This window comes from Lynx rufus, unplaced genomic scaffold, assembly GCF_022079265.1.
Source record: "Lynx rufus isolate CCGP_SWC_20201006 ecotype Redwood Valley unplaced genomic scaffold, mLynRuf1.p SCAF_7, whole genome shotgun sequence".
Classification (NCBI taxonomy): Eukaryota; Metazoa; Chordata; class Mammalia; order Carnivora; family Felidae; genus Lynx; species Lynx rufus.
In genome coordinates, this window is record NW_025814889.1 from 76,550,659 (window position 1) to 76,835,227 (window position 284,569).

Sequence of the window (284,569 nt, forward strand, 5' to 3'; positions counted from 1 at the left end):
AGCTGTGCAGATGGAGAGGAATGATCAGATTCTTTTAAAAAAAAAAAACTTTTTTTTTCTTGCCACATTTTGTCTATAGATACAAGTATAGTTATCTCTAGCTTTATTTATTTATTTATTTATTTATTTATTTATTTATTTATTTATTACTTAAGCTCCGTGCCCAACATGAGACTTGAACTCACAACCCTGAAATCAAGAGTCGCATGCCCTACTGACTGAGCCAGCCAGGTACCCCAGAAATAGTCAGATTCTTGATGGATTTGAAAGTAGAGCTAATAGAATTGTTTGGCAGTTTGTGGAGAGTGAATAAAAGAATTCACCCAAATTCACCAAAAATTCCAAAGTATTTGACCTGAGCAACTGGGATGGTGGAGTCCTCATTAACTGAAATGGAGAAAGGAGTAGGTTTGTTGAGGGAGAGCCAGAAAGGGAAGGTTAGGAACAAGGCATTGGCCATGATGAGTTTGATTTGCTGACTGGACATCCAAGTAGAGGTAGCCACTTGGCAATTGGATATAAATGAGTCTGGAGATCCAGGTTGGCAGCATCATTTTGGAAGTCATCAGCATATAGATGCTATTTAAAGATGGTAAATTATCTTTTGCAAATTAGTCTGCATTAAGTTTATTTTTTTTAAGATTTTATTTTTAAGTAATTCCTACACTCAACTTGGGGCTTGACTTCGCAACCCTGAGATCAAGAGTTTCATGTTCTACCAACTGAGCCAGCCAGGTGCCCCTACATTAAGTTTCTGTCAGTAACAACCAAAAAGTGGAGGAATCCCTGTCTTTTCAGACCACTGAAATTCTCCTGTGAAGCCCAACCTCTTCCAAACGGTTGGATAAATCAATCAATCAACTCATATCTCATCCTCTCTTTTCCTCCCCCTCCACCCCAAACACATAATTCCCCAACTGCTGTAGCAGACTCTTCTAGAACAGAAGAGTTATGACTGAAGACTTCTAGTAGATAAAAAAACTAAGAATTCAAAAGGGGAAATAATTCATCAATCATTTTTAACAGTGATCCAAGCAATATCCAGCAGAAAGAAGAGACTTGATAAGATGGTAAACAGCAGTGTATTTACCCTGGTGTGGTCTTTTGGTCCCCAGTCTTGTAGTTTTAGTTTTGCTTGACCACCAGATTTACATACTCTAGGGACTTCTGGAGTCTGCTATATTACTGCTTTCATTGTTAACTCTCTGCTCACCCCCTTCAAAGCTTTCTAACTTTATATAAGATGAAGCCAAAACTTAATCTGGTATTCAGATCTATAGGTCTATATCATCTCTAAAACCCAATGTCCCTTCAATCTACTTTTCCTATCTTACCTGGCTCTAATATTTTATGAACCCTTTGTTTCAGCTGGAAAGGTCCATCTCTAGACATTAGTTGTACATTTGTATATCTTCAGCTTTGCTCTTTGTGCTAAGCATAATAATGGCTCCCCTACATGCCCATGTCCTGATCTCTAGAACATGTGAATATGTTATTTTACATGGCAAAAGGGACTTTGCAGATGTGATCAAGTTACAGGTCTTGGGAAAATTATTGTGGGTTATCAGAGTAGCTCAATGCAATCACAAGGGTTCTTCTAAGAGGGAGGCAGAAGGGTCAGAATAACAGGAGGAGACATGACAACAGAAGCAGAAGTCGGAGTGATGCAGGGCCACAAGCCAAGGAGTGCAGCAGCCTTTAGAAACTGGAAAGGGCAAGGAAATAGATTTCTCCCTAAAGCCTCTGGAAGGAACACAGCCCTATTAACACTTTAATTTTAGCCCTATAAAACCTGTTTTCAGACTTCTAACCTCTAGAACTGTAAGATGATAAATCTGTGTTGTTTCAAGCCACTAAATTTGCAGTAAATTGTTACAGTAGTAACAGAGAATTAACTGTGTCCCTGATTTAGATTTCTGCTTTCTTCTATGCAGCCTATTCAAATCCCACCCAGAGTCAGCACAATCTTTTGTTTTTAACCAAATGCAACAAATACCTATTGGATGCCTATCATGTGCAAAGCATCTGGCTAGATACCAGTACATAGAGAAAGAATGCAAGACACAAAGATGAATAAGAGCTCACAGGCAGGAGAGGCAAGGTAGAGAGAAGGAATATGGACTGAGTTTGAAGGCATCAGATGGAGTCGTTGGTGTTACATTGGTGGATACCAGGTTTTAAGTCCCATCCTGGAGTTCTCCCAGATTTAAATGATCATAACTCTTATTATCTCTACTTTTCACTTAGAACTTAATTCAACAACATTTACTGAGAGTCTGCTACATGCAAGACACCGTGCTAGGGGCCATGCAGGATACTCGGATTCGTAACTCGTGGTTCCTCTACTGCTTTCTATTGTTTAATTTGTGTCTGTGTCTTGTCTGGACCGTGGGATTTTTTGTTTACTTAAAACATATGTATCCAGTACCTCCTTTGTTTCATAAGTGTGAAGGAAGATTCAATGATGACTAGGTCTCTTTCTTTCAGGTGCTCACAATCTAGTAGGAAAGAGTCTCAAAATATTTACAAAACAGTGTGATCCATGTTGAAACAGATGGGTGTACAAAATGTTCCCAAGAGAACTGAGGATGGAGCTGTAAAGGGGGGGCTTCAGGGAGAAGGTGACACTTGAGCCAGGGCTGAAAGATGAATAGATGTGCCAGATGGAAAGGTAAGACAGTGGGATGAAAAGGTGATCAGGAGGGAAAGAGGAGGTTCAGGAAGGAGGAAAAGTACAGGCCAAAAGGGGCACGGATGTCTAAGCAATGATAAGAATTTCAGTGAGGCTGAAGCATAGGACGTGTGTGTAGCAGGAGGACAGGAGACAACACTAGTCATGCACGTGAAATCAAGTTCAAGAGGAGCCTTGTGCTCAGCTCAGAAGTTTGTCCTATGCTGTAGATGGTTCTGTATCCTAGACAGTTTTTAAGTATGATCTTTGAAAAGATTCCTTTATCAGTATTTGAGAATATAGAAAGGTCTGCAGAGCTGATGTGGAAAACAGAAGGGCCTGGACCAAATCAGGGCAGGGGTAATGAAGAGAAATAAAGTTGCAGGGAAAGATTACATTAGCCTGCTTGTGTTGCCATAACGAAATACTACAGATTGGGTGCCATAAACAACAGAAATTTATTTTCTCACAGTCTTGAAAGCTAGAAGTCCAAGATCAAAGTACCATCAGGGTTGGTTTCTGGTGAGACTTCCCTTCCTGACTTGCCGATGGCCACCTTCTCACTATGTGCTCGTATGGTCTCCCCTCTCTTCACACACGGAGAAAGAGGGTTGTAGTTTTTCTTCCTTTTGTTAGTAGGACACCAGTCCTATTGGATTAGGCTCCACCCTAATGACCTCCTTTAACCTTGACTGCCTCCTTAAAGGCCCTATCACCAAATACAGTCACGTTGGGGGTTAGGCTTCAACATATGAATTTGGAGAGGACAAAATTCATTCTATAACAGAGATATACTTGAGACAGAATCAAGAAGACTTAGTTATACCTATTAGATAATAGTGTCTAATATTTTTACAGTGCTTTATAATTTACAATACTTTTTTCACATCCATTATCTGATTTTATCTTTACAACACTGTAGGAGGGGGATATTATCATTATCCTCATTACACAGATGAATAAACAGACTAAATGAAGTTAAGTAATATGTTCAAAGCTATGTGCTAGTAAGTGGTGACCCTGGCACTGAACCTGGCCTTGGCTTTGAAATCCCATGCCATTCTGATTCTCTTATGAGAGGTAAGGGAGTAAAGAAGATTGGAAAGTTGAGGCCAGCTTGAGGATGCCTTACCCTTAATCTCTAGGGAAGCCCAGAATCTCTCTTAGGTCAACTGCTTCTACCCCCTTAGTCAAAATGTTTTCAAACTCATGCCTCCACCTGTGCCCTTTCCACTGAAGAAGTTCCCACATTACCCCTAGCCTCCTTCTCTAAAGTCTTGAGAAATACACATTTCCTTTCTTCCCTTTCCTGGGAAGGGGTGGGGTGTGAACACAGATATTTAAAAGTATTTCTTAATAATTTACCCTTTTACAGACAGAATGCTCTTTCCCTCCCTCTTTGCTTGCTAATTCCTACTCATCCATTAAAGCTTACAGGTCACCTCTTTTATGACTTCCACGTTTAATTGAGAACATGTCTGTGAGCACATAGTGTCTCAACATATCTCCATCATCATATCATGAAATCATCAAATTGTGTAAGCTCCTTCAGGGCAAGTAGATATTCCTAGTACCTAGCAATACCACCAACTTCATGTCTGTTACATGCTCACTGAACAAATGAATGACTTCATATATTGTCACAATCTTCCCACACAATGGCAGTCCCTTTATTCTTTATCACTCCTCCCAGATACAATCTGTCTGCTTGTATCACTCAGGGTTCAACGAAGAGAACAAAAATCCCTCCAAGTATTGTAAGGATACTAGGAGATAGGTGCTTACAAAATCAACTGGAAAGTCTAGAGGAGCCCACTGGAGGCTGAAACTCTGCCAAGAAAGTTGCTATCTCTGCCCCAGTCAGGAGAGTGGTGTATCTGGAGGTCTCCACTGATGACTAGGTTTAAGAACACCTACAAGTGTGATCCAGGGATCTGGAAGCTATGATCGGGACATTGCTGCTGCTACACTCTGATGCAACCACCTCTCAATATTTACAAAACTAGAGACGTCACTGAATCACTGCTATACAAATATATCACATCTCCATGACCAGGAGAAATAGTCAAAGCAGTAGTACAATGGCCTTTGTCTCACTTCTGCCTTCTAAACCTCATCCAAATACATCTGACTGGCTAGGAGGCAGTCTGACAAACATAATCCTTAGCTTTTCAGCTTCTGCATATCAGAAGGAGATAGGAATATATGCTGAATGCTAACTAATCATACCCACCACTCTGCTAGCCTGAAATCCACCCAAAGTCTTATCATCTGCAACTGGGCCTTTTCCTCCTTCCCACTCACTGTTCCCAATGCCTGCCCCAGTGGCTGGTTTAGTCTTTGGTCTTGGTGCTGTTAGTATGCTCCTTCAGGCTATTGTTTGCCCTTTTCTGTGACCTGGGTGAGGAAAAATTTATTAGCTATGATTCCAAAAACACGATCTGTAAAAGAATGAATTGACATATTTAGCTTCATCAAAGTTAAGAACTAATGCTCTTTGAAAGGCATTGTTTGTTTATTTGTTTGCTTGTTTTTAAGATTTTGTTATTTTTAAGTAATCTCTACACCGAACATTGAGGCTCAAACTCACAACCCCAAGACCAAGAGCTGCATACTCCACTGACTGAGCCAGACAGGTGCCCCAAAAGGCATTGTTAGGAGAAGTAAAAACAAGCCACAAACCAGGAGAAAATATTGCAAATCACATATCTGACAAAGGACTTGTATCCAGAAAATAGAAATAACTCTAAAAAATCAATAATTAGAAAACAACAGCCCATTTTTTAAAAAAAATGGGCAAAAAATTTGAACAGATCACTCACTAAACAAGATATATGGATGATAGGGCGCTTGGGTGGCTCAGTCAGTTAAGCGTCCGACTTCGGCTGAGGTCATGATCTCACAGTCCATGAGTTCAAGCCCTGTGTCAGGCTCTGTGCTGACAGCTGGGAGCCTGAAGCCTGCTTCAGATTCTGTGTCTCCCCCTCTCTCTGCCCCTCCCCTGCTCATGCTCTGTCTCTCTCTCTCTGTCAAAAATAAATAAACATTAAAAAAAAAAAGAAACTGGACCTCTCATATATTGCTGTTGGGAGTGTAAAATGGCACAACCACTTTGGAAAACAGTTTAGCAGTTTCTTAAAAAGTTAAACATACACCTACCATGTGATGCAGTCATTCTAATTCTAGATCTTTACTCCAAAGAAAAAGAAACACATGAGCACACAAAGACTGGCACACAAATGTTCTTAGCACTTTGGAATAGCAAAAGACTGCAAGAGATCTCAATGCCCATCACCAGGTAAGTGGATAAATAAATTATGGTAATCCATACAATGGGATAATAAAACGAACAGAAAAAACTATGATACTATAATGATGGGTAAATCTCAAATAATTATGCTGATTAAAAGAGACCAAACAATATGGCCATACAGTATGAATACACTTATATAAAAGTCTAGAAATTTCAAACTAATTACAATGATAGAAAGCAGATCAGTGGTTGCCTAGGGATAAGGGAGGGTAAAGGCAGGAAAGATTATGAAGGAGCATGAGGAAGTTTAGGGGGAGGATAATAGATAGGTCCATTATCCTGATTATGATGATGATTTCATGTCCAAACTCATGAAATTGTAGACTTTAAATACATGTAGTTTATTATACGTCAGTTATACCTAAACAAAGCTATTAAAAATTTAAAGTAGAGACAGTTGGACTGGAAAGAAACCCCTATACTCCCTGTGTATATTCACTTATGTGATTGATTGTTTGATGTCTGTCTTTCCCACTAGAGTGACAACTCCATAGAGACTGGGGCGATACCGATTTGCACAAGCACATCTCTAATGTTTAACATAGAATCTGGTGCCTACTAAGGACTTGACACATAGTTGTTGAAGAAAGAAGAGAGAGAGAAGGGTTGAGAATAACTCCAAGTTTTAACCTGAGTAAAAGAGAGGATGCGTTACTGCTGATAGCTATGGAGGAATCAAGAAGAAAGGCGGAAATGGAGCAGTGAAGGAGAAGGTGAAGGACAGCCAAGTAGTGCTGGAGCGTAGCCAAAGTAAGTAGTAGTTTCAAGGAGAAAGATTAGAAGAAGGCCATTTGATTTTTAGATTTAGCAGTTATAAGGCATTGGTGCCCTGAAGAAAGTGATTTCAGACAGAAGCCAGATTGTTTTCCCCGCCCCAGTCCTCTACATACACAAAACACAAACTTCTTCATTCAGTGAAAGTATCCACGTGTTTCACTCCATCTTCACAAGTTGCCACTCCCATCCAAGCCCTTTGTTCTGTTCTGATAGCCTGACTCCCTTCTTGGATGTCATTCTTGTCCCCTTACAATCCATTTGCCACTAATCAGCTAGAATGAGTGTTTTAAAACACTAATAGTGTCATGTGCCTAGTCCTTCCATGGGATCTCCTCACCGTTTAGCTCCCTCTTTACACTAAGGGTTAATGCCCTCATGTGCCCAAGCTGTGAAACCCTCAAATTTTGTCACATTGTCAGCTGCAATCAGGAAAGGATTGAGTAAGAGTATTAGTTATATATTTCTGCCTAACAAATTACCCAAAACTCTGAGGCTTGAAACAAACAAACAAAAACTTTATTATCTTACAGTTTCTAAGAGTCAGGAATCTGGGACAGGCTTAGCTGGGTTCTTCTGGTTTAGGGTCTCTCAAGAGGTTGCAGTAAATCTACTGCCTGGGGCTCCAGTCACCAGAAATCTTGACTGCTTTTAAGAAGCCTCACTTAGATGGCTATTGGCAGGATGCCTCAATTCCTTGCTAGTTGTTGGCAAAAGGCCTTAGTTCCTCACCACCTGGGCCTTTCCACAGAGCTGCTTGAGTGTCCTCCTGACATGACAGCTGGTCATGAGTGATCTGAGAGAGAGCAGAGAGGATGCCACAGTGCTTTTTATGATAAAGTCTCCCTGGTCTTCATCATTTCCACTTTACTGTATTTATTAGGAGCAAGTCATTAAGTCCAGCCCACACTGAAGGGGAGGAGAATTAGACTCCACCTCTTGAAGGAAGAAGTCTCAAAGAATGTGTTGACCTATTTGAAAACCATCACCATAAGGCAAGGAAAAAAGTTATATCAATGCCTTAAGGATGAAGAAAAGATTTGGATCATCAGTTGTGAACAGCCATACAGGAGTCAATGTAGTAAATAAGCAACTGTTATACAAGTGTGATACATTTTCTACCTATGCTACAGGACAGAAGCAGGACCAGGTAAAGTAGATGAAGAGGCTGGCCAAGTGTTTGGGACTTGGAAATGGTAAGAGAATAGAAGAATGTGGACATTAGAATGCTGGGAAATACTGAAGTAATTGATCTGAAACTCAGACTGAAGGTCCACAGTGATATGGAAAGAGCTAATTACTTCCAAGAATGAAGCATCTATGATAGTTCTTTGAGGAAACTAAGTTAATCTGGGTTTCAGTTTTCTTATCTGTAAAATGAGACTGATAAGGTCTGCATTACCATCTTACTGAGTTATTAGGCAAAGTGAAATTTAATTTGAAAATAATAAGGGTTCTAATACTCTTGTTATTGTTATCAATGCTTTCCAAAGTTAGAAGGGGCTGAATTGATATTAAAAAATACTGCAAGCTGTATTTTTTAGTTTTTTTTTTTCTCTTGCCAGTTGACGGTAATAATAACCCATAATACTGAGATTGGAAAAAGAAAACTCAATTTTCTTTATTCCTGTCCTTCAGGTGTCAATGGATATGCAAATAAGATCTGGGAAGTTGAAAGGCTCCTCTTGAATCTTAAATGGGGTATTAAATACACACACTTCTAAGTGATGGTATGGATTTTAATGTGTTTCATTCCTGTGACCTGCATGTTCTCATAACCACTGGGCCGAACAAGGTCAGTGCATTTGAGACCAGAATGAGGTACTGAGGTTGTAAAAGTAGACAAGGAAAGGTGTGAGATACAGAAAAAATGACTTCAGGAAAGCCATGTTTATCTCTGTTTGTTAGGAAAACAGTGACCCTCCTAAGGTTGAATTTAGACCAAGGGCCCCAGGTCATTCCCAGCTTGCTCTCTCCTTTGTTCTCTTCTCCCTTGCCCTCGGCTGAGGAATTCAGCCTGCTTTCTATCTCCTCTTTAACTCTGCCACATCCTACTTCCCAATTTCTGGAATGCATAATCTATTGCTATCTACTCACCTTCTTCCCCACCATTTTACACGTCCCTAGCGCTTAAAGTCAGGAACAACTGTCCTTTTCTTTCAAAGATTTTATTAAATTAACACACACACACACACACACACACACACACACACACACACACTTTTACAAAATTACATTAACAATATATGTCAATCTTACAATGAGAGGCAGTACAGCTTAATGAATAGGATTATGGGCTTGTACCTCTTAATCCCTTTCACCTATTTCCTACTTCCCCCTCCATGTTTTCTTCATGTTCTTTATTGTCAAGTATGCTTTCCTGGCTAATTTCATATCTCCTACCAGGAGAAAATGTAGTAACACTATTAACACAATACCATGGCTCCTTGGAAACTTTTTATATTGAAACAATAAAGATGTAGTTCTTCTATACTATTTATTTTACTCCTGGTTATATCATTACTCATGACACCTTATCATTCATCATGTTGCCCATGACTCTCAAAGATTATTACTGTACTCTCTTGATAATGACCAGAAATGGAAGTCTTACCCACAGTATGCAGGAAATTTTGAACAATAGTTTTTTGTATGGTCATGTTAAATTTTCGTCCAGAATTTTATACCGTAAACATGGAACAATACCTCTTCCAACCATGTCTTCTCTTGTATTCTGTAAACTATAATCACAGCATTCCCAGACTGTGATCTCTTTCAATGTTGACCTCATTGCTGTCTTCCACATACCACCAACAGGGAATATATGTTAGGGATCCATGGGTGCACCAAGAGGAATGATGCCATTTGTGCATATTTCATATGGCATGACTTAAGACTGACACGGGGAGGGCATTTTATCACGACATCATTCAGAAGCAAAAGAAGACATCAGTTGGGAAGGGCCTGTTGGTACTTTGAAGTGACAGTCTCAAAAGCACCTCGAAATGATATTGGAGGAGAAGGGTGGGGCTACTTTCAGATGACTGCCTGATTTATGTCCTAGGGTCCTTGGAGGGAATGGAGTTCCTTCCCTGGGTGCCAGTGTTGGGGGGGTAGGCAGTGGGACTGGTGGTATATGGTGATGTACAGGAGAAAAGTAGCCTGCTGCCACTCTACCATCCTCTGGTGGGCCATAGGTAGTTCCACAGTCAGACACTGAGAGGCGAGGATCAACACAGGGACCCACACACATGACTCAAGTCCAAGAGCTGGTGAAGTTCTGTTTGTAGTCCAGAGGCCTGAACTTATCTTCTATGTGACCACAAATAGGCTTGTCAGTGCCAACCTGGAGACTCAATCTCACTTGATTCTCCAAAAGGAATACTGTACTGGCCAGTAAGAGTAGTTGGCTCATCAAGATGCTCTCTTAAAATTGAGACCTGGTCTCAGGGCCTTGGGATAACCCTATAGACATGAGTTCCAGAGTTCCTCAGGCAACCTGGGATTGGGGAATTCCATGAAGGAGAGAAACTGGGACAAGAGCTCATTCAGGGCCTGGTTTGGGCTCAGCTTTGATAGCACTGCTGGCCCTGGCTGGTTCCAGGCACATAAGGGATACCTAGAAAATTTTCAGGAAGGCCCTCCAAAGTATGAGGCACACAACCCAAAGCAGGAGCCTTGGAATAGGCTGTCATTAAAGGAAGTGATTGCTATGTGACTTAGGGGGTAAGTTGTAAAGACAGTTTCCATCTAGCTCTCCTTGTCACTGTGATTTCTCACTCTGAAAGAGAAAAAGAAGAAAAGAAGCCAGCTCTCATACTGTGAGGACATTCAAGCAGCCTTAAGGAGGACCCCACATGCAGAGGAACTCAGGCCTCCAAGCTAACAGCTAGCACCTAATTGTCAGCTTTATGAGTGAGCCACCTTGGAATTCCTCCAGCGCCAGTCAAGTCTTTGGATGACTGCAACTCCTGCTGACATTTGACTGCAACCTTATGAGAGACTCTGAGCCAGAAAGGGAATGAATAACCTATGTTCGTCAATACCATGCAGACCAAATCCTTAGCAACTTATTCTTCTAGGCAGAGAGTTCAGCATTAGCCTGACAAAAGTTTTCTTGTGCCTTAACTATGGCATGAAATATAGAGCTGCTGCACTAGTACAAAGGTAAAAACCTCTGTAGCAACCTGTGTGGGTTGATGACCAGGAACCAGATAGGCTCCATTCCCAAGCACTTTACCCAAGAAATGCAGCAGAAATTAGGGTCGGGTAGGGAGAGAAACCCCAAGGAAGTCTAATAGTACATTTTCACCCACTCTGATGGAATGAGGTTCAGGATAAATATTGGGTTGTACTATAGAAAGTAAAATTGTATTTATTGCATACCTGAGTTGGGTACTGAGAATCATACCCTACACATTTGTATTCTTTACAAAAAAGATAACTGTTTTATCCTTCTAGAAAGTTATTTCCTAAATCCTGAATTCTGATCTCATCTCTACTGATCCAATGCTTAATCTAAATTTCTTGCCTTATTTTGCCAGAACCTTTTCTGTCCAGGGACCTGTTTCCTCATCTACAAAATGAGAGGCAGGGGGTGCTTAGGTGGCTCAGTTGGTTCAGTATCATTGACTCTTGATTTTGATGCAGGTCATGACCTCAGGGTTGGTGAGTTTGTGCCCCAAAGAGGGGAGGGTGCTCTGCACTGACAGCAAGGAACCTGCTTGGGATTCTCTCTCCATCTCTCTCTGCTCCTCCACAGGCATGCTCCCCCAACCTCCTCTAAATAAATAAATAAATAAATAAATAAATAAGCCTTAAAAAATACACTAAAAAAAATAAAATGAGAGGCAGGGGTGAATCTATATTCTGTGCAGCCTAAAACATGCAATTCTGGGGCTGTATTTAAGAAACAGAATACAAAGTTATATAATAAGTCAATATTTATTTAGAATAAGAAAAAAAATCATTGCCTATTTTAAAATGCTGACAAAACAACATCACACAATCCAGGAAAAAAAAAAGAACATTTTAAACTACCTGGCAACCACTATAAGCTCTTTTTCTACATTTTTGGCTGCATACTTTTGCCTCTTCATATTGACATATGTCATATGACATTTTGACATATGACATTTTGTACTATTTTTATAGAGATATTAGATAAACTAGTAAAAAACGAGTTTAAAAAGTTGATAGTGTTGAAACTTTTTTTTTTTTTTTTAAACCAGCTTCACAACCCTTTACTATAAGTTCTTGCACAAGTGGTGCTTCTGGCCCGGGACACGCCCTTGGGGAGCTCCAGCCCTTTGATCTCTCTTGGTTTAGCTTCTCCCAGTTGCCTGGGCAGCTTTGCCAGATCGCCGCCCTAGTTCCCTCTCCCATCCACCCTACTCCACAGGCCGAAGTGATTGTGAAGTTGTCGCCCACTTCCCCCAAGCAGGCAAGGTGATCCTGGAAGCCCTTCAGTCCCGCCCGCGGCCCCAGGACCACCACCTGGGCTAGAGGGTGTCGGTGCTTCCGATGCAGGACGGGGGCTGCTATATTTTCCTCGCATTCCTGGACAATTCGCTGAGCCTACAAGAGTGCTCTAAAGCCTAAGCTCGGCAAGGTTAAAGGTAGACTGGCTCCTGTGAGACCGCTTTTTTACGTGTTATCTGAATTTTTTTCCCGTTTTAACATGCCATGAGAAGCTTAAAACCAGAATCCCGGGACTTTGCCGCGCTATACCACCTAGCGTTGTGGGGGCTCCGTGACTAGTCAGGTACCTTGGGTGCGGCCTGCCCCTCTTCACTTCCTCCACTAGGGGCGGCTTTAGACCGCGGTCTTTCCCAACTATGGGGAAGAGGCGGAGACCTTTTCCTACGACATCGGTTGGCGGCCAGAGTCTTGATTGACAAGGGCACTAGCGAATGGCTCTGAAGTAAGCAGCCGTTGTTTACGCACGTACAGCCAATGGGAAGGTAGAGGTGCGGCCAGCGGCCAATGAGGACTGGCTTTAAGCGGAACGCAGGGGCGGAGCTTCCTTCGACTGGCAAAAGCTGAGTGAAGAGTCTGGAGCGGACCCTGGGAGTGTCAGAAGCACATCCGGTGTTAGAAGAGCTGTGTGGGCTTCTAAGAGGCCGGTAAGAACAAACGTCTAAAACTGGGACTGCGCAAGCCGGGAGTGAGAAATGGAAAGGGGATTAGCAGTTATCGACTGAGCAAGAGTGGGAATAGTCTCGGTTTTCGGACAGACTGCACCTTTGGGGAATGGGGCCCTGCTCCGCGACGGAACTCTGGAAAGCTGGGCGGGGAGGGGAGAAGCTCGGGAACTAGTACTGCGCATGCGCAACCGTACCGGAGCGGGGGAGGGGCGGGGGCGAGTCCGGCAGGTTTTGGGGGCCCTCGAGGCTCCGGTTCTGCCCGCGAGTGCTAGCGAAGGGTCCTTGTTAGTCCCTTTTCCTTCCTTCCTCCCTCCCACTCTCCGGTTTTTCTCTTTTCTCCCCCCGCCAAGAGTAGGCGCAGGGGCCCTTTTGGCCCAGCCTCCACTACTTGAATTCAGGTCACGTCCCCCGCCCCTTTCTTCCGAGGCTAATGAAAGCGAAACTTCATGGGTTTGTGGTCACCCTTGCTCCACCCGACTGATCGCTGCTCTGCTGCTGGCCCTCTGGCCGACCCCCCCCTCTGGGTGAGCGGCGAAGGCCAGAACTCGAGGAAGGGCCTGGTCAGGCAGCCTGCCCTGTCACGCCAGTCAGGTGATGTCACACTCCTCTGTGACACGCGAGGCTCCTTAGTTACTTGGAAGCCGAAGGCAGAGGCAGGAGGTGGGAAAACCCTTCCTGGCTTTCCAGCCCCACAGAACAGCCCCATTCTGGTCTGATTGATTACCTTTGGACAGGTGAGGTGGCCTTGGCTTTGCTTGGTCCTGAGCCTTGTGGGCGTCTTTCTCAAAGTCCCGTTCAGGAAAGGCGTCGTTGGACGGTTGTTTTTTTTCTTGGACCTATTTGCTGGATCTGTGGTAGTAAGTAGGCTTTGGTAATTTTGTATATTTAAGTGTGAAATTGTTACCTAGTGCCAGCCCAGAAATGCATTGCCTACCCCATCCGCCTTTCTTTGACCAAACAATAACAAAAACCGCTCTGAACTTGACTTTTTTTTTTTTTTTTAATTTTTTTTTTCAACGTTTATTTATTTTTGGGACAGAGAGAGACAGAGCATGAACGGGGGAGGGGCAGAGAGAGAGGAAGACACAGAATCGGAAACAGGCTCCAGGCTCTGAGCCATCAGCCCAGAGCCTGACGCGGGGCTTGAACTCACGGACCGCGAGATCGTGACCTGGCTGGACCGCGAGATCGTGACCTGGCTGAAGTCGGACGCTCAACCGACTGCGCCACCCAGGCGCCCCTGAACTTGACTGTTTTAGCAATAGTTAACTTGTGAATGTGTAACCCTGTGGAAGAGCTGACTGTGCCTGAAACAAAGATTTTAAGGTTAAAAGTTAATTGCGAATAGGCTTTTCTAGTTATTTATTGATACTCAGTTTTAGTTTATCTTTGGGGTAAGAATTCAGTTGAAGGAAGATTATTCAAGTTGCATAACTAAATTCTTATGGTTTCTACAAATACACCTATTTCTGTAATTATTAGGTTTACTCTCTTTGGCAGTTTATCTTTGTCTAATGTTTTTTTTGTTCTGACTTCAAGAATATGCTGGTGCTTAGATTCTCTGCCATTTTCCTCCCAGTAGAGACAGAATGGTTGAATCCTTGAGAAACACCCTGTAATTTGAATTCCGTTTCCTTCTTCCATTATTTAACTGTGGAAACATGGCTTAGTGAACCCCCTTTCTTCTTGTCTCTCCCTTCCCTGCTATTGATGTGACTGAAGTCTTACTGTCCTAAGAATAGGAAAGGTAAAATCAATCCAAATATTTAGTCAGCATTTGTTTTTTTCCCCCTCGTTATTCATATAGCTCATGTTTATTGCAAAGTGCTGAAAAATCTAGAACAGTGTGACAGGAATCAGCGTGTGTTAATATTTTTAAGATTTCTCTTTGCCAATGGCTGGAACTGCCTTAACGAAAACCTGTTTTTCTGCTGTAGATAGAGTGTGATAGTAGAGAGAGCACCAGACATTAGAGGTCAGAAGGCCCCTAATCTGGTTTGGGTTCTATTACTTAACTTTGCGGTGTTGGTCAATACTAATGTCCGTTTGTCCCTTTCGTACTTTACAATGATTTCACGCAGATTTTCTTTTCTTCTTTTTTTTTTTTTGGCGGTATAGTTGACACCGCCTTACACCACTTTTCGGGTGTACCTCCTAGTGATTCAACAAGTCTATACGTAATGCTGTGCTCGTTATGCTGTGCTCCCTGCAAGTGTAGCTACCATCTCACCATACAAACACTATTACAGTCTCACCGACTTTGTTCCCCTGTGCTGTACTTTTTATTTACGTCACACGGATTTTCTTACCAGCATTCAGTAAGCTTGGTAGAGCAGGTAGAGCAGGGATAATCATCCTTATCTTACAGATAAGGAAGCCTAGATGATCTTAGGTAAAATGATTTCCCCAAAATTATGAGGTAGAAAATGGCAGGATTTCTGACTCCAAAGCGAGTGCTCGTGTCATTATTATACTGCCTTTTTGAACTTTCTTTTTAAAGGGAGACTAATCATTTTTGGTGTGAACATCAAAGGAGATAACGTATATAAAAGCACTTTAAAAGTTGTGACATTTTATATAAATATAGTTAGTGATATTATAAAAGATACGACTACTGGCCTGAAGTTTCACTTTATTTCATAAACTACCCGTGGGTATTAGTCTCCTCTGGGAAAATACTGAATATTCTCTTGATGTTCTAGCTGCTAAATTTTCCTTTGCTATTTTGACTTGGCCATAGAATCTGTTAGAAGTGTCTTCCACTTCACCCTGTTTTGTTCCCCCAGAGGTGTTTTTTGTTTTTTTTTTTATGGAGATGTAATTGTTTTCTTTAAAAAATTTTTTTTTGATGTTTATTTACTTTTGAGAGAGAGAGAGAGAGAGAGACCAAGTGTAAGCCGGGGAGGGGCAGAGAGGGAGACACAGATTCCAAAGCAGGCTCCAGGCTCCGAGCTGTCAGCAGATTCCGACATGGGGCTCGAACACACGAGTTGTGAGATCATGACCTGAGCTGAAGTCGGAAGCTTAACCGACTGAGCCGCACAGGCGCTCCAGTTCCCCGCCCCCCCGAGTTTCTAACCAAATTTCACAGAGTAGCTTTTTTAACAAACCCGTTTTTGTTTTCCAAAGACTGTAGACATTGGCTTTTAGGGCCATCACGTTACCCCTCATGGTAGGTTCCCTTTTGAGCCAGTTCGGGAATGTCAGCTCTTGATTAGATACAGCACTCTTGATTAGATAATGGGGTCTACATTTGCTCTGGGGACTCCTGGTTGTGCTTAATCACACAAGCTTTGTTAGAATCAGATGCAAGAGAGCTGAATTAGATGCAAGCTCTGGTCTCAGGGTGCTTACAGCCAAATATGTGAGAGAGGTTCCGGCACAATTAACTAGAGTCCAAAACACTTAAAAAGAGCTTCAAGGATACGAATTGAATGGGTGTGCTGTTTTTCCTAATCTATGCCTGCTCTCATTTGGGCTAAATATGTTGTTATTGGAGAAGGCTTATTTACTGGTTTACACTGGGAGATGACGTCGTATTTAGGACATTGGTGCCTCCTTATGATTCAGTCTGTCAGACGTGGTTATGGAGAAAGGGATTCAGTAATGTCAAAGTTCGATGCAAAAAATAATTTATTGAAGGCAGGAGGCATTCCATGTCTAGTTAACTGGCTTGGTTCTGAGGCAGCACCCTAGTGAGACAGGATTCAGTGTTAGCTAGCTAATCTAGCTAGTCAGGAATCTTGGTCCAAGTTAAGGGAAGGTCTGGGACATCTAGGGTTCAAATCTAGGACCATCAGAGCCCAGCCATGTCGAAACAGTTCTTCGGATTTTCTGAAACCAAACAGACCTACCTCTTAGGGATGCCAAGGAAAGCATCAAGATAATGACCATTTACTTCATCAAGTTCTCAACCACTTCGGATTATCACTTAGTGGTTATTAGGCTGTCTCAAAACACCTTGTGGCCCTGTGGGGCAGGAGGTACCGTGTAAATATGCCCGAGGAGGCATGCCATTTAAACAAAAGTAATGTTATCCAATAATAAAATTTATCAAATTCCTTTAAATTCCAGTTTATAATTTTCTTAGATTTCTCCCCATCTTCCCCATTTAATTTTACTCTTTTGAGTAAAATCATTAAGTCTTCAGGATATAGTTAGCTGTGAGTAAATGGTTGAATAATATTTTTAAAAGGCATGTGTAAATTAGATTTACAATTAATGTTTTATTTATTTATTTATTTATTTTTTTAATTTACATCCAAGTTAGTTAGCATATAGTGCAATAATTATTTCAGGAGTAGAATCCAGTGATTCATCCCTACTTATAACACCCAGTGCTCATCCCAACAGCTGTCTTCCTTAATGCCCCTTGCCCATTTAGCCCATTCCCCCATACACACAATCCCTCCATCTACCCTCAGATTGTTCTCTATATTTTTAAAGAGTTTCTCGTGTTTTGCCCCCCTACAGTTAATGTTTTCTAAAACTAGGGGAAATTAATGCACTGAGGACATGAGAGTAATGAGTATTTACACTAATAAAACAATGGTTAACTTATGGAGCCAGTCTTATTCATGAAGCACTATTCTAAGCACTTTATTTGTATTATCTCATATAATCCTCAACCCTGTGAAGTGGAGAATATTATATATTACTATACACAAATTAGGAAACTAAAGCACAGTGAGGTTCAAGTGCCAGAAACTTGCCTCATGTCACACAGCTAAGGAAATATCAACTAGGGTTCAAATGTGTATAGCCATGCTCTTAACCACTATTCTAGGTACGTAGTTATGCAGAGACTGAAAGCTATTCAATAGGAAGAACTGAAAAAAGGCAATTCTGCCCCCTCCCTGCCCTGCCTTTTTTTTTATTATTATTATTTTAAAAAAAATTTTTTAATGTTTATTTTTGAGAGAGAGAGACAGAGTGTGAACAGGGGAGGGGCAGAGAGAGAGGGAGACAGAATCTGAAGCAGGCTCCAGGCCCTGAGCTGTCAGCACAGAGCCAATGCAGGGCTCAAACTCATAGACTTCTCGAGATTATGACCTGAGCCAAAGTTGGACGCTTAACCCACTGAGCCACCCAGGCTCTGCCCCCCCTACCTTTTTAATCACATGGGATTTTTCTTCTCTCTTAAGTATCAGTTGGTCCCTTCTAGATGTGTAGGAAGAGGACTCAAAATGGTGGAATTACAACAAATGAAGAACCATACAATTCACAAACTAAATGGTTTTTTAAATGTTTATTTTTGAGAGAGAGAGAGAGCACAAGCAGGGAGGGGCAGAGAGAAAGACACACAGAATATGAGGCAGGCTCTAGGCTCTGAGCTGTCAGCTCAGATCCCAACGTGGGGCTGGAACTCAGAAACCATTAGATCATGGCCTGAGTCGAAGGCAGAAGCTCAGCAGACTGAGCCATCTAGGCGCTCCACAAACTAATTTTTTTTTTTTTTTATGAGACAATGTGAGAGACAGAGTGCAAGCAGTGGAGGGGCAGATGGAGGGAGACAGAATCTGAAGCAGGCTCCAGGCTCTGAGCTGTCAGCCCAGAGCCCAACTCAGGGCTCGAACTCACAAACCATGAGATCATGACCTGAGCTGAAGTCTGATGCTTAACCGACTGAGCCACTCAGGCGCCCCTCCACAAACTAAATTTTTTTTTTTTTTTTTTTTTTTTGGGACAGAGAGAGACAGAGCATGAACGGGGGAGGGGCAGAGAGAGAGGGAGACACAGAATCAGAAACAGGCTCCAGGCTCTGAGCCATCAGCCCAGAGCCTGACGCGGGGCTCGAACTCACGGACCGCGAGATCGTGACCTGGCTGAAGTCGGACGCTTAACCGACTGCGCCACCCAGGCGCCCCCAAACTAAATTTTTAATTAAATGTATGAACAATGTTTCTGTGACTTGCTGGTTTAATGTTGTTAAATTGTATACATCAAGACAGCCTTCTGCCCAGCAGTCAGCAGGCTCTTCTCTTTAAAAGGCAAGGATTTTTTTTTTTTTTTAATTCATGATTGTTCCTGTTTGCATAGCTTTTGGCCAGTTGGCCATGTTTCATGTGGTCTGTACTTAATAGATATTGAAATAAGATTGTAGAGAATTTTGTTTTGTTTTTAAGGCTTGGCACTTGATGATAATTTTTCATTTTAGGACAAGGGTAAGGAAGATACCTAGAACAAAACAAGAGATTTAGTGGGACATAAGACATGGATGTTAGTTGATGAAGAGTGTCTGTCTTCTGCCTGCCCCTCCCTCCTTCCAGACCTCAGGAATACTAACTCAAAACAATGTATTAATTTTTTCTTTCTTGCTAAAGCTGTGCAGTAAGTTTTGTTGTTTTTGGGTGCCTCTGGCAGAGGAGGCTGGCCAGAGGAACCACAGAATGGTGACGCTTCTAACAAAGCTTTAGCAGTATATGCACGACAGATGTTGGCAAATTCTGAGAAATTAGATATTCCTGCTCTCCTAAGGTTGACAGAATTAAATGAAGCTCTGAACCAAGTTAAAGGTGTTTGATTATAATTAACATCTGAACATTTACTTCCCAAATGCAATACAGACAAATTTCTCATGAGTCTATGAGGCACTGTATACATTATAAATAAATAAATAATAAATAAATAATCCCACCTCTTTGTTTAAATTTGAGTGTAGAACTGGGGAACGGGAGAGCGCATACAATTTTTAAATTTTTGTATGAGTTGGCATCCAGAGTAAGACCAGTGCTGGTATGGGTTTCGTAATGGGCTGATATGTATTAGGGGAACTATTGTATTGAATAATTTTTGAGCAACTTGTAATACACTTTTTTCCTTTATTGTAAAATATACACGCAAAGTGTATGATGCATTTTAACATCCTTTTTTTAAAAACAAAGATTTTCATTTAATTGTGGGGCCCCTTTGAAATGTTAGCTGAGTTACTTGGTTAATGGTTTTGAATACCTGAAGCCCTGTTAGGTGCTGTTTCCTGGGACTGAAAATACTTTTGGTATGGGAGCTGCTATTTTTGAGTTATGAGTGCAGTTGAATCTTGTTCAGCTGAGTTTGCATATTGACCATTGCAATGTAGATATGCTTTCTCTGCAACTTTTGAGCACAGTAGTTGAGGCTAAGATAGAGACTTGGTTAGTGTAATCCATCTTGCAAAACTTCTAAGAACCGTTTTTAACTTGTTACTTATCTGTACATTAGTTCTTGTCTATTTGAAACAGACCTAGAGCAAACTGTCATATTTCCTTGATTCTAAGACCTAACTTCCCCCCTCTCATGTTTTAACAGTTCTGAAATAAATTATGTCATGTATACATCATGTCATTTATTAAATGTATACCTTACTGTGTTTTTCCCTGTAACCCTATTATTACAATTGCTATGTGCCTTTGCATCTAGAAAAGTTGGTAATTACATATTTCACTTAATTTTAGAATCAGTGGTGATGCTGGGAAACTGGTTTTGTTTAATTGATTTTTTAATGATTTTAAACCACGAGGCACTACTAAATCATGGAGAAATTCCTATTTGATACTCCCTGTCCTCATAACCTTTTGATAGTTTGGTTTTTCCATCAGCGTTGTAAGAGGCAGTCAGTACCCCCTGGGAAATATCAAAGAGCAAACTGGGAAAGAGGAGTTTCTGTCATTATCCCCTCCCACTGTTTTCACTCGGTGGGGTCTGATTACAGGGTGTTGCCCCTTTCTAACAGTCCTCTGAGTATTTGAGGATTTACACTGCAGGGCCCATTCACCACCTTTTTTTAACTCTTGAAATTGGAAGCAAGAGGTACTTGAGTGTTGTTGTGAATCCTGAGAAACTTGGCTCTGAAGGTTGTTTCAGAACTGTTGCAAGTTCTGTCTAGGGATGTCATTAGGGATGTTAATGGAAGCCTTAAACAAAGACACTTTCCAGGTGCTGGATTCTGCCAGCCTGTAAGTATGCTCTCTGGAGGATGTGTTCATCATGATTCTGGAAGGCTGTGGTTGGCCATGCAACAGCCTGCAATAGTTGCACCATCTAGATCAAGAGGGCCCAGAGCCCTGTGACTTCGATTTGCGAGCAGCAGCTTTAGTGGGCTCTGCAGCTTCTTACTGTATCCATCCTTAAGAACAGAACTAACAAAAAAATTGAGGTGAGTAGGCATGTTGGTGAGAAAGGAAAGAGCAAATCAAGAGAAAGCCAGCTAGCCATTGTAATTGTTTCATGTGTGCGAGAGCGAGCCTCAGTAAACAAATGGTAGTGATCCGTGAGAACTAGAAGAATGGAATCTTTCCACTGGCGCAGGATTTCTCAGAAGTCAGTTTGGGATTGTAACTTTTCTTGCTCAGATTAATTTTGCTGAGTATTGGGCTAGGTGCTGATTAGAATATGTGGGAGTAGTTGGCCTATCTTGCCTATCTTTCGAATTACTTACCTTTTGTGTTTTAGTACCCCCCCCCCCCCACACACACCCCGTTTGGTCAATTTGAAATGAATAGACATTATGGGTCTATTAAGAATCTGGATGATTGTGGATGATGGATATTTAGGGAAGATGAAAATTCTTGATTAGATTTTTAGCTCTGTAGATTGAATGTATTTATTTAGAATTGCATGTGAGATAGAGGAGGGAGCAAAATTTAAGAGCCTAACTTTATGGTGTTGATGGAATGTAACCTGGGTACGGTTCAATTAAAAATGTCCTTTCTGTGACATATTGGGACAATTGACAAAATCTGATTAAGGTCTCTAGATCAGATAGTAGAATTGTGTCAGTGTTAATTTCCTGGTTTTGGTCAGTTTTCAGGATGTACACGCTGAAGTGTTTAGGGGTAAATGGACATTGTGTTATATATAGAGGGCAGGGCATACAGCAAATATGGCGAAATATTAACATTTAGGAAATTTGGGTGTAGGGTATATAGGAATTCTTTGTACTATTCCAACTCTTCTATAGGAAACATTCTGAAATTGTGTTTTAAAAAATCCTTTCTGCACTTTTCTCTTTTTAAAATTGTAAATCCAGTGGGGTGCCTGGGTGGCTCAGTCGGTTAAGTGGCCGACTTGGGCTCAGGTCATGATCTCGTGGTCCATGAGTTCAAGCCCTGCGTCGGGCTCTGTGCTGACAGCTCAGAGCCTGGAGCCTGTTTCAGATTCTGTGTCTCCCTCTCTCTGACCCTCCCCTGTTCATGCTCTGTCTCTCCCTGTCTCAAAAATAAATAAAACGTTAAAAAAAATTAAAAAAAAATAAAATTGTAAATCCCTTTCAGTTCAGTTCTAACATGCACTAGATGGAAAGTTTCTACATGTATATATTTAAAGTTCAAGACTTATTGCCTGGCCTAGCTCCCTTCCTCCCTCCCTCCCTTACTCCCTTCATCTTTGAGGTTCTGTGCACCTTTGCTGAGAGAATTCTCTAGCATCTTGAAACAGTGACATAAGATTGCTTTATGTTCCAGTGACTGGGTCCCTTTAACTAGATTGCTACTGGTAATTTCTCAAAGAAAGAAACTATTAAAGGGACAAATTACCTTCTGTAAGAATAGAAAGCAAATGCTAGTAACAAAATAGTTTGGGGAGGAGATGGCTTTATTTCCTCTGTCCCCTTTAAAATGGTTGAGTAGGATTGCAAACGTATCATGGAAGCAAATACATAAAAATGAAAATGGCTGTGTTAAGACAGTGGGGTTTTAGATACTTTCATTTTCTGAAACTTGTACTATTTTTCCATGAGAAAGTTGTTTATGTTACTTTGTACATCTTGTATCTTTAAAATAACCTTTCTTCTTATCCTTGATTCTACAGAGTGGAGGCTGTGTCCCACAGACTCTGGCATCATGAACATATTTGATCGGAAGATCAACTTTGATGCGCTCTTAAAATTTTCCCACATGTAAGTGTTTTGATCTTGACTGTAGTTTATTATTGCATTTCCTTTCATATCTTGTTTCTTTTCCTACTTTATTAACTTTTGTATGTATAAACTAACATGTTAGCTTTGCTAGAATCCAGACACTGATAAAAGCACCCCAATTCTTTTTTTTGTTTGTTTCCACAAATAAAGTTTTTTTTTAATTTTTTTTCTTTTTTTATTGATTTTTTTTAATATATGAAATTTATTGTCAAATTAGTTTCCATACAACACCCAGTGCTCATCCCAAAAGATGCCCTCTTCAGTGCCCATCACCTACCCCCCCCTCCCACCCCCCCCCACCCCCCCAATCAACCCTCAGTTTTTAAGAGTGTCTTATGCTTTGGCTCTTTCTCCCACTCTAACCTCTTTTTTTTTTTTTTCTTCCCCTCCCCCATGGGTTTCTGTTAAGTTTCTCGGGATCCGCATAAGAGTGAAAACATATGGTATCTGTCTTTCTCTGTATGGCTTGTTTCACTTAGCATAACACTCTCCAGTTCCATCCACGTTGCTACAAAGGGCCATATTTCATTCTTTCTCATTGCCACGTAGTATTCCATTGTGTATATAAACCACAATTTCTTTATCCATTCATCAGTAAAAGAACCCCAATTCTAAGGGCTGTTGTGTGGTCATTGAAAAACCATTTAGTTATTCTAGTTTGGATACTGATTGTTCATAATTTGGGGCCTTTGGCTCCTCCCCAGCATTTAAGATTCTCAGTTAACCAATTTTCAAATCATTCTTTCTTTATTATAACTTATACATATGCCCTGGGAAGAAGAGAGAGAAATGATTATTAGCTTAGGAATGAGATTGGTCCTAGAATGATGGCTGTTTAACATTCTTTCCTAGAACCCCCTCGACACAGCAGCACCTGAAGAAGGTCTATGCCAGTTTTGCCCTCTGTATGTTTGTGGCGGCTGCAGGGGCCTATGTCCATGTGGTCACTCATTTCCTTCAGGTAAGAGCAGTGTCTCTCCCAGTTGCTGTGGCACAAATTGCATTAGGTTGAAACCAGCTCAGCAGGATGGTGCAAGCCTGTATCCCTCCTTAATCCTTTTCTGTAGTTTGTTATCTGAATCAGCCAGAGCTAGCTGGTAAATAAGGACATGCAGAGCCATTTAAATTTTTTGGCAGCTGTGCCCTCTCTAGAAACTGAGAACAGGATGTCATAACCTGGACACTGAATGATGGGCAGCTGACGTGTAAGACCCTGACACTATAAGTAGTGACATGACGTGACTGCTGGGGTTTGCATGGTAGCCTTTTTATCTTTTCCTTCGTTCTTCCTCTTTTTTGCCTGTAACTGGAGTTCTTAGATGCAACACACTGATTGTATGCTTATCAGGAGAGGCAGGGTTGAGACCTTCGAGGATTTGACCTATTTTATTCTCTGATGCTCTTATGTCTGCATGGTTGAGTAAAAACCTGCAACAGCTCACTTTCCTGTGTTGAAAGAGACCTGGGGTTTGGCCAGTTGGAATAAAAGGGACAGTTGAGGAATAACCAAAAAGTTTGAAGTTCTCACTAACCAAGACTTGTCCTTTCCAAGTGTCCTTTTTAGTGTAAGTACAGGGGGTGTGTCTGTGTTGGCATTTGCCACTACTGAGAACTGTCCCTATGCTCAGGCATCTCCTGGCAGAGGTTGTGTGAAAAATTACTCTAGATACTCAAAGGATAAGACTTTGGTCCCTGGAGTTTAGACTAAAACATACTCCACCTTCTAGGCAAGAGTAGCCATTTTGGCTTCTGTTTGTGTGTTGGGTTTTTTGGTTTGTTTTTTTAAGTAATGTAGTAAAATGCAGTTATCCTCATTATTCATGTATTCCGTATTTATGAATTTACCTACTTGGTAAAATGTGTTTGTAAGCCTAAAATTAGTACTCACAGTGCTTTTACAGACATTTGCAGTCATAAGCAGAACCGCAAAAAATTTGAGTTGCGTATCTCACGTGTTCCAGCTGAGGTTGAATGAGGCAACACACTGCCCTGTTTCAAGCTCTTGTACTATAAACAAGGATCCTTTTTGTTGGTCTGTGTAGTGCCACGTTTTTTGCATTTTTGTAATTTTGATGGTGATGTCAGTGTTTAAAGTGGACCCCAAGCATAGTGCTAGAGTGCTGTCTAGTGTTCCTAAGCGCAAAAGATGTTCCTAACTGCAAAAAAAAGTTCACTAAGACTGTGATGTGTCTTATGGAGAAAATATGTGTGTTAAATAAGCTTGTTCAGGCACGAGTTATAGTGCTGTTGGCCATGAATTCAAGGTTAATGAATCAACAGTATATATCAAATAAAGTGTCCTTAAACATAAACACATGTAAAACATGTATTGTTCAGTTGAAGAAAACATAACCAGAGGTACGTGAGAATCTAACCCTTTATTTTTCTCAGGAGCATTTGTTCAGTATTCATTAATTCATTGTTCACAGTAACTTTATAGAGCATAACTATGAGAAAAACGAGGATCAGATATACCTTTAAAGGAAGAAAGGAACTTTAGTCTGCACATACCTCCTTAATTATTTTCCTCTTTTTCTAGTGCCTGGCTTTTCCCACTTGGATTTTTTAAAGAATTTTTTATCTTCTTACAAAATTAATGCATGTTCATTGTAGAGAATTTGGAAAACAGACTAGTGGTGAAAAAGAAATAAAAACTCCTTAATCCTATCACCCAGAAATAACTGTTGACATTTTACTTCTTAACCTCGGTCTCACTCCATTCAGACTGCTCTAACAGAATACCATAGACTGAGTAGCTTAAACAGCAAACATTTTTCACAGTTTGGGAGGCTGGAAGTCCGAGATTATGGCACCAGCAGATATGTTATGTGGTGAGGACCTGCTTCCTGTGTAAATAACCGTCTTCTTGCTGTGTCTCCACACAGCGGAAGAGGCAAGGAGCTCTCTGGGATCTCTGTTATAAGGGCACTAATGAAGTCTCCACCCTCATGACCTAATCACCTTCCAAAGACCCCCACCTCTCAAAATACCAGCACATTGGGGGTTAAAAGTTAAACATGAATTTTGGGGAGACATAAAAATCCAGTTTGTAGCACCCTCTCAGTCTTTTTTCTCTGTATAGGTATATATGTTTGTGTGTATGTGTTTTAAAGTTTATTCATATTGAGAGAGAGAAAGAGAAAGAACAAGCTGGGGAGGAGCAGAGAGAGGGGGAGACAGAGAATCCAAAGTGGGCTCTGTGCTGAGAGCAGACAGTTTCATGTGGGGCTTGAACTCAGGAACTGAGAGATCATGACATGAGCCAAAGTCAGATGCTTAACCAGCTGAGCCACCCAGGCACCCCTGTGTGTGTGTGTGTGTGTTGTTGTTGTTTTAATTTTTTAATGTTTATTTCTGAGACAGAGTATGAGCGGGGGAGGGGTAGGAAGAGAGGGAGACACAGACTCAGAAGCAGGCTCTGAAGCTGACGGCACAGAGCCTGATGTGGGGCTCGAACCCACAAGCTGTGAGATCATGACCTGAACTGAAGTCAGATGCTCAACTGACTGAGCCACCCAGGTGCCCCTGTGTGTGTGTTTTAAAGTGATCAAAAAGAGGTCATTTCTACTTGTCCTACAGATTTGAATGTGCTTCAAGCACTTGTCACATGATCTTTTTCTTGGGCAAGAATCACAGTTTGCCTTAGGTAGTTGTGGCTGATAGACTACCCAGGTCAGAAGAGCCTCTAACACCCACCATAACACACCTAATCCTGTCTTGTAAGCCTTCTGGTTTCTCCTTACCCCTCTCTGCCTTTTCCACTTCCTCCAGGTTAGAAGCCAGTATTAGGAAGTTCAGATGAATATTTGATCCCAATAAGGTCTCCTCCAGAATACATTTGATATTTTCAAGTATTTAATTATTGACTCTGGATCTGACAGGCTGGCCTGCTCTCTGCCTTGGGCTCTCTGGGGTTGATGATTTGGCTGATGGCAACACCTCATAGCCGTGAAACTGAGCAAAAAAGACTGGGACTTCTTGCTGGATTTGCTTTCCTTACAGGTATGGTAAGGACTGGGCTAATTTGGGGTGGGAGTGGGTACTGTATCTAGTATCTCTTTAGACTAAGGCCCAAGATTTGTGTGTATTCTCGTTGACCTCAACTGGCACTCTGTACTACTCAGTCTTGTATTTAAGTGTATTTTGTCTTGTATTGCTTTCTTAATTCAAAGAGGTACATCTTGCTTTCCCATCCAGAGGATAAGCTCTTTGTGACTACTGACTGTGACTTACACACACTTTTGTATCCCAAAATAAGCATTTATGTGTGTGAATGAATGAGATTCAAGAGCTTAGGTAGCATAACTAAGCCTGACAGTGGACTCAACACTGGCAACTCGTCCCTCCTGTGACCATCAATTCTGAACTTTGCTGACAGTTCATTAAAGCCGTACATTGAGAGCCATCCTACAGAGCACATTGCTAATTCTCAAGAAAACAGTTAAAAGCACAGCTCTTCTGCAATTATTATTAAAGGAAACAGGACTCAAGCTACATAGTAAAAATATTTGCGAAGCAGCATTTGACTCAGTATAACTCATTTTGAGCGTGTCTGTATAGTGTTGAAGTAGAAGGGAAGGGATTTAGAGATTAGGATTTTTTTAAATAGGGAAAGCTAGTTTGTGAAGGCATTAAGGGGTGGAATTATCAGAAGGAGAGAGAGTAGCAAGAGTACAGGAAACGTTGGGGCTGGAACAGGTTGCCACTGCACCCTCCTCTTGGCCAGTGTCCACCCGCAGAACCGGTCTGGCCTTTTCTATAAAAGGAGTCAGCCCTGAAAGACTACAGGTTGCTGGCCACAAGGCACTGGTTTGCTCTTGATCCTTCTCTTCTGATTCCTGATCTGGCCTACATTCTAGTCTCACATCACTCCTCTTCAGAGTATTGCAGGCTTACAGTTTAACTCAAAAAAAAAAAAAAAAAATTTTTTTTTTAACTTATTTTTTGTTTAATGTTTATTCATTTATTTTGAGGCGGGGGGGGGGGGGGACTGAGAATCAGCCCAGAGCCTGATGGGGGGCTCGAACCCACAAACTGAGATCATGACCTGAGCCGAAATCAAGAGTCAGTTGCTCAGCTGACTCAGCCACCCAGGTGCCCCTAGCTCAAAAATGTTTGATATGCTTGCTTCATTTTTCCTAATCGTATTCATCCTGGGTCATCCAAGATTTTCAGCTAAGAGGACAGGTTTGTAGCTGTGTCTATAAATAACTCAGTCAAGTATATGTTCTCTGGAAAACAAGGAAGATGGAGAAGAGAGAGATTTAATTACTTTAGTACACATGTTTGTTTTTTAAGAGCAGGGCATGTCTGCACTTTTGATGGTCAACTTTTGTACAAGGGTCCTCTTCAGGAGTTGATGGTAATACTGTGTTCTGGGGCTTTTTGTTTTCTAGGAGTTGGCCTGGGCCCTGCTCTGGAGTTGTGCATTGCCATCAATCCCAGGTAACTATTTTAGTAGCATCTTATGTCTTTTTATCATTGCAGATACGCTTTCTAAATAGGTTTGCAGACCTGTAGCCCTCAGTCTAATGGTCTTTTCCTCTAACAGCATTCTTCCCACCGCCTTCATGGGCACAGCAATGATCTTCACCTGCTTCACCCTGAGTGCACTCTATGCCAGGCGCCGCAGCTATCTCTTTCTGGGAGGTAAGTGCAGACTGAAAAACAGAGAGAGGGTCTCCGCTTTAGCCGGAATTCTCACTGGGACTCTTTGCCTACCCTCCAACTTCTTGTGACTGTTGGGTTGAAATTGAAAGTCTTAATTTGGGGGGAAACGTAAGGAATAGCTTTAATGAGGTTGCCTTACTTTGCTTTGGCTTTTCCCAGGACGGCATTTTGTCCTCTCTTGTAGGTGTCTTGATGTCAGCCATGAGCCTGATGCTCTTGTCTTCCCTGGGGAATCTTTTCTTTGGATCCATTTGGCTTTTCCAGGTGAGACTTTACATATAACTTCCAGCAGCCATTTGCCTTGCGCATCTTTTTCTTGCTTCACCCTAAAGCAAGGTGGACTTAGAATCTTCCAGAAAGCTCACTTTCATTGGGCAGTGAAGAATTGTGCCTAGGGAAGCCATGTGGTTTCCACCATAGACTTCTGTTCCCATGAATGTTAATGTCATTCATTAGGCTTAGCATTTGTTGTACTTTCAAATTGCCAAGAGCCAAGAGCCAGAAAGAGGTACAGCTGGTTTTTTCCTCTGTGGCATCTACCACATAGTCACCCATCTCATTCTTCTTGTGTTAGGCAAACCTGTATGTGGGGCTGGTGGTCATGTGTGGCTTCGTCCTTTTTGATACTCAACTCATTATTGAAAAAGCTGAAAATGGAGATAAGGATTATATCTGGTGAGTGAAAACTGGTCTTTAACGCCTCCCTTTCTGTCCCTGTGAGTAGGGTTAAAAGTGGACTAGGTGGCCCTATCCGAACTTAAGTGGCCAGCCTCCGGGAGTGTATATGGGAGGATACCCATGCTTTTGGAACTGTATACCAAATAGCATAGTCTCCCTTAATTCCTGAAAGACCTCAGATCTTTCAAAAATTGAATTAATAATACACATTTAATTATCCTTACTTTTAAGGCATAGGACAGGGAAAGGGATCTTTCTTCACCTTTTGCTCTATATTTTTGTATTTTTTTTAACGTTTGTTTATTTTTGAGAGAGCGAGAGCAAGCAGGGGAGGGGCAGAGAGAGAGGAGACACAAAATCTGAAACAGGCTCCAGGCTCAGAACTGTCAACACAGAGTCCCAATGCAGGGCTTGAACCCACGAACTGGGAGATATGACCTGAGCCAAAGTCGGACGCTTAACCGACTGAGCCACCCAGGCACCCCTATTTTTGTATTTTTTAAACCTTTAACCATGAGAAGAAGAAACACATTCTTAATATATACATTTTTTTTAACGTAGTAATCCTCTCAGAGTTTCTTAACTAGTTAACGGTAGTTCAGGGTTCAGATATAGGCCCCTGCAGAGTCTAAAGCTGAGTTTTTCTTTTCCCTGTGCTGCATGGCTTTGTTGAGTTGTAAAGGATCTCAGACACCAGAGTTTTACTTAGTTGGTGGTTCGGTGAAGCTTACTTGTGGGGTAGACACGGGGTTTTTATGTCCTGCACCTCTGTGGACTGTGGATAAAGGAAGGTAGGAAATGCCAACTTATAATCTGGTTCTTCTGTTTCAGGCACTGCGTTGACCTCTTCTTAGATTTCATTACTCTCTTCAGAAAACTTATGATGATCCTGGCTATGAATGAGAAGGTTAGTCAGCCTACCACCTAGAGATGAGAGAATGGCTCCTGAACTCAACATCTATGTATACTTCAAATTTGAAAACTTAACGAAGTGTGTAGGTCCAGGTTAACTGTAAGGCCACCAGAAGTCTTTAGCCAAAGGAGAAAAAGGAACAAGTAAAACAACTCCCTTAAAAAAGGGGAGGGTGGGGGTGGAGGATCCCTAGTGTGGGACTCTTGACCTCAGGGTTGTAAATTTGAGCCTCACATTGGGTGTAGTGATTACTTAAAAGTAACAAAACTTAAACAAAAAACCAGATCTCTGAGATTAGTATCAAATGAGAAAAGGGCTTCAGTGGCACCAAGAAACAGTCTACTATATAAAGAATTTAAAGGCTGTGAAGATGGTTATGACTCAGGAAAGATATTCTAGGGAATTTGTTTAATCTTGGCAATCAGCTTTTATAAATGTGTGTCAGAAGTAGACCAGTTTTATCCGCTTGTTAGTCTTGCTTCCAGAGAAGCATTCTGTATATGGTTAGTGAGTGCCATAGTCTCCTCCGGCAGTAGGGGAACAAATGAAATCATGAGGTGTTTTTTTTTTTTTACAGATCTTACTAGGAAACAGGAGACAGTGTGATGCTGGTGGAAACAGATGAGTAGGTGGGATTGGTGGCTCTGTCTTATTTGTGTGGCGACTAGACTGAGCTCCAAGCAGGTTTTAGGCAAAGCAACTCAACTTTCATTTGTTTAATACACTGGGCTTCCACCGAGGATTGAATGACGTGTTCACTGGACTAGATCATTTCTGGGCGTTGGTTTGTGCCCAGGATTTGTGCTTCTCTGGCTTAATGGAAAGTTGGTCTTGGCCTCTTGTTGGAGTTATTTTGGGGTGGACTGCCAGTCTGCAGCTTTCACTGGATGAGATCCGAGCTGTGGTAGTTATGAGTAAGCCAGGAGTGGTCAGGTGGCCCAGCTGGGTGCTCTTGGAGTGGAAGCGGGGACAGCTGCTTAACTTTTACTCCTGTCAGGTCTGTCAGCAACTTGAGGGACCACCAGTGGAAGATGGTTAAGATCCAGTTCCTCCCTCACGGAGGAAGCATTTCTCCTCTCTTTTTATGGTCTTGTTCCCTTCCAGTCTCTAACCGAAGGTAGCCAGGTATTGGCTCCCTCAAGAGTTTTAGCTTGAATGCCAGATGCCGAAAATTAATTGGGCGATTTTTCTCCATTTCTAGGACAAGAAGAAAGAGAAGAAGTGAAATGACCTTCCAGCCTTGTCCAGTTTGACCTCCTGTCCCTCCACCCCTCATTTCCTCTTCGCACACATTACAGGTGGTGTGTTCTGTGATAATGAAAAGCATCAGAAAAGCTTTTGTACTTTGTGGTTTTCTCTACTTTGAATTTTTTGATCAAAAAACTGATTAGCAGAATATAGTTTGGAGTTTGGCTTCGTATTCCTGGGGTTCTTCCCCACTCCCTTTTCTGCCCAGCCCCGTCCTAGCCTCTTCCTCTGCTCAGGCAGCCGGTCACCATGACGAGGAGTGGGACCCACAGGAGAGCAAACTCCAGGAGTCCACTTTCCAGCCGAACTTCGCCAGGTGCACCTGAACTGGTAGAGCCGCCTCAGCCCTTTGCTCAGCATCGTTTGGTTTGTGCACAGTTCCTGTGGGACTAGGCAGTGTGTTTCCCATTGGAAAGGAGTTTGGTGGTCCTGTTTTTTTTACCCAGGCTCACTGTATCTGAGCTTCTGTCAACACCTACAAAGAAAATGAAGAGCCTCTCCTGGTGGATGCTTTGCTTCCTCTGAGCTGCCCAAGCGGTTGCTGGTCTGACAAACACATCTCTCTGCCTTGCTATCCTAAAAGGAGTGTGGATTTATGTGTTCCTATTCCCCATCCCTTGTCTGACCGTTGGGGAATCTGCCTGTTTCTATCCGTGAGGAGGGAGGATTTCAATACAAAGGAAAGACTGATTCTTGTCAGACATTTATGAAAAGGCTGGTTATGTATGGCAAGATAGAGCATAGAATTCCCTAACTTCCCATCTTTATTTTGGTCATCACCTTAGTTGTTGAGTGGCTTCCACCACAGTGACTTTGATTGAAGATCCCAGGAGAGGAAGGATAGGGAAGGGGCATGGTTGAGCCTGGGGGTAATTGTAAACTAATTCTGCCAGGCAGACCTAGATAAGGACCTGTTTGGGGCAGTGGGGGAGAAAATCGCTAACTGAATGGTTCTTTGTTCAGATCAGCAGAACTGGGTGGTGATGACTTAGGCAGCATTCATGACAGTCCAGTGCATTTCTGTCTTCCGCCTGGACGCCAATAATGTCAGGCCAGAGATTCGGGGCAGTAGATAAACATTCATTTTACAGATGCACTTTAGTTTTTGGGCTGTTCACCTGTTCCCAGAAATCTGTAGCCTTCCGGGTGGGGACTAGGTGATCAAACCTGTAACACCTCTAATTCCCTTCAGCTTTGTGGTTGTGAGTGAGGGAGGGCGATACCAATGGGGATCACCAGCTCTTTCCCAGGGAGCTGCCACAGTCAGCGGGCACAGAAGGGCAGGCAGCCTCGAGAGTGGTTGTGACTCTGGCTACTCACAGGGCCTCAGTGTAAGGGGGACTGAGCCATCAGGAGTCCACTGCCAGGATGATACCACTTTTGGCTCTCCCTGTTCACAACCAGCACACAGTTTGACCCGGTGGCTGCTGGTTCGCAGGGCACCGCATCCCCGGGCCACCCTGTGAAAAGATTTGTTCCCGGGGTGTTGGTATTCCTAGAGTGCCATGCTGCCCAGAATGGCTTGCTTCTGCAGAGGATGCTGCCCTCTGATTTAGCTGCCGCCTCCAGCCTCTGGCTTGAGAACTTACTAAAGGGACTTCCTTCCCATTAACCTCCCGCCCGCCCCCCTCCCCCCCTCCCCCCCCCCCCCCAGCCCCAGTAGCACTCTCCATAAATTTGTTGATTCTCTGCTAGGCCTGAGAATCTGAGTTACATCTCTTGAAGCCAAACTCCACCTCTTATGCTTTTTTGCTTGGGATAAAGGAGTTTTTCTTTAGAAACAGTGCCAAGAATGACAAGATATAAAAAACTACTTTTAAAGAAAATGTCTAACAGGTTTTTAATACAGTAATCACTGTAATTATCACTTTCTTTTCTAGTTCCTTGGTTTTCAGCTCAGGCTGCATTCTCTAACTCATACTGTGAAGACAAAGGTGTTTTTGATTCAGAAATATATGAAATCAACATAGTCTTAATTTGTAAAAAAAATAAAGAAAATTCCTTAACCTTTCCTGGTGTAACCGTGTGTTACGTTCAAGGCCACAGCTGAACATGGGCTTGGGTACTGTCTGACTTGCTGAGTGGGGCCTGGGAGTGGAACAGATTTCAAGTTTCTGCTCTAGACTTAGCAGACTGGTAAATAGAAAGAAACAGGGACCCCCGTTAGGCCTCCCATTCTGTAGCTCCAGCTTGCTACAAATGTTGGGAATTTCCTGTCCAATATATAGCCCGGGCCCTTTTCCAGTCCTCCCCCTCCCCAGCCTTTAGGTGCTTTGTGGTAGCAGCTACATGGCTCTAGTGAATGCCAACCTTTGGAATTTGGTGATGCATAAATGGGAAAGGCATCATGATCTCATTCTGCACGTCTTTGGTCACCTGCTATGGCCAGGCTCTATTGTAGGTGCTAGGAAAATTTTCATCAGTGAAAAATATAAAAATCCTTGTCCTCAGAGTTTATGAGATTATAAACCTGTTTGCATTACAATCAGGTTATGCCATTTTGGCATGCTTGCTCTCTGGTTACTGTGTACTTTGTAGACACAGAAGCTTCCTCTTAGGATCTGTTAACCCTGACTGGTTCAAGTTATGCGCAGTTGACCTCTTGGATTCCCCATACCCCCATCCCAGCCAAGGTTAGCCACTTTCCCTGACTTGGAAAGTATGCCTTAAGTTCTCAACCGTTTCTGTCTTGCAGACTCTGAAAAACTCCAGTGTCAAATACTTTTTAAAGCATTACTATTTGGGGGGTGTTGCCTTTATCTACAAGGCACAGCGTAGTGCTTAATGATAAATCAAGCACTGCAAAATGCTTTGCGTGTTTTGTTCACTACTCCCAATAGCCTAAGAAGGTGGTATATTTACCACGTATGATCAATAACTTCCAAGGTCATGACAGCAGGCTGTCTCCAGAGCCCCTGGCTCTTCATTGGTGCTCTGTATAGGCAACACTACACCGTGTTAGTGCCTCCTGGCTGATGTTATCCTTCCCATCCTGACCTTCATCCTGGCTAGGGCTCCAGCTGTTTGGGGTGGAGAAGGGGATCCCCATCCCCAATCGTCACCAGAGTAGGAGCGTGAGCTCCCTTTTAGTCTTCTCCCCCCCCCCCCCCCCCCGCGCCCCAGCAAGCCCGCCAAATACAGATCAGACAGGAGAGATGAATGCATAGCTCAGTCCATGCCTAGTGGAACTGCAGGCCTGACCTACAGTGAAGAAGGCACTGGTGGAGGGCAGAAGTGGAAGCATGTGTGCCCTGGCAAGAGAACATCTGCCCTGCCTGCAGGTGATTGGATGAGGGCACCCGGTAGGCAGCAGGCCAGGTACTGGTCCCCCTTGACCAGAGGTAAAGATGGATAGAGCAGTAACTGCTTTTTAGTCCTTCATGGCCGAGCAGCGCAGGAGAGTTACACGGAGACGTTAGTTACGTGCTTACACGGGTGTAAGCACAGTGACCATGAGACAATAGTGGGAGACCTCCCTGCCTGGCTGTTCAGGTAGGTGTTTTGGAGATGACACCTGAGCTAAAGCCGAAGCTCCAAGATTGATTTAATATGAGACAGTTGGTGAGGTTAAGACAGGCAAAGGAGGACTGGATGTTTCCAAGTGGAAGGGTTAGTATGAGAACAGGCCCAGGAGTGTGACTCAGCCTGGGGAGGTGCTGGACCAGCAACGTGTTAGGTTCTGCTGTGTTTTGGTTAATTTTTGTTTGAGAGAGGAGAGAGAGCGCGAGCACGAGCAGGGTAAGGGGCAGGCGGGGGGCGGGGCAGATGATCCCAAATTGGCTGTGCTGACAGCTGAGAGCCCAATAGCAGGCTTGAACTATGAACCAGGAGATCATGACCTAGGCCAAAGTCTGACGCTTAAGTGACTGAACCACCCAGGCACCCCTCTGCTGGGTTTTGAAGTTTAAAGAGACTGCTAGGAAGTGGGAGGGAGGGGCAAACAGGGAAACAGTGACTGAGGACCTGATGTGCTTAGAACTGGCTTGGTCCTGAGGGCAACAGGAAGGACTTTGAGCAAGGGAGTGGTCAGATTTGCATTTTTACAGCTCTGGTGATTTGAGGACGGGGTTGGGTGCAGCTGAAAGGCAAAGACACTCTTAACACCCAGATTGTGGTCTTTCTCATTTCCCACTAAAAAGAACCAGAGCTCCTGGGGCAAGTGGTGCTGAGACGTCTGTGTAGATGTGCAAGATGCACCTGGAACATAATGCTATGGCAGGAAATAAAGAAGCTATAAAAGATGGCTGGTATAATTGACAAGGATGCAGGGGCTAACCTGAAGAGGTTCCTCCTGGCTAACGATAGGATCATCTGAGCATCAGTGCAAGTGCAATGTATTGAATTACAAGTGCAATGGATTGAAATCAAATTTTTTAAATCTCTAAGTTCATGATGATATTTTTAAAATAGTGGGAAAAAATTTTAAAAAATAAAATATTGGTCACCTTTGAAGGATGTTAGAAATAAGTGACTTCTGAATACTTGTTAATAAAGGGAAAGAAGCATTTATCTTTTCTGTATTAACTGTACTTCAGGGTAATCAAAAAGTGAAAATTTCTCTCTATAGAGATATTCCAGCTAATAGATAATGGAATTATAGAGTTAATTTATCACTATTTTGTAAACCTCTAATGAAATAATTAAGCTAGGCAATAATAATCGACAGCTTCAACATCATATGAAGAGAGACAACCAGGGGCACCTGGGTGGCTCTGTTGGTTAAGCGTCCAACTTCGGAAGCTCGTGATCTCACGGTTCATGGGTTCGAACCCCACGTCAGGTTCTGTGCTGACAGCTTGGAGTCTGGAGCCTGCTTTGGATTCTGTGTCTCCCTCTCTCTCTGCCTCTCCCACATGTGTGCTCTCTCTCTCAAAAATAAACATTAAAAAAAAAAAAACAACCTGACATTATATGCCTCCTGCTGGAAGTCAACAGCACTACCGCTGAAGCTTTCTTGCAAAAGCAAAAAAAAAAAAAAAATCCAAATCATATTGTTCTGGATCTAAGTACAAGTTTACAGGAAAAACATGAATCAGAGGACTATGTTAAATGACATCATGTTAAATGACATCATGGGGATGCAAGCAGGAAAAATCCAGTAAATGTAAAACTCTAAGGACAAACAACATGGCTTCTTTAAAAAAAAAAAAGGCGGAGCACCTGGGTGGCTTAGTTGGTTAAGCGGCAGACTCTTGATTTTGGCTTAGGTCACTCATGGTCTGTGAGTTCCAGCCCCTCTGACTCTGCGCTGACAGCATGGGTCCTGCTTGGGATTCTCTCTCCCTTTCTCTCTGCCCCTCCCCCACTTGTGCTCTCTCTCAAAATAAACTTAAAAAGGCAAAGAAACAAGAACAGAATGAAAAAACAAGAGGAAAAGGAACCCAGAGACTTATGAGCCATATCGACAAAATGCAAGGATGGATCCTGATTTAAATAAGCCAGTTGTAAATGAGACAGGCAAGTGGGCCAGTTTGAACTTGTGGTTACCGTTCTCCAGGATGGTCCCCTAAGATCCTGGCCTCCCGGTATTCACACCCTCTCACAACGAAGCAGGTTGGCCCATGTGACCAACGGAATAGTGGAGACGTGTGTGTGTGTGTGTGTGTGTGTGTGTGTGACTTACAAAGCTGGGTCAGGAAAGGTTTTGTAGCTTCCTCCTTGGATCCTTGCTCTGGGGGAAACCGGACAAGGTTCTGAGGCCATTCAAGCTGCCCGTAGAGAGCCCTTGTGGTGAGGACCTGTGCCCCTGCCAAAAGCCAGCACTGACCTGCCAGCCTGTGTAGATGAGCCACATGGAAAGCAGATTCTCCAGTACCTGTCAGACTTCCAGGTGACTGCCATCTCATGAGACGCTGACCCAGAACCACTTCGTTCATCTGCTCCCGGATTTCCAACAAACAAACTGAGCAACAATAAATGTTTATTATTGTTTTAAACCTCTAAGTTACACAGCAACAGATAACTAATATAAATACTGATTAGATAATGATACAAAGAAATATTATGAATGCGTAATGTGAAGAATGTTATTTGAAAGTTGTTTTAGAGATGCATACTGAAATATTTATAGATGCATTAACATGCCGCCTGAGATTTGCTTCCAAATAATGCAGTTAAGCGGTAGCAGAGAGTGGATGTATAGATAAAGCAAATGGTCATGAGTTTATATTGGTTGTGGCAATGAACATATTCACTGTACTATTCTCTAGATTTTCATATTGCTGAAATTTTCTATAATAAAAGTTTATTTTATTTTATTTTATTTTATTTTATTTTATTTGAGAGAGAGAGGGTGCGAGTGAGGGGCAGAGAAGGAGAGAGAGAAAAGCGGGGAGCACCTGAAATGGGGTTTGTGTTCATGAACCATGAGATCATAACCAGAGCTGAAGTCCAATGCTTAACCGACTGAGCTGCCCAGGTGCCCCATAAAAAGCTATGTTTTTTAAAAAGTACTTACGGGGCACCTGGCTGGCTCAGTGTGGGGAGCATGTGACTCTTGATCTTGGAGTTGTGAGTTTGAGCCCTACGTTGGATGGAAGTAAAATATTCAGAAGGTAAAAATATACAGGTCTCAGTGATTGAACAGACATGGGGAGGTGAGAAAGAAGAATCAAGAGCGACTCTGGGAGCTGGATGGACATAGCCACTTGCCAGCTGTGCAAGCTTGGGTGAGTTACTCAGCCTTTCTGTGCCTCGTTTCCCATGTGTGAAAATGAAGGTAAAAACAGTACTACCTATAAGGGTAATTGTATTAAGTTAGTTAAAACATGTAAAGCACTCAGAACAGTGCTTAGCACATAGTAAACCCTCTAAGTGTTAGCTCTTCCACTGGGGAGGCCCAGGACTCCTGCGGGATGGCAGTTTTGGCTTTCCGCGTGAGATTGTGGCGGTGGGGCACTTCCATGAAGATGGCAGGAGACATTTGCATCTCAATCTGAAGTTCAGGAGAGAAGGTAGAGATAGAGATGTGAATGACTTGGCACATTGTAAAATAAAAGTGAACCAGCTCTTTGAACAGACACTTCACCAAAGATACACAAATAGCAAATAAGCACATGAAAAGATGTTAAATATAACTACATATTAAGCAAATGCAAACTAAAGCAAAAAGGAAACACCTCTGTACCCATGCCAGAAAGACAAAAATTTAAAAAAAAAACATATACAGTGATAATACCAAGTACTGAGAAGAATGTGGGGCAGCGGGAGCCATCATACATTGCCAGAGGTCAAGTTAAAATGGTATGTTTATGGGACGCCCGGAGTGGCTCAGTCGGTTGGGCATCCAACTTCAGCTCAGGTCATGATCTCACAGCTCATGAGTTCGAGCCCCGCGTCAGGCTCTGTGCTGACAGCTCAGAGCCTGGAGCCTGCTTCAGATTCTGTGTTTCCCTCTCTCTCTCTACCCCTCTGCCGCCCATGCTCTGTCTCTCTCTGTCTCAAAAATAAATAAACATTAAAAAAATTAAAAAAAGAAAATAAAATGGTATGTTTACTTCTGGAACTTCTGGAAAACAGCTTGGCAGTTTCTCATAAAATTAAACACATACTAACCATACAACCCAGCAATTGCACTACCGGGTGTTTATCCTAGAAAAATAAAAATTTGCATTCACACAAAAACCTGTATGTGAATGTTCAAAGAAGCTTTATTTGTAATAAGCCAAACCTGGGAACAATCCTAATGTCCTTCAACAGGCAAATGGATAAACTGTGGTATATCCATACAATGGAATACTCCTCTGCAATAAAAAGGAATAGCCATAGATATATACAACAACCTGGAGGGATCTCAAAAGCAATATTTCATGAAGAATGAGCAAGCCCAATGGAACCCCAGGAACCTCATATATAAGGAGCATATGGAAACCTTTTCAATCTGTCCACGGTTCCCCAACACAACAAGTGCTGCCTAGGTTCAGGCCCTACTGAATCTTGCCTGGGTTACTGCCCCAGCCTCCTCACTGGCCCCAGCCCCCAGCCCCCAGCCTGGGGTCTCTCCAGTCCACTCCACACACTATTTCTAGACAGATCTCTCTGAGGGTAAACCCCGGACTTTTCAATGGTACATCTTTGCTCTCAAGATAAAGTCCAAACTTCTCAATGTATACTCAAATCTCCTGCTTACTTATGTCCTCTCAACTTTCAGATGCCATCTTATGCCCCAGTGGCCCTCTGCCCAGACTCTTCCGTGCCTCCCCACTCTCCTGCAGGCAACAGTCTCTGTAGGCTCCAGCCATAATACATTCATCTTTATGCTGGAATGTTCCATTTGATCGCTCGCTGCTAGGCTTTGGCATTTAAATTTTTCTGCCTAGAACTCTCACCGCCACCTTCCGTGGCTCAGTTAATCCCACCCTGCAGGTGTTGGTCCTGTTACCGCCTCATCTAGAAAGACTGGGTTAGAGCCCCTTCTGGAGCCTCCATAGCACCTGGGTGCGCTCTGTTGCAGCACTGCCCACGTTGTCCTGTGATCACCCAGTGACCGTTTGGCATCACCCACTAGAATTGTGAGTCCCCAGGGCTGGGACATGTCACATTCCCCTCTGGGTCCCTGGTATCTAGCTCAGTGCTTCACACCCACTAGGGGCCCAACAAGCGTTTGTTGTATAAAAGCAGTGTGGGTGGATGAGGAAATGAAGGCATGAGAGGGGAGGTCCAAGTCCACATACTCATACTCTCTGTACTTTGCGCAACTCGTGAGGGCGTGGGAAGATGGCAGCTGATTTGGTGTGTCGGTCGCAAATAAAGCCTCCCTGCATTTCCTCTTCTCACCACTGGGTGGCAATTCAGGCCTGCGAAGCTCTCAGAGGGGCGCCGCTGCCATTGCACCACCTGGTGGCAATATATTTTCCAACCGTTCTGCGGGAAGTGATTTTTTGGAGTACAAAGAATCGCCAAGAAAATACGCGGCAAACTTAATTTTGTAATTTTAAAATAACTCCTTGGAGTGCTCCTGCCTTAGAGAAGACCTCCGGTACTACCCTGTTGCCTTCCACACGAGGCAGTGACAACCCCGATTTCCTGATGGCTTCTGCCACCTGAGGCCCCAGTGGCCCTCTGCCCAGGCTCTTCCCTGCCTACCCACTCTGCTGCAGGAAGCAGTCTCCGTATTTATCAGAGTCCTGTCTCCAGGTGTCCTCTCCCTCCATGTCCGTGTCACTTTGGGACACTTCAGTGTCCCGTGGATGACCCTCCACCTCCCCAAATCTCCCAGTTCTGCAGGGACTTTCACCTCTACCTCACCTCAGCCAGCTGCACCGGATTATAAAAGTCTACCCTTCCGCTCTCAGACCACAACCACACATGGGTCCCGCTCTCACTTCCTCTGCCTCTCCCCTGCACTGTGGTTGCACCCAAACCCCAGCCCTGCCCCTTCACCCTTCCGCGGTTTTTCTGCTCCTTTCAGCTCCTCCCTCTGTCGCCCTGCTCAGGCTGAACTGCCTCGTTGGAATCACCGCTCTTCCACAGACAGGCTTTGAACTTGGACGGCTTACTTGAGCTCTCTGAGCCTCACACTCTCATTCATATTAAAGTGGGGATAACAGTAATGCCTGCCTGAAAGACTGGCGAGGGTAACTGAATTGATACGGATAGCACTTAGAACAGTCCCTGGCACGCTGTGAATGATGATATATCATATACGCTGATATTATTGCTTAAGCTGGAGCCTGTGTGGATGACCTCACCAGCCACCTTAACGCCCTCATCAGCAAAACCCACCCTTGCGCAAATCCCACAATCTTCCTTCACTAGGCTTAGAACCAGGCCTCTGCACCCCAGCAAGAAACGAAATAGAAGCCACAAAAATTCCACGATCCTGTAGGTTGGTGCCACTAGACATTCCTGCCCTTCAGCCTCCACTGGGCTCTAGCCTCGCTTGAAAATCCTTGACCTGTCCTTAGCCCGACCCCTCTTCTCTATCTGCAGTGACCATTCCACATTCTTTACCACATTCCCCGAGTACATGCTGTGAAGTTCAAAAGGTACAAACGGCGCACATTGGATTGTGGTAAGCTGATAAACGTGGCCACGATATTTTGTAACTGTTCCCCCTGGCGTGTGATGATCCCTCATCTCCCACGCTCTGATTCTCCTAACCCTGCACATTCCCTGCTCTGTTCCCATCTCCTGAAACCCTTCCCCTGGTCCCTCTAGAGCTCACTGCTCCCCATCAGCAAGCTCCCTCTGGACATAGCCCCTGTGAAGGGTCCCTCTGCCCTGCCACCTCTCCCTGAGGACACTGCTCTCTCTCCTTCAGCTCATGTGTCACCAGGCCAAAAGGTGGGCAGGTGTCTTCCTTGCTCTTCAGTGCTGCTTTCAGACCCTAAAGTCCCTCAGCTTTGAATCTCCTCTCGACAGACTATACCACCTGCTATGCCTCCCTTTTCTACTCATCTACACTCCCTGGGTTATTTCCTCTCATTTCTTGAAGGCTTTGGCTCCTGCCTCGCGGTCATCCCCTCTGATCCTAATTCTGTCCTAATGCTTAGAGATTTCAGTGTCCACATAGAGAGTTCCATGATCTCTTCTCATCCAATGACCTGGCCCGACCCTATCTGAATTACCCACTCCGTGGTCATTTTCTGGTCTTCGTCATTACCGGTGACTGCTACCCCTCTGTATTAGTGTCCCTAGGGCTGCTGTAACAAAGTACCACCGACCGGGTGGCTTGAAAAGCAGAAGCGTATTGCCTCACAGTTCTGGAGGCTGGAAGTCTGAGATCAAGGTGCCCTCAGGCTTGGTTTCTTCTTCTTCTTCTTCTTCTTCTTCTTCTTCTTTTTTAAAGCTTAAACTTTTTTTCTTATGTTTATTTATTTTTGACAGATACAGGGACAGAGCATGAGCGGGGGAGGGGCAGAGAGAGAAGGAGACACAGAATCTGAAACAGGCTCCAGGCTCTGAGCTGTCAGCACAGAGCCTGACGCGGGGCTCGAACTCACGGACCGCGAGATCATGACCTGAGCCAAAGTCGGACACTCAACCGACTGAGCCACCCAGGCGCCCCTTGGTTTCTCCTTGAGGACTGTGAGGGAGCATCTGTTCCCTTCAGACCCCTCTCCTAACTTCTGGTGGTTTGCTGCCCGTCGCTGGCCTTCCTTGGCCTGTGGGTGCACCATCATGACCTCTGCCTGCATCTTCACATGGCCTCTCCCCGTGTGCTACCTGTCCTTGTGTCTGACTTTCCACTTTTTATAAGGACACCAGTCATATTGGATTAGGGGTCACCCAAATGACTTCAATTTAACTTGATTATCTCTGTAAAGTCTCTATCTCCAAGTAAGGTCACATTCTGAGGTACCAGGGGTTAGGATGTCAACATTTTTTGAGGGGGTCACAATTCAACCCATAACAACTCCTATCGTCTCAATCTCATGCTTTCCACCCTCTGATCATCACCTCATTTCTTCCCAACTCATTCCTCTAGTGCCCTATCTTCAAAATTCCCGTGGTCTCGGCAAGACCAGCAATCTACTGATCGCATCTCCACCATGCCTCTCTCCTTTATCATTCCCTCTTCCCTCTTTCACCCATGTAAAGCCCACAACCAACTAGTAGAATCACTCCCTTGCATACACCTTCAGTCCCCTGGCCTCTCTCTTTCCTATTTTGTACTCATTTGGTGAATTGGCCTCCCTGGCTGATCCTGCCTATTCTGCACTTGATCTTAGCCAAAAGGACGAGAAACGATAATCCTGCCTATTCTGTACCTAACATGGCAGGAGAAAGACCCTTACACGTTTGTGTTAATAAGTCTCACTTTACATTCCTAGTCACCTCAAGTGGACCCTTCATGCTGCTTGATACCCCTACTGTGTTTCCTAGAGTATTCACTCTTGACCTTCCACGTGGCTACTCATACTATGTCTTCTCTTCTCAAATCTCCAGCACTTCTTTTCCCATCCTTCCTCTTAACTGATGACCTTGATTATTTTCTTGAGAAAATAAGAGCCATTAGAAGACTCCTTTTTTTTTTTTACATTTTTAAATGTTTATTTAATTTTGAGAGAGAGAAAAAGAGACAGCATGAGTGGAGGAGGGGCAGAGAGAGAGAGGGAGACACAGAATCAGGAGCAGTCTCCAGGCTCTGAGCTGTCAACACAGAGCCCGAGGCAGGGCTCAAACTCACGAACAGCGAGATTGTAACCTGAGCTGAAGTTGAACTCTTAGCTAACGGAGCCACCCAAGCACCCCAGAAGAGTACTTCTATAAAATAGACCCTCATACATCCAACTGCTTCTGTGTCTTCCTCCCTCCTGTACCTGTGGATGCTGCTTAGGGCCACTCACGCTCTAGAGCCCAATTCCCTTTTCTCTCTTGTGCGATCATCAAATTTTCTCTATTTTATCTTTCCCATAAGTATAAGAAAATGCTTTAATTTCTTCTATCTTTAAGAATTCCTCTCTTAGAGGTGCCTGGCTGGCTCAGTCAGGAGAGCATGGGACATGAGTTCAAGCCCCACGTTGGATGTAGCAATTACTTAAAATAAATAACCCCACTAAAAAGAAAGAAAGAGGGGGCCCCTGGGTGGCTCAGTCGGTTAAGCATCCGACTTCGACCCAGGTCATGATCTCATGGTTCGTGGGTTCAAGCCCCACATCAGGCTCTGTGCTGACAGCTCAGAGCCTGGAGCCTGTTTCAGATTCTGTGTCTCCCTCTCTCTGCCCCTCCCCCACTCGCACTCTGTCCCCCCCGTCTCAAAAATAAACATAAAAAAAAAAAGAAAGAAAGAAAGACAAGAAAAGAAAAAAAAGAAATCCTTTCTTAGGGCCTAGGAGCTGCAACTCCCCAGTAGCAATGAGCATACCCAGCCTCCAGGTCTTGGTTTGGTTTGTTTGTTTGTTTGTTTGAAGTTTATTTATTTTGGGGGGAAAGAGGGAGAGGGAGAGAGAGAATCCCAAGCAGACTCTATGCTGACAGTGCAGAGCCCAATGTGGGGCTCGAACTCGCAAACCATGAGGTCATGCCCTGAGCTGAAATAAGAATCGGACACTTAACCGACTGAGCTACCCAGGTGCCCCTCCAGATCTTGGTTTCTAAATATCATTCCCCACCAAAAGAAACCAGGGTCCTTTGGAAAAATGGCTGGTTCCAAGGCTGGGTTGGGGAAAGTCCAAGATGAATCTCGAGCACATTGTGCCAGAAAGTACATCCTCAAAGAATGACGGGCCTTTGTCAAAGAAAAGAAAGCCAGCCTGAAGGGGCTCCTACTGGCCAAATCATGGACATTTTGAGCAGCAGAGTAAATGATGACAGTAATGGCTTACAAACCATTGAATAAAATAGGAAGTCATGAGTCCATACAGATATAAACAAATGAATAAAGAGACAGTTTGACGAAAATGAACCATTTACACAGTTTCAAAGTACCTCCCCGCTAGATTCTTATTAAGTATATAGGGAAAAATTGTAAATGTACAGTGAAGAAGTCGGGCAAATACCAACTTAAGTAATGACCGTGAACATCCTTAGTAATGAGGTAAATGAAAATAATGGCCTGTAAAGTTTAAAAAAAAAAAGTCAGGTCCCAAGGTTAAGGACAGACTGAAGTTTGTTCCAGATTGAAGGACACTAAAGAAATATGACTGGGGCACCTGGGTGACTCAGTTAAGCATCAGACTCTTGATTTCAGCTCAGGTCATGATCTCACAGTTTGTGAGATAGAGGCCTGTGTCCAGCTCTATGCTGACAGTGCAGAGCCTGCTTGGGATTCTCTCTTCTCTCTCTGCTTGTTCCCCACTCATTCTCTCTCTCTCTCTTTCAAAATAAACATTAAAAAAAAAAAGAATATGATTAAAAGCCATATGTGACAGTTGAACTGGGTATAAAAGACATTGGGACAACTGGTGAAACTCGGATGTGGTCTGGGGATTAGATTATCATATCTTAATTCCTGATTTTGATGATGGTATGAGGGTATATAAGAGAATGCCCTTGTTTGTAGGAAATCTATAGTCAAGTATTGGGTGATGAAGCATCAGATTGGTAACTTTCAAATAGTTTGGGAGAAGAGAGTTTTTTGTACTGTACTGGAAACATTTGTGTAAGTTTGAAATAGTTTCAAAAATAAGACTTAAAAAATTGCACTCTTGACTCCACTCTCCTCTCCCGTTCTCTTCACTACTTCTTTTTTTTTTTTTTTTCAACGTTTATTTATTTTTGGGACAGAGAGAGACAGAGCATGAACGGGGGAGGGGCAGAGAGAGAGGGAGACACAGAATCGGAAACAGGCTCCAGGCTCCAGGCTCTGAGCCATCAGCCCAGAGCCTGACGCGGGGCTCGAACTCCCGGACCGTGAGATCGTGACCTGGCTGAAGTCGGACGCTTAACCGACTGCGCCACCCAGGCGCCCCTCTTCACTACTTCTTACAAGAGTTGTCTATACTCCAATCCTTCCTTTCCCGTTTTTTCTTGAACTGCTCCAAGCAGCTTTCATTTCCACTAATGCTCTTGCTAAGGTCACCAGTGACTTCCATATTGCTAAATTGAAAAAAACAATTTTCTTTTTTTTTTTAAGTTTATTTATTTTGAGACAGTGTGCAGGATGGGGAGAGAGAGAGAGAGAGAGAGAGAGAGAGAGAATGCCAGGCAGGCTCTGCACCATCAGTGTGGAGCCCAATGCGGGGCTCCAACTCACAAACCATGAGATCATGACCTGAGTCAGAACCAAGAGTTGGACGCTTAACTGACTGAGCCACCAGGCACCCCGAAAAAACAATTTTCAATCCTCATCTTGGTGTGTCAGCAGAATTTGACACTGATTAATCTTTCTTGAAACATTTTCTTTTCTTTTTTTCTTTTTTTTTTAATTTTCTTTAATGTTTATTTCTGAGAGAAAGAGACAGAGCATGAGGGGGAAGGAGCAGAGAGAAAGGGAGACAGAATCTGAAGCAGGATCTAGGCTCTGAGCTATCAGCACAGAGCCCGACGTGGGTTCGAACTCATGAACCGTGAAATCATGACCTGAGCTGAAGTTGGACGCTTAACTAACTGAGCCACCCAGGTGCCCCTTGAAACATTTGCTTCACTGGTATTCCAGAACCCCACATTTTCTTGGTACTACTGTCTTTACTGCCTCTTGTGTGATCTCTCCTCATTCCCATTGACCTCTAAAGAAATGAAATATCCCAGGATTTAGGACTCAGACCTTTCCTCTTCTTACTCCCTTGTTGATCTCATCCAGTCCCCTGACTTTAAATAACATCCATATGTTTATGACTTACTAATTTATATCTCTAGCCCAAGCTTCTTTTCTAAACTCTGGACTTGTATAACCAATTGCTTACTCCACATTTTCCATTGGATGTTGTCCAATAGACATCTCAAATTTAACATGGCCAACACTTAACTCCTGATCTTCCCTCCCTGAAGTCTGCTCTATTTACCCTCCCCCTTATCAGTTAGTGACAATTTCTTCCTACCAATTGCTCCAAAAACCTTGGAGTTACCCTTGGCTCTTCTCCTTTCTTCACATCAATTACATTAGCAGGTTTCATTATCTACAGTGCCGCCACCCTGGAACAGGTCACCACCATCTATCATTGGAGTTACCCAAGAGGTCCCTTACTGGTCTGCTTCCATACGTGCCCTCTATAGTTTATTCTTTATCACCCTCTAATGGCTCCCCATTTCACCCTGAGTAGAAGTCAAAGTCCCTAACATTGGGCTACAAGACTGTCTACATGATCGCTTACTCTGACCAGATTGGCTAAGAATAAAAAGTGTGCTAATACTGAATCATGTAGAAGATAGTCCCACTTATACATTGTTAGAGAAATGCAATTTGTTAATATCTATGAAAAATTTAAATTAAGCCTATGCTATGACCTAGCAATTCCGTTTGTGAGAATTTATCTTATGAAAACACACAAATGGCCAAAGACACAGATGCAATATTCACTGCAGCACTGCTTGTCATGGGAACACAAATTAACAAGGCACTTCCATACAATGGAAGGCCATGTATGGTAACGGAGATTCATGGGCTTTGGAAAGATCTCCAAGGAATATTACTAAATGCTAAAAGAAGCAGAGCAGTCACGATACAATAATCTCATTGTCTAATAAAAGGTCAACACAAACACACTCTATATATGAAGGTGTGTGCACACATCTAAAATATGATTTGCAGAGTGCCTGGGTGGTTCAGTTGGTTAAGCGTCCAACTTCAGCTCAGGTCATGATTTCATGGTTTGTGAGTTCAAGCCCCCACAAGTGGCTCTGCGTACTGACAGTATGGAGCCTGCTTGGGATTCTCTCTCTCTCCCTCTCTCTGCCCCTCCCCAGCTTGTACTCGTGCTCTCTCTCTCTCTCTTTCTCTCTCGAAATAAATAAATAAACATTTTTTAAAAACACACAAAAATTATTTTAAAAGATTACCAATCAACCTGGGTTCTGTCTGGGGAGTGAGGTTGGGATTGGAGTATGAAAGAGACGTTTCTTCCTTGTATATAACATTCTATTCAACTTCAATTCCTTTAAAAAGAAAAAAAGAAAAAAGTGTGAACATGCACTTTTATAATTTGTATGTCTTTAATAATTATAAAAAAGATTTAAACTTTTTTTTTAATGTTTATTTATTTTTGAGAGAGAGACAGCGTGAGCAGGGGAGGGGCAGAGAGAGAGGGAGACACAGAATCTGAAGCAGGCTCCAGGCTCTGAGCTGTTAGCACAGAACCGAATGCAGGGCTTGAACTCATAAACCGTGAGATCATGACCTGAGCCAAAGTCAAACACTCTCTATAGTTTATTCTTTATCACTCTCTGAGTGATAAATCCAGGTGCCCCTATAAAAAAGATTTTTAAAAGTTCTTCCCCACCCCAAGGTCATAGAAATGCTCACCTATATTTACTTCAAATTCACTTGTCTTAAAAAAAAAAATTCTATATTTGATTTAACTCACACAGGATTACAGAATGGGTGTGTATATCTAGAGTTTGCTGCGGAGCGTGACTGTTTCTTTTTTAAAACTTTTTTTTTGATGAAGAAAACAAAACACACCATTTGTAGAAAAGCTAGCAATAGAAACTCTTGGCAACCCAGAGAAAACCTGTTAACATTTTAGGACATTTCCTGTAAAAGGCAGGGTGCCCAGAGAGGTGGAACCTGAAACCTTATCAGTCTTTTGCTGATGCTCTGGTGCCATTTGGGGGGATAAGGGGGGGCCTGGCAGTTTTGGCTTCCTCTGTTTGGGAAATTCAGCAGAGAGGGTCACACACAATGGTAAGACAAACATTCACCCATTGTTCACGGAGAAAATAGTGAGGTCACCTTAATCCTGCAAGCAGATGTTGCAAACCGAGATATGAAGTGTTCCCCCATAGTGAAGATCGAGTCGTCTTTTAGCCAAACCCTTTTCTTGAAGTACAAGGAGAAACTGATTCCCCAGGACTGTCTTTAACTCACTTGCCTGTCCCCTTCCACAGAATTACTTGAGATAGACTATTTTGGTCTCTATGGAGGGCACACATGGTTATGTGGGCTATGAGATGGCTCATAGGGGCCTAGCACTCCTTAGCAGCACCCTGGAGCGGCGGGGGGGGGGCGCTTAGAAATGAGAGCTGCTCACCTTGGAACAGTCAGTAGGGCTGGGCTGGTTCCAAAGAACCAGGTGTGGCTGATGTTGCTTGGCCCACGCTGCCCCAGGGGCCACGGTGACACCTTGCATTTGCAAACACTGCGGAACAGAGCCTGGCTGCCCACTGACCAGACCCTGGTGACAGAAACATGGATGGACCCTTTGGTATCAGCTTGCGAGAGGTGGAGCCCAGAGTCAAACCCACCGCGCCAAACTCTTTCCCGGAAAGGAAATAGGATAAATATCCCGCAGGCAAACAATTCTGTTCTAACAAGGAAATGAGGTCATACATCAGGTTCAAACAGAGAAAGGGGCTTGAAAACCCCAGAAATAAAAAGTTAGAAGGATGTAGGACTTTTATAAGCCCTCCCGGCAAGAGGCAGATTAGCAGCATGGCAATATCATACTTAAGCCCATAGAAGTAGAAGGGACAGTGGGATAGGACTTGTAAGTAGAAGGTGGAAGTAAGAAAACCCAAGATCTCTGATTGACCCTTCTAGAAATCTTGTTAATTTCTTTGACAACATCAACCAAGGGAAACAAGAGGGAGAGAGGCCAGACTGAGGGAGGCGTAGGAAGACTAGAGAGCTAAGGGCGGAGATGGTCTGACCCAACCTCCTAATCTTCCATAGGGAAGGAAAACCAAAGCCCAGAGAAAGGATGGAACTTTCCCACAAAACCAGACTCCATGGCTAACACTCTTGACTTCTAGTCTAGTGCTCTCAAGCCCTGTCCATTAGGACTGATCCATCGGCCAAAAAGGGAGGAGGGGATTAAAGTCCTGCCAGAAGAAAGGAAAGCTTCATAGTCAGAAGCGAACCACTCCCATCAGGCTCCATCACTTCTCAGCCTTGGAAAAACCATTGAACATCTCAGAGCCTTGGCATCTTCATCTCTGACATGAGGCTTGGTGGGGGGAGGTGGTTAGGGACCAGGAGGCTGGTGGCATGGTAGGTGTTTATTTTAATGGAGGGAGTTCTACCACTCTCTGGAGCATTCAGGGGCTGGAGACACTGGTGGAAGGAGCTAGTATAAAGGGAGGCCCTGACATCCTCCCCACCCTAAACTTCCTTGGGTCGGCCAGAGCACAGGAAGGAACCAGTGGTTTAACCAACTTGTGAATGGGCCCAGCTCTACTCCCTGCCAGACACCCCTGTGACCTTGGCTCTGCAAGCCTGTGGTGCAGACCATGTGTTCACCACAGGGCCCCCACCCCCAAGATGAACTGTTCAGAATCCCAGTCACAAGGCCCGGGGTGCTGACGGTGCGTGCTGCCAGGTGGTCTTCAGACTGTATTTCGTGGGGAGAGGGGAAGTGTAGGCTAGGTCAGGTGGGCACTCTAGACAAGTCACCCCAGGTCTTACAAGCTAGGCAAGAAGGAGGCCTTCCTGGGCCCAACTTGGCTGGCCAATGTGATGGTCTGGCTGCCACCTGCCTCACCCTCAGGTAACGCCCAGCTCCACGTCCAACAGGAAATCTAAAGGCTAGGGGGCCACAGCCACCCCATGGCCTTTTCATGCCATGTGGAGAGTACAAAATAACTCCCTGAAGCCTAGGCCCTTCCACACAGCCTCATTCCCGGCCTTCCCTTCCCATATGGAGAATTTCAGAGTGAGGGGAACCTGAGGTGGAAATCTGAGGTAGAAATAGGGGCAAGAAGATTGGCGGGGGGGTGGGGGGTGGTGGGGGCGGGGGGTAAAGCCCAACGTCTGAGGAGAGATAAGGTGGCAACAGTTGGAGAACCAGCTGTGCTTCACTTCCTGGCAACAGAAGGCTATAGACACTTAACCCCGTCGACACCTCGGCCCCCGAAGCTCAGTTTGTACGTCCTATCCCACCCAGTATGTACAGGAGTTTGAGTGCATGCCCACAGCCTCCCTCGCCACAAGCTGCCCAGCCTTCTGCCCGACCCAAGGAATCCCCCTGACCCCAGGGACCACTCTAGGCCTGTGGGGGGTGGGGGGGGGCTGCCTCACAGGAGCACCTGAGGGAAAGTCTACGTCCTGGGGTCCCTCATCCTGCTGCCCATGCAGCCTCCACCCACCTGTCCATCCCCGAGTCCTCCCACAGAAAAAGCAGAGTCCAGGGCAGGGAGGGGCCTCCACATTTTATTAGGAATAGGGCAGAAGCAGAGGCTGGAAGCAGAGCAGCCGAGTTCTTAACGACAGATAAATTAACCGCAGTGCGGGGATGGGGGATGGGGACCGGGCCAGGCGCTTTAATATAAAAAAACAACAAAAAGACAGACAGACGGACCCCAGAGACATGGGGCGGGGGAGGGCAGCACCATCCAGACAGCAGGGAGGACCAGGGCAGACAGAGAGAGAAGGCAACTTGACCCTTTGCCCCCAAACTCCACCAGCACGGGGACTCTGGGCTGGCCCCGCGGGGCTCCAGGGCAGGGAGCAGCCAGGTTGGGCAGAGAGGGCACAGCTGGCGGGCAGGAAGCCCAGCACCACAAGATGGCTCAGCCTGAAGGGGGAGCTGGGGGCTGGGACACAGCCACCTTGAAGCCCCGGTCCCTCAGGGAAGAGCCTTACTCCAGGTGAGAGAAGGGACCAAGGGTGGGGTCTCTCCCTGAGCTGAGAGCGGTCATCCCCTCCACAGCAGCAGTGGGCAGTGGGGTGTGTCAGGGACCCCCTTCATCTTCTTTTCCATCTGCCTCCTTGGTCCCTGCAGGGAGGGGCCCCACTGGCCCCGAGGGATGGGGCGCCAGGAGAGCTGGTCCAGTCGGTGGTCTCCAACTCCAGAGAGGGACCGTAGTGCGGTGCAGCCCCTCAGCCCTGACTCCCACAGGAGGAGAGCGAGTCGTAGAGGGAGTCACTGAGAGACTCTGAGGTCTCCAGACCTGGGGGGCCCCCACTGGCCACTCTCCCTTCCTCGCCCATGTCCGATGTGCTGGGCGTGCGGCTACCTCCAAACGTCGGGCCCTGGGGTGCAGGGGCTGGACGGCTGGGCTCCAGGTTCTGCTTCCGGTCCATGGGCAGGGCCTGGGAAAGGAAGGAAGCTCAGGAGGAAGTCCCTCTGCCTCCTGGTCCAGTCCAAGGGGTGCTGGGCTCTGCCCACTGATGGGGTGCTGCAGGTGGGGCTCACCGTGGTGGGGCACACTTCAGAGGATGCGGGCTACAGGCACCACTGAGCGTGGTCTGCCAAGGTTCTGGGGAGGGAAATGAACCCTTTCTCCAAGAAGGGTGTGAGAAGGGGCAGGTGGGTGGGCTGCCCAGAGGGGCATCCAACGCGGCTGACCCTTCATCTGCTTCCAAGACAGGGCTGTACCTCGTTGCAGGGACTGGTCTCCCCACATCATCCCTCCTGCCCTCCAGGCCCGTCCCCCTTTTCCTTTTGGCCATGCTTACCATGGGGGTCCTGGGCAGCCCCTCCAATTGTCGGGATGGGCACAGGAAAGGGTCAGTGGAGCTGCCGGCTGCCCTCGCATTGGGGAAGGTCCAGTTCTTAGCCAGCTGGACAGGAGGGGGAGGGCCTGGGTCCTCACACGGATCTGCATGGGAACAAAGGGAAGGTGGATGGTGGCGCGTAAAGCTCCAGGGATGGCCCACCCTTCTACCCAGACACTCACCGTCAGGACAGGCCTGATGGCCCCGGTGGCCCGGAGCAGCAGTGAGCAGAGCGGGGAAGGCTGGCATGCTAGGGTGCCGCCCGCTCACCAGCAGTTCCTCTATGCCCGGCACCTCACGCTCCAGCGTGTGGGCGCGGCGGGGGACTTTGGTAAGGGGCGGGGGCCGAGCTGGGGGGACTCCGGGTGGGGGATCCAGCCGTGGTGGCTTTGTCTTGGGAAGATTCTTGCTGGGGGTCCCATTGCTGCCATGGTCTGGGGGTGGAAAGGTCCCAATGCCACTGTCCAGGGTTCGAGTCAAGGAGCCACAGGCTGGGGAGGGGAGGGTAAGTCAAGGACGTGAGGCTGTGGGCTCAGCCCCTCTGCCTTCTTCTGGCGTCCTGCCCCAGCCCAGGCTCCCCACCTGGTCAGGGCCCCTCCTGGCCCGACAGGCCGTCATCCCTGCCAGCCCTCCCCCCACCTCCCCTGTGCTTGGAGAAACACGTGTGGATGGCAGGCCGGGTACCCCAAGGGCAGGGAGGGGTTTAGTTCTGCGCAGCCCCGGTGCCTATCTGGTGCTTGGCACCACGACGGCACTCCGGGCCTGGCACCTGCTACAGTGACAGGACAGGAGTAAAGTGGGCAGGGGGCGAGGAAGAGGTCCCATCCTTGGCCCCTGACCCTGCTGACCTGTGAAGTGTGAGGTGGGCACTGGCTCAGCCAGGCTGTCCTCGGAGGGCATCTCTTCCCGCCTTCCCGGCTCGCTGCTTGGCTGTGTGCGGTACAGGAGACCTCAGAACCCAGTCCTCCCACCCTCACCCACAGCCCTCCCCAAGTTCTGCCGTTGGGACCCCTGAACTGTGGGTCCTAGTGTCTGCAGTCCACCAGCATGCAGCGACCATGAGTACATCCAGCAGCTTCCAGGCCCCAGGGACGGGGAACCCTCCAGGCCCAATACCTAGCCCCTCTCCCAAGAACCTACCTTTCCAGGAGGTTTTCCGCAGCCCTGAAGAGGCCCCACCAGGCCATTTCGGGGCCCACAGGCTGGCCAGGGGTTCTTGGGGTCAGAGGACACTGGCTGGAAATCGCCATACTCTGGTTTGGGCTCCCGCCAGTTCTTGGGGGGCAGCTCCTTGCCATCCACCCTACAGGCAGCAGTGCAGACGGAGATAAAGGGAAGCTTGGGTCTACCCAGACATGCTGACCTCACTCCCTCCAATGATGCCGGGCCTAGTGAAATACCCACTGACCCCTGCCCCTGGGATTGGGGACATATCCCTGGTGGTTGCCTCCATCAACTCCTCCTGATGCTGGGCACAGGCGGAGACCCTGGGGAAAACCTCAGAGAAACAGCAGGGGCAGGGGACATGAGACGACTTCCCCAAAGTTACACAAGGCCAAGCCTAGAGACCTCTGGACACTGTTTGCTAATAGATGGCAGACTGGTCACTTCCTGGTCCACACAGGACACATCTTGCCAGCCCCAGCTGAACTTCAGCACACTTGCTGTCCAAACTGCACCCCACCTGGCACCCAACCCCTATGGACATTCTGCCTCATCTGGCCCAGACGGAGCAATCCCAAGATGGGGTGGCCCCTTCTCTGAACCACAGCTCCTGCTGCTGAGTCTGTGGCAGGTGCCGATGGGCAAGATGGGAAGGGGACCCTCCTTGTTCTATAGGATAGAAAATCCCAGACTAAGACCTTTATCAGCCCACGGTTAGGAACTAGGAGCCCCTTTAACTACCACACGCAGGCAGCATTGGAGACAAATCTAGGGAAATGTGGACTGTGAACCCCTCTTAAACGGGTCCAGCGTGTCCCACATCAGACAGCCAGAGAGAAGGGGAGTGGGGGCACAAACCCCAGGCTTCTGATTCAAGACCCCATCTTTCCTCTGGGCCAGACCATGAACTCCCAGACACTTCGGCGGCATTTTACTTGACCTCCTACCCTTTTTGCTCTCAGGAAAAGCAGTCGCAACCCCAGGTGTGCCCATGGAAAAGCGCCCCCAGCCACTGAGCACCTGCTGACTGGTCCCAGGCCCTCACCTGTTGAGCAGCTGCTGCATGAAGGTGTCTGCGCCCTGGTACATGCCAGCCAGCTGGCCCTGCACCTGCCCCAGCCCCGTACTTGGTCCTGGCGCTGGCCCTCCGGCCCGGGGCCGGGCCCTGCTGCTCAGGTAGGCCTTCTCCTCCTCCAGTGCCCGGCGTAGGTCTTCCGCCTTAGCCATCAACTTGGAGATGTTGAGACTCTCCGCCTCCAGCTTCCGGGCTTCCATCTTGACTTCCTTCCGGAGTGGGGAGCCCCCACTGGCCCCCTCCTTGCTCTTGGCGGTCTCTGTGCGGCGGTTCAGCGCTGGCAGCTTGCTCTTCTTAAGGCCAAACCAGCTGGCGATGCTGCTGGTGTTGCGGTGCTTGGCCTCAGCGCCTGGCGCCCGCTCCTGGCCCTGGAGCCGCAGCACATTCTCCTCGATGCCCTTCATTACCTTCTCCTCGATGGCGGAGTGTGGGGCCCGCCCCTCAGGGCCTTGGCTTGGGTCAGCAGGGCTGGGCGCGGGGGAAGTAGGCTGGGCGGTAGTGCTGCCACACTCTGCCCAAGGTGGGCCCTTGCTCTTGTCAGGCTTGGGGGGCTCCTTGGTAGTTGGTGGGGCCAGAGGTCGGGGTACCACCTTGGTGGGTGACTTGGAAGGCAGCTTTGTAGGGCTGCCATGGGGGCTCTTATTGGGCTTGCCAAGGCTGGGGGCTGAGGTTGGCACTTTGGCAGGGGCACGGGGTACCTGGGGGCACAGGGCCCCTGCCAGCCGGCTCTTGGCCAACTCCACTTTGGTGAGGCAGCTCCTTGGTGAGACAGGCTCCAGGTCCACCCGGGCCCCCATGGAGTGGGAGGAGTAGACTCGGGCCCCGGGGTCTCCCAGGAGCCCAGGTTCTTGCTGCTTCAGGCTGTTTGTGCCTAAGGCCAGTGCCCCCCGCAAGGCCCCCTTGGCGTCTGGCCCCTCGGGAGGCCTGGGGGCGGGGGGTGCCATGTCTCCAGCGCTCTCCCCTGACCTCCCTGCTCCCCGGGACTTCTCAGTGCCAGGCCTGGCTGGCACCCCGTTTTTCTCTGGCCCCTCAGGGCCAGTCTTCAGTTTCCCTAGGGCTGCCAGTCTGTCCCGCAGAGGTGTGTAGCCAGGATCCCCAGGTCGCCGCCCTGCCCCCTGGCTGGGCTTCTTGGATGAGCTGCCTGGGGTCCTGCGGCCAGGATGGGGAGACTCTGAGCCTGCTTTGTCCAAACTCTTCTCCTGGGCACTCCCATAGGAGCAGGATTCTGGGAGGCAAGGGCTGGGAGGAGCTCCAGGACTTCTGAGGACCTCAGGGGCCCGTGGCACCTCTAGAGTTAATTGTGGGTAGGTGGGTACCTGCAGTGGGGAAGGAGGTGGCTCTGGGGAAGGTCCCCTAAAGGTGCTCCGGGAAAGGTCTAGGATGTTCTCATAGCAGGGAGATACCACAGGTCCCGGGGACAGCGTGGTGGACAAGGCTGGCTGGGGAGGTCTCAACTGTGCAGAGTCCAGGGCCACGGAGCAGGGTGAAGGACTGGTAGGCAGGGCCTGTGCCCCCTCCGGGGACAGCTCTCCTCCACCCAGACCCCTGCGGGCCAGCAATGGGGAGGGGCTGCCATCTGAGCCGCTGTTTCGACAGGGAATTCGGGAGTTCCGGGGAAGCTGGGGGCTGAGCTGGGGGCCTCCTGGGCTGGGCACCTTCTCTGAGGCTGGAGGCAACTTTAGAAACTTGAGACCTCTGGCTGGAGAGGGCAGAAGGGGTCCCTGGGCTTCCCCAGGAGAAGGGGGGCCAATTTGGAGCTTGCTTTTCACCTGAGATGAGGAGTAGGGGTGGCCAGGCCGAGAGCCCAGGGGGGCATCACCTGCACCCATGAACATGCTGAGGAAGGGGAGGGGCCCCTGGCCCTCTGAGGTAGCACCAAAGCCCGGCCTGTGGGCCTCTGGGGTACCCCCACCCCAAGCTGACTTGGGGAGGCCTTTGGACTTGGACAGCTGTGGGGGCCCCTGGTCTGGGGAAGATGGCTGCCCAGGACCTGGTTGGTCCCCACTGAGTGGGCCTGCAGCCCCGGCCAAGAAGGCCTGTAGGTAAGACTCTGTGTCCTCAAGGAGCTGGCCCAAGTTCAGCTGTTTGCGGGCTAAGGCTCCAAGCAGGGTGTCAGGGCTGGGTGCCTCGTTGGGGTCACCTGCCTCATCAGAGGAGGAAGAGGAACTGCTGCCTGGGGCACAGGGAGGCCCAGAGCCAGTGCCTTGGGCCTGGGAGGAGACTCTACTAGGGCCCCAGGGCCGCCCAGCACCCTCTTCCTCCCCTGGGCCCCCCAAGAGGCGCTCCCAGTGTAGCAGGCCTCCCAGGCTACCAGGACCTAGTAGCAAGTAGGGGGCCCAGGATGAGGGTTCAGGCTGGGGTGGGCCACACAGCTCGCCGTTGATGGGCTCTGGGGAGCCAGGACCCTCGCTTGGAGGCCGCCAGGGAGTGGCAGGTGAGCAAAGAAGCAAGGGGTCCGTCTCTTCCAGGGCTCTCAGCACCTCCAGGATCTGGGCTTTCTTTCGAAGGAAAGGGGACAGGGCATCCAGCGCTGGGGGCGGGGCGGCTGGGGGTCCTGGGCCTCCTGGCCGCAGCTGCTGCTCCCAACACACCTTCGGGGAGAAACGGCATGATGAGGAGGCCATGTGCAGGCCCAGGACCTGAGCTGGGAGTAACTGACTATGTCAGGGACAGAGCCGGCCTGGTTTTGTCTGAGTCGCAAAAGGAATTACTAGCTTCTCGGATGGGACAGCTCGGCTTCCTCCAGAGTCACTGAGCCCCGGTTACCCCAACTCTTCTTCCTGGTGTCCTTGGGGTTGGGTGGGTACCCCACCTCCCTTCCTGGTGATCCCAGCACCCCCCTCCTCCACCACTTCCCACCGCTGTTGGGGTCAGCAGGGCTGACACCCCTACAACCCTGATTATCTAGGTTTGCCCCAGGGGAGGGAGGCCTGTTTTGCAGGCTCCAGAAAGAACACAGAAACTATAGAAGGGGATGTGTTGGGGCCGAGTCCTCAGTCAGTAACTGCAGGCAAGCCCAGGCCTTCTCAGGTCAGACAGCTGACCTGATCCCTGTGGAGAAGGCAACTGGGATAACTCTACTGCAAGCCCTTCCCTGTTTCTGCCCGGCTCCTTCTTGGACCCTGTCCACCTGGTGTCATGGTTAACTAGATAAGGCTCTGGAGCCAGACTGTGTAGGTTCAGGTCCCAGGTCTGCTGCTTCACTAGTCATATGAACTTCAGCAAGTTTCTTAACTTCTAAGCTTCACTGCATCACCTATGAAAGGGGATGGTCCCTATGATTAACCTTATAAAATAAATGAGACCAGGGATGCAAAAGAATAAGTCCATAATAGTTCTAGACTTGAATAAATATGTATACAATTATAAATGTATGCCAAGGGGCACCTAGGTGACTCAGCTGGTTCAGCATCTGACTTCAGCTCAGGTTATGACCTTGTGGTTCACAAGTTCGAGCCCTGCGTCAGGTTCTGTGCTGACAGCTCAGAGCCCGGAACCTGCTTCAGATTCTGTGTCTCCCTCGCTCTCTGCCCCTCCCCCACTCACGTTCTGTTTCTATCTCAAAAATGAATAAACATTAAAAAAATTATAAACGTATGCCAAAAATTATTAAAAAAAAAAAAGATAAATGACATCCAGGTGTTCAGCACAGTGCCTGGCATAGGGTAAAAGCTCAGGAAATGTTAACTACAAGTCTTACTAACACCTAACTAACTTTGCTTGCAAGGCTAGCAACTGGCAGTGGGATTTTGTTCTTAGTATAAGGCTGACTGCCGAGGGCTCATATCTGTGCCCCAGGAAGCAGCCCTTCCCCTGGAACTCCTTAGGAAACAGCAATGGAGTACCCACTGAAGAGTCTGCAGCCAGCGAAGCCCTCGACCACTGTGCCCGGATCTCCTACCTCTCTCTGTCCAGTACAGTGCCCCAGAGGCAGCGAGGTGGTCGGTCCCTCGACAGAGCTCAAGGAGGGAGAGGCTGGTGGCTCTGATGGAGGCTGGAGTGGGGTAAGTGGGATCTGCAGGGAGAGGCAGAGTTAGCATAGGGCCTTGTCTGTCCCAGGTCCTTACCCCCTCACGAAGTTAGGACTTCCCATCCAGGGTAGGAGAACATTCTTCCAAGTCTGCTCCTTCAGGGATGTCTCTTGACCTACAGTGTGGCTTTCACCACTGTCCCTATCACTTGGTCAGAGGAGCCTTGGGAGACGATGCACAGATAGAATGAAGAAGTGTGAGGCCCGGTGGCAGGGAGACGGGACTACTCGGGCTGTGGAGAAACCACAGGCAGTGCCAATGGCAATGGCAGGCCCATGGCGGCCCCAGGACCACTCTGCTTTTCTGCAGGACCTCCTCCCTGATTACAGAGAGGGCCAGCCTCGAAGCCCCTTTCCTGTTCTGACTGCCTGTGACCCTAGCATCACAGGGATGGCTAAGACTAATGGAAAAGCATTTGTCACTGGGTCCTAGAAAAGAGATGGCAGGAGTTAGCATCTCTGTCCCCACCGACTGGTCTCTGAGGAGGACAAAGGTACTACTTAATCACAGGTTACTTCTCTCTCAGTCCCTGAAAATGTCATTTCCATCCCCTAGGCATCTCCACTAGACATGAGGCAGCTTAAAACTCCCGCTTCTGTGGCGTCTCTGCTTCCCCTCTGGCCGGCCGGCTCCGGCCCAGATCCTTACTGCTGTGGCCTGGATGCTGCTTAGCATTTGTCTCCCTGACCCGGTTTGGTACCTTTACAAATCTCTGACACACGAGGTAGCCTACAGTATTTTCTTCTTTTTCATCCAAAGCATCTTTGTGCTCAAAGCCTCCGATTCCTGCCCACTGCCTAAGAAGACGAGTCTGGACTCCTCTGCCGGCATCCTGGGCCCGGCCTGCAGGACCTTCCCCGATGCCACCTCTGGTTCTCACTCGCTGCTCCTTCGTACAGCCTTTGTTCCGGCCCAGCTGAACAGCTGCTGCTGCCTAGGCTTCCCTGTGCTTCCTTCCACAGGGTATCCCTTCTCTCAACCCCAACTGTGCTTTTTTTTAAATCTCCTGTCCAGCAAGGCCCGGGTCCCATGTTACCTCCTTGAGGTCCCTTCTCTGCTGGCCTCTCTCCCCTCTGGGCTCCTGGACAGTACTGTCACACTCTGCTCTGTACTAAGGCTGTCTGTAAGCAGTCCCAGCCTTCAGGGTTTATGTGCTCTGCACAGGCCACACCCCTGTCCAGTTCCATTCATGTGTTGGCAAAGGAGCTGCTCACAGCAAGAGCTTAATTAACATCTGCTCAGTGGAGCTTTCATGCTAGCAAAGCACAACTTGAGAGTGACACTGATAATGAAAAAGAGCTGCTGATTATTGACTACCACTATGGGCCAAACGCTATATATTACCTTATTTCATCCTTACGACGACGCGCAGTGTGGGTATCTCGAACCTCATTTATAAGACAAAAACTGGGGTTCGGAAAGTTAAGTAATTTGCCCAGGGTCACATAACTAAGAATTAGCTAAGTCAGGGACCCAATCCAAGTGTTTCTGAGGCCAAGGTTCATGCTCTTTCCATTATGTCATGTTACCGCTGGGGGAGATAGATCTATTGCCCCAAACCCCAAGAGGTCCCAGATTTCATTTAAGGAATCAAGTGACTTAAGGATGACCTACACCTCTGTTATCACTGGTCACCGAGAAAGGTGTGGACAGGGTGAGCTTGGCCAGTGTGGTTTGGGTTCTAGGATCCCAGAGTGGACTCTAGAGCAGGGACAGAGGCTCCTAAAAGACCATGGTGATGAAAAGCCTCTGCCAGGGACCAGGCTTCTCAAGGAGCCGTGGGGCATCGTGCTCAGGGTGTTGGGGGGCAAGGGCTGCCTGGTGTGCATCAGACAGATACACACAGAAGGTGCTTCTCTCCTTGTCAAGGTTGGGGGTAGGCTAGAGGTGTGCTGGCTGACCTCACACCTGATGCTCACCTCGGGTCCCTGGAGCTGCTCCTGATCTTCCCAGTCCCACGTCCCACCCCGGCCTTGGGGCTACTGACAGACCGACCCCGAGGGACATCTTAACTGAGTTCAGGATTCACCCCTAGTAGCCTTCTGCTTTTCCCGGGTAAGCCAGGTGCCAGGGCTAGAATCAGGGACTAACAGTTGAGGACATGCCTGTGTGTCAGCGGGCGAGCACTCACAACTAGGCATGCGCACAGAATGACCTGGCTGAAGTGCCTTTCCTGACCTCTCTGTGACACTAAGCACGGGGCGCCTTACACCCAGCCCCACCCCTGCCCCTGGCCAAGAAGCAGCAAAGCAGTGGCCAAAGGGGCCCCCTGGGAGCTTGAAATCATTGCATTTTCAGCCTCCACCCATCTCCCCACATAGGGCAGGAACAAGCAAGAACCTTGTCTGTCAATAAGAAAGGATGCCATCCAATTGGGCGAGGAGCACCCGGGAGGCTGGGGAAAGCCAAGCATGAAGGGACTCAGGGAGTCTCCCCATGTCCCCATCTAAGGCTCAGATCTATCAGGCCAGATGGGCCTTTCCCAGACGGCCACAGCCCCCAGAATGGAGGGGAATGGCTGTGGCCTGCTTCTTCAGGTGCTGGGAGAAAAGAAGGTGATGATGGTAGGGCTGGGAGAGGCAGGAGCTGAGGTAGGAGGAGGGAAGGAGAATTGCTTGTGCCCACCTGGGGGAGGGAGCCTGTCGTCAGCTGGAGCTTCTGCTGGAACAGGGCGCTGAGCATCTGGTTCTGCCGTTCCAGGTCAAACACCCTCTTCTTCAGCTTGATGCACTCCTCCCGCAGGTCCTGCCACCGCCCAAGGAGGCCAGGGGAGGGTGGCGGGGAGAGGGCGAGTGGTATGAGCTCAGTCTCCTTCATCAGAGTGGCAGCACTCCTGCTGGGCATGCCCTACCCCCACGGCCCCCTTCTATGGAGATCTGAGCCTGCCTGCCTATGTGTATAGCTGTCACATTGTCTGGGGATGGTAAACTCCCTAAAGTTTACCACCCTTGGTGGGAGGTAAATCCTATTCCCTTTGGCATCCTTCCCATCCCTGGAGCCAACCCCCTGCCTCTTAGAAACCACACATCAAAGAAAGGCCCATATAAGGCAGAGGAAGACCTGGGGGTCAGAGTGGCTCATAAGTCAAGAAGTTCCCACAGTACTTGAGTAAATATTTAGGTGACACCTTGTGCTCACAATATTAACACTGCTGTCAGGGCCATCACAATCTGGAGAAAACAGCTCGGGCCAGGATAAGGGAAAGAGTCAAGCCCAAATCAAAGTTACCATAGCTCAGAGACCTGGCCTTACCTAGCCCTCCTCTGCCTCCAGGTAGAACAGTATGGACCTGTCTGAGGTGGGGAGAGGGGGCTTTGTTGGAGGGTCAATAGGCCATTTCCACCAAGCTCCCTCCTCTAGCCCCTATCTGAGTAGGCTCAGGGGTCCCCAGGAAGGACTTCCCCTGCTGGACCCAGGGTCTCTCCCCAGGGCGTCTGGGCTTAGGGGTAAGAATGTCTCCCATGGCTGCTTACCTTTTGGTTTAGCAGCGCCTGTACCACGTGGTTGGCAACCTGGGGACAGAAAGCCCAATGCAGAGCCATCAGCCCATGAACCTCTGCCTGGAGCATTGACAACCCGTGCTCCCCCCGCCTCCCAATATCCCCCAGCATCAGTCCCAATGGAGACAGGACAGACCTCATCTAGACAGCGCTCATAGGTCTCCCGCTGGTTTTCATTGGCCTGGGCAAGCGCCGAGTTCTCTGCCTATGGGAGGAAGAGGGCAAAAAAGGGCTATGGGATCATTTGTCTGCCAGGGAAAATTCCTTTTGGAGGAAAGAGAGACATGGAGACTACTAGCTACACCCTTGCCCCAGTTCTTGGCTCTGACTGGATTCTACCATGGGGAGGCCTACAGAGACAGACCATAGGCATCAGAAAGGCAGAGCTAAGATGGCTGGGTTTCTGTAAACCCCAACCTCAGTCAGTGAGGTTGGAGGGGCCAGGGAGATACAGTGGCCAGGAGGACTTAAGCTGGGAGGTGTCAAAAGTAATACTTGGGGCGCCTGGGTGGCTCAGTTGGTTGAGCGTCTGACTCTTGATTTTGGCTCAGGTCATGATCTCATGGTTCACGGAGTTTGAGCCCCACGTTGGGTTTTGCACTTATAGCATGGAGCCTGCTTGGAATTCTCCCTCTCCCTCTCTCTCTGCCTCTCTCCTGCTTGCGTGCTCTTTCTCTCTCTGAAAATAAATGAACTTAAAAAAAAAAAAAAAGGCAATCCTTATTTCCCTGGGGAGAGGGCAGAGGAGGCTGGAGAGAGGAGGGCAGGTTCTTAAGAATATGGCAAAGAGGGGTGCCTGGGGTGGCTCAGTCAGTTGAGCGTCTGACTTCAGTTTGTGAGCTGGAGTCCTGCCTCAGGCTCGCTGCTGTCAGCGAGAAGCCCATTTCCCATCTTCTGTTCCCCTCTCTCTCTGTCCCTCCTCTGTTCACGCTCTCTCTCTCAAAAATAAATAAACATTAAAAAAAAAAAAAAAGAAAAAAGAATTGGCAAAAAGCCTAGTTTAGGGATCCGTGTCCTTGTCGTTCAACTCCTGAGCCCTAGGTCATCTAAATCCTTCTTCCTGTGGGCTCTGTGACCATGCCTTTCCGAGATCAGCACGGGCATAAAAGTGGGGAAGAAAGGGGTAAAGACGAGAGACGTGTGGGGGTTGGGATAGGCCCACCCCTGTGCATGCCTCCTGTTCCAAGCTGGCCCCAGGTTGGAGAGTTCAGAGCAAAGAAAGGGCTTCTCAGAGGAGCTCTGCTCCAGCCTGGCGAGGCAGGCTGAGAGGAAGGGCCACCACATCCACAAAGCCCACCCAAGCTCCCCAGGGTCCTGGCCAGCACCGCCGCCCCCATGCCGCCCGGTGCCCCACCTCCAGCTCCCGCAGCCGGTGCAGGAGCTCCTGGCAGGTGCCCGTCTCTGTGCCGCCGTCACCACCCTCTCCCGGCCTTGGCTTTCCAGGACTCGTGGCTGGCTGCTCCATGGCCTCCGACATCGGGCCCTGGGAACAAGTGAAGGAAGCCCTGGCGGCTCCTCCAGGGCACAGGGAGGAGGTGAGTGGAGGAGGAGGACAAAGACAAAACTTGTCAGTATTCTTGGAGTTTAGTGCAACTGATGTGCCACGGATACTGTAACAACTCAGGGTCTGATGGACGCACAGACACACTCTTCCCATTTTAAGAACAGGGACCACTGTTTTATAACCCCTGCAACTGCACTCAGCTCAGCCTACCACAGGTCACACAGATGTTGGCCAACTGCCAAGAGACCGGGATTCTCGGCTGAGATGGGCCTCGAACTGTATCTTCCTGGGCACGGTGGTGGGAGGTGGCCTGCAAGCCTCACAAGCTCCCTGCTCCCCGCGAGGCCCCACTGCGCATGCCCTTCCCTCTGCAGGGTCTCCTGACCCCTCCCTGCTTTCCACTTGGCCAGCTCCTTTCTACTCATACTTCAGGGCCCCCACTCCAAGGCCGGGCCGGGCACCCTTCCTACACAGTTCTGTAACTGCCTCCCCGAGACTGTCAACCCCGTGAGGGCAGGGGCTCTACATTCACTTTACTGCCCAGGCCCCCACTTGTTGGTGTGAAAGCTGGCATGTAAGAGACAGAATGATGACTACACAGATGAGTTTGTCACTGCCTGAACACAATACAGCCAGGGTTCTGTCCCGTGTCGTGTTATGTGCCTCACCCACTCCCAGCTACTGCCATGGTTACTGGCTTTAGCTGATGAGTCTTCATCTGCCCTTTGAGTTTCAATTTCTCTGCTAGAGGAAAGTACTCATTTCTTTCTTTTGCACCCATATTGTAGAAATTTCCAGTAGATGGGAAACCCTTCCTAAAAGTGTGGGGGCCCCCAGTCCACCACTGACTACTGGCCTCTTTGACCCCCCTGCAGAGCTGAGTTTAGCACTTTCAGCCCAAGGAAGAGAGGAAGGAGTCCTCTAACAGCTCACCAACCCCACATCTGATTGGTTGCCCCCCCATCCTCGGCTGTAGGGCACTGGGGATGCCTCTCCCGCCCCCCATCTTCCTCCTCCAGTCCCCCCAGCAGCATGCACAGGTTCAAAGCCCCTCACCTGTCTCTGCCTCCTCACCCAGGCTGGCACACACTCTAGAAGCCAAAGTAGTCACCTCGGCTGTTGAGAAAGAGGGAGACGATGTTAGCCATGCAAGCCACAAGCATTTATTTGGCTCCTGCTGTGTACCAGGCACTGGGCCATAGGGGTGAACAAGCCAGAGAGAGCTCTGCCTTTATGAAGCTTCCATTCCACTAGGAGAGGCACATAATATACAGATAAACCAATGAACGCACATCGGGTCCCAACAAGGCACTGACAGGTGACACCGAAGCAGAGACCTCAGTGGAGTCCAGAGGAAACCCTGGAATGGGAAGAGCATTCCAGACACAGAAAAGAGTCAGCGCGAAGGTCCCCGGCTTTCAGCCAGAAATCACTCAGATGAGAAATAGGAGTGAACAGCAACACATGACGCTTTGGGGCCCTTCCACAACACACATCGTCTTCTTTAATCCCCACAGCCACAAAAGGAATTGAATGTTACTGTCAACACCTGTATTCAAGCTAAGGAAACCAAAGGGCAGGAGTTACGCTCACATACACCGCGTGTACCCTGTGTGCTGAGCAGTGTGTTGGCACTTTCTCATGCACTCCTACATCTGATTCTCCTAACAACTTTACGGGGAGCGGGGGTACCGGCCTGGGTTGAGGAAGCAGTTACTGGAGGCAAAGGATGCTTCCCAAGACATACACGCCGGTTCACAACGCACACTGGACAGGCCTCCTTTTCCTCCTTCCCATGAGGCCTCTCTGTACACACACAAGTTGTACCGTAAGCTCCTTGTATTCTGTAAGCTCCATACAGTCCCAGGGCTCCTGGAGTTTTGCACGTGGACGGATCCGGGTTAAAATCCTGACTCTACAAACTCTGTTTCCTCACCTATAAAATGGGCGTAAGAATACTTAGCCCACGTGGTTGTTGGAGGATGAAATGAGATCATGTATAAAGAGTATCTTGCATGAACTCGGTAAATGGAGGATTTTCATGATCACATCCTGACAGAGACACGATGCAAAGTCCTGCCTCATAGCCTGCTGCTACTGTCTGTTCACCTGTAAGGGACTCTGAGTCCCAGGCTCCTCCCTGTGGGGTCGGGGCAGTAGGGGCATCCACAGATCTGAGAGTGCAGCCCCAGCCTGGCTGCACTCAGGGCCCTCTTCCTCCCCAACCCCTCCCCACCCTAGAGGGAGAAAGGGGCAACTGCAAAAGGAGAGAACCATTTCTTTGCAAGTAAGAGACAGTGTGTGCCCGTGTTTATGTGACACTGGGAAAGGGGGCTTCTGGAAACTGCAGGAAAAGGAAAAACTTGTAACACTTATTTTTAAACATTCCACAACAATCTAAAGTCCTTTGTTATTTTAACATCATAAAAAATGTATCAAGTAGAACTTCATTCGCCTCATGACATTATCGTGTTTGATATTTTTAGAAATGGACAGGCTTGGAAAAAAATGAAAAAAATTCAGGAAATATCCTCCCCTTCCCACATACATAAATAGGGGTTAAAACCAAAAAAGGCCTCAGGTTACCTCCGCCATTCGAGTTCCACCCTTCCCCCAGCACGGCTCCGATCCTTTGAGTCAGAGGCTCCCACTGTCTCCACGGTTTCCTTGCCTTCCCTCAATCCCCTCACCATTTCTTCCCTGCAGACGCTCCCCGGGAATAGTGGGGTTGGGGTTGCAGAAGGAGTGCTGGGGGATGGGAGAGACAAAGTTGGGAGGGCGAAGGAAAGGAGTGGGGTGAACAGGTCAGTGTCCAGGGGCCAGAAAGGGAGAGAGTTAAAGCTGAGAAGAGCTGGAGTCTTTGTGCTCCCAACACAACAGCAAAAACCAAACTCAGGGTGAAAACGGTTTAGGAGAATCTCTCTTCCTAAAACAACAAAAGTAAAAACACATCCGTGAGGCCCAGATCGTGGGGACTGGCAGTGGATTATGTATGTGGTTTTATGTGTGTTGAGGAGGGTGGGGACCCAAACACACCACAGAGCTGACCGCTGCCACTCTCTCAAGCTGAGCCTCTGTGGATCCCAGGGCAGGGAGGCCTGAGTCCCACTGTGACCTCGAGGAGACCCTCCAAGTGATGAGCCACCCAAAAGCAACAGCTCTGTCACGCGCGTCTGTCTCTGGATCCCCAGCTGGGCTTAGGAGAGGCTCCGGAAATGAAGGCAGACCGTGACTCAACCTCGCTTTGGGGAGAAGTTTTCTGCCCTCAGTCGAGGTGGTCTGGCCAACTCAGGCCCAGAGGCCTTCTCTTCATCTGCAGGGCCACAAGCAGAGGGCAGGAAGCTGTCAGCTCGGATCGCTATCGAGTCACAGGGAAGAGGTCGACACTTAAACTTGGCGCCAGGAGCAGAGCGTGCTGTGAGCAGGACCCCAGTTTAAGTTCAAGATTCCTATGGTGAAAAGAAAACTTCCTGCAGCCTCACTCTCCTCTAGGGAATCGAGAGAGTACCATCTCCAGCTCCCAATCTGAGCCTAATTAGGAATCTGGCCCTTCAGAGTCTGGGTTTTCAGCCTCAATCTCATGGGAAGAAAACCAACCCAGACTGGCTCCCCAGTAGCTCCCACTGCTGGGTGTCAGTGGGGGCCCCTCTCCCAGGGGCTGCACCCCCACCCCCTCCCCATCCTCCCTCAGGCCCCACAACTCCTACTCACAGCTTCTGTGCTCAGCTCTACCCCCCGGCCTGGAAAACCCCCAATCTGGGTGCTTCAGGGTGGCCCTGGTTTCAAACATTCCTCTGGTGGTCCCACGACACGCCTGGATGTTGGATGTTGGGTCTGGAACACATGAGGCCGGCCATGCTGGGTAGAGATGGAGCTGCAGGAGGTGGGAGCTCCAACTCGAACTGGAGGCTTCTCCCGCCAGAACTGCCAACGGGTGGCCCCGCCCCCCACAAAGGCCTGATTCAGAGGGAGGTGACCTCAGTGCCGCTGAGGGGAGGGAGGAAGGGGAAGGGAGGAAGACCAGAGCTGGGGCAGTAAGCAGCAGCCAGGGACAGGGAGGGGGAGCAGCTGCTCAAGGGGGTCTGGGTAACCTGGGGACACAGCTGGTTCAGCCCAATCACTGAGCAAATCTGGGTGACACGATCTCTTTGGCCTAGTCACAGGGCCCAGAAGAGAGCTGACTGTCCCGGCCTTTCAATCAGACAGATCAAAGGAGTAAGGATTGCAGTGCCCACCCTCTCCCCAGCCGGGGCACAGACCCCTCCCTGCCCTCCAAGGCCAGGCCTGGGAGGAAGAGACTAGAGAGGTGGCAGCAAGCCTGACTTCCATGCTCCCTCACCCTGGCCCTCAGCCAAGGGCTTTGGGCCCCAGTGAGCCCCTCACTCACCAGCTGTTCCCCCCAGAGTCCTTTAGGGAGAGAAGCCAGGGACCAGGGGGTGGGGGAGAGGGGGCAGCTGTGGGAAGGCAGAGATGGAGAAGCTCACTTTAATAACAGAATCATCCGTAACAACAACCGTTTCCCCCCTGCTCCCCCCCATCCCCCAGCTGCTTTCTGGAATCCCCGTCACACCCAAGAGTCCACTTGTAAACAGCAACTTCTGCACCCACAGCAAACACTCCTTTCCAGACAGTATCAGCCCTGGGTCGTGGAGGGATAGAGGGACTGAGGCCCCAGGGCATTCCTGGCCTGAAAGCAGCCACCTTAATCCCTGCCTAAAGCATCTTTCAGCCCTAAGAATTCCAACTGGTCTCCTCCCCCCTCATGGAAAGAGGACAGACAAGAATTTCCTTCCCTCCTCCCGACAACTGGCCCCAAGACACAATAGTCCTACTGAGAGGCTTGTGTCCATGGGGAAGGGGCCCCCAGCATCTCCTTCCAACTTCCTCTTCACAAGAGGACTTTGGATGCAACAGCTTCCATCCCATGGTGTGGGTTCTTTCTTCCTTCCTTTCTTTCTTTCTTAAGTTCATTTATTTATTTTGAGAGAGAGAGAAAGCACGAGCAGAGGAGGGGCAGAGAGAGGAGACAGCAAGAATCCCAAGCAGGCTCCGCCCTGCCAGCGCAGATTCTGACACAGGGCTCAAACTCATGACCCTAAAGATCATGACCTGAGCTGAAGTCAGACGCTTAACCAACCGAGCCACCCAGGCGCCCGTGGGTTCTTTCTAACCTCAGTCCTCTGCCCTCCAGGCAGGCCGGAGGAAGGGCAGTTGAGCCCCAAAGTCTTAGACTTCAACACCCCTTACCTCTCTTCTCCTAGTTCCTTCATGCTCCCTGCCCACAGCATAACCCAACAACAACAAAAAGCAGCTGCTGGGGGTAGGCAGAGGAAAGGGGCTCAGACACAGACACAAAGTGTTTATTTATAGGGCCACATGGCCAGGGGCTCTGTGGCCCAGAAGCCTAGTCCCCACTCCCGAAAGCCCAGCTGGACCCATCTTAGCCAAAAGGCAGAAGATTTAGAGTCTAGTCCCAGCACTGCAATTTACTTGCTGTGTGACTTTAGGCAAATCACTTTAGCCTCTCACAAGTTCCTTTACGCCAAGTGGAAGCTGTTCTAGAACCATGTTCTCAAAATGCGGTCCAGGGGCCCTGACGTTCTTCCAAGGAATCCACGGAATCAAAACTATTTTCATAATACTACTAAGACACTATTCTACATCACTCTCATGTAGATATTATACTAATGTACATTAATGTAGATACTACACTAACTCTCATTCTCTGAGTATACAGTGGCATTTTCCAGAGACTATGTGTTATGTGATATCACAACAGACTGAATACGGAAGCAGATATGAGAATCCAGCTGCCTTTTATTGTCAGACGTGACAGATATGCCAGAATGAAGAACAATGCCATTCTTTTCACTATTTTTTTGCTTTGGAAAATATACAGTTACTTAAAATATGTCAACATGTAATGGGTTTATTATTATTATTTTAACTTAATTAGATGTTGAAAACTCTCAGTTCTAATTTATGTGACAGTAAATATCAATAGGTATAACCTATATAAACCAAGGCTCTTTGGGGGTCCTCACATTTTTAGAGGTTGGAGGGGTCCTCAGGTCAAAACAGCCTGAGAGTCACTTTTCTTTTTTGTTTTTAATTTTTTTTTTAATGTTTATTTTTGAGAGAGACAGAGCACGAGCAGGGGAGGGGGAGAGAGAGAGGGAGACACAGAATCCGAAGCAAGTTTCAGGCTCTGAGCTGTCAGCACAGAGCCCGACGCGGGGCTCAAACTCACAAACCGTGAGATCATGACTTGAGCCGAAGACGGATGCTTAACCGACTGAGCCACCCAGGTGCCCCAAGAATCACTTTTCTGGAAGTGTTTTCCGATAGAACTTTCTGTGATGATGAAATGTTTACTCTGTACTGTCCAATATGGTAGCCACTGGCTGTATGTAGCTATTGGGCACCCGACATGTAGCTAGTTCAATTGAGTAACTGCATTTTACATTTGAATTACCACATGCAGCTACTTTACGGGATGGTTGAGTTCTAGAAGATCGCCAGGATTCCCTGACTTGAGCCTTCTGGGCCAATGCTTTCTTTCCACACAGAGTCTAGAGGATGGGGTAGGCCAGGACTTGACCCTCACTCCTGTCCCCAGGCTTTTGCTTACGTTATTTCTCATTCTCTCCTCACCAAAGGAAAGCCGTCCCAGCCAGATCACCGCCAGTCCTGCCTGGCACTCCTACCCCAGTTCCCTGTTAGATCTGCAGTATATAGGGCTTCACGCCTACTCCACTCCCTCAGTCGCCTGCCCTATCACCTGCCCTGGTTTCCCCAGAGAGTCAAAATCAGCAGAGGGAAAACCCCTCAGATCTCTTCCCACCTCCTCATCTCCTCCCGTTGACAGCAGAGGGGATGTCATCTTCCCAGGGAAGGTCAGGCCTTCCTGCCCCGGGCCCATCCCCATTTAGGTCTTGAGTATTTACCTCCTGAAGAGACCTTTCCTGCCCGCCTTTAAAACTTCTCAGGCTGTCTTTCATTTGAAAAACAATCTTTCCCCTGACATTTCTACAGACGCTGCCCTCTTCTGCCTTCCACAACCAAACTTCTCAAAACAAAAACAAAAACAAAAACAAAACTCTCCTCACGTCTTACTCCTTCCTCAGCCTGATCCAATGTCAGCAGTAACTGCCACACTGCTAAATCCATACAATATTTTCCCATCCCCGTTGCCTTCTCAGGCACAAGTGCCTCTAGTGGCCACTTCCTCATAGACTTTTTTTTTTTTAAGGTTAAAAAAAATGTTTATTTTGAGAGAGAGACAGAGAGAGAGAGTATGTGCAAGTGGGGGAGGGGCAGAGGGAGAGAGAGAATCCCAAGCAGGCTCCATGCTGTCAGCACAGAGACTAACCCAGGGCTTGATCTCATGAACTGGGAGATCATGACCTGAGCCGATATCAGGAGTTGGATGCTTAACTGACCAAGCCACCCAGGCACCCTTTTTTCAAACAAAAAAATTTTTTAATGTTTATTTCTGAGACAGAGCACGAGTGGGGGAGGGGCAGAGAGCGAGGGAGACACAGAATCCGAAGCAGGCTCCAGGCTCTGAGCTGTCAGCACAGAGCCCGACGCAGGGCTCGAACTCACAGACCGCGAGATCGTGACCTGAGCCGAAGTCAGAAGCTCAACCGACTGAGCCACCCAGGCGCCCCACCAGGTGCCCCTTTTTAAGTTGTGAGACATAGTTCACATCCCCTATGACTCACCTATTTAAAGTGTGCAATTAATGGGTCGTAGTGTAATCACAGATATATGCAACTGTGACAACTTCAGAATGTTTTCATTACCCTTTAATTAGCATCCCCTCACCCTCAACCCTAGGCAACCAGTAATCTATTTTCTGTCTCTATAGATCACCCTATTCTGGACATTTCATATGAATGGAATCGTAGTAGAGGTCGTCTTTGTGAACGGCTTCTTTCACTTAGCACGTTTTCAAGGTTCATCCATGTCGAAGCACATATCGGTACTACACTCCTTTTTCATGGCCAAATAATATTCCATTGTATGGCTACGCTATCAGTTGTTCATCCATTCATCTGCTGATGGACGTTTGGGCTGTTTCCACTTTTTGGCTGTCCCGAATAATGCTGCTATGAGCATCTATGTGCAAGTTTTCATGTGGATTTATGTTTTCATTTCCCTTGGGTATATACCTAGGAGTGGACCTGCTAGATCCTATGGTAACTTTAGGTTTACCTTTTGGAGGAACTACCAAGCTGTTTTCCAAACTGAATGCACCATTTTACAGTCCGGCCAACAGTGTACAAGCGTTTCTCCGTTGCTCCATGTCCTCACCGCTTGTTATTGTCTGATTTCCTGGTTTTAGTCACCCTAGCAAATGTGATACGATATCTCATTCTGGTTTTGATTTTTAGTTCCCCAGTTAGTGATGTTGAGCATCTTTTCATGTGCTTATTGGCCATCTGTGTATCTTCCCTGGAAGAATGTCCATTCAGATCCTTGTTCGTTCTTAATTAGATTATATGGGGTTTTTAAATTTATTATTATTATCATTTTAAATGTTTATTTATTTTGAGAGACAGAAAGAGAGCTGGGGAGGGGCAGAGAGAGAGAGAACCCCAAGCAGGCTCTGCACTGTCAGTGCAGAGCCTGATGCAGGGCTCGAATTTATGTACCCGTGAGATGGTGACCTGAGCCAAAATCAAGAGTTGGACACTTAACCGACTGAGCCACCCAGGTGCCCCAATTATGTTTTTTTTTTTAATTGAGTTGTATTCAAAATATATATAAAAAATCCTCACAAGTCTCTTATATATTATTTGCAAGTATTTTCTCCCATTCTATAGCTTGTCTTTGATGGTGACCACTTTCTCCTGGATGACTTTTCCCTTTTTTACGATGCTCCTCCCTGCCCTTGCCCCAGCCATCTTGCACTTCTACTTCTGTGTGTATTTTAAAACTTAGCATGGTTTTGTAGGGTTGTGTACACACACACACACTTAAAAAAAAAATAGACATAGCACCATGTTCTTTTCACTGTTCTATACCTTTCTTTAGAAAAACAATTAAAAAAACAAACAAACACCCAAACCACAGACTTTATTTGGCTTTTACCAGTTTTTCCACTGATGTTTTCTAATCCAACATCTAATCTAGGATCCCACACTGTATTTAATCACCAAATCTCCTTATTCTCCTATGATTCATGATAGTTCCTCAGTCTTTGTCTTTCATGACCTTGGCATTTTGGAAGGGAAGGGAATGGATCAGGTCAGTATTTTAGAGAACGTTCCCTTACTGGGGTTTGTTTGATGTTTTCTCCAGTTAGACTGAGGTTCTCAATTTTTAGAAGGAATACCATAGAGGGTGCCCTTCTCAGTGCATTGTATCAGGGGTATAATGTTGCGACGCCTTATGACTGGTGAGGTTAACCTTTACCACCTGGTTAGATGGTATCTGCTAGTGGGTTTATCCACTGTAAAGTTACTATTTTTCCTTTTGTAATTAGTAACCAGTTTGGGGGGCAATACTTATTGACCATGCAAACACCCTGTTTCTTCTTAAATTCTCACCCACTAATTTTAGGATTCATCAGTGGATCTTGCTCGCAGCAATTACTGTAGCATTCTAATAATAATTTTTGATTGCCTTCATTCCTTACACATTTATTAATGAGAAGTTTTCTATAAGGAAAAGCCGTCCCTTCACTGCCACTGATTTACCTAATTACATATTTATATTAGCACAAACTCATGGATATTTTATTCTTTGGATTATAATCCAATAGTATCATCATTGACTTCATTGCTTAAATTCCAGCCTTGATCATGGAGAACTCTTTCAGGCTGGCTCCTGTATCCTTTCAACATGCCCCCATATAAAGAAAATGTATTTACTTAAAAAAAAAAATTTTTTTTTAACATTTATTCATTTTTGAGAGAAAGAAAGAGAGAGCGTGAGTGAGGGAAGGGCAGAAAGAGAGGGAGACAGACAGAATCCGAAGCAGGCTCCAGGCTCTGAGCTGTCAGCATAGAGCCCGATGTGGAGCTCGAACACATGAACCGTGGGATCATGGCCTGAGCTGAAGTCGGACACTCAACTGACTGAGCCATCCAGGCGCCCCGAAAATGTATTCACTTTTTAACATCTGCTTACTTTCTGGCACCATAAAATGTTCCAGACTTATCTTATATTTTCCCTACCACAATCACTTTTCCAAGAAGCTCCACCAGAGCAATCATCTTTCTAAAACTGTAAGTCTAATTGTGTCCCTCCTGCCTCAAATCTTCCCATGACCTCTGAGTGCCTCGGGGACAGACCAAAGCCCTCAGCACAGTCCTGGAAGCCCTGCCCTGGCCCCAGAGCAATTCTCCTGAAAAGCTGTCCTGAACTGATGCTGCCCACATTGATCTGTCTTCTTGACGTGCCTCCTGCAGGACCAACTGTACTGTGTCCTGTTCTCTAGTCCTCCCCTATGAGGAAGACAGGACTTCCCGGGCTGTCAGAAGGGGAGCTCCCCGAGGAGGAGCCCTGCCTACATAATTGTACCCCCACTTGCTGCCAGTGCACTGCTTCTGTCCACGAGGCCCTGAACCTGGTGATCTCCTTTCATTCCAGACAGAATAAGACCAGAAAGAAGAGATGGTGGGCTCATCAGGGTCTCTTCAAGACCCCCAACTGCACCCCCCCCAAATGGCTCTGAGGGCCCATATGACAAACCATGCTGAGAGGTGAGGAAGGGATGGTTTCTTTCAGATTTGTCCCTATCCTAGCCCTCAACCCACTCCCAGGCCTCAGTGGTTCCCTCTGGCAAATGGGACTAATCTATTTATTTTGAGGATATTTCCAAACAGATCACTCAGTGGGAGTCACAACGCTGGGTACTGGGGGGCCACTCAGAGGCGGATCAGTTCTTCTCACCTCTTGGGGCTTGCAGTCTGTTGGGGGACATAAGACATGTAGGTGATAGCTGTACTGTGAAGGAAGTCCCATGAGAGAGTTTTTTTTTTGAGAACTTTAAAAACCAGGAGAGAAATATTGAGCTGCAGTTGAAACAGTTTTTTCAGAACTCAAGGCATCAAGTGAAGTGGGACTTTATAGACCCATAGGGTTTAGGGACACGGGAACGGCAAGGGGGTCATTCTAGGCAAAAGGCAGGCATAAACAGAAGGCAGAAATCTGTGGGTGTGTACGGAAACAGAATGACTCAGTGCAGCTGGACTGAAGGGCATTTGAAGGTGAGTGTTTCCTGGTCCCCTGGCCCATGCCAGTTACTAACTCCTCTCCTATCTCCTGACCCAACAGCAGAGTCAGCATATTTTCAACACCCTGGGTGTAACCAGAGACACGTGCTGGGTCCCACAGGAAGAGCTGAGGCAGAGAGGCTCCTGGAGGCAGCAGTAGAGGCGACTGCTGAGTTGACTACTGGTACATCAGCGATCCGCTCTCAGGTCCAAGAGGAAAAGGGCCTGGGAGGCTGCATAGCCTGATGGCTCTCAGGCTGCACCTGCAGGCCCTACCCTCCCAGCCCCCAGGGAGCCTCTTTCTTGGCCTCTTTCTTCAAAGGGAACAGGCTTTGGCCAGCCAAAGCCTTCCACGTCCAGGCGGCTTCAGTGTTGACTTCGTGGTTGCCATTTGGCCAGAGCGCGGAGGTGACCTCCTAAGCTACCAGCTCTGGCAAGAAGAAAGCAGCCTTCCCTGGGAACAAAAGTAGCTCTGGCACACTCACAAACCCTCACTCTCTGCTCTTATTTGTGCCCACAAATGGGAGTGAGACTTCCTGGATTCCGGTTCTGGTTCAGCCACACCAAATGACCCTGGGTGAAGCCTAGAACCCTTCTGGGACTCAGTTTTTCCTATCTGTAAAATGGGATGAATTCTCTGACTTCTCTCCTCCTGCAGGACATAGAAGGATGAGATCATGTCTGGAAAGGGATTGCAGCTGAGAAGACAGGTCCCCTCATGTGGGGTAAGGGGGTTGAAGGTGAAGAGCTTGGCAGAGCTTTTAGGAGAAGCCCTTGGCTTTGATTCTGCCTTCCTCCCACAGGGCCCACAGGCTTCTCAGGAAAGCAGGGGGTGGGGGGCAGGGAGTGGGGAGAGGAAGGGACAGCAAAGCCAAGAGCTTTAGCCTTCTTCCAGTCCCAGGGACAGGAAGTGAGGTGCCGTCTAGAGAGGAAGTGAGAAGCAAACACCCCCCAACTTCCCCTCAGCCTGCAGTGGAAAGGAAGGTTCCAGCTTCAGCAGCCTGCAGGCCCAGAGCTGGGGATAGAAGGCGGTGGGGTGGGGGTGGGGAGGAGGCCTTATCCATACCATCTGACAGAGAAAGGGGTTTCTTGTTTTGGACATAATAAAAGTCAAGGTGCCCAGGACATCCCGCAGACTGGGAAAGAGGTCAAGCTGAAAAACCCAGCCTTCCAGGTCACGTGGCACCACATCGCAGTCCTGGGCCCAGACCCTTGCTCCCAGCTTCATACTGTGCCATACCATGTGCCCCGCCCCCCTCGGCAACACATGCACACTCCCACACACACCAAGGTGGACCAGGTCCTCTGACTACTGGTTCTTCCAATATATGCCCTTTCCTTAGCACAACACTAGCACATAGTAACTGCTGGACAGAGCTTGAGAATTCCTCAGAGGCTGGTTTTGGCCTAAACCTTGGCATCTGAATGAAGTTTAGTATACGAAGCTGAACAAACCCTGCTTATGGCCTGGGGCCAACTGGGGGGCCCTGGGTGGGTGGTAAAGATTGGAAACCAGAGACCTGACAGAGATGGAAGGAAAAAATCCATGCACACCCAGATATTGCCAACAGGTACCAGATGAAGACGATATATGCTATCTGCTATCATTTGGGTAAGGGAAGAAACCTAAGAATACGCATTACATTCGTTTTGTGTATTCTTTTTTTTTTTTTAAGTTTAATTTTTACTTATTTTGAGAGAGAGAGAGAGAGAGACAATGAGCAAGGGAGAGAATGAGCAGGGGAGGGAGAGAACAAGAGAGAGGGAGAGAGAGAGAATTCCAAAAAAGCTCTATGCTGAGCATGACATGGGGCTCAATCCCACAACCATGAGATCACGACCTGAGCTGAAAGTAAGAGTCAGTGGCTTAACCAAATGAGCCACCCAGGTGTCCCTGCGTAAAGACATTCTTGAGGGCTATGTAAAAAATAAGTGATTATCTGTAGAGGAAAAGAGGGTGGAGGTGGGAGCACAATTTCTCAACGTATACCTTTTTGTACCATTTTGATTTTTGGACTATGTTAAAAAAATGTTTAATGAAAAACTGCAATACGAAACTTAAAAAAAAAAGAAGGTATAACCACTTTCCCAAGTGATTTCTTTTTTTTTTTTTAATTTTTTTAATGTTTATTTATTTTTGAGAGCGAGAGAGAGTGTGAGCAGGGGAGGGGCAGAGAAAGAGGGGGATACAGAATCGGAAACAGGCTCCAGGCTCTGAGCTGTCAGCACAGAGCCCGACACGGGGCTGGAACTCATGAACCGTGAGATCACGATCTGAGCCGAAGTTGGATGCTTAACCAACTGAGCTACCTACGTGCCCCTCCCAGGTGATTTCTAAAGCTCATCCCAGCTGGGGATATTAGATTGGGGAATATGGGGATATTCCCATATTAGAAGTAGGGACCAGGTCCCTGGGACAAGGGAGTGGTGAGGAGATCTGGCTAGATGAGGCCAAAGGACACCAGTCTTCACTCCCTTTCTTCCCGTAATGCTCTCACTGAGCTAGGAGACAGGCCCTTTCACACCCAGGCTGTGGTGCAGCATGGTAGCACCAAACTATTCAGAAGGTGGTCAGGGCCGCTTCCTCCTGGGTTCATTCTAGATCGCACAGGGCAGAGGCAAAGGTGGGAGGTTGGGCAAGGGGAGAGTTTGGGGCAGATGGGAGTACATTGGGGTAAATGACACCCGGGAGTACCTACGGCTGCTGCGGACAGGTTCTGGGGGTGTCTCAACAGGTCTTAATATCTATCTAAAAGGACCATAAAAGAATGACCTGCAGCCCCCACATCAAGCCAGCTAGGGGTAAAATGAATCAGGCCACAGAAGTGTGACTGCTGAGAATCCTAGGGCCACACCCCAGGAGTTCTGGGGCCCCTCACAGTCTCATCTAGGAACAAGCTCATCATTCTACCCAGGGAGGGACAATTTCAAGCCCTTCATGACAGTGAGAACTGTAGACGAGTGCCCCAAGCAGCACCCAACACCACTCAAGCCTTGCAGGCATCAGCATGAGAAGTAGAATGGGGTCCTCTCTCTTTTTAAAATATCTATCTATAGGGACCCCTGGGTGGCTCAGGAGGTTAAGCATCCATCCGATTCTTGATTTTAGCTCAGGTTATGATCTCACAATTCAGGAGTTCAAGCCCCACATCAGGCTCCATGCTGATAGTGTGGAGCCTGCTTGAGATGCTCTCTCTGCTGCTCTTTCTTGCTCAAACATAAATAAACTTAAAAAAATTTTTTTAAATAAAAGAAAAAATAGGGGCGCCTGGGTGGCTTGGTCGGTTAAGCGTCTGACTTCGGCTCAGGTCATGATCTCACGGTCCGTGAGTTCGAGCCCCGCGTCGGGCTCTGTGCTGACTGCTCGGAGCCTGGAGCCTGTTTCAGATTCTGTGTCTCCCTCTCTATCTGCCCCTCCCCTGTTCATGCTCTGTCTCTCTCTGTCTCAAAGATAAATAAACCTTAAAAAAAATAATAAAAAATAAATAAAAAATACCTACCTATATGCATATAGATATTTTTTAAATTTTTTTTACATTTTATTTATTTTTGATAGAGAGAGACAGAGCACAAGTGGGGGAGGGGCAGAGAGAGACAGAGACACAGACTCCGAAGTAGGCTCCAGGCTGTCAGCACAGAGCCCGACGTGGGGCTCGAACTCACAAACCACGAGATCATGACCTGAGCCGAAGTCGGACGCTTAACTGACTGAGCCACCCAGGCGCCCGTAGATAGATATTTTTTAAAAGCTTGGTGAATACTGGAGAAATCCCAGAGCCCAAGGACAGCTATAAGGCCCAGGTATTGTGCCTGGCTGTGCTCTTCTCAGCGGCTGCTGGATTTGTAGAAATCAGTAATAATAGCAACGATAATTCACCTTAATAACAGCCTGGCCTCCTCAGGCTTCTTTCATCTGTGTTAACTCCCAGAGCTGGGAAAATGGTAATTATTGAGCAAGTGCCACACCCCAGCTATGATGTGTTATTAATCCATCAGCACAGGCTGGGAAACTGAGGCCCAGGGAGGCTTTCCCCTCACACAGAACTAAGAATACAGGAGCTGAGGGCCACTGGGTAGTGAGGAACTGAAGGTGCTGGTTCCGTTCCTGCTACGTTTTGGGCCAGGGCCTCTGATCTTGAATGTGTGTGGACACTCACTCTGCCAAAGTACTGCAAAGCAGATCAACAGCTGCTTTGAGCACCTCTGGATCTCCGCAACGCACACAGGCACTGCAGGGTAAGTGAGCGCTCAGCCCTCTCAACAGCCCCCCACCGCGGGCACCATCTGCAAAGTGGGAACAAGGGGCATCTTGCAGCTGGGAGGGTGGATCAGATCAGAAATACGTCTAGAAGTGGGGAGACTACTTCTCAGGGAGTCAAGCCCATCTCTGCAACCCTCTTCCAACTTTGGCACTGATTTCAAAATAACGAGACCCTTCTTATAGCAAGGTGGCATGGTCTGTCACTGTTGTAGAAACCTGCAGAGGAGGTCCAGCTGGCCTGTGCCCTCCAGAAGGGCAGGGGAAGGTAGGCAAAGAGTCACAGACGACTAAAGATCTTTTCCCATCATGGCCACGGAGGGAAGCAGCAGAGGCTCAAATGAGGATGGGAGGGTCAACACAGAGGCACTGCCTGTGCGGAGCCATCCACAGCCTATGTGCCTGGTACTGTGAGAGATGCTGGGAACAGACACAATCTCAGCTCTGGGGAAACCGCAAGGGCCAAGCCAGGAGCAACCAATGACCTTGTCCTCCAACCTTCCAGGGCAGGGCCTGGGGAAAAACATTAAGGGTGGTGCTCTAGGGGATTGGAAGTTATTTTTCTTCAGCATGTTAGAGCTGACCAGAGCCCCTGAGATAACACTCTGACCCTCCAAAAGTCCAGCTCTCCACAATCTCAGGTTCAAGAAATGCCCTCTCTGCTTTAAGTTTGGCCAGGCCCCTCAGGCATGAGAAATTAAGGCAGGCTGGAACCATGTAAGACACTAGACCAGAGTCAGGAGCCCTGCCTCTGACACTCATCATTGCATGAATCACTTCCCCCTCTGGACTTCACAGTTTCCCCATTTTTAACACGAGGGCGTTGGACTAGATGTCTCTAGGATTCCTTCCAGCCTATGACTATGTTGTTTTGATGTGGTGGCAGATCCCAGGTTGATTTACATAAATTTGCATGTTCAATCAGAAATCCCAAACTCCAAGTATAGAAAATCCAATCAGTCCATTAGTGCAGCCAGACTAGGGCTGGAGGAGCCTGCCAGGTTCGGGTGAGGATTGTCAAAGCAGACTGTGGTAGTGGTGGTGAATTGGGGGAGGAGCCGGGGGAAGCAGGGCGAGAAGTGGCATTTGTTCTAAGGGATGCAGTTCTGGTGAGCCAGAGCTGACGGGGCCAGGGTCCCCTCTTCAGCTATCAGGCAAGGGTCCTTTCTCCTCCTGCTTCTAACGGGGCCTCTGGCTGGCCAGCCTCGGAGCCACACCCCAAGAGGAAACAGCAGCCTCTGCCTAGCAACAGCCGCATCCTTCACTCTGACAGGGACTCCACCATTAACCACTTTCTGGGAAACTGACCTCCCTGGGAGCTTCCATTCTCCAATCCAGGGACTCCTCGCAGTGAGGAAGGTTTCCTTGGGGTCTAACCTAAATACCTCCTGTTGTAGCTTCAATCCATGGGCAGCAGGGCCCAGGGAAGAGGGCTCCCCAGGCCCAGGAGAGCTAGCAATGCAGGAGAATGCGTCCTATGTCTAACCAATCCCACAGCCTCTCTAACTACCACCTCCTCTAACATCCCCCTTGGCACCTGGGAGATCAAGGATGAAAACAAACAAGGAAAACGTGAAGGCTTTGGCTCTTGGGCTAGAGAGCAAGTCCCAACCTGGAGAACCTGACTCCTGAGAAACTGTACCCCCAGGAGGGAAGGAGGCTGGGAAAGGTGGGGCTGGGGCAGTTTCTCCCTGCTGCTTGGCTGCCATGGAAGGGCTTGGGAGGCTGGCTGGACTGGGTAAAGGCAGCAGGGAGGACTCCTTAAGCCCACTGCCTGGGGACTGGGTAGGGAAGAGGGGTGGGGGAGGGCACAGGTGAGGTGAGTAGGGCCAGGGAGTGAGATGGGCAACAGCAGCAGGGCTCTCGTCCTCTTCCCATAAGAGGGTGGATGAGTGTGCTGTGCTCCCTGGCTCAGATCCTAAAACAAGTCCCAACAGCTGAGATGCAAACTGTCTCCTGGGAATCTGCTTACCCTACTGGCCCTTGGCTGCTGCCCCTTCTCTCAACTCCTCCCCAAAGGCCCAACTCAAAGACTGGCCTGCCAGGATGTCTCAGCAGAGGCCTTGATGGGTGGGCCAAACCCCAGCCAGCAAGAGTTCATACCCCAATCCACCAAGAGTAAGCAAGACAATGGCAGAAGAAGCGATTCTTCTTAGGCAGAATAAGGGAGTCTGCTCCTCTCCACCCAAGGTTCCAGTCCTAAGCAACTATGACTTAGAACTGTATCACCCAACATCTACCCCTTCCAACTTCAAAGGCACCCTGCCAGAGGACCTTTCTACCTTTCAGATTCACTTCTCAGTGGAACCACACAATGTCAAAAAGCGAAAGGGAATGTTAGAGCTCTCTAGTGCAATTGCTGAATTTTACAGATAGGAGAAAAAGAGCCCCAGAGAGGCAAGCTCTCTTGGCCAAAGTCACACAGCAAGCTGGGAAGAGAAGACACCAGTGCTTCTGACTCCCAGTCCACAGAGATAGCAGCCTGGTCCTCATATACATTGGTTTCTGCCTACTGTGGAACAGCCTTCTCTGCAGCCCAGGCCATCTGCCTCTCTAGGTTCCCACTCTGTTCCAAAGACCTAAACTGGAGAAAGATGCTGGAGTGCCTGAGCCACTTCATGCCGAGACCACAGACTTAGAAAACAAAGTTGAATTATGTGGGAATAGCTCCCCAGACAGGAATACACGTTTCTCTGAAGTAGGAAACCCACTAACCCTAGGCTGTTCACAGAAAGTCAGGGAACCAATACGAGAAGTGAATTTTTTGTCTCCCTTCTTGAAAGACCAGGGGTCTTGGAGTCAGCTGGCATAATGTCTTCCAAGAGAGGGTCTGCATCAAGACAACTAGGCTGGGTTCATTTTTTCCAAAAGTACTGTCCATAGAATGGTTAGACACGGACTCCCTCTCTCCTGTCCCCCAGGACCACCCCTGTCCCAGGCATCTTCCTCCAGCCACTACCTCTGGCAGACAGTTGTGCTTAGGCAAGAGGACCCGTGGAGAGGGCGAGGGTGGTTGGGAGGGAATAAGAAGGGTTTGCCTTCACAGCCAGGAACCCATCCAGTGTAAGACCCCCCTGGTTCCTCAGAAAGGCGAGCATTTGCGAAGTAGCAGCTGGCAGGCTGGATGGATAGAGCTGAGAACCTGGAAAACCAGGCCTGCGGGAGGTGAGGGACCTTCGTGCCCTTGGGGCAGTGCCAGGACTGGAGACATGGGGCCTTGGGCCCAGAATAAGGAGAAGGGGGCTGGGGTTCGGTGAGCCGCTTTTCTAGTCGGCCTAGGCCAGGGGAGTGTCGGGCACAGATAAATTCTCTGCATTCTTCTGGCACCGCAGCCAGGACCCAGAGAGCCTTTTCTGCAGGCGCTGCCCTGGCCCCACACCCTGCCCAGCCCTTCTCCCTCCCTCAGTCTCTCTTTAGTGTTCAGCCTCCCGGCCCCCGCCTCCTTCCTTCCCGCAGCCCCTCAAAGCCACGGAAGGATTGTTCCTAGAGACCCTGATCTCTCCGCCTCTCCCCATCTTCCCCACGCCCTACCGCCCCAGGCCACGGGGACTGCAAGGAGGGCGAAGAGGAGCCCGGGGCTCGTCTCCGCGCCTGCGCTTTGGGGAGAGCCTCCCTCCCCCCTGCGCAACAACCCCGCACCGCTAAGCGGCACCCGGACAGTGGGATGCGGGTGGGGTGGGGTGCGCAGCTGGGGCAAGGTCAGTGCTTTCAAAGAGGGAGGGAGACCGGCCCCCGGAACATCCCCCTGTCCCGAAAGTTTCCCTTCCGGGGCCATGGAGTGTGCGCGAGGATGGCGCGGGGGGCGGTAGGGGGTGGGGTAGGGGTGGACAGAGTCGCAGCCGGACCCCCACCCCACCCCGGGACAGTGCGGCGGGAGGGAGGGGCAGGCAGCTAGGTCCGGGCAGGAAGGCGCGCCGCCCCCTCCGACCCAAGGCTGCCACGAGAGCCTTACCCTTCAAACCGCCCACCCCCAGCCCAGAGCTTACAGACCCTCCACTCGCCGCCTTTTAAATCTCAAGTAGGCCTGGAACTCACCGAAATGAGGTGCTGAACTGGGCCAGGGCAGGCCGGATCCGCCGGGTCCATGGCCGCGGCTCGGGGGCGGGGGGCAGAAGAAGGGGGGTGCTGGGGCCGCCTCTTGATGTCAAGGCTTTAAAGGGGCCAGTGAGCCCCGCCCCTCGCCGAGACCCCGCCTCCCTCCTTCCGCACAGCCAATCCACGTTCGCCCTGGATGCGCGCCCCTCCCAGCCCCCTCCAGATGTTCCCAGGACGAGAGCTAAGTCCGCCCGTCCGGAGAGCGCCGCTTCCGCCCCGGTGGGAAGGACCTCCCCTCCCCCTATAGAGAAACACTCTCCTCTGGACCGGTGGGGTCCAGTTTGGTAAACCTTCCCGGTGCAGGGGGTAGAAGAAGCCGCGCTGGGCTGGGCGGGGGTGGAATGGGGGGCATCTATAGCACAGAAAACTAAGTAGGTACGCGCGGGGCCACGGGCATGCGCATCCGCTTCTGTGGGGCTGGGCGTGCACGTGTATGTGTGGTTGTGAGCCTTGGTGTTTGTAATTTGCCTTCCTGCTTACGTGTGGGGTGTAAATCTATGGGAAGACGCTCGAGTGCCTCCTTGGCCTTAAATGCTCCCTCTTCACTTTTCCTCCTCCGGATCGGTATCGGGTCCTCCCAGTAATATGGAAAACTGGGCGTTGGGAACGGGCTCCACTCTTTAGCGCTGATTTCCTCACTGGAAGAGGTTAAGGCTGAGCAGAAAAAGGATATAACCTTGTTCTCAGCCACTTGCTATCTCGGTGGAGACAAGTAGAACTACCCTCAGGCTTAAAAGAAGAAAGCAGACACCCACCTAGGCCCCTGCAGGGCCTCAGAGCTCCCTTCAGTATCATTCTCATTGGTGCTGGATTAAACATCTATTTGCCCTCGTCTGGATACCGTATAATCTTCACAAACTGCATCATAGTGACTGGCCTGTTAATGCAAGTTCTGAATGGGGTTCTGCAGAGAAATACAAAGGGCTCCCTAGCCCATTTTATTAAAATTGCTTCTGTTGTGGGTATACACGGAAAGTAGTAATGCATTATATTAGCCCAATAAAGGGACATAAAAGCTGAGGGATCTTGGGGTGCTCACATTGTCTAGGATTAATTAAGAGTTCCTCTCTGAAGGAGAGAGGACTTGGGAATGGGATTTGAAGGGCAGAGAGAACTTGAGCAAATTCAGACAGGGTAAGGACACGAAGCGACCTAGGTAGGAAAGAGCAGATTAGTTGCATGGGACAGTGAGATCACTTGGTAGGGTGGGAAGTAGAAGTTAGCGGAGGAGGTTTTTGTACTGAGATCAGAATGAGGATATGGATTTGACAGGACAAGTGATAAAGAAGTCATTTTGGGTTCTTGAGCATAGAAATGAGTGTCTGAGGTCAATTATTGGAGCCTAAAAGATGTCATAATGGTTCTTCCCACCAACTCTCTCACCTTTGGTTTAAAACAAACTTTATTGATTGATTTATCCTTAACATACAATAAAATGCACAGATGTTAGGTGTTTTGTTTGGTGAATTTCAACAATAACATACACCGATGGAACACCCCGAACAAGAAACTGAACCATCACCCCAGAAAATTCCCTCATGCCCCTTTATATTTACAGTGAACTACCCTGCACCTACCACCACCCACCCCCTGCAACCTCCTGAATTCTATCACCATAGTTTTGTCTGTTCTTGGATTTCACATAAGTGCAATCAAATAGTATGCACTTTCTTGTGTCTATATTCTTTTTTTTTTTTTTTTTTTACGTTTATTTATTTTTGACAGAGAGAAAGAGCATGAGTGGGGAAGGGGCAGAGAGAGGGAGACACAGAATCTGAAGCAGGCTCCAGACTCTGAGCTGTCAGCACAGAGCCCAATCCGGGGCTCAAACTCACCGATTGCGAGATCATGATCTGAGCCAAAGTTGGACGCTCTCAACCGACTGAGCCACCCAGGCGCCCCTGTGTCTATATTCTTTAGCTTAGTAATGTTTTTGACTAAAGTGAGTCTGTTCTTTTTATTGGAGAGCAATATTCCATTGTACAAATATATCACAATTTGTTTATCCATTCTCCAGTTGATGTATATTTGGGTGTTTCCAGTTTGGGGGCTATTATGAGTAAGGCTACTATAAACTTGTGCAAAGCTTTTTATGAATATGTTTTCATTTCTAAGAAAGCTCACTTTATTTTTTTGAAGTATTATTAAAATACAATCATTAATTTCAGGTGTACAACATAGTGATTCAACATTTATATACATTGCAAAATGATCACCATAAGTCTAGTTACCATTTGTCCCTAAAGTTCATACAATTTTATTGAGTTTATTTATTTTGAGAGGGAAAGAGAGAGAGCACAGCAGAGAAGGAACAAAGAGAGAGGGAGAGAAAGAGAATCCAAAGCAGGCCCCGAGCTGTCAGCGTGGAGACCCTTATGGGACTCGAACTCACAAACCAGGTGAAATCACGACCCGAGCCGAAATCAAGAGTTGGATGCTTGATTGACTGAGCCACCCAGGCGTCCCAGTTCATACAATATTTTTGACTGTATTTCCCATGTCATACAATACATTCTCATGACTTATTTGCTCTATAACTGGCAACTTAAGCCTCTTGATCCCCTTCACTCATATTGCCCACCACCCCTACCCTCTTTTTTTTCTGGCAACTATCAGTCTGTTGTCTGCATCTATGTCTGGTTTTGTTTGTTTTGTTTTTCAGATTCTACATGTATGTGAAATCATGGGGGTATTTGTCTTTTTCTGACTTATTTCCCTTAGCATAATACCCTCAAGGTCCATGTATATTGTCCCACGTGGCAAGATTTCATTCATTTTATGGCTAATATTCCATTGTATGTATATGGGTATATGTATTGTATATATATGTACGTACACACACACACACACACACACACACCCCACATCTTGTTTATCCACTCATTTATCGGTGGACACTTAGGTCGCTCCATATCTTGGCTATTGTAAATAGTGCTGCAGTGGACACAGTGGTGCATAGATCTCTTCAAGTTAGTGTTTTTGTTTTCTTGGATAAAAACTCCAGAGTGGAATTGCTGGATCATGTTAGTTCTATTTTTAATTTCTTTGCGTAAACCTTCATACTGTTTTCCACAGTAGCTGCACCAATTTACATTCTCACCAACGGTGTACAGGTGTTTGCTTTTTTCCACATCCTCATCAACACTTGTTATTTCTTGGTTTTTTGATAATAACCATTCTGACAGGTGTGGGGTAATATCTCATTGTGGTTTCCATGTGCATTTCCCTGATGATGAGTGATGTGGAGCATCTTTTCATGTGCTTGTTGGTCATCTGTAGGTCTTTGGAAAAATGTCCACTCAGACTGTCTGCCCACTTTATCTTAATTTTTTTTGCCCTGTTCCCCCTCTTCTGCCTATTTTAAATCAGATTTTTTTTGTTTTTGTTTGCTGTTGAACTGTATGAATTCTTTATATATTTTAGACACTAGCCCCTTATCACACATAGGATTTGCAAACATTTTCTTCCATTAAGTTGCCTTTTCATTTTCTTCATAGTTTGCTTCACTGTGCAAAAGGTTTTTAGTTTGATGTAGTCCCGTTTGTTTATTTTTGCTTTTGTTGCCCTTGCCTGTGGAGTCAGGTCCAAAGAAATATTGCTAAGACTAATGTCAAGGGACTTACTATGCTTTCTTTGAGGATTTTTATGGTTTCAGGTCTTACATTTAAGTCTTTAATCCATTTTGAGTTGATTTTTGTGTATAGTGTTAAGATAGTGGTTCAGTTTTAATCTTTTGCATGTATTGCACAATTTTCCCAACACCATTCTTTGAAGAGATGACCTTTTCCCTGTTGTATATTCTTGCCTCCTTTGTCGTAGACTAATTGATCATATATGTGTGGATTTATTTCTCAGTTCTCAATTCTGTTCCATTGATCTTTGTGTCTGTTTTGTGCTAGTACCATTCGGTTTTGATTACTATAGCTTTGTAGTATAGTTTGAAGTCTGGGAACAGGGTCCACCTTTGTTCTTCTTTTTCAAGGCTGCTTTGGCTATTTGGGGTCTTTTGTAGTTCCATACAAATTTTAGCATTATTCTATTTCTGTGAAAAATGTCATTGGTATTTTTATAGTTATTGCATTGAATCTGTAGATTGCTTTGGGTAGTCTGGACATTTTAACAATATTAATTCTTCCAATCCATGAGTGTGGTGTATCTTTCCTTTTATTTGTGTCTTCTTCAATTTCTTTCATCAGTCTCTTATAGTTTTCAGAGTACAGGTCTTTTACTTCCTCAAATTTATTTCTAGGTATTTTATTCTTTTTGATGTAATATGAATGGGATTGTTTTCTCAATTTCTCTTTCTCATAGTTTGTTATTAGGGTTATAGAAACACAACAGATTTCTGTATATTAATTGTGCATCCTGCAACTTCACTGAATTCATTTATTACTCATTTATTCTAATAGCTTTTTTAGTGGAGTCTTTAGGTAGCTCATCTTGTTGATATTTTTGGAATCTTTTGGCATTGATTCTTATTCATTCAATCATCCAATATTTCTTGAAAAGGAATCAGTGGGCTAGTCCTGGGCTTACAATAAAAATTAGACATGATCCTTTCCTCACAGGGCTTAAAAATCCAGGAAAACTACACGTATCTATTACATTCCACAACCACAGGGTGGAAAAACCTTAATAGTATGCCAAGCATTTCTAACCATTTGGGGATGTTTCCAAATAACTAAATTTTTGAAAATAAACAAACCATCTGAATTTTTTCCTTTTCATTCAGATGCTCACCCTCAAAAAAAAAAATGAACATCTACACTTGTCACAGCACGTATCTTCTCTCCTTACTTAAAAGCTCTTGCACACTTGAAAGTTTAGGCATTCAGATTTTGGCATATTCTCTATGCTTCATAAACCTTCATCTTCACTGACAGGAGGTTAAATAAGTATAATTATTATTACCCCATGATCGCTTTCTGTCTTTGATAGTGCTTAAGACACTTTGATTTCTCAGTGGTATTATTCAATTAAATTATTACAAAATATACAGAAGTCCCATGGTTTGTTTTCCCACCCTTGTTATATACCACTCATCACACTGTTCTTTGAGTTGTCTGTGTCATAAAACAAGCTAGTCTCTTGGCCTCTTTTTGCTACAAGCTGCTAGTAATAAACCAGTATGGTGGCATGGTCTAACTGTGCATACAGCGCTAATGACTGACCAGTAGATCACTGCTCACATCAGTACTGTGAATGGTTTTAAGCAGGGGATTGGCATAATCAGAATTGCATTTTAGAAAGAATTCTGTGGTTGCAATGTGGGGAACAGATTAGAGAGAGCAAGAGTGAAGTCAAGGAGAACAGAGAGTAAGTATTTGTTGTAATTGAGGGGAAAGGTGAGAAAAGATGTGCTCTGGACTAGGAAAGTGATAGGGGTGATGGAGAGGAGATCACTTCAAGAAATAAAGTGTAGCAGAGTCAGCAGGTCTTGAGATTGGAAGGGGAGGAAAGCAGAGAACTAAGCCAAGACTTCCGGACTGAGTAACTTGCAGACCGGACTGAGTAACTTGCAGATGGCAGGACCACTCACTGAAATAGAAAACACTGGAGGAAGAGCAGTTTTGGGACATTATATGCTCACTTCCAAACATGTTAACCTTGAAATGCCTGGGGGATGTCCGAGTGGAAATGTCTATCCAAGAGGTAAGACCTTCCCAGCTGTTATGCCTCATGAAGAGGTTACAGGTGTGCTGCGTATTGATTTTCTCAACCCTCAAGGTAGCATGAACTCCCTCTGAAAGACAGCAGTCTTGGTAAGGTATGTTGCTATGAAAACACCATCATTCTCTATGTGTGCCATGATCTGGAAAAGGCCGGAAAGTATTAATGTGTAATGCTATTGGGTAAGTAATTCTGAAGCTCAGGAGAGAGATCTAGATTAGAGATAAGGGATTTATAGGCATGAGAACATCAGAACATAGGTGGTAACTGAAGCCATGAAGTGAAGATCATGTGAGGAGAAGAGGGACTGGAACAGAACCCTAAGGAATGGCAACATTAGAGAGGGGTCTCCAGAGAAGGAGGAAGACAGCTGGCTGAATGCTGTTACCAGATCCCCAAGGGTTTCCAAAAAAAAAAAAAAAAAAAAAGTTCCTGATAATTCTAATGTCAGGTTGGATCAGGACTGACACATATCTGCTGACTTTAGTCACATCATTGGGGACTTTGGCAAACCCAAATTTTGAAGGATTGAGAAAGATGTACTAAGTAAGGAATGGAGACAAGAAGTATTTAAAACTTTTTCAAGACTCTTAACTATACTGTGAGGGAAAAGTTAGACAGGTAGGCGGGGCAACAGGGGATGAGAATTATTTTAGAAAGCTATTTTTAGAAAGCTACTGCTTAATTTTATTTTAAAACGTATTTAAAATTCATTATTTTTAAAAAGCATTATGTGCATATGGTTAACAAATCAACACAGAAGCAATTATGTGCTCATTTCCCACCCCCAACAATGAGCCATTTTAACTTTCTGATTCTTCATTATGACTAAATATGCTTATATGGCTATTCTTTGATTTTTCACTTTTACATGTTTTATTACTTTCTGTGTATATATTCTTTTTTAAAGGTACAAGAGTGGAATCTTACCATTCATATTGTTCTGCACTTTACTTCTTGCGCTTAAAATATCTGAGACCTTTCTATTTTAACATAGATAGAGCCACCTTGTTCTTTTTAAGAACTGCACAGTAATCTATTTATGGCTCTACCATATTGTTTTCTACCGATGAGCATTTAAGATGTTTCCAGCTTTTAATTTTTATCAGACAACTGTAATGGCTAATACTGTACATATATCTTTGCGTATTTTTTAAAAGTTTATTTATTTTTGAGAGTGACAGAGAGAGCGAGGAAAGGCAGAGAGAGAGAGAGAGAGAGAAAATCCCAAGGAGGCTCCACGTGGGGCTCGATGCAGGGCTCGATGCAGGGCTTGAAGCCATGAACCATGAGATCATGACCTGAGATGAAATCAAGAGTCAGCCACCTAACTGACTGAGCAATCCAGGCACCTCTATCCTTGCATATTTATGTGAGCATATCCACAGGACAGATTCCTAGCAGTGGAATTTGTGGGTATGTGTAGTTTATGTTTTGATAAATATTGACAAATTGCCTTCCATATGGTCATGTTGATTTACCACTCCCACTAACAGGGTGGAAGAATACCTGTCTTCCCAGATTCTCACCATCACTGTTTAAAGTTTATTTATTTATTTTGAGGGGGGAGGGGCGGAGAGAGAGGGAGAGAATCCCAAGTAGGCTCCACAGTGTCAGTGCAGAGCCCAATGTGGGACTCGATCTCACAAACTGGGAGATCATGACCTAAGCCGAAATCAAGAGTTGGATGCCCAACTGACTGAGCCACCCAGGGCCCCCCCCCCCCGCCACTTCTTAGTTTATTTATTCACCATCATTGTTTAAAAATTTTGTGAATATTGTTGTGACAAAATATTCTTTCATTGTTTTTATTTGCATGAATTAATAAGATTAAACAAGTTTTCAGGTGTTTATCTGCCACTATCATTTTCTGTGAATGTCTTTTCTGATAGATGTATAAGAGTTGTTTGGATTATAATGAAATTCACCTTTTATCTGTCACTTGTATTGCATAATGTTTTCCTCATTGGTAGTTTCTCTTGTGACCTTTTGGATTTTTTTCTTTGCCTTAGGTAGTCAAATTGGTCTTTTCCTTGATGTCTGTTAGGCGTTTTATATTTAGAAAGTACTTTTTAAAAATCTTTTTTCTCAGGGCACCTGGGTGGCTCAGTCAGTTGAGCAACCGACTTCAGACCAGGTCATGATCTCATGGTTTGTGAGTTCGAGCCCCGCATCGGGCTCTGTGCTGACAGCTCAGAGCCTGGAGCCTGTTTCCCATTCTGTGTCTCCCTCTCTCTCTGCCCCTCCCCCACTCATGCTCTGTCTCTCTCTGTCTCAGAAATAAATAAACATTTAAAAAATCTTTAAAAAAATCTTTTCTCTAGTACATTTATGGGTTTTCTTTTTACTTTAAATATTTCATCCAGAATCTACTTAAATGGCAAAGACCACTGTTATTTCTCAGTACTGCTCAGAATGACATCTCCATTATAGACCATTTAGTCCTATCTGTTCTCAACGTACACAGCACCTGTTCCTTTGTACCTTTGCTGAAAGGTTCCTTTCTCCTGGCTCACAGGTCATGCTCCTTTCTCTCTTGTCCAACACTGCAAAAGCTATATTCCTTTCAAGAACAGTTCAAATCCCATATCCTCTAGAAAGTCTTCCATGCCCACTGTAGCCTGCAAAGACTTTCCCTTTGCTGAAGCTCAAATGATCACATGCTTCCTTGTTTGAGCCTTTTCTTTTCTCAACTTTAACATAGTCGCTAAGCAAATCAAATCTAATTTTTGTTTAATCTACTTTTTCCTACTACCCAAAGCAGCTAAAAGCACGCTGAGTATATGGAATTTGATAAAACACTTCTTGATTTGCCACAAAAGTATATGCATTAGCCACATGTATGTAGCTAATGAGCATCTGAAATATGGCTGATCCAAAATGAGATGAGCTGTAAGTTAAAATACACATTGGAGGGGTGGCTCAGTTGGTTGAGTATCCGACTTCGGTTCAGGTCATGATCTCACGGTTTGTGGGTTTGAGCCCCACATTGGGCTCTGTGCTGACAGCCCAGAGCCTGGAGCCCACTTTAGATTCTTCCTCTCTCTGCCTCTCCCCTGCTTGTGCTGTCTCTCTCTCAAACATAAACAATAAAAAAATGTTTAAATACTCATTGGATTTTGAAGATGGTATAAAAAATAATGTAACATGTCTCATTAATAATAATATTGACTGCATGTTGAAATGATAATTTTTGGAAATATTGATTATATATCTATGTCTATATCTATATCATCTATATCTATATCTGTATCTATATCTATTTGTTTTTGTTTTTAAGTTAAAGTATACCCAGGACCATTCTCTATTCTTGTCCCTCAAAGAGGCTCATCATGCTTGGTGTTGGCTCCTAAATGAGGCTGGTTTGAGGATAAATAAGATCTTTTCTAGGAGCCAAAGGCTCTCATAGGCCAGTATGCAATCATTATCTTCATAGTATCAGGGCCTAATCTTTATGAACACTACACATCTTCTTTGAAATTAACTGCTACAGACTTGAAATACAACACTTCCTTTCAACAGGTAGGGTTAAGTGCTCAGCCAAATGTTAGTAGGGAAAAGGTCAGGTTCAGATGCTGAAGCATCTCCCAAAGGTTTTAATGACTGAAGATTCCTCAATGAACCGAACCAAGTAGATGGAGCCCCTGACTATCCCTTTGGTCACTGGGGCCATTTTCTGCTGTCAAGGAGTTATTTGGCACAGGTGCCACTTGGCTCATAGCCTAGTCTCATTGTAGTCAGCATCCCTGTGTTAGTTTCCTGTTCCTGTTGTAACAAATCATCACAAATTTATTGCTTTTAAACAACACATATTTGGAGCACTTGGGTGGCTCACTTGGTTGAACATCTGACTTCGGCTCTGGTCATGATCTTTTGGTCCGTGAGTTCCAGCCCCGCATCGGGCTCTGTGCTAACAGCTCAGAGCCTGGAACCTGCTTCAGATTCTGTGTCTCCTCTCTCTCTGCCCCTCCCCTGCTCATGCTCGGTCTCTCTCTCTCCTTCTCAAAAGTAAATAAACATTAAAAAAAATAAAACCAAAATAAAATGACACAAATGTATTCTCTTATAGTGCTGGAGGCCAGAGTCTAAAATCAAGGGAGATTGGCAGAGCTGCATTCCTTCTGGAGGCTTCAGGGGAGAATCATTGTCTTGCCTTTTAGTTATTTATTTATTATCATTATTGTTTAAATGTTTTATTTTTGAGAGAAAATGTGCATGCAGGCAGGGGAGGGGCAGATAGAGTCGGGTGGGCTCTGCACTGACTGCAGAGAGCCCGACTCAGGACTCCAACTCATGAACTGCGAGATCATGACCTGAGCGAAAGCTGGATGCTTAACCGACTGGGGCACCCAGGCGCTCAATTATTATTATTTTTTAAATGTTTTTATTTATTTTTGAGAGAGAGAGAGAGAGCACGCATGTGTGAGCAAGTGGGAGGGGGCAGAAAGAGAGGGAGACAGTATCTGAAGCAGGCTCTGTGCTGACAGCAGAGAGCCCAATGGGGGGGCTCGAACTCAGGAACCATGAGATCATGACCTGAGTTGAAATCAGATGCTTAACCGACTGAGCCATCCAGGTGCCCTCCTTCCCTTTTCTAACTGCATTTCTTGGCTCACAACCCTTCCTTACATCACTCCAACCTCTTGCTTCTATCCTTCTATTTCTTGCTGCGGTCAAATCTCCCTTTGCCTCCCTCTTATAAGGACACTTGTGATTACATTTACTGATATTCCATATTAATCTTTCAATTTCAAAATCTTTCATCCTTAACCAAGATTTTTAATCTATACATCTACACATTTGTACACATCTACAAAATCCCCTTTGCTATCTAAGGTAGCAAGTTCCAGGGATTAGGATGTGAACATCTTGGGGGAACCATTATTTAGCCTGCCACAGCCTTACATTCATTTCTCTGCATTACTTTGGTGGAGGGAGAGAGCACCAGTGAAGTCACAAGATTTCAAAGTATTCCGGAGATTTACAGAGAAGTAGGTAAATTCATATCTGTAACCACTGTGATCCACCAAGACTATCCTAAACTGGCCTCGTTTCCATTAGCAATGATCACTCCCTCCCAGCATTGCTTCCTTTAAAATGCTCTGGGGGCGCCTGGGTGGCGCAGTCGGTTGGGCGTCCGACTTCGGCCAGGTCGCGATCTCGCGGTCCGTGAGTTCGGGCCCCGCGTCGGGCTCTGGGCTGATGGCTCAGAGCCTGGAGCATGTTTCCGATTCTGTGTCTCCCTCTCTCTCTGCCCCTCCCCCGTTCATGCTAAAAAATTTAAAATGCTCTGTAGTGCTGAAGCTGAACTCATTACTTCCTTGTCCTAAAAAACAAATTATCAGAGATAGTAAGACGTATGTTTTCTAGAGATGAGATGTTTTTTTCATAAGCGTTTAATTTAACAAGCATAGTTGTGGTCTGTGGAATGCTTAGAGTGTAACAGCACCTTGTTTTTAATATTCTATATTCTGCAAAATACCTTTACATCCTCTAGTTCATTAGGGCATAGTTACTTTAGTTGTACCAATGAATGAGGTTCAGAGAGGTTGACTTGAACAGGGTGGTCATGCAATGAGTTACTGACAGATCTCGATTCCAAACCTGATTTCTTTCCACTGCACTGTTCCTGGGCCAAACTTGATCTCATGGGGCTAAGAAGGATTTGAGCTCAGGATCTTAATACATCCTGGAATTGGCCTCAGAATCCCTACCTCCTAAGCATGAAACAGAATGAAACCCACTTTGGGGAGGTCTTACTTTGGGGTCAAAGTTAGGGATAGATTGGAATTTCAGGAATTCAGGGGAAGGTTAAGGTAGCTGGCAAGTCAGAGATACAGTGAGAAGGTAAATAGGACTGAGGGAGATTTAAGAGTGTCTATGTCTGCTCTATGTACCTGCCAACTGCTTCTAAAACACTCAGGAGAGGGGCTCCTGGGTGGCTCAGTCAGTTAAGCATCCGACTTTGGCTCAGGTCATGGTCTCACACAGCTCGTGAGTTCAAGCCCTGAGTCCGGTTCTGTGCTGACAGCTCAGAGCCTGGAGCCTGCTTCCGATTCTGTGTCTCCCTCTCTCTCTGCCCCTCCCCCACTCGTACTCTGCCTTTCTCTCCCTCAAAAGTAAATAAACATTAAAAAAAAAAAAAAGTAGCCATTCTGAAATGGGCCAGGGCTACTGCTTTAAAAAAATAAAAAAATAAAAAAAAATAAAACACTCAGAAGGGCCAAGCCTGTTTAACTGGTAGGCAGTGGCAGGAGTGCTCCTCGGATACTCAACCTAGAATTAGGTCTGCCTTCTGTGAGGGGATTTCTGTGAGAATCTGGAAGAGCCAAGAGTGGCCTGGCTGGGTCTCTCATTCTCCAGTGTGAACACATAATTTGAGGAAGCACAGCAACTCTAAAGCCCATGCTCTCTTGCACTGGCTTTCTGGAGTCTCTTCCCAGCCTTAGATTTCTCTGACGTCTCAAGGAATGGTAGCCAAGGCTGACTCTGCCACCTCACCGCCTAGGTTCAAGTCCTAGCTCTGCTTTGGCTTTGTTATGTTGTCTGGCACATGGTGCTATATGTCTTTTCCCCCCTTTTTCCTATTTCTTTCTTTCTTTTTTTTAATGTTTATTTCTATTTGAGAGAGAGAGAGAGAGAGAGAGAGAGAGAGAGAGACAGTGTGTGAGTGGGGGGAGGGGTAGAGAGAAGACAGAATCTGAAGCAGGCTCCAGGCCCTGAGCTGTCAACAGAGCCCGGCTCAGGGCTTGAACTCACAAGCTGTGAGATCATGACCTGAGCCAAAGTTGGATGCTTAACTGACTGATCCACCTCGGCGCACCACCCCGCCCCCCCCTTTTTCCTATTTCTCACCAGACCTCTTTTGGTTCCTCTTTTCCCCCTTACTCAGTAACTATTGGCAGCCCTCAGACCTAGGACCTCTCATCATATCCATGTGTTTTTGGAATTTACTACTCATTAAATCCCGATTACTCTATATGAATGACTTCCAGGTTTCATATCTAGTCTTGATCTGCTGTCCTCTCCCAAACCATCAATAGCCATGGCCTTGGAATGGGCATCTTATTGCAAAGGTATGTTTGAGAAAACATACCTCAAACTTCCATGCCAAAGACTAGGCTTATCCCTCTCCCAACTTTTTTTTCTTTTTTAAGTAGACTCCACAGCTGGCGTGGAGCCCAATGCAGAGCTTGAAATCATGACCCTGAGATCAAGACCTGAGCGGAGATCAAGAGTCGCACTCTTAATTGACTGAGCCACTGAGGGGCCCCACTTTCTTAACTTTTTAATTTCTTCCCATTTTCAGTTTCCTGGGCAGTCTTCTGCCCAATCATAGATGCCCTTTTCTTCTCAATACTTGAATTCAGATACATTTCTTTTGTTCATTCATATATTAATTCAACAAGTACTTCTCAGCTGCCCGCCATGTGTCAGTCATTGTGCTAGGCCTCAAAGTACAAAGATAAGTTGGGCTTGAGGAGATCAGTCTTATGGTGGTGGCACACAGGCATAGAAAGATTATAATATGATAGGGTAAATACTGTAATAGAAGCTTCCACGCAAAGGCCCCACTAGAATACAGTAACAAATGCAAAGTGCTATAGGAGTTGGGGGAAGATTTCTGACAAAATGTAACATCTTAACTGTCTTTTAGGACAAACAGTTCAGTCAGGTTGCAAGGTGGGAGAGCTGGGGGAGAGAGAACGAAAATAGAGGGAGTTTGTGCTAAGTCTCAGAGGTATGAAAGGACACGGCATGTAGGATATGGTGGTAGGTGAGAAGTTCAAGTGTGACTAGGGTGTGTGGAGGAAAAGCATGAAGGCCAGCGCTCTCCAACACAACTTTCTGCAGTGATGGAAATGGTCTAAATCTGTGCTGTCCAATAAAGTAGCCACTAATCACAAATGGCTATTGAACACCTGTAACATGGCAAGACTGAGGAGCTGAATTTTAAATTTTATTTCATTTTATTCAATTTACATTTAAATAGCAAGCAGTTACCTTACTGAACAACATTGGTTTAGGCACTGGATAAAGGACAGGACTCTAGCTCTAGGAAACACTGAAGGTTTAAAAAAATTTTTTTAATGTTTATTTTTGAGAGAGAGACACACAGAGTGCAAGTGGGAAAGGGTCAGAGAGAGAGGGAGACACAAAATCTGAAGCGAGCTCCAGGTTCTGAGCTGTCAGCACAGAGCCTGATGCAGGTCTCGAACTCACAAATGGTGAGATCGGAACTGAGCTGAAGCCAGACGCTTAACCAAGCCATCCAGGTGCCCCAAAACACTGAAGGTTTTTAAGCATAATACTAGCATAACTAGGAATCTGAGGAAGGGAACACTGGCAGCAGGGATTACATAAGGATAGATGGCTTAACACAGAAACGCCTGGTAGGGACCAGCCACATGGATAGAATAAATGGGACTTATGTGTTATTGGACATGTAAGAATTTACTGGACTTTGTGACTATTTCAGTGTGGGGAGACTCACGTAAGCAAGGAGACTCATCTGAAGTTTGTAGCTTGAGCAATGGGTGGATGGCAACAACTGAGATAGGATTAGGTTTAGAATGAGGGTAATGAGTTTGCTTCTGGAATATGTTGAATCTGAGGTGCCTAAGAACTATCTAAGAGGATATGATTACAAAACAGGAAAAAGACTAATCTGCAACTGTGGAAGTGAGGCCACCAATATATTTGGGGGTTATGAGCATATAGGTAGTTGCTAAACGCATGGGAGTGAAGGAACTCACTCCATGAAAAATATGTAGAAGAGGACTGGATGGACCCTAAGAGGTCCTAAGCAATCAAAATGTGGTCTATTTTGCATCAGAGGCACCTGGGGTGGTTGTTAAAAACAGGTTCCTCCTTGTGGACGTATTTAACGCCATGGAATTATACACTTTAAAATAGTTAAAATGGTAAATTTTGTTACATACATTTTACCATGATAAAAAAATGCAACAAACAAATAAACCCAAACAAACAACAAACCCTCCCACAAATCTAATCAAACCAAACCAAACCAACCCTCAAGCCCCATTCTTAACCTGAATCACTGTTTCTGGAGATGAATCCAGGACTCTCCAGGTAACGTGTTCAATTAAAATTTGAACTAACTGCTTAAAGAGTACATAAAAACTAAGAGATAGGAAGAGAATAAAGGGAGAAGGGTATGGTGAAGAAACCAGGGAGAGCAGTTCAAAGGGATCAATAGTGCTGAATAGTCCCATGACCCAGGAGGAAGACTGAACAAGAGGCCTCAGAATTTGGCATTCAGAAGGTCATTGATGAATGGGAAATAGACTGTGGAGTCTATTCTTTCAAGGGCTTTGCTCACATTTGGTGGTGAAGAGATGGAGAGACTGAATAAACTTGAAGAGAGATCGGATACAGGAAAAGTTGGTGGTTTTAGAGAGAGAATTGAGCACATTGGCAGGTGGACAGGAAGGGGTTAATGAAGCCAAGGAGACATCAAAGGGATCCTCAATAAAGCAGTTTGGGAGAAGTAGTAGAGGTTGGGATCAGGAACTCAGGCAGAGGTTATCTGGGTAAAAGTTCATTGGTTAAGTTCAGAAGTGAAAAGGTGGAAAGATGAAGGGGTTTAGGACTGAAGGCAACTGTCCCTGGATGGCTCAGTTAAGAGTCTTACCCTCAGGTCACGCTCTCACTGTTTGTGAGTTCAACCCCACATCAGGATCTCTGCTGTCAGCTTGGAGCCTGCTTGGATCCTCTGTCTCCCTCTCTGCCCCTCCCAAGTTCACGCTGTCAAAAAAAACAGTAATAATAAAACAAAAATAAAAAAAAATAAAAAGACTGAGAGCAAGAAAAGACTTCCTGATACAGCAAACAAGAATGGTGCTGGTTGGTGGTTAGGTCATCTGCTTAGACTAGTGGTACAGGGATATAGAGTCAAGAACCTGCAGAAGGGTAAAAGTCCACAAGAGTCACTAGGATGAAAGTGATCAGGAGCAGGAATATAAAAAGATTGAAAAGTAGTACTGGAGTCTGAGATTGGAAATGACACCAACCACATAATTATCCTGCACAAAATAGAAAAACCGGTTTTCCTAAATGAAGGTTTTGGTTCCACTCTCCTATCGTTTGGGGAATGTACTAGCTTTTGCTCTCTATGCATAGAGTTCAAATTCCCTAGCAGGAACTTTTACTACCTTCTCCACCAATAGGTCCAAAGTTTAATTGGTGGTTCAGACACTCTTATTCCCCAGCCTTCCTTCTATAACTTCAGAAAATAATAGGATCTTAAGGATTTTGAAGCTCATCAATCCAGTCGCCCTTCTTAGCTAGGTATATTTTGTTTTCCTATCTTCTCTCCACCAAATCCTTCTCCATCTCCCACTTTCCCTTGGACTCAACTCATGGGTGTCAAAACCTGACAGATATCAGTGACGCCTATCCCACAGCATTTATGCTATAGTCATTCAATTGTAGACTGCATTTTATGCCTGTTTCCCTGCACACATTCCCACTGCCATACTGATGTGTACCCCCCACCCCCATGTTGGTGTGCTTTGGCAGAGGACGCTGACAAAAAAAAGTCCTAAATTAACTTACTCTCTGGTATGTTTTCTGTTCTGAGCTTGGGTGAGGTTCTTTTTCTTGAGCTGAAAACTCCCTGGATAGAGTGGTTAAAAGCAGAGGTTTCCTACCTACCCCAGAGTCACAGGACATTCTCAATCATACTCAAGTCACTTTTATTATATATAACTATACAGTCCCACTTCATTCATTGTATTTGTATCAGCTGGATATTGGGTCATAATTTAAATCTTTTAAACATCTTATAAATGCTAGCCAGCGCATTTTGGCTAGTATCTGTTACATGCTGTGCTGGGCCTGGGCATGTTGGATACATGACCTGCTCTGGAAAGATAAGATGTTTTTCATACTAATTCTCTCCTTTAGCCAAGCCAGTGACTCTTCATTCCAGATTGTATTGTGAGGTGCTGCCTGAAGGCAGGATAAGGAAGTCCAGCAAAAGCCTGAAGAAGCCAGATCAGATTCAAGTTGCCCATGGAACAGATACATTCTAAGGCTAGCCTGGGCTAAGTCTCTAACCACTAGAAGCAGCCCCCTCCATATCCTAGAACCAAGATCACTCTTTCTATGCCATTTCAATCCGGAGAGCCCAGCTCATTGCTCCACAGATACAGTCTCTTCTTCCAGAATCAACTCAAACAGTGGGGAATAGATACTGATTCTTTCAATTGCATGTCTTGGACATTTTGCCAAAAGTTTCTGCCAGGTTTTGAGGCTGCCTTACAATCATGAATTAAGGACAGTGAACTTAATTCTTTGTATAACACTCTTTCAATATCTCTTCCCTGGCCTTCCCACCCTCCCATTTCACTGTCTCCAGGATCTTAATCTGTTCTTTTCTTTCCCTTCGTCTACCAGTGATTCAGGAATTGGATGAGTCTCTGTGGCTTGTTTTGCCCTGAAGAGCAGAAGGCTTCGGTCCCAGCTGGTGTTGCCAAAGCAGCATACTAATTCCATGCCATGGTCCTGGGTCAAGATCTGCACAATCTGATTGGCCATATCACCTCGGATGGCAAGGGAACGGAAGTGGTCAAAGTCATGGAGGCCCAGCTTCCGGAGACGCCTTGCAGCTGCCCGGTAACACTTCCAGGGCTGAGGCTCCACAAGGAGGTAGCGGCAGAGGGAGGAAAGGTGGGCTAGGAACTCCCACAGACCACGGTCCCCATGGTTCAGATGAATCCACATGGTTACTGACATGCAGAAGCCAATGTCAAAAACTGACCGTCCAAACTGGTTTAAGAAAGAGCTCAAGAGAACTTTCCGGGTTCTTTGATTCATAAAGTCCAGGGTGATAAAGGTCAGGGCATCAGGAAAAGGACATTCTTTTTCAGCTCGTTCCACCAGGACTGGATCTATGTCGCAGCAGAGTAGATGGAGTTCTCCTGAGGCATCTGAGCAGGTCTCCCCATCACGTAAGGAAAGGAAGTGTTTGTATAGAGCCACACTCAGATCCTAGAGAAATCCAAAAGAGCTTTGTCATTGCAGCTCTCAACCAGTGAATGGAAGAAAGACCTCTATCTCTTATCATCTCATTGGACTGCCACTTAGTCTTTGCTTTATAAGATATGAAGCTCCTAGACTAAGAAGGTTGCCCAAAAAGTTTTCCACAGAGCAGGTTCTCAGTGCCCTCCACGGGTCTCAGGCAATAATGTGTCATCTCTATACTTCCCTGACATTGATGGTAGGTTGGGCTGTATGGTTGAAAGTTACAGCCAAATGGATGCAGCAAAGGAGCTGAGAGCAGTCTTGTCCAGCTTGAGTAATATGCTGGTAAACTCACTTTTTTCAGGTATCTCAGACCTCAGGGAGAAAGAAAGGATTCCAAGTGCATAGCCAGCATTCCTTACCAGGAAGGTGAGGAACCAGAACAAGCACCATCTTATAAACATCTGCTTCTCAGACTTGTGATTGGGAAAAGTCTGGATTCCAAAAGTCCTCGCTTAGCCTTCATTCTACAGCCTCAATTTTACTGTCTGCCTTATGCTTCACCACCCCCTTTTGAGATTTATTCTACTTCTGCATCTATCACTTCCCAAAGTCATTGCTGACTTCCTTCTAGCCAAGTCTAATGATCTGTGATTTTCACCACCTCAGCACTTTGACTCCTAAACAAGTCACTATCTCCTTTGTCTAACATTGACTTCTATAACCATTACAACTAGTTCAAATTTGTGTTGCTCTAATCCATTTTTCAAGGCATTTTTCTATGCACCACTTGTTTTGCTCTGTGCAACAATCCTGTAAGGAAAATGCTTATGCTCTTTGTACAGGTGAAGAAAGTGTGGCTGGAAACAACCCAGATGTCCAACAATAGTAGCATGGATGAAGAAATGTGGTATATTCATTAAGATGGAATACTAAATAGCAGTTAAAAATGAAGGAATTCAGCTCAGTGCATCAACATGGATGACTCTTACAAATATACAATGTTCAGCAAAAAAGCAAGACACACGCAAAAAATACATGGCAAGCTTCCATTTATATGAATTTCAAAAATGGATAAGATTAGATTACATTGTTTAGGGATACAAAAATAGTGAGCTATAAAGAAAATCAAGGAAATAAGCATAAGTCAGGCTAGTTGTTCCCTCTGGGTGGAGGGGGGCGGTTTAGGAACAGAGAAAGTTAAGGGACTTTTGGGGTTCTGACAATGTTTTATTCTTGATCTGGACAATGGTCATAAAGGTGTCTGCTTTATAACAGTTCATAAAGTGTAAATTTATGTCTTATGCACTTTTCTGTATGTGTGGCATAGTTCACAAAAAATTCTTTTAAAAAGTCATGCCGGTGTTGTAGATCAAGGACCATATTTAGAGTAGGAAGGTCCTATACTATGCTGCTTAATTTTCTCCCCATTTCTATACTTATTTCTTTGCTGACTCCCTCTTCCTGTCTGATCTTGGGTGTGCCAGTTTCACTAGTCATTTGTCACTTCATCCTTCCTCTACCACATCTCTTCACCTTCTCCAACCTCAATTCCCCAATCCCAGAATACCCTGGAAGCTTGAAAAATAAAATATAGACTCAAGGGCTCAATCACTCAAGATCCTGATTCCGTAGGGCTACAGTGGGGCCTGGGAGTTTTAAAAATGTAAATAAAGCACCCTATAAATTATGGTACATGCATACAATTTTGAAGCTGCTAAACAGAATGTCGTGACATGAGTGATCTCCAAATTATTAAGTGAAAAGCAAGGTGCCAAATAGTGTGCTATTATTTGCAAAGGTAAAAGAGGTGATATTTATACATACATAAATGCCTACATACACACAGGATACGTACCCAAGAAATTATAAACAGCAGTTGCCAATGTGTAGGGGGGGGAAGGAGAATTTAGGGTCAGGAATAGAGACTTACTTTTTGTTACATGCCTGTGATTTGCAATCATAGGGTCAGAATATCTGCTCCTGTAGGATATGGTAGTAGTTACAGATAGGTGTCGATATTTTGAATGTAATTTCACTATAATCACTCTACGCCTAAGAATACTTTGAGGTAAGAAGACGTGGCAATGCCTTCCTCCGCCAAGGAGCTGTATCCTCCCTCTCAACCCTCTCCACTGTACTCAGTCAACTCACTGCTTTTAAATAAATATCTACTTGGCTCCAGGATGCATCCTACACCGTAAGGCACACGAATCTTAATTCCAGGCCTGATTCCGTCACCCCTGGCTCTTCTCTCCCAGTAACCCAATCCCAACCCTACGCTCCCAAAGGCGGGTGTCCGGACGCCCCCTCTCTGCAGCCAGGTCGCCAGCCACGCTGTACAGGAGGCAAGCGCCGGAAGCCCCAAAACGGTGGCCCTTCCCATCCGAGGTTTGGCCGTGAGGCGGCGAACGCACAAGCGGGGACGCAGGAATTCGGAACGGAGTTTAAACTCATTTGGGGAAAGTGGTGATGGGTGTGATGCCACGCCCAAACCACAGCCCCAGCGAACGCAGAGGAAGCCAACCGCTCGGCTCCCCGACCTCCGACCCCGCCCCCGTCACTCACCCCAGAGTTACACCCTACGTCGAGCCCCAGGATCGGCCTCGATTCGGGACTCTGAGGGAAAAGCCGGCGAAGCAGCTCCGGGGGCAAGAGGCGGAGCCGCTGTTCAGGAGGATGGAAGCGGGAATACTGAGGGAAATTTCCAAACGGGGCGGCCCCGGGTTCCAGAATTCGCGGTTCCTCTTCCGCCGCGGCCTCTTCAACGCCCCCGGTGGCCTGTTTCGTGGACGCCGCCATTTGTCAGCCTGGCTTCTGGGTCCCGGCGGAACCGGAAGTCGGATCCCGGCGCGGGGAGGGGACGGGACGCCAGCGCGCGTGCGTTAAATGGCAAAGAAGGGTGGGTCTGAAGGCTGACGTCCCCTCAGGGAGCGCGGACAGCCGGGGCTTGTGTTACTTTGTTGCACCCTCACCACCACCTGGGGGATGGTTAGTTCCATTATCCGGTTTTGTAGGCGAGGAAACAAACGCAGAGAGGTTCCGTGCCTTGCCCAAGCCGATACAGTTTCAACTTGAGCTATACCCAGAACAAGGAGTTTGTGCGGATGTTGGAAATCAATTTTGGTCCAGCTTCCTTCCTTTCCATATGCATTGAGACTCAGGAAGTGGAAATTACCCAAAGTCACACAAGGAATCTGTGATACAGGAACTTGCACCCGGTTCATCCCATGGCTCCAGGAAAGGGTAGCCAGGAGCTGTGGGGCACTTGAAGTGTCAGAAGACCCAGGTAGTCCTGACTGCCAGGTGGGACAGGTGGATAGGGGCAACTGTGATTTGTGAGCTTTTTGAGGCAAGTACCATGGCTTATGAGCCTGCACTGAAGAGTGCTTATCGGGTGCCAGACCCTCTCTAAGACCTCTGCATATATTAATTCTATAACAATTCTTTAAAAAAATTTTTTAATGTTTATTTATTTTTGAGAGAAAGACGGAGTGCAAGCAGGGGAGGGGCAGAGAGAGAGAGAGGGAGACACAGAATCTGAAGCAGGCTTCAGGCCCTGAGCGGTCAGCACAGAGCCCAACGTGGGGCTCAAACTCGTGAACGACGAAATCATGACCTGAGGCAAAGTCGGACATTCAACCAACTGAGCCACCCAGACACCCCTCTATATTAATCCTTTTAATCCTCACATCAATCCTGTGAGGCAAAGACCATAATTATCCTTTTTTTATATATGAGGACATTGGGGTACAACGAATTTGTAATTTGCCCAAGGTCATGTAGTTAGAAGTGATGGTATCAGGATTTGAACCCAGGCAGTTGGGCTCCAGAGGATGTGCTTGCAGCCTTGAATCCCCTTTTGCCTACCGTAATACCAGGCCCAAAGATGCTCAGTAAATATTTATTGAATGAAAACTCAATATCAACAAATCGTGCTGGGAAAACTGGATATTCATATGCAAAATAATGAAAGCGGGCCATTATCTTACGCAAAAATCAGCTCAAAATGGATTCAGAACTTACATGTAAGACCTAAAACTGCGTGACAGCTAGAAAAAAAAATAGAGGAAACACTGATCTTGGCAATGATGTCATAGCTATGACACCAAAAGCACAGACAACAAAAGAAAAAATAGACAAGTGGGACTACATCAAACTAAGAAATTTATCTACAGTAATGAAAACCATTGATAGACTAAAAAGGCAACTTACAGAATGGGAGAAAATATTTGCAAACCATATATAGTATCTGATAAGGATTAATTTCCAGAATATGTAAGGAACTTCTATAATAGCAAAAGAACTAGTAACATAACTAAAAAATGGGCAATGGACTTAAATAGACATTTCTCCAAAGGAAGGCATATAAACGGCCAAAAGGTATATAAACAGATGCTCAATGTAACTAATCATGCAAATGAAAACCACAATATCACCTCATACATGTTAGGATGGCTATTATGGAAGAACACAAACAAAAGACAACAAGTGTTGGCAAGGATGTGGAGAAAGTGGAACGCTCGTACGCTGTTGGTGAGAATGTTAAATGGTGCAGCCTCCATGGAAATTCTACAAAAAATTAAAACTAGAACTACTATATGACCCAGCAATCCTATATGTGGGTATTTATCCAAAATCAAGATCTTGAAGACAGAGTAGTGCTCCCATGTTCGTTGTGATACTATTCGCAAGAGTCAAGATGTGGCAGCAACTTAAATTGGTTTAATGTTTTTTTATTTTTGAGAGAGAGAGGGAGACAGGATCCGAAGCGGACTCTGTGCTGACAGCAGAAAGCCCGATATAGGGCACAAACTCACAAACTGTGAGATCATGACCTGAGCCGAAGTTGGACAATTAACCGACTGAGCCACCCAGGCGCCCCAAGATGCGGAAACAACTTAGATGTCCACTGAACAGATGAATAGATAAAAATAAATGTGATATTACATACAGGGGAATACTACTCATCTTAAGAAAGAAGGAAATCCCGCCATATGTGACCACGTGGACAAATCTTGCAGACATTTTGCTAAGTGAAATAAGCCAGTCATGGAAAGACAAATACTGCATGATTCCACTTATGTAAGATATCTGAAGTAGTCAAGTAGTCATAGAAGCAAAGAATATAATGGTAGTTGCTAGGGACTGGGGGGAAAGGGATAGGAAGAGCTGTTAATCAATGGCTATAAAGTTTTAGTTATGCAAGATGAATAAGGTCTACAGATCTGTTGTGCAACATCGTGCCGGTAGATAACAATCCTGTGTTGTACACTTAAAAATCTGTTAAGGGGTACCTGAGTAGCTCAGTCCATCGAGTGTCTGACTCTTGATCTCAGCTCAGGTCTTGATCTCAGGGTCGTGAGTTCAAGCCCCACATTGGGCTCTGCACTGGACGTGACGTCTACTTAAGAGGGTTAAGAGGGTAGATCTCATATTAAGTGTACTTACCACATGAAATAAAATTTAGGAAAACAAAAACAAACTCAATAGAGGCTGCAAGTCGATGACTAAAGCCAAGTTTGCTTTGGGAAAGTTAGAATGGAAGAAAGAAAGGAACTGAACTGAAACAAAGTGGAATGGAGGTAGACAAAATATGGGCTGAGCCAGAAATGGGAAAAAAACACAAAAAAACAAAAAAACAAAAACCAGAGCTGGTAAGGAGAGAAACTGAGGGGTCAGCCCAGATAGCAGTTTCCAGTTAGAAGCCAGGATGGCCCAGAATACCCAACAGGTTCAGCCAGGGGTCAGCAGAGTTGTATTGACCTCTCCCCATTTTAAAGGGCCATTTTAAAGGGCCTCTTACTACATGAGGCCTGCGGTTTGCAGATAATGCTATCAGAGGTTAAAATGAGCCTTGTCTCTTTCCCTCCCAGTTTTTACTTCATACTTTCATCTCTGCCTGATCTGATCTATTTCGGGACATAAGTTAATGACCAAAAGTCACAGTGGAACTGAGTAAACCACAGTACTCTGAACAGCTTCCAGAAAAGGGTGGGGGTGGAACAGCAGCACTGGTACCATTTCTCTCCGCAGTATTTGACAGATTTTGGTAAGCCAGACTTACCTCTTTCTGTCACTAGATGGTGCTAGCACAAACACTTGACACCCTTCATTTTCAAGCAGCTGGAAATCACCTTGCTTTTGTAAACACCTTTTTTGTTTGCGTATTTAAACACAGCATAGGGGCGCCTGGGTGGCTCACGTGGTTGAGCATCTGACTCTTGATTTCGCCTCAGGTCATGATCCCAGGGGTCCCTGGACTGAGCCCTGTGTTGGGCTGCAAACTGGGTGTGGAGCCTGCTTGGGATTCTCTGTCTCTCCCCCTCTACCCCCTCCCCTATTCGTGCTATCAATCAATCAATCAATCAATCTTAAAAAGACACACACAGTATGTATTTTTGCCAGTATTTAAGTGTTTAATTTCATTAAGGACATTGGTATGTTTTTGAGTTTTTGAAACACTCTTCGCCAGAAAAAAAAAATAGGGGCCAGGACTAGATGGTGAATGGCATGCCCCTCCTAATTCTGGGATCCTTGAGAAGCAAGATAGGGGTGGGTCTGGTAATGTTACTGGGGACCTAAAATACCTCAGAGATGAGCCCGTAAAGAGGCATTTTAGTTTGACTCACTGGTGACTTTTTGACCCTGTGCCCATTTGTCATATTTGAATGACCCAGATTACCCGACAATACTCAGCTCCTGGGTTTGGGGCCTTTTCACCAGCCTGAACACCTCAAATAGCTATAGCGATACCTAAGAGCATGTGCTACACTGAAGTTGGCCGGGTTTTGTGGATCCCAATGCATACACAATTGTGGGAGTGGGGATGCTTTAAAGAAAAAAAATTATAAATATAAAGACAGATGTAAAAGTGAATATTTATTTACAATGAGAAATCACACCAAATTACACATTTTTTTAAAAGCTCTGGAATTTTAGTTCCTACATGAAAGAAACTTGTTTAAGGTTTCCCCCCAGTTTGATAACAAACATTTACATGACATTGCCAATAACAAATTGTGAATCGGAAAGAGATTTTTTTTAATTTTTAAGTGTTTATTTATATTTGAGAGAGACAGACAGAGACAGAGACAGACTGCAAGAGGGAGAGGGGCAGAGAGAGAGGGAGACAGAATCTGAAGCAGGCTCCAGACTCCGAGCTGTCAGCACAGAGCCTCACGTGGAGCTCGAACGGTGAGATTATGACCTGAGCCAAAGTCGGAAGTTTACCCGATTGAGCCACCCAGGCGCCCCTGAAACAGACTTTTCTAAACGATCAAATAATAAGGCAAATTTGATCTGCGATGCTAAAAAAAAAAAGACTGAATTATGTTTCTTGTCCTCTCTAAAAAATGGTATTATTAAATCCTTGCCATATGAAGAAGCAACCAAAACGTATGCACCCAAAAATGTAAGAAAAAAGTAATATTCAAGCGTGGCTGGCATTTAATTCATCAAATTATTATGGGAGTTTTTTTAATGATATTTGTGGTGTTTGTCAGCTTTAAAAATTTTTCCTGTACAGGGATTAATCTTAGATATACTCTTCAAATTTACTACATTTACTAGCTGATTTGCCTTTGAAAACCTCAGTATAATTGGTGTATTATGAGTTTTTCCTTTTCTGCATTGATATTAGTCATTTGTGTCACCAAAAATATGTAAAGCTAGGAATTCTGAGAAATTGTATTTTGAACAGTTCCCATCAAAAAAGAAAAGAATGTATGGTACACTTAATGATATACTGTGTTATTGAGGATATTGCCAACAGGACAAAACTTGTTTTGACTGGATGTCAACATGGACAGAATCCTCTGCTTATATTTTTGCACAGCTGACAATCGGAAGAATTTTCTTCAGACTAGCTTCTGGCTTCATACATCTTCTAAGCTTTATTTTCCTCTACTCCTGCACACTTCTGGTGCCGGGTGCTAAATGTAGGACACGTTTAGATATTGATTTGAACTCCGGCCTTGCATCCACAGGTCATAACATCATGTGAGTCAGCACATGGGTGGATAAGAGACTTCTGGAACTCTTCCTTCATCTGGGCAGCAGGTAAAAATTCAACAACAAATGACCTTGTAAACATATTTCTAGGGCCTTAGCTATGTTCTACATGTGGAGGAGGACCCTAAAACCTGAGCTTCATTAGCTCCGTGGAAAATAAATCTCTGCTCTGCACGGAACATGTACCCAAGAACATCTAAAACGAAGAGGTATATATACAGAATTGGGAATATCCCAGGAAGGGACAGTTGACATGTATAATGATTTCTACAGCTTCCTAAGGAACCTTGTGCCGCTGATATCTTGGCCTATGGTCTAGCCCATCCTACCCTCCCATTCTTTCCCTCTCAAATCATGCCCTAGAGGCTCTGCTCAGTCCCTGCTGTTCCACCTCACTCACTGCCTCCATTTGGGGGTCATAGGGCCTCAGAGCTGAGAGTTAAGTAGGAATCTGTGTATATTTTTAAATATTGAATCTATTTCCTTACAGAAACAATACCCCAGCAAGGGACTCTTGCCTGGACTTTTGGAACACACTGCATCTGTAAATGGGGAACTTATCCTTTTTTTTTTTTTTAATGTTTATGTATTTTTCAGAGAGAGAGAGTAGGGGAGGGGTAGAGAAAGAGGGAGACGGGGGATTCGAAGTGGGCTCCACGCTGACAGCAGAGAGCACGGTGTGGGGCTCGAACTCACGTACTGTGAGATCATGACCTGAGCTGAGTTGGACACTCAGCCGACTGAGTCACCCAGGCATCCCTGGAGAACTTACTCTTTATTATAGTTGAGAAATTCTATAATTAGTCCTTGCAGAATTTTAAATCACTTGAAAATTATAACCATGCAATTTATAAATGGAATGTTATAGCTGAAAGGCAACAAAGAGAACTCCTATTCTGAACCCTTCATTTTCAGATAAGGAAACAGAGATCCAGGTGGTAAAGGCAGTTTCTCCAAAGGTGGAGCCAAATTAGTCAGGGCACGCTAAATACAATAATAAAAGGCCCCCAAATCTCAGTGCCGTACCATAATAAAAGTTTATTTCTTCCTCGTTGTCACAGTCCATTGTGGGTCAGTGGGCAATGAGGGAAGGGCTCTCTGCCTCTCAGAGACTTCATGGACCCATCTAGAAGGTCCACCTTTCCCTGGGGCTTCAGAGTCCTCCAGTGAGTCCTCCATATCTGGCAGCTGAGGACAGACCCTGGACAATCTCAAGGGATAATTTAGGAGCCAGATCCAGAAGAGGTATTCTTTACTCCCACGTACATTCTATTGGCCAGAACTCAGGTCCGTGGCCCACATGGATGCAAGAGAGATGCAGAATATAGCAATGTGCCCAAGAAAAAGAAAAGAAAACGTGAATTTGGGATAAAACTAACTGATCTCTGTCCAGGAAGAATGAGTGAGGAGGAAGGGAGTGAATATTTGTGGAATACTGACCAGAAGATTGCTGCTGGGTTTTTGTACATTAGTTGGCTCATTGGTTTGTTTATTTATTTATTTCTATCGAAAAAAAAATTTGTTTGTTAATGTTTATTTATTTTTGAGAGAGAGACGCCGAGCATGAGTGGGGGAGGGGCAGAGAGAGAGGGAGACAAAGAACCCGAAGCAGGCTCCAGGCTCTGAGCTGTCAGCAACGCACGAACAATGAGATCATGACCTGAGCCAAAGTTGGACGTTTAACCGACTGAGCCACCCAGGTGCCCCTAAAACCTCATTAAAATGATAGTAAATTCACAAACCTTCAAGGACAAAGAAAATTGGAGAAAGCACAATAGCAACAAAATGTGGGACACTGGAAAGTGGATCGCAAATGTAACCGATTGAGCTAACCGGGAGAGCTCACTCCTAAGGCATTAGGAAAAGAAAGTCAGGAAGAACCACAATTCATGCTATGGAGTCCCCCGAAATTTCAGGAATTGATGGCAAAAACGCTTCTGATACATGGCGAGTAGATGTGTCTCAAAAACAGAAGAATTATTCCTTTCAATAAATGATGCTCGAACAATTAGATATCAATAGGCAAAAAACAAAAGAAAAAAAGAATTCCAACCTAAACACCGTATACAAAAATTCATAAGGATAATAGACTTAAATGTAATGTGTAGAACTATACAATTTTCTGAAGAAAATATAGGAGAGTGTCTTTAGGACCAAGGGCTTGATGAAGAATTCTTATATATGACACCAAATGCATGAGCTATAAAAGAAGAAAATCAATGAATTGGACTTAATCAAAGCTAATTGGACTTAATCACTTTTACTTTGTGAAAAAGCTGGTTAAGAGGGTAAAAAAGACGAGCTACAAATAGGGAAAAGACACTAGTAAACTACACATCTAACAAAAGATTTGTATCGGAAATATGAAAACAACTCTGTGGGTCCCTGTGTGGCTCAATCCGTTAAGCATCCAGTCGGCTAAGGTCATGATCTCATAGTTCGTGGATCTGAGCCCCTCATCAGGCTCTGCACTGACAGCGAGGAGCCTGCTTCAGATCCTCTGTCTCCTTTTCTCTCTACTCGTCCCCTGCCCATGCTCTCTCTCTCAAATATAAATAAACATTAAAAAAAATAAAATATGTAAAGAACTCTTAGAATCCTATGGTAAAAAAAACCCCAAACAATCTAACTAGAAAATATGTAAAAGATCTGGAAACATTTCACTGAAGAGGATATACCAGTGGCAGATAAACACATGAAAAGATGTTAAACATTACTAGCCACTAGGGAAATGCAAACTAAGACCACGATGAGATATTCATATACACGAATTAGAACAATGAGAATTAAAAAACATACTGACATGTTCAAATGCTTGAATGCAGAGAAATTTTGGATTCTCATATATTGCTGTTGAGAATGACAAATGGCATAGCCAAAATAGTTTGGCAGATTCCTTTTAAAAAACAACAAACTGGGGCGCCTGGGTGGCGCAGTCGGTTAAGCGTCCGACTTCAGCCAGGTCACGATCTCGCGGTCCGTGAGTTCGAGCCCCGCGTCAGGCTCTGGGCTGATGGCTCGGAGCCTGGAGCCTGTTTCCGATTCTGTGTCTCCCTCTCTCTCTGCCCCTCCCCCGTTCATGCTCTGTCTCTCTCTGTCCCAAAAATAAATAAACGTTGAAAAAATAAAAATAAAAAAAAAAAAACAAAAAACAAACAACAAACAAAAGTACCTGACTGGCTCAGTAGGTAGAACATGCAACTCTTGATCTTGGGGTTGTCAGTTTGAGCCCCAAGTTTGGTGTAGAGATTACTTAAAAATAAAAAAAAAACATATCTTTAAAATAAAATAAATAAAGATAAAAAACAACAAACAAAACAAACAAACAACAAAAACTCCTAAGCATACACCAACTAGACTGTTTAAAATGAAAAAGACAGGGGTGCCTGGGTGGCTCAGTCAGTTAAGCATCTGACTTCAGCTCAGGTCATGATCTCGTAGTCTGTGAGTTTGAACCCTGTGTAGGGCTCTGTGCTGACAGCTTAGAGCCTGGAGCCTGCTTTGGATTCCGTCTGTCTCTCTCTCTCTCTGTTCTTCCCCCACTCTCTTGTTTTCTCTCTCTCTCAAAAATAAATAAACATTAAAAAATTAAAAAAATTAAATGAAAAAGATAATAATAACAAATATTGATGAGAATGTGGAGAAGTTAGAACCCTCAGACATTGCTGGTGAGAATCTAAAATGGTACATCGTATATGGAGAATAGTTAGCTGTTCCTCAAAAAGTTAGATGTAGAGTATGCTATGACCCAGAAATTACACTCCTAGTGTATATCCAAGGTAAATGAAAACACGTGTCTACACCAAAGTTTATACACGAATGTTCAGCTGCATTATTAATAGTAGCCCACAAGTAGAAACAACCCATATGTCCTTCAACTGATGCAGGGCTAAATACAATATGTTGTAATGTGGTATATTTATATTATTTGGCAATAAAAAAGATGAAGTACTAATAAAATATGGATGACCTTCGAAAATATGCTAAGTGAAAGAAGCCAGATGCAAAAGACCACATATTATATGATACCATATATACAATGTCCAGAATAGGCAAAATTCTAGAATCAGAAAATAGTTAATGGTTACTTAGGAATGGGGCAGTGATGTGTGGAAAGGAAGAGTAAGGACTGACTGTTAATGGATACAGGGTTTCTTTTAAGGGAAACATGGGACCTCACTGAACCATCTTGGGACTTTCCGTGCACATATAATTATTTCAAAATAAAAAGTTTTTTTTTTAAATAAGAGGAATTACTAGAGAATCGATGTAAGAAGCAGTTATACCCCCACTCTCATAACCACCCAATGCAGGCATCTGACTGCTTCTCACGAATCCCAGAAGAAAGCGGAAAAGGTAAAATAGAGGATCTCTGGTCTAGGGAACACCAGCCCACTGGTGGCAAGGATAACCCCATGGCAAGCTTAAGTAAACATGTATACATTGAATGTTGAAAACCTCAGATTTCCTGACCTATCACTTTCTAGATAACTGACATCCAGGATTGTACCCTTTGACTGGGAGGGTTGAAGAGGCTTCTTGGAGGAGTTCTCTAGGGAAATGGCCCAGCCAGAACACCAGCCAGTGAAGCCCATAGAGACAAGCCTCTCCACCAGCTCAGAGTTTATGATCAGCTTCCTAGTGCCCCACTCATTTTTTTTTAATGGAAAATTTCATACATATGTGGAAGTAGAGAGAATGGTATAATAATCTCCATGCACCTGCTACCCAGCTCCAACAATTACTAACAGAGAGCCAATCTTCTTTCTTGCATACCTCTACCCACTGTGCCTCCACTCTAAGTCTTGAAGCAAATCCTAGAGGTCATATTTTACCTGTAAATACACAGATCTTTCTAAAGGTAAGGACTTTTTTTTTAATACAGCCACATATTACCTACAACAATTTAATAATAATTTCTTGGGGCGCCTGGGGGGCTCAGTCGGTTAAGTGTCTGACTTTGGCTCTGGTCATGATCTCACGGTTCATGGGTTCAAGCCCTGCATCGGGCTCTGTGCTGACAGCTCAGAGCCTGGCGCCTGCTTTCGATTCTATATCTCCATCTCTCTCTGCCCTTCCCCTGCTTGACTCTATCTCTCTCTCAAAAATAAATAAACATTAAAAAAATTTTAAAAAGGAAAAGGTAATAATTTCTTAATATCAAATGTATTTAGTAAGTGATAAGATTTTCCTGATTGTTTCATAAATATATCTATTTTTACAGTTGGTCCACACCTGGCATTTGATTGATATGTCTTTCAATCTGTAGTGACTCCCTCTTTTGTGTGCATGTTTTTGGTTTTGTTTCTTTAGCCTAACAGCTTATTTGTTGAAAAAATTAGATATATTCTCCTATAGAGTTTCCGATATTCTGAATTGTAGAAATCATTTAGTAAGTTTCTTGAACTTTGTATTCTATATGAATTGTTGGTTAGCTCTAGAGTCTTAATCAGATTCAGATTTGGTTTTGAGCAGGAAAACTACCTAGATGAGGATGTACTCTTCCTACTACATCCCATCGGGGGGACTATTCTTAAAATAGGATGGGTGACCCTGGCTCATCAGACATTCGAAGCAAGTCTCTAATATGAAAGAGTCCAAACAGCCTAGAAACAGAGGAGCAAAGACTATGCAGGGAGAAGAAAGCATAAAAAATAATGAAATATTCATATTAAATATTAACATCCTCTAAGAAATAAGAGAGATAGTGCATCCATGAAACAAGCTATAAAAAGAATCTAGGTGGTGGTTAAATGGATATTTACCATAAAATTCTTCCAACTTTTCTACATGTTTGGAAACTTTCATAATAAAATATTGGGTGAAAAGAACATTTAAAGAACAAAAAGAAGTCTTGGGAATTAAAAAGATAATAGCAGAAATGAAACACTCTATAGAACAGTTAGAAGATGACATTGAGGCAGTCTTCCAGAGAGTAGAGCAAAGAAGGCAGGAATAGAAAATAGAAGACAAAAAATAGAGTCCAGACCCAAAGGTCTGATATCCGAATAATAGGAGTTCCAGAAAGACAAAGCAGAGAGAATGGAACCATCAATCTATTAAAAAACTATCAAAGAACTAATTCAAGAAAATTTCCCAGAGCTGAAGGGCTGATCAGGTATGAAGTATAATGGATAAAGACAGTTCCCCATCATGATACAACATGGTAAATTTTGAGAACATTGAGGAAGAAGAGGAAACCCTACATGTTCTTAGGAAGATTTCATGGAAGGGTTCAAGAATCATAATAGTGGATTTCTCAACAGCAACACTGGCAGCTAGAAGGCAATGAAACAATGTTTTGAAAATTCTGAAGGAAATTTATTTCCAATCTTTCATTTGATACACAGCCAAATGATTAATCAAGTGTGAACACAAAATGAAGACACTTCCAGACATGCGAGAAGCCAAAAACATGTTTTCCCATCAACTCTTCCTGAGGAAGCCGTTGGGAAAGGTTTTCCACCAAAATGAGGTAAGAACCAAGAAATCCATGGAGTCTAGAATGCATGTTTCTAATAGAGGAGAGTGGTGAAGGGTATTCCCCGGAATGGGGAGGCCCGAGGATTCCTGTATAACAGCTGAACAACAGATATTCGGAGCAACCAGTGCAGGTTAGAGAAGTCAGAAGATTTGGAAAGATAATAAGGTGTCAACAAGATAAAACTGATAGAACATCTAATATATTTGGACATATTGAGAGGATATTTACCCACGTAAGTAGTAAAGATAAGTTATTAATAAGGACATAGGAAATTAAGCAAATGGACAATTAGCCACAATAACCGATTAACCTCCAGAAAAGCAAAACATTGTGCAAGAAAGGAAACCGTATACTACATAGTTCAGCGTCAACAGGGTTTGTAGTCTTAATAAGGTAAACGTTGAATATTGATTAATTCACAATTATTGACAACCAGATCAAAAGGAGCCAGGGAGTGGGTGGAAAAGAAGTGTGTGTGTGTGTGTGTGTGTGTGTGTGTGTGTGTGTCTGCGCACACATTCATGCCCTTGATTTCCATCTCTCTCCCAGTTTGTTTTTCCCTCTGACTGCCATTTTATTTTCTTCTTCTAATGTATTTCCCATGCTTTCAATAATGCACACATATTAATTTTATAGTCAGAAAAGAACCCCCCCCAACACAGCTTATTACGAAGAAAAGGTTAGGAATGATGTCTCCAAGCATCCTTATTTCCCCTTCTGAATTCACTACGGACTTAGCATCTGTAAATTTTTCTAAATGTTATTTGAACCTACTTACATTTTCAGCATGTACCACTGCCTGGGCATAATGAGTTTCATAAGGTCACCCTTCTATGCAAAGTATCCTTCCATAGAATCATAGAATCCTACCCTTTCCATTTACATCTTTCAAACCCAAGGGATTCCCTACATTCAAGAATTTTGTAAGGCATGTTGACGATAATGTGGCTGAGGCAAGGTCTGTGAAGGGAACAGTGGGGTGGAGGCCTGGAATGTTCTGGGGTTAGCGGAGGCAGAGGAGCTGGTGAAGAAACCTAGAAGAGAAGATGAAGAACCCCACCCTTTCCCTTACTAAGGACATGAAGGGAAGACAGATCTGTCAGGCTCCCTGGTATCTACAGGATGAAGTCCAAAGGGCTTCTGAAACATGAATATGCACGTGACTCACCTGAACCTCTTGTTAAAATGCAGATCCTGATTCAGGAGTTTTGGGGTCTGGACTTCTGACAGGCTCCCAAGTAATGCCAAGGCTGCTGGCCCACGGAGCGGCCTTGAGTGGCAAAGATGATCCACAAGGTCCTCTAAACACTGGCCTGTTTCTCCAGCTTCATCTCCTCCGCCCACTCCCCTCCCCATTCTAACATCTCTATTCCAGCCACGCTGAACCACTAGTAGTCCCTGAATAGGCTGGGTGGGAGCTCCATGTCCTTGCACATGCTGTTCCCTATGCCTGGCATCTACCCCCCCGTACCCCGGCAATTCCTACTTTTCTGAGACCCAGCTCACGTGTGTCCTCTTTTGTGGGACAGCACCACACGCTCTTCTTCAGAAAGAGTATTTCCCTCCCTCTACCTACATGAGTCTGTTACTGCCTTTATCATACAACATTGCAATTTTTTTCAGTTACTCGGAACTTACTGAAGGAAGTGACCATGTCCTGTCTTTGCGTCCCCAACTGCACGGTGCTGGCAGCTAAATAAATGCCACCTACCTGAATGAATGCTTGGTTTATAAAGAAGGAATAGGTTCTCAACAATGTACAGTTGTACCAAGAGGACGAACAAAGTAAGACTCAGGAAAGGATACTTCATGCACCAAGTAGGTGATACTTTGTCACTGTCACACTGCCAATTTCCTTTCCATCTGCCTTCCCTTCCTCCTTTCCTTCTTTCCTATCATTCTTCCCTCTTTGTTGTCTATTTATTCTTTGAATTTTTCTTTATAGTATAAATGTATTTTTTTTGAGAGAGAGGGTGCAAGTGAATGAGGGACAGAGAGAGAGGGAGAGAGAGAGAGAATCCCACAAAGGGGAAAGAGGGAGAGAGAGAGGGGGAGAGAGAGCAATTGGGCTCGTGCTTACTCAAAGCAGGGCTTGGGGGCGCCTGGGTGGCGCAGTCGGTTAAGCGTCCGACTTCAGCCAGGTCACAATCTCGCGGTCCGTGAGTTCGAGCCCCGCGTCGGGCTCTGGGTTGATGGCTCAGAGCCTGGAGCCTGTTTCCGATTCTGTGTCTCCCTCTCTCTCTGCCCCTCCCCCGTTCATGCTCTGTCTCTCTCTGTCCCAAAAATAAATAAACGTTGAAAAAAAAAAAATTTTAAAGCAGGGCTTGAACTCACAAACTGTGAGATCATGACTTGAGCCGAAGTCCGACACATAACCGACTTAGCCACGTAGGCACCCCTATAGTATATTTTATTATCTGAGTTATGTAATTTTTCAATACAGAAAAATTGGTAAATCTAGATAAGCCACCAGAAAAGACCCGAAGTCTTATTCATCACCTGGAGATGACCACAATGAACATTTTAACGTATATCCACCTAGATTTTTTTCTTCTTCGTAAGCATACATAAAATATATGTGTGTATCTGTATATTTGATCAATATTAAGCAAATTAATGTTTTATGTATTACCCACTGAGCTTCAATGGAGCTATAGTCTCTTTTGGAGATAACACCGAAAGCCTACATTTCAGAACATTTTAAAAAATTTTAGATCTCTTTTGTATTAAATTAAACATTTTAATTCCAGTATAGTTAACAGTGTTATACCAGTACCAGGTATATGGTATAGTGATTCAGCAATTCTATATATTACTCAGGGCTCATCGTGTTAAGTGTGCTCTTTATCACTTGTTCATTGCAGAACATTTGTAAGGAATACAAGCTAGTTAGTTTGTGGAATATCCCTTGATTGGTTTTGTCTAGCGTTTCCTCGTGTATCAGATTCAGGCTTTGAGTTTTTTGGTAGAAATTACATAAGTAGAATGCGTCCTTGATAATACATCATGCTAGAAGAGGCACACAATGTCAGTTATTGGGCCCTTCAAACACACACACACACACACACACACACACACACACACACACCAGGCCCTTGTTCAAGCTGTATCTTTTGTCTGAAAGGCCCTCTTTTCTCTTGCCTGCTTGAATAAAATGGACTCATCCTTTAAGATCCAGCTCAAAGTTCTCCAAGAAGACTTTTCTAACTCTTCATCTAACTATGCTAGCGTGGCACCTACCACATTACAGTCACTTTCCTGTCACCTCCATACCACTATGCTGAGTTCCCTGAGGACAGACTCTCTGTCTTAAGGTGGTAGACATGTGCTGTTTTTGGCCGATTGGCATTCAACATTCTCTGGGAGCCACACTCTGATTATCCTTTGGGGAAATATCCCTCATATTCCCCATCCCCATCAGTGAGTGCAGCTCAGGGATGAATATATGATCCGGGGCCGGTCACTCAGTACATTCCATCACAGTGCCATAGGGACTGGTCCAGTGAAGAGCTTCTGAACCAAGGAGGTCCCGTCGGGCTCAACCAGGGCTTCTGCCACAGCTGCTGGCCAGGGAACTCACAGAACTCACACAAGAGCACTTCCATCACATTCCATTGGTCAAAGAACTGTGGTCATTGTTTTAAACTGCTCTGTTCTACCCTCTGGCCTCATGTCCCTCCCGAGGCCCCCCAAAGTTTCTTCCCACTACAACATCAGGCTTAGGTTTGAGGTCCAGAATCACATCTAAATCAAGTCTATGCACATGTGAAGCTCCTCACATTTGGTTCCTTAGGTAAGGGTGTTCTTAATCTGAACTAAAGACAAGTTATTTACCCCCACCCACCTACACACACACACAACGTACAGGAGCTGGACAGGCGTAGGACAACTACAATAGAGGCTCTGGCTCAAAAGGGAGAAAGGTGAGGTCCACCGCAGACATTGGTTATAGCAATTCTGAACTCCAGCTGGCTACCTGTTACCAGTTCCTTGACTAGGGCCCAGTATTGCTCCTTGGCAATGATCACCTGTGGCTCTTAACTCTACCCTCTGGCCTCCTGGTTTTGCCTTTGGAGTCACTTTCTTTTCTATAGGAAATAGCCCATATTACAGCTGAGTAGTTTTCTCAGCCTGCTTCCTGCCCTTAGAAGTCCAAGAGTCCAAAGGCCGCTTTTCACTTTGTATTATTTCTCTCCTTTGCAGGCTGAGCTGGTGGTGCTTCAACCAATACAAGTCTTATACATTCTGTCTTTTTGCTATGAATCTCACTGGAGTTCACTTCATCAGACAACTTGCACTCATAAGTCTCTCTGAGACAAGGCCCCCCCTGTCTTGGGCCCCCAGTGAGGCTGCCGAGGGAGTCTCTTCAAGATCTTTATTTATTTATTTTTTTTCAACGTTTATTTATTTTTGGGACAGAGAGAGACAGAGCATGAACGGGGGAGGGGCAGAGAGAGAGGGAGACACAGAATCGGAAACAGGCTCCAGGCTCTGAGCCATCAGCCCAGAGCCTGACGCGGGGCTCGAACTCCCAGACCGCGAGATCGTGACCTGGCTGAAGTCGGACGCTTAACCGACTGCGCCACCCAGGCGCCCCTCTTCAAGATCTTTAGAAGCAGAGCGGCTGTGCGACGAATGCCTTGAAGACTCTAGGAGTACTTCTGTCTGTTTGAAAGATTCCATGGAGGCACCGTTTTAGATCTTTCTGAGGGCTTTTTTAAAAAATTAAATGTATTTATTTCAAGAGAGGAAGTGTATATGTCAGCAGGGGGTGGGGGCAGAGAGATAGGGAGAGAGGATCTCAAGCAGCTCCATGCCCAGTGCAGAGCCCAAGGCGGGGCTCAATCCCTTGGCCGTGAAACGGTGACCTGAGCTGAAATCAAGACTCAAATGCTTGACCCACGGAGCCACCGAGGCGCCCCGCTGAGGGTTTAAGAGGACCTTACAATCATACTTCCGGCCTCGTCTTCTCCAGGAGACTGTGTTTTCCTGACAGTGTCCTGGGTTTGATCTTTGCCATGGGGCCCTTTATTATTTTGAGAATTCTTAGCTAGCTCGAAAGACTGTCATGGCCTTTTTATACCTCCTCCAAATTCTGCTCAAAAACAGAACAATTTCTTCTTTAGCTTTCCTCTCACTATCTGTTTCTTATGATACGAAGCCAAAATAAGACAGTTGACGCTTTCAACGCTCCGCCTGGAAATCTTTCTAGCTAGCGACATCAGTTTGTCAGGTATTTTTCTATTTTTCAAGTTAGTGCAGCTAAAAGTCTTGCGGAAGTTTCTACCATGACACAAGGGTCTTTGTTCCTCCAGCTTCCAAGTACATTTTTCTCAACTTTCCCTTGAACTTTCACCTGCAGTCTCCTTCTCCTTGAAGCCTGTCTAGCCTTCCCTAACAGACTCATTGAGGTCTGGCCGGTGTCTCCTATTACCTGGAATGCCCAAGAAATGGCAGATGTTTTAAGTTTTCCTATGGCAGCGTCTCCCTTCCAGCAACCAAACTATGTTGCTGCAGAGCAAACTACTTTGAACTTAGTGGCATTAACTATTATGCTCGTGGTTTATGTGGATTAGGAATTGGGATGAGGCATACAGGGGATGGTTTGTCTATGCTCCGTGATGTCTTGGGCCTCAGCTTGGAAAACTCAAATGGCTAGGGGCTGAAATAGCCAAAGTTAGGGGATCTACTTCCAAAATGGCTTCTTCCCTCAAATGGCTGCCACTTGATGGGCATGGCTGGAAGACTGGACCAGCTGGGTCTCTGGGCTAGAGCATCTAGCCTCCTTAGCATGGAGAAAAAGGAGCTAATAAAGAGGCATAGAGCTCTGGAGGGACAGGATAAGGCTCACTTCTTTTGGCAAAGTTTTCCCAGAAAAGAAACCAGAGATCTTGGGGAAGGTTTGGGGTTAGTAGGCTGGGCAGAAAGGATCTTTGTGTGTATGAGTGTCTGTATGTAGGTAGGTGTTTGTGTGTGTGTGTGTGTGTGTGTGTGTGTGTGTGTGTATGTAATCAGCAAGAGGGCAAACATAAGTTTGCTGGGAGTAGCCAGGCTTGAGTGAGAGCAGATGACATATGTGAAGTGAACCAGGTCAGCTCAGCTCTGTCATTTCTCCAGCCTAACTTAGGAGCCTGGGAATGTGAATGAAGAGCCTTGGTGCGAGGACCATCCCCAGGGGGTGTAGGTGACGGATGTGCTTGAAGGCCACCGCTTGAGACAGTAGCTGCCAGAAGGGAGCGGATGGTATAGTGGATTGTATCGTGATATCCAAGCAGAGATGTCCAAGTTCTAACACCCCGGTATCTGGGAAAGTGACCTTTTTCAGAAATAGGGTCTTTGTAGCCGTAATTCAAGACCTTGAGAAGAGATCATCATCCTGAACGTAGGGTGGGCCCTAAATCCAGGACAGGTAGCTTTATGAGAGAAAGGAGAGGGAGATTCAAGACGCAGACACACAGGAGCAAAGGTCATGTGAAGACAAAGGTGGAGATGGGAGGGCAGCCACAAGCCAAGGAAATGATTGCTAGGAGTCGCCCGAAGCTAGAAGAGAGGCATGCAATGTGTTCTCCCCCAGAGCCTCCAAAAGGAACCAACCCTACTGATCCCTTGATTTCAGGCTTCTAGCCTCCACAACTGTGTGAGGATAACTCACTTCTGTTGTTTTCAGCGACCAGTTTGTGGTCATCTGTTACTGCAGCCCTAGGAAACGAAGGAAGAAGAATGAGTGGGCCGAAGACAGACCCAGTGGGGCTGAAGGGCTGGCTGGAAGCTGGAAGAGCTGAGGGAGCCCGTGTTGCCGACCCCGCCTATGTAGCCGGCCCTCCCTCCCTTTCTACCAGTCTGCAAGGCTCAGCCTTTCATACGCTCTAGACCCTGACTCAGAACCCCACTCCCCTCACTGTTCCACATCTCAGCACCTGCTTCCCTGCCAGGGATGCTGTAAAGAGCGTTTCCTTGGGACCATCAGCTGAGTAGTCAGGAGCTGTCGTCTACGTCTTCTGTTCTGCAACACTGTTTTCTCCCTCTCCTATCTTTGTTGTCTATGGAAGTGCTTAGTACACAGCGAGTGCTTAATACGTGTTGTTCATTCTCTCTTCAGGGTCCCCTCAATGTTGCCCTGCTCGTTTCCCTGCTAGAGCTGAATTTATACCAAAACCTTGTCACAGAAGAGGAGACTGTCTCCCACTGCTTCAGTGTGGTGTGTCCCCCTCCCACACGGCACCCTCGGCCCCAAGTTCCCTGAAGGAACTCGGCAGTGTAATCTCCACCCCACGTGCCTTCTGGTCCCACTCGCAGTCACTAACTCGTGTATAAACTTGGACAAATCACTGCACCTTCTGCTCCTCAGTTTCCTCCTCAGTAAAACCAACGGGTTGGCGCAGATTCATTCATCCCTCCGTTCATCCAAAAGGCATTATTGAGACTATTGGCCATAAGTCCTGTGGATTCAAGGGTGAACAAGACACAGTTCATGCCTTCAAGGAGCTCAAGTGTCATAGGAGATAGAAAGAGCGATTAAAATGTAACCAGGGTGGTACAGGGCAGGGGGGCTCCTAGGAGGGGTGAGTGAGGGTACCTGGGGGAAGGACTGAGAAAGGCTCCACAGGAGGGGTGACTCTTAAAGCTACTGCTCCTGGGGATCCTTCCAGCTACAACATAGGCCCTCCTTCTAGAGGAACAGATTTTGGGTCAAAATAAGGAAGCATCTTCTAACAGAACGATGCACAAAGGCTTCCCTGGAAGGTTCCCTATCTGGAGGCACCTCTGGTAGGGCTGTGACGGGTCCAGGGATCCCAAGAGCCTCTGCAAAGGGTATATACGGACAGGAAGATCAGTGTTTCTTTTTCCACATCAAGATAAATGTGGAGATTTAATTCACACTTAGCTATGCTGGGAGAAACAGCTCTGGTGTGAACTTTTCACATTGAATCTGAGTTAAACCTCACACACAGACTCCCTGGCCATCTGAGGCGACAAGCAAAAGGCAGGCCGAGGAAATGGTTCAGGTGTCATAATTTTATTCTTATCTCCTGTCAGTCACGGACCAGGAAGGTGAGGCCAGGGAAGGGAACAGGCGCGGACCCTGGGAAACTTGGAGGAGCTGAGGCCAAAAGGACTGTGTCTGGCGGTATGTCTGCCCTCAGTCACTTGGGAGAAAGCTCTGGCTGCCGGGTGGTGCAGGGTGGTTTCCAGCAGACAGGTGAACAGTGTCCCAGAGGTGTGACGATGCTTGGACTAAAGGGATGAGTCGGAGGCCGAAGAGGAGAGAGGTCTGAGAAGAGCCGAGAGTGAAAACCAAATCCTGCCTGAAACAGGCCACACACAGCCCTTATGCTTCTTCCCTGCAGAACCAGACCCTGCTTTTCCTCAGGCGGCCACCGAGGGGCAGCAAAGGGCTTGTGTGAAATCCAGCACCCCCCCCCCCCCCCCCCCACCACCGGGCGAGCTGATAGCTCCTGGACTTGTCCCCAGGAGGCTGAGGGAGCAAGAGGCAGAGCCTTTTAACATACGGGTATCTGTTGGATCTTGACTCCCCTGAGATTCCTGGGCTTCCACGGGCAACACAGGAGCCACACATGCACCTGGGAATTGGGGCAGGAGTCCCGGGAATTCCCTGTGCCTCCCAGGCGCCCAGCTACAATCCCAGGAGAAGATCTCTTGATCTGTCTTCCTCCGACTTCATCACAGATGGTCAGATTCCTGGCTGCCTCCAGCTCTGTAAAATCCAACTACCCCTTCCTGGGCCCAGCCCCACCCCTGCCAAAAATGTATGGGGCCAGCGGTCTCTCCTCTCTGCAGCTTGTGGCACCTGGTCAGCTCAGGTTTCTCCTAATCCCACATTCCTGTAACACCTTCCCCCACCCCCTTCCTCCTTCCAAGGCCCATCCAGGTGTTCTTGGGGGCTCTTTCTGGCCTTGATGCAGCGGGACGAGGGCACCGAGCCCTGACTCTGCTGCCAGCTCACTGTGTCCCGGATCCCTCCCAGGACCCGGAGCGGGAGACTGGACAGCACACGCTGCTTTGAGAATGCCAAGTTGCCCAGTCGTGTTGTTTGCTGCTGAGGGCTTACCTCCTCCCCCAAGCTTTTGGAGCCCAGCCTTGGATAAGCTTCTCAATCCTATTTCTGCAAAAACTGTCCCAGGAAGAGGAGGACTTGGACAGGAGGATTCTGGGAAACATGACCAAGGCCCAGGCTGAGAATAGCAGCCAAGGAGTGGGGGAGTGGTGCCTCTGGAGCTAGGACCAGAGCTCAGGAGAGGAAGTGAAGAAAGGTAGCAACTGCATAAGGAAGTCAGTGCAAGTAAGTGTTCTGGCACCTCTCTGGCCATGGTCTTCCATCTTGCTGATACGAAACTAATCACAGCTTAATACCATGAGCCCATCGGCAGTGAGGCCGTGAATCAGAAACCAGATTCCGGTTTCCCATCTTGTGCCCAGAAGGTGGCAACTACAAAGTACAAAATTTGGTGGTGGTAGTGGGGGGAGGGGGAGGCCAGGGGTGGCACTGAGGCCAACAAATCTCCAGAGCTGTCAAGGCCTGACTGCCCAGTCTCATTCCAGCCCCAACCTTGTCTGTCAGCTGTATGACCTTGGACTCGTTACCAGTCCCCGCAATCGCCTCAGCTTTTCCCTCTGCAGTCGGTATATGCAGGCTACTCCCTTTATAGGATTGTTTTCACGGACTGACTTAGACCAGCACAGAGTAGGCATCCCAGCCATGCTCCCAGTTGCCTTTGTCTCATCCACCAACACCACCATCTGTTCTTGGTTCCCTCTGTCCTCAAATACCCAAGGTGGAACAAAATTTCAAATGCTTCTGCAGTGTGTTTTGGAAGCTGGCAACAGGAAGGGCGGAGAGGGAAGAGTCAAAACAGACAGGTAACATACCTAGTCACTCCCTCCAAGAGCAAACAGAGCCCCCAGCACAGGGGAGAGAGGCGAGCCCTGGAGGGAGAGGCCAAGGGAAGGTGCAGGTATCTGAGCCTCCCTGACTCCACCCAGTAACTTTCCACTGGCCCAGAGTCGGCTGCTGGGTGCCGGCTACACACTTCCCCCAGGTGTGGCCCCCTGGTCCCCTCCCCAGCAGGGCCTGCAGGGGGCCGGGTGGCTGACGCACACCCTGCCGGAGATCTCAGCCGCCTGGAGGCTGATAAGGAGACCCGACTTCATCACATGGGACCAGCTGGAGGGACTGGCCCTGGCTGTTAGCATCAGCTGAACAGCTTCCAGATTGGAGAGATAAGGAGATAAGGAATGGAGCGGGCTTAGGACTCCGGGCTGAATGGCCGGAGAAGCCAGGGGGAGGGACATGGGGGCACTGCCAGCTGAGGCCTCAGGAGGCCTGGCAGCAGATGGGGGAGAGTTTAGGAAATAAGAAGCGCACAAAGGCCGTGGGGCAAGGCAGGATTCCCTCCCACGGAGGCTTGTTCAGCAGCTAGAATAACCCTCCCTCTCCAGGAACATCCGATCCTCTAGGGCCCAAGCACTCCACTCAGCCTCAGGCGTGGGGTCGGGGGCAGGCCAGGGGATCAAGAGAAGAGGATGTGGGAATATGGGTCTCAGTCCTGCCAACCTCAAACACCCCCAGGGAGATGAAGGTCTGGGTGAATGGGTGCTACTACAGAGCCCACGCCTCTCGGCAGGCTGCCGACTCCCACCTCCCTTACAGCCCCAGGACAGGTAGGTCCCCACTTAGGAGCAGAGCCCCCTGTCCCCACCTCCTGCCCCAACAGTGCTCCATCATGGCCCAGGAAGCTAAACCAAGGCAAGTGCAGATGGCGCTGGTATCCTGTCCCTCTCCCATTGCTCTTGGCCCCAGGGCTCAAGTGCCGAGAACAAGCTGCTAGTCCCAAAGCTCAGAGAGGACTGGCAGTCTGGGACAACCATTTGGTCCCCCCACATCCCCCCACCCTGCAGAGCAGCCTCGCCTCGTTGCCCAGCTGTCCTCCCATCCCCTTCCTTACAAGGGTCAGTGCCTGATCTGGAAGGAAAGAAGGGAGGAGTGGATTGGACACAGGACAGTGTGCCCCAAGGTCACACAGCTGTGGCAGTCTTAGGAGGAACTCTGGTGGGGTGCAGGCCTCAGTCAGGCTTCCTGGGGCCCCTTTCCCACATCTGGAATCCTGTCGGGCTCCTCCCACTCGTTCTGTGGGTCCTCAAACCCAGGGGAGCCTCCAGCCTTGACTGTCCACTTTGGGAGATGTAACTGGGGGGAAGGGGCAGCACAGGGGATGGTGTGACCTCAGTTCCACAGGGCCCCTGGTGGTTGGGTACAAGCTGCAGAGGGTGAGGGTGTGAGTGTCGGGCTGAGGGGAGGCCACAGGATGGGCTGGCAGCTAGTTTTATATCTGGGCTTGCAGGAGCACAGGGAGGGTCAGAGGACCAGCAAGGGGACATTCTTTGAAGGAAGGAAGGAAGGAAGGGCTCCTCATTCCCGGTTGGTGCCAAAAAGCTGCAGGAAGAAGGTGAAGATGTAGATGATGTCTAGGTAAATGTTGAGGGCTCCAAAAATATACTCCTCAGGGCTCAGTGAGTGGCGTCGGTTACCCATCAGCAACTGGGTGTCAAATGCCAGGAACTGAGGGAAGGGGGAAAAGAGAGAAGTCAGAAAGTCCATCACTCTGACACTGACCAAGGGGGCCCAGTGTCCCCACCCAGGCCCTCTCCAATTTTGTTACCATCATATACGGTTTGGCCACTCAGTGACCCTCCTGAAACAGCCCGAATCTGGAACTTTCCCAACACCTTCCATCTCTAATTAACACCTGTTTCCCAAGCACCTACTATGTGCCAAGCACAGGGAAATAGTAAAGAACAAGACAGACAAGATCCCCGACCTCATAGAGCTTAGAGTCTGGAGGGGAACTAGTTATTAGTATGAGTGTAACCAAAGAGAAATGCGAAGTGCCACAGGGGGGTGGCCGGTAAAGAGGAACCCGACCCGTGTGAGTTTGACAGTGAGCTTGGGAAGGCTTTCTGGAGGAGGGGACCTTCAAGCTGAGGCCTAGTCTTCTCACCATTGCTTCAGAGCCCTGCCCTTAGAAGATGAGTGAATGCTTCATGTAACAGTGAGGAGAAAACAGGTACTTCTTCTGTGTTTTGCAGAAATTAGCCCACTTAGTCCTAATAACGTTCCTTGAGTAGGGATTATTCCCAGAGGAAATCGAGGCCCAAAGATATTAAGTTCTCGCCTGAGGTTACACAGCTGGGAAGTAGCAAAGCGAGGATTTGAACCTGAGCAGGCCGGCACCAGGGCCCCCACGCTTAGCCATTCTGTTCCACTGTTCATGGGCAGCACCAGGGGTTAATGTGTCTCCTGCCAGGAAACACTTTCTCCCCAGGGCACCTTCTTGGCCTCATGGACCAGGAACAGTTATTCCCTTAGAGGCAGCTCCTCTCTGCCACCCTGCTGCCCCCTTACCAGACCTTCCTACTGTCGACACTGATTCTTACTCCTCCCACTTAGCTATTCTCTGGGGTCCAAGAACAGGAAGCAGAACAGCCGCTAGAAATGGCATATGACACTTCCCAGGCATGGTGTAGTTTTCTGGGAGAATGAAGCCAAAAAGTTCCACTAGCAACCCAAAGGTTATGAGCCACTGGTCGACCTGGGATTGGGATTCTTAAAATGCATTCACATTCTTGTTAACCGGGCTGTGCCCGGCTCTTCCGTAACTTGTGTGTGGAAGACCTGTGTTCCTTGGGTCCTCTGGAACGTTCATTAGGCAATAAATACGTGTAGGGCAAGAGTTGGTGCAAGCGATTTGCTGGCAGAGACAACACCATGTCTGCCTTCCGGGCTCACCGCTTAGTGGGGAACACTTCCAGATGATTGCAGTAAAACTCAGAGGGCACCTGGGGTGGCTCAGTCAGTTGAGCGTCAGACTCTTGATTTCAGCACAGGTCATAATCTCATGGCTTGTGGGATCGAGCCCCGCATCCGTCTCTGTGCTGTCAGTACAGAGATGCTCTCTCTCTCTCTCTCTCTCTCTGCTCCCCCCCTTACTCTCTCTCTCTCAAACTAAATTCATAAACATTAAAAAAAAAAAAAAAGAAACCTTGGTAAATTCCATTATTAGGGCTGCTTGAGCAGGAGGAAGGTAGCCCAGGAGAAGTGACATTTTGCCTGGGCCTCGAAGGATGAGTAGGAGTTTGCTACACAGAGAAGGCATGGGGAGGCGCGGGCCATGGTATGAAAAGTGAGGAATTCGGTGTGGCAGAAGCAGTGGGGAAAGGGACAGAGAGAAAGGGACTAGAGCTCAAGGGCCAGAGGCTCCAATACGGAACAGCTCCAGCACGGGGGGACATCAAGGCATGACCCCCTCAAAGGTGGGGACGGGGGGTGATTATGAGCATGGGCTTGCAAGTCTGCCCGACCTGGACTGCAGCCTCAACTCTGCTCCTCACTAGCTCTGGGACCCTGGGCAAGGCAGCCTCCCTGAGCCCAGGTCTGTAAAAGGGAGTTGAGTGTGCTTGCCTCCTGAGGCCGTGAGAATAAGATAATGCACACCAAGTGGCTGGCACGGTGCCTGACACGTGGTACGAACTTAATGGACGTGAGCTATTAATGTGGCTTTATAGTTGTTACATGCAGAAGGAGGGGTGCCCCCTTGAGAACACGTGTATGCTGCTGCTGAGAGCCAGGTGTCTCCAACAGCTCATCCAGGAGGTGGAAATGTTACTAGGGGACGCTACGCAGCCTTAACAGAAGGAACGCGGAGAGCCACAGCCAGGGCTGAGGGGGGGTTGTGCCAGGCACGTCAGGCTCCCTGAGCTCAGCAGCGTTGAGGGAACGGTGCATGAGACTGCAGGACTGGAGTCGGACCGCTCGGGTTTGAGTGCCGGTTCCACCCCTCAGTAACCATCACCCACTTGACCTCAGTGTCCTCCTCTACCAAGTGGGACAGTAATAATGACCACACTATGGCATGGTTTTGAGGGTAAGTAGATGTATGCGGCCTCAATGTTTATTGTTCTTTCGTATCCTGTCACTTCATTCTACTCGGCTCCTTCTGAATAGGATTCGGATTCTCACATAAATTTGCCCTCTAAAGAGAGAACGCGCAAGGAGAGGGACCGACTTGAATGCTACAGGCTGCTTAGCAGTCATGCTGCCAGCATAAGTTAATAAATTGCTGATCTGGCTTATCAATCAGTGGCTTGCTTGGTTGATTTCTCAGAACCTGGTCACCCCTGGGTGAGCTAATGAAATTGACTCTCTCAACCTAGAAGGCTCGGACCCAACCAGGTCTGGGGGTGGCTCCTCCATGGAGCACCCACCCAGGAGGCCTCCTACAGCAGCCAGCAGGCTTTGCTCTTGGAAGGAAGAGGAATGAAGTGATTTCCGCCCCTGCCCTTGGCCTATAGCCACGGATGCTTATCTACGTGGTGCTCTCTGGGATAGCCTGCCCCAGATTCCAATACCATTGCACCTGTCGCTGCAACCTCATGCCTGCGAGTCAGCTGCAGGCTTTCCCTCATTTAGTCCCACCAATATTTATTGAGCACCTACTATGTTCCAAGGAGCTTGCCTTCAGAGAATTGACAGTCTAATGAAAGCAAATTATCAGAGATTACATTATGAGCTTGCATTCATTACAGGGGCAAGTAGCCTGATAATCTTGGGTGTTGGTAAGCATCGTTAACTAACGTTTTGGTTGGGAGTGGATATCTTGGTTATAGTTAACATCTGGCAGCTAAGATCTCAGCTGGTTTGACCGCTGACATCTGAAAGGACACGGGTACTTCCTAGAGTTGGTGGCCAGCTGAACACAAGAGGAGGAGCATGTGGGAGGAGGAGCATGGGTTAGGGGCAAGAGGCAGGAGTGGGTCTAGGAGGCTATTAATTTACATCTGAGTTGCCCTTTCACACACTAATCCTTTATCTCATTTCTGTCACCCAATATGCCCTGGGAGGTGGGAATTACTATCACTATTTTACATACAAGGAAAGGAGTCTCAGAGCCAGTGAGTGGCTTGCTGATGGTCATTTTTCTTCCGTGCCAGGGGACATCAAGGCATGACCCCCTCAAAGGTGGAGAGGTGGGGGCGATTATGAGCATGGGCTTGGAAGTCCGCCTGACCTGGATTGCAGCCTCAACTCCGCTCCTCACTAGCTCTGGGACGCTGGGCGAGGTAGTGACCATCTGTCTCCTACTCTGATAGAGAAGCAGGCAGAGTGGGCTTGCAGGGGGAGGGGGCATGCACAGAGGGCAGAGGAGCCAAAGGCAAACTTTCCTGGCTCACCCTGTTGGCTGGGCCCCCTGGCCACACACTTGGCCTGACCCTGCTGTGTCCAGGACCTGGGCTTATGTCTCTTGTCCTCCCAGAGGTGAGGCTGGGGGAGCCACGCCGTGGAGAAGCCAGCTCAGAGCCAGCAACAAACAGGCACCGGATGCAAAACGCTGGCCTTACAATGTGTTGAGTCAGCATAAAAAAATAGCTCGTGGACCATGTCCATCCTACAGAAATGCCAGCATGAGTGTGCAAAACAGCACGCCCAAGGCCATTTACAGCAGCGCTGGTTCTAACAGTGAAATACTGGAAACCCTAAACTCTCAACTAGGAAATGGTTAAATAAACTACGGGCAGCAGCACCAAGGCAGAAACATCTCTGATATACGCTATTATTAGAAAAGAACAAGCTGCACAAAAATCTGCCTCATACGATCCCCTTTCTGTAATAACAACAACAAAAAACTCACAAAACTATATGTCATACAAGCCTATATAGCAAATACCTATAAAATGCATGTAGAAAGGTCCAGAAGGAGACAACTGATCGCAGCACTTACCACTGGGCAAGGCAGCGAAGGACAAGCAAATAGCATTTGCTTTATCTGCATACTGTAAGATTTTAAAAACTGAAATATGTGAACACATGTCTTCATATTTTATTTAATTAAAAAGTTTCATTTTTATTTCATTTTCTATTTTTAGAGAAAGAGAAAGCATGAGCAGGGGAAGAGGGGCAGAAGGAGAGAGAGAGTTTCAAGCAGGCTCCCTGCTCAGCATGGGAGCCCGACACAGGGCTCGATCCCACCATCCTGGGATCATGACCTGAGCCGAAATCAGGAGTCGGACGCTCAAACTACTGAGCCACCCAGGCGCCCCTAATAAGAAATTTTTAAAAGAGAGATTAAAGTAACATACAAAAAAGTTGCTGAACCTTCTGAGGAATCTGGGGCACAAAGAGTGTGAGGGACTTGCCCACCTCACACAGCCAAGAGGACAGCTCAGATCTTCTGACCTCAAATCCCGTTCTCCTTCCAGCATGTGACACTGCTCTGGGATCCGGGGTGTGTGTGTGTGTGTGTGTGTGTGTAGAAGGCTGGAAGAGGTGGAAAGAGAAGCACAGAGCTCAAGGCTAGCTGAGGCTTCCTGGGGGGCTACAGGGAGCACTGGGCCCATCTGGCCCTGCCACCACTTTCTGGGCTAGAGGGTGAGCCTGGGCTTCGAGGATTCTGTGGGAAGAGGCTGCCAGCCTCAAGCCCTGTGCCTTTAAAGGCTGGGATACAGGACAGGGTAAGGGAGTAGGGGAGCGGAGGAGAGGCACTGAGTGGAGACCTGGGTCCATTTGTGGCCTGGTACCAACAGAAGTTATTTCTCTTGTCTTCACTGACCTGAGTGTCAAAAATTTAAATGGTGCAGACAACGTCTGCACGAAGCTTACATCTTCGGGAGCACCTCTAGGCAGCCACTGAAGGAACAGGGTCTGGCAGGTGTGTGAGCCAGAAGGCCTGCCCCAGGATAAAAGGGGAGCAGCGTATGGAAGTATGTGGAAGAGCCCATGTGTGGTCCTCTGAGGTAGGGCATGAATGTAATACGGTGCTTAAGAACATGGACTGGGGAGGGGCACGTGGGTGGCTCAGTCGGTTAAGCATCCAGCTTCGGCTCAGGTCATGATCTCACGGTTCGTGGGTTCGAGCCCCGCGTCGGGCTCTGTGCTGACAGCTCAGAGCCTGGAGCCTGCTTCAGATTCTGTGTCTCCCTCTCTTTCTGCCCCTCCCCTGCTCACGCTCTGTCTCTCTCTGTCTCAAAAATAAATAAACATTAAAAAAAATTAAAAACAAAAAAAAAGAACATGGACTGGGGAGGTATGCCTGGGTGGCTTGGTTGGTTAAGCATCCGACTTCAGCTCAGGTCATGATCTCATAGTCTGGGGGTTCAAGCCCCTTGTCGGGCTCCGTTCTGACAACTCAGAGCCCGGAGCCTGCGTCGGATTCTGTGTCTCCCTCTTTCTCTGCCCCTCCCCCACTCATTCTCCCTCTCTCTCTCTCTCTCTCAAAAATAAATAAACATTAAAAAAAAAAAAGAACATAGATAGTCACACAGACCTGGGTTCAAATCTTGCAACTGACTACCACTAACAGGCAATATCATCGATTACTAATGATGCACCAGTCACTTTGTTAAGTGCTTTGCATATGTTAATTCACTTTCAAGTTACAACAACCTACATGGTGGGTACTATCATTACCTGCATTTTAGAGATAAGGAAACGGAAGCACAGGGAGGTTATATGATTTTATCAGTTCACACAGCTAGAATACGGCAGAGCATGGATTTGAACCCAAGTACTCTGCTCCAAAATTTGGTGCTCTGAGTTACAAGGTTAACATTTACCATAAGGGTAAAAGTTACCATGGTAGTTGAGAAACTATCAAGTTCCAAGTGCCAGGCTGTTTTCTTTTTTCCTTTCATGTATTATCTTATTTAATTACGGCCACGACTTTGTGGAATAGTTCATATTAGGCCCATTTTAAAGACGAAGCAGGTGAGGCACAGAGGAGTCAAGTAACCTGCCCAAGGTCACAGTGGTAAGAGGATGAGCTAGATCTTGAAAGTCATTTGGGTGGGGGTGCATGTGGCCACCTGGAGGGCTCCCCTGGCCCTTCTCATAGCACCTCTTCCTGGTTCTGCTCTGCATCTGAGAGCAGTGACTCCTGCCCTCCCTGCCCCAGCATGCCAGTTAGACACTCCTCTGCCCAGCTCCTTACAGGGACTCTGAACCGTCCCTCCCTCAGTCTCCCACCCCTGGTGGTGGAGGGGGTGGAGCTGGGAGGAGGACTCCTTTCACTGTCTCCAGGTCAAGGTATTGGTTTGAAGGGCTTGGTTTGGGCAGGGCATGGGTTCCTGAGGAGGACTGCCTCAGGAAGTGAAACCGAGGTGGGTCCTGGGAGGGGGACACCTAGTGCACTTTCCCCCTGAAGGAGCAATTACCCGTCAATCCATGCTCCCCGCTGCTGCCCTCAGAGGAGAGCGCTCAACTTCGGAGGGTTCAGATGAGGCCGCAGGTGAGGTGTCAGGGCTGTTTTAGTGGTGGAGGGTGGGTAGCAGAACAGAGAAGGTTCTCACTAGATCTTTCAGGCTCACGTAAAAAACTGAGGCGAAAGAGCCTCTGAGCTCTGAATGAAATAAAGGTAAGTCTAAAATAAAATGATACCCCTGCCTTGGGTTTGGGTAGCCATTTTTGCTTTTCAAAGTGTTTCTCTAATTGTGAAGAAGGTAGGGCATATATCACAGACCTGAGTAAAAAAGCAGGGGCAGGGGCAAACAGGAGTCTCTTTCCAGAATCCTCCAGATGCTGTGGGGCTGGCCTAGGCCAGTCAGGGGAACATCAGGGACACAGATTCTCTGCTGGGGTTGGATGGAAGTAACTGCTGAAAGCCTGATCTCAAAGGTTGAGAAAGCCTCCCTGGGTTCTTCTGCTGTGCAGGGAGTCAAGCAGCAGGAACTCTCTGGCCTCTATTTTCCCACCTGTGAAATGGGACAGGGAGATAGAGTCGAAAGAATAGCTGGACTGAGAGTCAGGAAAATGGGGCTTTCATCCAGCTTGGCAGCTAACACTGTGTGTGTGTGTGTGTGTGTGTGTGTGTGTGTGTGTGGTTTATGAGGGTGCATGTGGGGTGGGGAGCATGCTGTCTCAGGGCCTCAGCGCAAATAGGTCCCTGCCAGCACTAAGGACTCACCTCAACCCTCCTTTCTTGCAGGGACTGAGGACAGAGGGCTGCATGTATCTTCCCCATGGACAGGGGCCAACACCTACAAAGCATCTTCCTACCTCAGCTTCACTCATCCAAACACCATCGGGCCCTGAAGCATCCAGTACTGACCAACATACCTGTTCTTCCTGCCACCCTGTCCCCAACTCTGGCACTCTGCCTGCAGTGGTCTTTTAACTGGTCTCTCAGGCTCTGGCCTACCCACACAGCTTCTGGCTAATCTTCCTTAAAACACAGAGACCGTGAGGGGCGCCTGGGTGGCTCAGTCGGTTAAGCGTCTGACTTCGGCTCAGGTCATGATCTCACAGTTCGTGAGTTCGAGCCCCGCGTTGGACCCTGTGCCGACAGCTCAGAGCCTGCAGCCTGCTTCGGATTCTGTGTCTCCCTCTCTCTCTGACCCTCCCCCGTTCATGCTCAGTCTCTCAAAAACAAATAAACATTAAAACACACACACACACACACACACACACACAGACTGTGATGTTTTCTCAGGTCTCCAATCCATCCAGGCCAGGCAGGGGACAGTTCTGTTCGTATTGGGCTTGTCGCCTAATTTCCAAAGTCCCATGCTTAGTTTCTTTCCTAAGTCTCCTGGCTTGGCTTCCCGGTTTAGGTGGCCGGGAGATCCTAGCTTCCCCAAAGAAGGACTAGCTCTGAGGTAGAGCCACACAAGTACGGAGGCTCAGCCACAGCGGGAAACCTGCTGGCCAAGCCCTTGGCCCAACCCGCTCTCTCTCCCTGCCCCAACCCTCCTGCTCTGTCCCAGCCCCTCCACTTTGCCCCATCATCTCACCCAGCCAAGCCCTCATACTCCCCCGCCTGACTTTCCATGAGCCACTATAAAAAAAAGCACCGAAGGAGAGGGCACTAGTGGGGTCAGGAGGATAAGCCCTGAGGTACCTGCGGGCTGACTCACCCACTTCTACTGGCATTTGGGTCTGGTGCCCAGTGAGGGGTATGAGATAGGGGTGAGGCAGAAAACCCAAAGCCTCTTGAGAATGCACCAAGGCTGGATGGGTGAGGCCTAGGAGGGGCCTCTTCCTCAAGGCTGGACCTCGGCCCTAAGAAGCCTGGGCTCCCCACCCCTGATCTCGGCCTAGTCCAGCTCAGTGGCCCTGCCCTCACAGATGGTAGAGACAGTCAGAGAGGGGCTAAGGTATCTAGGAGAGAAAAACCATTTGAATTCTAACAGCCCTTCCAAGGCCCAGGCTGGGAGCATTGGGTGGGTCCTCGCTGGAGGTCTGGGGTCTCCTCTGAGGCTTCTCCCCTTTCTCACCCACCCTCCTTGTGGCAGCTGGGCAGGGATGCTCTGAGTGCGTCGCTGGGAGGGCCCCTCATGGTGCTGAGAATTCTCCACAGGCTAGGGTGGGAGATGCCGGGATGGGCAGATGAAGAGACTGGGCGTGCTGGGTGCTGGGGATGGGTTGGAGCTAGGGGACCACAGCTTCCACAGGACAGAACTGATGCAGGAAGCAGGGTCAGATTGAGGTCAATGGCCTTCTGAGTTGGGGTTCATGGAAAGGCCCGGAGACTGTTCTTGTGGGGCTGGGCCTCTGATGGCCTCTGTCCACCTAAAACTCAGAGGAGGGAGGGCAGTGAATCCAGGGCCCTCCTCGGCTCTCCCCTACCCCAGGGGCCCCAGGGAACCTGTGCATGTCTTCCCTCCTTTGGCCCAGGTGAACAAGGTCAGGAGGTGGAGCTGGGGGATTCAGACCACGTGCTCCTGGCCATTGTTTACATAATCTGGAGGAGGAGCCCTAATGAGACATTAACAGCTAATTAGGCACTGTGGTTCCTCCTCCCCTGTGACTCACCGAGCAACTGAGGCTTTCTTTCCCTGCTCTGACCAGCATCTCGGCCAGTCCTGGCCCCTCGGACACGCCTCTCAGGCACCTATTCGTTCCATAAACATCAAAGGGGTGCCAGGCACTGGGGATGCAGTGAAGTAACAAGCTAGACAAAAACCCCTGCCCTCAAGGAACTTACATTCTGCTGGAGGGAGACCATCAACTAACAAGTCAGAAAAAAAGGATGAACAGTGCTGTGGCGAGAAATAAAGCAGGGAGGAGGAGTAGGCAGTGTGTGCATGCGTGTGTGCTCAGTCACACAGGATTGTAAATCAAGCGAACACTTGAAGGAGGGGACACAGGGAGCTGTGAGTGGATCCGAGGGGACAGATGGAGGCATCTGCAGGTGGAGAGGCCCCAGGCTGGGAGTGAGCCTGCCGTGCTCAGGGGCAGCAAGGAGGTGCACATGGCTGCACCAGAGTGGGCGGTGGGGGGCATGGGAGGAGGTGAGGTCAGGGAGGACCTGCAGGCCCAGGAAGTCATCCCTGGAGGCCCAGCAGCGGAACCATGTGACCTCATTCACACTTAACAGGATCAACCCGAGCTGCTGCACTGAGCACACACTGTGGGGGCCACGCCAGTGGGAGGCCACGGCGGCAATTCAAGAGGGGGATCAGGGAGTAGCCATGAAGGTGGAGACAAGTGGTCAAATTCTGCCTAGAAGGTGGGGCCGATAGAATTTGCTATAGGGCCAGAAGTGGGGTGTGAGGAGAGCGGAGGAGTGGAGGATGTCAGCAGGGCGTTTGACTTGAATGACTGGAAGGACAGAGTTGCCATTTACAGAGATGGAGAAAAGGCTGTGGGAGAAGCAGGCGTTCAGCGAGAGCAGGCACTCAGTTTCAGACGTATTAGGTTTGGGGTGCCTATTAGGTTTCCAAATGCGGATACTGAGCGGACAATAGGAAATTCGAATCTGGAATTCTGGGCTGGAGATCAACTGTAGGGCCATCAGCATAAACGATGGTATTCAAAGCCTTGAGAGGATCCTGACTTGAAAGATCCTGTAGAGAGTGAGCGTAGAAAGAGAGGAGTTGGTGGCCCTATGGCCCTCGGTGTGAGCAGGGGGACAGGAGAAAGACAGGACAGCTGGTGGCCAAGATGCCCAGGGAAGAAGATGCTTCTGGGTGGAGGAATGAGCAACTGTATCAAACAGGCTGAGGGTCTGGCAAGATGAGGGCTGAGAAATGACCACTGCTGATCCTGCTGAGAGCATTAACAGGGTTGAGAGAATTCGAGAAGGACTAGGAGGAGAGAAAGGAGGAGACAAATTGGAAATACAGGTATCCCTTGCTTTCTGAAAGTTTGAGTTCCATTGTTTCATTTTTACCAAAGACCTGTAGTACCTGATTTCGCTAGCCAAAAGAAATCCAAAGAGGATTTTCACTTTTACAAAAAAAATGGTGGAGGGGGGGATAGCATTCAGTATTTGCTTTGCAGTGAGCTGTTATATACAGTGAGCTGTATATATATATATATATATATATATATATATATAGTATTTGCTTTGCAGTGAGCTGTTATATGATAGAGGCAGCATGCACCCCAGACAACGAGTGGCACCCCCGAGCTCCTTCCCTGGGAACTACACCCAGCATCTGGGCATCAAGCCGCCACAGTTTTGAGCAGTGTCTGTGAGCATCTGTGTTTTATCTCTATTTATTTTGTGCATCATGTCAGCAAGATATGTCCTAAGGTAGCAGAAAAACCTAAGAGAGGCTATTTTGGAGGGGGGGCTGGGATACTCAAAAATTTTTCCATAGACATTAGTTGCTTCTTCGCTTATACCATTTCAGCTTACAAAGGTTTCATAAGAATGCATTACTTTTGGGGGAAGCTTATCATCAGTGTAGATTCCCTTATAAGGATTTTTGCTCTAAATGGGGGTGCTGCAAAGGGATGTGGGTCAAGAGTGGTGTGTGTGTGTGTGTGTGTGTGCGTGTGTGTGTGTGTTTCCAGATAGAAGAAATTATAGCCTGTTTCCATGCTAATGAGAATAGTCCAGTAGAAAGGCCAATACTGATGGGGGCGGGGCGGGGGTGGAACAGGGGGTTTGCTGGAAAGAACTTCCAGCCTCTTCCCAAATCCAAGCTAATAGGAGTTGTCTTCTTTGAGGGGGACCACAGGGGTGCTGGAAGTGGCACCAGGCTGGGCACAGGACACCTGGGTCCTATCCCACATCTGCCAACTCTTAACACCCAGGGCTTCGGATGGGGAAAGCAGGTCTTATAACATCAGTGCTGCCTCCTTCCCTGGGTTGTGGTGGAGATCCAATGAGGTAATAGGTGTGAAAGTGTTTTCTAAAATGTAAAGGGTGGAACAGATGGCTGGGATTATTTTTACTATTCTAACAACACAAGGGATTATTAAACAAATTTAAGGGATTACTATTCATCCAGCCTTCCTTGTATGTACAGCCTTCCTGCTTAGCTGACATACTGGCTGTGATCTGATCCACAGGAAGCCAAGTAAACTCCCCTACTCTCCACTGATGCTTGCCGTGCTCCCCCTCTGCCCTGCACATTGACCCCTCTTCTTCCATCTGTCCCTGGCAAACACTGTCCTCTGAAGCCTCCTGGGTTCACTTCCCCCATGTGACCCTGCATTTTTCTTTCCTCTTGGTCTTATTCCCCACCCCTTCCTTTTCATTGAAAGAACTTTTTAATGTTTATTTATTTTGAGAGAGAGAGAGAGAGCGAGCAGGGGGAGGGGCAGAGGGAGAGAGAGAGAGAATACCAAGCAGACTCTGCACTGTCAGCACGGAGCCCGACGCGGGGCTCAAACCCACAAACCGCAAGATCATGGCCTAAACCAAAACCAAGAGTCCATGGCGCAACTGACTGAACCACCCAGGTGCCCCTCATTGGAACTTATTTTAAGTAGGTCCTGCCTAGAGGAAAGAGAGTATTGGTGCGGGAGCCAAGAGAAGTTAGTGCTGCATGGTGACCTTTCTGGTTTGCCCGAGATGTAGGGGTTCCCTCAAGCAGTGGGACTTTCAGTGCTCAAACTGGCAAAGTTCTGGGTAAACTGGGAGAAACTGGTCAGCCTAGCCTTGACCAAGGCCACACTTAGTTGATATGCCATCATCTTGCCAGGAAACGGGACAAACCATTTAACTTCTTTGTGGTCCAGTTTTCTCATCTATGAGAGGAAGGGCTTGGAGTTTCACTAGATCCCTTTTTAGTGCCTTCAGCACTAAAACATTCCAACGAGGGACAGGAGGGTCTGGTCACTCCTCCTGCTGGTGTTGGTGTTTACCTTGTGTGCCCCCTGAGAAGAGGTCACCGAGATGAGCTTGCCCACCTGGGCGGGTCCCGGAGCACCATCACATTCAGGTGCCCACCTGAGCAAAGGGCCTGTTTTGGGCTCTTCCAGGCAGATGTCTGTCCCTGGCTACCTCCTGTCTCCTGGGCATCTCCCTGCGGCCGTCCCGAGCTCCTCCCCACGTAGCCTCATACCCAGAACGGGGCTCTGCAGCCAGACCATCCAGGTTGTCACTCTGGTCCCCTGCTTCCTAGGATGCTGTGTGAACTTGGGCAAGTCGTTTAGGCTCTGAAGCTTCGGGTTCCTCATCTTAACATGATCACAGCAGAAGCTATTTCACAGAGTCATGGTGAGGGTTAAATGCACACGGAGAGCTTGTTGGTGGGGGGAGGCGTTCAATAAATACCGTCATCATCATCACCATCAACACTCTCAGTTTGGTGACAACAACCACGACCACTGGGGATCTCCCTTGCTCCAAGAAGCCTTCCCAGATTTTCCCTAGGAGAGCAATGACTAGCTTAGTCCCCGTGGCCAGGGCACCCTCATTCTCTCACCCCTGCAAGCAGCACTGGCCCTCCCCAGGAGCTAGGGGTGCCTCTTCCCAGCTGTGTCTAACGCTCCAATCCTGTTACCACCTTCTTCCTCCCCTGCCCAGATAAGCTGGTGTATCTCAGAAACCAGAGAGCATTCCCTGAAAGCAGCGCTGAGCCTTGACCTGCCCACAGGAGCTTTACAAGGTGTCAGGGAGGAGGTCCATGAGGAAGACGGGGATAGTGGAGGGGCTTGGGGAGGTGATCAGAGGCTGAGAAGGCGGGGCCCCCAGGGAGCCACACTCACCAACGTAAACACGCCCGCTCCCAGAGCGGCATACACAGCATGGAGCCAGGGCACCTGTGGAGCAGACACAAAATGGGTATAGGGTGACAGGCGGCAAAGGAGGGCTCAGTCCAGAGACCGGGGGATGTGGCACAGACCTCTCTGGTGGGTTCCCTCTCTCACAGCAACCCCCAACCCTCCCCAGCAGTCCTGAAGACGCCCCAGGACAGAGAGGGGTCCTTGATTCTCTGTGTGCTCAGGGTGCGTCTGGGGAGCCCCAGGATAACAGTGATCAGGGAGGGACTGGCAGGGGAGTTCCCAGCTGACATGTACTTGGTGTTCCCTCCATACACAGCCCCGGACTCAGGCTGGTCGAGGGAGACTCAACCTGTTGAACCCCTGCCGTCTTCCCTGCCTGAGTCTGGCCTCAGGCCGCTCCCTCCCCCCCGCCGCAGACACACTCATCCCTGTCCTGCGTGGGGTCTGTCTGTTCCTCTGTAGGGGAATTCCCTAGCTTTGCCTGGAGGCGTAAGGGGCTCAGAGGTCTGTGTGTGTGTGGTGGGGGGATGGGGGGATCCTATGGAATCCCTGCCAGCCGTTCATGATGCGATTGCTTGCAGCGCCCCTTCCCAACCTTGGCCACCCCTAGGTCTCAGGGGCACCCAGCCGGGTGTGGAAACCCTGCAGGTTTCAGCCATGCCTCCCTCCACGGGGCCTTCCCCCAGAAGATTCTTGGAAACAAAGGCATCCCAGTAGCCTGACCTGGATCAATAAACGGTTCTTTGAAGTTTGGAAGCCACTTCCTATAACTGCCTCTCCCCCATCCTAGATACACAGAGGGCCCCCAGACCAGCTCCGGCCCCTCCCTTCGTCAACAGGATCCTGGGAATTGCCAAGGAAATGCCAGAACCAATTCTGATGTCCTGGACTTGGAGCCAATACCCTGCGGACTGGGGCTGGGCAGGATGGGGTGGGGGGAAGGGGGAGTGGGGAATGCCGCTTCTAGCCTGGCAGAAAAGGGGCAGTGGGGGGACCATGCACCAGACGTGGTTAAGAGGAGTCCTGGGTGGGGGTACAAGCACTGAGCCCTTAGCAGGAGTCTAATAGCTTCATCCTCTGGGTTCCTAGGATTAAACCTCAAGCCCCTCCTGTGATGCCCTCGGTCTGCCCCTTCTCCACCTGAAGCACCCTGACTGCCTCAGTCACCCCTGAGCCCTGTGCTGTCCAAGCTGCATTTCCCAGGGCAGGCTGGACAGCTGAGATTTGGCTGGCCCCATGGACACCGTAATGGGGTGGGGTATGCTCAGACCCCCACTGCCCCACCTCCTGCCTGCCTGGCCAGCCAGATTCTGGCCCTCTGGACTTGGCTGATACCTCAGGGGCCCCAGGAGGTCCTTCTTCAGGGCCCTTCTGGGCTTGGTGGCGCTATGGAGCTCGTGCGCTCGGGTCCCTGCCCAGGGTTTAAATGTGCTGTGGCTTCTCCCTCGGCCTCACCTCCCCCTTAGAGGGGAGGATGAGAAAGGTGAAGCCGGATGTGGCTCATGGTGTGAGCAGATGCCCACGCCTGCCAAGAAAAACCTCCTTGTTTGTTTGCTTACACTGCCAACCAGCTCAGGGCAGGTGCCAGGAGGGCTGGACAGGATGACAAGCTGTGGGCCTTTGGCTCTGGGCCTTCCCTGGAAGGTGGGGAGGAAACGGCACCCTTGGGCGAGGTGGGGCTCTCCCTCCCTCCCCAGGGGCCCCACTGGGAGACCCGGGGACTCACGTATTGGAAGGGCAGGAGGATGGCCAGGATGAGTCCACTGAAGAAAAGAGTCATGAGCAGCACGAAGATCACACCCTGGCAGGAGGTGAAGTCAAACTGCAGGGATGGGACAGGTGTGAGCCATTGGGCCAGCACAGAGTGGCTTGGCACTCCTGGGGACCCCTGCTGGGTGGTGTGCTGGCCAGAAGGCTGAGCCCTAAACAGCGGGCTGCTGTCTTATGCTCCCTACCTAGAACCTGGCGTCCCCCTTCCTCCCCTCCTTCAAGTGGCCTCCCAGACTTTACACACCCCTTTCCCCCTCCCTAGCCAGGGACCCAAGCTTTGAGCCCCCATCCCATAGGCCTTGTCCCACCCATAAGCCCCAGAGCTGACCTTAGTCTGGAAGCTAAAGACGGTGACTGAGAGGCAGACGAGAGCCGTGATACCCAGACACAGCAGCACAGATGTCGTGTTGTAGTAGCTGCGGGACACAGGGCCGGGGGGCTCAGCTTCAGGCAGGGGTCCTGGTTTCCCCTGGCCCTCCTCCCAGGCCCACCGCCTTCTGCGGGGACCCAATCCCTCAACCTCTGGCCCCCAGCCTCTCTCCTGGGTTCTGCCCTCCCCAGCATGCTTAGACTCAAACTCCTCTTTGCAGAGAATGGAGAGGGGTTTGTGCTGGTACCAGGGAGGTTTACAAGGAGTGGTGTGACCACCCAGGCTGGGGTCTCTCAAGCTGCAGTTTGAGAGAGGTCATCTTGCTCTCCTCCATTCCCCACCTCCACCCCCCGACCTGGCCAGGTCCTGCCGTCACTGTTCAACGGAGTGTGCGAGAAGAGGGCTCCAGGCCAGTGTTTCCGGCCTGCCTGGACCTCCACCCTCCCTGGACGCTCTCTGAAGGGGTGTGTTCAGGTGCAGCTCCCCTCAGAGAGTGGCCCGTCCCCTTCCACCTGTCCCCTTTACCTGGACAGCATCCCAGTGAGGTAGGCCATGGACAGGGTCTGGAAGGAGAAGCAGGATGAGGGAATGCTCCAGAATCCAGCCTTTGGGGGCCCAGTCTGGGCCTCCACTCCTTGGGCGCACCCCTCAACTCTGCATCGGCCTCACCCCCACACATTCACTTCCACAACTCAGGCCTGGCGAGGAGCGTCCCGACGGGCCTGCACTAGCTGTGTTCCCTTCTTCCTTTTGCAGCCCTGCTCTTCCCTCCTCTCTATGACCTACTCTTCTTTATCCATTGCTCTAGGATGCCACATTCAAACCTCTTAAAAACCACATCACAAAGAAAAGAGACAATGGCTGGAGTCAAGGGTGGGGGAGACTAAGCCTATTTGGAAAGAGAGGGTGGGATGTCTTTGTGGTAGAAGGGGGGTGAAAATACCCTGGCCTCCACCGGTCACCTCCCATTGGACATCCGCAGCCCAGACTTCCTGGCCCTGGAAGCACCCCCCCCCCGCTTCCTCCTCCCACTATGTGCACTCAGCATCTGTCCCCAGCCACCCCCAGGTCACTTACGAAGATGGTCAGGAGAATCAGGTTCCAGGGGAAATGCCTCCTGTAAGGCAAACCACCGAGTTCAGAGGAGATTGGGGGGTGCCGGCAGCCATGGGCTGGGTCACTGCAGCTGGGAGGGGGGGCCTCTGCCTAACCCCATCCCCACTCCTTGGAGCCTCCTCCTTCAGCCACACCCCCAGGTGCCCCCATCTGTCGGTCCACACCACCCTGTTGCCACCTGAGAGGCGCCAAGGGAAGGAGGGAGGGGCAGGCTTGATGGAGCCCAGAGGGTAGAGCCCTCTCAGAAGTTCACAGCACACTGGCAGCAGGCAGGACTGGGGCCAGGGCTTTCGATATCCTTCTCATGTTCCCACAAGTTGTTCCTCAAGCCATCACATACCTAGGTCCAGAACAGCAGGCCAGGGTCAGATAGGTGGCGAAGAACACAGCACTGTGAGAAACAGATGGGCAGTCAGCCTGTGCCCCCTGAGGCCCCTCCACCCAGTCCCCTGCTCATTCCACTCTCTGCCCCCCCCCACCCTGCCGTCCACAGGCACCAGGTAGTATGATTGGGTCGGGGGAACGGTGTTTAAGACCTTGGTCGTCCTAGAACCTGGCAACGGGCAGGATGGTGGTACAATTCCAAAAGCCAGGAATGGGAATTGGGTGAACCTGCTTCTGGAAACATGGAGTCTTGGGTGTCATGGACAGCTGACCACCCAATCCAAAGTGGCCTTCCCAGACACTCCCAATACTTCATACAGAAAGCTCGTATACGGTGTTTTCTAGGTGCAGGCAGAGTGCCAGGTGCTTTATGAAGACTAATATAATCCTCACACCTTCTTGCTCCAGAGTACTAATTTATCACCACTGCCCCACGCTGCCTCCTTCAGTCCCCTCCCACCTTTCTCACTACTTGTAATAACCTTGTTACTTTATTGTTGGTCTACCCTACTAGGCTGCAAGTGAATCAGGTGAAGGGCCCTCATCTGTCCTGCCAGCGCCTGGCACAGGCAGGAGGTACCTGTGGTATGAATTTCTGGATCAGATGGCCATGTCCAGTGGAAGACTGGAAGGGAACTCAGGCACAACCCCAGAGACAGGGATTGAAGATTGAGGATTTTCTAGAGAGCAGTGGAAGTGACGGCCATTCCGGGAGGTAGAAGATGAGGGGCTGAGGACCCAAGGGGCACGCTCACGCCTACCTACATGGATGCCACCACCAATGCATGGTCTCCAGCCCCCGGTGGACCCTGAACATGGCACCTGCCATCCTCGCCCATCTCCCTTCTCAGTTTGTCACCTATCCCCCAGAGCAGCAATTCCAACCATCCTCCCTCATTTGCAAACCTCCCGGGCTGCCTCGCTCCTGCAAGGTCTGGCCTGGTGTGTCCCAGAAAGATTTGAGATGGCGTGGAGCTCCCTTGGCCCCCTGCCTGCCACTGGCAAACGTAGTATCCCTTTCTTCTGTCCTTCCATCCCAGGCCAATCGCCCCAGCCTGGACTCTGGGCCCCACACCCTCAACTGCCCCTCCATGTCTATCTCTATAGCATCACCTTTAGCATCTACCCGCACCTCTCCTCCTACACGAACCTCCTTAACCGCTCTCCATCTTCAACCCAATGTCTTCCCCAGTTCCAGCTACTTCCATTTTATCCACCCTCACAGACAAGCTGCTTGAAAAAGTCGTCCTCACTCACTGTCTCCTTCTTCATCTCCTCATTGCTCCCCAACCCCACAAACTCAGCCCCAGCCCCACTTAATGACAGCTGGCTTTGCCACATCCCTGTGGCCTTGTTGAGTCCAAGCGATACTTGTCAGTCCCTGTCTTGCCTAACTTTTCAACATCGGATCCCTCCCATTATTCCCCCGGTTCCAAGATGACACTCTCGGGTCCCCTCCTACCTCCTTGGCCACTCCTTCCCAATCTCCTTCAGAGTATCTAAATTTGCGCAGTCCTTTTGACACAGAGTCCCATCAGGCTGTCTCCCTTCATGCTCTCACTGGGGGCTCGCTCATCCACAGGACTCCCTCTAGCAGGCAAATGCTCATGGCTCCCACACCCTCGTTTCTGATCTACGTGTTCCTTCTCAACCCCAGACCTGAATATGCAACTGCCTACTAAGCAGACATGGCCATTCAGAAACGCTCCAAACCCAACAGGTTAGGAGTGAACTTGCCCTCCTCCCTGCCCCTGCTCCCGTGTCTCCTATTGCAGAGGACATCATGCACGTCCAAGTCGCCCAAACAGAGAGCTCAGCATCCTTGACTCTCACCCAGCCTCGCCCGATTAATCACCTGGACCTGCCAATCCTCCTACCCAGGCAGCTCTCAGATCTGTCACCTTCTCTCCATGCCCAATACCACCCTTTTAGGTGGGGCCACCTCTCTCCATCTGGTCCTGCTGCCACCCCTGCCTTCCACCCTCCAAGCTACAGGCAGATCCAACCATGAGACTCCCTTGTTTAAAATTACCAAAGACCTGGCAAGGCCCTGCTTCATGTGCCTCCCTGAACCTACCCTTCCCTGCACTCCGCTCCTCCTCCTCTCTGCACCCTCACAACGTGCCTGCCACACTCTGCTCCTGCTGGAAAGGACTGACTGGCAGGGAAGCCTGATGCCTGGGTTAGAGGGGCTCCCTCCACGCACCACGAACATTCCTCAACCAAGGCCTGCACCCTCACACCCTCCAGGCCTGTTCATCTGAACCCCTACCCGGATATGGCATCTGGAGCGACCTACTCATTTTGCATTCCTACCACTAAGCGGGAGCCTGGCAATGGCTAGGTGACCTTTAAATACTTCTGGATGAAATGCAAAAGAATAAGGGATGGAGGGGTGGAGATAAGCCTACTGGATTTGGCAAATAGGACGCCTCCATTTTCACCTTCTCCTATTCTTCAGTGGCTCTCGAGTGATGTGGAACAGTTGTCACAGTGATTGAGGGGTTCTTAGTATCGGGGGCCAGCGAAGGACAGTGGAAACATCCTGCCCCAGTTGAGAAACACTCCAGCATCTGCTCTCTTCTGGTCTCACTTGAGTCATTGGTCAGTCACTTGGGCAATAATAATAACGATAATAGCCTTGTCTATGTGTGTCCTGGGTGTGGGTCCTATCTCCCCGCCAGACTGGGAGCTTCCAAAGGGCAAGGGCCCCGTCTCCTTTCCTCTCTGGTCCACAGCTCCTCAACCCTCAAGACCAGAGGTCACAGGAAGGGCAGAGGGACATGACCTGGGGGTTACAGGGCAGCTTTGGAGCCTGACATTCGCATACATAGCCCAGCTCTGCACTCTTATTGTGTGAGCTTAAATAAGTTACTTAATTGCAGAGCTCCGTTTCCCTCCTTTGTGAAACAGGAGCACTGGTACCGGCTCACAGGGGCTGTAGCAGGATTGACTTGAGGGCGCACAGGTCAAGCGTGGACAGGCCCTGGTACAGGGTAAGGACTTGAGAATGGGAGTTGTTAGTATAATGGGACTGGCAGCCTCCTGGAGAGGCTCCGACCCACCTCTCCCAGCTCTGGGCCTCACAGTTTCCTCCTCCGCCTGCTTCCCCACCCCCCGCCCCACAACCCTGACTCCTTCCCCGCCGCCAGGGCTCCGAGGGAGCAATCAGACAATAAGGTAAGAGCCCACCGAGGGAGATGACGGGGGCCTTGAGACAGCGGTGAGTGGAAGGCGGGGGCTGGCAGGCTGCCATCCCAGGGGGCAGAGAATGAATCACAGACGTGAAGGAGAGACTCACTGGCATGTCAGAGCCTGGGCCCCAGGCCTGGGCTGGAGCCCTGGTCTGTTTACAGAGTGTCAGAACAGGGGAGGGAGGCTCAGGTGGAAGCCGGTCTAAACCCAGTGTCCTCCCCCAACGTATCCCATTCTAGGGCCGATCCTGGACCAGCAGGGGAAGCAGCAGAACATGTAGGGGAAGTGCACAAGACTGTGCTGCTTAGCAAGTGATAACTTCTCTCTGAGCCTCATTTCCTCATCCGTAAAATGGGGATAATCATAGTGTCTGCCTGGTAGGGTTGTTTATAAGGATCAAATGACAAATACCCATAAAGCACTCAGCACCGTGTCTCACACATAGAAAAAGAGTGGTTTCGTTCTTATTGCTGTTAAGGGCTTGGTACGTTGAAGGAGGTGAGACCCACTTGGTCTCAGACCCAGAAGCAAATTCAGGGGGCAAAGTGGATAGAGTTGAGGGATGGGGAGGGGACCGGGCAGGACAGAGCCACAGGGTGGCTTTCTGGAGAAAAAAGCAGCATCTTGGTGCTGGGATTCCCAAGCACCTCTAAGGCTCTGTGATGCCCCTTAAAAGCACAGGGTCCAGGTCCACTCCTGATTTCTCTCCTCCTCCCCCACCCCCACCCCTGAGCCAGGGAGAGCATCTCTGCTTTCTGTCTGGAGATGTTGAGGAGGAGCGTTGTTAAACCTCACCATTCACGGGCCAGAGTCTCATGCCTGCCCTCAGTGGGGTGGACTCTGCCCCACTTCTGAGCCTGCTCATTCCCGGGCTGTCTCCCTGTCGCCATCTGCTCAGGACCTGGAGTCCTGCAGACCCTCCCACAGAAGTCCTGGTGAGGGGCCTGGGGACTCCATTCCAGAGTCCTCAGGGCACCTGAGTCTGCCAGGGGGTGCTGACGTACTGGGAGCCATGCCAACCTGCCATGTGTGTTGGCCGGGGTGGCCGTCCCTGGGGCCTCATTAGCTTTATCATACAGTGCCCCCAGTTCCCCAAGATGCATGCCTCCTTGCCTGGTCTGCAGACGGGTCCTCTGTTCTATGCCCTAAGAAAGGCTCTAGGCGTGAATGTCTCCTCCCCTGGGACTCCCAACTTGACTGAGCCTCCCCTCCACTCCTCTGCTCCTCCGAGGAGCCACCGAGGCCAGGATGGGCCTCCTTCCTGTCAGCCTATGGTTGGCTTGTATTAATTCAAGGCCCACTCGGACTGTTCTGGGCTCGGGATGGTTCAGGAGGCTTTGGGCTGAACCCACATCTCCACCATACCTCTACCCAGGAGTGGGCCTGGGATGGGACAGCTGGAGTGCGCAAGCTCCTTGCCGGGCATTCAGAGCTCCCACCCCAGAAGGCCCCCCTGCTCTCTGAGATGTGTCACATTCCCTTACATGGAGCCTTCCAGCCCCCTGCCGGTCTTGTCTCGTATTTACCACATGTACCATGTGCAGCCCCACTCCCACGCTTTTGCTTGAGCCACTTCAGTCCGCATCTGTTGAGGTGCACCCTCTCAAGTGGACTGAGGTCTTGGATGTCTCAGGCTCAGCCCTCCCGCCTCCCCTCCTCTGAGTGGTGCTCACTCCCATGCTGCTTTGTGCCACTCACTACCTTTCCCTACAGAGGTCTCCTCCCCAGTAGCCCCAGTGCCCAGTATGGCGCTGGAGGAGAGAGCGGTGAGAGCAGTATTGCTCTGAGCCCAGGGTAGTTCTGGCCTGGAATTACCCCCAAATGACCCCTAATTGCTCGGACAGGAGGGTCAAGGATCACCTAAGCCACCCAACTTCTCTTAAGTTACCTGCCATGTTCTTTAAAGAATAGAGGGCAAACAGGAGCCAAGTGCCTTGAGAAGAAAGGAGCCTGCCAAGTGGAGTGATTAAGAGCACAAGCCTCAACCTGAATCCTGGATTTGAATCCCAGCTCCGCCACAGACTAGCTGTGTGACCTTGGGCAAATTACTCAACCTCTCTGAGCCTTAGTTTTCTGAGATAATCATACCCAGTAGACTCGAGGATCGAATGCAATACTGTATATCCAGCGCACAGAACAAGGCCCAGCCCTTATTAGGCATTCTGTAAGTGGTAGTTACTATGATTAATAATTCATAGGCATTAATAACAACAATGTTAATAAGAGTAGCAACATTATCATTAGTGTGGGCCAAGGTGTTCCAGCCCCCCCCCCTCCCCCTCAGGGCCAAGGTCTGGGTCTCTCCAGCCAGGGCCCCAGCCCACCTCCCCTCTTTGTGCAAGCACCAGAACCTATGTCTGTCTTCTTCCCTCCCTCTCAGATCCAAAGGGTCCGTCTGGTCATGCTCTTGTGAGGACAGTCTTCCTTTGGGGCGGAGAGAGCCATGGGCTTGGATTCTGTCCGTGGAGACTTCCCACCCTGTGCCACTGAGGGTTCTCTGGGAAGGGGCCTGGAGGCCTGGGGTATACTCACTAGGATGCCCAGTACCATCCTGGGTTGGCCTGGACATAGTCCTTAACGGGGTCACTGCAGAGAAAGGAGGGGGAGAGAATCAGAATCTCCCCTATGTCTCCATTTCCACGTCTGCACCTGCCCCACCACGGTTCCCAGGACTTGCGAAGAAGAAAGGAAGAAGGGATCCTGGTGACATAGGGAGCCCCAGCCACAGTCCCCGGCTGGGACATGGAGGTACCCGGCTGTGGGGCTGGAAGATCTGAGAGGAATGACCACTTCCCAGGCACCAGCAGGCCCAGAAGGTACCGGGTCCACCCCTGCTGGATAGAGGACTCCTCTGTGGGCACTCCCTAAGATTCCTCCCCAATGTGAGGGCCTCCACTGCCCCACACAAATCTTTTCAGGCAAACATTCCAAAAACAGTCTGATTCAGGGACCCCCGCCCCAGGCCTTGCCATGGCTGCCCCTAGAAGGTGCTGGTTCACACAACCAACTCACCAGAAGGTAAAGAGAGCCACGACACCCAACGTCACCAGCAGCTGGATCAGTAGGATTGTATAGACCTAGGTTTGGGAGGGAATTCCGGTCAGCTTGGGGAGCCCCCACTGGAGGCTAGGGAGGCTCAGGCCCCCAGTGAGGCTCAGCGAGTACCCCAGCTTCCCAGTGACTCAATCTACTCTCCAGACCTACATCCTATACCCTCCCCTTTCTTTCCTAGGGGTCACTAGAATGGACCCAGGACAAGGTGAAAGACAAGCAACTTTGCTCCAGAGCCCACCCCCACAGGACAAGGGGCCCCATGTATCTGGAGACAGGTTGAGACATTGAGTTTGGGTATAGCAGGGGGCAGTGGGGTGAAGCACTTCCCAGCAGGTGCTATCAGCTGGGGTCACTAGAGAAGGGGATACAGGGATGGCCTCTGTAGACAGAGGGCTGGGCCAGGGCCTTCTCAAGGGACACCCTGTCCTCCCCCCAGTCCCCCAGTCCTGGAGAGTTGGGAGGAGGTGGTTACCTTTCTGATGAAGACTCGGCGAACTTTCTGGTCGTCCCAACTGAAGGTGGTGAAGAGCTCATGGTCTCCGGCGGGGAATCCGTTCTCATAGCTGGAGCTGCCTATATGGACATGGGGAGGGCCATGAGGGCTCCCATGTATATAAATGCTGCCCCCAATGGCCACCTGTTCAGAGCTGACTTTTGTCAAACTGGCTCTCTGGACTGGGGAAGCTTTTTTCTCTAGTTCCGTTCTCAAACCTCCCACCTCACCCCATCCCACCCTCAGACCTTTTCCCCCAGCTGCTTCTCCTGAGTCCTGAGAATACACTGTCATCTCCCTACCCCTTCCTTGCATGCTGACTGGGGCTCCCTGGGGGCCAATCCCTGCCATACAAATGTGGCCCTTTTCTCTTGTGTCCCCCACTCTCTTCCCTAAACACGCTGGCTCCCTTTAGTGGCTAAGAATCAGAGAGAGACAGCCACTCTCCCAAGGCCACCTAGCACATCTCAGGGTCTAAGGTCCTACCCCTGCCTGCTCTGAGGCCCTTGGGGTGAGAACCAGGGACTAGTTGGATGGGAGAACCTTCTGGTGCTCCAGCTGGGAAGCAGGGCAGGAGAAAACTGGAGGGGAAAGTAAAGCCAGACAAGGGCAAGAAATGGGGTATGGCTGGGGATGAAGTTTGGGGGCCTGGTCCCAGAACTGAGAAACCAGATATCAGGCCTGTGAAAGAGTATAGGATCCACAGTCAAACAGACCCACATGTGGCTCCCTCTTCTCAGACTGACTATCAGCCATCTTGGAGTGTCGTCTGCGATATGGGTCCGTGACACTCACCTCCTGGGGACAAAACTAGATGAAAGCGAAAGCCGATGGCTCTGTGCCTGGTGGGGACTATGCTGCCCTCTCCTTTGCACCCCTCATCTGGGCCATTCCTGAGGCCTCTGCTCTGTTCTCTTCCACTGTCCTTTTAATTTTTGCCATTTCTCCACGATCTTACCCTCCCTCCACAGCAAAAGCGTCAGTCTTGGTCTTTCAAAGCTGACCCTGCATCAAGCTCTTTGATGGCTCCCCACTGCCTTTTACTCAAGTTCAAGTTCTTTAACAAAGCTTCCACAGCCTCCCCGAGCTCTCAGCCCCAATGCACACTGTTCCCTCCTACTTTTCTCCAGCCTGACTATATTTTTTCGGCCACGTGCTTTCTTGCCTCTGCACATTATATTCTTTCAGCCTGAACACTCATTTCCCCGCCTCTTCACCAGGCTAACTCATTGAGTCTTCAGGACTCAATGTGGATACCCCTTTGTCCAGGAAGTCTTCCCTGACTGCCACACGGATTAGGTAAGCTGCCTAGGCCTCTATCACTGCATCTCTTTCATTGTGTGGTTAGTTGTCTGTTCACTTGTCTATACAGTCAGGCCCGTGGGGGCAACAAGTCTTGCAAATCCATGCATCGCTAGAAATTTAGCACCACTGGTCACAGTGCTTGACACACACTTAGAAATGTTTGTCGCATGTTGACTAAAATGAGCTTCCGTCCTGCCCTGACAGTTCCCTGGAAAACACTATTTAAGGCAGCTAGCCCTGGCAACCTGGATATGGAAAATGAAGAAGGGGGAGAGAGGGGAACCCACTGCAAACCTGGGGCCTGGCGGCCCTCACCCTTTTGTCTTCCACTTTCATGTGCGGTCTACATCTCCTGCCAAAGCCCAAATGGCCAGACCACTGAGGAGGCGATGAGGACAGAGAAAGTCCTGTGGGTGTCTGGGGCAGTGAGACGGGCTCACACAAACACCAGACCTTCATTGGCTCTCCAGTAGGTCACGGTGTGGTAGGTCTGCTTGGCTCTGGGCCGAGAGGGTTTGTGGTAAGGGGTGTGGACCATGGTGGCCACTCCCGGTGAGTAGAGGTTCTGTCTGAGGCATTGTTCCTGGGATTCCTTCTAGAATTCTGCTGGGGAGGGTGGGAGTATATAAGATGGGGGAGGGGGGTTGAGGGGCCGCTTAGGGAGGCTGCCGGGGCTGAGGAAGATTTGAGAAGGGGCCCTTCCTTAGCACGTGGGGAGCTGTATGTTCCCAGCCCCAAGGCAAAGCTCCCACAAGCTGCTCAATCTAACAGAGGGGCTCCCACGGGCTGTGATTTTTGGTCTACAGGGAGCTGGCATTCGCCTGGGTAAGTGTGCCTATGAATTATGCCTGGCCATGAGGGGCACTAAGGCTGGCATCCATATACCTTCCCCAGGTCATGTCCTCCTGTCCCCAACAAAGGCCTGGAGAAGGGAAGAGAGATAAGGAAAGTGAAGGTGAAGTGATCCTCAGACCCCTGGCCCCCAACATCCCTGGGGCCTTCAGAGGGAAGTTTTGGATCAGCCCACATGTAAACACGACACCTCCACTCACAAGGAGCCAGCCACAGCTTAATGCTGCCCTTTCCTGTGTCTACTCTGACCTCTCTCCACCCTTTTAATGTACCCCTTTGAGGAAAGCCTTTCTAGAATAGCCCCTGATCCACCCCCTCCCCCTATTTACTCCCTCTATTTGCCCTAGCTTGGTGACTTGAAAAGAATCCCCTCTTCCCCATCCAAGAGTACTATAATGACAGAAAATATTGTGTCTCTCCCTTTTCATGGAGTCCTCCTTGACCTACCCTTGGAACAGCCCTCCAAATCCCAAGCCTTTGACAACAGAGCCTCATATAACAACCATACAATGCATCTATTTATGGGCAACTTCCTCCTACCCAAGTTTTTCCTCTGGGCCTACCACTCCCCATGATGTTCCAGCCTCCAGGAGCTGAGAGACTTACTAGGATCCACATAGGCCCAGCTGGGATGGAGAGGCACAGCCGACGGGGCTGGGGGGAAGGCCCCTGCCTTCAACCCCTCTCCAGAGGTGGCCTCCTCATAGGAGGGCGGGGCCGAGGGCACTGCTGGAGTCTCCTTCTTCTCACCATTGGCCTGCTGCTGCCCCTCTGTCCCGGGGGCCTTGTTAGCCACGGAGATCTGTGGAATAGAGGCGAAGAGAGACAGTCACCAGGGAAAGGGTGCCTTCCAAGTCCTCCCCACCAGCCCCCAATATCTGGAACTTCCATGGGTACGTTCTCACCTGCACTAGGAAGGGTGGGGGTGCAGACAATAATTTCCCTATTTTACACGGCATATGGAATATTATTCAGCCTTAAGAAAGAAGGAGATCCTTCCATTTGCAACAAGGCTCAGGGAAATAAGCCAAACACAGAAAGACAAAAACTGCGTGATACCAATTATATTGGGAATCGAAAATAGCCAAACTCATAGAAGCACAGAGTAGAATGGTGGTTGCCAGGGGTTGGGGGGTGGGGGAAATGGGAAGGTGTTGGTCAAAGGGCACAAAGTTTCCATTGTGCTAGATGAATAAGTTCTGGAGATCTAATGTACAGCATGGTGATTATAGTTAACAATACTTTATTGTATACTCGAAATCTGCTGAGAGGGTGGATCTTAAGTGTTCTCATCACACACAAAGAAAGGTAACTATGTGAAGTGATGTTAACTGACTTGATTGTGATCATTTCACAATATACATGTATATCAAAACATTCAGGTCGTGTACCTTAAATATATACAATTACCATTTGTCAATTATACCCCAATAAAGATGGTGGCGGAGGAAGACTCTCTCCCCTCTCTTTTTTTTTTTTTTTTTTTTTTATAGATGGGAGAACTGAGCTCCAGGAGGGTCAGGGCTGGCCAGAGGCACACACTGAAGCTGGAATAAAAACTGAGGAAGGAGAGGGGAAAAAAACTGAGTGACTCGGTCGGTGAAGCGTCCGGCTCACGTCATGATCTCACAAATCGTGACATCAAGCTCTGTGTTGGGCTCAGGTGCCGAGCCTGCTTGGGATTCTCTCTCTCTCTCTCTCTCTCTCCCTGGCTTCCTGTATGCACATGCATGCCCTCTCTCTCTCTCAAAATAAATAAACTTTTAAGAAAAGTTTAAAAAATAACTGAGGAAGGAGAAATTCTTAGGAGAAGCCACCATGGGGCTGTCCCTGGGGCAGAGAAGGGGTGTGTATGGTTCCACTGTCTCCCTGGGGTTCAGGGAAGGGCCTGGCACAGAGTAGGCCCTCAAGAATATTATTGAATGAAAGATTCTTTCATTTAATCTCCCTGCTAGGTTGGTGGTTATATTTTGACCCCTGGGTTGTTTTTTTTTTTTTTAATGTTTATTTATTTTTGAAAGAGAGAGAGAGAAAGAGAGAGCAGGGGAGGAGCAGAGAGAGAGAGGGGAGGAGAGAGGATCTGAAGTGGGCTCTGTGCTGACAGCAGAGAACCCAATGAGGGGCTTGAACTCACAAACCATGAAATCATGACCTAAGTTGAAGTTGGATGCCCAACCGACTGAGCCACCCAGGCACCCCTGATCCCTGTTTTAAAATGAGGGAACTGAGGCTCAGAGAGGAAGGATGACTTGTGCAAGGTCACAGAGCCACACATAGCCCATTGGGCTGCAGAGCCCAGGCCCCATCCACTGGGACTGGCCTCCTTCTGTTGGGCTGGAGATGACACTAGGAAGGTGGGGATGGGCGAGCAGGGAAACAGAGAGGGGTGAGGGGAGATATGAGGAAGAAAGGGGACCATAGAGTGGGGAAAGGGCAAGAGGTCCCTGGTGAAGGGTCCTGTTTTGGCCTCATCCTGTTGTGAACCTCAGCCTCTCTCCCAAACCAGAACAGAATCACAGACCTTCACTGTTGGAAGGGATCTCAGAAGGTATCTAGCTCAACCCTTTCCTTCATTTGACAGATGAGGAAACTGAGGCCCAGAGGGAATTGTGCCATGGCAGGTTGAAAACTCAAGCCCATTTACACTCAGCTCTGCCCCAGGCCCCAGAGGGTCCACTTAAGCTTTGGGGAGAGGATGTGAGCTGGAAGGGCCTGAGTGCTGCCGCCAGGGAAGGGAAGACTGTGGGGGAGGGGGTGTATGAAAACTGACTGGCAACAAAAAGACTAAGCCTCAGAAAATGAATGGGATTTAGTTCTGGCTTCAGAAAGAATGTGTTAAACCCGAAGGGCCGCAGAAGAAGGCCGCTGAGTTCATTCTTTGTAGGTTGCATCCAGCTGAGGCAGCCCAGAGGGAAGAGAGCACCAGAACATCTCTGTCTCCACTCAGCCCTAAGGACCACTGAACTGGAAAGTTCTTTTCCATCCTCAGAAAGCCTGTGAGCCAGCTGGGGGTCAGAGGCAGAGGAGGCGGGGCGATGTGCTACATTCATTGAGGACAAGAGGCAATGTCAGCAAAGTGACTGGGGTGGGGGGGGTGGAATCAGCAGTAGGTGTGGGGAGGGGGCTTTTCATTTTCACCACGGTGAACACCCCCCAGGCCTCCTTAGGGAAGGGCCTTGAGGAGCCTAGGCCTGTGAGAATGCGGCCCTGGTTCACCTGCTGCCCTCCCACTCCCCAACCTCCTTCCTCATCTAGACCAGAAGGCTCACATCCAGGAAAACCCATTTCAGCCCACCAGAACCAAGGTCCTTTGAAACCAGACCCAGGAAAAGAATTATCACCTCTGACTTCAGCCCTGTCACGAATGGGCCCTCCTCCCAACCCCCACCCTGCCGATCAGCCCCAGAGCCTCCTGGGCCCTGCCCCCCCCATACACACACACACACACACACACACACACACACCCTCATTCCCAAGTGAGGTCTGCCCAATGGCAGGAGGTGGTATCACCAGTGACATCATTTTGAGGTCTCAGGAGCTTAAAAACAGAGAGGAGGGTCTGAGAGCCCAGGGAAGGATGCCATTGGCTTTGAGGCTTATCTTGGAGAAAGGAAGGGGGAGTGTAGGGGAGGCTCCTCTTCTGTTTTCTCTGCCCAATCCTTGGCACCCCCAAAACAGAGGGCCAGAGGACCCTCCCCCTTTGCCCCAGGCCCTGATTGTTGTATAATTCCACAGGCTGTTGATGTTATGTAACCACACTAGGCCAGCCAAGTCTCTGCCCCAGCCCTTCCCCTCCATTTCAGGCCTAAAACTAGAAAAAAAGAGACTACGTTTTATCTGGTTCCATCTAGTCCCATGTCGAGCCAAAACAAAAATACAAATTAAAGCATCCTGATGCAGGGTTGCCATCGTAATCCCCTCCCCCCCCCCCCCAAAGCATGTGTCCAGATGTGGAATGAGTTGGCTGGGGGGTGGGGGTGGGGGTTTCTGTGGAGGTGGGAAAGATGAGCATAATGTGGTTGGGGCAGGATAGGCACCACTCCTTGGGGCTCACCCAGGTGCCCCCCTCTAGTCCCCCCACCACACCCTGGACACCCAGGTTGATTCCTTAAGGGAAACTGGGTACCTGTGAAGGGTACTGAGATGCCAAAGCCCCTGGGGTGAGAGGGCCTGTTGGGCAGGAAGAGGCCCTGACCTATCACTTGAAATGCGCCTTTTGGTCCTCTGACTGCAGCAAGGACCACAGAGGACCTTCGCACAAGCGCCGGGGAAGGATGCTTATAGTGGTCCAGAGAGTTTGCTCGGGATGACGGGGAGCGGGGAGCCGAAGGATGAAGGATGATGGTGCAGGTGGGGGAGATGCCGGTACCTTTCCTTGTGTCATGGTGCCGTCTCTCCGGGAAGGGGTCCCTGAGGCAGGGGCGGCCGCTTGGGTCACCGCAGCCTGCCTGCGTCTCTTCCTTCCTCCGCGTGGGTTCTAGCAACATCCACTGCAGCCGGGCCAGGCGGACCGGAATGTACCATTCAGGCGCAGGAGGAGGAGGGGGCCTGGGGGCGGGCTGGGAGGCTGCTGCGGAGGCCGCTGCGTATTTACAAGCCCGTAGGGAGGAGGAGGCGCACCGCCCCCTCCCCCGTCCCCTCCACCCTGAACCCTCATCCCGGGACTAGGGAGCGCGTGCTGCAGAGCCACCCAAGTGGATGGGTCCGCAGGGCGGGAGGAGGCGCGGGGACTCCGTGACACCCGACCAGCTGATGCTGCCTGCCTGTAACTGGAGCTGAGTGTCAGGGCCTTATCGCTCCACCATCTCTGCCGCTGACAGGTTCTTTCTGTTCAAGCCTCAGCCTCCCCCTTCCCTGCCTCTGGATGCGTCCCAGATTTCTGTCTCCATTTCCACCTCCCCTCTCATCTGTTTCATCATCCACGGCAGAGTGGGGAAAGTCTCCCACGGCTGGCTCATCTACCCTCCCTGGCTTCTAATAGGGCCCCTTGGGCCCTCAGTTCCTATGGGCCTTAGGCAAGCCATATAGGCACCTCTCCTTTGCCTCCATTTTCCCACCTGTGAAATGGGAGCAATGGGCCCCTCCCTGCCTTGTGGCAGAGGCCTGGTGTGGGAGGATACAGGTGCTGGTGTTTTTGTTTTTGTTTTTGTTTTTTCAGCCCTGCTGGACCATCTAACCAGGCCTTTCTGGAGAGGCTTCTAGCTCTGTCTCAAAGCGTCTCCAACTCCCATCCCCATTCCCAAGATGCTGCTTCCTTTCTGCCTCCACTCCTGCCTCCATCACCCCTGCCCCCTTCCAGAGCCTGTTCCCTCCCCTCTCCCAGGCTTGTCCTTGGGAATTGGCCATCGCCAGGCCCAGTTTTCCAAAGCTGCTGCAGTGTTGCTACGGAGTTTGCAATCTCACAAGCTGGGCTGGATTCCCAACTTGATCACCCTCTGGCCTTGTGACTTTGGCAAGGCCTTGATCTCTGTGAGCTGCAGCGTTTCCTATGGAAAGAAAGAGCTCTGTCCATCCTCGATTGACTGTGAGGCACACAGGTTATGGCGGTGGAAGCGCACTGAAGACCACAAAGTGCAGCCAGCATGTGAGTCATTATTAGCTGAGGAATTAGTGTCTTGGGCCGCTCCAGGGTGAGGACTCTGAGATCTGCCTAAAAGGATCTGAACTTCCTAGGATAAGATGAGAAACCAAGTCCCAATGCAGGGATGGCCCCTTACCGTCTGCTTCTCTGTCGTCTCTCAGCTAGACCCACCCAATGACGGTGAGAGAGCAGGGCGCTTGGTGTGCAGCTAGATTATTGAGTTGTGACTCCAACTCTGTTCACCCTTTGTGTCCCGCCCCCTAGCTACCAACTGCCTACATGCTTGCTTAAGCCGGGGTGTCCCTGTCTAGAGGCTCTCTCAGCCCTCGCTGTCCTTCCCAGCCCTTCTCCTGCCCCCTTCCTCCTGCAAACTGTTGGCATAGTTCCCCCCACCCCCACTGCTGCCCAAGGTCTGCCTGGCCTGCACGCCACCACTGTCCCCTCCCCCCCCCACCCCCCCCACCCCCCAGAATCTGTGTTCTGGAGCAGTTTTCTCCTCCTGCGTGACAGCTCTAGTGGCCACCTCCTCCAGGAAGCCTCCCTGGCCCCTGGTCTGGGATTGGTGCTTTTTTCTGTAGTTTCCTAGCACCCGTCACATGACACTGTGGAGTTTCTTTGTCTCCCTGGTAGATTCTGAGAGAACCTGTCTAGCAGTTTCCACGTTGGCAGGGCTGAGAACTGTGGCAGGCATGTGGAATGTACTCGATAAATCCTAGCTGTGACTATTACCCAGACATATGGTGTTACACAGAGCCTGAATTTATGTAGGCCTCAGCATTTTCATGTATTTGCGAATCTCAGTTGCTCCTTCTCTCCCTGTTTACTCCACTCCTGCCACACAGGCCTCTTGGCTGTTCCTTGACAGGCTAAGTATACTGTTAGCTCAGGGCCCTTGCACTTGCTACATCCTCTGCCTGGAATGTCTACAGATTGCTGTATGGGTCACTCCCTCACTCATTTCACGGCTCTGCTCACACATCACCTTCTTGGGAAGGTCTTCCTGATCCTATATAAGTAGGAATGCCACCAATGTACCACCACCCAGTTCATCGGGCAGTCTCTTTCCTGCCCCAGCTTTATTTTATTTTCTTGGCAATTGTGACCTCTGACACATATCTTGTGTTTAGACTTTTGGTCCCTCTTTCTCTTCTAAGCTCTCAGCGTCAGCTGTTAGTATTAGCCTCAAGGATTCCATAGATGTTGTTTAATGAAATAATTTCCACCCTCATAAGGCAGCTCAGTTCCGCTGTTATTCCTTCATCACGTGTGTCGTGCCTAGCTCTATGTGACACACTGTGGTAGAAGCTTTGGTGGTTCAAAGGGGACTCAGACATGCAGCCTTTCTTCAGCGGGAAAAGGTCCATTCAGAGCTCACCCCTGCGCACTGCCAGGGCGGGAAGCAGGCTCGGGCAGGATCGCTAAAGAAAGGGGTGCCAGGCACAGTGAGAGGTTCCCCAGGGAGCCGGGAGCTTGTTGGGGTCACATCTCTGACTCTCTAGCCCAGAGAATGGGCTTTATTCTGTTAGCATCAGAAGTGGGGGCGGGGGGAAGTTCCAAGGGTTTTCAAGCAGGGGAATAGGTTCGAAATCATGCTTCAGAAAGACCAAACTGCTGTAGTGATATTTGTCGTTAAAGCATTCTCTTGAACAAGAAGGGAAGAAAGGTCAGCCTGTGAGGAACGGTGGGGAGGGCCTGAAGGAGGGCAACGCTGATGAGAATGCAGACTCTGTGAGTTCTTGTGGCGGCCTGGAGCCCAGACTGCAGAGCGGTCTGCCTGGGCTCAAATCCCGGCCCTGGGCAAGATGCTTTGCTTCTCTGTGCCTCTGTTTCCTCACTGAGTTAGTATTAGTAAAGCACTCAGAGCAGAGCCAGGCATATAACAAGTGCCCCATGCATGTTTGGTAATTTAAAAATAAGACAAATGATCCAGGGGCAGAAAAGATGGAGAGAGGCAGACAGCTTGGGGCAGGATTGACAGGACTTGGGAAGAGGCTGAAGACAGAGGGATTTGCAGGCTGAGACCCTGGGAGAATGGTGCCATTAGTAACAGGGAGGATGGGGCTGATGTGTTTGGTGGGGGGGGGGGGGGTGTCAGGTTGAGTTTGTGGTGCTCCTGGGATATCTAGGTAGAGATGTCTCCTAGGCAGTTAGCTAGAGAGGCTCCTGGTGCCCAGAAGAGATGTCTAGGCAGTGCCTTCCTTACATAGCTCAGGGGGCACCTTGCATTGTATTTTAGGGGAATGTCATGCCCTTTCCCACCTTGGAGCCCAGCTCTGGGGCCTCATCAAGTCGAGCAGTGCGGCAGCTGGGACTGGGCTGGATTCGGAGGTTTGGGGCTCCTTGGTCGTTAGCATGTGGACAGTGGCTGAATCATGGAATACATGACGACATCCTGCAGAGCGAGGCCAAGGAGGGAAGAGGCCCAGAGCAGCACCTGGAGGGGGGTGGAGAGTCAGAAGAAAGTTCTTCCCTCTCTCCCAGAACCCCCTCACCGTCTTCAATGACCAGGCTGAGGTAAGAGGGACAGACTCAGAGACCACCAGTCCGTGTGGCCGGGGCCGCTCCTCAGAGCAGGGGAGGGTGTGGGCCCCCACGTTTCCTTTCCCCTCCTTTCAGGCCAACGCAAGCAAGGCAGCCCATCCCCATCCTTGTTCTGCTCCACTTCTCAGCCAGCTCTGTTTGCAGCAAGCGCCTGGGAGGTGGGACGGGGGGCGGGGGGGCGGAGGTGTGGACAGAGGCGAGGTTTCTCTTTCTACAGCCATAGAAGCAAGAGGCCAAAGAGGGTGAGTGACAAACCCAAAGTTACATGACATGTTGGGGGTCAAGCTGAGATGAGAAGAGTGGATGTGACCCCATCTCCAGGACCAACAGGCCAAGAGTGTTTCAGTGACAGCACTTGGTCAGGGTGTGGTGGGGGGAGCTGGGGGTTTTCCGGCGCCCTAGATGGGCAAAAGCAGAGCTTTCCGGGTACCTCTTCCCAGATCCTTACCCATAACTGCCCCCCCCAACCCGCAACAGCCCCTGTCCCCCAGGGATGAAGAGAGAACCTGCAGATTTGAAGTCAGTAAGAGGGAAGGGCTGAGGCAGTGGCTAGAGCTCCGGTCCTCACAGCAAGCAGGTTTCTCAGGGTGGGCTATGAGAGGTGGAGGTCCAGGTGAGCTCAGGCATACCAATGTGCCCTCCTGGCTTTACCTGGGCTACAGCAGTGGCTGCCTTCCTACAAATTGTCCTCCTGGTCCCTGGCCCCCTGCCCCTCTCACTGCTGTCCTTACAGGCCCTTCCTACCTCCCCCTCCAGCAGCCCTGCCACAAAGAACCTGACCTCCCGGAGTGGCCAGCCACAGCCTGATGACACAACTTCTCTATGCTAGGGTTTCTATTCCTACCTCCTCACCCCCTCCCCCGTGACAAGAGGCCTCCCCAGATATGTCTCCACAGCACAGGGACATGAAGCCTCTTCCCAGCTGCAGGGACTGCTTACAGGTGTGAAACCACATTCCAGTCCCCCTCTCTCCTCCCAACCCCCCAACTTCTGGGCGTTTGCTGGGAGCTGGGGCAGGGGGAGCCAAGTGCAGGAGCTGAGGTTTCCAGGCTCTTCACACCCAGCCCCATCTGCTCTGTTGCTCTTAGCAGTGTCCAGACCCTTGATAAATCATTTCTGTCCCCTGGGTCTTGCTGTTGGGGCTGGCCCTCCCTGATTCCTAGCATGGCCACGGGTTCTGTTGAGATTTTTATATGTGCACGTCTGCTTCTCTACCAGATGGAAAGATCCTTAAAGGTTGGACTCGATCAGGACGCCTGGGTGGCTCAGTCGGTTAAGCATCCAACTTCAGCTCAGGTCACAATCTCATGGTCCGTGAGTTTGAGCCCCGCATCGGGCTCTATGCTGACAGCTCAGAGCCTAGAGCCTGCTTCAGATTCTGTCTCCCTCTCTCTCCTCCCTCCCTTGTTCACGCTCCATCTCCCCCTCTCTCTCAAAAAATAAATAAACATTAAAAAAAAAAAAAAGTAAGACTATCCTTCCAGCCCCCACTCCTCTTCCACCGGGTAGAGCTCACTGATAAAGAAGAATACAGGTAGGTTTTGGATTAGGTCTATCTGGGTGCAAATTTTGATCTTACCATTTAGGCAAGTCATTAAACCTCTCCAAGTTTAGTTTTTTAATCTGTAAAATGGATATTCATTCATTAATTCACTCATTCAACCAATATTCACCGAGGGCCTGCTACATCTCAGGCAATCACGCAGATACAGCATCTAACACAAAAGACACAAATCCCTGCCCTGTGGGCCTTGCTTTTTAGTGGGGAACCTTAGTGCCTGTCTCAAAGAGTGATTGGGAGGACTCGATGAGCTAATTAGGATCAAGCTTCGCACAGGGCCTGATGTGATAGGCCTGACAGGTTAGAGCTGTTGTAAACATCCATTCAGGGCCACTTATCAAGAGCTTACTGTGTGCCAGCTCCGTGCTAGGTGCTGAGGAGACAAAGATGTGGAACAGCCATCCACACCCTCGGGGAACTCAGTTTAATGCCCCTAATGTGTGTTGAATGGGCACTACCCTCGTCATTGTTCACAAGCTTATAACAAGCACCAGTCTGTAGCGTGTGCTACAAAGAGCCATAAAATTCTAGTAGGTGTGACATGACAGGTGTTTATCCCCTGGTACCCCACAGACTAAGTCACACATGATTGATGTGCTTTCAGGAGGTTCCGAAAAAGGAGCGGTTATATTTGGTTGGGGGACAGAAAGGATCTGGAGGAGGTGGCTTTTGAACAGCATCTGAAAGAAAAGAGTAGGATTCCACAGACAGAGAGTGGTGGCAGAGATAGGAAGGGCGGCCCTTCAAGGGACCAGAAGGGCACAAAAATAAGTGCTTGGAGGAAGGAAAACAGGAGGCGCCAATTGTGTGCCTAATCCCAAGATGACCTAGTCCACGGTGAGGGTGGAGGTTAGTCTAGGCAAGGCAGCTGAATTCACAAGCACAGGAGACAACTCTCCAAGAGGTGGGTTGGAGAGACCCCTTTCCTAGCCCTCTACCCTCGAGCAAGACTACACCAGGCTCAGAATGCCGCCATTAGAAGTTCATTTCCTTGAGCAAGCGTCAGCTTCCAGGAGGTCCCTCACAGAAACAAACCACGAAAGTGAAACTCCCTGAGTGGTGCGACACGTTGTAGATACTTCGCACGCACCACGTCCCTTCCCTTTCTCCTAAGCGGAAAGCTCTGTTTCATGAGCCAGGAACCTTGTAAATATTTCAGTGGTGTCTGTGTGGTTGAGGCTGTGAAGACTGTTCTCTGCAGCACTCGTGACAGTGAGGTCTGGGAGATGTCTCAGGCCCGTTACAAGTGTTTGATCAGCCTCATGTTAAAAAAAAAAAAAAAAAAAAATTCCCGGAACTGTTGACTGTCACTGGCGTGAGACAGATTTGCACTTTTTCTGGAAAGAGGCCAGAACATGAACCAGCAGAGAGTTGCATCTCACAAAAGAGACCATGGCCAAGGCCTGACAACCAGGCATGAGCTCCTCCACCCCCAACACAGCCCCAAGCCATCAACTGGGCCGGGCAAGGGCTCTGTCACACTAGGGGTCCCGGAAGGAAGCCCAGGAAAGAAAACAAGAGAAAGTGGCTGTGCCTCTACCGCCAGGGCTGGAGCTAGAATTGAGGACAAGTTGACCGGGCCTGTTGCCTTTGAATTCTTCTTCTTCTTCCTCCTTTTTTTTTTTTTTTTTTTTAAAGAAACATTTTGTTGTGATAAGAGCATTTACCATGAGATATACCCTTTTATATTTTTAAGTGTGCAATCCAATATTGTTAACTACAAGCACGATGCCGTACAGCAGATCTCTAGGACTTATTCATCCTGCATAGCTGAAACTTTATACTAATTAAACAACAACTCTCCATTTCCTCCTCCTCCCCCCGCCCCTGGAAACCACCATTCAACTCTCTGCTTCTATGAGTTTGTCTCCTTGAGATACCTCATGAAAGTGGAATCATACAGCATTTCTCTCCTTTCGTGACTGGCTTATTTTACTTATAATGTCCTCAAGTTTCATCCGTGTTATCCCAAAGGCAGGGTTTCCCTCTTTTTTAAGGTTGAATAATATTCCATTGTGTGTACACTATACTTCTTTATCCGTCCCTCCAACTGGTTTGTATGTTGATTTTGTATCCCATAACTTTACTGAATTCATTTATTCTGATGGGGTTTTCTGGAATCTCTGGGGGGTTTTCTACCTATGAGATCATATCATCTGCAAGCTGATATTTTTACTTCTTCCTTTCCAATGTGGATGCCTTTTATTCTTTTTTCTTGCTAATTGTTCTTGCTGGAACTTCCAGTACCGTGTTGAATAGAAGTGGCAAGAGAGAAAGTAGCTTTAGAGGAAAAGCTCTCGGTTTTTCAACATTCAGTATGATATTAGTGACAAGATTTTCACATATTGCCTTTATTATGTTGAGGTAATTTCCTTCTATCCCTGGTTCGTTGAGTTTTATCATGAAAAGATGCTGAATTTTGTCAAATGCATCTACTGAGATGCTAATGTGATTTTTTAAAAATCTTTCATTCTGTTCATGGATGTATTTCTTTAATTGATTTCTGTTTGTTGAACTGTCTTTGCATCCAGGGATAAATCCTCCTTGGACATGGTGTGTGATCCTTTACATGTGTTGAATTCAGTTTGCTAGTATTTTGTTAAGGACTTTGGCATCTATGTTCATCAGGATATAAACACCTAGTAGTTTTCTTTTCTTGTGATAGCATCGTCTGGCTTTGATATCAGAATACTGAGGGTGTGATAAAATGAATTTGGAAGTGTTCCCTTCTTTCAATTTTTGGGAAGATTTTGACAAGGATTGGAGTGAATTCTTTTTTTTTTTTTTTTAATTTTTTTTTTTCAACGTTTATTTATTTTTGGGACAGAGAGAGACAGAGCATGAACGGGGGAGGGGCAGAGAGAGAGGGAGACACAGAATCGGAAACAGGCTCCAGGCTCCGAGCCATCAGCCCAGAGCCCGACGCGGGGCTTGAACTCCCGGACCGCGAGATCGTGACCTGGCTGAAGTCGGACGCTTAACCGACTGCGCCACCCAGGCGCCCCTGGAGTGAATTCTTGAAAAGCTTGGTAGAATTCACCAGTGAAGCCATATAGTCCTGGGCTTTTCTTCGATGGGTGGTTTTTGATTACTGATTCATTCTCCTTACTAGTTACAGTCTCTTCAGATTTTCTATTTCTTCATGATTCAGTCTTGGAAAGTTGTGCGTTTCTAGGAATTTATCCATTCCTTCTAGGCTATCCAATTTCTTTTGGCACTAGGGGACTTTAAATTCTGACATGTTCACAACCAGGTTGGGCTCAAGTGGATAAAGCACATAACCTATCAAGAAACAGGGAGAGGAGAGGAAGGAAGAGTATGACCCAGACTGGACAGTATGAACTCTCAAGGTGTGTCCCCTGCCACCTGTGGACTTTGTGATTTTATACATTGGGAAATGGAAGTCAGGGAGCAGAGCAGCTTGGCTGGAAGAAGAAGGAATAGCAGGACTCTGTTGAACCCTAAGGCATCCAGCCCAATTGGAGCCTTGCAAGCTCCAGCTTGCCTCAGTCATCCATTCCACAACATGTAGAGAGCCCCTACTGGCTAGAAGACACGGAGGCAGGCCTTATGGTGATGGCAAGATGCAGAAGCCACCCTCAAGATGCTGGAGAGGAGAGAAGACAAGCCCACGGTTAAACTTGGGATCCTCAGGGCTGTATAGTAAGAACCATAACAGAGGAAAGTGACACAGAGGGAGGCCTGGGAATCCTTCAAGGGAGTTGGCATTTAAACCGGTCTTTGAACACCAAGCACGATTTTCAAAATCTATACAGATATCCTTTTCTGGTTACATAATTAAAGTGTGTTCATAATTTAAAAAATTTTAAGCAAATGTGGTAAAATGGGAAGAAAAAAATAGTTATCTACTTCCATAACCTGGAGAAAAATCATGGTTAAAATATTGGTGTGTTTTCTTCTGGTCTGCCTTCTTTTTTCCCTTGATTTTGTCCCTACATCTTGAAGGTAGCATTTTGGCAGACGCAGCTGGAGGAAGGAACGGAAAGTCATGCGACAAGGAGGAGACCACAGAATAAGGGCACGGGTGTCTCTGAGCTCTCTCTGTGCCCACATTGGGGTTGTCAGAGCCCCGACGAAGGGGGCTCCCTTCCCCCCACCCCTTAGCCCTTAGCTCTCTGATTGGCTAATGGGCCACACCCAGGGCGCAGCCTCAGCCCATTTTCCTGCCTGGCCCCCCCAGGGGGTCTGTGTTCTGGGCAGGAACATGAGGCTGCGGTTACCCTTCTTCCTGGCACAGTAGATACAGCCTGTTTCTTGGGTGATGGAGTTGAGTTTCCAGCTCCAAAATTGGCCAGGGCCGACCAAATCCCAAACTGATCATCTGGATGTGTGCTGTCCAATGGAGTAGCCACTAGCCGCGGGTAGCTGCCAAACACTTAATATGTGAAGAGTCAAAACTGAGATATACTGTAAGTGTAAAACACACACTGCCTTTCCAAGCGTGAAAATCTAATGTAATATATCTTATTCATTTTTATATTGACTCCAGGTTGAAGTGATAATATTTGGGGTATGTTGGGTTACATAAGATATATTATTAAAATTGGTTCTCCTTGTGGGGCGCCTGGGTGGCTCAGTCTGTTGAGCATCCGACGTTGCCTCAGGTCACGATGACTTTGCCTCAGGTCACGATCTCACGGCTTGTGGGTTCGAGCCCCGTGTCAGGATCTGTGCTGACCGCTTGCTCAGAGCCAGGAGCCTGCTTCAGATGCTATGTCTCCTCTCTTTGCCCCTCCCCCACTCACGCTTTGTCTCACTCTGTCTCTCAAAAAGAAATAAATGCAAACAAATTTTTTTTTTAAATTAGTTCTACTTGTTCTTTTCGCTTTTTTTCACGTGGATATGAAAACAAGTTAAATTACTTACATGACACACACTTGTGTCTCACATATTTCTTTCTGTTCAACTATGCTGGTCTAGACTGAACCGTTCTATCTTCCCCACTCTTTTAAAGGAAAGCCCACAAGAAGGTATAGGGAAGGGAGACTCACAGAGGGATTGTGACCCACCCAGACTAGGCCAGAGATGGGGAGCTAAGCCCCACAGGGCTCCTGGGGAGAGGGAGTGAGGAGCAGGTATTTTCTCTTCCACCCTCGAATTTCTCTGTTCCTGTGTCTACCTCCCTAGCATATTGTGAGCTTCCTGAGATAAATAAAACCTTGTTTTATCCACCCTTATATCCTCAGTGCCAGGCACAGTGCCTGCCATGGAGTAAGTGCCGAATCAATGAATGAGGTGAGGGAGGGGTATCTCAGTGGGTTGAGCATCCGGCTCAGGTCATGATCTCACAGTTCACGAGTTCGAGCCCTGCCATAGGGCCCTGCTGACAGCTCAGAGCCTGGAGTCTGCTTCGAATTCTGTGTCTCCCTCTCTCTCTGCCCCTCCCTGACTCACACACTGTCTCTCTGTCTCTTTCTCTCAAAAATAAACATTAACAATTTTTTTTTTAATTTTTTTTATTTATTATTTTTTTTTCAACGTTTATTTATTTTTGGGACAGAGAGAGACAGAGCATGAACGGGTGAGGGGCAGAGAGAGAGGGAGACACAGAATCGGAAACAGGCTCCAGGCTCTGAGCCATCAGCCCAGAGCCCGACGCGGGGCTCGAACTCACGGACCGCGAGATCGTGACCTGGCTGAAGTCGGACGCTTAACCGACTGCGCCACCCAGGCGCCCAACATTAACAATTTTTTAAAAAATGAATGAGGTGAGGGAGAGGATGGGGAGAAGATTCAAATAGCAGAAAACTATGCCGACAGGGTGCCGGCCTGCCGGGGTGGCTACAAGCACTCAGAATATTTGGAGATTTTAATCCTCAAATCCTTTAGATTGTAATCTCCAGAGAGCCAGGAGGCCAAACTCATATCGCTTCTCGGTAGCTGGAAGACAATTGGGAACAGGCCATGAGGACACCTCGATGTCATTGTGTGCGGCCTCCTGCCTCTTTCCCCCCTCTCAGAGAAGATTCTTCCCATTCCTGCAGTCAGCCTGCTGGCTCGGCCGGTCCTCCCCGTGGGCACACACACCTGGGTGAGGGCCCATCAGGCCTTGCCACACTCCGTGCAAGACAGGAAGGGCTGCGAGTACAAGGAGGAAATGTTCAGCTGCTCCTGCCTGGCACAGCTCTGCCCCCACCTCAAGCCAGGGCTCCGCCCTTGCCCAAAATTCATGGGTCAGAGACTCTCAGGAGTGCTCTTCTCACGCACCTCAACTCTCGAGGTGGGGTCCCACTGGCAGGTTCCCACAGCCCCCACCCTCTTCTGCCTGGCAGCGGGCGAGGTAGGGATGCAGGAGGGTCAGGGAGCGCCTGTGAATGCAGAAAGGACCCCAGAGGGGCTCAGGTGGATGGATGATTAGCCCTACATGTTGGGCCTATAGTAGAACTTAATTAAGCACCCGGGCTCTGGAGCTGGAATGTCTGAGCTCAGATCTCAGATTCTCCACTTGCTGTTTGTGACCTGGAACAAGTTAACTAACCTCTTTAGACCTTTGCATCCTTACCTCTAAAATGGGCACAATACAGGTTCCCTGCCCTTATGGTGGCTCAGAGATTCAATGACTGAGAACAAATCAAGGACCTAAAACTGTGCCTGGCACATGGCAGACATTCAGCGTTAGAAACAGTCTAGGGGCGCCTGGGTGCCTCAGTTAAGTGTCCGACTCTTGGTTTCTGCTCAGGTCATGGTTTCACGGTTCGTGGGATGGAACCCCACATCGGGCTCTAAGCTGACAGTGCGAAGCCTGCTTGGGATTTTCTCTTTCTCCTTCTTACTCTGGTCCTCCCCTCATTTGTTTTTTTCTTGTAGTTTTTATTATGGAAGATTTCAAACATACAAAAGTGGAAAGAATAATATAGCAAACTCCTGTGTACTCGTTACCCCACTTCAATGATTATCAACTCATGGCCCACTGAGTTTCATCTGCAGGCCTACCCTACCCCGGGGTTCTTTTGAAGCAAATCTCAGATATTACAACATTTCATCTGTAAATATTTCAGTACACATCTCTAAGAGATAAGGACTTAAAAAATAGTCCTATAGAATTAACAGCAATGTGTTAATATCAAATATCTGTTCGAATTCTCCAATGGTCTCATTTCTAAAGTAATTTGTTTAAATTGGGATCCAGATACAGTCTCTATAATGCACATGATTGGTGTTGCTTAAGCGTTTTTTAAACTACCATTACCTCCTTTTCTCTTTCCCCCCACCTAGCAATTTATTTGTTGAAGAAACAAGGTCATTTGTCTTGTAGAGTTTCCCACAGCCTGGAGTTTGGTTGCATCTCTATATGTAGAAGCTTGATGTGATTCAGGTTCAACATTTGGGAAGATTACTCCCCGGGTGTGTTCTTCTATCAAGAGAGATACATCGTAAGTAGCTGTGGATAATCAATGCTTGGATCCATTATTTCATTAGGGGTTGCAAAATAGTGATATTCTGTCATTCTTCCTGCATCTGACAGCTGAAACACCTTTACTAACAGAAACCTCCCTCTCTTCACTACATAGTTAACCTGAGTGAACTTTTACGAGCCACACAGGAAAAACATATCAGTGCTTGATTCCTTTCCCTTTATTTACAGTTTTCACAATAATGAGTTACTTTCTTAGCATCTCCAAAGGTGATTAATTTTTTTTAATCATAAACTCATGGATTTAAGTATATTTGGAGGGTTTCAACCCATTGTCATTATAGCTAGTATATATTTTTAAATTGTTTTCTGGCTTAAGTGTATTTAATGAGGGTAATAAAAATATGGGACAACGTGGAAGAGCCAAGGGAACTCTGACTTTGGAGTCAAACAGCTCAGGGTGGAATCTTGGCTTCACCATTGACAATCTTGGTGACCTCGGTCAAGTTACTTTATTTCTCTTTCCTTCTGTTTCGTCATGCCCCAAATTGAGAAGTGGTTCACAGTAACTAACATTTATCAAGTGCTTCCCATCTTGCAAGCATTGTGCTAAGTGCTTCAAAGACACGATGCCATTTCATCTGCAAATGAGCTCAGTGAGGTAGGCGCTATTTTTGTCATCCCCATCTCAGAGATGAGGAAGAAACTGAAGCAGAGTGGTTGAGCAGTTTATCAGGCTTTACACACCTAGAAAGTGGTGGAGCAGGGACTGAACCCCGGGGCAGTCTGGCTCCAAAGCTCACTGTCATCTAGTGGTTATTGTGAAGATGTGAGATGATGATGGTGATCATTCATTATATGCCAGATACTTGGCCTGCCTCCAAAGCCCACGCTCTTAGTTGGTACCCTATTTTCACAGTGCTGGCCTGTATTTGCATAATTAGCGAGAATTATCGGTGGTTGTGGAAGTAGCCACCATTGGAATGAGGGATGGGGTGAGGAGCTGACCAGAAAAAAAGGCAGGCCCTGGCAAGTGGAAGAGCCTGGGCAGGGCTCAGAGTTCAAGCAGAGCTGTCCGTCCCTTGGCCCTTCCCCTCCAAAATGGAGGATGGTCACATGGCTAACTAATCTCCTATTGCAGCTGTGGTCTCTCCCTGGGCTCCCCTCCCCCGCTGAGATGCAGCTCTCTTCTCTAAGAACGCAGCTCTTCTTGGCGAGTTCTATTTCTACTGTCATTTGGCTCTCATCCTAATTGCCTTGTTAATCAGTAAGGGCAGGAAAGTTCCCTCACTTTCCCAAAGACTTCCCTTGGGTGTTCTTTGAGGACAGGCCAGGACCTCCCAGGGTGGTGGGGAGTGCAGAGATCCTGGGTCAGCTGGGACAGGGGAGCTATTGATAATCACACTAAGAGTAGTGATGTTAGCTATCATTTCCTGAGCACCTGGCGTGTGCCAGGCCGGGGTCAGGCTCTGTGTTATCTCCGTGCATCCTCACAGTGCCCCAAAGAGGTGGGTCTTGTTATTGTCTCTATTTTGCAGATGAGCAAACCGACGCGGGAGAGGTTAAGGAACTTTGCCCGAGGTCACTCAGCCGGTAGGTGGCAGAGCCAACAATCTAACCCAGACTGCCTGACTCCACATCAGGCATAGGGAGACAGGGAAGCAGGTGAGGCTGGAATTCTCCCAGTAGCAAAGGAGGGGGGCATTCCCGGCAGGAAGAACGGTTTGTGCAAAGGTGTGTAGGCGTGGAAGGGTGGTGACTAACTCTGGCCAGGGTGAAGGGTGTGTAAGGAGGAGTGGCAACACATGGAGCTGGGGTTTGGGGGGTGCTAGGTAGAGGAACCTCAGCTTTCTGGACAAGGCCCCGGAACTTTGCTCTCGGAAGGTTGGGGGGCCAGGGGAGGCATGGAGCAAGAGGGCTGATGCCTAATAATTTGGGTTCATGTGATAATCTGTGGTTTACAAGGAGCTTCCAGAGGTATATTATCAGATGGAAGCTTCATGTCAATCCTGGAAGTTAGCCCATTTTACAGATTAACAAACAGACTCAGAATGGTTATGGTATGTGCTCGGGCCACAAGGCAATTAGCAGCTGGCTCCAAGCCCAGGGCTCTAGCCACCATAAGACATTGCTCCTAAACTCAGTGCATAATGAAAGAAAGAGGCAGAGGCATCCTTCAGCTCCTGAGTCCTCCAGCCCTGCTCCTGCTCAGCCTCGTTGGGGAGTGTAAAATGAAGATCGACTGGGTTGATGCCTAGGTCCCAGGCATTGCTGCTAAGACTACGGCAGTAAGTATTAAGAACCAATTCACTGAGTTCCAACTATGTGCTAGGTTAGCTAGGTTAGGAGAAATCTAGACAGAGATCAATACCCCCAGGGACTCTGATAACTAATATTCTGACCTGAGGGTCCCCACAAAGGAGTAGGAGGTGCCCCAGATCTGCCTAAAGAGAGTTAGAAAGGGCCCCAGTGGGAGAGAATTACTGGATTGCTGGCTGAGGCCCTAACTACGCTTTGACCGTGACCGAGGCAGGCCCTGCTGGGATCCTGCTTTGCTGAGTGAGGGGACTGCACCAGAGAAGGAGCTTTTACATCAGAAGTCTCGGGGAACATCTCAAGCTGACTCAGAAGGTTCAGGGAAGGGACTCTGGTTGGGGTATTTTAATGAGCTCCATGAGAAACTCTGAAATAGAAATAACTAGATTATCAAGGTCCCTTCCAAATCCAGTTCAGCAAGTTCAGTACCCCACACGTTTATTGAGCACCCATGATGCCAGGCGATATTCTGCATGTTTGGGGTACATTAGCGAACAAAACCGGGTAAGGGTGATGAGGGGTGCCAGTCTGAGGAGAAGTTACACCATTTGGAAGCACGAGCAAGGGCCAGCGGCACTGAGAAGGTGGCTTGAAGGCGGCAAGGTGTAGCTGGGTGGACATCTGGGGGAAGGGCATTCTGAAGACTCAACAGCTAGAGCAAAGGCCTTGCCTCGGAAGCATGCACGAACGGTAGCCAGTATGTCTGGCCCGGGGGGTGGGGGCAAGAGTTGGGGCTGCGTGGGGAAGAGGGCAGCCATGGTTTGCTGCTCCGACATGCTAAAACATATTCAGCACTGCCTGAGTATATTAATCCTGATCTTGACCCTGAACCTATCCCTGCCCTGACCTCTCCCCCACTGAACTTTAATTTAAGGGACCTACCCATCCCATAAATGCCACAACTGCTAAATCAGAAATAATGTCATGTACCTAGGTATGCGTTTGGTATTTTACCTCCTCAGAACCCTGAGTGTCTTCAACCTCGCCTAGCCTTCTGTCCCACCCGGGTACCTGCCCTTCCTTTCCTGACTCCTTCAAGGGGCCCCAGGTCTTTGTGGCCTGGAGGTAGGGGAGCAGAGTAGCTGGAGAGTTGTGGCCAGTGTCATCCTCATTGTCCCAAGGAAGCAGTGGCTTCAGAGATAGCATCCAGGACAGAAAGGACCCCTGTGAGTAACCTTTCCTGGGAATACACATTTACTGAGCACCAACTCCTAGCTCCAGACTGAGAATCTCCAGGTGAATAAGACTGTCCGGGCCCTCTGGGGGCCCAGCCTGGGGTGGGTAGGAGGGGTGACGCTGGGTAGGGGAGACAAACACACAGAAAACTCCAATTCACGTACAGCGGAATCCAGTGGCTGAGAGGGAGGAAAGATGGGCGACCCCCAAGGTTACAGAGTTCAGTTAGCCGTTATCTACCAACCAGGGGACCCTGTGCAAATCTGTTAACTTCTCCTCCCAGGGCTTGGAAAGCACGGAGCTCTATCCAAATTTTTATATCATTTATTTAGTTTTTAAATACTCGTTTTTGAGAGAGAGAGAGAGCGTGAGCAGGGGTGGGGCAGAGAGAGAGGGAGACGGAGGATCCAAAGCGGACTCTGCGCTGACTGGCGGTCAGCACAGAGTCCGCCACGGGGTTCGAACTCACAGACCATGAGATCATGACATGAGCCGAAGTCAGACACTTAACTGACTGAGCCACCCAAGCACCCTGAGCTCTATCCATATCCATATTTTTAAATGCTTGCACTTCAGTTTCCTTGCATGTAAATGGAAGTTATAATAATATTGTTGAATGAGGGCACCCAGAGCCAGCCTCCGCCCACTTCCAAGTTCACTCTCCTTTCCTTAGCCTCTGGCCCTCCCCTCAGCAGCACCTGCACATCCCCCTACTGTGGTGTCCAGTGCGCCACCAGGTGATATCTGATGAAAGGAAGATCATACCAGCTATTGGATATGACTTTGACTGCAAAGGGCAGCACACAGCTGATGCAATGGTCACTAAAATGTTCTACAAATATTAAGTTGTGATGGCCACAATGGACTTCATTGTGATGGCCGATCAATGGCTAGGGTAGCCAACTTTAGCAAATAAAAATCCAGGTCACCCAGTTAAATTTGAATATCGGATAAACAACTTTTTTTCTTTAGTCTACACATGTCCCACACAATATTTGGGACTGCAGGGGAGGCAGAATTTTACCTCTTGCCTTGTAGGGTTGTTTGGCTGGGCCTGAGAATGAAACTGACATAAGACAGATGAGCGGGAGAAAAGCACGCACATTTATGTTAAGTTTTACAAGACACAGGAACCCTCATAAGGGAATGAAGACCTGAAGAAATGGTGAAACCACATGCTCTCGTACTGGGTTAAACAAAGAGAAGCAAATGTGGAAAAGTGACCAAACCAAAATATCGGAAGCTAAGGACTAACTAAGCTAAGTTGACTAACTTATTTAACGAGGTCTGTTTGCACAGAAGTCTCTTTCTTGGCTTTGGCTCACATTTAGAGAATGTTTCTTTTTTTCCCTGGTACAGGGAGGGCATCTGTCACACAGGAGTTATTGCCTCTTGTTTCCAGGAAGAAAAGGCAGATGAGGCTGCTCTTCTTACATCTGCTGTTTTTCAAGTGCCTTTAGCTCAAAATAATCTTCATGTCAAAGTGGCATCTTTGGGAGTGGCATATTCTGCCATGCTTCAGGACGTATTTATACAAAAATATTATTTGTAGGGGCGCCTGGGTGGCTCAGTCGGTTGAGCGACCAACTTCAGCTCAGGTCATGATCTCACAGTCCATGAGTTTGAGCCTCACGTCGGGCTCTGTGCTGACAGCTCAGAGCCTGGAGCCTGCTTCAGATTCTGTGTCTCCCTCTCTCTCTGCCCCTCCCCTGCTCATGCTCTGTGTCTCTCTGTCTCAAAAATAAATAAAAACATAAAAAAATTTTTTTTAATATATTAAAAAAAATATTACTTGCTTATCTGAAATTCGAATGTAACCGTGCATCCTGGATTTTATCTGGAAACCTTATTGATGACAGTTTATTGGCTGGCGGGGGATGACCGGGATGTGGGGCTAGGAATCAGCTCTGCAGAGGCTGTCTAGAACTGAATCAAATGTGAGGATGTGTGTCAAGACTCCCACTGGGGATGGTTGCTGCATGATGGCCTTATGCCATTATCTGTCAGTGAGTACCTCAGACTCAGGCCTGCTTGGGGTTCCCAGTCAGTCTCTCTTCCCCCCAGGTCTGGGTGTCCCGTCCTTCTGTCGCCTACCTGGATGCTGCCCTGGTTGAGCTCCCTGGCTCACCGAGGATGTAATGAATGGTAACATTAATACACTTATTGTGTGCTCACTTATTGTGTGAGGGCCAGGTGTCATGCTGGGTGCTCTAGGGATGTGAGCTCACAAAGCCCAGCTGTCTCTTCATTGCACCATGCTATGGCCTGTTCAAAAGACTTGAGCATCCAGGATGGTGAGGGAAGGAGCAGGAGTATCCCGAAGTGGCCTCCCACCGTGTCCCAGGCACTGTGTTAGAATTCATTGAGTTGTCACAAAAATCTTGTGAAATTCTGTGGCTCAATCGGTTGTGTCCCACTTCGGCTCAGATCATGATCTCACAGTTTGTGAGTTCGAGCCCCACATCAGGCTGTCTGCTGTCAGCACAGAGCCCACTTCAGATCCTCTGTCTCTTTCTCTCTCTGCCCTTCCCCAGCTTGCGCTCTGTCTCTCAAAAATAAATAAACACTGAAAAATAAATCTTGTGAAGTTCATACTCTAGGACACCCTAAAAGCTAAGTACCTTGCCCAAGTTCACAGGGTTTAAGTAGTGGAGCAGGGATTTGAACCCAGGTCTGCCTCACCTCAAAGGCTAAATAATTTTGCCCTCCTTTGTGCGTGTGCATTGTGGAATGACGTGTGTGCATGCTCGTGCATGGTCACTTCTAACCTTCAGAGGAGGGTGTTCCAGTTCTCTACAGGCCTTCCTCTCTTGGGATGGATTCAGGGCCTTAGAGATGGGCACACTCCAGTGGTGCTCACCCACGGCTGGCCTTCTCGGGGGCTGGTGCCATCTGCCCACTGACCCCCAATCGGCAGCTTCTCTTGGGCCTTGCCTTCCATGCTAGTATCTCTAGCAATGGCAGACAGTTGGTTCCCAGGCTTTTGGGCCTTGGGCAGAGGACATGGGGGCATGGATGGTGAGAGGGGGCAGGGTTGGCACTGAAGAGGCTGACTCACACCACGGATATCTCCATCTCCAGCTCTCACTCACTCTCTCATGCACGCACTTTCTCTGTAATCCCTGGAACCAAACAGTATTGTAGCTGGGAGACTTTAGGAACCATCTAGTCTTACCTCCTCATTCTATAGTGAGAGGAACGGAAGCCCAGAAGGCAGAAATGAGTCGTTAGGATTCCTCATCAAGCTAATGGAGACTGAGAACCCAAGTTGTCTGCCTCCTGGTCCAGTGCTCTCCGCTGCTCGTATCCACGCCTGTCTCTTCCAGTGGCATCCATCCTGCCATAGTAGGACCAAAAGGAACTTTAGGTTAGGGAAAGGGCTGGGAATGCTACTGAAAGGTGTAAGCATTTCCACTGAAATCAATGGGGAAAAGAGAATGTTCAAGAAACGGTGTTGGGATACCTGGATTATTGTCGGGGGTGGGGGCTGGATAATAAAGATGTAGCCCACACAAGTTCTACATGGATCAAAGATTTAAGTGCAATAAATAAAACCATAGATGTTCCACAAGATTTTAGTGCAATGAATAAAACCATAGATGTTCCACAAGAAAGTGTGGGTGGATCGATTTATAATTTGGGAGTGGGAAGGCTTTTCTAATCAAGATGGAATACCCAGGAGTCATAAAGGAAAATTTGATATATTTGACCACATAATAATTAAAAAAAAAAACAAACTTCTATATTAGAGGGGCACCTGGGTGGCTCAGTTAGTTGAGTGTCCAACTGTTGATTTCAGCTCAGGTCATGATCCCAGGGTCGTGGGATTGGGCTCCATGTCAGTCTCTGCACTGAGCATGGAGCCTGCTTAAGATTCTCTCTCTCTCTCTCTCTCTCTCTCTCTCTCTGCCCCTCCCCTACTTATGAGCGCTCTCTCTCATAAATAAATAAATACATAAATAAACCTTCTAGGGGTGCCTGGGTGGCTCAGTCGGTTAAGCATCCGATTCTTGGTTTCAGCTCAGGTCATGATCTCAAAGTTCGTGGGTTCTAGCCCCACATCAGGCTCTCCACTGACAGAGTGGAGCCTGCTTGGGATTCTCTCTCTGCCTCTCTCTCTGCCCCTCCCCTGCTCATGCTGTTTCTGTCTCAAAATAAATAAATACGCTTAAAAATAAATAAATAAATAAATAAATAAATCTTTTATTTGGAAATCCACCATAAAAAAATACTTTTCCAATAACCAAGAAAACATATGACAAAGGGATATTTCCTTCATTTACAAGGAAACTCTGACGAATGAACAAAAAGAAGTCTAATCATCATCATCATAGCTAATACCCGATCATTTACTATCATTTAAGTACATAGATTATTTCATTTAAATCTCTCAAAGGGAGTAACTCTATGAGATAGGTGCTATTATTATCTCCACTTTATAGATGAGATCCCGAAAGCAGTTTAAAAAGATAGTGAAACATCTCCAGGGGCAAAGGAATTAAAAGCAAAAATGAACTATTAGGACCTCATCAAGATAAAAAACTTCTGCCCTGCAAAGGGAACAATCAACAAAACTAAAAGGCAACCGACGGAATGGGAAAAGATATTTGCAAGTGACATATCAGATGGAGGGTTAGTATCCAAAATCTATAAAGAACTTACCAAACTCAACACCCAAAAAACAAAATAATACAGTGAAGAAATGGGCAGACGACTTTGGAAAAGTGAATAGACACTTTTCTAAAGAAGACATCCAGATGGCCAACAGACACATGAAAAGATACTCAACATCACTCATCATCATTAGGGAAGTACAAATCAAAGCCACACTGAGATACCACATCAAACCCGTCAGAGTGGCTGAAATGAACAAATCAGGAGACTGTAGACGCTGGCGAGGATGTGGAGAAACGGGAACCCTCTTGCACTGTTGGTGGAAATGCAAACTGGTGCAGCTCCTCTGGAAAACAGTGTGGAGGTTCCTCAAAAAATTAAAAATAGATCTACCCTATGACCCAGCAATAGCACTGCTAGGAATTTACCCAAGGGATACAGGAGTCTGATGCATAGGGGCACTTGTACCCCAATGTTTATAGCAGCGCTTTCAACAATAGCCAAATTACTGGGCGTTGTATGGAAACCAATTTGACAATAAATTATATTTAAAATAAATAAATTAAATAATTAATTAAAATGATAGCCAAATTATGGAAAAAGCCTAAATGTCCATCAATTGATGAATGACAAAGAAGATGTGGCTTGTATATACCATGGAGTACTGCTTGGCAAGGAGAAAGAATGAAATCATGCCATTTGCAGCAACGTGGATGGAACTAGAAGGTATTATGCTGAGTGAAATAAGTCAGTCAGAGAAGGACAGATATCATATGTTTTCACTCATATGTGGATCTTGAGAAACTTAACAGAAGACCATGGAGGAAGGGAAGGGGGAAAAATAGTTACAAACAGAGAGGAAGGGAGGCAAACCACAAGAGACTCTTAAATACAGAGAACACACTGAAGGTGGATGGGGGGGGCGTGGAGGAGAGGGAAAATGGGTGATGAGCATTGAGGAGGGCACTTGTTGGGATGAGCATTGGGTGTTGTATCTAAGCCAATGTGACAGTAAATTATATTAAAATAAATAAAAAGATGATAGATGATAGATAGTCAAAGCCAAAGCAAATTTCCCTACTACAGGTTCCTAGAAGCCAATGAAAAATAAACACAGCCATTGCATAATGCACAACATCCATAATATTTTCTCAAATTACATAGAAAGATGAGCCTGAGTATTTTCTTCTATGTGGGGCTTGGGAAGTGATCTTTTATTTACCTTGAGTTTACCCATCATGTGAGAAATGGTTTGGAAGAAGATTATACATGATCAGATATGTTTGTTGAATGAATTCACAAGTATACATACTCACATTAAGTTTTATGTTTTTACTAATTCTTTTGTTGCTCTTTTTTTAAGTGGGCCTAACCAGCTCAACTTTCCTAAAAGTATAAAGAATATGGACTCTATATTTGGTTCATCATTAAATGCTTTCTTCAGGAAAAAACAAAAAGAGAGTCAAACAATATAGACAAGCAGTTTACAGAAAAAGGTGTATCAAAATCAGTAAGAATATAGGTATACTTACTTAATATAAATAAAGCCAATAAACATTTTGAAGGATGCTTGGTGTCACTCGTAAGTGAAGAAATACAAAGTCAAGCGAGAGTTTAGATGCCACTTTTGCTCTGGTTGGCAACATTTGTCAGTACTCAAGTTCCGATGGGGTGGGGAAGGGTCCTAGTCCGTAACCGTTCCTCTACATAGTCTGAGCTCTATCTTTGTATCAGTTCATGGCAGCAGAAAACTGTACAATTGAGCCATGTTAGCATAGCTGACCATACGCAAAAATGCCTTCGGCCCAGTTCCAGTTTAACGTTACACTCTTGACATCGTTGATGTTTGGCAGAAGAAAGGACCATATAAAAATCACTACATTGTTTTGTCCTGGAAAAACTACCCCTGAAGGCATTATCTACTCTGGTCATCTATACTACTGATGGAAGGAAGGACCCACACAGCAAATTATGTTTATTATTTACTACCAGGAAAAAAAAATGATCTCTCCTGGAAACCTGATATGTTTTATTTTACAAGATAATGGTAAATTTATGAGCCTTTCTGTTTCTCTCTTTGCCTTGGCTACTGGGAAGCTCAGCGCCATATTTTATGGCCCATTACAGCAACAACATAACTAGGGTGGTTGACATCTGACTTCTTTTTTTTTTTAAAAATTTTTTTTTTTTCAACGTTTATTTATTTTTGGGACAGAGAGAGACAGAGCATGAACGGGGGAGGGGCAGAGAGAGAGGGAGACACAGAATCGGAAACAGGCTCCAGGCTCCAGGCTCTGAGCCATCAGCCCAGAGCCCGACGCGGGGCTCGAACTCACGGACCGCGAGATCGTGACCTGGCTGAAGTCGGACGCTTAACCGACTGCGCCACCCAGGCGCCCCCGTCATCTGACTTCTTAACCCCAGCAGGCTCCAGCCTCTGAGCGGTCAGCACAGAGCCAGACGCGGGGCTCGAACTCACAAACTTCGAGATCATGACCTGAGCCGAAGTCAGACGCTTAACCAACTGAGCCATCCAGGCACCCCTGTGCCCAGGTGATTCTGACACTCTATTGTAAGCTCTTTAGAACTGTATTTATCTTTGAGACCCTGATGGCCCACTCTGAGCCAGGTATATGGTAGGTGCTCGATAAATGTATTTCTTAATTGAAAGGAACATGAGGGCTGTGAGGAAAGAGACCACTTTTGCACGGAACAAAGTCTGGCAGGTAGCAGATGCCCATGAGGACTGAATTAGCAATGGGCATGGCTTCAGCCTCTGACCTCTCCCTGCCACACCCTAGGGCCTCCATCACTCAGGCCTCTCCAGGCTGGGACCCAGAACAGTCAGTCTGCCTCACAACCCAACTCTGCCTTTATCTCCACCCTTCTGCCTCAGCCCTTCTGCTTGGGCCAATCAGCTTCCAAATCTTTTCGAGTTTCACCCTGGGTGGAGGCTGGCATGTCTGACCTCCTAGTCTCCTGGCTCTGAGATGCCTCAGGGGTAGGAAATGGCATCACCTTTTGAACCTTGTGTAGCACCCAGTAGTGGTAACTGGTGATGAGGAGGAGGAGGTGGAGGAAGAGGAGGACCCAAGGTCATGGCTTTCTCTGTCCTTGTGACACTCAACTGATATGTTGAGCAGAGGGGACAGCAGAGGTTGACAGAGTCACTTTTCTGCCACTTCCTACCCTTCCCTCTGGGCTGGGAGGCAAAAATGTGAGACATCGCAAGGAGGTCAAGCTGGACCATGCAGATGAGGTGAAGGGGACAGGGCTTCCTCTGTCATGCCATTTCCTACAATGCCAGACATTGAGCTGGTTTCCCATTGGGTGCCCCGCCCCCCTGACCAACACCTTCTCCCCCTGGCTCCCCACCTGACTCTTTCCCTGAGCAACCTCTGTGGAGATGTGTAAAAAGACAGCTAGGGCCTGGGCAAGGCCTTCTGACCCAGATTTCCTGGACTGACGGGCAACCCATGTTGAGAAACCGCGTCCGGGCAGGCTTGGGTAGCCACACCTGGCAAGCCACAGGGAACCTCGGGCCTGGAGCTCCCCTAGGCAGTCAGAGCCTGAGACCTAGCCCCACGTAAGGATGATCCTGCTCAAGGGAGATGTTTGCCCTTCATCCTTACTCTGGACTTCATCCTCACAGCCCATGTGAGAGTGCTGGGGGACAGGAGGAGGGTCCCAGTTGCTCTCCCTGTCCTGGTCTTTGCATATATGAAGCATTTGCCTTATACCACATGCTCCAAGAGGCTCCCTGCCTATGGATGGTGACTTGTCACATTGCTCCGGCAATTCCAGGGCCAATGGAAAACGTAGTGAGCACCATGAAGCAAGACGAGGTGTGGATTCCACACCTTCTTCTCTTCTTTGTTACCAGAACTACCAGCTTTAGTGAAAAGTGGCCGATGTGGGGGGTCTGAACATCCTGGAAACTCTTGCCAACTTCTATGAGAAACGATGACCCAGTGTGTAGTACGAGGCTCGCTCTTAACTTTTGCAGAACCCAGGCCAGGTCTCCGGCCATGTGTCTGAATATTGAAAAGTTAACCAATCCAGCATTAAAGTGTTAAATAAAACATGTTCTATCAGCCTACCTTGATGCTATACTTTCATGACGACACAATTTTTAAATGTATAAAGCTATGGTTATTATACAGCTGAAAATTGACAAAACATTGAAAAACTAAATTTAGTTATTATTGTGCTCGCCTGGGAGTGCTGTTGGTGGACTGGCAGTGTTTGGGTGAGTAATAAATTGCATACCTAATTATGCAGAATTCATAAGTAATGACATGTTCGTTCAATAAAATTTATTTTTCTTGCCTTTGTCATAGGAAAATCACCAATTATATGGCTATACTCAAGATTTTCACAGAATTTGTGTTCTACTGGAAGTCAGGCCAAATTAGCCTTCACTGAGTCATTATAGCTCTTAGTTTTTTATTGAGTTCGATTTGGAGACACTTCACTCTGCTGAGGCTGGAAATGACCACTATAATTCTCAAAGCAATATCTGGATTCAGAACTAACCCACAGATTAGATGTATCATGTACAAACAAAATAATGGGATGTCGTATGCCACGTTATCACTGTCATAAAAAATTACAAAATGTTTTTATTTCGTTACATTCACTGCTATGTCTTCTATGGTAAATATTTCCAAAAGTAATATCTGGATCTATAAGATAGCAGTTCGTAAGCATTTTCATGTCAGAACTTTTTTATACTCTTAAAGAATTATTGAGGACTCCAAAAACTTTTGTTTGTGTAAATTATAACTATCAGTATTTATCATTATACATTAAAACTGGTAACTTAAACAAATTGTTTTTCACTTTTGTTTAGTTTTGAGAGAGGGAGACAGAGAGTATGAGTGGGGGAGGGGCAGAGAGAGAGGGAAACACAGAATCCGAGCCTGACACGGGGCTCAAACTCACGAGCCGTGAGATCATGACCTGAGCCAAAGTCGGACGCTCAACCGACGGAGTCACCCAGGTGCCCCTTAAAACTGATAACTTTTAAAACACAACACACAAACGCACATTCCATCAGCCATCAGAGCAGGATGACATATCATACCAAGCAGCCTCTGGGAAACACAGTACACACGAGAGAATTCACAAAAAAAGGCAAATAATATCTTAGTATTATTGCGAAAATGGTTTTGATCTCACAGACCCTCTGGAAGGGCTCAGGAATCCCTAGAAATCCTTGGACCACACTCTGAACAATGTAAAGAATCGGTATCATGCTCCCCCATGTGCTAGGCCTAGACCTGTAAATATACAAATGTAAGAGTTTTAAGAATTAGTCTTACAGGGGCATCTGGGTGGCTCAGTCAGCTGAGCGTCTGACTCTTGGTTTGGGCTGGGGTCATGATTTTATGGTTCATGAGTTCAAGCCCTGCATTGGGACTCTCTCTCCTCCCCTCTCTCTGTCTACCCCTCCCCCATTTGCTCTCTCTCTCTCTCCCTCTCTCAAAATAAATAAATAAAATAAACTTAAAAAAAACAAAAGAATTAGTCTTACAAAACATTCCCCAACTGCTACAGGCAAGTTTCGTGGATATTGCACTGATTCATGAATACACACAAAGCGAGAAACAGGAACCTGAGGAGAAGCAAGAAAATGGACGTGTTTTTATGTGCTTTGTCTTGTGTAAAATTCAGAAATGCCTCTCAACCTCTCAGAGTTTCCGTTTTCTACTTTTGCAGAAGGAGGATAATACCCATCCATGCTTCCCACCTAGTTCTGTGCATTGCTTGAGGGCAGGTCATGCCTTAGTCCCTCCTGTGTCCCCATGACCCAGGCAGTGCCTGGCCCAGAGCGGGAACTCAGGAAACATTGTCAAAGTGGGCACATGTCTTGTGGCTGGTGACAAAGGCTACCCTGATGTGTATTTTGGAGTGAGGCAGGTTAGTAGGTGGAAGGCCCACCGTCTCCAAACCTAGAAACCTGGGTAAGCTGCTAACTTCTCAAGACCTCCGTTTTGTCGTCTATAAAAGGGAGTAATAATACTAGCAATTACCTTGTATGGCTGTGGAGAGGGGCAGATGGGTTCACTACATAAAGCACTTGGCACATGACACATAGAAATCGCTCTATCTACTCTACTAGGTAGGCAATTTCAATATGGGGCAGACAGATTTATTATAAATCAATTCCTATCTTGGCAAAGGCAGGCACAGTTTCTCAAGTACAAAAGCGAACTCTAGAACTGAGCTCCGTGCCTGACACATAGCAGGTGCTCACCAAACAGGTGAATGAATGAATGAATGAATGAATGAATAAAGGAATAGATGAATGTTCTTTCTTTTTAAAAAAACAAATTAAGTTTATTTATTTTGAGAGAGAGAGAGGCAGAGAGAAAGGGAGAGAGAAAATCCCAAGCAGGCCCCAGGCCTCACCCTGTCAGGGTGGAGCATGATGTGGGGCGCGAACTCATGAACTGTGAGATCATGACCTGAGCCAAAATCAAGAGTTGGAGGCTTAACCGACTGAGCCACCCAGATGCCCCATTTTCTCTCTTAGCTAAAAGTGTTATGTCTTTTGCCCACTGGCAGTATGGACCTGCCTAGTTTCTTTGGCTCCCAAATATTGAGAATCACGTTCTTGGCCTTGGTCCTTTGAACCCCTGGCTCTGCCCTGTGGCAGAAAGTAAAAAGCAAATTGCTTTCAAATTGTTAGCTGACCTGTGATATCTGGTTTCACTGGATTCTCCCATGAATAACCAGAAAATTGGCAAAATAGGATTTTTTTCTCTACTATTAAATCTAAATTAATGTTTACCTTTATTATTTTAATTAATACATGTTCATCACAGAAAAACATTTTTTTAACACAAAACACGAGACAAAGAAAGTCAAACTAACTCCACAGAGCAGAAAACTATCAGTTACATTTTAGCCTGTCTCCACTCACATACAAAGATGGGGGTTATAAATCACCTTTTTTTTTCAAAATCAGGTCCTTATTGTGACTACTTTTTTCACTTAGTGTATCTTGAATATCTTTCCATGTGACGTTCTCTCCTACAACTGCAGAGATCCTATTGTTGGACACTGGCGTGGTTTCCGTTTTCTCTCTATTGTAAATAATGCTGCCATCTCCATTCATTGTTTACTGTGCATACACATTGTGAACATTTGCTGACTTACGGTGAGAACATATTTTCAGTATTCAATGGGATGCTGACCATTATTAGAGCCTACTTCTTGCCCAGATTCTTGCATGACCTCCTAGCCAGGGCCAGCCTATATGGTAATTCTGTAGTCTGGAGAGAACTCTTCCTGGCTCCTCCTTGTCCTGCGTGTGGCCTAAGCTGGCATTCAAGCCCTCCAAAGGTCTATGCCAATCTCTCCTGACCCTGGCTGCGCTCACCCCATCCTTTCCCGATTTCTTTGCTGGTATGGTCCTCCAGCCCGTGACATCCTCCAGGTGAGAATGTGGGAAGGGCTTTTTCTTCTTTTGAAAAATATTTGTTTCCAAATTTGCTATGATAAGCATGTTGGGAAAGGTCATCAAAAAGATGTGACCACCGACTGACCCATGAACTGGACCCAGGAAATCAGAGGCTCCTTACCCCTTCCCCTGTGCTGGGAATGTGGGTTGTACTTGCCTTTCCCACTCCCAGCGGCCACTCCAAGGACATAGCCTTGAGATGGTGATGTGGTATTGAAAACACCTGCGTGGTACACATGACTGAACCCAGTTAGGGCCTCTTTATAAACTTTTAAGGTTTGGTGGATGGTGCGAGGATCCATTTCTCTTGCTGCCACCCAAGACAAGCCTTTTATGTAAGCTCCCTTTACTTATTAAAACCACCACCTCCTGAGCGCCTGGTGGCTCAGTCATTAAACATCTAACTTCAGCTCAGGTCGTGATCTCATGGTTCGTAAGTTCGAGTCCCACATCTGGTGAGCTCCAGCCCTGCTTTGGGTGAACACTTGCCCCTTTTGGATAAAACACGAGCCCCACTTCTAGTGAGCCCTGCTTCTCTCTCTCTCCCCCTCTCTCCCTCTGCCCCTCTTGGGATTCTCTCTTTCTCTGCCCCTCACTCACGCGCTCTCTCAAAAAAATAAGAAAAAAAATAAATAAAGCTGCCACCTCCTGGGGCACCTGGGTGGCTCAGTCCGTTAAGTGTCCCACTCTGAATTTCTGTTTGGGTCATGATCTCGCAGTTGAGCCCCACGTTGGGGTCTGAGCTGACAACATGGAGATTCAATCTCCCTCTCTGTCTGCCCCTCCCCTGCTGTCTCTCTCTCTCAAAACAAATAAATGAGCATTAAAAAAAAAAAAAAAATCCTGCCACCTCCCAGCCTGGAGTGGGCTGCTTCCAAGTATGGGGGCCAATTTCAGGTTTCACCCGGGAAGCTTCAGGAGGGTTGTGAACTGCCACTGCCTTTTTCTATTGACGTACAATTCACATAACATAAAATTCGCCCTTTTAAAGTATACAGTTGGGGGCACCTGGGTCGCTCAATCAGTTAAGTGTCCGACTTCAGCTCAGGTCATGATCTCGCGGTTTGTGATTTCAAGCCCCGTGTGGGGCTCTGTGCTGACAGCTCAGAGCCTGGAGCCTGCTTCGGATTCTGTGTCTCCCTCTCTCTGCCCCTTCCCTGCTCATGCTCTATCTCTCTCTGTCTCTCAATAATAAATAAACGTTAAAAAAAATTAAACTGTACCGTCGAGCGGTTTTTAGTATACTCACAAGATTGTACCACCATCACCACCATCTAATTCCAGAACACTTTCATCACCGCAGAAAGAATCCCTGTACCCTTTAGCAGTCCCCCCTCTTCTCCCTCTCCCTGGTCCCCGCCGACCACTAACCGACTTACTACCTCTGTGGATTTGCCTCCTCGGGATATTTCATATAAATGGAATCATGACATAGGTGGCCTTTTGTGGCTGGCTTATTTCACTTCGCATAATAGCGCGAAGGTTCACCCATGTGGGTTGCATGTGTCAGAATTTCCTTCCTTTTTAAGGCTGACTAATATTTCATTGTATGGATACATGACTGTGTTTATTCATGCAGCTGTTGACGGACATTGGATTGTTTCCACCTTTGGCTATTGTGTATCATGCTGCTATGAATACTGGCATACAATGGTCTGTTCAAATCCCCGTGTTCCATTCTTTTGGGTACACAGTGGAATAGGAGTGGAATTGCTGGACCATATGGTAATTCTATATTTCACTTTTTGAGGAACCACCACACTGTCTTCTACAGTGGCTGCACCATTTTAAATTTCCACAAGCAATTTATGGAGGTTCTAATTTCTTCACGCATTGCTAACACTTGTCTGTTTTTATTACTATTATTATTATTATAGCCATCCTAGTGGGTGTGAAGTGGTATCCCATTGTAGTTTCTATTTGCATTTTCCTAATGACTAATGATGTTGAGCATCTTTTCAAGTGCTTACCAGCCCTTTTCTATGTATTTATAGAGAAATACCTATTTTTCTTCTCTCTCTATATAGACATTTTTAGAGAAATATTTATTCAAATCCTTTGCTCATTTTTTCCTTTTTTTAAATTTAAATTTTAGTTGTAACATACAGTGCAATACTCGTTTCGGGAGTAGAATTCAGTGATTCATCACATACGTACAACACCCAGTGCTCATGACAACAAGTGCCCTCCTTAGTGCCCATCCCCCATCTAGCCCATCCCCCACCCACTCCCCTCCATCAACCCATAGTTTGTTCTCTATCATTAAGAGTCTCTTGTGGTTTGCTTCCCTCTCTTCTCTCCCCCCTCTTCCTATATGTTCACCTGTTTTGTTTCTCAAATTCCACATACGGTGGAATCATATGGTATTTGTCTTTCTCTGACTGACTTCTTTCACTGAGCATAATACACTCTAGCTCCATCCGTGTCATTGCAAATGGCTGCTCATTTTTAAATTGGGTTATTTGTCTTTTCATTTTTGAGTTGTAAATGTCCTTTACATATTTTGAATCCTGGATTCCTAATCAGGTATGATTTCAAATACCGTCTTCCATTCCATCAGTTATTTTTTTCATTTTCTTGATGGTATTCTTTGAAGTACAAAAGTTTTAAATTTTGATGACACCGGGTTTTTTTTTAATTTATTGCTTGTGCTTTAGGCGTCATATCTAAGAAACTACCCACTCCAAGTTCAAAGAGGTTAACTCATATGTTTTCTTCTGACACTTTTATAGTCTCTTACATTAGGTTTTTGATCATTTTGATTTAATTTTAGTCCAAGGGTCCAAATTCGTTGTTTTGTGTGTTAGATAACCAGTTGTCCTGACGTCATTTGTTGAAAAGATTATGATTTCCTCACTGAATTGTCCTCACATCTTTGCTGAAAATCACTTACCCGCAAGTAAATGGGTTTATTTCTGGACTGTCAAGTCTATTCTGTTGATCTATTGCATCTATCTACACACTCTTGATACTTGATATGGAGTACTGCAGCTTTGTAGTAAGTTTAAGTCAGGAAGTGTGACTCCTCCCACTTTGTTCTTCTTTTTCAGGATTGTTTTGGCCATTGTGAAGCATGAATTACTTCTATAGAAAGAAAAAAAATTACTATTAAAAAAATCCTTAAAACATATTTAAGTCATTCCAACCCAAAAACTTTTCCCAGACTCTCCTTTCAGGATCTGCCTTCTAGACATTTCATTAGTAGAGTGCTTCTCTTATAGCATCTTGTACTCTCCTGAGCTTGTTGGAATCACCAATCTCACTGAAAGACAAGCTCATTGAGGGTGATGATGGTGTCTTATTTACTTGAGAATATGTCCCATGGCCCCTGGCTTGGAGCCTAGGACTATGGTGGGGTTGAGTGTATGCTGTGTGCATAAATGAATGAGTGAATAAATAAATGAATGCTGTTGAGTCATATATACAGTTCATACTCTGATCAGAACCTGGGCAAACATCCTTTACGAAGAAGGACTTAGGAAATGTATTCATTAAATTCACGGTTACACCTCTATTGACGAGTGTAGTCATGTCACATGAGGTTTCCATAGTTTATTACAGTCATTATAATGCTTGTCAATAAGAGAAAAATGTGCCCAAATTACCCGAGGAATTATGTGCGAATTGCATACTCAGGCATTCCACAGACAGGGCCTGGCTTCAATCAATACTGTAACAATGACAGGTCTTATCAAAGCATCAGAACTTGCTTAAAGTAAAAGATTATTAGCCTTTGTATTAGCCCTCCAAACAGGGCTCTTAATTAATCCGCTAATGATTTTCTTTGTTTAGAGGGATTAGCCCGGATCAATCCTAATATGTGCTCCCAGAGCTATATGCATATGCTTGTCCCTCAAATGGTTCTTTGGAGAGCTGAGGTTTGAGTCCCTGCCCTTGGGGAGCACACAGTTCAGGAGTGGAGGAGGCACACACACTACTCATCTGAGTCAGGGGGCTGAGTGCTGGCTCACAAGCGGGCCCAGAGCAGGAGGGCAGGAGTAATTCTGGCTGGGAGGCAGGGAGGTGTCAGACCACATCAGACCTTTGAACTGAGCCTGGAACTCTGCCTAGGATGTTGTCAGGTAGAGACAAGGACTGGAGGGTTTCGGGCAGAGGAGGCAAGGTGTTCCAGGCAGATGGAACAGCTAGAGCAAAGGCACGTTGGCAGGCACACACAGGCGCCCATACACACTCTTACGCTCAAATGCATCCTTCTCCCAAGAACTGGGCAAGTCAGAAATTGTCTGAAAGATGTTATCATGTCCACCTGAGTCAGCACACAGCTCAAATTCCTACCAGGCTCTGGATTCCAGCTGTCCTTTCCTCAAGAGGGCTTTCAATTCTGCCATCCCCTTGCCTTCCTTCCCATCAAGGCAGGCCCTCTCTCTGTCACCAGAGAGAGGACATTCTCCTTAGGGTCCTTACTCACTGCAGATTTTGGCACTAATCCCAGGAGGCCTGGCATGAACTGGGACAGAGGAAACCGGTCCTGATGAAGCTTGGGTGTTGCAAGATGCAGACTTTTCCATCTGCCCCTGCTGGGGCCATTGGCTGACTGGCCAAGCTGTGGGGGCAGGGAGAGCCTCCATAGCACCGTGGACAGCTGATGGGGGTGGGGGGGTGGCTTTGTCCAGTTTTTCAAGCATTGGTTAGAAACAGTCCCAATGTGCTTTCTTCCATCCAATCAATGACAGGTATTTATTGATCACACTCCTTTTAAAGTTTTTAATTGGCATATTACAAACATATATTAAGACGCACAGGTCATTAGTATACGTCCTAATGCATTTTCACCAACTGAACACACCTGTGTAACCGGAACCAGGATCAAGATGCTGAACGTGACCAGCACCACAGAACTCCTCTTATTCCCTCCCTGGCACCGCCTACCCCAAGGATAACCACTGTCCTGGCTTATAACAGCCTAGATCAATTTTGTCTGATTTTGTACTTTATATAGATGGAGTCATATAGTATAAACTCTCTTGGCACTTACTCTTTTTTTTAATTGAGATAATTGACATATAACATTATATTAGTCCCAGGTGTATAACATAATGACTTGAGATCTATCTATCTATCCATACACACACACACACACACACATATATATATATATATATATATACTGAAATGATCACCAATCTAGTTACCATCTATCACCATACCAACTGACAGGTGTTTTTGTCTTGTAATGAGAACTTTTAAGATTTACTCTCTTAGCAACTTTCAAGTACATAATACAATAGTATTGACTGTAGTCACCATGCTGTACATGATGCCCCATGACTTACCTGTTTTGTAACTGGAAGTTGGTACCTCTTGACCCCCTTTACCCACTTCACCTAACCCCCAACCCCTTCCCCACAGCAGCCAATCTATTTCCTCCGTCTATGAATTTTGTTTTGTTTCTTAGATTGCACATATAAGTGAAATCATACAGTATTTGTCTTTTTCTGACTTATTTTTACTAAGCATATTATCCTCAAGGTCCATCCATAGTATGGATTTTCTTGGCACTCTTTTTTTTTTTATTGAGGTATAATTGCGATACAACATTATATTAGTTTTAGGTGTATGACGTAATGCTTCAAGAGTCGTATACACTGTGAAATGATCGCAGTAAGTCTAGTTACTATCCATCACCATACCAACCAATTTGTTTCTTGTGGTGAGAATTTTAAGATTTACTGCTTTAGCCACTTCTACATATGCGACACAATATAGCTGACTATGGGCACCATGCTTGAACAAATAGATTAGTCAAAGACTCTGAAGAAGGTGTTAGAAAGACTGACTCTCATAAGGAATAGGGGCCCACAAATGTAAAATGGAGTAAATCATGTGTATGGGGGGGGTGTTAGTCTCTGTGGTCTCTGGGAGGATGGAGAAGGCAGGTGGTCTGGTGCAAAGTGCTCAGAAACTTGCATTCAAATTTGATAATTACCTGTTGTGCAAACTTGGAAAATCTCTTTCCCTCTCTGGACCTCAGCTGCATCCTCTGCAGGGCTGGAGTGAATAATAATATGTATCTTTTCACCACCAAAGACACCCTCTGTTATTTATTCCTACTCCGACTGGTGCCACCGACTTCACCTTTTGAAAAATGTTGCTGACTGAGCACACCGCATGTGAGTAATGATTAATTTGTTTCCTTGTTTTCTGTTAATTGGCAATGTATGGAGCCAACTCAGATCTGTACCAGATAGCAAGCGGTGCCACCCCAGGTCGACAGAATTCCAGGAAAAAGCAGAGGCTCTTTAAGGCTGAGTTACTTGACTGCAGCTTCCTTCACGTCAGGGAAATCTTCAAAGCCTGGTGCACCTGATGAATTGTAGTGAGTAGCCTGAGAACCCCCATCCCAGCCTTCCTGCCGCCCCGAGCCCAGGAACTATCGACGAGACAAACGACCACTAACTTTCCTTCCAGCTCTCATGAGCCAAAGGACTGGGGGTTGCCCAGCTCCCACTGGAATTGACTGCAGAGTTGTGAAGTGAGGACCTCCTCCTCAGGGTGGCCTCAACCCCCACCCCCACTCCGTGCCCACAGCAGGTCCTCAGGGGCCCAGGGCTCATGTTGCTCCAGAGCACTAGTTGGAAGGGGCTGATAGAACTCGAATCCCTGGAGCACTGTGATAATCGCCTTCTGCGGCTCCAGGCCGTCTCCGCCAGCCTGGGGAGAGAATTCCAGTGTTCTTTTCAGGAACAGGACTTGCCACCTCCTTCAGCGACTGCCTCCTCCTCCGGTCCCAGCTTCCCAGAGATCAGGCTCTGGGGCCCCACTCCACTTTGTACACCCCCAAGAGCTCTCTGCTTTCCAGCCCTGTCCCCATTTCTGTCCGTGACTCAAGGATGGGATGAAGCCTGCCTGATGACAGGGACCGTGCTCGCTGGTGGGGTGTAGAGCCACACTCACAATAAACCAGAATCTGTCCAGAGCTGGGGGCAGAGAGAGAGAGAGAGTTGGGAGGAGTACGATGCGGTCAAAGAGAGCTTCTTGGCAAAGATATGATGTACAAGAAGGAGGGGCAGAGCTCTATGGAACGAGGTGTTGTGGGGTGTCATTGTGACTTGGACGGCCTCCACGCAGTATTCTGGGCAGTATGAAGGGATGCAGGAACGCTAGGAGTCACCCCTAGAGGAATGAAGTAACCAGAAATCCTCAGGGGTCAGTGGCAGCAGTGGTTGTGGCGAGGGCATCGGTTTCAGAATTCAGCACATCTTGGTTTGAGCCCCAGGGATGGTTGTTATCACCTTGAAGATGGCCTAGAACTGAGCCATGAATAGCAGTTTGTGGGGGAGGGGGGGGCTGGGAGGTGTGAAAGGTCAGCATCACCTAGGGAGCTTTCTCAACGGGTAGGTACCACCCCTCCCCGTTCTCACCCCTACATAATTCAGACCATATGACCTCCAGCCTCCGGAGAGGTTGACATTTGTAGTGTTAAAGCCCTCCCGGCAATTCCGATCCATCCCTGACACTTTGTCTTTCTCCCCCAGAACAACTGTCCAGGAAGGTCATCGGAAAAGGAACGAGATACTCGTCCTCTGAACTAATTAGACCGCCAGCAGCCCAGCCCGGTCCAATTCAACCAACTCGCCCATTGATTCAAAACATTTCTTATTGAGCTTCTACACTGGGCACGGCCATAGGCCCAGTGTCAGAGACCCAAGACTCCGCTCTTGCACCATCCATAGCGGGGAAGGCAGGCCAGCTCAGAGACATCACAGTGTCGTGACAGCTCTGTGATAAGGAAAGCCCAGAATACTCTAGGAACACCTAGAAGGGACAGTCTTGGATGATTAGGAAAAGCTCCTTGGAGGAAGAAAAGGCCGGGAGCCAGCCAGGAGGGTGGGGAAGGCCTTTCAGGAGGGAGCTACCACGCACAGCCTGGAGGCGAGAACAGAGACTGTTCAGGGAAGTGCAGGTCGTCCCAGGCTCAGCCTGGGTGGTGTCAGACGATTCTGGGGAGACCCGGGGGGTGGAGTTTATCCTGTAGAGGGAGGGGAGTGCAGGCTGGGAAGGGTTCCGAGGGAGCCGATGTTGTGGGGGAATAGATGGGGTCAATGCTGCGCTGGGGAATAGATGGGCCTGGAAAGAGAGGTCTCTGGGGTCAGGGGCTGGATCCATTGACTGTTCAGGGGATCAGAGCAAAAGATGCCGAAGGCCTGAACGAAGAGAGCATCCATGGGGCCAGAGAAGGGGGGCTGGGTTCCTCAGAAACACAACCCCAGCTGTGGCTGACCCCTCCTGAGAGGCCTGCTTCTCCCCTGCAGAGGGGCTTGTTCTGGAAGCCTCGTATCCAGCTTTCGCCATCTGAGCTGAGTCTGTGTGGCCATCCTGCTTTTCCCTGCTCTTGTCCCTCTCTCTGCTTCTCTTCTCTCTCTCCCACCCAGTCTTCCAGAATCCTTTGATAAGCCTTCCTATTTCCTCAGCTTTGTCCTTAAACCTCCCATCCACCTGCTGGAAGCCCAGCTCTCCTCCTGTGTGAGGAAGGTCCTCATCTGTTCTGCCCAAAGGCCTCCCACCTCCACCTGAGTCAGTCCCTCCCATAGCCACAGCCTGGAGTTTGTCATTCCTAAAATGCCTGCACTTCTCAAAGCTTAGATTAAACACTTGGTTCATTGGCCACATCCCTCTGTGCTTCTGATTCTGACTCCTCATTCCTGCCTCCTGTCCCGGAGTCCTGCTCACCTAGACCTACATCTTGCCGGTACCTTCTCCCCTCGACCCAAGACCCTCTGGCCTCACAATGTCCCCACCCCCTGAGCCGCTGCCCAGGGGACCCACCTGGCTGCCTTCCTGGCCTCCAGCCTTTGGGCTGCCTCGCCCACCTGGAGAGCAGCAAGCCACCATGGCAATGCGGCCTTACTTCAGACGGGCCCTTTCCAGGGCTCCCCACAGGTCCTCTCTCTGCCTTCTCTCACTGCAGCTCTTTCTGGGCCTCTCCAGTGCCCTCTGGCCCCCACCTTTCTCAGCTCCTCTGAGCAGCTGACCTTCCTCTTCATTCCCGAAGAAAGCAGAAGCGCTAAGATGGGAATTCCCTCAAGTTCTTGTCACGCACCTTCATGTTGCAACATCACCCATACCCTGCCTTTCTTCCTTCTGAAACACACGTTTCCCTCCTCCTGACAAGAACCAGCCTGGGGGCTGGACCCCAGCTCCTCCCTCCTCCTGGGGCAGGGAGCACCATCCGTCATCCCCTCCCTCATCCCTCTCTCCAGCTGCACATTCTTCCCAGCTCCTCTGTGAGCATTGAAACTCCCCCTGTCCTCCCCTCCATCTCCCCTCCCATTCACTCCTACCCGTCGCCTCCGGCTTCTGCAACTCCCCAGAACCTTCTCCTACCTGTCCCAGAAGTACCCCAACATAAGAACATCAGAACGCATCCCATCATTTATCCCCCAACCTGCTCCTCCTCCAGTGCTCCCCATTGGTAAAAGGCAGCAGGGTTCAACTACACATCTGGAGTTACTCTGAACTCACCCGTTCCTCCACCCCATATCCCACCACCCACCAAGGCCCCTGGAGGCTCTTCTCTAACGTGCCCAGAACCCATCATTATGCCGTTATGTGTCCAGGACTTACCTGCAATCTCTTGGTGTGTGATCCTTTCAGCTATGTGTTCAACAAGCCCATCCTGGGCAGCACTGATGGCCTCACGTTCGCACATCCAGCTCCGACAGATGCCCCGTTTTGCCACCTGACTCCTTTCATCCCAATACCAATGACTGACTGAACTTCACCCTTATTGACCAACCCTGTCTTACCTCCTAAGCCACCTGGGAGTTTGGCCGCTCTGCCTCCCTTGCCGTGTCTGGTTTCTGCTGGTCTCATCCTGACTATCAGTGTCACCTGGATGAGGTGTGGTGGCTCTGAAGGCTCAATGGCCTCAGTGGCAGTACAGGCAGACCATCTGAGGTGGGGCTGCCGGGGGTAGCGGCTCTATTAGAATTCCCTTAGGGACACGTACAAATTTATTCATTCAGTAAACATTTATTGACTACTTCCAACGTGCCAGGCACTGAGCTAAGCCCCAGGGATACCTCAGGGAGCAAAAAATACACAGGTCCTCCTTTCTCTCCAGAAGCTGACAGTTTAGTGGAAGAGACATTCATCCTATAAACCTCATTATTACGACCAAGACGAGCGCTCCACCAGGACGGCACGTGGTGGTCAAGCACGTAATGGGGGCTTGATTCTCTCTGAGGAAGTCACGGTTCCCCTGAGACCTGAAGGATGAACTAAAAGAAGACAGGAGCGGGGGCACCTGGGTGGCTCAGTCGGTTAAGCAGCTGACTTCGGCTTAGGTCATGATCTCGCGGTCCGTGAGTTTGAGCCCCGCGTCGGGCTCTGTGCTGACAGCTCAAAGCCTGGAGCCTGTTTCGGATTCTGTGTCTCCCCCTCTCTCTGACCCTCCCCTGTTCATGCTCTGTCTCAAAAATAAATAAACGTTAAAAAAAAAATTTAAAAGAAGACAGGAGCGGGGCACCTGGTGTCTCAGTCCGTTAAGCATCCGACTCTTGATTTGGGCTCAGGTCACCATGTCACAATTCGTGAGTTCTAGCCCAGCGTCAGATTCCGTGCTGACTGTGCAGTGTCTGCTTGGGATTCTCTCACCCTCTCTGCCTCTCCCCAGCTTAGGCTCTCTCCCTTTCTTTCACTCTCAAAATAAATAAACTGAAAAAAAAATAGGGGCACCCGGGTGGCTCAGTCGGTTAAGCGGCCGACTTCGGCTCAGGTCACGATCTCGCGGTCCGTGAGTCCAAGCCCCACGATGGGCTCTGTGCTGACGGCTCAGAGCCTGGAACCTGCTTCAGATTCTGCGTCTCTCTCTCTCTCTCTCTGCACCTCTCCTACTCTCTCTCTCTCTCAAAACTAAATAAACATTAAAAAAAGTTTTTAATAAATAAAAATAAAAGGAGACAGGAGGGATGTGCATCCCAGGTAGCAGGACCAGAATGTGCAAAGGCCCCGGGGGAAAGGAGAGGCAATACAGGGACCCGGAAGTCCTGCATAGCATACGCTTTTGTTTTTTTGCTTGTGAAATAACGTAACACAAAATTCACTACTTCATCCGTCTCCAAGTGTGCAACTCAGTATTGTTGGTAAGTTCACAATGTTGTGCAACCACCACTGCTACCTAGTTTCAGATTATTTCATCACTTCAAAAGGAAACCCTGCACTCATTAAGCAGTCACTCCCCCTGCCCCTCTTCCCCTGGCCCCTGGCAGCCACCCATCTACTTTATGCCTCTATGGATTTGCCTATTCTGGACATTTCATATCAGCGGACTCACCACTGTGAGTTTGTGGCTTTTCGTGTTTGGCTTTTCTCACTCAGCCATAATTGAAAAGGTTCATTCACATTGTAGCAGGTACCAGCACCTCATTCCTTGTTATGATTGAATCATATTCCATTGTATACATAGACTGCATTTTGTTTCTCCATTCGTTTGTGGAGGGATATTTGGGCTGTTTCCACCTTTCAGCTATCGTGAATAGAGTTGCTATGAACATGTGTGTACAAGTTTTCGTTTGAATGTCTGATTTCAACTCTTTGGGATATATACCTAGCGGTGGAATTGCGGGGTCATGCAGTGACTCTGTGTTTAACTTCGTAAGGAACAGTACATCCTTAGCCTCACACTCGTGTGACCTCACTTAAAATCCAGTTGTGCGGCATGACAGGGGCAAAGGTGACATCTGAAAGTAAACCCTGTTATTTTCCAATATTTTCAGTTTCTTTTCATCTCCTCTCATTCAGGTCGTTCAAAGTGGAGGAGAGCAGGCTGGGAAAGTCCATCGAGTAAAGTGCCCCTTAGACTGAGAAACTGCCCCATGCAGGCGGCCCGGCCAGGCCAGGGATCTTTGTCAGTTTTGTTGCCTGATGTAGCTCAAGCCTAAAACAGTGGTTGGCACACGGCTGGGGCTCAATAACTACTTGTTGCATGAATAAAGAAATACAATGAACTGCTTCAAGTGCCCTAAAATCCCAAGGAAACAGACATTCATCAGCTAGAACCGGAGAGAATGGACCAACATTGCAGCCAGAAGGTAGGTGGTCAGATAAGGAAAGGATTTCCCAGAACCATGGGCCCCTGAGTCCTTGGGGGAAGCCTCCACTCCTGTTTTTGAACACTCACCATGTGCGGGCACTTTTACATTTGTTCACCTGGAAGCTAGGAGAGCCTGTGTGGCTTTGAATCCCATAGCCAGGCAGCCTCAGAGGTAGAATCGGGATCCAGGCCACTGGACATCCAGGCCTTGCCTTGCTCCCTTGGTGGGGACAGAGGTCCCTCCAACCTGAGGCCAGAGCTCAGCTCGGAGCATGCCCGGGAGTGCGGTCAGCCCGAGGGACTCCCAAGGGGCCCTGAGAGGTGCTATAGGGAATCCTCAGCCCTCCTTTCCACCAGCAGAGGCTGGAGGGAGGAGGGAAGGATGGCAGCCGAGCGTGAAAATTGGAGGCTAATATTGAATTGCAGCAAAATGAGCAGAGCATTAGCTGCCCCACCTGGACCCACCCCCAGAGAATACCAAGGCCTGGGCTCGTGCTCGTGAGAAGCTGGCAGGCCCAGTACCAGGCGGAACTGTGGTTGGATGAACAGGGGTCATGAGGCGGTGACTGAGGCCGCAGGTGGAAGACATAGATAGTTTGGCTGAGTTAGAGGCTCTCCTGGGCCCTCCACCCAGGCCTGGGTGTCCTACATTCACAGCGTTCCTTTTAGGTTCTGGGGGCAAAGCTGGGGGCATCAGAGCCAGGCTGAGATGCTGTCCCAGGACCCTGCCTTCAGGGAGCGTAGGGGAGAGAGGGGATAGGAACATACCAAACACTCAGGGTTCTGGGGTGTGGGGAGAGGGAGGCGGCCTTGATTAAGTCAAGGAAGGCTTCTTGGAGGAAGGTGAAGGGTGTGGGGCTGGGTTGGGATCCAGGAAGATCTGACTTAGCTACTTCCTAGCTGTTTTGACCTTGGGTAAACAGAACATTCTACAAACATTCTTTGGAGTGTCTACTACATGCCAATCACCTGCTAAGCATTGGGACTACAAAGGTCACTTTGATCCAGTTCCTGCCCTCAGAGCTTAGCCACTCAGCCCAGACAGCATGGTCTGTGCCGTCATAGAGGTGAGGCAGGGGGCTGTGGAGTAGGGACAGAGGAGGTGGTAGCCAGCTGAATGTCCTTGAGCCTCCCTTCCCCTCATCCTTAAAATGGGACGGGTACCCACTTCACCACATAGTTGAGATGACAGGTGGAGAGGAGTGTGAGCCTAGCACCTCACACAGTGGACGAGCAGGGCAGGTCTCCAGGAGAGTGTGACGCTGGCAGAGGCCGAGGGAAGGACAAGAAGGGGTGTAGCGCCAGGGTGGGAGGAAGGTAGGCGCGACGCCACGTGGGGAGGAGAGGGCCCCTGCACAGAATCTCAGCAGGGTCCCACAAGTCACCTGATTGCTGGAGCCCACGGATGCTGGAGGCAGGCACCCGGGAGCCAGGGTGGTTTAGCTGCAGCTGTTCTGAGTGGGGAGTCAAACAGGTTTGGGTGACCTTTACGAACAAGGTCGTGGGGCGCTGCCCGCCACCCTTCCCGCTCGTTGCCACCCCCTTCTCTGGTAATGACCCGGGCACGACCTGGCATCTGCAGCCCCTTGCTCGCCCTGTAGGGCAAAGATACCAGCTCTCCTGGCCAGCTGGCAGATACTGTCCCACTCTGCCCTCGAGCCCTGTGGGAGGGGCTTCCTGGGGTGGATGAAACCCAGGGAGCTGTGGGGCCACCGAGGCACCCTTTGAGGCCTCCAGCCTCCCCCTCCCAGCTGGTTTCCCCTCTGCTAGCACCCACAGTGGCTCCCAGCTGCTCCGCCTGTAAAGGAGGCTGCCCTGGGCTTCTCCAGGTGGCGGAGCTGTATGGGACCCCATCAGTCAGCTTCTCCAACCCTCCCCTTCATTCAGAAACTCCTGCCTCAGCTTCCCCGGTGTTTGCTCGGTCTTTGTTGGACCCCAAGCAACTGGGAACTCACTACTTCACAAGGCAGGGTTATTAGGGAGGCCCCCCTGCCCCCAGCCCCTTATGCACACCTGATCCTTTTCTTTTTTTTTTTTTTTTTTTTGTCTTTTAACGTTTATTTATTTTTGGGACAGAGAGAGACAGAGCATGAACGGGGGAGGGGCAGAGAGAGAGGGAGACACAGAATCGGAAACAGGCTCCAGGCTCTGAGCCATCAGCCCAGAGCCCGACGCGGGGCTCGAACTCACGGACCGCGAGATCGTGACCTGGCTGAAGTCGGACGCTTAACCGACTGCGCCACCCAGGCGCCCCATACCTGATCCTTTTCAAATGAAGACAAACTTGTTCCTGACCTTTCCTCACCCCACCGGACACAAATGCACACACTCACTCTCTCTACCCAAGCTCTGAGCTCTCTCCTGAATCAGGTCCCTGAAGAACGCCATGCGGCTGCAACAGAGAAGGTGCAGGACAGGCTTCAAGGGGGCTTGGAGGGACAAGAACTGATGGTTTTGCTCATTTATTCACTGGATGAGCATTAATTGAACACCTACAATGTGCCAGACCTTGCCCTAGCCACTGAGGGCACAACAGTGAGCAAACCCAGATATGGTCTGGGAACTCACAGTTTAGAGGAGGAGGCAGACACTGAGCAGATCATTATGAGCCTCTGATTGATACAAAAGGGCAGGGCACACCACTGGGTGGGTGGTCCTAGGAGTGTGTGCTCCTGGGGCTGTAGGAAGCCCCCCCCAACGAGCAAGTGATTTTTGAGTCAGGATCAAAAGCAGTATTTTTCAAACTATGGGGGGCAACCCATGAGTGGGTCATGAAATCAATTTAGTAGTTGTGACCTAAATTGGCTTTTTAGTGAAATAGAAGAGAGGAGTTTAGAACCTCACAGTTAGGGGACGCCTGGGTGGCTCAGTCAGTTGAGCGTCCAATTCTTGGTTTTGGTTCGGGTCACGATCTCACGGTTAGTGAGACTGGGCCCCACGTCAGGCTCTGCCCTGACAGGGTGGAGCCTGCTTGGGATTCTCTCTCCACCTCTCTCTCTGCCCCTCCCCTGCTCACTCTCTCTCTCGAAATAAATAAACTAAAAAAAAATGTTCCTAACCTCACAGTTAGGAAATGCTGTTTAGGAAATGCTAGTTTTACTTACCTATAACCATATCTACATCTACATATCTATCGACCTATTGAGCTAATGTCTATGGGTTAGGATATTAAATGAGTGTCTTCCCGCAGGCCTCAGTCAAAAAGGCTGGCAAGTCCCCGGCCTGGAGTTTGAGGAAGAGTTAGCAGTGAGAAAACAGCGGTGGCACTTGTTCCGGGCTGAGGGAACAACACTCATCAGGACCCAAAAGGAAGGAGTGTGGAAGGAGGACGTGTCAAGCCCAAGGTCCTGCCTTGTCCTGTGGGCAGTGGGGGGCTCTGGGAGGCTAGGTGAGATCCCGTCTTCCTTATCCCCATGCCCCAACCCACAGAAGGAGACAGACGACAGGGGGAAGCTGTCTTTGCATCTCCCCAGGAGCCGGGACCTGCAGTCTTCCCTGCCCACCCCCCTTCCCCTGGGGGCCTTGGCAATCAGGACTGTCTGACCTTTGAGGTGGGGTTTGGAGGACAGAGTCAGCCGATCAATGGGATAAAAACCTGAATTTCTGAATCTGACAGATCTGTATCCATAGCTCATTTCCTCTACTTACCAGCCATATGAGTTCAGGCAACTTTTACAACCTCTCTGGGACTCAGTGTCTTACTGTATAAAAATGGGGCTAGTATGACTCCTCCCCCAAATTCCTTGTAAAGGCTTAGTCTGAAACCCAGCTGTCCTTGGGCCTTCAGTCCTCTGGGTTCCCCTTTTGCTTTCAAAAAAAATTTTTTTCAACGTTTATTTATTTTTAGGACAGAGAGAGACAGAGCATGAACGGGGGAGGGGCAGAGAGAGAGGGAGACACAGAATCAGAAACAGGCTCCAGGCTCCGAGCCATCAGCCCAGAGCCTGACGCGGGGCTCGAACTCACGGACCGCGAGATCGTGACCTGGCTGAAGTCGGACGCTTAACCGACTGCGCCACCCAGGCGCCCCTGCTTTCAAATAGAATAGGGTTGGGGCACCTGGGTGGCGCAGTCGGTTAAGCATCAGACTTTGGCTCAGGTCATGATCTCATGGCTCATGGGTTTGAGCCCCGCATAGGGCTCTCTGCTGTCAGTGCAGAGCTCGCTTCCGATCCTCTGTCCCCTCTCTCTCTACCCCTCCCCCGCTCACTGTCTCCCTCCCTCTCTCTCTCACAAATAAATAAATAAACATTTTTTAAAAATTCAAATAGGGGCGCCTGGGTGGCTCAGTCGGTTAAGCATCCGACTTCGGCTCAGGTCACGATCTCACGGTATGTGAGTTCGAGCCCCGCGGCGGGCTCTGTGCTGACGGCTCAGAACCTGGAGCCCGTTTCAGATTCTGTGTCTCCCTCTCTCTCTGCCCCTCCCCCGTTCATGCTCTGTCTCTCTCTGTCTCAAAAATAAATAAATAAATAAAAAAATCAAATAGACTAGGGTTGCAGGGACACCTGGGTGGCTCAGTAGGTTAAGCATCTGACTTTTTTTTTTTTTAATTTTTTTTTTCAACGTTTTTTTTATTTATTTTTGGGACAGAGAGAGACAGAGCATGAACGGGGGAGGGGCAGAGAGAGAGGGAGACACAGAATCCGAAACAGGCTCCAGGCTCCGAGCCATCAGCCCAGAGCCCGACGCGGGGCTCGAACTCACGGACCGCGAGATCGTGACCTGGCTGAAGTCGGACGCTTAACCGACTGCGCCACCCAGGCGCCCCATAAGCATCTGACTTTTGATTTCAGCTCAGGTCATGATCTCACGGTTCGTGCGTTCGAGCACAGGCTCTGGGCTGACAGTGCAGAGCCTGCTTGGGATTCTCTCTGTCCCTCCCCTTCTCTCTCTCCTAACTCTCTCTCAAAATACATAAATAAACTTAAAAAAAAAAAAAAGAATAGGGTTGCCAGATTTAGCAAATAAAAATACAGGACACCCAGTTAAATTTCAATTATAAATTAACGAATAACTTTTGAGTATGAGTATGTCCTAAATATTGCCTGGGAACATACTTATGCTAAAAATGTATTTGTTACTTACCTGAAATTCAACCATACTCAGGCATTGTGTATTTTATCCGCAGCCCTACATGGAAATCCAATGGCTCACCCTCTGTCCCAGAACTGCACAGACCTGATGCCCCACAATACTCCCCAGGCCTCCTGAGGGGTTGAGCCCCAGTCTCCCATCTCTCCTGCCACTGCCCCTGGGGCTGCTCTCTTCCTTCTGCCCCACTCCAGCTGACCATGGACCTGCTCTGTCCCTCCTCCCTTATTCCCTGAAGGTCTAGCCTCACAGGCTCGGAAGTGTGACCCACTTTTACAGACCTTGTGGGGGGAATGGAAGGCACAGAGCAGGAAACACACCTTATGTCAGCTGTCAGACAGCACCAGTCCTGAATTCTGTCCCTGTGCTCCACATGGGGCCTCCTCACAGGCCCTGCACCGCACAGGCTCCCTCTCCCCACCTCCGCCTTCCCAGGCTCTCAGCCCCTCCTTCAAGCCACCAGCAGATGATACACAAATCCTTGTTTCTTGATCACCCAGAGTCCTTTAGACTTCTTTTTCACCTCCTTCCCATCTTGATGGGTTCAGAAGGTGAGGTAGGGGTTCACTTTCACAATCAAAAAAATCCTTTTGAAGCCAGACCCCTGGGGTTCTAACTCTGTGTCCACCCTTACTAGCTGTGTGACCTCAGGAAAATCATTTAACCTCTCTGCCTCATTGTCCTCATCTCTAAAAACTGGGATGATCATATTTAGCTCCTAGGATTGCTGTCAGGGTTAAGAGAGTTAACACTTATAGGAATGTTTAGAGCAGCACACAACAGAATGAGCACTAATATTTAATATTACAACTGCTGCATTTCGTCACTTCTAAGGTGTAACTTTTATCCTCATTTTAACGCCTCTTACAGTTGTGGTGTCTTACAGCAGCTGGGAATGGCTGGCACTGCCTATGCATATTTAAATTACTCAGGTGATCAGCCCAGGTCATGATCTCATTGTTAGAGTTTGAGCCCTGCACTGGGCTTTGTGCTGACAGCTCAGAGCCTGGAGGTGCTTTGGATTCTGTGTCTTCCTCTCTCTCTGCCCTTCCCCACCCTGTATCAAAAATAAGTAAACGTTAAAAAATAAAAATAATTAAATCGCTCAGGTGAGTCTTGTGCCTTCTCATTCCTAAAAACTTAAAATGTCTTTAAAAGGTTACGTTCTACAGCCGCTATGGAAAATAGTTTGAAGGATCTTCAAAACATTAAACGTAAAACTACCATATGATCCAGCAGTTCTACTTCTGAGAATATATCCAAAGGAAACAAAACCCTTAACTCATAAAGATATGTACCCCCATGTTCACTGCAGCATGATTCACAACAGCCAAGACATGGAAACAACCTAAGTGTCCATCAATGGATGAATGGATAAACAAGGCTGATATATAGATACACACACACACACACACACACACGCACACACGCACATACATACATACCTATATATACACATACAAATACACACACTCATATATATACACATACACACAATGGAATATTATTCAGCCGTAAAAATGAGGAAATCCTGCCATTCGCGACAACATGGATCTCAGTTGAAGACATTATGTTAAGTGAAATAAGTCAGAGAAAGGCAAATATTGTATGATCTCACTTATATGCGGAATCTACAACAAAAACACAAAACTCATAGAAAAATAGATCAGAGTTGTGGTTCCCAGTGTGGAGGAGCAGGGGGGAGGAGGAGCTGGAGGGAGGTGGTCAAAGGCACAAACTCCCAGTTATAAGATAAGTAGGACGGAAGGCACAACGTGATGACTACGGCCGGCACTGCCGCACAGTACATAGGAGAGTTGTTGAGTGTAAATCCTGGGAGTTCTCGTTACAAGGAAATACTTTTCCTCTTTCTGTTTCTTTTTACTGTACCTATATGAGAAGGTGGATATTGGCTGAATCTATTGTGGTAATCATTTCACAATATGCATCAATCAAACCATCAAGCTGTGCACTTTAAACTTCTACAGTGATGTGGGTCAATTAATTCTCAGTAAAACTGGGGAAAGCAAGGTTACACTGTGGTTTAGCAGTTAAACAGAGTTATTGTGTATACAGTCAGACATGGAAACAGAAGAGCACAGCAAGAATTCGACATTAGTGAGGCAAGTGGTTATTACTCAAAGATGACCACCATTCCATATTTTCTTGCAAAACAACAGCCAGGTGTCTTAGGGGGCTCGGGAAAGGAAGAGTCCCAGGAGTAGATGTAACTGTGTTATGTTTGATCACTGAGACGAGGGCCAAGTGATTGCCAGTCACCTGTGAAGCAAGAAAAGGCCTGGACAAAGCTGCCGGAAGGAGTGTCTGAAGCTTGGGAAGAAATTCTGGACACAGTAGTGGACAGTCTTGTAAGAAATGGTACATCACTGTCCTCCTGATAGCACAGAAGGTGTTGTGTAAGAAAACATCAAGGACTCTGAATCAAAAAAGAAATTTAGGGGAGCACCTGGGTGGCTCAGGAGGTTAAGTGTCCGACTCTTGATCTCAGTTCAGGTCTTAATTTTTTTAATAAAATTTTTTTACTGTTTACCTTATTTATTTTTGACACACACACACTCGCACACACACAGAGTGTGAGTGGGGGAGGGGCAAAAAGAGGGAGACACAGAAGCAGACTCCAGGCTCTGAGCTGTCAGCACAGAGCTGGACACGGGGCTTGAACTCATAAACTGCAAGAGCATGACCTGAGCCAAAGTCGGATGCCTAACCAACTAAGCCACCCAGGCGCCCCTCAGCTCAGGTCTTGATCTCAGGGTCATGAGTTCAAGCCCCACATTGGGCTCCGTGCTGGGCATGAAGCCTACTTTAAAAAAAAAATCAAAAAGAAATTTAGGAAAGTTGGACTCTGAATGTGAAGACATTTGGGGACTGTTTTAGCCAACTTGTTTCACCTCTCATTTCCTTTTTGATACATGCATAAGAGTGATTTTGACTTAAAAAAAAAAAAACACCTGATATCTAAACAAATCTGAAAGACTTCCTTCATTATATACAAAACAAAAATTGGTAAGAAAGCATTTGGGGGGGGGCAGTTTCCCTCACTGCTTTTTTTTGAAAAATATTTTTTAAAGTTTATTTATCTTTTTGATAGCGCAAGCAGGGGAGGGGCGGGGGGGTGGACAGAGGATATGAAGTGAGCTCTGAGCTGACAGCAACGAGCCCAACATGGGGCTCGAACTCACAAACTGCAAGATCATGATCTGAGCCGAAGTCAGATGCTCAATCGACTGAGCCAGCCCGGGACCCCTTCCTTCACTGCTTTTGGAAATTATTTTTAACTGTGGCAAAATACACAGAACATAAACCTTCCCATTCCAACCATCTATAAGTGCCAGATAAGTGGTGTTAATACAGACACATTATTGGGCAAAGCATCACCACAATTCATTTCCAAGAAAGCATTTCTCTAATACTCATTAGTGTTGCATCAGACAGCTGATGGCACCTTGGAGCTCATAAGACATGGAGTGGTGGTCACTGTAGACAAAATGCAGCCCTCCCCTGGGGGAGGTCTGCTGCCCACCAGGAACCACAGCTTGAACCGCCCCCTCCCCCACCGGCTTTGACAGGAACACCATCCCCCTCCCCAGCTCACAAGGAATGCACTGCACAAGTAGCCCAGTGGTGGTTGGCGCCCAGTCTTGGGCCCAGACCAGAACGGGAGCAAGTCTCAGTCTTTCTGGACTTCAGGTTCTAATGTGTAAAGTGAGATCCATAGGCTAGATGACCTCTACGATCCCACTGGGTTCCAACTTTATGAATGTGACTGAATGGCCACACACGCACACACACACACACACACATACACACAATACCTACATACATGTACACACGTACATGCATACACACATGCACACATAAATACATACACACACCTACACACGTGTACATATATACACGGATATGCACACGGATATGCATACACACACATATAAACACACACGTGTGTATACCCACACATACACAAATTTGGTTGGGAATTAATGGATTTATAGAGAGAAATGCACCTCTTCTGCATTTCTGGGGAGGGAAGAGATTATCACTTGATTAGATGAGGGGAGGTCCTGCCCAGAATCAAGGGTCATCAGGCCACTCCTTCTCTCTGTCCCTCAAGATCATAAACACCTCGACCAAAGAGGAGAGACCAGAAGGGGCGCATGGTCCATCTAAGGGGCTCCAGCCTACATCTCCAATCCCTCCCAGACTTCTGTTCCTGGGACTGTGACCTGCCTGGGGACCCTCTGGACAGGAGGTAGAGCTGGGTCCGGAGCCAGTCTTCCTAACAGCACTCTGAGCCTAACCCTGCCTTTGGGTCCCCAGCAGAGGGAGCAGGGCCAGAGGGATTAGGGAAGAGCAGGGGAGTGGGCCCTGGGGACACCCAGACCTAAAAGTCTCCTAGATCCCAGGCCAGAGCAGCAGTGACGGTAGGAGGTGGCATTGCCCAGATGCTGGGTTGAGTGGGCACCGAAGCCAAAGAGTCGCTTATCGATCGTTGCAGCCTCCCTGAGCCTGCACAGCTCACTGCCCACAGAAACGTCCTGCCCATGTGGCTTGGGTGGCTCTGAGCTCCAGGGGGTGCCTACAACCTGTCACAGCTTCTGGGACCCTGCCATGTGAGTTTTGGGAGACCTGTTCTCCTCCTCAGAGTCTAAATAATGCTCTGAATAATACCTGATATTCACTGACAGCTTACCGTGGGCCAGGGCAGCTCTGAGCACTTCACATTATTTCACTTAATCCAAACCCCAACCCCGTGTAAGTTTATTACTCCTTGTTCACAGAGATGGACAAGAAAGGGTAAATCACAGAGTTGGGGCAGGGTGATGCTGGAATGGAAGCCCAAAGCTTCCTCCGTCAACCCCAGGTTGACCCCAGTCCCCAGGGCCAGGGTCCTAATGCCACTGAAACCACTCCCTGCCTCTAGGCTATGGGAGCTGCTCTTTGGCTGGGGTTCGGGGGAGCAGGTAAAGCTTAATAACTTACGGGTAATTGACTGCAAGAAAGCAAGCACAGAAGAGACAAAACCTTTATGCCTTGGAAGGTTCATGTCACAAGCCAACCAGTTGTTTTCCATCCCCTTCAAGAGGGAATAATTGGAGGTTAACGACAGGAAGGACTTCCCAATCACGAGAAGGGGTAGCACTGACATCCTCTCTCATGGTCAGTTTTGGGACAGGTGTTGTCCCTGCCTTGACCAACAGTTTGGGTCAGAGGGAGGGGGTTGGGCACAAGCCCCTGAGAGAATCCCCATTCACAGACCCGGTGGGGGTAGGGGAGGCCCTGGGGCAGCAGCCCTGGGGTAACCAGGGAACAAACACGGAAAAACCAGGGGACGTCAGTCCTTATCTGGAGCTCATTAATGGGGAACATTATTCAGCTGTGAAGGCCAAGATGGGGTGATAGGCATGTGGGTGGGCAGGGGTGGGGAGTGGGGGCAGGAGGCAGCCACAGCAGAGACAAGGTAATGGCCCAAACTCCACCTCTACCCCACGTGTCCGAATCCAGGATGGAAGAACTATAAATGCCCACAGCCCAGCCTCCCCAGAGACCCTGAGGGAGCAAGAGAGTGAGCGAGAGAGGGAAAGCACGCGAGAGAGCACTCCACAAGCTTCCTTCCACTCCGACTACTGGGCCAGCCCCTGGAAGGCCTCACAGCATGTGGGAACTCCGGTCCATAGCCTTCTCCAGGGCGGTGTTTGCAGAGTTCCTGGCCACACTCATCTTCGTCTTCTTTGGCCTCGGCTCGGCCCTCAACTGGCCAAAGGCTCTGCCCTCTGTGCTGCAGATCGCCATGGCCTTCGGCCTGGGTATCGGCACACTGGTGCAGGCTCTGGGCCACGTCAGTGGGGCTCACATCAATCCTGCCGTGACTGTGGCCTGCCTAGTAGGCTGCCACGTCTCCTTTCTCCGAGCTGCCTTCTACGTGGCCGCCCAGCTGCTGGGGGCTGTGGCAGGGGCTGCTCTGCTCCATGAGATTACGCCACCAGACATCCGAGGGGACCTGGCTGTTAATGCAGTGAGTAGCCAGAACTTCACCCCTTCCGTAAGGGGCAGACCCTGGGGAGTCCCTCGTACAGGGTGAGATGGGAGGGACCAGATCTGGGTGAAGGTCTGGGTCGGGGGAGAGAGAGATGGAGGGAGGGAGGGAGAGATGCTGGAGCCAGGAACACCGGTGTCATAAGGGAGTCAGGGTGGAAGGAGGAGTAAGTTCAGAGCAGAGGCAGGATACAGGCAGGGTCTGCCGGCACCTTCTGCCCCGAGCCTCACCGAGGAAGAGAGCATCAGGGTTTCTGTTGACTCAATGCCTGCAATACAGTGAGGGCTGGGCTAGAACTCAGCAGAAGACGAGGTCCCAAAGCGGCTGTGCTTTCTGAACCGGGAAGAACCTCGGAGCGCTAGTCCTAAGGGTCTTCTTGAGGGAAGAAGGACCCGATGTTTCTTCGGCATCTACCGTGCGTGAGCTTCACGGCAGGTACTCCTCACAGGCCACATGGTGACACCTCACAACAGCCCTGCAAGGTAGGGATGCATACATCTGTGGCTTAAAGATGTGGAAACCGAGGTTCAGAAAGGGGGGAGTGCCAGAGCCAGCCTTCAAACCCAGACTGAGCCATCAGCTGAGACTTGTTTAGCAAACAGGGAAACTGAGGCTCAGAGAAGGAAAAGGTGGGCCAAAAGTTTGTCAGTACCAGGGAAAGTACAGAAGTCAAGGGAAGGCTAAAGGGGCAAGGTCTCTCCAGACCCTGGAGAAGGTCCCCAGAGCCCGTGACTAATTGCTGATTACACAAACAGTGGTTATTTGGACACCTTAGGCACTTTGGGAGCTCAGGGGGAAGCCACAATCCCTCCCCCTCCACGTTCCCGCCCTCCGCCTCTCCTAGGTCTGTGCAGCGCCCCGGCATCTGAGGCCACAGGTGGGGGGGGCATAGTCTATGTCCCCTCAATAGACTTGTTGCTCCACGCACCCCCCCCCCCATCCCCAGCCAGGGCAGCAAGTGCCTCTTTCGTGCCTCAATCTCTGGCCTTTCTTGGCCTGCTCTATCCCTGGGCCACTGGATAAAAGCTGTGATGTCTCCGAAGGGTCCTCCACAGTCTCCGTGGCCACCGCCTCCTTTGCACAGGTGGCCCCTTCTCATGCAAGGGGAAGAGGTGACCCAGTTGGGGAATTTCTTTCTTCTTCAAAATGGAAAATATGATGAGGCTGGGGGCTCAGGGATGAGAAAAGGTCTGGGGAGGATCCCCCAAGTCACTGCTCAGCATTAACATCTTGAGGAACTAGGGCGAACCCTGCCTGGCTGGAATGGGGCAGCAGTGGGGCTGGGTCGGCCTCAGGCTAGAGAGCTAGATGACCCCCAAGGCTGTTCCAGGTGTCCTCGGAGGTCACTGGACAGGCCAGCTAGCCACCAGGAAGACATCACTGATGTGAACCTCTCCTATGCCAGGCCGGATATCACCTACCTCTTGGTACAACGCTGTAAAATGAATTCTGTGATACCTCTACCCCAATTAGTAAGCTGAGGCTCAGCATTCAGTGACTCAAATCGCAGAACAAGCTGGTGTCAGCACCTACAAGCGGACACAGAGCTGTCTGACACCAAATCCACGTCCACACCTCTCCCTCAGAAAAGCCATTTAACAGTGAGAATGGGGCTGGGGCTCTGCCCTTGTCATTTCCAGTCCTCGCACAGTCCTCCAGAATCTGTTTTGTTATCCCATTTGACAGAAGGATGAACTGAGGCCGAAGGAAGTAGAGTCCTATGGCAAGTCACAGGCATCCAAAGTATCTGCCTTTGAAGCTCTTTTTGCTGGCCCCCACTAGAGGCTCTAACATTGGACGACACAGGGGGGACTGAGGTTAGACCCTAGAGACCCAAGGGGGCCGGCCCAATGGCTAGGGCCCAGGGGTGGAGGTTCAGGGCCCGGAGAGGGAGCGTGGGAGCTAAGAGCTGTCACAGTGCCAACAGGTGCAGTGCCCAGTGCTCTAAGGCAGGGTGTAGGACAGGATGACGAAACCAAGGGAGAAATCCAGTGCTGGGTGCGGCCCGGTTATGAAATTGCCTCTTTGCTCAGCCCCAAGTTCTCTCATTACCCAAGGCAGGGTCTACTGGGACCGTGGGCTCCCCACATGGGTGTGGAGGCATCATAGCATAGGGCACCAGCGCCCCCACCCCACCCTCCACAGAATGTGCAGGAAACAAATCCACGGGGCAAAACTGAGGTCTGAAACGCAGTGTGAAGCAGGCAAGATCAAGGGGAACAGGCAAGGTTAAAGGAAAGAGTTGTACCCTGGGCTCACGGGGTGAGGGGACGCCCTAGGACCATCCCCAGACCCAAGTCCCAAGACCCTTGCTGGGGGCCCTGTGCAGGAAGAAAGACGACAGACCTCTTGTTACACCCAGTATCTTAATGTCCTAGAGAGCAAGGAAGGCCCTTCTGTTACCTGCCCTAAAGCTTCCCACTGCAGTCAAAACCTCTTCCCTGTTGTTCAGGAAACGAATTTGAGACCTCAGCATCCTTTTCCTCTCACATCAGGCACACGACCACAGTCCCTAAATCCAACGGGTATGGAGTCAGTTTTCTACCTCTGGCCTGGGGACCACAAGCCAGCCTGGGATCCATCCCCCTGCCTTTGGGCCACAGTCCAGGAAAAAGCCATCATTCATTTGGGCTAAGGTGGCTGATAAGCCCAGGTGTTCCAGCCCCAGTCCAGAAGCCTCTCTGGAGCCTCGACTGCAGATGGGCAGGAGGAGGGAGCCAGAGTGGGGAGCCTGCTCAGCGCTCCCTTCCCCCCTCTCTTTCCCCAGCTCAACAACAACACGACAGCTGGCCAGGCCGTTACCGTGGAGCTTTTCCTGACCCTGCAGCTGGTGCTCTGCATCTTTGCTTCCACAGACGAGCGTCGCGGAGACAACCTGGGCACGCCTGCCCTCTCCATCGGTTTCTCTGTGACCCTGGGCCACCTCCTTGGGGTAGGTCATGGCCACTGCTTCTAGCCTCCCTGGAGGGACGGACATATAGACCTTCCCCCAAAGAAGCAGACACACAGACCACTCTGGAGATAGACACACAGAACCCCCCCCCAAAGTGACAGACACAAAGACCCCCCCAGAGGGACTGATACACAGAACTCCCCAGAGGGATGGGCACGTGGCCACATCTCAGAAGCTTTGACTCCCAGACACCCCAAAGGAACAGGTCTCACTCTGGCCTTCAATGAATACAGAGCTCTGTAAATACATGGACTAATTGCCCATCCCGAGGGTGGGGGGGGTTCCCTTTCGACCGAGGCCAAGTACTGCAGAGGGGCGCAAGGACTCCCCGCACCACCCCCATCCTCTCCCTTTCCTTTCTTCTCTGACCCCTGCCTCCCATTGTAGATCTACTACACTGGCTGCTCCATGAATCCCGCCCGCTCCCTGGCTCCTGCTGTTGTCACCGGCAAGTTTGATGACCACTGGGTAATGGCCGAAACCTCCCTCCCTGCCTCCCTTTCCCGAAGAACCCCATCTCAGCAAGGGCTGGAATAGAGTGGGCTCACAGCTCAGTAAACCCTTCCCACGCCTCCCCTCCTCCCCGGGGGAGCAGTGGGTTCCTCCCTCCGGTGTGATGCCCAAGACTTAGTTTCCACATCTGCAGGTGAGGATAGCAGCAGTTGTTAACCTCATGGGCTTTTGGGAAGAGTTAAGCGAAGTTACTTAAGTGAGGTGTGAAACAGCTCCGCACAGGGCACCGCAAGCTCCACAAGTGGTCATACTGATACCAGCTACACACGTGTATTTTTATTATTTAGGCTTACCTAGGGCTAGTATGTGCCAGGCCTCGTTCTAGGTGCTTTGCAAATACTAACTGCTCTAGTTTTCACGGCCACCCTAGGAGGTAGGCATTCTTACCATGCATGGAAACTGAGGCACACACAGTCTGCTTGGAATTCGCACCTCGAACCTCCCCCTGAGCCGTCCTCCCCAACAGCTGCTGCTGTCATTACCAAGCCAATCCGCCGGTGACTGCATTGATCGCGCGGGAGACACCCCCCCCACCACACACACCTTTCAACACGAAGTTGGGGTGGGGAGCAAGTCTCGAGGCTGAAGGGCGCGGCGGAGTCGGGGCTTGGCCCCATCGTGCCCACCGTCCCCCGCGCCGACCGTCCTCTCTGCCCGCCCCAGGTCTTCTGGATCGGACCCCTGGTGGGCGCCATCCTGGGCTCCCTGCTCTACAACTACGTCCTGTTCCCGCCGGCCAAGAGCCTGGCGGAGCGCCTGGCCGTGCTCAAGGGGCTGGAGCCCGACGCCGACTGGGAGGAGCGCGAGGTGCGGCGGCGGCAGTCGGTGGAGCTGCACTCGCCGCAGAGCCTCCCGCGGGGCAGCAAGGCCTGAGCGCGCCGCCCGCCCGGCCCCGAGGCACCCCCGCCCCCGGCTCCGGGGAGCGCCGAGTGACTGCCTGCGGGCCGCCCGCCCCGCCCCGCCCCTCCTCTCCCCAGGTCCGCAGCCGGCCCCGGTACCGAGCAGCCGCTGCCGGGGCTGCGGGGTGGCGGTGAGCCCGGCAGCCCTCCCCCCCCCCCCCCAACGCCTGTCCCCAGGCTGCAGGCAGCGAGCAGTCGACCCTCTGGCCCCTTGCAGGGAGCTGGACGCTTGGGGAGGGAAGGCCGGCAGGCAAAGGGAGGCTGTGGAGGGGCCGACTCGGGTACTGCTGGGGAGGCGGGTCTGGGAATGGCGCGTCAGGTCTTGCTAGTGGGCAAGTGTGAGTGCCTCTCTGTCCCCAAGTGCACGATTGTGCACGCTCCTGAGTGTGAGCGGCTGTGCCTGTGTTGGTGCAAGTGTACTGGGTGGCAACCTCTCACTCCCCTCTGGACCCCTTCCTCCCCCACCCGCAATAAATCCACTTCTTCTGCAGTCTGATCACCCGCAGGAGCTCTAAGAGAGTGCTCCCCAGGAGAAGGGAAGGGGAAGGTCCAGAGGCCACTGTAAGAGGGCTGAAGGGAGGGGAGGGCCCTGGTTGCCAACCCCTACCCTGCCTCTTGTGGAAAATTCCCCTGGGCTGCAGCGCTGGGCCCCAAGATTTGCCAACATCCACTGCTAGAGACAGAGAAATATCAACCAGAGAATGGCTCCCCTAGAAGTGGCCTCTGGAAAAAGGCAGGGTTGGGTGGCCAAGGATGGCCCGAGGGAAGACCTCTTCGGAGAAGGAAGCGGGCGTATGTGTGCGCATGCCTGTATGTGTGTGTACATCCCCCACATGCGTGCATGAGACCCCCATCTCCAGGGGTCTCCAGTCCCGGAGATTAGCCTGTGGCAGAGAAAACAAAAGCCCTCTGTGGGCCCCTGGCCTTTGTCTTGGGGAGAGGAGATTTGCAACCAGACACTTGGTGAAAGGAGACACTGTTTCGCAAGTGAGCCCTCTCTCCCAACATGCTTGCTCCTCAATGGCTGGCTGGGCAAGGCATTCAGGCCCCAGACCACAGGCGCCCTCCCCAGGCACTGCTCTTCCTCCCCAGGAACCTCTCTTCTCTTCCCCCCCTCCTCAAGTTTCCACCATAGGACAGTTACTGGGGGGAGAGCAGCCTAGCACTGACAGGACCACGGAAGGGAAATGACCTGTCCAGGCAGAGATGGGTCTGTGTCTAGAGCCTGGGCTTCTAAATTTCCAGGCCAGTGCAATGGTTCTCAAATGAGATTAACTGGGATTAAGTGAGATGATGCATGTAAAGATGCTGTGTGAACTGTAATTCCTCATACCATTAGCACGCATTATTGAGATTATTTCATTATTTCCGCTTCCTGCGGGGAGAATACGGAAGGGGCCTGATCCTCGGCCTCTTTTACCTTCTTTAGTTGGCGGTCAGTGCCAAGGAAAGCCCTGGGAGCCCAGGCAGAAGGAGGTGGGCTTGGGGCTGGCCCCCTCCCCGTCCAGCCTCTTAACCTCTCCTGACCCTGAGCACCCCCTGCCTATTCTCCCATTTTCTTCCTTCCACCACTCAGTCCATCCATTCTCTCCCTCTCTCTCCAGCCTGCTGCAAAGCTAACCTAAGAGTCGCATCTTCAGCCCCCTTTTCCATGCACTGTTGCCTCCATGCTTTCAAGGCTTTTATCTGTGTCTGTCCCACAGGGCACCAAGCACCCACTGTGCACCAGAGTCTCCAGCCCCTTCCTGACCTCCACTCCCTTCTGAGATGGACTGGGTATGAGGAACATCTGTGTGACTGTGACCACATCCTCATCTATGCTTTTCTTTCTCTTTTCCTCGACCAAAGCTCCCTTTGGGGTCACAAAAAGGCTGCCCTGGGCCACAGGTGCTATGAAGATGATTGTTCCAAACCCCAGACAGCTGGTGACAGCCACCTGGCTCACTACTCACTACCAGGGGAGGGGTTATATCAGAGACTAAAGAGCTAACCTCCAGGGCTGTACTCATGGTAGCTGAGTGTCCTTGCTCTGGACATTCAAAGGCAGTAAGGCACTGAGCTGTGAGCCAAGCCTGAACGTGTCTCGGGCACCTCATCCCCACTCTACCTCACCCCAGCAGATCCCCCCTGAAGTTGCCAAGAATTTCTATGTCTATTCCACTTCCTGGATTGCACCTCCCCTAGAGCCAGATGTGACATCCCCACAAATTCCTGTCCTGATTGCTCAGATCGGGGTCACTAAGGTCAGAGGTCGAAGCAGGACTCAAAGTGATGAGGATGGAGGGGACCCGATGCCAACTGACCATCTCCTGTGTCCCAACCAGTGTGTTGGGTGTTTTATATGCACTGGCTCATCTAGTCCTCTTAAAACTTCAGGTGGGTTAGAGAAGGACAATGACTTCTAGCTACGCGGGCTTTTAACATTTCTGGCACAATCCCTATCATCTCCTGTGATTATCTCCCAACCCTGTGAGACAGGCGGAACAAATATCGTTCTTCCTATTCTATAGATTAAGGAACTGCATTTCAGAGACTGGTCTAAAGTCACACAGCTGAATGTAGTGGAGCCAAGGCTTGAGCTCAGGCCTTCTTATTCAAAAGCCCATGGTCTGTCCCTGCAGAACTCACAGGAGACCAGGTCTGGTCTGAGGCAAGTCCTGGTTCCCTCTTGGGAGCCCCTGAGCCTGTCCAAGCCCAGCCCTCTGTCTTGTGATGGACATGATCTCTTGGGGACGGCCACAGCAGGGTAGGGAGTAAAGGACAAAGAACACCAGGCTGGTTTCTGCCCTTGAAAAGCTCCCAGGCCGGAGGAGGATGGAGGTCAGACACACTCAGAACCAGACAGAGGCAGGGCACCATGGAGGCAGGTGGCTAGGCTTCCAGGTCCTCGAGCTGGGGACAGAGGGCTTTGAGCTAAAGGGAAAAGGTGGCTGACCACCAGGTCCCAGAAGCACCCATTCCCACATCCTCACTGTGCCTGCAAAATGTTGCCTTGACGTTGTCTTGTATCTTTAAGCTGTGATTCTGTATATATGCAGTGCCTCCCAGGCAAGACTGTAAGCCCTTTGGGGGCAGGGCTCCTTCCGGCTCTTGGATGGTATTCTCCTATCCATCTTCCTTCCTCTGTCTTGTCTGGCACAGTGCACTGTAAATAGTAAGCACTCAATAAATGCTCATTTGCCAATAAGTGCTATTTCTTCCACAACTTAGAAATGGTCAATATCGTCCAAAGTGCCAGAAGACAGACTGGCGTCTCTCACGTGTCATGAGCTCCCCAGAGCTGCTGTTAGGTATGGTCCAGAAGGAATTTCAATGCTGAATAAGCAACTCAACTGAGGTAGCCTGTGGTGGCAAATTCCCACAGCCAACCTGGCCAAAATGGGCACCCTGGGCTTTGTGACCCAGGTGGCACCATGGAGAGAGCACCGAGATACGGGCAGACTGTGTGTCCTTCAGAGAGAGCAAAGAACGGTCCCTTTTGGTCCCCTCGTGCTGGCTGTAGCATCGTGTCAGAAAGTCAGGACAGGGAGCTCCATGGTCTGGGACAACACCTAATACTCAACATGTCCGAAACTGACCTGCTCTGCTCCCCAGACCTCCTCCTCTCACCGTCCTCCCCATCTCAACGGATACATCTCTGTCTTTGAGCTGCACAGGCCAAAAAGCTCCAGTCACCTTGACTCCTTGTTCTCATATGCCACACAGGCTCCATCAGGGGATCCAGTCAGTGCTGCCTTTTTGAGGGATCCAGAATCCCATCACTTGCCTTCAATACCTCCACTCAGGTCCAGGGCACTGTCACCTCTCCCTGGATAGGAGCCTACCTGCTTTTATTCCTGTCCCTCTGGTCTCTTCTCAACACAACAGCAAAGGAGTTGCTGTTAAAAAAAAAAAAAAAAAGTTAAAAAACTTTGTCAGATCACCTGGGTGGCTCAGTCAGCTAGGCGTCCGACTTCAGCTCAGGTCATGATCTCACAGTTCGTGAGTTCGAGCCCCACATGGGACTCTGCACTGATGATGCAAAGCCTGCTTCAGGTCCTTTGTCTCCCTCCCTCTCTCTCTGCCCCTCCCCTGCTCCCTCTCTCTCTCTTAGAAATAAACATTAAAAAAAAAAACAAAATACACACACACTTTGTCAGACCATACCAGTCCTCAGCTCAGTGACTTCTTCCTTCTCTCCAGTGAAGCCTGCAGGCCTTTTGGTGGTGCACGGGTCTGCCCCCCTCCGCCACCTCTGTCTTCACCTCCTTATGCTCTTCCGGTGTTCTCTCTGCTCCAGTAACCCTGGCTGTTCCCTCTGCCTGGAATGTTCTTCTCCCAGATATATGCCTGGATCTCCCCCTCTCCTCTTTCAAGTGCTTGCTCAGATGTCAGCCTCTCAATAAGACCTACACTGACACCCCACTGAAAATTTCAAGAAACCTTCACTCCCTGCCCAGCCCCCTTACCATATTCTTTGCTTCCATAGCACTTACCAGATTCTATCACACTATCTAATTTACATGTGTCCATTGTTTATCGTCTGTCTCCTTTCACTAGAATGTTCGCTCCCGCAGGCAGTCAGGTAGTCTGCTAGCTCATGGCTATACCCCCAGTGCTTAGAACAGTGCCTGCTAAACAGCGACTGCTCAATAAGCCCTTGGGAATGAATGAATGATTCTTCTCAACGCTGGGGAGTGGGTGGGGCCCCAGGGGCATATCTGCTGCCAGTTACCCTACCATTTCTACCTGTTCCAGGGAATACAGGGGTCCCTATATCGGGAGAGGAGGGAAGGGGGCTCTCCCTGAGAGATTCTAACTCTCCCTGCCGCACACGGGGAGATCTATTTCCCAGCCCAGAGAGGTCGCGGAAAGCATCCCTCTGGGGCTGGCAAGGCAGGGCCCAAGTTCTCAGGGCAAAGACAATTCCAGGACCTAGTAGCTATAGTAGTTTCTCGTGACAACCTTGGAACAGAGCAACCCTGATGTTTGGAGAGAGATGGACGGACCTCAGGCACAGGCCTTGGAAACGTGACCAGTTGTGCCCTCTGAGGCCTGGGGTGGGGGGTGGGGGGTCATCAGGGTCATTTTTCCAGTCTGGGACAGGCCTGCCCTCAGCCCCAAACCCAGGTGGAAATCCAGGGCACAGCTGCTATGCTCTTCCAGGGGCAGGGCTCCAGGACGCATGGCAGAAAGGACAGACAGACCTCTGCCTTCAGAGGAGAGAAGTGGAGGAGGAGCTGCTCTGGGAGGAAACACGGAACTGAGGAGGAACAATAGCGGGGTTTCTTTGGTCCCTGTTTTCTTTGGCCTCTTAGCTGCCACGGAGCCCAGAGCCCGCTCCTCCAGGTCTTTGGCTTTCCTCCGGGCCCCTCCCCCTCGTCCCCGCTGGACAGACTACCAGAAGGGTACCTGTTTTCTCCTTCTGCTGTACCCTCTGCATAGCTCCACACGGAGCCCTCGGGGGACTTGGAAAATTATAGTCACATACACACACAACATGAGGAAACTCTACTGAGCCTTACTCGGTACCGGGCACTGGGCTGAGTGCTTCCCAAGGACGACTGGTAGTAGCAGATGGTGGAGTCTTTAGTGGAACTCCTCTCCAGGGATCCTGGGGGTGGGCCCTTGCCCCTCCTCCAAACCCTGGAGGGCCCTCCAGCCTCATTCCCTACGTGCCTAACCGGAGACTGGGAAGAGGGAGGGGTGAGAGGGCAGGTGGAGAGCAGCTGGGAGCTCAGGGAGAAGGGATAAGGACAGGAGGAGGGGGTGGGAGCTGGAAGAAAGTGTCACCCAGTCCAGGGATGGGAGGGCTGGAAAAGACCACTCGTAATAGAGATGGACATGGAAATTGAGGTAGAGACAGAAACAAAGAAAGTCACAAATTAAAAGGCAAAGGAAAATGAAACAGAAGAGATAGAAACAGAGGTGAAGAAAGACTGAGCCAGAGCCTAAGGCTAAGACTGTAAAAGGAAAGAAGAAGGCGGAAAGAAGGAAAACTGGAAGGAGAAAGAGAGAGCGCCTAAGAGGCAGAGACTCAAATGAGACACAGGGACAAAGAGATCATGAGGCAGACTGAGACACAGACGGAGAGAGGAAGAGACTGCCAGAGCGAGAAGGGCAGGTGGAGAGACTGAAGAGACAGACAAGAAGTCTGAAAGAGAGAGACAGGTTTTGGAGGGAGAGACCGAAGGAGAAAAAGAGCAGAGCAGAGATTGCAAGAGGGAGAGGAATCAAGACTGAGTGAGGGTTTGAAGGAAGAGAAGACCAAGAAGACAGAAAGGAGGAGGTGAGCAGCAGAGGAGGAGAGGGAAAACCTGGGATCCAGAGTAGGGGACTCCAGGAGGAAGGCAGGAGAGGCCAAGACCACGCGCAGGAGGTCGGTGGTGCGCCAGCACCCCCCGCCTAGTTCCAGGGGCTCGTCTCTGACCCAAAACAAAACCGAAGCCGGTCATGCTCCCTCCCGTCCCACGGACAAAGTGAACTCCCAGCCGCCATCTCTTCGGGACTCACTGGAATCCCGAGTTCTGCACCCCCGGAGGGGCTGGCAGGGCTGCCCAGGAGAGGGTGCCTCCTGGGGCTACCGGGCGTCGAGGACTGCCAAGCGCAGGACAGGCTGGCACTGTGCCCGCTTTTCCCAAAACGCCCCCGCTCCAACCCGGGAAGCCAGCCTGGACTGGCCAGGGAGAGGCCCACGACGGCCGGACCGCCCCGCACGGCCCAGCCCGGCCACCCGCCCCCGCCATCGCCGGGCAGGGAGCTGAGTGGAGCTGCCCTCTGGGGAATCGCATCATTCCAGCCCTGCCGGGAGTGAGGCCGGGTCAGGATGCCCGGGTCGCAGGAGGAAAAGGAGGAGCTGGACCCAGGACCCGAAGAGAAGAAAAGGGGAAGACCAAGGACGGAGATAGAAGGCCAGCGGAGGTAGACGGCCCGAGAACAGTCGGCCCGGCGAGGCCGGAACCGGAGAAGTCTCGCAGGGAGCCGGCACAAGCAGCGCGGAGGAGAGTGCAGGAGCCGCCCGGGGCGCACCATGCGCGGGTCCCCCGCCACCCGGCCGGTCTACACGGCCGCCTGGGTCACGTGGCCCGGGCGGGTCCGCTGCGGCCCCGGCGGGGGGGCGGGCGCCGGGCCGGGGGCTCGCCGGGCCCGGGGCAGCGGCGAGCCGGCGGTGGCCGCCAGGTTCCCTCCCTGCGCGCCGCGCTGCGCCCCGGGCGTGGGAGCCGCCCACTGCTCCCCCCCGCGCGCCCCCCCGCCGCGGGGCGCCCGCCCTCTATATAGCGCGCCCCTGCCGGGTCCGTGCCAGGCCGCTAGCCACGCAGTGGGCGCCGCAGAGCGCGCCGCGTCCGGGAGCCAGCCCCCCGCCCCCTGCGCCGCAGCCCCGACGGGCGTCCCCCGCCGCGGCCGCCGCCGCCAGGCCCCCGCGGCCACCATGAAGAAAGAGGTGTGCTCCGTGGCCTTCCTCAAGGCCGTGTTCGCGGAGTTCCTGGCCACCCTCATCTTCGTCTTCTTCGGCCTTGGCTCGGCCCTCAAGTGGCCGTCGGCGCTGCCCAGCATCCTGCAGATCTCGCTGGCCTTCGGCCTGGCCATAGGCACCCTGGCCCAGGCCCTGGGACCCGTGAGCGGAGGCCACATCAACCCCGCCATCACCCTGGCCCTCCTAGTGGGCAACCAGATCTCCCTGCTCCGGGCTGTCTTCTACGTGGTGGCCCAGCTGGTGGGTGCCATTGCCGGGGCCGGCATCCTCTATGGGCTGGCACCAATCAATGCCCGTGGCAATCTGGCCATCAACGCGGTGAGTGACCACGGGGCTAGGGTGGGGCAGGGACCCTGGGGTGGGCTCCTGACCAGGGCCGTAGAGCCCATCTTGAGGGTGGGTGCCACAGAATGAGCCACTTACACCCTTGCCAGGAAGGGCAGAAAGATGAGTCTCCAGGCTGGTGTGTTTCCCTGTTCAGCCTCCCTGGTTCATGCCCCCCTCCCCTGCCCACTCCCCTCCTGCTGCTCTTCCCGGGAAGCCTCTCCTGTTGCCTGTTGTCCCTCCTTTCTTGCCGGAAACTTCCGGCTTTCTCGTGTCTCAAACCGGAGTTTTGCCTTCCCCTTGGGACCTTCCCTGCTCCTGTCCCGCTCCTTATTGTAGTGGTTTCGTGGAACCATCAGAAAGAGATGGGTTGTAATCCTGGCTTTGGGTGCCCCTGGCTCCTCTGGGTCTCATTTTTCTCAGCCATTCCATGGGGGTGGTCATAACCCACCACAGCAGGTGCCAAGGGGATTACATTTAGAATCCATGCTTGGGAACCCCCTAATGTGGTGTCACTGCGTAGGGTCTGTTGAATATGGGCTCCTGCTCCCGGTCCCTGCCTCCACCCCCTCCCATAGCCCCAGATTCAGTCCCCATGTCCCATGCAAACTGGGTTCATTAATCAAACACAGAGGAGGATTTTCTCGACCATTGTCAAACTGTGAGTCAGCCCCACCGGAGAGACGGGTTTGAGGCTGGCACTGGCAGCGGGTCAGACACGGGCGGGAGGCAGGCAGGGGGTGCAGTCGGCAAACTGGGTAGCTGCCCACAGGAGGGAGGGTAAATGCCAGCTTGTGGGGGTTGGGACTGGGCAGAACCGTTGGCAGGACCTTGTCCAAGAAAGCCTCCCCTCACACTCTGCTCCTCGGCCACAGGCTTGTGCCCTAAGCTTTGCACACCCCGCGAAGTATATAATCTCTTCAGCAAATGACCTCTCCGTGCGCAAGGCTTGGCTTCCAGGTGCCCCGGCTGTCCGTGTCCGTGGAGGCGAAAAGTGCCATCCCCCAAGCCGCTGGCCATAGAGCTAGAAGGCAGGGGTTCTAACCCACCCTCCCCTTTCAGCTCAACAACAACACAACACAGGGTCAAGCTATGGTGGTGGAGCTGATTCTGACTTTCCAGCTGGCGCTCTGCGTCTTCTCCTCCACGGACTCCCGCCGCACCAGTCCTGTGGGCTCTCCAGCCCTGTCCATCGGCCTGTCTGTCACACTGGGCCACCTCGTGGGGGTGAGCAATGCTGCCACTTGGCTGGAGTTGTGGGGAGCCCCTCAGGCAAATAACAGGGCCCTCGCGCAACATCCCAGCAGTTAAGGCCTAGAGTGGGGCGGCCGTACCCTGTCCCAGGCTGGACGCCCCCAAATCTTCTCTAGCCTGAGGAAAGATGGGAGTAAGTGGGAGTTGGGGTGGAGGCAGGAAATCAAGTCCAAGCACAGGACTTGAGAAGAAAGAGTGGCACATAGGGAGGGACCTGTGGAGGGAGAGGTCACCAGCCTAGGAACCAGGAGACTTGAGTCAGAGACCTGGTTGAGCCCCTGAACTTCTGGGTGACCCTGGGAGAGACCAGGCCTTTAAGAGTGGACAAGCATGTTGCCCTCCTCACCACCTGCCTCTCTCTGTCCAGATCTACTTCACTGGCTGCTCCATGAACCCAGCCCGCTCTTTCGGCCCCGCAGTGGTCATGAAGCGCTTCAGCCCCGCTCACTGGGTGAGTCTGGGCCCTCCCCTGGCTCCCTGGCAATGAGAGCCTGAAAACCTGGCCAGGAGCTCCCAGGACTGTCTGGATGCTGTGGACCCAGAGCTTGGGGGTGGCCCTGGGAGGTGTGGCTGAAGAAAGGACGGGATACAGAAGGGGATGGGATGCAGCCAGCACAAGGACCGGGGTAGCTTGGGGACTATGTGTGTCTGTCCCTCTAGGGAAGGCAAGTTCTGTTCCTCTGTGTTGATCTCTGAGGATTTTGTGTTTGTCCTTCTGGGGTGGGGCATGGAAGGTGGCATGTCTGTGTGTCCTCTCTGATGTTTTATTTATCTGCTCCTGTTGAGGGGTTGAGAGAGCCTTCCCTCCTGTGGGCCTGTCCCTCTGGACAATCTCTCTGAGAACTCACGTTCCCTCTCTTCAGGGTCTCTCTCCCTATGTGGAAGGGAGAGTTCTGTTGTCTCTCCGAGGATCTATATGTCTGTTTCCTCTGAAGGGTCATTTGTCTCTCTTTAGGGTGAGGTTGGGGGGGGGGGGATCTGTCTCCTTTGAGGATCTGAGTGTCTGTGGTCCATGTCCCTGTCCCTGGAGAATAGGGTATCAGCGTATCTGTTCCTGAGTCAGGAGACAGTCTCTCGCTCTGGAGGTCTGGAACTCTGTACATCCATCTTCTCTGAGGGCCCATGGGTCTGTCCTCTGCAGGGGGAGCCGTGGGTCTCTGAGGCCTGAGACTCAGCTCCCTGATGCTGCCCTTCCCCCTCCCCCCGCCAGGTTTTCTGGGTAGGGCCCATTGTGGGGGCCATCCTGGCTGCCATCCTCTACTTCTACCTGCTCTTCCCCAACTCCCTGAGCCTGAGCGAGCGTGTGGCCGTCGTCAAGGGCACGTATGAGCCTGAGGAGGACTGGGAGGAACAGCGAGAGGAGCGAAAGAAGACCATGGAGCTGACCGCCCGCTGACCAGTGTCAGGCACGGGCCAGACCCTCAGCCCCTGAACCTCAGGGGAAAAAAAAAATATATATATATATATATATGACAGCAAAGCTTCCTTCCCCCACCGCTGGGTCCTCTGGGCTGGGTTGGAGGTGCTGGCTCCCCCAGCTTCACAGTTAGGGATGGGAGCAGGAACCCATGATGGGACTCGGGCAGGGGCAGGGGCCAGGGACTGGGGCCTGATGGGGAAGGGTCTCTCTGGGACAGGGCAGACTGCTGCCCTGAGGTCAGACCTCAGAGACTGTGAAAGTACCACCAAGCTTACAGGCTTCCCTGGGGCCAGGCCAGGAAGAGGGGGGGTGGCCTGCAGTGTGCAAGCCCCCACCCTCCTCCACCCCTCCTCAAGAACCGGAGGGGTCCTAGTCCCTAGGACAGCAAAGGCCGCCCCTCCCCAGATTGCCTTAGGAGGGAGACAGACCGGTTCATTAAATGCTGCCTTATTTATTTCTGCTCAAGAATGCACGGGGCAGGGCTGCTGGTGTTTGGGGTAGGGGCTTCCCAATAAACCACTGACGTTGATGTTCTCCCTCATCTCTCCCCAGAGCCTCTCTTTGGGACTCCTCTGTCCCTTTGGACAATCTGTCTCCTCTTCATCATCCCCTACACTCCCCATGCTCTCCACAGTTCTCTGTGGATAGACAGGGAAGCAGAGGCCAGGGGAGGCTTAGAGAGTCATAGAGACGAGGTCAGGAAGAGAGAGGGTGAGAGAGAGAGAGACCAAATATGGAAATAGAGCAAGAGGTCAGGAGCGAGCCGTAAGAGCAGAGGAGGGGTCCTCACCAAGCCACCTGCCTGCTTGCCCCTCCCATCTCAGCTATGTCAAGTCTGGGCCACTTGAGGAGGGCCTGGCACTGGGGCCAGGGAGTGCCAGGCCGGGGAGAGGAGAAGTGAACTAGCCAGCAGCCCCTTGAGATGCCAAGGGGGTGATCGGCCAGGTCTGTCATCACGGAGGAGGCACAGCCCTGGACTCCCCTCTGTACACCTCACTGTTCCAAAAAGGTGCCATGCTGGGAGCCTGCAGTCAGAGGGAAAAACCCCCTGTCCACCCCACACACATACCCAGAAGCCACAGCCAGTCCAGCCTTTTCCTGGGCCTCCTCTCTCCTGCCTCTGCCAGCCACTGTTCCCACCATCTTCCCCAGTAGGCCTGTAGCTCTGCTCTTATCTGGCCTGTCCCCTTGTCACTGACACTCTTTAGGCAGCCGCCTTAAATTCACTGAGTCTCCATCTCTTCAGCTATAAAACAAGGTTTAAGAATGCTTCCCTCACAGGGTTGCTGTGGGAATGGTCTAAGATGAAGGGAGTGAGATTCCTGGGACCAGTCGGCTCTCTGTGGGAAAAATGGTGGAAGTCGTGCAGATGAGCAGCTCGGGACACAGTCCTGCGTCATAGTTAAGGAGTCTGGCTTGGAGCTCAAATCCTGCTTTGCAACTTTGGGTAACACAGGCTGAGTTTTAATTACCTCATCTGTAACATGGGCATACTTGTACCCACCTCATAGATTGTTCTGAGCACTAAATGAGACAGTAGATGGAAGGAAAACGCTGGTGCAAACAGGACCAGGCACCTCAGAGTCAGTGCTCAATAAACTAATGCGAAAAGAAACCAGCGCATACACATCTGGGACCCCAGCCACACTCTGGTTCTGGGCCTCTGCTCTCCTGCAGGTGTTTGAACCCGAGTTCCTGGTTCTCTCTGGAATGGACACCTCTCCCCGTGGTCTTCAGTTTTGCCTTGGAAGAGGAGGGGGCAGTAGGGCCAGGAGATGGACTGAGAAGGGGTGGGAGAAGCGATGGACCCTGGCTGGCCAGCGGCAGCCCCAGGGACCGTGGGTGAGGAGGAGCAGACTTCCCAGCCCTCACCTGCCTCATCCGACCCCTGGCCCCTACCCTGGAGCCAGGCCGCAAATGCCCGCTCCGACCAGCAGGGGGGGACCTCGTCCACCGAATCCGCTGCTGCTAGGCTTCCTCTAACACAAGTCCTGGGTCCCGGCTCTAGCCACATGGGAGTACGGGCCTGGGTCGCCTAAGCCACCAGGAAGCAGCTGCCCAGTCCACTATAGAGGTGGAGGAGAGGGGGTGCAGAAGGGAGAGGATCCCTTCCCCTCTAGTCCCCACATGACTCAGGTACAGGCACAGACACGACTGGGAGGCTGGCCTCTCCCTCCAGCGCAGCGACCTGCGTTCCTTTTCTGGATGGGCCCCAGGGGGAGCATAAGGAGGTGAACGGTGGGCCTATGGGAGACAGATCTTCAGGGGTGGGTGGGGCACCCACCTGGCCTGGCCAGAGGACGAGAGGGGTCCAAGGCCTTTGGGCGGACAAGTTGCAGCGGCGGGCTGTTTGGCCAGCAGAGGGCGCTGTGTTCCTTGGTGTGTGATCCGCGCGGCTGGGTCCGGAGCCCACAGAAGCCTGCGCACACATGAACACGCACACAGTAACCCCGCGCGTCTACGCTGACCTTCATTTGTACCCAAGGGGCTGTGTCTTCTCGGCATTGACTGCTCCGTGTGTGTGTGTGTGTGTGTGTGTGTGTGTGAGAGAGAGAGAGAGAGAGAGAGAGAGAGAGAGAGAAGAGCCACATCAACCCACTTCCATTCTGTCACAGGGCTGGTGAGGACCAGATCTAGGAGCCTGGCTCCCTGTGTTCTCAGAGGGGCATATGCGTGCATCACACCCAAGCACACACATGCTCAGTCACCCCTGACCCTCTGCTCCACCTAGAAATGGAACCTGGGAAGAGCCTTGATTCCTCCCCCTCTCTGCCCAGGGGCTGCTGGTTTTCACCAGGTAGGAAGGTGGACTTGGGGACACAATGGGGAGACGGAGGAGGGCTGGGCGTTAAGACAGAGAAAGGACGTAAGGCTGGCTGTCTAGGGGGGTGGACAGGACGAGGGGTTGAGGAGACGGTTGGCTCTCGGAGCCTCAGCTTCCTCGGTCAGGTGTGGATGAGGCCTCCACAATTCGGGAGGACTGGTGAGAGACGAGAGGGAAGCTGCCTTGAACCCTTCCCTTTCTGGAGGGCTTTCATTCTCCCTGCTCTCCCAGTACGTCCCCTCCCTTTTGCTCCCTCTCCATTCCCCAAGCTGAGAGGACCTCGGTCAGAGCTCACACTGCCCCTTGTGCACATGCACCTACACACACCCCGCTCCCCGACAGACACAGCCACCCCAGCGGGCTGGGGCGCCCAGAGACAGGGCTCTAGGAGGCTAAAAGCACACGGCCACCTGACAGGCATCTGTAGGCAGCCAGGTGTGGGGCCTTGGCAAAAAGCCTCTGAGCATAAGGGACCTCAGAGCTTAGCAGTAGAGCCCAGGCCTGGCGGGGTCCGGGGAGGAGCTGGCGTGGGAGCAAGCCCTGGCCAAGGCTCACTTGGCCTCAGGGGCTGAAGGACCTTGTTCTGGGCCAGACAGGGCCACAGGAGGCTCAGCTCTAGGCCAGCTGGAGACAAGAGCTGCTCTTGTACTTGATTCTCTCAGCCTCCAGGGCCCAGAGCAGGAGCCACTAGCCCTGGAACTGCCACACAGCCAGGACCCCTCCCAGCCCAGCTCAGTCCTCACACCCCTCTCACTGGAGAGGTGAGGGGAGCGGCAATCCTAACAGCCAAAATTTTCTGGCTCAGAGACACTCTTCTGGTGTCAGCACACTTACCCCTGATGACACGTGGGGAAGTGGGAATTGTCTCCATTTAAAAACGGGGAGACTGAGCTCACAGAAGTTACATATTGGTCAGAGGTGAAGTATACACGGCAGTGTGCAATTGCTTTTGCTTGTGTTATCTTATCGAAGGCTCTTAACAGACAGGCATTAGTGCTGCTTGGTGGACAGGTGCAGAAAGCGAAGCTAGGTAAGGTGTCGGGAAGCCCTTTGAGGCCCTGTCTGCAGGAAGGGAGAGAGAGAGATGCCCTTGAGGTTCCCTAGGACAGCCCCTAGGCAGAGAACCTACCGAGCTAGGGAGGAATGTCACCTACACTACCCCTGTGGCCACATTCCTTCATTTCTCGAGCATTTATTGAAAGCCTCTTTTATACCAGGCAAGCATGGGAGTTTGCACTGGAACAGGGGAGGCACTAAGGAGGTCGAAGCCAGAAGTAGCCACTGGCTGGAGGGGAATATCAGGGCAGGCTTCAGGGTGGAACTAGACCTGAGCAAAGTCTTGAAAGGGAGACAAAGAGGAAAGGCATAAGAAGCCAATGGTCTCTCTACTACAGGATTTTCTAGGCCTGTTATCAAGAAGCATCCAGGAGATGAAGAAGTGAAAACCCCAGAGGAGACTGGAACGAGCCCTGAGAGGGTGTCTGTCACTCAAAGGGAGCCAGGAGCACAAGGAGGGACCCCCCGACTGGATGCAAGAGAAGGGCTGCCTCTTCTTCAGGGCCCGAGGGAAGCTGGTGAGGGCACGGGGCAGTGGCAGGTGAGTTTGTGGCTGGCAGGAAGGATGGGAAGAAGTCTTGCCTGTGAGTGTCTCTTTCCAGGTGGGACAGGAGGCAAGCTGATCCTCTGGAAGAAAGCTGGAATGGGGGCACTTGGAGAGCTTGGGCAAGGTTGGAAGTAAGCCTTAGAAGAATGGGGAGAGAGCGAGCAGACTGAGGATGGCATAAGGATTGCTGAGCAGATCGGCAGCCCCTGCTGAGGCCAGAGACCATGGACTTGTCATGGCAGCAGTCTGCACGGATGGGCAAGTTTCTCCAGCAGTGCTCAGCAGTGCAGATCAAGGCAAAGGGCTGTGGAGGAGAATGAAATGGGAGAGATGCAGGAGGTGGGGCAAAGAGAACAGGGAGCCAGGACGGTGGGGCACTGACCACCTGGGGATCCGGCGGGGGGGGGGGGGGCGGGGGGGGTGGTGAGGCCAGGAAGGCTGGAAGCACAGAGAGGGAATGAGGGAGGCATTTTACAGGGACTGAGATGGGAGAGAGTGGATGGACAGAACCTATAATTAGAGCTGGATGTTCCCCTGGAAGATTTCAGAGGGTTCGATCCCAGGTGAGACAGGTATGAGGCCGTAAGAATAAGCTGGCTGAGATGAAGTAGATATGAAAGTCACCTGCCTCCAGGAGGTCAGGAAGCTTTTATTCGTCCATTTGTTCACTCAACAAATATTTACTGAGCACCAACTATGGCTAATCCCTGTGCACAGCACTCTATGTGGGGATGAGCGAAATTTGGCTCCTGCTCCCTGAGGGACTCACTGCCTCATTAAGGAGGCACATTAACACCATGACAGCATTCTGTGGTGACTGGAGTGTATGAAAATGCCCAGGTGTGGTGGGAGTACGCAGAGGGGTCCTCCTTCACCCAGGAAAGGAGGTGACACTGAAGTTGAGCCTTAGGGATGAGTTAGGAGTTACCCAAGCAAAGGACGTAGGAAGGGCTCTCTGAGAAGAAGACAGGGCATCCGCCAAGGAAAGACCAGCAACGGAGTGTTCCAGAACCACTGGCCCTTTGGTGAGGCCACCGGGTAAAGGACAAAGCAGGGAGCGGGGAGAGGTGAGGTAGGAGGAGCAGGATCCCAGAGGACCTTGTAGGCCAGGCATGAGGGACGCTTTGAAGGGATTTTAGCAGAGGAACAGCAGGATCAGATTTGCATTTTAGAAAGATCACTCAGGCTGCAGTGTGGATAATTGATTGGAGCTGAGTGAGGGAGCAGACAGAGAGAATGGTTAAAGGCCGCAGGGCAGCAGGGGTGGCAAAAAGAGGGCACAGTCGAGAAATATTTAGGATTCAAAATCAGCAGGATTTGATGCCACTACTGGTTGGGGGCAGGAGGGAGAGGAGGGTCAAGGATGCTTCCCAGGTGCCCCCAACAGAGCTGGAGAAAACAGGAATAGTGCATTTGGGGGGGTGGTGGGCACAGAGAGAGATGAGGGTCTCCTTCTGAGACAGGCTGCATTTGAGGAGCCTAAGGACTACCGGGGGATATCAACTGAGCAGGGAGATTTGGCCAGGGGCAAGGTCAGGGCACACCCGTGTGGTTAAAAGATGAAAACTGTTATCTTAACAGCCACACCGATTCTTCTTAGGGAGAGAAGGAGCACCTTTGTTTGAGAAAATACCTTGACATGCTGCTGGGGTTAAAAGGGAAGAGCCTAGGGCATGGGTGACCTCAGGGCCAGCATTGCCACAAAAAGGGTTCGGCTGCCCTGTGAGAGGCTTGAGCAGAATTGTTCAGGCCCCTGAGAAGGAGGAGCGCAGATAGTGGAAGGGGAAGGGGCTGAAAGGGAGGGGGTGGGCAAGGGAGACAGAAAGGGGCACGGACAATGCAGTGAAGGACCAGTGGAAATTCCCAGCTGGCAAGGGAAACTCTCCACTGCCATGCGTGTCGTCTCATTAGCTGTGGAATAAACCCCTCCTCCCTCTGTCCCCTCTGCACCCACACAGGCCCATGTCCTTAGTAAAGTTGACTCTATTCACATCTGCTTTCTACAAGTAGGGGTTTGGGTGGGAAAGGGGGAAAGAGCTTCATTTCACATCTGGGTTTATGGGGCATAGAATAGTGTGAGCCCATCTGGAGGCAGAGCCTGCAGGCAGAGGGGACCGGGACAACAGGAGCCTCTGAAGCAGGCCTTGGACTTGGGGACCTGGCGAGCTTGCTGCCTCTGAGCTGACATCGGGATGTGAGCACCCTGGAATCCCATGCCCACCATGACTCCTGTACCTGCCACCCTCGGGCCAGGCCTGTGCCTGCAGCAGAGTGAGGCCCGTCCAGCTTGGAAACCTGGAGGTTCCAGCTCAGCACCTGGAGGCCGCCCCCCTCCCCCAGCTGTCAGGTGAGCTCAGGGTGGGGCAAGCGTGTGAGCACCACTCCTTATATGAGCCCCGCACCTCCCACCCACCCAGACACACATAATCCTGTGCGCCTGCTCCCTGCACAGTCTGACCAGGTGGGGGCCAGAGGAGCCTCAACACAGTGAGACAGCCAGAGCAGGCCAGAGGCAAGAGGCCCCAGGAGACAGCGAAGATCAGAGGCAAGAGGCCCCAGGAGTAGAGGCGGCAGCCCAAGCAGCAGGACCAGGACACCGTGTGGCCAGGCGGGTGAGGCTCGGCCAGGATGCTGCTGGGCCAGCTCTGGAGAGCTATCAGCAAGGAGCTGTTTGCTGAGTTCCTGGCCACAGGGCTGTACGTGTTCTTCGGTGTGGGCTCCAGTCTGCCCTGGCCCTCGGCGCGTCCCACCATGCTACAGACCGCCATCACCTTCAACCTGGTCACGGCCGTGGCTGTGCAGGTCACCTGGAAGGCCAGCGGGGCCCACATCAACCCTGCTGTGACGCTGGCCTTCCTCGTGAGCTCCCAAATCTCCCTGCCCCGTGCCGTGGCCTATGTGGCTGCTCAGCTGACGGGGGCCATTGTGGGGGCCTCAGTGCTTTATGCGGTCATACCAGGAGACATCCAAGAGACCCTTGGGATTAACATGGTAGGTGCAGGGAGGGTCACCCGGCAGGGCCAGAAAAGGGATGCCCACACAGGTGGTAAGGGTGGAGGACCAGGCCTGAGGAGAGGGGACAGGGAGGTGATAACTTGACCACGTGCTCCTTACCTGCTCTGGGCTGGGCCCTGGGACCCAGGGGAACCAGACTGTGGCCTTAGTGCAGGCAGAGCAGGAGTGGGGTTATGGTACGAGGAACAGGTAGAACAGAGAGAAGCTGCAACTAAGGAGTAAGAGTCAGGGAAGGACCAGGCATTTAAGAGGCAGGGTAGCAAGGGGGGCGGGGGGGGGGGGGGCTGTGGGTAATGCAGGAGACCTGGCATGCCCTTCTTCTCTCCAGGTCCGCCCCATGTGCCCTGCTCCTCTGTGTTCCCATGTTCCTCCTTCCTCAGCACCCTGAGGCCTCACTCCTCCAGATTCCCCTAATCATCTATCCTTCCACCTACTTCCCCAAGTCTCCTCCTTCCACTCCTACCCACGGTCTCCTCCCAGGCTGCTTGAAAACATGCACCCCAGCTGCTCTGAGCCTTCCCTTCCCCACCAGTCCTGAGCCTGTCGCCAGCTACTGGCCTCAACAAACCGGTGGGCTAGGAGGGGATGCCACGCGTTTCTGCAGGCAGCAAATGTCTAGGGCTGACCCGAACTCTACTGCACAGCTGTCCCCGATCCTTCATCTCCTTAAGTCCTGGACTTGGTGGTGGTGAGGCATCACCTCCTCACAGTGAGGCAATGAGGTCCAATGGGGTCACCAGCCCCTGGCAGAGCCCCCTTCGCCTCCAGCGTAGCCTCCTCCTCACCCAGGTCCAGAGCAACGTCTCAACTGGCCAGGCCGTGGCAGTGGAGCTGGTTCTGACCCTGCAGTTGGTGCTCTGTGTTTTTGCTTCCACCAACAACCGTCAAGCATCGGGCTCCCCAGCTATCGTGATTGGGATCTCTGTGGCATTGGGCCATCTCATTGGGGTAAGAGGCAAAGAGGGCACTGTGTGTATGCACACACTGATCCCTCCTTGGGGAGACTGCAGAGGCCCTGAAGGCCAGGAAGTGTCCCTCCCTGAGCCCCTAATGCGTTGGGCCGAGACTGTGTTCCCACAGTCCGGGCCCAGGATACGGCAGTGCCCAAGGCGAGTGCCGGGGCTCTAAGCCAGGGCAGAGGAGGCTGTCCCCTCCCAGGCCTGCTTTAAACCTCCTCACACCACAAACCTCCACTTGCCCCTCCAGATCTACTTCACCGGCTGCTCCATGAACCCGGCCCGCTCCTTCGGCCCTGCCATCGTCGTTGGGAAGTTCACGGTCCACTGGGTGAGAGCCTGTACTGGCAGCCATTAGGTGGGGAGAGCCCGAGCAGGGGAGATAGGGATTGTGGCTTTCACCAGCGGTGGGTCCACAGGGACCTGGGGAGACAAGGCCCCCTACCACAGGCCATCTTGACCCCCAGAGGAGGTTTCCCTAAGCTCAGAAGACAAAAGCGAGTATCCTGGCTTGTATTTCCTGTCTTTCCAGCTTCAATAGCCCAGAGTACCCAGTGGAATGTCCATAAATGGGCCAGGACAAGAGATGCAGCCTTGGCCCAGGCCTTAAGTCCTGGCTGTTTCCTTATTCACTTTCTCCAGCTGGACCAGTTTCCAAACTTGGATAAAGAAAAAGACAAACAGAAATAGACACACACACCAGCAGAGACAGGAACAGCACTAGCCAGGGCTTCTGGTTGGAACACAGGAGGGGAGAGGAGGGAAACAGAGTGGTGAGGAGACTGGGCCCGCCCTATTGAAGGCAAGGTCACCTCACCTGCAGGGACCTGAAAGGCAGAACACCTGCTTCTCAATTTTGTCAACTTGCAGCAGCTCGAGGGGTCCCGGACGACGGAGCCAACACTAGGGAGGCGGGCAGGGATCCCAAAGCTACCCTATGATCCTCATAGCTCCTGACTGGGGCACCTACTTCTCTCTGCTTTTGCAGATCTTCTGGGTGGGACCCCTGACAGGAGCTGTCCTGGCTTCGCTGATCTACAACTTTATCCTGTTCCCTGACACCAGAACCATGGCCCAGCGACTGGTCATCCTCATGGGCACTGAAGAAATGGAGAAAATGACAGGGGTGGATCCCGAGAAGAAAGAATCCCAGTGCAGTTCAGGGGATACTGAAATGGGGAATGCATGTCAGGTGGTATAGAACTTGGCCCCCACCTTCCGGCTTCTGAGAGGCGCCCTTTAGGTGGGTAGCATGCCTCGTAGAACTAGACTTCAGGTTTTACAAGGAAAGCGGGGTTGGGGGTGGATGAGGGCAGGAAAGACGGGGAGGCATGGCCCCTTGTCCTAACAGGGTGGGCAGGGAATGCCACTCCCTATCCCTGGCATTATATTTCTGGATAGAAAGAATCTGGGGAGCAAATCTGTTCAGTTTCCTCCTCCTACATCTCTTAATGGGACAGAGCAGAAGGAGGCAGGGGAATTCATGACTGTCTTACCCTTCTTTCATCCATCTGGACTCTAGTGGGCATCCTGGGCCTCCAGACCCCCTTGTCTTGGGTATTGGAGCCCAGACAGCCACTCAGCTTAGACACTAAGAGATGTAGAGACCTCGGGGAGCCCCAACTTCTCACCCCACCCTTGGGGGGGAGAGCCAGACTTCCCAGAAGAATCAGGTCCCAGGACAGTCTCTGAGCTCCTCAAAGGTATATCTCTGCTCTTGGGTATGGTTTGGGGGCTAGGGACCTGCCCTCAGCGTGGGGGCTTCCTGAGGATAGAGACAGCCCTTCCAATAGATCTTCATTCCTCACACCTCCAAATGCTCAGGAGAGGACCCCATCCTTGGGAAGCGCTGACACAAAGAGGAGCCTTTTCTAGGGCTGGCAGAGGGGCAGCATATAGGCAAGGGAGGTTTGGGCCAAACAGGCCTTTTCCAAGTGTTTGCCCACCTTCCATCCCCCATCCCCATTCATGGGAGCAATCCAGAGAGGGGGGAAGTCCCTATCACAGCCCCCAGCCCATGACCTGGGCCACAAGCTGTCTCCAGCCTCATTCTCAGTTCTACCAACATCCTCAAAAAGCTATTAATTCCAAGGATGGTAAGAACTCAGGAATGACCCAAGAAACCAAGATTTGCCTTCAGTGCCTCTGAAGGACTCCTAGGTCTCAATTGGCTTGCTAATATTTACAAGCTGCTATAAACATACTCTCCCCATGACTTGGGGTCCTACCTGGATCTCGGCTTCCCCAGCTATAAAATGGGCATAGTCCTCCCCCAGGGCCTGCTGTGAAAACAAGAGATTGGAAAATGTTTTTGGAAGTTAAAATGCTTAAAAAACAAACAATAAATGATGATTATTGTAGCTGTTACTGTAATTATCGGGTTTGAATACAATTGCTTTTGGTAATGGGAGGGAGGAAGAAAGAAGAGAGATGGGAGGATGATTGAGAGGGAGGGAAAAGAGAGTACATTTTTCTCCTTTCATCTGTTCCACTTACACGGGGCCCTGCCTCCTTCTCTCCTGGGTCTGCTGACCTGGGAGCTTTGTGTGTGTGTGTGGAGGGGGGGTGAGGGGGGACACCGGAACAAAGAGACAAGCCAATAAAAGTCAGTTCTTCTCATCTCTATGGTGCTCATCACCATGGTACCCTGAGATACAGCAACCAAATCCATAAAAAAGATAGGTCCTTTTCCATGATGTCTCCAAAGGCGCTGGGGATGGGAGGGGCTACCAAAGTCTTTCAAGGGCAGGGTGACAGAACAAGAGCTGAGTCCCCAAGTGCTCGTGGCCACAGCGGCCGTGTTCAGCGTTCTATAATATTGTCAGTGCAGAATACTATTCACATCTCTCCAAGCCGGGCCCCACTCATCCATCTTCACAATCTCTCAGAGCCCAGAGGCTTCTCGTGCCCTTTCATAAGCAGGGACAGCTGGGTGTGTGTGTGTGTGTGTGTGTGTGTGTGCACACGCGCGTATAGAGGATGTAATTGACTTGCTAAAGGTCACCCAGCTCAGTACCACAGCCCCCTAAGGTCTCCCCAGCTCCAGCTTAGAATTCTCCAAATTAGAGCTCCAGGGGGGCTTATCTGAGCTGCAGCCAGAGGAGGGAAGGAAACAAGAACTAGAAGGTTGAAGAGGGCAGGAGGGGTGGAGCTCCTGCAGTGGGCTCTGAAGCTCCTAGACAAATTGTCTTCGCGTCCCCAGAGTGGAGCACACACTGGGTGCTCAATAAAAGTTTGATGAATGAATGACTGAGGCCGGGCGACTGGGGAAGGAGGGGAGGCAGTAATTGATCAAGAGGAGAATTCAGGAGTTACAAGTTCAGATGAGCCGGGATGAGAGCAGCTGAGGATGCCTATGCTCCAAGGGAGGGGCAGCTGGACGAGAATGCACACCCACACTTGAGCCCCACACCCCCCCCCCCGCCCCCCAACCCAACTACTCCAGAGCAGACTGTGTAACCTCTGTCTCAGGAACTTCCAGGCCAAAAACGTAAGGGGATCTGCTTGGAGAGAGAGCTGGGGGCTAATTTCACAACTAGATCTTTAGAGCTGTGCTCTGTCAGAACAGACTAGAGCAAGAAGACACAAGCTTCATGAAAAGTGAGGAAATAGGTTAGAATCTGAAGAGCATCCAAAGTTAGACACAGGAATGAGTAACCAAAGGTTAGTTTCTCCTTCTCTGGAGCCCTTTAATAGGACAGCCAGCCATCTGTTTGGATGAGGGAAGGGCTGGCCCTCAGGGAGCCATATTCAGAGGTTCCAGCCAGGGGCAAAGAAGCTTCACAGTCCCGGCCCCTAGGTCTGGATGAGGGGCAGGACCATGGGGAGGACGGAGACCCAACCAGGCAGACCCTTGGTGTGCCCGCCCTTCCTCCTGTTTGTCAGGGGAAGTTTTTAATTAATGGTGTGTAATCTGATCTGGCCCTTCTCCCTGCTGAGCACTGCCTTCAATCAGTGGAGCCATCTGCAATTGCAATTCATAATTCTCCCAAAAGGGAGGGGGTGCCTTGGTGATTAATACAATTAGCCTTTTATGTTGATGATTGTCTTAGCAGGAGCAGATGATGTGAGCACAGAGCCTGGGCTGTCGCTCCCCCATTGGCTGGCAGGAAGCCCCTCTCCACTTCCCGCCCCCACTGCTACCTCGGGGCTGTAAAGAGGACACACTGGGACCACACTGTGCTAGGCTGAAGGGAGAGCCCAGGAAGGGGCCAAGCTCTGGAACACATTTACGCTCCTCAGACTTTGGACTGAGGGGAGAGGAGGAGAAGGCTGGAGAATTATCCAGAGACTTCCACCTTCCAAACAAAATCACTTTGACTTAAAGGTTTCTGTGCACCACAGTTTAAATTTAAAAAAAAAAAAAAAAAAAAAAAAAAAAAAAAAAAAGACTACATGAGGATATAATAGGGGTTGAAAGGGTTGAAAACATTTAAAAATAGGCTCAGGCAGTTATGTAGCTGTGTGAACTTGAGCAAGTTTCTTAAGGATCCTGCCTCACTTTCCTCATCTGGAGAATGGGGTCTATGTGATAAGAGGGCTGGAACCACATGGGATGTATGTGTTTAGCAAGGCACCTGACACAGATCTCAGTGGCTGGTAGGGCTGTCCCCATCTCTGCGGTAGACTGCAGTTCCCTCTGCCAATGGCTCAGCAGCCTCCCCGGCAGTTTCAAATGCAGCCCAGTCGCAGCCCAGCCGGCTAGTACTAAAGAAGGAAACGCTTCCTCCCCATTCCCCAGCCTTAGTTAGCTTAAGCAAAGGAGTGTGTGTGTATGAGTCTGTTGGGGGGAGGAGGATCCCAGAGGAAAGGAGTCAAGAATCAAACCCAAAGGGCTCCTGGCTGACTCAGAAGAACATGCAACCAGATCTTGGGGTTGTGAGTTCAAGTCCCACGTTGGCTTTTATTACTAAAAATAAGTAAACTTTAAAAAAAAAAAAAAAAAAAGAATCAAACCCAAGAAAGAAAGAAATACTTCCCCAGAACAGAGAACTCGAGCACTGGAGTGATCATGGCTGAGAGCTGGTTTGTGGAAAGATTGAGGGAATGAGAGTAAGGAGTCTGGGCAGATATAAGGGGGTAAAAAGATGCAGGGCTTTGAACATCTGGTATTTTATATGAAAGCTAAGAAAACATAAGGGGAGCAGCCATCGTTGCTGAGGGTTTAAAAGGTAGCACATATCAAAGTCTGTGATCTCTGATCTATAATAAGGTCAAATGATCTGCAACAAGCTGATTGGGGTCTTGATGGGAGAGTGCACTGGGTCAGGAGAAGCGATGGGCTCAGTCCCTCCAGGCCCACAGCACTGCACTTCACGACCTGAAGCAGCGCGAGAAGAGAGCTACCTATCGAGAGGGATGTTAACCCCAAGCCAGTGCCAGGCCCCAGCAATGTCAGGGGGAAGACAGGGAGTGAAGAAGGGAAGGGAGAAGTTAAGAGCTAATCAAGAAGCATCTGGCCAAATAGTGGCCACTTGGGTAGCTGGGGCGGGGGGTCTGCACAGCCAAGATGTGCAATCACCTCTCAGGGAGGGGCATCTACACTGAGGAGCAGTGCATAGTTAGCAAAAGCTGGAGGGGAGCTCGGTTAGTGAAGGTGGTTTATGGGAGTGTGGTGTCCGACAGCACTAATTAATAGACTGCAGTTAATGCGTAGAAAAGGAGGAAGTGAAAACTGTGTCAGAGCTCTGATTAAGTCAGCTAAAGGGGCAGTTATCGCCAGAGCTGGGTCCCTGGTGGCAGGGACCAACAACTCCACTCCAGCCGCACGGACATATGGAACGAGGCCCAGCCAGGCCAGGGCCCGGGCCGAGATCAGAGGAGAGGCCAGGACAGTCGCTGGGGATGTCCAGTTATGAGGCACCAGGCTGGAGGTGCCTCTCCGCCCAGAACGTGCTTCCCGGCCCTCTCTAGCTGCCCTGTTCATCCTGAGACGCAGCTATAATGTCATCACCTCTGAGGCTCTTATGCCTCCAGCCGCCCACTCCTGAGCTCCCACAGCACTCTGCACACACACACCTCCATCCTGGCACTGAACACCCCTCTGGAGTTGTTTGAACACCTCTATTGGAACATGAAGACCTTCTTAAACAAAATTATGTTTTTATTCTACTCCTTGTCTCAGGGCAACAGTTTCCTTAACTTGACTGTCTTTTTTTTTTTTTTTTTATGGATCCCCGAACCATGGCCTTCCAGTTTCAAGGGAGGAAAGACCTCTGATACTCTGGATTTGGTGAGCAAATTAGACAAAGGATTGCAAGAAATACTCCCAGCTCCCTGCCCAAACAGACCTCTAGTCTCTTTTACGTGTTAAAGCACCCCAATGTTTCAGTACTATGTACTGATTTCAGAACTCCACCAGGAAGTACTATTATTTTGGTCATAGCCTCACTGATTCACAATGGCTTTTCGCTACCTTTCCCCAACTCGGGGGTCACATGAAATGGCTCCAGGATGGGTCATGACTGGGACAGATTTTGATCCTATCCTACACATTGCCTGCCTGCCTCTTTGTGCTAGATGTCCCAAGGCTGAGCCCTGCTTTTCCTATCCCACAGCCTCCTTCAGATGCAGGGAACTCCCTGTTTTAAAGCTCTTCGACCACAGCTAAGTAGCAGGTTCCCTGGTCTCCACATCTGGTCTAGCCAACAGCCTACCTCCCAGGAACAGCTAACGCTTCTAGCCCAAATAACATGGTTAATAAGATGCACCACTATTTTATGAGCTACTAAAAAAGAAAAACACTGCACTGTATTTGTAAGATGTCATTGATTATAAGATATCCCAATCCTCAGAAATATTTAAAAAATATATTTTAAGTGCATCATATGACCAAGAAAATGATCATTTCTCCTCTGGATCTTGGCTCTTTACATCAGATTTTAAAGTGAAGGGGAATGGAAGGCCAAAGTGGGAACCACATGAGGGTCTCAAGTCTTCTTCCTCTAAGGGGGATGGGCACCATTGTCCTCGTACGCTCTCAACTCTATTCCAGCTTTTAAATACCCAGGCCACCCAACATGGTAAACATCTCCTCTCCCTCAGTGCCAGGGAGGCCAGTGAAGAAAACCCCATGTTTTTTTATGGAGACAAAATAAAACACAAACCATGTCAAGCAGGGACCACCATTTTTGAGGGGATAATCGCCTAGCACTCCAACACCATTTATCCAACCACTTCCCACCCTACCGGGTTATCTTCCCCAGAGCCTCCAGGCCAGTGCCATGAGAAGATGCCGAGATTAGTCATTTCCTCCTAATCGGGCTAAAACAGCTCCGTTAAGCTGCCGACTGCAGGCAGTTCCCGTTAAAGCAAAGCAGCTGGAAAGGGCTTAGCCCTTTAATGCCAGCAGCTGTATCTCCCCAGTGCGGCTGCTCTGCTGAGGGGCTGGACTCTGTCCAGAAGCATCAGGCGTTTAGCCCCAGTCAACGTATATTAACCTAAGAGGAGAAAGCAGCCAGCTCCCTGGGAGGAGGAGAGGTGGTTCATTTATGCAGCCCACCTGAGGCCTTGCTTTCCAGTGAGGAAGAAAAATCCCAGCCCCTTCGTATGTCTTGCTCTCCTAAAATCTGCACAAACTGTACTATCGCACAGGCAGGAAGAGCTTTCTCTGTGGCAGGAGCAACTTCATTTTATTTTATTATTTTTTAATGCTTATTTAGTTTTTTGAGAGAGAGACAGAGTGGAAACAGGGGAGGGGCAGAGAGAGAGAGGGACACAGAATCAGAAGCAGGCTCCAGGCTCTGAGCTGTCAGCACAGAGCCACACTCGGGGCTTGAACTCACGAGCTGTGAGATCATGACCTAAGCTCAAGTCGGATGCTTAACCGACTGAGCCACCCAAGCACCCCAGCAACTCCATTTTAAAAACTTATCTAAAGACAAATCCACTTGTTTTGACAACAAAAGACTTTAGGCCACTGACCACACAGACTCATTCTCCTTTGAGCTGATTTTGTTCCCTCTGAGGCCTGAAGTATTCTTCTGATGCCAGGTGTGCATATGTGTGGACACAACAGACTACTTCTTGGAGAGCAACGGGTCCTGGGGTTGATGAGGAAGAAAGCTGAACAGCCCTCAGAAAGCCCTGGCACAGAGCAGGCTGCTCAAGAGAGATCACTTGAAGACTTCTTACTCAAAGCCAGATGGTGAACATGAGATGGGGTGAGAGCTAATGCCACTCAGGGGGAAAGCCAATAAGCTAATCCGCTGACACGTTTCTAGAAGCAGGCTGATGACTTTGGCTCAGAGACTTGCCTATTCTTGGCTCTGAGCTTCAGAGCACACAAGATGCACATGGGTGACCCGAGAACTGACTCCCACAAGGAGAACAGCAAACATTCACACCAACACATCCTCCTCCTTCCACACAGAAAACAGCCCTGGAGGGGCGCCTGGGTGGCTCGGTCGGTTAAGCGTCCAACTTCGGCTCAGGTCATGATCTTGTGGTTTGTGGCTTTGAGCCCCACATCAGGCTCTGTGCTGACAGCTCAGAGCCTGGAGCCTGCTTCAGATTCTGTGTCGCCCTCTCTCTCTCCCCTTTCCCTGCCCATATCTCTCTCTCTCAAAAATAAATATTAAAAAAGAAGAAGAAAATAGCCCTGGATCACCATGCCCAGGACTTCCACCTCTATAAGACAATAAGCCCAACCATTAAGAAAGACATTCCATTCTCCTGTCCCAAATGCTTTTCCCGGCAGTCTAGGCCACCCTGCTCCTTCTGGGTCATCTATACATAAGCACATCCACATACAGCCCTGAGTGGAATCATTTACATACCTAATAATATTCCAACAGACCCCACAATGCTGATTTAAATAGCAAGCACCACAGCTGAACTCCGGTGGGAGCGCTAATCCCCAGGTTCTTATCCTAGCTAAACTAGAGATTAGTTTGTGGAAATTTATGCCAAATCACCCCTCTGAATTTACCAGTTGGGATAAGATCACCTGCCCACCCCACATGGGTGTTGTGGCATCAAGTAAGATGATGAATGAAAGCACTTGATATATTGTCGATCACCATTATCGCATTTCCTAGAGGAATCAGTTAATTCCATCTTTACTGATGGCCGGAGAGGATATTAACTGGCAAGTGCTTTATTAGAAATCTAAATATCCACTTACACGTGTCTGAGCCTAGCACGCAGATGGTGTCCAACTGTGTGAGATGTGAGAGCAATCTGTATAAAAACAATGCAACTAAATGAAACTGGCAAGAGTTACAAAGGGAGAAGGTAGACAAAAGGAAAATTCCTGCTTCCAACTCTGAGTCCCTGAAAAGTGGCCTCCTTTCCCATCCCACACAACTGCGGAGGACAAGGCTCCCACACACTACAAGGTTATTCCTGGTGACGTCAAACTGCCTTCTGCCTGACTTCATGAATAGAAACCATCAACAAATACAGACTCTGAGAACCAGAGTCTAATAAATTACACAAGGTAAGGACCCCCTGGCTCGGGGCCTTCACTTATTTACAAAATAGACCACCTACAGGGAGACTTTTTTTTTTTTTTAATCACTAAATTCCTAGGTTAAGTGACCAGTCTCCAAATCCTGTTTACACTAAAAGCACAATGACTAACATGCCCCGACTCTGCATGCTTAACAGCTTTTCACACCAGTGGCTGAAACCGGAGTCGTGATCAAGGAAATCATCAAAGCACATGGATCAAGACACCCTACTGTATGCACTGTGCCGACTTGAACACTGAGCTCTGTGCCTCCCTTCCTTCCCAGATCGGGACTCCATAACAGCTCCTTCCCTGCTCACAGCTGAGCCTAAGAAAAGGTGACACGTGATTAAGCAAACCGCTGCTCGGTATGCCAGGCTTGCCACAATGGGTCTTCCAGATGCTTTTCCAACGGGAAATCACATACCATACGTATATGAGGTGTGTTTGTGTGTGTGTCTGAAGCTTGAGGTGGGCAGGGAGGCCCTGCTGTAACAAAACAAACCCAGCAAGGCTGATAGCTTTGCTCCCTGCACTCACTCAGCATTCGGCACTTTGTGCTGCCCAGTAATTTAGGCATGAATTTAAGAATTCAAGACCTCTTTCAATGCCACAGTTGCAGTTCGTAGCCAAAACTGACCATTTTTGTCACGGTAAATCACTTGAACACTCTTGTCCTGTGATGGAAACTCAGGTGCCTTCTATTTCTGCAAGCAATGAATTTGCCTTCTTAAGGAAGGAGAAATCATTACACACCCAGTAATAAATGCAAATTGTTGCTGCTGAATCAAACCATGTAATGCTTGCCCAGTTAAATAAACATCAAACTTAGGAGTCTTACCTAGACTGATGGAGAACGGATTTAAAGATTTAGATTCTGGTTATTAGCAGGTGAGAGAGGAAAGCTGCATTAACTGCATTACAGGCAGAGTCAGAGGCAGCATCAGAACGGGTGAGGAGCAGGAGCCAGTGTGACGGCTACTCCAAAGCACCGGACCCTTTCCTTAAATCTCACATCAAGGCGACACAACTGAATTAAGAAAGCCCTCGAAAGTCGAGCTGTTCCACATGAAGAACTATTAAAGAAGTTGAAGGTGGGTACATATTTCCCTTTGCTAATATCAGAATTATTTTCACGGCTGAGGTCTCTTGGCCTAGTCCAAAACCGAGCAACTGGCTGCCAACATCTGACACACAGGACCATTTCCTTTTTCGTTAATGGGCCATCAGTTCCTGCATAGGGTAGTCTTGCCTTCACTAACATTCTACAATCCATTTGCTTCCTCCACATTAGTGACTTAAAATGCACCGAGGGGAGATACTACAGAACAGCAAATATGGAACCGGGCCAACACCAGGCTTGCACAGACATAAGAAAAGAGATGGCATCTAGGACAAAGTTAAAACAATTAAAAATAAAACTTAACAGGCGTGTGTGTGTAAAGGGGGTGGGGGAAAGAGGAGAGAGGACCCATCCTCTTTCAATTTGCTGAGGCAAAATCTCCCTGCTGTGAGAGCTGCCACCTCCCGGGAAAAGAGCCAGTAGGTTGCCTCCTCTCTCAGCGGTTACATATTAAGCCTGCAACTGTTTACGCTCAATCTCAGATACATTCTGTTCACCAGCTTCAGAGTTCCAAGTGCAGGTGCCCTCAGTTAATCATCCCAGCTCACTCCAGAGGCACTTCCAGCAGTGAAGGATGTTCCAGGCAGTCAGCCAGCCAGAGTCGGTTTTTTTTTTTTTTTTTTTTTTAACTGCACCATTCTGGTCCCTAAAGACTTGTTTAAAAAGTTTGGTTTTTGTTTAAAGTGGTTTCCTCAGATGAGAGGTAACAGTCAAAGGACAAATCTAGGACTTCAATTTGGACGATGAAAGACAATGAGGAATGAAGAAACAAACCCTTGGTGGTGACAGCATTGGGGGAGGGAAGGGAATGGAAATGAATAGTAGACCTAAACGCTGAGGAAAAATATTTTCTTAAAAAAAAGTGTTGAAGGTTACCTTCCAAGACAAGAAAATCAACCTCATAGTCATTTTGAAAAAACTATTTACTTTTTTCCAAATATGTGTTTTACAGAAAAGGGTCGCTATGGGTCAAAAACATTCTACAGAAAAAAGCATTTTTATAGATATTGGAAATAATTTTAATAAAAGAACAAGTTCATATTTATCTAGCTGTGGCTGTGTTCCATAGGAAGAGTTTAGCAACCAAAGTGCAAAGACAAAATGAGTGTGGCATTTCTTGCCACACAAAATATTGACAATCTCCCTTATAGCCTACTCTTAATTGCAAACTGGGATGCCAAATAGATGACATATGACCTTTAGAAGTAGGGCTCCAATGGACAAGGGGACAGGAGGGTCAAGCATCAGAATGAATTCAACCGAAGTGCAAACTGGCTTTGACCCCAGCCAAACCCAAAGTCCAGCCAGAGGCCCGTTAGAGATAAATACAAGTAGGAATATCACTTTTACAAGGTTGTGCCACTTAACACTATTAAACCTAATCGATCCAAATCAAAGCTAAGCACACCCCCATTACTAGTTCTGTCCTCGTCCTATCCCATTTTTATGAAGGCTCCACATGATAGCTTAGTTCATGCCGGGGGAAGATCTTCCAAGTTCTCAGAAGGAGCCCTCCCAAATCCTCTGTCCAACCTTTTTTTACCCTGCCCTCCCACCTCCCACCCTGAGACAAGTCAATCTTAACAAAGAGGTGGGGATTCTGTCATTGTCTCAGGGAAATTAGTTCTAAATAACACCAGAGAAAGATCACTTCCATGAGCAGCATTTGGCTTTAAGCCAAGGGGATGCACCTTCTTCCAGCCTCCCCGCAAAATCACAACGAATTCTGTATCATCCTTTCTACCGCTGGAGAGATCTCCCAAGTTCCCAACAATGACTGCACAAGGTGTTGATATTACATTACTTGAGGAGAAGGAGAGGGAGATATATATAGTTTTAATAAAACCCCCATGCACAATTAAACTTGATTAAAAGCCTGGAGAATGCTAAAAGTAGTAATGAGTCCAGGAGGCTGCAGAGCGGAGAGTACAGGTGCAGCCTTCCTGCAGTCAGGAAATGCTGGCAAGTAACAGGAGACATGACTTCACTTGAGCATTGGAGAAGCAAAAAAGTTGCCTTGTCGTCCTAAGTTGGTGGCAGATTTGCTTTTGCTCCCAAATCTAAAGGAAAAGAAAATGAACTGAAAAAGGAGTCTATAAAAAAAGGTAAACTGTAACATTATTTAATATTATCATCTAAAAATAGGAAGCCCTCCACAACTACTCTGTAAACGACTCTTTGTCACCTGAGATGAGAGAGGGGAAACAAAACCTTTAGACCCTTTTAAAAAGGGGGTTGTTATGGCTCCAGATTACCTTTTAATGCCTACTTGCTAGCTCAGGTCTCATTCAATTTTTCTTTCAATAAGCTTCGGTGTGATAGGAAAAGAGGCCTAAGGAAGCAGCCCTATTTTACTTCCAAAGCCAGCCAGTTCCACATACCTGGGAGTGTTCTTGGTGAGGGTGGAGCGGACTCTCTGCGACAGGGAACTAGATGAAGGAGTCTTGAGAAGCTGATGCTCAGGAGTGGTCACGGGCCCCAGTAAACTCACTTTAATCAAAGTTAAGACATATTTTTAAAGGAGGCACAAAAAGGAAAGCACCCTTGTCAGTGGCCAGTTTTAAGTTGAGTATGCCATGAAGCACTTAAGAGCTAAGGTTAGAGGCCCAAAGTCCCAGAGATCATTTCAGTCATTGTCTTGTAACACAGCAGTATATCTTTTGAACTGTGCGGGCAACTGCTCAATGAATAGCTGACTTTCACTTCCTGATTGAGGCCATTCTCAAACTCCAGCTTTCACAAATCTAACGTCTGATCATTTGGTTCTTACCTGTATTAGAAAAAACAGTATGCTTTTTTTTTTTTTTTAATTTTTTTTTTTTTTAATGTTTTTTTATTTATTTTTGGGACAGGGAGAGACAGAGCATGAACGGGGGAGGGGCAGAGAGAGAGGGAGACACAGAATCGGAAACAGGCTCCAGGCTCTGAGTCATCAGCCCAGAGCCCGACACGGGGCTCGAACTCACGGACCGCGAGATCGTGACCTGGCTGAAGTCGGACGCTCAACCGACTGCGCCACCCAGGCGCCCCTAGTATGCTTTCTTAAAAAGGATCTTGGGGCACCTGGGGGGCTCGGTCAGTGAAATGCCCGACTCTTGATTTAGGCTCAGGTCATGACCTCATGGTCATGGAATTGAGTGAGTCCTGCATCGGGCTCCACGCTGTGTGTGTGTGGAGCCTGCTTGAGATTCTCTCTCTGTCCCCATCTCTTTCCGCCCCACCCCTGTTCGTGCTCTCTCAAAATAAATAAATAAACGTTTAAAAAAAAAAAGGGATCTTGCAAAAATAAAGAATAGGTCTCCAATGCCAGTAAAAGTTGGAAGAAACCAGCCTCGTGCATTTTTGGTGGCAATACAAATTGGCAAAAGCCTTTAAGAAATCAAGTTGGTTATCAACAATAGCCAACGTATGGAAAGAGCCCAAATGTCCATCGATGGATGAATGGATAAAGAAGACGTGGCATATATGTTATAAATAACACCAATTCTTAATAGAACATGTAACTAAATTATAGTTTACAACCATAAAAGTGATACATAGTAACAGGAAAAGTCCTCACAATATGCTACGTGAAATAAGATCAAACTATATCTGAATTGTTATATTTTTAAAATATCCATATGTATATAAAGAAAAGGAGAACCATGTTTCATGAACATAAAAAAAAATAAGGATAGTAGAACTGTACAAATTTTCTTTAATGTTAGAATCCTCATAATGAATTTAAAATTTTTTATTGAAGAATATGAATTCCAAATAGCTCTAGCAAAGGCACGAAGAGAGTAAATAGCCAGAACTAGAGAAGAAGTCAGGTCCCTTAAGAAGCATAACTTGGGGGGCACCTGGGTGGCTCAGTTGGTTAAGCATCTGACTATGATCTCAGCTCAGGTCTCAAACTCAGGGTCATGAGTTCAAGCCCTACTTTGGCCTACTATTAAAAAAAAAAAAAAAAAAAAAAGAAAGCACAACTCGGGCCTTACCTTTAATATCTGGGGTCTGTGGTGTTGAAAAGGCATTTGAATTTTCAATGACATGCATGGGGTCAACGTTCTCTTGTTCTACCATCATGAACCGACTCCAATATTCCAGGGGCAGTGAAAGCAGGCACTCTACCACCTAAAAAGCCACCAAACATGTTAGCACACCCCCAAACCTCAGGGCTTACCTCTCACCACTCTCTCATTTTATCATGTTATACAAGTTTTTATATATATATGAAATGTTACACAAGTTTTTGTGTATTTATGAAATACATTAAAACTCGCATAACATTAACACACATACGTGTTACACACACACACACACACACACACACACACACACACACACACACACAATGCACTTCTCTACCTTGGGCTGACGTTTGATGTCCTGCAACATTACCACTGGATCTGGATTAGGCACAGCATGGGCAACTATGGTAGGCCCAAAGACTTTAGCCAGATTAGCCACATCCATTTTAGTATTTGGGCTCTGAGCCACTCTAAACAAGAGAACAGTCAATTAGAAGACTTTGTCCATCCACTTAAATGCAGACCAAAATATAAGATCTACCAGAAAACAATTCACCCCTCACGTTCCCTCCCTAACACCCAACCCACATTATGCTCCCAGTGGCAAATTCCCAACCTCTCAGAAACAAGTTTCTGCTGTACTCACCTCTGCAAGTGAATCATAAGGAAAGCTAATGTGTCTCTGTTGGCCTGGGGCAGGTCACCAATAGCCTGGTACATGGCAGCTTTGCTGTTGTCCTCATCTGGGATTTCTGTAAATGAAAGGAAAGCACCAAGAGGCCTAGACTTCTTTCTCTTGACAGCGGGCTTCCAAGTGATCGACCACAAAGTGTCATCTATACAGTAAGCTTCTGAAACTTCTGATTAGGTTCATGACTGAAACGAACTCCAGTTTCATTAACAAGCAGGACACTAGCCAACAGCTCAATATTAGAAATCGGAACCTTCACAAAAATCGGCCCCTGCAGTTAGGGAAAGCAGCTAGCAAGCCTTGTGCTGGGAAGGCAGGCCTACAGCCGCAGCGACTACAATTACCAAGAAGGTTTTCATCTATAAAACATGTTCAAGGGCCCACTATGTACCAGGTACTATTCTAAGTGCTCAGGTAAAGTGGAATTAAGCAAAGATTTTGCCTCATGGAACTTACATTCTATTAGAGGAGTCAGTCAAAAAGCAGGTTATCTATCAGGTAGTGATACACAGGGGAAGCTAGAAAGTAATGGGAGCGGTTATTTTGGACAAGGTGGTCAGGAAAGGTGTTTTTGAGGACAAGACACCCAAGAAGAAACCCAAAAGAAAGAAAGGGAGGAAGGGCATATCATGCAAATACATTCCAGGCTGAAATAATAACAAATGCGCGGGCCTCAAGATGGGAGTCAGCTTGTCAAGTGCTAAGAGTCGCAAGAACCCCAACAAGTGGAGAAGAAGAAAGAAGGGAAGGGCATGGAGAGAAATGATGCTAGAGACGTAAGGAGCCGGCTCATACAGGTGGGGTCTTTGGGGCCATGTTAAGGGCTGTGGATTTTATTCCGAGAGTGACGGGAAGCCACTGGAGATACTAAAGACAGAAGGGCTATCATCTAATATAAATTTTAAAAGGGCCCTTCTGGATACTATATGAGGATCACAGTGTCAAGGGCCAGAGTAGAAAAGGGAAAACACTAGGTTCTTCTGTCACTCCAGGATGAGAGATGTCAAGAGGGGTAGTAGTAGGAGTGGCAAATTTCAATTTTAAGATAAATTTTACAAGACCTCTGCTGACAAGATTTGCCAATGGATTAAATGTGGTGTGGGGGAAAAGAAACCAAAGATGGCTCCAAGTTCAAAATGACAATCTCAAACTCTACCAAAAATAACAACAACAATAAATGCTGTTAGCGCCCTGTATAGTTTAGACAGGAAGAGGACAGGCACCAGGAACATGGATACAGGCATTCTTCATCAAAGTATTTGAGCATCTACTATATGGCAGGCACTGTACTGGGCAGTAAACACAAGAGTCAAAAATTCCTGCCCCTGGGGCACTCACATTCTAGAATTAAAGAGCTACTCTTACCTGCTGCTTCCATGAAAGTCTTGTTTAGCCGAAAGGTCAGAAGGGGTTCTTTGAGATTTCGAAGGAAGTCCTTCAGGAGGCTACAGATAGCATGGATATCATCCACTTTGCTGAGGAGGGGTACAGTTTTCACTCTGAGGAATTTCTCTTTCAGCTCTTTTACTGTCCGGTCACAGCCAGAGATCCGATACAGGCCTGTCTATTATCAAGGTGACACTTTCAGAAAGAACCTCCTAATCATTAACACAAATTAACAGATTCACGCTCTCTGAATGTTGACTCTTACCTCTGTCAGCCCTCTCTGCTCAATCTCATTTACACAATGGACAACAATGGAGGGAATCATTGGAGAAGTCTGGGACACATAATCTGCCAGGATTCCCTGAAAAGGGAGAGTTTTAAGTTATTATTTATTACCACTTAGACCAGCAAATGAAGGTGAATAGGAAAAACGTCTCCAAACTCATGCTCAGGTTGGGATGTCATGTTTACTTTTAAATTCCTGTTCCCAAAGCATACATTAGAACAGAGACTCTCCGTTTGTTGTTTTTTTTTTTTCCTATCTCCACACCAGGACTGGTTTCTGGTCACGTACCACATTCTTGCATGAACAAGTAATATGACCACTATCTACAACTCTACTCCTGCTTCTCTTCTACTCAAGGGCCTCAGAAAACAAGCAATGACAAGATTACAGGTATAGGCTTTAATATAAACTAATTTATTATTCTAAAAAAGAAAACCTTTTTACACTTTTATTACTCTTAGTAAGAAATATTATTTAACACAAGTCACAGTTGCTCGGGACACAAACATATCTGTAGGGGAGAACTCCATGGTTCTATATCAGAGTACAGAAAATTTGTAACCAATTATAGGCACAAATAAGAACTCCTAAGATTAAAAAAAGTAACATTTGATTTGCTGGGGGCTGGATAGCAGCATAATCATTTTGTTTTGAATCTTAACACTGGTCATACAATAAATAATTTATTAACAGATTGAATCAATGTTTAGAAATAAGCAATCTAATCTTAATAGCCTAGTATAGAATATCTCTAACATAAGAGAAAGTACATTCACAGATGAAATTACAGGATGGCTGGGATTTGTTTCAACACAATTCACTACACAGGGCCAGGAGGACATGGGGGTATTGATAAATCAAAATTGGACATGAAGTAGTAATCACAGAAGTTGAGTGACAGGAACCAGGGATTATTCTCATCTCTCTACTTCTGTATATGTTTGAAATTTTACAAAATAGGAATAGAGTGTGGAGGGGAAGGAAGAGAAGAGGAAAGGAAAGGAAGGGAAAGGAATAAGGAAGGAAAGGAGGAAAGGGAAGGAAAGGAAAGAGTATGAGTAGGGAAGAGGGGACAGGGTGGGGGAAAGGGAGGGAGGGAGAGAAGGGAAGGAAAGAGGAGTGTGGTGTAGAAAAGTTATTAAATAGACAAACCCAAGCAGGACTCTCCTGCAAATTAACATTTTATAATTTCTCTTCAACATTCATGGAAAAAAATATGCTTCGTATCACTTATTTTAGGATAAAAACGGACAGTAAGCTTTGGAAAAGCTAAAGAAGCCATAACACAAGGACAGCTCCCACAGCTGTCATACATGTGGTCATACCTCTCCAATCTTGACAGGTGTTCCTATCAGGGTAGGAATGCAGGGAAGGGGACAGCGGTCCCGACATTCTGGATGAGAGACCACACGACAATCTCGACACTTCAGAGACAGCTTGCCAAACTTTATCCGCTTTCCACATGGAACACAAGATTCAGGTTTAATAACCTGAGAACAAAAGAGGGCAGAAAGAACAGAACGGTCTGAATTAGAAAATTATCATCATCAACAACCAACAACCTCCTAATTCCTTTACACTTATTTGTGTAATTCTCGCAATAATCCTACAATATAGGTTTTGTTTTCTTTGTTTTAAGATAAGGGAATAGAAGCAAAAACAGCCTGTGTAACCTGCATAAGGTCATCCACCTGGAAGTGGGCAGTGTAGAGTAGTGGAAAGAATCTGCTGACAAGGAGTCACAGAACCTCCGTGTTAACTCTGCCACTTACTGTCCTGTGGCTCAACAACGCAATTGATTCTTCTGAGCCTCAGTCAGTTTGCTTGGGTTTTTATGAGGAAATCCAATGGGACAAATGTAATACATGCTATTTTTAAGAATACAATGTAAATATGTATCACCGAAAAGCATATACAATTGTTTCTGAAAAATTGGCTTTGTTTTAATTTAACATTACTCACAGAATGGAAAGATACACACCTTCTGCAACCAGCAGTTAGCCCTGATAAGTGGAAACGAAAGAAGGAGACGTGACATTTAACTTTCTAACACTAAGTTATTTAAATCTGCTCCTGGTATATATTAATTTCACAATCAAAAAACTAAGTGTGCCCTAAGGTGCCTGGGTGGCTCAGTTAAGCATCCAACTTCAGCTCAGGTCGTGATCTCATGAACTGTAAGTTTGAGCCCCACATCGGGCTCTCTGCTCAGTGCAGAGCCCGCTTTGGAAACTCTGTCCCCCTCTCTCTCTGCCCCCCCCCACTCATGCATGCTCTCATGCTCCCTCTCTTTCGAAAAAAACCCAAAAACTAAATTAAAATTTTCCATTAAAAAGATAAATAAACAAACATTAAAAGAGAAGAAAAATTAAGTGTGCCCAAAAGAAGGAGAATCACGGATCTACCGTCTTAGAGACAAAGTCATGCAGGCGCATCCCTCCATTATTCTGTGGAGTGCCGGAACTGTCTGTCTCCGTTCTTGGCTCCAGCTGCCTGCTGCTCAAGGTAGAGTCGCTGTTCCAAGGTTGTAAGGTACCTAGAAAACAACCGACTTTAAGCCTTTGTGTCTTAATATTTTGTCCCTTATGAATTTTAACCCTGATTCTAAAATAACTGGTAGACAACCAGTAATTTGTAACCATAATCAGAAGTGACTACAACAGCTATGCAGAAAAATCAGTTCAAGAATAACAAGTTATACACAAGTGGCCTAGGCCAGGCTAGCAACCCAAAGGCAGAGTATGATACTGTGCAGAAACATGCAAGAAACGAAGGAAGGATTCTAAAAAACCAAGTCTCCCCAAATTTTACCAGTTGCTTTACACAGGCAATTTAACCAAAAACCCAGCGGACCTGTTTTCCTTCGGCTTCTTGTCCAATATGGCACAGTCTCAATTGTAGACACAGCTTCAATGGGCCCGCCATCATTGGGAACAGTCACTGTAGTTTTTGCAACTATGGATTCATTCCCCTGAAACAAAAACAGAAATGAGCGAAGAATAAACATGTGAATCTAATTTCCCCTCCGCTAAACACCCCTCCATAGGGTGTTTTGGAGTGGTTGAAAAGTTCCTGAATCTTGGTCAGGACTTAAGGACCCAGCTCAAAACACTCTTAAGTTGAAACCTCATACTTCAGAACAAAAAAACAGGGGCACCTGGGTGGCTTCATCAGTTAAGTGCCCGACTCTTGATTTCGGTTCAGGTCATGATCTCATGGTTGTGAGATGGAGCTCCCCCTCGGGCTCTGTGCTGGGCTGGAGCCGACTTAAAATTCTCTCTCCCTCTGTGCTTCTCCTGCTCACACACACACACTCTCTCTCTCAAAAACTAAAAACTAAATACACAAATAAAAAGAATATTGAAAAAAATATATACAGGGGCGCCTGGGTAGCTCAGTTGGTTGAGGCTCCGACTTTGGCTCAGGTCATGATCTCACGGTTCGTGGGGTTTGAGCCACACGTCGGGCTCTGTGCTGACAGCTCAGAGCCTGAAGCCTGCTGCTTGGATTCTAGGTCTCCTCTCTCTGCCTCTCCCCCGCTCATGCTCTGTCTCTTTCTCTCTCAAAAGTAAAAAAAAACTGAAAAAATATATATATGTGTGTCACAGAGGCACACATACAAGCAATGAAGAATCAAATATAAAGCTGAGAGTTGTTTATTCAGAGTAATTCCATTCATAAGGATGATGAGGATCCTATTACATTGAAAAACTCACCAAATCTCTCTCTCAAAATAACACTGCAATGTTGACTCAGGATTTTTAATGCTTGGGGCCACTAATCTCTGATGTGTTCACAACCACAATTCTCTTGGCCTGAATCTTCTTACCTGGTCTACTGTGGAGCCAATGGAACGAGTCTTCTTTACAGGTCCAGGGGGACCATCAATGAATTGTCGGCTACTAGAACGCTAGAAAGGAAACAAAGACCAATAAGTTCAGTGCCAAATAGAAGATCTGAAGCACAGAAGACAAAATTATTCCATTAGACAACCTGGTGCAAGTCCTAGCTACCAGGGCTATGGTAAATGACAATGTGCTCTCTCCCACTCTATTTCCATTTCTTAAAGCTTACATTGTACCAATACAAAAGTGCCCTCAGTGCCCTAGAAGAAACAAGCAAGCTTTGGAAAAATCTAGATGACAGCACCAGAAAGAGTACAGCTGTAATCCTATCTAAGTACATGAAGACTCTGGAAACATATGAAGTACCCTGAACAACTGCACACAGACAGATCTCCGCATATCCCATTATACACACATTTCATCTGAAAATTTTATTAGAGTACAAAAGTACTGCGTAAAAATACATATGACAACTCAAAACAAACTTAAGCATATCCTTTTCTACCCCATGAATGAACTGAAGCAGCCAGAACAGTGAAATAGGACAAGATTCTGTCCTGAGTTCCCACCTTAAGGAACATCAATGCTGCCCCCCAGCATAAATTCATTTTGTAGTCAGTGTTTAACAATAACTAGAGCAACAGCTCAGGAATGCTGTATCTAGGCAAAAATTCTAGAGAAAATCTTTTATTGCTATTTTGTAAAAACGGCAACAAAAATTAAACAAAACCATACCTACCCTCTTTTCTCTCTTCTTCAGTTTGAAAGTCTTTACCAAAGAAGAATCCCAATCCTGTTGACAATTACAGTGTATTAATTCTTTCCTGTGGTTAGGCCTCCCCTAAACCCTGTGCAAATAAACTTACAGAGAACTTTAAAGGCTTTCTGACTCAGGCTACCTAACTTACAATTTGAGGAGAGGGGGAAGGGAGGGTCTCAAGTGTAGCTACAGAGCGATAGTATGTTAACATGCTTTCTTTCCAAAATTGAAGCTATTATAATAGAATCAGGAATCAATACCTCAGAGGCAGAAAAGGTTAAAGAATCAACTTCTGTCGTGATTATCTCCAGTGCCTGGTCCTTTATTTCTGATTATTTTTGTAATTAGTTTTAGAACTTACAGAATCTTAGGCGCTATACTGATTGTGTTGTATGTGATTCTTGCTCTTAAGGGATTATTATTACTTAATCAGATGTTCTGCACAATATATACCCACTTTAGTTCCAGTTTAGGTTTTGTTTCTCAAACATCCCTCTTCCTTGGGCCCCAACAAAGACATTCACCACTAAAGAATTATTTTTTACTGTAGTCTAGTTTCACTTCACTTATTTTAACCATTTACATTCAGTTTTAGTAGCTACCTGTAACTTCCTTACTCCTCATAATCCCTTGAAAACACAAACCCCAGAAACAGTAGTACATAGCAAATAGTAGCTTAGCTAAATAAATTTAATCTCTCCAATTCACAGTCAAGTAATTTAGCTACTCATGGTTTGATTCAGTTTCGGTTACAACAGATATACCATAAATAGGTCTAGCTCCAAAATCAGCTATGAATATGTTCTACTTTTTTTTTTTTTAAGTTTTTACTTATTTATTTTGCGAGAAAGAAAGAGCCAGAGAGAGGGAGAGAGACAATCAAAAGTAGGCCCACACCGCCAGTGCGGAGCCTGATGTGGGGCTCGAACTCAAGGAACCATAGATCATGCATGACCTGAGCTGAAACTAAAAGTTGGACACTTAACCAACTGAGCCACCCAGGCACCCCATTCTAGTTTTATTATATATTCGAGACCTATTCATATCATTCCTTATTTCAAAAAGGGGTACTTAGTATTAGTACTTATATCTATAAAATGGCAATGATTTCCTCAAACACTGATTTGGGACACAACGCTCCTAACCCACATAACAAGTAGCTGTCACTTATTTCGCTATCAGAAAACCAACCACGGATAACCTCCTGATTTATTGATTTGCTAGCTTTCAGCCAGCAAAACAGGAAAGATACACAAACCAATAAACCACCAGCTTCTGAACATCAAACAAAGACTGAAATCTCAGGAGATGACCTTTTATGCAGAAACACCACCTTACGTTAAGAAAAAGGTGCTGCCCCACAAAAGTAAGGTAACAAAGAGTTTAGATACATTAACCATTGTTGAGCAAAGCATTATAGAGTGTCTGGAAACTCTGTCAGTCTTCTTGGCAAAAGTTCCAGAGCATTGGTTTCTTTCTAATTGTGAAGTTAGTTTTCCTCAAGAATCAAACTAATTCTGAAATAAGGCACAAGTCTATTATTTCCAAGAGCAGAAAATAAACCCTGACTGGGTAGAGTCTGGGTAACTTTTTTTTTTTTTTTTTTATTGCTAGCTGGGGCTTTTTAATAAGCCAAGATATAGTCAATTAGTACAAGTAGTTCACAGATCCGCTAAAGATATTTAACCTCATGCCAAACCCTGAATTCTATATTCTCGCTTCCAGAAACTAAATGTATAAGCCAGTCTCTTACAGCTCGTGTAGACTTTTATCTTAAAACGCTAGCTCAGTATCTATAACACATCAACTATTAAAACAGTAATAAAGGAACTTCAGAGGACAGGAGATATTCCTAAGGGAGCAGGGGTTGAAAAAAAAAAAAGACAATTCTCAGAGATCAAATGTTCATTACCAGCGATTCATCAGTCTTGTCAAAGCTGATATCTGATAAAATGGAACCAGATTCGTCAATAGTTGACAATCTAGATGAGGCAAACAATACAGTATTAGAGAAGACTGTGAATACAAAATCCATGAACACCCAGAACGAGTCACAGTGGTCATGTAACACCAGCAATTTCACAGCAGTACTTTCCTATGGAGACAACTACAAGCTCAAAGCCTAGTTGTGGTGGTTGCTTGCTATGGTTTCCGTGGAAGAGCGCAGCTGCACGTGTATGAGTACACACGCAGCAGGCTGCTTTTTCAGCAAAGACTTCACAGCAGCAGTTGAAAGTTACAGTTGGGAGCATGGGTGCTACTCCCTGCGGAATAGGCTACTAAAAATTCACAGGCAGAAGAATGAAGTTTAACCTGATCCTAATTGTGGTTGCTTTCTACAAGAAAGAGTATTACCCAGCATTAGCTTTTGAAGAAATTAAGCCCATATATCTTCTCAGTTATAAAGATTCCCCATAAAACAACCAAGCAACAAAATAAATAGCTTTAAGAGTGCTGACCTTTCCCTACGTATTGTATTGGGGGTGTTAAATTCAAAGCCTGGTTGAGACTATTTAAATAGTGATGCAGTGGAACCAAAATTATGGTCTGGTCTTGTCTCACAGAAGGCCTTCTAAACCCGAAGAGCTACAAGAGATCTCTGGAGAGTAAACACTGAAAGTATTGCTGAACTGTCACTTTCACCTTTAGGTTTCTTAGCAATGAGTAGGATTAGTTATTGATGTGCAATTTAGCGCCAACATCAAAATTTTACCCAGGGTGAAACCACATCCTAAGGAAAGATCAAAAACAAAACAAGATAAAAGAAATAGGGAGGCCCTTGTGCCTTTATTTCCCACCCACCCTTCCTCCAAAGTCTTTTTCTGCTTTATTCAGCACACATTCCAGAAGCTGTATATTTAAGAGTTCAGATAACAAGAACTTCTGACAGCTGCATTGCTTGTGATCAGATAACAACAGATGCAGTTTCCCCACCTTTTGTTCCCAGCATTGCCGCTGGATGGTTGGCCCCTGTTGAGAAAAGCCAGAGCTGATTTTTGCTCCTCACTTAGTTGAATGCTGCCAGATGTGTCACACATGAGCATCTCTCGAATCAGCTGAATCTGTCTTTCCTGCAGACCAAAGCAGAGTAGAACATCCTAGCTAACCAGGGGAGAAAGCTTCACCTCAAATTTATGGGACAGACAGACCAGAAGACATTAAAATACAGCATTATGCAAATGAGCCTCCAGGAAGTCTGCTACACCAATAGCATATTAATTCACATCAAGCCCAGATTGTGCTTCTGATTTCTGACTGGTAAAATGAACTCCATATAGAATAGTGGGGTTTCTGCTACTAGACTTTTGGGTCAACCTGCTAATCCAAGACAGTATTGCAAAATGAGAGTCCTAAAATAGATTTCACATAGCAAAAACAATTTAGTGTCATTTTATCAGGACAATTATTGGCCTCTTTTATGGATCAAAGCAGCCACCCACCTTTCTAAACGGTGGAACAAAATGCATTAAAATGGATACAAAGCTGTGACGCACTGGAACCAGTCAATTTGAGCTTACTGAGGCATTTAACACTGTACCAAGATGGATTAGTGCCTCCTCGTAAAGGCTTTCCTTTGTATCATGACCCACCCTGGTACATCAAAATGATAGTGTTCCCCGTTAGTCACATTGCTCAACTGGCTGAATACGCCCAGCCCCTGACCCTGAATCAGGAGCGGTAATGAAGGAAAAACCTAAGAGTTGTCTTGCCTGTATCAATAACAAAGTACCAGCTACTGACAAAAGGATGAGGACATTCTGGGTAGCAGAAGAGAGAGCCAACATCTTGTGACAGATCAAGCATACTAGGAATTCCCTAGTTTTCTCTAAATTCTCATTTGAAATGTATTAAGTCAGAGTTTCAAGTGTAAAAGAGAAAAAAAATTTCAATTTCAACCTATGAAGAACAGGATTTCCTACACTGCAATTTCACCTCCCATCAAGGCCAAGTTGTCATTGGACAGGTTGCTTTTAGTTCTATAATGTGGAAGAAAGGGAGCGTAACCGGCGGGTGGAAACGTTACCAGGTGACGCTGCCCCCTCCCCCCACCGCACGGTTCTGGCATAGAGAACAATACACACCAGCTTCTCACAGTCAGCCTCAGCTCGCTGTCTCCGTTTGATCTCGACATCCACCTGATTGCGTGCGTGCTTCAGCTTAACATCCAGCGCACTACGCTCAGTCTCTGCTTTCATCAAAAGATCCTTGTACTTCCCCAGCTCATGGTCTGTTCTCTGCCACTTTTTACGGAAATCTTCAAAGTCCTTTGCCAACTGGATGAATTCTAAGGAAAGGGGGAAACTTCAGTCATTCAAGCACCAAACAGGGTACAATGCTCTAACGAATGAGTCCTCTAGTTAGTTTTCCTCCAAATTTTTAACTAAGGGATCAGCTAGACTCTGGGCAAATCTACCTGAAAATAACCAGGAGCAGGTCTGGATATATGTTCATCACCCGACATGTCAGCTTTGTGGAAAGCAATTCCTGTTTCGATAGGCTACTTACTTTGGCTTAGCCAGTGGCATCTGCTATGGAATAAGGAAATCATTAGTCACCTGGCTCCAGATGTAATACCAACACTGAATGCTCCTGAACAGAAGGATATCAAAGGGGGATACCTTTGGGGCAGCTGTCACGCACCAGGACAGTTACAGCTATAAAACAAAAACAGCCTCCTTTAGAGTCACGCATTGTTGCGCCAGAGAGACGTTAAATAGCAAATTCAAATATAACTGCTGTAATATGCTCCGGTAGATGTAGATTAATATTATAGATGTCTGGGCCTGCAATTCCATTCAACTATATAATTATACAAATATTGATTTGAAAGTAAAGAGCCAATTTGCTTGTGCTGTTTAACACTGCCCTGAAGGGTATGCAAACATTTATGTGGGAAAGACACAGTAAGAACAGATCATAGTAACTTAGGGTGAGTCACTGATGGCAGAATGTGGACTCTCCTCAAATGTCTGCAGAGACAGCATCACTTCCAAGGCAGTGCCTCAAAGCAGGATAACCCTGGTGCATTCACACTTGCCACCTGCTATTTGGCAAAGACTATTCAACACTGCCTTCCTATTTTCCAGTTACCTTCAATCTATCTCTAGGCATCACTCCCCACCACAGTCATGGAGGAAGTTCCCAAGGTGTACATCTGCTGCTGGTCAAACTAACCCAGTTTACAGTCGAAACTAGGCCACAGGCACACAAAGCTAGCAGATTCTTGGGTAGTAAGGGCACTTTTCCTATTTGAATTTAACCTAAGAGCACAGAAACATGAATACAGTGCCCTTTTAAAGCAGTTTTAATAATTTGACTAAGTTTCATACCTACAAACTAGGATGCCAATTCAATCTAGAAAAAGCAAGTCTTACACATAAGGACACTTCAGTTTATAACAACAGGTTTTAGCAGAACAGGGTATTATGACCTAGTTATCTTAGACAATGCAAATATCAAAGATACACACACACACAAATATGTATCTACATATAGCTTTAAATGGTATGCTGGTTTTGTTAACAGTTTAGAACACATTACTATGTTTTTTCCTCCTGAATTTAAAGAAAAAGAGGGGCACCTAGGTGGCTCCATCAGTTAAGCATCCAACTCTTAATTTCAGCTCCGGTCATGATCTCATGGTCCTGTGAGATTGAGCTTCACGTTGGGCTCTGTACACTCTCCCTCTCTCTCTCAAAATAAATAAACATTTAAAAAAATAATAAAAGAAGGGGCACCTGGGTGGCTGAGTCAATTGAGCGTCTTACTTCAGCCTGGGTCATAATCTCACAGTTTGTGGGTTGGAGCCCCACATCGGGCTCTCTACTATCAGCTTGGAGCATCCCCCGCTTCAGATCCTGTCTCCCTCTCTGCCCCTCCCCCGCTTGTGCTCTCTCTCACAAAAATGAACATTAAAAAAATAAAGAAAAAGAAAGAAAAAGAAAACAAACAATATTTCCTTTTGCATATTTATTTCAACAATGTAGACTCACAAAACTTTTTTAAAGAGCTCGTTCTTAGCCACATTCACTCTGGCAATTCATCAAGTGGTACACTTTACGATTTGTGTACTTTTCTGATGTATGTAATAGCACTTCAATATCAAGAAATAAAGAACAAGAAACACACTTTTCAACTATACATCCAAAATCTTTCTAGCTCCACATTGAGGTCAATTAAATATTTCTAAATACAGTGCTGCACACACACTCAAATATTTAGTGAATTGAAAAACAATTTTGAGGAAAGATTTCCATTGGACCTAATTGTGCTGGTTTGTTTGCTCTTTAGGATACTCCTCCTTGAAGTCTTGTTAAATTTGAGTTTTAATCCCTATTCATTGTTAATTGGCATATATTATAGGTCCAACCAAATTGGACAAAGGAACTCAAACCAAATAAAGTATAAGTACATTTCAAGGGAAGACTTCCTATATTAATCGTACAAAGGACTAAATCATTAGTGCAACTTGATTTATGTTAGACCAAAATCAGAACATCTGTGTACCTACGATACTACTTACATACAATTCTGTTATGAATGAACTAAGTTTGCTAGAATGGATCAAAATGGCATGTTAGGGACATGGGTGGCACTGAGCCACTGGGTGGCTCAGTCAGGTGAGCATCTGACTCTTGATTTCGGCTCAGGGTTGTGGGATCGAGCCCTACACCAGGCTCCACTCAGTGTGGAACCTATTTAAGATTCTCGCTCTTTCTCTCTCTCTCTCCCTCTGCCCCTCTCCCCTGCTCACACCATCTCTCTAAAATTAAAAAAAAAAGAGGGGGGGAGCACCTGGGTAGCTCAGTCAGTTAAGCATCCAACTGTGGCTCGGGTCAAGATCGCAGAGTTTGTGAGTTCGAGCCCTGCATCAGGCTCTGTGCTAACAGCTCAGAGCCTGGAGCCTGCTTTGGATTCTGTGTCTCCCTCTCTCTCTGTCCCTCCCCTGCTCACACTCTGTCTCTCTCTCTCAAAAGTAAGTAAACTTAAAAAAAAAAAAAAAAGGCACTTTACATCACAGATCAGGAAAAATTTTGATGTTGGAGATCAACAAACATGGAATTTTGGGGACACCTGGATGGCTCAGCCGGTTAAGTGTCTGACATAGCTCAGGCCATGATCTCACGGTTTGTGAGTTCAAACACCGCATCAGGATCTCTGCATTCAGCACAGAGCCTGCCTTGGATCCTGTCCGCCCTCTCTCTCTGCCCCTCCCTGGCTCACACACGTGCTCACTCTCTCTCTAAAAAAGTAACAAACATTTTTAAAAAATGGCATTTTTTGGTCAGTTTGTGAATCACAATGCAAATTAATGTTAGCCCCCGTCATGAACTACATGTACAAAAGATTAAATTCAAATTAGCTCCTCTAAAAAGTTATGTATATATTAAACTATGAAATGCATCTATCAGAAAGGTGGTAAGAGAAAGGAGAATTCTTTAAAACAAATTGAGGATTGGGGTGATTGGGTGGCTCAGTAGGTTAAGCATCTGATTTTGGCTCAGGTTATGATCTCACGAGTTCAAGCCCCACATTGGGCTCCATGCCTGTGATGCAGAGCCTGCTTGGGATTCTCTCTCTCTCCCTCTCTGCTCCCCTCTCTCAAAATAAACAAACTTAAAAAAAAATTGAGGATAATCTTTAATTAAACACACACACACACACACACACACACACACACACACACACACACACAAACAGAATTTGGTTCATAGTTTAACAAATAGATTAAAACAGTCCCACAGATCTTGTTTTCTCAGCTCACTCCTCCTGGGGCCTTGCACAGGCTCTTCCCTTTGTTTTTCCCCCTACTCTCTGAGCTTCTTAAGGGCAAGGGCCCTGTGTCTCTTTTATTTCCAATGCCTTATAGTGCACAGTAGGCACTTTATTCATTGAACAGATAAATGAAGAATTGCTGCTCAGATCAAATTTATTTATTTATTTGTGAAATGTTTATTTATTTTGAGAGAGAAAGAGAGTGCAAGCAGGGAAGGGGACAGAGAGAGAGGGAGGGAGAGAGAGAATCACAAACAGGCTCCGCACTGTCAGCGCAGAGCCCAATGCGGGCTCAACCTCAAGAGTCAAACGCTTAACTGACTGAGCCACCGCTTAACTGACTGAGCCACCGAGGAGGTGACCCCAGACCAAATTTAAACTCCAGGCATCCAAGCCCACCTCACCATCTATTCAAACTTACCTCCCACCGTTACACATTACTCTTTCTTGTCCCTGCTCCCAGAACAGACCCATGCTCATTTCTGCCTTCTCTCATGATCAAGCTATGTACTCCAAACAGAATGCCCTACCTACACTCTTCTTTATGTATCCATTCTTCTAGTCCCATCTGTTCCATGAATCCTTTCCTAATCTGTTTGCTCCACATTACTTTTTTCTATACTTCCCAGAAGCATATATTTTAATACTTGTTTTATCTTCTGTTTCATAAGAAACCTGTCTCTGAAACTTAAATACCATAATCTTCTTGAAGACAGGTCATGTCATACACACTGTAATATCACCTAATATATAGCATAGCACAAACCCAGCATTGTGTTAGCACACAACAGGCACCTGATAAATATTAATTATATTTATTCCTAATTTACACACCAATGACCTCAAAAAATTTCAGGCAGCTCATGATAAAATAAAAATCATGTAGACTAGGGAAAACAAAGATAACAACATACCTAGGCTATTAAAGTCATTTTATTTGAATATTAACCTTCACTCTGATATTTCAGGAATCTAGGACTTAGCTTTAAAAAAAAAAAACAAACTATACAAAAAGGAGAGAGAAGAATGAAGTTACTATGATGAAAGACAAGAATAAGGAGTCTGGATACTTAGTCATAGGAGGAATTCCTAGGATCAAAGAAGAGGACAGACTTAGGTGGTTGCAGAAAGGAGATTCTAAGGGAAACATGGGTAGCTTAGATGGTTAAGCATCCAACTCTTGATTTCATCCGACTCCGTATTGGGCTCTGTGCTGACAGCACGGAGCCTGCTTGGAACTCTCTCTCTCCCCTCTCCCTGCTTGCAAATGTGCGTGTGCCCTCTCTCAAAATAAATAAACATTAAAAAAAAAAAAAGAAAGAAAGGAGATTCTAGAGTCTAGAAAACACGAAACCACTCTATTTCCTCAAAAGCCAACGTTCTGAGTTAAGGATCTGGAGAGGGAGGAAAAACATACCTCTATTCTATAACAGTAATCAATGGGAAGATAAAAATGTGTTTATAAAACAAAGATACCTGTAAAAATAAATATCTTTTTTTTTTTTTTGGCATAATTACTTCCAAAGTATTTTCACAACTGGTATCTCGTTTTATCCCCCAAATGCTCATAGCACTCCCACAAAGAAGATAAAGACATTTGAATTCCTATTTTACAGATGGAGAAACAGACACAAAAATAACAGTTAAAAGCCAGCACTAGTTATTGAGATTCTAAACCTCAGATTCCTCCCTCTGCCCCCACATCCTATCAGCTGCCTCCTCCTAGAGATCTTATTACCACAGTCTCTTCTACCCCTTTCCCCTTATTTCCATCTTTACGTCACAAACACCATTCCAGGGGTGACTGGGTGGCTTAGTCAGTTGAGCATCCGGCTTCGGCTCAGGTCATGATCTCACGGTTTGTGAGTTCGAGCCCTGCGTTGGGCTCTGTGCTGACAGCTCAGAGCCTGGAGCCTGCTTCTGATTCTGTGTCTCCCACTCTCTCTGCTCCTCCCCCACTCGTGCTCTCTCTCAAAAATAAATAAACATTTAAAAAACAAACAAACAAACACCATTCCAGTTAGGGCTTCTCCTGCCTCTTTCCTGAGCTATGGCAACTGTGCCCTCATCGGTCTCCCAGCCTCCACCTCTGCTTGGGTAATCTTCCAAAAGTTCTGCTGGGATCATCCCATTCCCCTACTCCTACTCCCCTCAAACCCTGCACCCACTTGCCTCCATGTAAATGCCCTCTTTCATCTGTCTGCTGGGATCTCACCCTACATCTAAGGTTCCACTCAAACCCTACTTTTGTCCATGAAGCCACTCAGCCAGTCATCCCTTTTCCTCAACTCAACATGTACTAAAAGCTGTTTTAGGTTTTCACTAAATATTTGAATGAGCCTGAATTTGAAGATCTCTTATTCAATACTCTTCCCCACTAGACTCCAAAGTAATCCATCTTCTGAGATGATATAACCTCAAAGAGAAGCCTAATTAGTATGCCATCATGGTTACTGAGCTGGTATCAGATGATAGAGCTATGGAACAGCTATTAAGAGAGAGAAAATAGAATATTGTCTTAAAAGGCCTGTAAGTGGATAAGAGCTATTAAAAACATCAAATTAAAGAAAATGCTGAATGGCATAAGCAAGACACCATACTAAGCACTGTGAAGATTAAAAAAAAAAAAAAGTTGAAGATGCAGTTCTTACATTACTTTTATACCAGTGAGGCTGACTTAAGAGCAACACTTACTAAATTAGGTATTAATGAAAATCTGAAACAGGAGAGGATGGCAACCCAAAGAAAAGCTGATAAAAATAATTCCCTTAGATCACTTTAGTCAGGGCCGTCAGCCCTACCTCCTTTCTCACTAATCTACTTCCCAGCCCACTATTCTATCACCACCTCCTTTTTCTCCCCAGCTCTCTACCCAATTTCAATCCTTTATTACTAAGAATCAAATACATGAAATAGGTGAAAGCAAATGAACAGTCCCATCTTCAAAAAGAAATTATGACATTTTTCTCCTCTTCAGTTGAAAATGTTTTACATCACACAGGGGAAAAAAGCCCAGGATAAAAAATAAAGACAACTACTAAAAAAAAAAACATCCTTGGACCTTCAGATTCTGCCCAGTTCTTGGTATGAAAATGAAATTGGCAACTAATGCCAACTATTCAATGGAAAGAGAATCTTTATAATGAAAGAAGTCTGCGTGAACACATTTAAGAACAACTATCAGAAAAAAGTGACCGGTTAGAATGAGTGTCCATTAAGCTTTGACCATGGATAAGTGACCATCACTTTCTTTTTAGGCAACCCAAATGAAAAACAATTTTAAGACTGGAACACACTTCAGCTTTGCAGAAAACTCAGATTTGAAATCTGCTTTTCCTCTCCACACAGGCCAACTCAGAATGACTTACGGAGTTCATTTCCTTCACTGAGAATCTCCACCCGGCGTACAAGCTGCTCAAACAGATTCCGCAAATTCAGCATCGTCGTATCCATCTTTCTGCCAAGAAATCAAATATACATTAGGGGTCCTGCCTTCTCCCCCAGACAAAAGATTCAGTAGCAATGCAACAGCCATCAGGGACTAACATCTGGACTCTTCCATTTGTAGCTACCATTATAAGGATCTCAAGCCAACAATTGGTGTTTTGTACAATCTTTATTATAAAAACAAAGCTGGAATGTTTTTAACACTCATTTGAAAATCAGAAAAGCATTTCAGACCTCCGAATATAACACCTCCCTTCCTGCCTACTTCTTTCCCCCCACTCTGCAATCATTCTGGAGCTCTGAGGAAAGCAGTTAGGGACAAGCATGTCAGTTGATTACTAGGTGACCAACTATAAAATGTGGTTCTCAGTCTACTGATTAATACTTTTGCCACTTTAATCCTTCTGGACTATGAAGACCTTCAACGTAACTTAAAAGGTTTATTTTTTATTTCACTTTTAGCTAGTACCCCTGTTGCAACTGCCTTTTAAAATGCAGGACATGGTCAGCACATTTCCTACCAACGGCACAGATGACGTCACACGAGTGATTAAGTGAGGAAATCGCCAGCTCAGCAGCACAAGAATTATTTCTGTAATGCAGGGCTCTCTGGACTGTGTGCAGGGACTATGTCTAATAAATTTATACTAAGTATAGGCAAAGGATTATGTTGTACCACGTTCTGGCATCAAGGAGACAATACACCACCTTCACAGTTAGAAGGGCAAAGGAAAAAAATCATTTGCTACTGTATTCTGTATAGCAAATTTCAGGCTTCATATTTCCCCCCCCCAAAGACCTGCTGATATTACATTAAAAAGGAGTGTCCTTACAGGCAGTTCTGTTCTGAATAGACTTTAACTGGAAACACTTTGAGGAAATAAGATCTTCATTTAACAGTCAAGAAAAAAAAAAAGACATCAACTGGATGTCACAAAAATTATCAAGGAAATGAATTAAAAAATAAATTTCATTTGAAAATTGAATGTCCTCAGAAATACCATTAAAGGATTCTTATGTTTCTCCAAATCACCCCTTCTACATTCTAGTACAGGTCCTTATTTGATGCATCTAAATAAAATTTTAAGAACTCTTTTATGAAGGTTTAGTGATTTTACAATGTATATAAGATTGTATTGTAAGCTAGGAGGGTTGAACAGGGTGTAAAAAAAAAAATCCACAAAGGATAAAGGAATAGATAAACATAAAGATATTTTCTATTAGATGTTAATTATTCATTTGTACTCATAGGATGATTGTTCTAGTAGCCAAAAAGCTTTCAGTTCAGTTCTAAGCTTAGAGGCAACATATACCTGAATCAGGGCCGGAAACCAAGATTTTCAAATGGCAACGTGTCTGTTCCAAGCTACATAATCACAGCAAGCTGCTAAGCAACCAGACTAACAAATTTATTACAAAAACCTCTCTAAACTAAGAACAAAACTAAAAGAATAGCATTAAAACTGACAGAAAGAGTCTGGAAGTCCTGAAGATGCCCATGACTTAACAATATGACAAAATAGGCATATATACCCAAATGCTACAGGGCAGGAGCAGAGCATTCGGTAGCTTATTCAAATGATGATTTCCTTTGGCCCCTGTAAAAATGGGAAGAGACTGATCAGTTTTAACGTAGGGCATTGATCTCCGTCATCTCAGCACTTAATCTATGTATTCTGAGACCTTAAGACCATGAATTCGGTACATAGGAAAACTATCTGCCCAAGAACGCAGAAAAGGAAAATTTCACAATGCAACTAGAGTATTAAAAACTGGTTTAAAGGGGCGCCTGGGTGGCGCAGTCAGTTAAGCGTCCGACTTCAGCCAGGTCACGATCTCGCGGTCCGTGAGTTCGAGCCCCGCGTCAGGTTCTGGGCGGATGGCTCAGAGCCTGGAGCCTGTTTCCGATTCTGTGTCTCCCTCTCTCTCTGCCCCTCCCCCGTTCATGCTCTGTCTCTCTCTGTCCCAAAAATAAATAAAAACGTTAAAAAAAAAAATTAAAAAAAAAAAAACTGGTTTAAAAAAAAAATCAGAAGGTTTGATGTTTTAAATGACAATACAATAACCTGATCCTTTCTTCCCTTTAAAAGAAATCCTCACATTTTCTCAGGTTCCTCTAGCCCACTATTCTTGCCTATGTTCTTTACGAATGCCACTCACTAGAGTGAGTGAGGGTTGTGGAGGTACTCTCTTGAAAACACAACCCGATTCCTAAAAAGACTAAAGACACAAACAACCTACCGGGGATATCTCCTGATCACAATGTTACCTTCTACAACTACCTGGACCTACATTATTCTCCACACATGCTGCCTGGTACCCAGGAGATCACTGTTTAACTGAACTCCCAGTGCTCTGCTATAAAACAAAGAGGTAACCAACCCTTAACTGCCAGACTGTCAGAGTCTCCAGATTTAGAGTTTTATGAAGAACTTATGAATTGTTTTCTGTTCTTCCCTCTCAACACCAGACATTCCCTAAAATTCAATCCTCCAGTCTCTAGAACTTCTCAAGCTATCTCATGTTAGTCACTATAGCTCTCCAGACAATCACCTGCTCCTGAACACAGCCTCTCTCCTAACTCCAGTTCTGTAACTCTCAATTTGCTTGGGATGCCCTGGAAGTGTAGCCTGATTCTGAGACTTTGTTCTATCCTTCCCCCCATACATATTATTAGCAACTACTCTATCCACTCAACTACCCTACCGACTCCCAATTTTCATTTCCTTATTTTTATCATTCACTCAGTTCCAAACCCCAGAATCACCCTTGTTACTCCCCTCTAACATCTGTGGACTCTTCTCTCATGTGTTTTATACCCATCCCCTCATCACTGGCAGGGCATCATCACTCATTTCAACTGACCTATCCCCCACTGCTGTGTGTTGGCATTCAGACACACACACACACACACACACACACACACACCCCTTGCACTCTAATTTAACTTTACCATGTTTTGGGGCCCTGGGTGGCTCAGTTGGTTAAGCATCATTTGAGCCCCATGTTGGGCTCTGAGAGGACAGCTCAGAGCCTGGAGCCTGCTTCAGATTCTGTATTGTCCTCTCTCTCTCTCTCTGCCCCTCCCCCATTCACGCTTGGTCTCTCTCTCTCTCTCTCTCTAAGAAAAACAAAAAACTTTACCATGTTTCTACCCTGTGTCCTGGGTAGACTACACATGTAAGAAGAAACCTTACCTTTGGCACTACTGTACTACACACACACTCAATAAAAATAAATATTTGATAAGGGCACCTGGCTGTATTAGTCGGTAGAGTTGTGACTCTTGGATCTCGAGATTATGAGTGTGAGCCCCACATTGGGCATAGAGTTCAATCAATCAATTAATATTTGCTAAATGAAAATCAGGACACACACACACACCCTTGATTCTAGTGTCAAAAGAATTTCCATTCTACCTCAACATCAATGTGTAATATAGATGAAAACTGAAAAAACGGTTTAAAAAAGGGGTTGTTTGTACAGAAGCCCTGGGATCAAGTTTTAGTTCTTCTATTTACTAGTATTACCTTGGGTAAGTCAAATTCTGAGATTCATCTATAATTGGGAACAGTAATAGTGCTCCATTTACCTCACAAAATATCACCAATTCATGCAGGTAGAAGTTTTATAGTGTATAAACTGAACCTTACTATTAAAATATAGGATATTAGAAGGGTGCCTGGGTGACTCAGTCAGTTAAGCATCCCACTCTGGATTTCAGCTCAAGTCATGATCTCAAGGTTTGTGAGTTCAAGCCCCATGTATGGCTCTGCCCTGACAGCACAGAACCTGCTTGGGATGCTCTCTCTCTCCCTCACTCCCTCCCTCTGCCCCTCCCCTGCTCACTCTCACTCTCTTTTAAAATAAATAAATAAACTTAAAATAAAATAAGATATACGGTATTATAGTGAGTATGACGTTTTTTGTTTTGGTCTGATAGTTGTCATTTACATCCTACCACAGTGATTACCAAATCATAGCTGGAACCCAGACCAAGAAGAATGGAGAAGATAGCAAAAATCTGACCAGGTCTAGGCTCTTTAGCAAGCTGTTTTACATGAGGCTTGTAGCATATGAGAATAGTTTTTCCTCTAACACAGGTTTACTTAGGGTAATCCAAAAACAGCACTAGCAAAATATAATCCTCTTCTCTTTATATGCTAGGGGACTATGTATTTTTATTAACGTTCTATAGAAGTGACACTCAGGAGTTATTTATAGATGACAAAAATATCTTTCTGCATCAGTACTAACTCTGATATCTCAGCCAAATTGTAACTCAAAAAGCTAAAATTCACTCATCCTATTCAATGTCAATTAAAAATGGTCTTAATTTTCCTGCCGGGTCACATTTTCACCCACATGAATACTCCTTTATTTCTCTCCCTTTATTATTTAGCTCCATAGCTGGGAGATACACTAATGTGAAAGGAAACAAAAACAAAGTCATATTGTACTACATTGCTTTGCAGCTGTAAAACAGCTGTCACTTTTCACTACAGAGGCAGCTGCCTTTTGGGAAAGCTGAAATGATCCCTGTGTGTAGCAAGGAAATCAGTTTGTGGAGCACTTTAAACAAAAAGGTGCTAGAGAATCTCAGCTGTTATTGATGAGAAGCCCCAGAGGTGGAGAAGTCACTATGTTACAGATTCCCAATCTATGAGTATCCCTAAGGGAGCAATTTCACATCACCAGGAAAGAGTCTCAGCTTGATGTGATTGCTTTGAGTCCCCAATTTAATTTCAATCACCCAGCCAAGAGACAGACATCGTCCTTCAGAATAACAGACTATTATAGATCTTAACTGCAGAGTATCCTGGGAAAAGTCTCTATCCTCTTCTTCCTCCTAGAAACAACATTATTAAGAGACCTATACATCACATTTTAGATGCATCAAGGGTGTTAAATATTGTAAGACAAAGCAATAGAAGGTTGTCTGAGTTTTCCAGGAAAGAGTTTTAATGAAAAACATCTCAGGAACATTACTAAACCTGGAAATTCTCAAGAATTCAGCAATACAGGTTCTCCCCTGCCAAAGAAAACCATTCCCTAAGACAGTCTCAACACTGTAAGATTCTTTCATATGAAAGCATTTCAGAGCAATTCCTCTTCCCAAATGTCCAGCTTCTGCTTCACTATATCAGAAGCCTCTACACAACTGCCAGGCAGAAGGAATATCTTGAAACCAAATGTTCTTAAGAGCAAATCAATTGCAGAAAGAGTAAACAGAATGTTCTCAGTCCAACATGAATGAAGACTAAAATAAAGAGATGAGTTGAATTATTTCTTAGAAAATTATTACCAGTTTAAGATACTAAGTTTTCTTTTTTTTTTTTTTTCTGATTCTGTAGATTCTTCCCATTCTGCAGTTTCATTCTTCAAGGTCTAGTGTAAGTCTTACCAATTTCACTAAAGCATTCCCTAACAATTTCAGTCCAAAATTGTCTCTTTATTATCTCTAACACTCATTTGGCAGATATAAAACACTGCATCATACTGTAAATTTTCTAAGTTCAAAACAATGTTTTTTAATAATGAAACTAAAACCTCATCACCCTAAACAATTACAAGCATCTCCTTATCTAATCTTTGTCCATTATATACTCATATTTCATAATATTGCAATCATAGATTGATAGAATTTTGTGTTTTGCTCTCCTCTTTCATGTTTCCATTAAGTTACAAAAAGTTGATTAGCAATTATTTAACCATTCTCTTCTTTGGGTATTCATGTAATTTCCAGTTTTTCTGTTACATCTACCTGTAATCCCTTGCATGGTTACACCCTCACCTCCTGCAGGGATTTATTCAAATGCCATTTTCTCAGTGAGGTCTTTACTAACTACCCAATTTTCAACTGTAACCTATCCCTCCAACACTTCTCTGCTTTGTTTTCCTCCAAAGCACTTATCTCCATCTAACATATGTATATATTAACTTATTTAATTGTTTGTCTCCCCAGTAGTTTAAGTTCAAAGAAGGCACAGATTTTTGTCTGTTTTGTTCATTGCTGAGTCCCTGGTGCCCAGAATAGTGCCTGACAGTTGGCAAATAACTAATATATATTCACTGAATGAATGAACATTGCTGTGAACATTTTTTTTTCTTCAGGTGGCTGTATTCCTTAGAATAGTTTCCAAGGCTGGGATGACTATATCGCAGGGTAAAAAACCTCTTATAGCTCTTGATAAATATTGCCAAAATATCTTCTAAAAGGGCTATACTAATGTAAAGTATAGTGTAGAGGCCTACTAGATTCACCACAGTTTATATTTTTAAGTTCTATCGCCCCATATAAAATGCAAGCTCCTTTAAATAAGATTGTCTTGTACTTATATTATGCACTGAATAAATACGTGAATGATTAAGCTATAGGACAAGCGCCTTCTCAACACTTTCACGAAGTCGAAAAGCTCACCCCACACATAAGAGAATGATAAGGACACTTCCTTTAAAAAAGGAAAAAAAAAAAAAAAAAAGGCTTATCTTCTCACCCACCCCGCGTCGCTAAACACTCCTTCTGCCTACGAACGAGTTCCAGCAAAGAGAAATGTACGTGAAATTGCAAAAGTAAGGCCTCGTTGTTCCTAATTAGGATGGGACGGGCAAGATGTCATTGCCTCCGCCCACCTACCTAGATAACACGCAGCCCACAAGGAAGAGGGGCTCCGCTTCAAGCCACCCCAGCCTCTCAAATACCAGGGCTTCCTCCCTTCCAAAAACCCATGCTCCTCCGAAGAGAATGGGAGTATTACCCCACCCACTCCCAAACTCTGTAAGTGAAAGTCACTTATTTGGGGGGTGGCTCCTGCCCAGTTCAAGCCATCACCTCAAAAAGACGTCCCCGGCTTTCCGCAAAACATAGCGGCGAGAAAGAAACCCTCCACTCCCAGCCACCGCCCCTTCGGGCCACTGCCTCCCCCGGCCGGTGGAGACCCTCAGAGGAGGGGCCGTAGGTGCCGGCCTTCTCCCCCACCCCCGCGGTGGCCATGGCTCACCACCCCAGACGCTCTCCTACCACAAACCCAGAGAGTCAGACGCACTTGCTCTCACAGCCCCTAGCGCCCACCTGGCCGGTTCCGCCTGGCCCCCACCTGGGCCGCCTTCCACTTCCCTCCGCACCTTATCCAACGGCAGAGCAGCAACGCGCCTCCGGCTCGGGTTTGAAATCCTGCACCAACCAATCACAGAGAAATTTATTCCTCTACGCTGCGACGCACACCTCAGCGCCACGGGGTGGGGGAGGGGCCAGGACTGAGCATGCGCATGCTGCCAGGACGACGCCAAAGGCAGCCATTTGTACTAAGGTCAACAGGGGGCGGGGGCGTTGATTGGTTTTAGGGATTTTTTTTTTCCTTCGGAGGCGATTCCTGAAGCCATTCTGGAGACCGTGTTGACTAAGGCAAGTGACACTCTGTGAGTGCAGAGTATGGTTAGCCTCTCTGTTTTCCCCAAGCAGGGAACTAGAGCTTTTGGAAATTATCAATTGAGCAGTGTCACGTCTCGCAGTTGAATTGGAAGAATTCCGGAAGAAGGTAGAACAGTCATTTGTAACCATATTTATTGAGCTATATAATGCCTTCATTCATTGATGCGTTCATCCAGGGTTTCACTTGGCACATATTTGTTGAGTGCGCCTAATTCATAACAAGCGCTCTACTAGGACTTGGAAAAATAAAGATGATATGATCTCCGCTTTCCAGTAGCCAAGAATGGAAGAAACAGCTGGGGGGGGGGGGGCGGGGAGGGGGATAAATGCAAAATAAAAGTACTATAATTCCATTTAATAAATGGTCATTTAGAACTTGGAATTGTGCTAAGCACAGAGCTTTCATATTTTTTCATGCAGACTCACAGTGTGAAATAATTTTACATTATAACCAAGTATCACAGAGATCTGCTTATCCTTACTACAATGTAATGTACTCTGAACTTTTCTATTCTCCCTTTATCCCTGCCTCCATGTTGGTTGTCTCTATGTCATTGAATTTATTATTCAGTATTGAATGGCTACCCACAATTTGAAAAACTACTGGCTAACACATACAAAAAACAGTGTGGTTTAATGGAAAGGTCACAGGTTTTATAACCAGAAAACTTGATTCCATTTGAACAAATACCTTTGGAACCCTTTTGTGCAGTAGGCATACCACAGAACCGGTTGCATTATCACTTTTTAACCCTTCGGTACTTCATGTTCTCCAACTATAAACCAAAAATAATAGTATAACCCCTGGGCGCCTGGTGGCTCAATGGGTTAAGCCACTGACTCTTGGTTTTGGCTCAGGTCATGATCTCACAGGTTCAGAGGCCACCTTGGCCTCTGTGCTATTGGCACAGAGACTGCTTGGGATTCTCTCTCTCTCTTTCTCTCTCTCTCTCTCTCTCTCTCTCTCTCTCTGTCTCTGCCCCTCCTGTGCTCTCACACAGTGCATGCACTCACACTCTCCCTTTTTAAAAAATGTTTCTTTTTGAGAGAGTGTGCAAGCAGGGGAGGGGCAGAGAGAAGAGGACGGAGGATCTGAAGCAGGCTCCACTATTTATGATAGCAGAAAGCCTGCTGCGGGGCTCCAACTCATGAACCAGGAAATCATGACCTGAGTGAAAGTCAGATGCTTAACCAACTGAGTCACCCAGGTGCCCCAATAAACTTTAAAACAATATATAAGGAAATAATAGTACTATCCCTATCTCACATGTTTATTCCCAGATCAAATGAGAGTGTGTGGAACACTATCAAAGTTTAAACTTTGTAAGCTGTAATACTAGATTGTTATGAATGTTATTTTGTTTTTATTTTTTTAATGTTTATTTATTGTTGAGAGACAGAGTAACAAAGCATGAGCAGAGGAGGGGCAGAGAGAGAGGGAGACACAAAATCCAAAGCAGGCTTCAGGCTCTGAGCTGTCAGCACAGAGCCCGACGTGGGACTTGAACTCACAAACTGTGAGATCATGACCTGAGCCAAAGTCGGACCCTCAACTGATGGAGCTACCCAGCTGCCCCTGTTATGAATATTATTAAGGAAGGTATGAAGAAAGGAAATATTGGCTGTACATGTATTTTCCCACTTAATCCTCCTCACAACCCTTTAAAGTCAGGAGCACTCAATGATTGCATTAGTTTGTGCCACCTTAGATATCTATCATACAAGAAGTATGAGGGCACAATATGTGTGTAGTGCTTTAGAAGTACAGAAAAGGAAGCAGTTAATCCTACCTGGGGAGTGGGAGTGTTAGGAAAGCCTACAGAGACTTAATATCTGAGCTAGTACTTGAAACGTGAATAGGAATTTACCAGATAGAAGGGGGTGGCACATTCCTAGCAATGGGAGGATCCTGTGACCTCTCAGGAATGAGTCATGTGTATATTTAATAAATACACAAGCAAACAATTTATGAAGGTTTAGGGCTGTGAAGGAACATTTCCCTCAACACGCAGGTGATGGGGGTTCAGTGGGCGTGATGCCTTCTTAGGCAGCTTTAGCCTGAGGAGGGGATGAAGCAGCTAGCAAAATATGTAGGGACCAGACTAAGAAGGGATTGGACTTTGTCCTGAAATAGACACAATGACAAGACAATGGGGCTCAGACTGACTTTGACTAGGTTTGCATTTTACATGGGTCATATGCTCAGCTGGCTTGGAGGATTGTCTGGAGAGGGAAAAATCTGAAGGTACAAAGACTCCTCCTGTATCATTAGGGAGAGAAGACATGAGCTGAATTAGGCCAGTGGCAGTAGGGATGGAAAGGAGGGACAGATGGGAAAGATATTCATGAAATGAAGTGCATTTATTAAATGATTGGACCTAATGATTGGAAAAAGAGAAGGGGGGCGTAAAATGATTCAGCTTCTCCCTCTCCCTTTCATCCCTTATCCAATTACTGAGCGCAACTCTTAAGTATCTCTTGTGTGCGCACACTTTTCTCCTTCCTACCGTCACTGCCCGAGTCTAATTCAATAGTCCTAGCCACCAATGAAATTGTTTACCCCTCACTTACATTCTTTACACCCTGAGTGATCTTTTAAAAATGCAACTCTAGGGGCACATGGGTGGCTCAGTCAGTTAAGCATTTGACTCTTGGTTTCCACTCAGATCATGATCTCACGGTTCAGGGGTTCGAGCCCTGAGTCGGGCTCTGTGCTGACAGCGCAGAGCCTGCTTGGGATTCTCTCTCTTCCTCTCTCTGGCCCTCCACCACTCGCGCTCTTTCTCAAAATAAATAAATAAACATTTTTTTAAAAAACGCAACTGTCATCATGTCTCTGTCTCGTTTAAAATCATTAATGACTTCAACTTCCTCCTCAGTAAAGACCAAAATCCCTATCAAGGCTCCCCTAACCTGGCCTGGCTGGCCCATGGAGCTGCACTTCTGGACACTTCTAGAACTTATTTGCACTTCTTCCTCCACATCCCCACTGCCTTTTCACCTGGCTAAGTTCTACTCACCCTTCAAGGGCAACTTAAGAGTTTTGCCTGTTTCAGGGGCACCCGGGTGGCTCAGTCGGTTGAGCCTCTGACTTCGGCTCAGGTCATGATCTCATGGTTCATGGCATCGGGCTCTGTGCTGACAGCTCAGAGCCTGGAGACTGCATTGGATTCTATGTCTCCCTCTCTTTCTCTGTCTGCCTCTCCCCAGCTCATGCTTCCCCTTTCTCTCTCTCTCTCTCTCTCTCTCTCAAAAATAAATAAATAAAAAGGGAGAGAGAGAGAGATTTGCCTGTTTCGGGAAGGTCTCTGAGGCCTGGAGCCATGCATTTGCTAGAAGTTCCCCTAGCACCCTGTTCCACCCCCCTTTCATACATGTCACCTCATGTGTACATCTTCCTGATTCTTCTAGTTACCAGTTATATGGCCTTTCACAGGTCATCTGTGCCTTTGCTCACTCATCTATAAATGGAAATCATAATAGTACCTATGCAGAGTTGTTTAGAGGAATAAATGAGGTATCATGTAAAGCACCTAGCATAGTCCCTGGCACACAGCAGGTGCTCAGGAAATATTCCCCATCTTCCCTACTAGACTATAAACTCCCAGAGAACAAGAGATGGTACTCCTCTAATTTACTGCTATATTCTTGATTTTGCAGCTCTAACAGGCATCTGAGTGAGCAGAAGTGAGTTCAGTGGGATGGTGGTAGCCATTAGGGTTGGAGACACTGCCCGCCTACACCTCCCACCACCCAAGGCACCACCACCATACCCCCTACCTCCGCCACCCCCGCCACCCCCGTTCCACTTAAGCCCCTTTTCCTGCTGCACCAGCCGGGTGAGAAGAAGGCACAGAAAAGGTGAGAGAGAGTAGGGGGGAGGGGGTGCGGGGAGGAGGGCAGGGAGGGAGGGTGGTTCTTAACCCCCTTTCTTCCCAAACTATAGCTCTCTGGTTAGGGAGGCGCTGCACCTGTTAACGGGAAAAGCGTGAAAGCTGGTGCCAGAAAGCATGGGTTTGATTCCCGGCCCTGCCACTTATTAGAGGCGAGATCTGGTCTTGGTTATTGAATCTCCTGCTTCCGGAGTCTCACTCGCCGGGTGGTTCCGCGGTGCCAGCGAGGTAATGGCTGTAAAAGGTCCTTTGCCTCCTAACGCGCCGTCGGAGGACGCGTGAGCACCGGGACTGCCGTCCTCCCAGCCCGAGGGGGAGGGCGGTCACCTGAGCCTGCTCCCCCGCCACCCCCGCCGGCCGCGCCGCCGCCTCGCGCCGGGAGCCGCTAATGGGATTTATGCTAATGGCGAGGACTCGGGTGACCGCCGGAGCGCGCCCGCGCCCCGCCGCCCCCGCTCCCCACCTCTGCAGGGCCGGGCCGCGGGCCCAGAAGTCGCAACAGAGCTACTGTCACCGTGGGTCACCGGGCGGCCGGAGAAGCCTGGCGCGGCGGGGCGGGGAGTGGGGGCGGGGGGGTGCGGAGAGCCGGCCCCTGGCTGCGGTCCGTCTAATCACACTCCGGTGTTCGTCTTCATCCTTTTGCTTCGTCCCGGTTTCTGCCTCTCGGTTCCTTGTCCTTTGATCTCCATCTCTAGAGGTCCCACTCCCTACCTCCATTCGAGAATTCTTGTCTGTCAATTAAACCGTGATGTGAGCACTTTCGCGTTCCAGGCAGTGTTTCTAAGCACGGAGGTGGGGTCCAGTGGGGTATAAAGAGGGCGGAGTCCAGAGGTTGGGATTGTGTTCTGGCGTTCAGGGAGAGCCAGCCCCACTTCTGGCTGAGGATCAGGAAAGTCTGCCTGGAAGAAGAGGCATTTGAACTGAGCTTTGAAGGATGCATAGGATCCCAACGGGGAAGGGAGTAGGAAGTGACGTGGTCAGGAAGTGTTCAGAGAAAATGGAGAAGTTGATCCAGTGTGGCTGAAAAGCAAGGATCTTGATTGGTGAGGAGGGGTGAAACTGAAAAGAACTTTGACATCACAGTGTAAGGGACCTTGGAAACCATGCCAAATTAAGTTCAATTTGATTCTCCAGGCACTAGTGAGCCATTGAAGGTTTCTGAGCAAATGACTGGCCTTACTTCCTGTTTCTCTAAAAGAAGCAGCGAAGTATAGCGGTTAAATGGGTGAGCTCTGGAGCTATACTGGCCCTGGTTCAAAGTCTACTTCCATCACTTACAATTTATGTGATGGGCACCTGGACTTCTCTGTGCCTCTATTTCCCTATCAATTAAACTGGGATGAGAATGATAGTATAAAGCGCTGTTGAAAGGATTCAATGAAACAGTGTTTGCACTCTCAGCACGTTGCCTGGCGCATACTTAGTGCTCCATAAGTATCAGTTATTATTTTTTTGTGTCTCCTTGTCTTCCTCTCTGGACAACTCATCAAAACAAAACAAAAACAAATCTTCCCAAGTCCATGGTTTCCCCGCTTCATGCCCAGGAATCACCCTCTCACAATGAATCAAGTGTTGAACTAAATCAGACTATAATAGAAGCAAGGCCCCTTTGGAAACATACCGCTGCCTCTTCTAAGCATCCAGGAACCTTGCTTAGGGGCGGGATGTAGTTATTGTACTGAACTCGACTCCACCAGATTCCAGTCTCTTTAAAAACAGAGACCACGGCTCATTCAACCCCACTTTGTCCCATCTCTGACAACATGCCTGACCTTCAGTAGGTCCCTGCTCTATACCAGGGGTTCTCAAATGTTAATATGCATTAGAATCCCTTCCAAAGTTCTTGTTAAAACACATTGCTACTGGTTTGGGGACCACACTTTGAGAACCACTGCTCTAGAATAGTGATTGAATAGGAGAGGGAAGTACCTGGTTCTTTAAAAAGACCAGAAATTTATGTAAATCATAGCAATACCAATTCTAACGGTGAACCCTAAAAGTCAAGCCAAGAACTAGTTCTCAGTAGTCAGACTGCGAGTCAAATCTGGGCCCTCTCCCTCTCTCTTCGATTTCTGTTATCTCCAATGTTAAATGAGAATAATGGAACCTACTTCACAGGGTTGATCTGATGATTAAAAAGGAAATTACAGGGGTGCCTGGGTGACTCAGTTAAGCATCCGACTCTTGATTTCAGCTCAGGTCAATCATCTCACGGTTCATGAGTTTGAGCCCTGCATTCGGCTACACACTGACAGTGCAGAGCCTGCTTGGGATTCCCTTTCTCTCTCTGCCCCTCCCCTGCTCTCTCTCTCTCTCTCTCTCTCTCTCTCAAAATAAATAAATACACTTTTTTAAAAAAAGGAAATTATAGATGCAAAGTTCCCTTCCCCGATCACTTCGTTATTTACCCAGAACTTCCGCACACATTTCATTAGATCCTCCCAACAATCCCTGGCGGGGAGGGGGGTGATAAGAGAGGCATTATCCCCACAGGGAGGGGGATGCTCAACTACTAGTTCCCTCCCATTTCACAGATGAGAAAGCTGAGTCGTAGAGAAGTTAAATGACTCATCTAGAGCCTGTGCAGCTTGGGTAAATAGAGGAAAGGGCTCAAAGCAGACCAGGCTGCTCCTCCCCACTTTGCCTTTCATTTGTTCTTGTGCCACCTCCTTCCCTTGGGTCCCTCTTGCAGCTCCTCTAGGTGTGTGTTACCTGAATCTGAATGGTAAGAAGACAGGGCGGGAGCTCTCTGCACCACTTGGAGACGGTTCTGTTCTCTCGCTTCCCCCTAACCCTCTGCCTGCAACTTCCTCCCTACGTAGGCCCCTGTAGAACTGATACTGGCACTCTGTGTGGCAAATCTCTACCCTAAATGCGAATTCCAGAGCAACCCCTCACTAGGGGTTTAAACGTGGATTTAAACAGATCTCTTCCTTTTAGCTTGTCTCGTCATCTAGGACATAAGGACTGGTTTCAATCTGTGGCCCCCAAACTGTAGAGTGATCACAGGAGATTCAGCCTCTGGCTCCATGAAGACTCTGAGGACCCTGTCTGTGTGGAACTGTGTAATTGCCGGGGGAAGGATAACTGTGTAATTGTGGGTGCCTGGCTGGCTCAGTCTGTAGAGCATGCAGTTCTTGATCTCGGAGTTGTGAGTTTGAGCTCCACATGAGGCATAGAGTTTGCTTTAAAAAAGTACAACCGTCAGCATGTCAGGATCGTGGAGAAATTTTTTTGGAATGAAAAGTTGGGAAACCTCCGGTCTAAATATCCTCTGAAGGTCCTTGCAACTACCATCCTACGCAGCTGCGCTGGAGATTGGGCTTTAGACCACCAGGGGGCGCTGCAGCCCCACACGATGTGGAAACTGAGGCCCATGGGCCAGAGGACAGTTCCAAACTAGGACAGGGTGGGACCAAGGTTCCAGTCCTGGGCCTGTAGACCACACTGAGACCTGTTACACATAAGGTTCTGTAAGAGAGATGTATCTCCACAGGCAGGGGAGGTAAGGGACCCAGAGAGGACAGTATCCTGTGTCCCAGGCCACTCAGCACTGTGCAGACACCTGTGGTAGTGAGAGGTAATTACCCGTCTGGTTGGACCTTGAGCTGCAGCTCCTAGCCTCCCACATAGGATGGGCCTCACATTCCACCTCAGCTATCCTCGGGCAAGGGGAAGGGACTGAGGGAAGAAAAGGTACAGAACAAGGCCCGGATGGCCACACCTCAGGAATGCAGGGAACTGATGAAGACCTGGGGAGGTAGGGAAGCCTTTCTGAAGGTAGAGTTGGGGACAATCAGAGAAGAGCAGGCAGGTCAGTTCAGGCAGGGAGTTCTGTATCAAAAGGGAATAATTATTGCTTGACAATAGGAGGCAGCAACTCAAGGCCAGAGGGGAGGACAGGAGAGGCCAGCATTCTCCCTCCACTCTCTCACCAACTCCCCCACCCACCCCACTCCAACCCTGCTGAACCCTGGGCAGGGCTCTGACCCAGCTCAGCCTCTCCAGTCAGGAATTTCTTCCTGGCAAGGGCCAGAGAAACTTAAAGAGGGAATTGAGTTCCCACACACAACCCTCAGAGGCTGAAACTCATACTCAAACTGTCAGGATCCAGAAGACTTTCCAACCCAACCTGAAGGTACACACAGACAGGTGCTCACAATGATGGGACACAGAGACTCTGCACCACCCTAGGACGAGCGCTCTCTCTCTCTCAGGCTTGATCTTAGCAGAACAAATGGAAGACGGGGTGCCTGGGTGGCTCAGTCAGTTAAGTGCCGTCTCTTGATTTTGGCTCAGGTCATGATCTCACGATTCGTGAGTTCGAGCCCTGTATTGGACTCCACTGTCAGCACAGAGCCTGCTTGGGATTCTCTGTCTCTCCTTCCCTCTGTGCCCCTCCCCCACTTGCATTCTCTGTCTCTCTCTAAATAAATAAACTTAAAAAAAAATAAAAAGAACAAATGAAGAAGGACCCAGAGCCTCCAGCCCCCTTAGTCCAGAACACTGGACCCTCACCCCTTAATGCCTCATTCTTGCTCTAGATGGGCCACCCCTTTCTCCTCCTTGGCCAAGCTCCACTCATCTGCTGTTCCTCTCTTATGTACCCCTGCTGGCTCTAAGCAGCAAATTCCTTCCCACAACCACTGTGCTCTACACGGCCTCTCTCCCTATTTGCCTGGGCTCAGGGTACCAGCCCTGACCCCCAGGCTGAGTGTCTCCCGAGCCTGTTCCTTCTGCCCTCCCACACCTCTGGGCCTTCCACAGTGCCTTTCTGAGATTTGCCAAGCCTGAGTGTTCTTCTAAGCAGAGAAGACCAGAAGGAGAGGCAACCGGAAAGGGCATTCATGTTGGCAAGTCTTCTCTGGGCAGCAGAGTGGACAGAAGGACAGGCGGGGCAAGCCAGCCATTCTGGAGAGGGTGGGCACACCCTGCCTTCCCCCATCTCAACAGGACCACCTCCCAAGCTTAGAATTTTGGCTGCAACACACACACACACACACACACACACACACACACACACACACACACACACCAGGCCTATCTGCTCTGCAGAAATATGCTTCCCTGGGGCCCCTAGGGCCTGTTTCCTCATTGCCCACCAAGCCTTTCCCATCTGCTTTCACAGGGGAACCTTCAGTCATGGGTTTGACCCAGAGATCTCCCAATTTTCAAGTCTTACAGCCTTCTAGAGACAAGGCCATACCAAATCTGGGATCATTGCAGTTGCCCCATTTACAGCCCAGCCCCTGTACCTCCCTCCCACCTCAGTGCATCCCTCCCACCTCTGTGAAGCCTTTGAGGCTGGGAGGGAGGTCAGAACGGAGCCCATCTTGGAAAAATGAGAAAAGATTAGAGCAATACATTTGCTGTCAATGGCAATAAGGCTGCCTGAACAGGGGAAGAGGAATATTTGATTTCGGGCTCTCCAGGGGTCTCGGCGGAGGAACACTGGCAGAATGCAGCCTCAGGCCTGATGGAGTGGGGAGGGCTGGTCCCAGCCCCAGCCAACTAGGGACCCTGGAGTCCCAGCCCTCCCATCTCCTTATCGACCCCATCCTCCGCAGTCACCCGCAGGGTTACAGCTCCACCCCCAACCCTCCCATCATTTCTCGCTTCCCACTGCCAAACTTGTGTTTCCCCACAGCAGTTTTTCTACCCAGCACAGGGTGATGGAGCAGAAAGAACACTGCTCTAGGGGCTGGAGAGGAGCCTGGGTTTTAACCCCCCTGCTGCATCTAAGCCAGGGACTTCATGCAAGTCACTGAGCGTCTCTGAGCCTGGGGCGGTGTGGGTTGGGGGACAACGTGCCATTTGGCATCCTGAGGTCAGCTTGGCCACTCACCACTTCAGTGGCCTTGGGTATCATTGCTTCACCTCTCTGAGCTCCCATCCCCATCCATAAAGCGGGGATGAAGCAAATAATAAGGCCTATCTATGTCCTAGGGTTGTGGCTGGTGTCAACAAAGCCTCGGATAAGAAAGCTGTAAACAAGTTTGACATAGCATTGTCTTGTTTCATGGGGATTTGCCATAGGTTCCCTGGCTGAAGGATGGACCCAACCTTCATCCAGAAGCTCCAGAGGGTTCTTTCCAGCCCTAGGATCTTGGCTCTGAGTCCCACTCCCCCCAGTTAGTAGAGGGAGTAGTTTCTCTGGAAAAGGCAGATGAGGGTTTTTTGTTTTTGTTTTTGTTTTTGTTTTGTCAAACAGACCTGAACTGAGGAGTCAACTCTCCTGGACCAATTCTGAAAGACATTCTGAAGAGACAGGTGTTTTAGAAGCAACTGGTCAATAGTGTCTCTTTCCAACCTCCTACCCTCATGTGTACAGGGAGTGCTGCCCCCTGGGAGTTGTGCAATGGATGCAAATGAGGCAACTTCTGCTCCGACCCTAGGTGAATAGTCAAGGTGTTCCCTTGACTGACCCTTGACCCTAGGCAGCAGAGGGTGCAGAGAGCCTACAGGATGGAATTCACATCCACTTCCAGGCTGCCTGGAAACACCTGCAGTGTTTTTCATATGCTTTCTGGTCTCTACAACAGCCCAAGAAGGAGTATAACCAACATGAGGTTGGATAACTTGCCCTTGTCGTATGCTGCAAGGAACTATGACTCAAGTTGGACCACAGCACTCGGTGCTGCCTCCTGTTGGAGCAGAAGTTACGAGGCTTCCATCCCAGGCCTGGGTCCCTTGGCTGAGATGGGAACCTGGGTGATTCTTTAAGTGGATTATACTACTCAACCGAGGAGCACAGAGAGTGCTTTGGAGAGTGTAGAGCCCTGCACAAATGCATTATACTTTCATGTGCTTCTCTTCTGGTTCCCACTTCATTTGCCACTACCCCGCCCCCCTGCCTGGTCCTCCCCTCTGGCCAGATCTCCTCACTTTATTTTCCATCTGATACATCAGGCTCATTCATATCCTCCCCTCCCCACTCTGCCTATCCAGATCTCACCCATCCTTTGAGGCCTCCATGAAGTCTTGCTACCGTGCAAAGTGGCAATAAGGACAGACTTTCTTGACTTACTATTCACCTTTCATGAATGTGTCCTGGTCCCACAAGAGAGTCCCTAAATGATGCTCTGAGGGCCTTAGACTGTGTCTCCTATCTCTTTGTAACCTTGGGGCTTGCATAGAGTCTGGTACATACTGGGTGTCAGGAAAGCATTTATAGCGGGAGGTGATGATTGTGGTGGTGGCGCTCACGATAGAATCCACATTTGGGGTGGGGGGGATGGTGGCAATAGCTCTGGTAGCTGTAGTGGTAGGTTTGGCGGTGAGTTTGAGAGCGTGCTGGTGTTGGTAGTGACGGTGGCGATGTTGATGATGTGAGTTTGAAGAGGGCGGTAGCGATGGGATAATGATGGTGATGGTGGTGATAAGAGGTGGTGGTGATAGTGGCCGTGTAAATTACCTGTGGCTGCACGACAGATTACTCCCAACACGTAACGCTTCAAAACAAGACACATTTGTTCTCTCAAAGTTTCCGCAGGTCAGGAATCTGGGCGTGGTCTAACCGGGTGCCTCTGGCTTGTTTTCTCATAAGACAGCAACCAGGGGCTACAGTCTCGTCTACTGGAGGCAGATTTGCTTCCGAACTCACACATGTGATCGTTGACAGGGCTCTTGGACCTTGCTGGGTGTTGGCCTGAGGACTCCCTCGGTCCTTTGTCACATGGGCCTCTCCGGAGAGTAGCTGGCAACATGGCAGCTTGCTTTCCCTGATGCAAGTGAGAGAATACCAGGACAGAAGCTACAGTCTCCTTGTCGCCTAATCTAGAAGTAACATCCCATCACCTCTACTAAATTCTCTTCACTAGAAGCGAGGCATTAAATACAGCCCATAATTTAAAATGTTTTTATTTGCGGGCGCCTGGGTGGCTCAGTCGGTTGAGCGTCTGACTTCAGCTCAGGTCACGATCTCACAGTCTGGGAGTTCGAGCCCCGCGTCGGGCTCTGGGCTGACGGCTCAGAGCCTGGAGCCTGCTTCCGATTCTGGGTCTCCCTCTCTCTCTGCCCCTCCCCCGTTCATGCTCTGTCTCCCTCTGTCTCAAAAATAAAAATAAACGTTAAAAAAATTTAAAAAATAAAATAAAATGTTTTTATTTGAGTATAGTTGATACACAGTGTTACATTAGTTTCAGGTATACAATAGTGATTCAACTTCTCTATGTGTCATGCTGTGCTCACCACAAGTGTAGCTGCCATCTGTCACCATGCACTGCTAATACAATATCGTTAACTATATCCCCTATGCTGTGCCTTTTATTTCCATGATTTAGTCATCCCATAACTGGGAGCCTGTATCTCCCAGTCCCCTTCACCTGTTTTGTCCATCCCCCTCCCCCCTCCTTTCTGGCAACCATCAGTTTGTTCTCTGTATTTATAGGTCTGATTCTGCATTTGTTTTGTTTATGCATTTGTGGTTTTAGATTCCATATATGAGTGCAATCGTATGGTATTTGTCTTTCTTAGTCTGATTTATTTCACATAGCATAATACTCTCTACGTCATCCACATTGTTGCAAATGGCATATCGCATCCTTTTTTAAGGCTGCATAATATTCATTATATATACATATATATATATATATATACACACACATATATAC

At 48.0% G+C, this 284,569-nt stretch overlaps 8 protein-coding genes across 14 annotated transcripts; 4 read left to right on the forward strand and 4 right to left on the reverse strand.

Annotated features, from left to right (window-relative positions):
* The first annotated feature begins 12,789 nt into the window (after positions 1–12,789).
* On the forward strand, positions 12,790–33,319 carry TMBIM6 (transmembrane BAX inhibitor motif containing 6). Of its 3 annotated transcripts, none has more exons than XM_047065248.1 (10): positions 12,790–12,883; positions 22,691–22,778; positions 23,652–23,760; positions 26,681–26,801; positions 28,196–28,244; positions 28,351–28,448; positions 28,654–28,733; positions 29,044–29,144; positions 29,979–30,054; positions 31,262–33,319. In XM_047065248.1, the coding sequence occupies exons 2-10, from the start codon at positions 22,723–22,725 to the stop codon at positions 31,283–31,285; spliced, it is 714 nt and encodes a 237-aa protein (XP_046921204.1). In that variant the 5' UTR covers positions 12,790–12,883; positions 22,691–22,722; the 3' UTR covers positions 31,286–33,319. The 3 variants fall into 3 exon arrangements, with proteins under 3 accessions (XP_046921204.1, XP_046921205.1, XP_046921206.1); XM_047065249.1 differs by lacking the exon at positions 12,790–12,883 and adding an exon at positions 13,556–13,638; XM_047065250.1 differs by lacking the exon at positions 12,790–12,883 and adding an exon at positions 13,739–13,761.
* A 17,659-nt stretch (positions 33,320–50,978) lies between these two features.
* Positions 50,979–83,149, reverse strand: NCKAP5L (NCK associated protein 5 like). Of its 3 annotated transcripts, none has more exons than XM_047066699.1 (13): positions 83,078–83,149; positions 64,613–64,672; positions 63,407–63,535; positions 62,189–62,257; positions 62,026–62,064; positions 61,178–61,297; positions 58,423–58,536; positions 54,492–57,112; positions 53,423–53,585; positions 53,131–53,212; positions 52,465–52,773; positions 52,244–52,386; positions 50,979–51,877 (listed from the first exon to the last, which is right to left on the reverse strand). In XM_047066699.1, exons 3-13 carry the CDS (start codon positions 63,527–63,529, stop codon positions 51,665–51,667), a joined length of 3,996 nt encoding a protein of 1,331 aa, XP_046922655.1. In that variant the 5' UTR covers positions 63,530–63,535; positions 64,613–64,672; positions 83,078–83,149; the 3' UTR covers positions 50,979–51,664. The 3 variants fall into 3 exon arrangements, with proteins under 3 accessions (XP_046922655.1, XP_046922653.1, XP_046922652.1); XM_047066697.1 differs by having other exon boundaries at positions 63,407–63,567; positions 83,078–83,143; XM_047066696.1 differs by lacking the exons at positions 64,613–64,672; positions 83,078–83,149 and having other exon boundaries at positions 63,407–64,484.
* Positions 83,150–99,508: 16,359 nt separating this feature from the next.
* BCDIN3D (BCDIN3 domain containing RNA methyltransferase) lies at positions 99,509–103,597 on the reverse strand. Its single transcript, XM_047067029.1, has 2 exons — positions 103,364–103,597; positions 99,509–100,822 (listed from the first exon to the last, which is right to left on the reverse strand). The coding sequence occupies exons 1-2, from the start codon at positions 103,595–103,597 to the stop codon at positions 100,178–100,180; spliced, it is 879 nt and encodes a 292-aa protein (XP_046922985.1). The 3' UTR covers positions 99,509–100,177.
* A 23,123-nt stretch (positions 103,598–126,720) lies between these two features.
* On the reverse strand, positions 126,721–157,185 carry FAIM2 (Fas apoptotic inhibitory molecule 2). Its single transcript, XM_047067381.1, has 13 exons — positions 157,171–157,185; positions 153,408–153,603; positions 151,679–151,681; positions 150,624–150,724; positions 150,110–150,174; positions 149,630–149,683; positions 143,859–143,909; positions 143,480–143,519; positions 142,928–142,965; positions 142,361–142,448; positions 141,989–142,084; positions 140,245–140,298; positions 126,721–126,870 (listed from the first exon to the last, which is right to left on the reverse strand). The coding sequence occupies exons 1-13, from the start codon at positions 157,183–157,185 to the stop codon at positions 126,721–126,723; spliced, it is 951 nt and encodes a 316-aa protein (XP_046923337.1).
* A 51,074-nt stretch (positions 157,186–208,259) lies between these two features.
* On the forward strand, positions 208,260–212,979 carry AQP2 (aquaporin 2). Its single transcript, XM_047066842.1, has 4 exons — positions 208,260–208,619; positions 211,408–211,572; positions 211,981–212,061; positions 212,770–212,979. Exons 1-4 carry the CDS (start codon positions 208,260–208,262, stop codon positions 212,977–212,979), a joined length of 816 nt encoding a protein of 271 aa, XP_046922798.1.
* Positions 212,980–220,413: 7,434 nt separating this feature from the next.
* AQP5 (aquaporin 5) lies at positions 220,414–223,432 on the forward strand. Its single transcript, XM_047066898.1, has 4 exons — positions 220,414–220,776; positions 221,845–222,009; positions 222,404–222,487; positions 223,247–223,432. The coding sequence occupies exons 1-4, from the start codon at positions 220,414–220,416 to the stop codon at positions 223,430–223,432; spliced, it is 798 nt and encodes a 265-aa protein (XP_046922854.1).
* Positions 223,433–230,493: 7,061 nt separating this feature from the next.
* AQP6 (aquaporin 6) lies at positions 230,494–233,055 on the forward strand. Its single transcript, XM_047064890.1, has 4 exons — positions 230,494–230,874; positions 231,688–231,846; positions 232,105–232,185; positions 232,843–233,055. Exons 1-4 carry the CDS (start codon positions 230,512–230,514, stop codon positions 233,053–233,055), a joined length of 816 nt encoding a protein of 271 aa, XP_046920846.1. The 5' UTR covers positions 230,494–230,511.
* A 10,312-nt stretch (positions 233,056–243,367) lies between these two features.
* On the reverse strand, positions 243,368–271,795 carry RACGAP1 (Rac GTPase activating protein 1). Of its 3 annotated transcripts, none has more exons than XM_047067023.1 (17): positions 271,705–271,795; positions 264,554–264,638; positions 257,492–257,694; positions 256,344–256,480; positions 255,322–255,391; positions 253,389–253,442; positions 252,634–252,714; positions 251,658–251,775; positions 251,210–251,340; positions 250,130–250,294; positions 248,784–248,879; positions 248,498–248,696; positions 247,088–247,193; positions 246,779–246,911; positions 246,409–246,544; positions 244,810–244,918; positions 243,368–244,488 (listed from the first exon to the last, which is right to left on the reverse strand). In XM_047067023.1, the coding sequence occupies exons 2-17, from the start codon at positions 264,636–264,638 to the stop codon at positions 244,413–244,415; spliced, it is 1,899 nt and encodes a 632-aa protein (XP_046922979.1). In that variant the 5' UTR covers positions 271,705–271,795; the 3' UTR covers positions 243,368–244,412. The 3 variants fall into 3 exon arrangements, with proteins under 3 accessions (XP_046922979.1, XP_046922978.1, XP_046922977.1); XM_047067022.1 differs by having other exon boundaries at positions 264,554–264,642; XM_047067021.1 differs by lacking the exon at positions 271,705–271,795 and adding an exon at positions 266,166–266,250 and having other exon boundaries at positions 264,554–264,642.
* Between the last annotated feature and the right edge of the window lie 12,774 nt (positions 271,796–284,569).

Bases quoted from the DNA above. Each gene is read 5' to 3' on its own strand.
- AQP2 (XM_047066842.1), top strand. From the start codon at position 208,260: ATGTGGGAACTCCGGTCCATAGCCTTCTCCAGGGCGGTGTTTGCAGAG. The intron at 208,620-211,407 runs GTGAGTAGCCAG...CTCTTTCCCCAG, and splicing joins GGGACCTGGCTGTTAATGCA to CTCAACAACAACACGACAGC. The intron at 211,573-211,980 runs GTAGGTCATGGC...CTCCCATTGTAG, and splicing joins CCCTGGGCCACCTCCTTGGG to ATCTACTACACTGGCTGCTC.
- AQP5 (XM_047066898.1), top strand. From the start codon at position 220,414: ATGAAGAAAGAGGTGTGCTCCGTGGCCTTCCTCAAGGCCGTGTTCGCG. The intron at 220,777-221,844 runs GTGAGTGACCAC...CTCCCCTTTCAG, and splicing joins GCAATCTGGCCATCAACGCG to CTCAACAACAACACAACACA. The intron at 222,010-222,403 runs GTGAGCAATGCT...CTCTCTGTCCAG, and splicing joins CACTGGGCCACCTCGTGGGG to ATCTACTTCACTGGCTGCTC.
- BCDIN3D (XM_047067029.1), bottom strand. From the start codon at position 103,597: ATGGCGGCGTCCACGAAACAGGCCACCGGGGGCGTTGAAGAGGCCGCG. The intron at 100,823-103,363 runs GTGAGTGACGGG...GGATTTCTCTAG, and splicing joins ACGTAGGGTGTAACTCTGGG to GATCTGAGTGTGGCTCTATA.
- AQP6 (XM_047064890.1), top strand. From the start codon at position 230,512: ATGCTGCTGGGCCAGCTCTGGAGAGCTATCAGCAAGGAGCTGTTTGCT. The intron at 230,875-231,687 runs GTAGGTGCAGGG...CTCCTCACCCAG, and splicing joins AGACCCTTGGGATTAACATG to GTCCAGAGCAACGTCTCAAC. The intron at 231,847-232,104 runs GTAAGAGGCAAA...TTGCCCCTCCAG, and splicing joins CATTGGGCCATCTCATTGGG to ATCTACTTCACCGGCTGCTC.
- TMBIM6 (XM_047065248.1), top strand. From the start codon at position 22,723: ATGAACATATTTGATCGGAAGATCAACTTTGATGCGCTCTTAAAATTT. The intron at 22,779-23,651 runs GTAAGTGTTTTG...ATTCTTTCCTAG, and splicing joins CTCTTAAAATTTTCCCACAT to AACCCCCTCGACACAGCAGC. The intron at 29,145-29,978 runs GTGAGTGAAAAC...CTTCTGTTTCAG, and splicing joins GGAGATAAGGATTATATCTG to GCACTGCGTTGACCTCTTCT.
- NCKAP5L (XM_047066696.1), bottom strand. From the start codon at position 63,709: ATGGGAAGAGTGTGTCTGTGCGTCCATCAGACCCTGAGTTGTTACAGT. The intron at 58,537-61,177 runs GTGGGCACAAGC...CTCTCCCTGCAG, and splicing joins CGACAGGCTCCCTCCCCCAG to ATCCCACTTACCCCACTCCA. The intron at 52,774-53,130 runs GTCAGCAGGGTC...TCCCCTCCCCAG, and splicing joins GCCCACCTCACACTTCACAG to CCTGTGGCTCCTTGACTCGA.
- FAIM2 (XM_047067381.1), bottom strand. The intron at 142,966-143,479 runs GTAAGTGACCTG...TTCTCCTTCCAG, and splicing joins TGATTCTCCTGACCATCTTC to ACCCTGTCCATGGCCTACCT. The intron at 140,299-141,988 runs GTGAGTCCCCGG...TCTGCTCCACAG, and splicing joins TCCTCCTGCCCTTCCAATAC to GTGCCCTGGCTCCATGCTGT.
- RACGAP1 (XM_047067021.1), bottom strand. From the start codon at position 266,194: ATGCTCTGCTCCTGCCCTGTAGCATTTGG. The intron at 256,481-257,491 runs GTGTGTATTGTT...TTTGGTCTGCAG, and splicing joins AGGCTGACTGTGAGAAGCTG to GAAAGACAGATTCAGCTGAT. The intron at 246,912-247,087 runs GTGAGTACAGCA...TCTCTTGTTTAG, and splicing joins CTTATGATTCACTTGCAGAG to AGTGGCTCAGAGCCCAAATA.